This window comes from Bos mutus, chromosome X (genome assembly GCF_027580195.1).
Source record: "Bos mutus isolate GX-2022 chromosome X, NWIPB_WYAK_1.1, whole genome shotgun sequence".
Taxonomy (NCBI): domain Eukaryota; kingdom Metazoa; phylum Chordata; class Mammalia; order Artiodactyla; family Bovidae; genus Bos; species Bos mutus.
This window is the reverse complement of record NC_091646.1, coordinates 41293858-41582215: the sequence shown is the minus strand read 5'-3', so window position 1 is coordinate 41582215 and position 288358 is coordinate 41293858. Positions and strand designations below refer to the sequence as shown.

The 288358-nt window shown below is 37.3% G+C and overlaps 4 protein-coding genes across 6 annotated transcripts in view; 3 read left to right on the top strand and 1 right to left on the bottom strand.

Annotated features, from left to right (window-relative positions):
* Positions 1-35510, top strand: part of IL1RAPL2 (interleukin 1 receptor accessory protein like 2) — a 560200-nt gene extending 524690 nt beyond the window's left edge. The window contains exons 7-10 of the mRNA XM_070366574.1: positions 6525-6670; positions 17579-17722; positions 23894-24064; positions 34854-35510. Coding sequence (XP_070222675.1) covers positions 6525-6670; positions 17579-17722; positions 23894-24064; positions 34854-34975 — 583 coding nt within the window. The 3' untranslated portion in view covers positions 34976-35510. The remainder of the gene's footprint in view (positions 1-6524; positions 6671-17578; positions 17723-23893; positions 24065-34853) is intronic.
* A 1185-nt stretch (positions 35511-36695) lies between these two features.
* LOC138986483 (X-linked interleukin-1 receptor accessory protein-like 2) lies at positions 36696-37433 on the top strand. The gene has a single exon (XM_070366573.1). The coding sequence runs from the start codon at positions 36696-36698 to the stop codon at positions 37269-37271; it is 576 nt and encodes a 191-aa protein (XP_070222674.1). The 3' UTR covers positions 37272-37433.
* A 62248-nt stretch (positions 37434-99681) lies between these two features.
* Positions 99682-227672, top strand: NRK (Nik related kinase). Of its 3 annotated transcripts, XM_070365896.1 has the most exons (29): positions 100448-100806; positions 108083-108148; positions 159252-159308; positions 161061-161132; positions 167003-167128; positions 170223-170333; positions 171944-172034; positions 175026-175156; positions 177000-177054; positions 179560-179638; positions 180703-180878; positions 182483-182546; positions 182962-184129; positions 186134-186241; positions 189465-189532; positions 191675-191769; positions 194271-194368; positions 195779-196140; positions 197672-198008; positions 204952-205138; positions 205579-205734; positions 208335-208478; positions 210377-210535; positions 214141-214244; positions 216011-216151; positions 216440-216589; positions 219550-219685; positions 222619-222758; positions 224412-227672. In XM_070365896.1, exons 1-29 carry the CDS (start codon positions 100750-100752, stop codon positions 224505-224507), a joined length of 4734 nt encoding a protein of 1577 aa, XP_070221997.1. In that variant the 5' UTR covers positions 100448-100749; the 3' UTR covers positions 224508-227672. The 3 variants fall into 3 exon arrangements, with proteins under 3 accessions (XP_070221996.1, XP_070221997.1, XP_070221995.1); XM_070365895.1 differs by lacking the exons at positions 100448-100806; positions 216011-216151 and adding an exon at positions 99682-99944 and having other exon boundaries at positions 214141-214241; XM_070365894.1 differs by lacking the exon at positions 216011-216151 and having other exon boundaries at positions 214141-214241.
* A 57428-nt stretch (positions 227673-285100) lies between these two features.
* Positions 285101-288358, bottom strand: part of SERPINA7 (serpin family A member 7) — a 3506-nt gene continuing 248 nt past the window's right edge. Inside the window, exons 1-4 of the mRNA XM_005899277.3 lie at positions 287991-288358; positions 286679-286952; positions 285829-285976; positions 285101-285298 (exon numbers count right to left, since the gene is read on the bottom strand). The exon at positions 287991-288358 is cut by the window's right edge and continues 248 nt beyond it. Coding sequence (XP_005899339.2) covers positions 285101-285298; positions 285829-285976; positions 286679-286952; positions 287991-288358 — 988 coding nt within the window. The remainder of the gene's footprint in view (positions 285299-285828; positions 285977-286678; positions 286953-287990) is intronic.

The window sequence follows — 288358 nt, the reverse complement described above, 5'->3', positions numbered from 1 at the left end:
TCCTCAAAACTTTGTACAACTGCTTTTATTGCTATTATTATTTTAAACAAGCTGTTACCTGTTAGATTAATTATGAATAGGAAATGTAAGACATTTTACCTTTATTCACTCCTATCTCTTCTTTTCATTATGAATATCCAAATTTGACCTGTTTAATTTTCATTTTCTCTTAAGAATTTCTTTTAACATTTTTTACAGTGTAGGTCTACTTGCAACAAATTCCCTCACTTTTTATTTGTCTGAAAAAGTCTTTATTTCTCCTTCACCTTTGAAGGAAAAATGGATACAATATTCTAGGTTGGTTGTAAATTTCTTTGAACACTTTCAATATTCCACTCCACTCTGTTCTTGCTTATATAGTTTCTAAAGATGTGTTTCTTATTTTTATTCCTGTATAGGTAAGTTTTTTTTTTTCCCCTCTGAATCCTTTCAAGATTTTTCTCTCATTTTTTCCCACTTTTTACAGTTAGAATATGATCCGTCAAGATGTAGCTTTTAAAACAATCCCACTGCTGGGCATACACACTGAGGAAACCAGAAGGGAAAGAGACACGTGTACCCCAATGTTCTTCACAGCACTGTTTATAATAGCCAGGACATGGAAGCAACCTAGATGTCCATCAGCAGATGAATGGATAAGAAAGCTATGGTACATATACACAATGGAGTATTACTCAGCCATTAAAAAGAATTCATTTGAATCAGTTCTAATGAGGTGGATGAAACTGGAGCCTATTATACAGAGTGAAGTAAGCCAGAAGGAAAAACACCAATACAGTATACTAATGCATATATATGGAATTTAGAAAGATGATAACAATAACCCTGTGTACGAGACAGCAAAAGAGACACTGATGTATGGAACAGTCTTATGGACTCTGTGGGAGAGGGAGAGGGTGGGAAGATTTGGGAGAATGGCATTGAAACATGTAAAATATCATGTATGAAACGAGATGCCAGTCCAGGTTCAATGCACGATACTGGATGCTTGGGGCTAGTGCACTGGGACGACCCAGAGGGATGGTATGGGGAGGGAGGAGGGAGGAGGGTTCAGGATGGGGAGCACATGTATACCTGTGATGGATTCATTTTGATATTTGGCAAAACTAATACAATTATGTAAAGTTTAAAAATAAAATAAAATTTAAAAAAAATTTACTCTGCTTGGTATTCTCTGAACTTCCTGCATCTGTGTTCTGGTATCTTTGGAAAATTCTAAGTTACTATTACTTCATATATTTCTATTGTTCCTTTCTCTTTCGTAGTTTGGTGTTTTGTATTTTGGCAACATGGGGGCAGGAGGAGAAGGGACAACAGAGGATGAGATGGCTGGATGGCATCACTGACTCAATGGACCTAAGTTTGGGTAAACTCCAGGAGTTGGTGATGGACAGGGAGGCCTGGTGTGCTGTGATTCATGGGGTCGCAAAGAGTCAGACACAACTGAGCGACTGAACTGAACTGAACATAGATTATATGTATGTTACTCCTTTTGTAGTTATACCTCTGATGTTCAATATTTTGTTCCTTTTTTGCCATGTTCTCTTTGCATTTCAGTTTAGGAGATTGCATTGACTTTCTTCAAGATCACTTATTCTTTCTTTGGCCACATCCAGTCTATTAATGGCCCATGAAAGGCACTGTTTATTCCTATTACAACGTCTTGTTTTCTAGCATTTCCTTTTGATTCCTTCTTAGAATTTCCATTTTTCATGTTATATTACCAATATATTGTTTATATTGTTAACTTTTTCCATTTGAGACTTTAACTTATTAATCATGGTTATTTTATATCCTCATTCTGATCATTCTCTGCCATATCTGAGTATGGTTCTGATGGTTGTGTTGTCTTTTCAAAACTTTTTCTTTTTAATATGTCTTATTTTTTGTTTGAAAACCAGATGTAATTATCAGATAAAAGGGACTGAAGTAGACATGTCTTTAGAGTAAGATTTTATGTTTATGTGGCTAGGAGTTAAGCTGTGTTTACTGTTTTCTATAGTTGTAGGTGTTCAGTTCAGTCACTCAGTCATACCTGACTCTGCAACCCCATGAATCACAGCACGCCAGGCCTCCCTGTCCATCACCAACTCCCGGAGCCTACCCAAACTCATGTCCATTGAGTCAGTGATGCCATCCAGCCATCTCATCCTCTGTCGTCCCCTTCTCCTCCTGCCCCCAATCCCTCCCAGCATCAAGGTCTTTTCCAATAAGTCAACTCTTCGCATGAAGTGGCCAAAGTATTGGAGTTTCAGCTTCAGCATCAGTCCTTCCAATGAACACCCAGGACTCATCTCCTTTAGGATGGACTGGTTGGATTTCCTTGCAGTCCAAGGGACTCTCAAGAGACTTCTCCAACACAACAGTTCAAAAGCATCAATTCTTCAGCGCTCAGCTTTCTTCAAAGTCCAACTCTCACATCCATACATGACCACTGGAAAAAACCATAGCCTTGACTAGATGGACCTTTGTTGGCAAAGTAATGTCTCTGCTTTTCAATATGCTATCTAGGTTGGTCATAACTTTACTTCCAAGGAGTAAACGTCTTTTAATTTCATGGCTGCAGTCACCATCTGCAGTGATTTTGGGGCCCCAAAAGATAAAGTCTGACACTGTTTCCCCTGGTTCCCCATCTATTTCCCATGAAGTGATGGGACTGGATGCCATGATCTTCGTTTTCTGAATGTTGAGCTTTAAGCCAACTTTTTCACTCTCCTCTTTCACTTTCATCAAGAGGCTCTTTAGTTCCTCTTCACTTTCTGCCATAAGGGTGGTGTTACATGCATATCTGAGGTTATTGATATTTCTCTTGGCAGTCTTGATTCCAGCTTGTGCTTCTTCCAGCCCAGCATTTCTCATGATGTACTCTGCATAGAAGTTAAATAAGCAGGGTGACAATATACAGCCTTGACGTACTCCTTTTCCTATTTGGAACCAGTCTGTTGTTCCATGTCCAGTTCTAACTGTTGCAGGTGTAAAAGGCTAAAATTTCCTATAATGTACTTGTTTACATCTCCACTGTTTCTTTCAGTTCTCCTAGAGACTGCTTCTGAAACAGGGTCTGAGCCTGGCCATTCTTTCATCTAAAAGCCCTTGACTGGTATGGTGGTAAATATTCTATAACACTGCGATAAAGTCTTAGTCTTTTCATCAGCTTGTGCCTTCAGGCTCTGACCTTTACAAATGCTTCTCAGCTTTCCTCCTTTTCTTAGATGAAACAGGAAGGCTTGAGGAGGCTGGAGTTAGATATTTCTCTTTCCTCCAGTTTCGGTAAAACTCAAGTAATTTAGGCTCTGCTAAAGAAGTTTCCCTTGAGGGCATGCCTTTGTTAAGAAGAAAGAGTGCTCTAGGCTCCTTTCAAGATTGTTGCCTTTCCCTCCTCCTTTGCCCAAAGCGTAAAGGAACATGTCTCTGATCTTCACCCTGAAACCTGGACAGGATCTTGGAAGCAAAGCTCATGAAAGAATGAGGCACCCCTAAGATTAGATCTCATGGAGTTTTTTTAACTTTCAAGCTAGTCCATACTAGCCCTACAGTGACTCATCAATTAATTGTTTTTAATTCATATTGGTTCCTGTTCCTGGGTTTCTGCTCCCAGTGCACTGTGATTCTCAGTATTTGCCTCACTATCTCAAATTCGCAGAGCAGGAGTTTGCCCTGTGACCTCAATTCTCTGATGAACCTAAGAAGAGTTGTTGGCTTTCATTTTGTTCACTTTTTTCTTGTTGTAAGGGTGAGAGTGAAAACTTCCAAACTTTTTTTAGCATGACTTTTTAAATAATAGGTCTTAACAATAAAACTTTTAAAAGTAGTGATTTCTGTCACCTGAATTTAGTATTTTTTATTTTGTCAGTATTCACTGTTGCCTATAACTTGCCTTCAATATTAATCCTTGGAGTGAGATACTTCTGAAGTTATTTGAAGTATATCCCAAGATCCCCTCATTTGTATCCCCCACCCCAAAACCAGTCCCTTCAGTGTCAAACAGTCTGCAAAAACCTATTTATGTCTTCTCTCCTAGGAAATGCTTCCTTCTTCCTTTTGTTTAGGCAGTCTTCTCAAGCCATCTCCAGCTACTTTAGTAAATAATAGTCTGTTGTTGTTTTTTTGAAATTCCATTGTAAGCATGACTATACCACCCTGTTTTACCTCATTCCTCCTTTAACTTTTTCAGCTATGTAGATTTTCTTCCCTTGTTTAAATGTTAATGCTTACTGGGAGCAGGCACCTGATCTTTTAATGCTTACATTTCTCTAACACCAATATCTGTCTATCCCAGAGCTAGGCACTTAGGGGAATGATAAAGAATCATTGATAGATTGTTATGTATCAATATTTGTTAGGAAATTGTGACTGCTCTGCAGAGTAATTTATAGACGTAAACACCAACTTGCTCTTTAATTCCAAAAAAGCAAGTCCCCTCTATATTTTCAAGAGCTGATAATTAAGACACCTCATATATATTAATAGATGGATGAAGGATCATTTTTCAAATCCTCTCTCCAGATTCTTTCTGCAGCCTGTGAAGAGCTGTTTTTGGAAACTGCATTAGAAATGAAGAGGGAAAGGCTTGGTCTGGCGGGACAGGATCAGCTTTCTGCCTCATGCCTGGCAAAGGCTGTGGCTGCCCTACACGTGAAGCTTTAAATCAAATTTAATTTGTGGTGCTTAAGCAGCTTCTGGCATTAAAGGGGGTTATTCCATAGAGGGTCACACAGAACTAAAAAATTGCATATAGTGCTATTTGCACATAGCAGGGATAAAATGGAGTAAAATTCAACATAAACTGTGAAGACAGTAAATTCCCATTTTTCCTTGTTTAGGTTTATGTTGGGATAGGGGAAAGAGAAGAGAACTGCAAGTTTAGCCAAGAAGAAAAATATTAATAGACTACCAGCAAAATACGATTAAGAAAATTCTTATACTAAGGAGATTTATTCAAGTTATAAATGCCAGTATTATAAACTCTCTGATATGTATATTATTGGAACGTAACAGAAATAGGGTTAATTTTAAAAACGTGTATATAATCTGTGTTTAGGATTTCAGTACGGGGGAGTCTCATATTCCAAGAACTCCCTTCCACCAACCCAACTTTAAGCCTTCCCTTCTCTCAGAGGGGATCCAGAAGAGATTCATCCAAGCCAAATTTAAGTATCAACATGTATAAATACAAATATATTTGGAGGAGCCAAAATGTAAACAGTTTCCCTTTGGATAATGAAATGTTGGTGTTTAATGACATTCATTTGCTCTTGCATCTGCTATTTAATCTTAAAATCACTTTAAACCATTTTACCCCCACAACAAAGTTAAGGAGGGTAGGTATTTTTCCCAACTTAAAGATGAGTTATATTAAGGTGCCATTGAGTTAATTACTTTGTAAGAATCCAGCTTGAGCTTGTAAGTGGGAGGCCCATATTTATAACCCAGTTTTCTCTGAGTACAGTTGTCTTTTCCAACTTTATGGTAAATACCAATACATCAGAATGTTCTTCACTGCCTTCATAACCAAGTGTCCAAAAAGGAGATGAGAATTTCCCTCTTGAAAATTCATATATTTAACAACCTCACCCTAGACCTTAATGGCAGGCTTTCCACTACTTAGACTCACAATTTGCTCCTTCTCTGGTTTAAAGCAGGAGATAGAAACTAAAAGTCAGCAGGGTACCCACTTTCACCTCACCCAGAAGGCAGCTGGCCACTGGCGAGAATATAGCTCTCCAAAGAAATAAGAGATGCACCCCTCAGGAAAGTTTCCTGGCAACTCAGCTCCTCTGTGAAGAACAACTGTTACTGGCCATTCAAGACCTGTAACCTCACTTGAGAAAGCAAAAGGCAGGACTATGAAAAAAAATACACATAAGGCAGTTTCTCTTGTGGGGGTAGGAGGGTGCAGAGGGAAGGAGAAAGACAAATGGTGAGCAATGTTGTGGGGGGGGGCGGGGGGAAGAAGGGCCATAGTAGTACATTGGAGGATTAGGGGTATATGTCTGCACTGGACAAAAGGCAGGAGAAAGTAGAGAACAGGCTTCTTATTGATATTTGGGGATAGAATGCCACTAACCACCCTTAGTTTATTTCTTATAAAGCAATTCTTTTCAAGGCCCCCCTTTTTAACTGTCTTACCCCCTGTTGTCAAAACTCTAACACAAAACCTACATTTCTATAGATTTTTCCCCTTCATGTCATGATGCAAAAATCCAGTTTGTTTTCATAAGCTCAGCTTAGAATATGGAGCCCAGTGTCTCCTGTTTGCTACACAAATCATACTGGCTTCATTTATCAGAGCCTAGTGGCACGTTAATATTTCTTTTTTCTGAGTGAATTCCTCACTTTTTTCCTTTCCCATATGATCTTCACATTAAAAGTCACTTTTTGTGTTTTCTTTTTGAAGTTTCTGCACCTACACCTATCAGCCTACTGGAGACTTTAGTGAGCTACAATAACTGTCTTCAGTCTTTGCATGACTGGGCTTTCCCCAAATCAAACCAATTAGCCAAGAGTACTTTCCTTTATTTCAGGCTCCTCAAAGAGCATCTTGGAGAAAAAGAAGTTGAGTTGGCACTCATCTTTGATTCAGTGGTGGAGGCTGACCTGGCGAATTATACCTGCCATGTGGAAAATCGAAATGGACGAAAACATGCCAGTGTTCTGCTGCGTAAAAAGGGTATTTATTTTTATAACTTACTATAGTTTGTTTAGCTACGTAGTAACTATTGAAGTTAGGTATGTTTCCTGGCCTGATTTTATTATCTAGTATAAATTTCTATTAATCATTTTTTTTATTTTTAAGGAAAAATCTCTCTTTTGCTGTGGATATTACCATAAAATGCCTATGATCTTTCATATCATTAGAAAATGGACAGATGACATGAAATACTGTTAAACTGTGTTAAATCCAGTGAGATTGCTGGGCCATATGGTAGTTTTATTCCTATTTTTTAAAGGAATCTACATACTGTTCTCCATAGTAATTGTATCAGTTTGCATTCCCACCAACATTGTAAGAGGGACTCTGTGACAACCTGGAGGGATGGGGTGGGGAAGGAGGTGGGAGGCGGATTCAGGATGGGGGGAACAAATGTATACCTATGACCGATTCATACTGATGTACGGTAAAAACATCACAATATTGTAAAGTAATTTTCCTCCAATTGAAATAAATAAAAATTTTTAAAAATCAAGTGAGATGAAAAAATACCTTGGTTATAAGTATTACATAAAATTTGATGGGCATTGATATTTAAATTTTTCTCTCTAGTTCACCTTCATCTTATATTGCTTAAATGAAATACTAGAGGTTTTACTATTAGATAAGAAACAGTCGCTTATTAAATTCCCTGACTAGAATATAAATAGAAATAAGGACTAGTATCATATAATATTTTACCATTGTTATAATGAAGATTATGAACAATATTTCATGATATGACCTGGTGTTCAAGGCCTTCAGCAAGTGCATATATTTTTAAGTAGTTTGGCCTTTATGTAGATCACTCTCCAGAGATGACTCCATATGGGGTGGAAATTGCATATAATGGGCAAAGAAAAGAAACTATAAATTTACAAATAAAAGAGAGAAAAGTAGATATAGGAATAACAATTCCAGCAGCTGGAGCAGCTTCCGAGATTGGCTCTTACCCTGCCATGACTCCTGATTACTGCAAAAGACAAAATACTTTCTGTATATGTGCATCTAGCAAAGGTTTTGTAAATGTAACTGAACAAATGTTCTCAGTGTTCTTGTCTAGGCTATAGAGCAATAGAACAGATTCAATCAGCAAGGTCCCTAGTTGTACCTTGTAGCCAAGGTGGAATTTCTATTTTCCCACCAGCTCTAATACTTGACCTTGCCCAGCAGCTCTAGGAGAAGCAGGGAAATGTCATTAGTCTGAGAATAATGCTTTTATCTCTTTAGCACCATTTCTTATGATGCTGGACATGATTTTATTTTAAAATAATGGAGTGTTTAAGTATAGAGGAGTCTAACATGGACAGTGAAATGAAACCCTGCTTCAGGAGATCCCAGTGCAGCCACTGACTTAATTGCCTGCCTTAATAGGACTAACTTGTCTGATTAGACAGGCTAAACCTTAGTTTCCTCATCTATAAAATAGGGGTAATAATACCTATCTTGCAGAGTCACTTTGAGGTTCAAATAATAATGATATGATATGAAGTATATCATGCTCAAAGTGTTATTAAATGGAATTTGTCTGCACTTAGAAACCACTTGTCCACCTACATGAAAGGCAGACATTGATCATGTCCACATAACCATGTTGCAAGGATAGTTTTGTTCCTGTCCATCTCAGTCTCATTTTAGGCTTAGAGATCCTCCAAGCCAGACTCAACTGCACCTAAGTATCCTCAGTAACTTGGGCAGTGTCTCACCACTAATAGGCACTTAGAACCCCTTCTGGTTAATGAAAGAATACTGTTCTCTTTTATTATTGAGGAGCATGTATAGCAAGCATTGTGTTAGGTATTAGGAAATAGACATCCTTAAGTCTGCATGGGGTTTATAGTCTGCAGGGCAGTGAGGGTACAAAGAAAGACAAACCTTACTCATGAAACAAAAAATTGCAAAAAATATATGAAGTGTTATAATTAAAAACTTGCTCAGAGGAAAAATAATGAGGGGGGTCTTATGTAGTCAGTCAGTAGAGGTAGAAATAGCCTTGAGTTTTAAAATAAATCCATTTTCCTTTGATTAAAGTAACCACTAGCTGCCCTTCACTTCCAATAATCTGACACTAGAAACCAAGGTACACTGTAAAACTGCTGCCTCCCATGGCTTCTACAAGGAAATGTGTCTAAACCATGAATAACTGAGATTATTAATTCCCATCTTCCTAAACATTAGAGTTCCCCAGGTTTCAGGTCCCCTCTTCTCAGTCCCTAGATGATTTCATTCCATCTCCACCTCAGTTTTGCTCATGATTTATTTGCTGCCATCTCCCAAATTTGTCTTTAGCTCGGACTTCTTGCCTAAACTCCAGAGTTGTATTCCTAACTGCCTATTCGACAACAATTCAAAAACTCCACTAGTAAACATATCTAGTAGGCATATCAAGCTTCACATGTCCCACACAGGATTCCTGATTTCTCCTCCCTATAAACTTGATCCTCCAGTTGCTTTCTCCATCTCCATCACCATCCTTCCAGTTGCTCAGGCCAAATATCCTTGGAATCATCCTTGACTTTTTCTTTTCTATACTCACACATGCTTTATGTAGTCTAGCAGGAAATTCGATGGCTATGCCTTTATAACACATCTACACTGAGCACTTTCCCTACCTTTATTGTTACTATCTGAGTCTGAGCCACCAGCATCAATTACCTGGCTCACTGCATTTCCCCCCTAACTGGTCTCCCCGCTTGCCCCTTGTTCCCTTACAGTCTAATCTCAACACAGTATCTGGATTTTCCCTTTAAATACTAAGGTCAGATCATATCATTTCTCTAGTCAGAACCGTCCAATTACAGAACCTTCAGTTCCCTGGTAACTCAGTCGGTAAAGAATCTGCCTGCAATGTAGGAGATTCGGGTTTGATCCATGGATCTGGAAGTTCCCCTAGAGAAGGGAGTGGCTAACCACTCCAGTATTCTTGCCTGGGAAATCCCAAGGAAAGAGGAGCCTGGTGGGCCATAGTCCATAGTATTGCAAGAGTCAGACCTGACATAGCAACTAACCATACCACCACCACACTAATGAAACCCCAAATCTTTGCCATGTCCTCCAAGACATTTCTGATCTCATTTTCTACCACAATCTGCCTTAAACTTTGCATACACTCAGTTCAGTTCAGTCGCTCAGTCGTGTCCAACTCTTTGCGATCCCATGAATTGCAGCACACCAGGCCTCCCTGTCCATCACCAACTCCTGGAGTTCACTCAGACTCACATCCATCGAGTCAGTGATGCCATCCAGCCATCTCATCCTCTGTCGTCCCCTTCTCCTCCTGCCTCTAATCCCTCCCAGCATCAGAGTCTTTTCCAATGAGTCAAATCTTCAAATGAGTATGAAGTGGCCAAAGTACTGGAGTTTCAGCTTTAGCATCATTCCTTCCAAAGAAATCCCAGGGCTGATCTCCTTCAGAATGGACTGGTAGGATCTCCTTGCAGTCCAAGGGATTCTCAAGAGTCTTCTCCAACACCACAGTTCAAAAGCATCAATTCTTTGGCGCTCAGTTTTCTTCACAGTCCAACTCTCACATCCATACATGACCACAGGAAAAACCATAGCCTTGACTAGATGGACCTTTGTTGGCCTCCTTTTTATTTCTCATGCTCACCAAGCATGGTCCTGGTTCCTGATCTTTGCACTTGCCACTTCCTCTGCCTGGAACACTCTTTCCCCAGCAGTTCCTATGACTCACTCCCTCTTTTCTTACAGCCTCTGTTTAAATACTACCTTCTCAATAGAGCTTTCCCTGGTCACTCTTTATAAGATAGTACTACCCAATCTCTTTCTTTAAAACATTCTTTTAGCTTTATTGAGTTAAAAAAAAAAGTGAAAGTGATAGTCACTCAGTCATGTCCGACTCTTTGTGACCCCATGTACTGTAGCCCACCAAGCTCCTCTGTCCATGGAATTATCCAGGCAAGAATAGTGGAGTGGGTAGCCATTCCCTTTTCCAGGGGATCTTCCCGACCCTGGGATTGAACCCAGGTCTCTTGCATTGCAGGCAGGTTCTTTACCATCTGAGCCATCATGTAAAACTGACAAACAAAATTGTAAGATATTTTAAGTGTACAACATGATGATTTGTAAGTTGTGAAATGACTCCCCCCATTGAGTTAATTAACAATCACCTCACACATCTACCTTTTATTTCTGTGTGTGTGAGAACATTTCATTTCTACCTTCCTGGCAAATTTCAATGATACAATCCAGTGTTACCCACTATTGTCACCATTTTATACCTTAGCTCCTCCAACCATATTCACCTACCCGAAATCTGTGCCCTTTTACTAATCTCACCCTATTTTCTCCCTGACCCTCCATCCCCTGACAATCACTTTTCTCTTTTCTGTTTCTATGACTTCAACTTAAAAAAAAAAAATTCCACATATAAGTGATATCATACACTATATTTAGCTTTCTCTGTCTGTCTTATTTCACTTACCATAATGCACTCCAGTTTCATCCATGTTGTAGCAAATGACAAGAATCTCTTTCTTTATTAAGGCTGAATAATATTCTGCTGTGTGCTGTCCTTAGTCACTCAGCCATGTCCGACTCTGTGACCCCACGAACTATAGCCTGCCAGGCTCCTCTGTCCATGGGGATTCTCCAGGCAAGAATACTGGAATGGGTTGCCATGCCCTCCTCCAGGGGATCTTCCCAACCCAGAGAGCAAACACAGGTCTCCCACATTGCAGGTGGATTCTTTAGTATCTGAGCCACTTGGGGAAGCCTATTCCGTTGTGTACATATGCCAAATTTTCTAGATCTATTCATGCATTGATGGACTACCCATCACATTCTTTTCCCTCTCACTTGGCTCTATTTCTGTTTACTTTATTTACTACTATCTGATATCATATTCCATATTTGTTTTCTACTTGTCTCCCCCGACACCCGACACACACATTAGAATGTAAACTTCATAAAAACAGGGACTTTTCCCTGCCTTACTTATTGCTGTATCCCAAGCATGTAGAATATAGTAAGTGCTCACAGGCATTTGTTGGGTGAAAATGGTCCTGCTAGATGACTAGAGCAGTTAGGTGGAGGATGGATGATAAGGACTGGTAAAGAGAGGATTTCCGTGAGATCTGGTCTTGACTGGTATCTTTTGGGTTATCTGAATGTATTTCTCTTTTCAAAACATTAAATTTCCAGATTGGGGGATAAAAACACAAAGACCTGAATAGCCAGGTAGATATGGCAATTAAAAGAAAAGGAAGGCTGGATATTAAACACAGGTTACAGAAAACATGCTGTGCTTTAAAGGGCAGTCATTACTCTTTCATAGAAGATTATCGTCGTACTTGCTGAAAAGGGTAACTATGGATATGAGAGCTTCCAAGTTTTCAGTGAAGTTGAAAGACTGAATATATAATATTTTGATTTTTAAGTATTAGTATCAACTTTTGGGGAAACATACAGACCAAAAAACCTTTTTTTTTTTTTCTGGCCCATGGTATACCAGTATGTACTCTCTGTTTTAGGTAGCAGTTGAATTTTTTCACTGTGCTTCACAAAAGGATGCAATTCATCTTCCCTTATTCCATTTTACTTGAGAGCTCTCAATAGTATGGTAGAGGTTCAGAAAAGAACAAGAAGCCCTATGGTCCTGATCCAACATATTAAATTAGACTGAACTCTAGTTCATCTTGCAAAATTTCAGTTATTTCCTTTAAAGTTGAACCTTTCAGGCTTTATCACAACATAGCCTGGCATTAGTAGCCACAGTGTTTCCATCTGGAATATGAGTGTGGCTCCTTTTATGGAAAAATAACTTCCTGATGATATAATCAAATATCTAAAATGCCCTAAGTGATCATTATAGAGAAGAAACATTTCATGAATCCTTTCACAAAGGGAAAAGGCCTTTTGTTAAGTGACAACTCATGTCTAATATGCAGTTAATAGTGTCAGCCTTTCTCAAAGCAAGATGCCCCTTACCTATGTATGCATCTTCTACCTGCATTTACTAACCTAGCACTTCCTCACTCTCTGACAAACTGTTTGCCAGTAAGTACAAGGAACTTTTTAGTAAGAAATTCATTCTAAGTGTTTTGAGTAGCCAAGATTCTTAACTTAGTGCTAGGGAAATTCTGATGATTCTATTTTCTCTGGGTATGCTCCCTTTACCACAGACACATATCAATGAATCTCTCTTTCTCTTCATTCCTAGTGCTACTGCCTTACCCTGAATCCTCAACCTGTATAGGAAACCCTCATGTGGGATCTCCTAACCTGCTTCCCAAATTATGAGCAAGCTCAGAACATTTCCAGCCCCCTGACTTCAACTGCTGTTAGTCCTATCTTATGTTGTCTGATCTTCACATTCAAAGTGAAGAACTGGTTGGGTTCAAACTAAGAAGGTTACAAAGAACTATACTTGTACTTTGGGTGCCTAGAAAAAGTTACAGTCACGTAAATATTTCCTGTTCTGGCTATCTCTATCCTTGTGAAGTGTATACATGACACAGTCCAAATAAAATGACGTTCACCTTCTCAGTCAGGGAAATGTCCCTGGAAGTATAGATCCTGCTGAGATGGAAAGTGGCAATTGAAAACAGAAGACAAAAGAAAAGCCAGGTGTCATCTGGTTGATGGCAATTCTGCCCTCTGATTATAGGATACATGTTTCCTTTTTAATGTGACTGCCTGGGCTGAATCAAAGAATGCTGGCTGAATCTCAGGATCTAGATCCACAGTTTTCAATGTAAACAGCCATCATTAGATAATATCTTTCAAAGATATTTTTATAAAATGGACCCCAAAACCAAAAGGATACTTTTCACAGCATAGCTTTCTTCCATAAGTTTACTGCTAAAAAAGGTGTCTACTACTTGGGAGCACAAATTGTTCCTGCTGCTGAAGTTTTCCATCTACCTAATAGCAACTCTACTCTGTAAATAACACAGAAATTGCTGAAAAAAATCCCATTAAGTGACTTTGAAAACAGTTCAAAGCTGTTCTGACCAGAGAGACACTGAGGGAGAGAGACAGAGTTCATAAAAAATTACAACATTAAATGAACATTTTGCAACAGGAAAAACATGTTGAATCAAGACAATCAATAATCTAAGATCAAAGAGAATTCAGTTTTCAGAGTAAACCAAAGAAAATCATGTTGCCCTTTCAATTTAACACTAGCTATTAAAAATGCATAATTGATGTAACATGCTAAGAAAACAAGTGAAGATTATGATATTGCAGCCCCACAGAGGTCTCATAAGCAAGCTTGCCTTATCACCCACACAGAGGCTGGTAGTGGTTCCTAGGGAGTCACTTTCTATAGGGAAGGCAGGAGGCAGAGCTAATATGACATAGGATTGTTTTTTATCTGAAGTTTTGTGACTTAATTTTCCAAATGACCACCTCTTACAGCAGGCAGGATAGAGATAGATTCCAATTTTCTGTCCCTCCTCATATGAGGCCCTTCATAATTATAGTTATTGTAACATATTTGTCTCTCAAAGCAGCTTCACTGCCTTTTTTTCCCCCATCCTCCCCCTCTTCCTACTCAAAAAGTATAACATCTTATTTCTTATATTTCTTCTGAGTGACTCTCCTGACTGGCTATGCTGTCTCTGGCCACTAAGATCTCCTCCCTTACTCCACCTCCTTTAAAATACCAAATTCTCTATTTCCCCATGAAACCTAAAACCTGTTCTCATATGCTGGACTCCAAGGAGCAATATGTGAACCATGAAATTCCAGATGTTCAAGCTGGATTTAGAAAAGGCAGAGGAGCCAGAGATCAAATTGCCAACATCCATTGGATCATCAAAAAAGCAAGAGAGTTCCAGAAAAACATGTCTTTCTGCTTTATTGACTATGCCAAAGCCTTTGACTCTGTGGATCACAATAAACTGTGGAAAATTCTGAAAGAGATGGGAATACCAGACTTCCTGACCTGCCTCCTGAGAAATCTATATGCAGGTCAGGAAGCAAGAATTAGAACTGGACATGGAACAACAGACTGGTTCTGAATAGGAAAAGGAGTACGTCAAGGCTGTATATTGTCACCCTGCTTATTTAACTTATATGCAGAGTACATCGTGAGAAATGCTGGGCTCGAGGAAACACAAGCTGGAATCAAGATTGCCGAGAGAAATATCAATAACCTCAGATATGCAGATGACACCACCTTTATGGCAGAAAGTGAAGAACTAAAGAGACTCTTGATGAAAGTGAAAGAGGAGTGAAAAAGTTGGCTTAAAGCTCAACATTCAGAAAACTAAGATTATGGCATCCAGTCCCATCACTTCATGGGAAATAGATGGGGAAACAGTGGAAACAGTGTCAAACTTTATTTTGGGGGGCTCCAAAATCACTGCAGATGGTGACTGCAGCCATGAAGTTAAAAGACGCTTACTCCTTGGAAGGAAACTTATGACCAACCTAGACAGCATATTAAAAAGCAGAGACATTACTTTGCCAACAAAGGTCCATCTAGTCAAGGCTATGGTTTTTCCAGTAGTAATGTATGGATGTGAGAGTTGGACTATAAAGAAAGCTGAGCACCAAAGAATTGATGCTTTTGATCTGTGGTGTTGGAGAAGACTCTTGAGAGTCCCTTCAGAGATCCAGCCAGTCCATCCTAAAGATCAGTCCTGAGTGTTCATTGGAAGGACTGATGCTGAAACTGAAACTCCAATGCTTTGGCCACCTGATGTGAAGATCTGACTGATTTGAAAAGACCCTGATACTGGGAAAGATTGAAGGCAGGAGGAGAAGGGGACAACAGAGGATGAGATGGTTGGATGGCATCACCGACTCAATGGAGATGAGTTTGAGTAGACTCCGGGAGTTGGTGATATATAGGGAGGCCTGGCACACTGAGGTCCATGGGATCACAAAGAGTCGGACACGACTGAGCGACTGAACTGAACTGAACTGAAGGAGCTCCTTGTTTCTGGTATAGCTACAGAATTCTTCAGTACCCTTCAATAACCTGCTTGAGATCTGTAAGCCCTAGCATTCTGCCTGGCAATTGTAGTTTAGCTTCTTTCCTCAAAATGTAAAGGACAGAAGGAGCCAAAGTTCACTGCAAATCATATGTTTTGAGAAGTATTGCCAACAGTTCTATGGAAGAACAAAGAAAAGGCTTTTCACTGACAGTTTCCAGGATGGAGCTTACAAAACTGTGGTGTAGTAAAAAGAACCTTAAATTTGAAATTAAAATATCTGTTTTCAGGTCTACTTTTTAACTATAAGACCTTGAGTAAGTGAACAAACTGCTGAGTCAGATTCTTCATTAATGAATTTGGATCAGTAATTCCTGCCCTAACAGATTACTTAGAGAATAGATGGTAGACTAGTAGAAAGTTTTGTCTATAATATACATTACTTGTAATATATATTATATACATTTATCTTTTTTCTTTTTTTTACAATGAACCTAATTTATCTTAAACAATAAGCCTATATAGAGATAAGAGACAATCTCGGGGAAATACGGATGATTGATGATCTTCTTGTCAAGAGACCTTCAATAATGGCAGTCTGTCATGGTCATCAATTTGATTTTGGCCAGAATTGATGCATCCAGGGAGGCTGATTGATGCCCAGGAAACTCATAAACAACTGATGTACAAACCAAAATGCCATTTCCTTTTTCAGTGTAGTTACATGGTAAGCTGAATTAATAATAAAAGACTCACTTGGCAATTATGAGATTAGATTAAAGGGAACTTAGCTCATTATATGGAGAAGGAAATGGCAACCCACTCCAGTGTTCTTACCTGGAGGATCCCAGGGATGGCAGAGCCTGGTGGGCCGCCGTCTATGGGGTCGCAGAGAGTCGGACACGACTGAAGCGACTTAGCAGCAGCAGGAGCAGCAGCTCATTACAAGGTAAGTTTACCTGTGTTCTGTTGAGAACAATGAATTTCCCTGTACCAAAGCGGAAAATGTTTCTGGTCTGGCGTCTTTCAGATTCAGCAGTTCTCCTCTGGACATTGCTGAATTTATATTCTAAATTCTTCTCTGACTTCCCCTTTCTCTGAATCCATGATACTATCTCCTCTTTTGATGATACACCCTAGATTGTGTAATATCACTAATTAAGCTACGGGTAAGTCACTATTCTCTGAGCCTGGGGTATATTAAGTCTCTTTCCATTATGTATTGATTTAAATTTTCCAACTGTCACAGTTCTAGGGGTGCCCCACTGGAACAACCTAAGGCTGCTATCAGGTACCCTTGTGTTGGCTGAATAGGCCAAGTGATTAGCCTGGATTTCTTATGCTCTTTTAGCCCCACTGGGCATATTATATTGCATATAAATTATAGTCATTTATTCAATTAAGTAGGAAAAATGGATAAGCTAATTTCGCCTGCCTACCTTCTATTGGGTTATGTTCTACCAAGGTTAAATGAAATAGTTAAATCCTGCAAGCTCATTAGCTTTTATTTGATTCTGAGAATAATTTTATGATTCTGTTCTCCTGTAGAAGAATAGGGCCTGTGGCCTAAGAAGTATTAGATGGTAATCGTCCTAAGCCAAAAGATAATTTCACAGAAACAACAAAATATTGGACATGAACCCAGTAAAAGGCAACTCTAATAGTTTCCTGAAATACACTTCAAGCAAAAGTATATATGTGAGATATAGATGTGTTCAAAACAAAGTGCCAGAGACTATTTTTTTTTTCAGATAAACTTATCACCTTCAACAGTAAAATTTCTCAAATATTTAGAAGAGAGTTAATTTGATAAAAATTGATTTACACAAATGTATCAAGAACATATCTACTTACTGCACTTATCAAGAATCTTTTGTAAAGAAAAACACAATGGGCTGTACATTTTAGACACTAGAAATATTGGAAGTTCCTCAGTATTGATGATTTAATTACCTTTTCCGGTTTATTTTATTTGTTCCAGATTTAATCTACAAAATTGAGCTTGCAGGAGGCCTGGGAGCAATCTTCCTCCTCCTTGTACTGCTTGTGGTCATCTACAAATGCTACAATATTGAATTAATGCTCTTCTACCGACAGCATTTTGGAGGTGATGAAATTGCAGATGGTAAGCTATATTTTGTTGTTCAAGTTCAATTAAAAAGCATGAATTTGTGATTATGTAAGAGAATATCCCTATTCCTAGGAGATACATGATGAAAAATTTAAAGTTAAGAGGCTATGACTAATGCAATTTACCCTCAAATAATTCAGAAAACAATGCTTTTAATCTATCAAGAAGGAGAGCAAAGGTAATAAAATACTGACAATAGATGAACCTGGGTAAAGGATATATGGGTATTCTTTAAAATCATTTTATTTCTTGAAATTATTTTTAAAAAATAGTTTAAAAAGGAGATATTAGTTGGTCAGGAGATCAACCAATGCTGTCAATGCCCTTTCCCTTACTAAGAAACAACTTAAGAACCAATTTCATTTTTTTCTCTAGAAAATTCAAATTTAGCTACAGATCATATTTAGCTCTTCCTGGCATCAAAGAAAACCCAAATTATTTAAGAAACATATTAATAGCCATAGAGATACTCAATTTAAAGCTAATAGTACATCTGGACCCACATATTTTGTGTGATTTTGTAACACAATTCTCAAAGGTGACTTTAAAGGAAAAAAATTCTGACTGTAGCTTATAATTTTCTTATGTTTTCCATTCATGGCTTGTGGAAATCTTATAAATGAGATATTAGCAAAACGTTGTACTGAGCCTGTTTCTTTGAACATTCAAAAATGAGTTAATTTTTCAAAAGAACAAACTACCATACTTCGCAATCAAACTAATAAGAAATCATGACATATCACTCCTTATGCATAAATCTTCACCAGCAAACTACTATAAGCCTTGGGAAATGTGTGTATGGAATGCCCAAGGTAAGCCAAGATGAAAAAAGAAGTCCAATTGTAAGTCATTACTTTAAAAAGCCAAATTTAAATCTTAGTTTTCATTGTACTAGAATAATGAAAGTTAGAGCTTTTGTTTTGTTTTGAGATCCTCAAAGGAGAAGAGTTTATGATTTTGTTTTATTTTTATAGTGATAGGAGAAGGGCAGAGTGGTGATGGTAACATCAAAATTTTTGAGGAACCTTTGATATTGGTCTTATTGTTACTATTATGTGAACAATGATATGAGTATGTTCTAATTGACTTCTATAATTTTGCAGTAAATTAGAGAAATGCTGTTTGATGAATACATGTGCATGCTTATTATCAAAGTGTTTTCACCTAATGATTGTAGCACCTATTTAAAAGTATCACAGGCCCTTATTCAGATATATCTTTAAAATGAGAAATTAGAGCCTGTTCTGACCATGATTATAAGCTCCAACAATATGTATGAAAATGTAGTCAGTTACCTTCAGTTTCTGTATACAATAATTAATACTGGAAAATCTGACTTTTTAACCTGTACACATAAAATAATGAGATGAAATATGCTATTGGGGAAAATTTCACTGTTTTCCAAGTGCCAACGAATGGCTAAATGGAGATGGCAATTAAGAGTGTTAAAGATGCATTGTCTATATGAAAGTACATGAAAGGGAGTCTGCTGTGATTCATTTGCTTTAGGTCATGATTACAAGCAATTTGTTAAAACTTTCTGTAAGTGAGGTGATATAATTTATTAAGTTTATCTGAAATAATTACTTTCATAATCCATATTCAATAATCCAAACTAACTGATCAGTTGTAGTATGTATTTGTAAGATTAAATTCATACTAATATCATAGGTTGCATCCATATCTTCAGTATTGCCCAAGTGACCAAAGATGACAAGTAATCTAGAGCATTTTGGTCAGAGAATTGAGTGTATTGATTCCAAACCAATTATTTTAGGGAAAAAATGCAATGGTGGGGGACTTCAAGGGTTTTCAGCTGGAAGGAAAATTAAAATAGTTTACATGGAACTTGGACAGTAAACACACAATCTCTGTACTAGTTGAATGGAATACTAAAAAGTCAGCAGGTATACAGTGAGGATGAATAAATGAATATTAAAGGCCTTTTAGATATATCCAGTTTCATGATGCCAAATGTCAGCTAGACCGCCTATTGAATTTTTCATTTCTTTATTTAAATATTTTGACATCTCAAAGACACATCATAGTTTTACCCATGTTCATGCTTTCTGTTTGATTCATATCCATAGTAGCATTTCCTGAAAGTCGTTATAAAATGCCATATTTTTAATAAAATAAAATCTACTTTGACTTCTTAAACATCTTTGATATAATTAATTTCATTTCAATTCATCAATGCTTGCTTAATTTATTTGACCTTTGAATTATGCAGTCATTAAATACTTCAGTTCAGTTCAGTTCAGTCGCTCAGTTGTGTCAGACTCTTCGCAACCCCATGAATCACATCACACCAGGCCTCCCTGTCCATCACCAACTCCCGGAGTTCACCCAGACTCAGGTCCATCGAGTCAGTGATGCCATCCAGCCATCTCATCCTCTGTTGTCCCCTTCTCCTCCTGCCCCCAATCCCTCCCAGCATCAGAGTCTTTTCCAATGAGTCAACTCTTCGCATGAGGTGGCCAAAGTACTGGAGTTTCAGCTTCAGCATCATTCCCTCCAAAGAAATCCCAGGGCTGATCTCCTTCAGAATGGATTGGTTGGATCTCCTTGCAGTCCAAGGGACTCTCAAGTGTCTTCTCCAACACCACAGTTCAAAGGCATCAATTCTTAGGCGCTCAGCTTTCTCCACAGTCCAACTCTCACATCCATACATGACCACAGGAAAAACCATAGCCTTGACTAGACAGACCTTTGTTGGCAAAGTAATGTCTCTGCTTTTCAATATGCTATCTAGTGTCTACTATGTACCAAGCACCATGAATGATGTATTTACTTACATATTAAATATATTCTTCATCTGGATTAATCCTATACATACACACACTGGTAGTATAGTAACCATTGGGGACATAGTAATCCACAAAGTTACACAGTCTTTGCACTTTAGAAGCTAAAGGATTTAGTACTATTTTTAGCAGAGGCCCAGAAGAACTGCACTGTAAACAGGAACCACTTGCTGATGGTGAACAGGATTAAAATGAAATTTTAAAATGGGAGGGACAGTGTGACAACAGAAAAATTCTTCCACAGACAATTTGGTTCCCTTCATCATAACTTCTCTCTTCATTGGGAATAACCGGCTCTCTCCTTTATAATGCGTTGTGGTTTTTTCTGGCTTCTCAGATGAGCATAGTCAGCATGATTTAATAAAGAGGAAGGCTCATTAGCCTCACATAACAAAGTGGTGTTGCTGAATGGCCATTCAGTTTTAAAACAGTTTTTAGGATTTGCTGTTAACCTTTATTTGCATCGTGTCATATCATTGATATTGCTTTATCTGTCTTGCTCCTGTTTGTGAGCAACAGCTGTGGCTATTCATGAGGTTTTCTTGGCTGTCTACATAGAGCTGAAGTGCATTTTTTAAACTGTGGCATCTGTGTCACTGCTTGCTCACTAGCTGGCATTCTAGGCCTTCTGGGACATCTGACACAGTGGCTTTGAGAGCTCTCTTCCTGCTCTTGCCATTTACCATAAGCTCTTCACCTTTAGTTCATCTTAAAGGGACATAACTGAAACCAGGAGCAACCATTTTCCAAAGAATGATGTATTTCTAGAATGGTATGTACAATTTGTTATCCAGACATGTTGAGGGTTAACACAAAGACATCCATGTTCTTTGTCATGACTTGAGATATAGCAATATTTTTCTGAAAAAAAAGTCTTGATCCCTGGGAGAAGGAAATAGCAATCCACTCCAGTATTCTTGCCTGGGAAACCTCATGGACAGAGGAGCCTGGTGGGCTACAGTCCATAGCGTCTCAAAGAATTGGACATGGCTTGGTAACTAAACAACAACAAAAACACCACCTATATTAGTGTATAGGTGAAGCAAGTAAGGATAGGACCAGGAATACGGAGATTAGGCATAGTTGGAGGGCAAATCATCATAGTCTGGACAAGCAATGGGGTAAGAGTCTAGAAGTTCTGGCCAGATGGGCAAAGAGTCAGGTAGTCATAGTGGATGGCTAGCTCATAGTAGATGCCCAACAAAAAACATTGCTGAATGAATTAATAAGTAGTTGAATTTCAAGAGGTTTGTGAGTTAGAGTTATCAAAGTCAGAGGAAACTAGGGTCTAGTCTGACATTATGGAGTTTGAGGCAGCAACACCATCTATCAAGAAAGATGAAATACATTCTGCTCATAGAAATGGATCTGTTTGTCCTTTGGCCTATTTTATTCTTACAGCTGTGTATCATCAGCAACTCTCAGTCCCAGGTGAGTAATTATAGCTGGAGAAAGTCAAGGGCCTGCAGGTGCATCCTGAGCCTGATTGGAACAGGGGCAGAGGTGCTAGGATTACCAGGAGGTTCTTATATTAGCATTGCTTGTGAACATTCTCACTTCCAAGTGGTGTTTTATGCATAACAGTGGAATGTGCCTCATTTGTAAGCCAAATGATCTCAACTACTGGGGCAGTCCTCCATGTGCATGTGTTCCTAAGCAATCAAGTAACCCAACCAAGGCTCACACAAGTCTTTTCTAGCTAGAGGACAGGCTAAAGGGAAGCCTCCTGGCTTCAAGCACCATCTTAATATAAATAACTAGAGTTCCTTTCATGTGGGGGTAGTGAAGCCTGGAACCTTACTAGAATTAGAACAATATAATCCTGACTCAGTTATCACTAAAATAGTCAAAGGGGTCCTGTGTGCTTCTTACCATAGGGTATTTGCTGTTATTGTTTGGTTTCTAAATCATGTCCAACACTTTTGCAACCCCATGGACCATAGCCCGCAAGGCTCCTCTGTCCATAGGATTCTCCAGGCAAGAATACTGGAGTGGGTTGCCATTTCCCTCTCCAAGAATACTGGAGTGTGTTGACACACCCTCCTCCAGGGGATCTTCCCAACCCAGGGATTGAACCCAAGTCTCCTACACTGCCAGGCAAATTCTTTACCACTGAGCCACCTTGGAACCCATAGGATATTTATATCTCCTTATGTGCCTATCATGTAGACCTCTTCCAGCAGTTAGAACCAAATTATTAATGGTATAAGGAAAATGAGTGGCTGCTTCATTCTGTAAAGTATATTTTGGTCAGGTTTTAACTATAATCTAATCAGGTTTGTTTTAATGGAAAATATTTCTGTGCTTTAGAAACAAAATCTGAAATGTTTTCTGGTCTTTTAAAATTATTTGCAAGTAACTAGGTTTAATAGTTTCTAAATACTAATAGTTCCATATGAGTCTAGACTCACCACATTAAAATTTTTTCTATAAATAAGGGAATTTTAAAAACCACTATAACTTTTCTAGTGTGTCCCTTCTAAAACCAGTGGGGACTTTGAGTGGCTGTATTCATTAATAAAATCAGGGAAAAACTCTGTGTGTATATACACATACATACACACACATTTTCTCTTTGGGGAGACTGGCTCTGAGCCAATACAGCAAAGGAGGAAAAAATACATTCTTAAAGCACAGTTAACTCTGACTAAATGGGTGAAAGGAAAACCTAATTTGGCAATATTGGAAGGATGTATATTTTTAAACAAAGGCTTCTTTTGGAAGTTTGTATCAAATTAGTTGGCCATGGATTGAACAAGAATAACAGGCAATGCACTTGTATAAAACCCAGCTGCTGTCTCTAATATTTGGTAATGAACTGCATTTTGTATATGACGATGACGACAGTAACCAACTGGAAGTATGGCATGTGTTGCAAGTAGAGTCTCCAGGAGTGAGGCTAGATTATTTCGATCTTCCACACTCCAGGGCCCAGCCTCTTTTGGATCTCTTACACATATTTGTGCAAACAAGGTATAGTCTGTGACCAAGTAACAGAGCCAAGCCAACTGGCACAGAAAGAGTTAAGATTCATGACTTTGGTTTATGTAGTCCTTCATTCAAACACACTGAGCTAATCATTCACAACAAAAGTTACAAATAAATCTCTTTTATTCTGTCAAAACTCTATGTTGCCCATTGCATAGCAATTTCAGTTCATATCCCGTGACTATAACTGGATTGTGTTGAAATATACTAGGTTTCTTACGGCATGACACGTGACTTATTTTTTCTAATTGTTAGTGATGGTTATTAATTATACTGCTTATTCTAGCCTGTTAATTATTACAGATATTTAGTACTGAAAGAGAACCTACTAATCCTACATACAACCCTTTTGTTTTTCTTTGTATCTAAGACAACAAAGAATATGATGCCTATCTCTCTTACACAAAAGTGGACCAAGATACTTTAGACTGTGACAACCCTGAAGAAGAGCAATTTGCTCTTGAAATACTGCCAGATGTGCTGGAAAAACACTATGGATATAAACTATTCATCCCAGAAAGGGACCTAATTCCAAGTGGAAGTAAGTACTTTTGAGTTTTGTATTTTAAAAGTTTGGTTTCACTTAAGAAGTTATATGGAGACTTCAAATGTCAGAGCCAAGAATTTAGATTTTTCTTACAGGAGATTTTATTAAATTCAAAATTTTCCCCAATGACTGTGTTATGACTTTCTAGCATCCAAAAATTTTTAAAGGCACTCTCACCTATATTTTAGGTATGCTTTAAAAATTGTGATTTAATTGTACATTTTATTATATTGCCTTAGTGCTCTTAGAAAAGTGAAGATCCTTTAAAATTGTATAAGTCAGATCTTTTTTTTTGCATTTCAGATTTTCAATGCATTTCAGTTCCAAAACTGATCTTCTGTCATTGTTTCTACTTATACCTACAATCATTGTCACTAGTAACTCTGAATTTAAGACTTGATACTCATTTCCAGATTTACAGAAAAATCCACTTTTAAAAAAACATAACTGAAAGACACACGTACCCAAATGTTCACTGCAGCACTATTTACAATAGCTAGCACATGGAAGCAACCTAGATGTCCATCAACAGATGAATGGAAAAAGCAGCTGTGGTACATAGACACAATGGCATATTATTTAGCCATTAAAAGGAATGCATTTGACTCGGTTCTAATATGGTAGATATTATACAGAGTGAAGTAAGTCAGAAAGAGAAAAACAAATATCATATATTAACTCATATACATGGAATCTAGAAAGACGGTACTGATGAACCTCTCTGCTTGGCAGCAGTGGAGACACAAACATAGAGGACAGACTTGTGGACACAGAGGGGGAAGGAGAAAGTGGGACAAATTTAGAGAGTACCATTGAAACATATATGTTACCACATGTAAATCAGATAGCCAGTGGAAATTTGCTGTATGATGCAGGGACACAACCAAGATGGGTGGGAGAGGGTGGGAGGTGGGAGGGAGGTCGAGGGGGAGAGGGCATACAGATACCTATGGCTGATTCATGTTGACGTATGAAAGAAACCAACACAATATTGTAAAGCAATTATCCTCCAATTAAAAAATAAATAAATAAAATTTTAAAATGTATATGAGGCCATGGGATATGGCACCTCACTGTGTATTTAAATTCTTTTTAAGAAGTTCTAGACTATGGGGAGGGCTTGAGTGCCACTTTTCAATTATGCTACATATTGAAAGTTATATTTGAGTTTTGAGAATAAATTCAGGTTCAAGTAAAAAATATACTTTTTTCCTTTTACTGTTCAGAGTATATAGTACATGGTAGTATAAGATAAATACAGAAAAAGATATGGCCCCTACACTCAAAGAGCTTAAAATGTCACTGCAGGAAACTAAAAGTGCTAGAATTAGTTTGCATGTATATATGAACATCCCTGGGAAGAGGAAATTAAACTGTAACCACAAATCAGAATATGGTAATTTATACACAAGGGATAACAAAATTAAAAAGCTTATATTTTCAGTACTTGACTGTATATAGAATATTTTCAGATACATTGTTTCATTCCATTGTTAAGAGCAGGCACTATTATCTTCATCTTACAGATGAGGAAATAAGACCTGAAAGAAATCCAGTATCAGTCAGCTGGCAAATGGTAGAGATGGAATTAGAACCTAGATCTATTTGGTTGTCACTCCTCTAGATCATTATTTATTCCTCAATAATGTTAATTCAAGCGATCAGAAGTCCACCATGGTCACTAGCTGGCAAGAAACAAATTGAAACAACTAAGGTTTGGTTGTTCATCACTTTTTCTCAGTGTGCATATGTATATGTTTGGGTTTGCACGTTGAGTATGCACACTTACACATTCATAGAAAGAAACCAGACAATATTTACTGGTACACTACTTTCAACAAATGTAAGACTTCCTCAGATTTCTTGCCTTAGTCCTCACCTCTTTTCTTTTCTGTAATTTCCTTCATTTTCATGACTTGATTCTTTGGTGTCTCTCTCCCAAATCCAGTGTCCATTTGTATCTTTTCCATGATGACTTCCACCATTCTAGTATAGGCCCTAATCAACTCATTCCTCAATGCCTATTACTGTTTGCCTTCCCTATTTTTCCTCTCATCCATCTAGTCCCACTAATATGTATACCTCCTTCATCATGTCTCTCCCCTATTCAACAATCATAGGCTTCACCATTTCTTACAGGATTAAATCTACTAACCCTTAGCTAAACACGTCTACAGTCTAGTGCCAGCCAAGATTTATCTCCTAAATTTTTCTCCTACCATTTCCCTTACCCATTCCCATACTCTAGCCAAACTATGCCTTTCATGTACATTGTATGTCCTTGCAATGCTTTTGTTCATGTTAGTCTTCTATACCTTTGCAAATCCTATTTATCCTCTCCATATCACTGCCTCTGTGAAAACTCCATAATGATTTCTCTAACTCTAGAGTACATGGGGTATAATCACTTGCTTGACTCTAAATTTTGTATTTCTGTGATATTTTGTATTATTTTTGTATGTAGCTTTCTACCTGTGTATGTCTTATCTTCTCAGTGAGATCATAAGCTCCATGAGGGCAGGGACTGTCTCTCATTCATCTATATACTCCTGTTATAATCTAACAGAATACCTGAGCTCAGTAGATGCTAAATAGATGCTTGCTGATTTTGTTTTAATAGTGTTGGTTTAAGACAAGAGGAAATGAAATAAATAAAAGTTTTAATATTTTCATGACAGTATCTTGAAAGGCCTTTTAAACAAGTGAATAAGAAAGCTAAAAAGGAGCTTTCTGCTGAAAGAAAATGTAATTCACAGGAATAGTCTCAGTTCTAATGTGTATTTTTTCCGATATTATAAAGAATATCTACAAGAGATTGAGGTTTATCTTAGTGAAATATCAAAAATATCCCCTTAGTATTTTTTGTTTAATTCATTAGATTACTACGTATTTTTTGCATTTTTTGCCAAGAGCATCTTGTTAACTATCAAAATTCTGCAACATCAATTTTTAGATAGTGTCTTAAATTATATTCAGATAATAGCATTACCAAAGTGGAATTTATATTCTATGTCGAGTCACCTTCAGTAGGATTCAGTGTGGATTCAATTTCTGCCTTATTGCATTACAAATTTGTTGGCGCCACAATAGTAGTCTTTATCAACCCCACTAAGTGACTTAAAAATGTCACCCTTCATGTCTGAACATGTCAACTTTGATTATCTTTCTTCTGACCCAGAAAGCAATACTTCAACATTGTGCACATCAAGAAAAGAAATAGGGACAACTTGGAACACAGGTGAACCACTTTACCTGAGACTCAATAGAGGACTCTTGCTTATTATATAAAGAGGCACCTAGTGTGCATGGGTCAGACTGAGACCCATGAGACCCAGACTGAGATCATGAGAGTAAGAGAGATGCATCCGCAAATTCTATTTTATTCATTCTCTCAGTTTATTTTGATAACTTGACAGGCCAATTGAATCAACATGCTGTGTTAATTTAGCCAAACAGGTGGTAGAATATTTTATACCTCAATGAGTCAGCTAGTTGATTGGCGAAATTGATTAGTTGTTTTGGTGTATCATACACAGGCCTGAATGTCCTCCTTGACCATGGGATATGAGGCTTATACAAGTCATATTTCCTAGCACGAAAATACAAGATTTTAATTGAGGACTGTAATACACAACATAAGGGATAATAGGAGGTTGTTGCCTTATTTATTCTGGCATGTAAAGAACTTAATATAAAAATACCCAAGATGATGTTATTAGGATGAAGAGAGATTTTATAGTCCATAGAAGATCATTTTAATTTTTTGAGATGATACAACAATTAAACTAAGCAAGGAGTTGGGTCCTGGGTACTCAGTGGTACATAGGAAGGCTGCTTTTACAAGTAAGGGACAACTATGCAGTTTTCAGATGCAACCACTGGAGGGTGTTTGATTTTAATCCTTCCTTCCTGAATGAGAAAATTCATGTTCTCTGAATTCCGATTTGCGAGTGTAACCTGCAGAAGTTCTTAAAAAGGCCCTTTGACAATTTTTCCTTTCCATCAACATTTCAGAGCTGGCTGAGCAGTCACCATGTCACGATTAACGAGTTTTTCCTTGGCATTTTTAGCACGCATTCAGGAAGTCAATGAAGTATATGAATAATATACTTGATTTACACATGAATGACAGAGTAGAACATTTTGGACTTAGTGTATATGTGTTATTAAAGAAGCTTCTATGGTCTGTAGTCACAGCCATTGGTACAGATTTAACAGGTTATGCTATATAAATATAGACACATTCCTGTGGGGGGGCACTAGTTACAATATTATAAGCTGTGTTTGTCCCTCACATCTCATTTAAAACATGTTGACCCAAGACTGCTCCGACCTCTAAAAACTAGCAGTGAGGCCTTTGAGGATTGTAAAAGCAGACTTCATAATATCATTCTTGACCTACAACAATAATTTTCTATGAATCAAACTAATGAAATTTTTTACATAAACCCATTCATGTTTAATACCTTCATTTTTGATGTATCTTCAGTTTCTTTTTCACCACTCTCATGGTATTTCAACTCAACCTCATCAACACACAAATCTCTCCAATGCATATGGTTTCAAAAGTACATGAATGTGTCTCCCTTACCTTATCTCCCCCTCCTCCTCCCTCTCTCCTCCCCACCACCCACACACGTGACCATGAGTTCTCAGAAAGCTTGAATGTAAAGATGTCACTTTGCAAGGTGAAGTGTATGTAATTGTACCCTCCTTGCATGCCCTACTAGGGAAGTGTCCTTTGGCCATCATGAACCATCACAGATGGGAAGATCTGACACAAATATTTTTCCTAAATGCTAAAACTAGAAGTCTTTAAATCTGGACATTATTTTCCTGGCAGTGACCTACCTTTCCATTCTTGAGCCTGTGGCCAGAATCTTCCTTATGTTTTCTCAGGTTTGGTGCCTGAATGTGGCAAGAATTCCTACTTTCCAGTAAAAGTTTGGTCTGTCTCTTCCCAGGCTAGAAACATCTGTAGTAGAATAGCAAAAGCAATTTTGTTGCCAACAGGCATCTGAATGTCAGAAGTGACAGGCAACCAAAAGCAAGCCAGATAGAAAACACCCTACTCAAACTGCCTAGAGACACAAACTTGAGAAGTAGAGATTTTCTCACCCGTGCAGCTGCTGGGTTTTGTGGTGTAAAGTACTATACACAGAGCACATTGTGTTCATGGGGCCTAGTGGATCCTTTAGGAATGAACAGATGTGCTCTGAAGCTGACATGTGACCAACAGAACCCAGCTGTGCAGTTGAGATTCTGAGATTGGGGACATTTTTGGATGAGTACCATTTAGGCTTTTGAGTCCATCTTATCTCTGTTTCTGCAGAAATTAGAAAACATAAAAATATAAAAGTTTTTCAACTGATCAAATGGAGAAAATAGCATTCTAAGACTAAAAGTAGAAGCAACCAAATCCTGTAGCTTTTATTTGCCTTTTAAGAGAAAGTGAGCAGGATCCTGAAGAGTACATGTGAAATACTTAAAAACAATTATAAACTGAGCTAATTCTGGCTGAAGCTTTAGAAAAATCTATAGATGATTAAGTGGACATGAAAGAGAAAAAAGCCTTTCAAAAGCTTTTAGCTCAGTTTCCTCTTCTACCCATAGGAAGACTATGGGGATCTCTATGTGAGTTATTCCTGCATTATTTCACCAGAGAAAGACATTAGTGAATTAAAAATATTATCATACATATGGTTGATCAGCCATGTCTGTTGAAATTATATTTATGAATTTGGCTTCAAATATCAAATTGTCTTTCCATTTTTTTTCATGCTCAATTTTCTGTTTCTCTCACTCAAGAATCCTAGGACTCCTTCAGTAATTTAAGGTAAAAATGATTATGTCTGATTACATTCTTGCATTTGCTAGACCTTCCTCACTATTCTAACCTTCAGTTCTTTAATGGCCATGTGATTGTGCTGACATTGAAATGACAAATGACTGGAGAATACATCTGGTGTCAGATGATCCCTAGTCGCTTCTGAAGTGAGGCATGCAAAAAAATTTTTGTACATGGATCTGTAACTACTCATTGCCAATAGTTTCTCTAATAGCTGGACATACTGGACATCATTCAAGTAAATTGTCCTTGGGGAGTAATAAAATCCTTTTCCAGGCAATCTGACGTCTGTGACCTAAAAAGTGTGAGGCAGGGGTGAAATGCACAATCATGGAAATTTAACACATTGTATACAATTTACTCACATGGAATAAAATTATATATGCCCACCAACCCCTTCATGTTAGAGTCTAGAGAGAGAGAACTGTAAACTGTATCCAATATGACCAGCAAAGTACTGTGGTCAATGGACTGAGGTTTTTCATTCAAAGTTTGAGGTAAAGGAAGCCTCTGTTGTGTAGAATTTCAAACAGAGCATCTACTTTTGGGGAAGCACAGAAAACAGACACCTTAAAAAAAGAGTTGAAGGCCAAGATAAAATTGTCTTAAGTACCAAAGGAACCATAGAAAATACTATATAAGCAGCAAGTTGTCTTTTTCCATATTTATCAAGACTGCACTGATTAGAATGACAAATCTACAGATTTTAGGGCATGAGGTTAAAAGAGAAAAGGAGGGGAAGGACATTTTGCGGACTCTCTGTTTGCTACTTTCCACATTTTCTTTATTTCAGTATCCTCTGAATGTGTTCCATTACCTACCTCTATTCTCAGTGAAGAGGTAAAGAGAAAAGCAAAAGAATTCAGAAATATGGACAACATTCCAGAGTAGATTCTGCCCAGCATCATGCCTTCCTCTCCATCCATTTATGAAACACAAAAGCAAAGGATTCATTACCAAAAATGCAGCTTCCAAAGTCAAAACTAAATACATCATGGTTTCCTGCACTCACAAAGACTCAACAAATCCATGTTAACTGTTGATCAGCTTACTAATCAGAATCAATTAGAACGCTTACAATAGTCAATAGAAAACAAAAATCCTGCCAAAAATAATTTTATCCCTATGAACTATGAGCTATCAAGTCAAGGACTTGGAGGAGGGGGCAGGGAAGGTTTTTGTAGGGCAAGTAATATTACACACTGTTTAGAAAGCCCCCTGCTCCCCTCACACACACCTGGCTAAATACAAAAATTTGTAGCCTCAATCTCTGTGGCAGACAACACAGACAGATTCTTACATCTGCCAGAGGCAGAAGCAAGACCCGAAAATTTTCACATCAGCCAAGATAAAGAGTGAGGTTGTCAACCTGTGTAACTCTTTCAATAAGTTAGTATTAAGCATCATTATTTTAAGTGTAGGTAGTATTTTCAGTGAGACTACATTATAAAGTACCTCACTGTATGCCTCTGTTTATACCAGAGGTCTAATAACTTTTTCCAAATATATAGTGCTGAATAATACATTTTTTTTCCTTTGATACATGTGAAACCTATATTATTTTTGCTGGTTTCTCCCCACCAGTTATAGGAGTGGATCCATCTCAGTCACAGTCAGAAACCGTCTTGTTTTTAAGTTTTGATATATGAATCTATAGGTTTAATAAATATCATTGCTGATAGCTATTTGTTATGTAATATTCACTAAAATTAGTAGAATGTTATCAATTTTGACACATCCTATCTCACCCTAATGATTTGTCTGTTTAACTGATTTTGGATATACATAGCTGTGAGTATAAGCCTACCAAGATTCTATTGTTTGAACCTGATTAAGTAATAAATTATGCTTTTACCTACAGACTAAGTACTTGTCTTTTAATTTTTAATATGCCTACTACCCCTGATAATGATTCTGACATAAGCAGCAGTGTCAACACAAAAATAATTAATAAAAAAATATATATATTAAAAAAATAAATTAAAACATAATTTATAATTAATTAGTTTGATAAATCAAATGGTTAGTAGGTAGTAGCAAGACCACATAGAAATTTATGCATAAGAGTGTTTTCTCCTTGTGCTTCTGCCTATATCCAGAGTAGATTTAAAGCCTGGCATTTAGGAGTACTGAGTTCTTTGGAAAAAGTATACACACCCCATTAGAAGAAACTTCTTGGGGCTGCCATTATATTCTTCCTGATTCTACTTTGTACTTTTATTTCTTCTTTCAGTTTACTTTTTTGCTTTGATTATAAGTGTCCTGTTTTCAACTTTTGTAGATTGAATCCTACTTTTCTAAATATACTGGAATTTTGGTTTATACAACTGCCCATTTTTTTCTTTACAAAATTGTGAAGAGCACAAATAGGTTAAGTGTAATAGCTTTGTTTCATATCTACTGTGGTTTCATAGCCTTGTTTAGAGAAGCAGAAGTCTCTCAGATACAGCCACCCATAGTTTATTCTGTCATTGTTAAGTTACTTCAAAATTTGCAAAGAAATAACTTAATGTCCTTTCATTTAAGGGATGTTTTATATTTTTATGTGGAAAAAATAGTCTTTTAAGGGATTCCTGCTACTTGGTTGCTAAATTTGCCTGAACAAGTCAGGGCAAGATTTACCAAGTATTCATGTGTGCTGTGAATTTAGGAATTAAAAAAAAAAAAAAAACACATTTCTTTATTATCTCTTCATGGTAAGAAACTTTTTAAAATGGCTCCTGAAGGATTCTAACATGTCTCACACAAAACCACAGCCCTACCATGGCAAACACCACTGCCTGTCAGGGACTACACTAGCTGTGGACCAGCAATGCCTTAATTTGATACCTGATTTCTGCTTAGTTTATTTGGAACTTTTCCAAACCTAAACATCCTGATTGGTCTCTAATTTAGGGGTGGCAACCTTTCTCTGTAAAGGTTCAGAGAATAAATATTTTAGGCTTTGTGGGTCATATATGGTCTCTGTTGCATCATATTCTTATTTTTTTTAACCCTGTAAAATGTTTTAAAAAGTCATTCTTAGCTCACAGGCCATACAAAAACAGGGTATGGTCCTAATGGATCAGGCTCCAATTCACAGTCATTGTATGCAGATATGCAGCTCCAGGGGTTGGGGAAAATTCTTTGGTACACTTGCTGCATAGGAACCAGCAACAACTCCCTGGATAAAGATTAGCAAGTAAAAAATATTGTTAACTCTACCTGTTGGGTCCCTTGCTAATTAAGTATTCTTTTCATGATGCCTAGTTCCTTGTTTTTCCCAAAGATACAGAAAGCAAAGATTTAGGAAGGAAGGGAGAAACAGGGCAAAGAGAGGTAAGCAAAAGAGGAAGGGAGAGTAAGAAGGGGAATTGAGAAAAAAAAGCAAAGAAGGAGGTAAAAGGACAGGAGAGACAGGACAGGAAAAGGAAAAAAAAAATGAAAGGGTGAAAGAAAGAGGAGCAAATGGGTAAGAAAAAGAAAAAACATAGAGAGAAAAACAGAGAGAGCAAGCCAGAATATGGAAGTGAGGGCCCAGTTTCTCCTTCTTTTCCTTAGAGCCAGACAGCTCTTAGAGGCACCTCCCCAAACTGCTTTCAAATATTGAGATTGCTGCCCAGCCACTGATCAGCATCCCAAGAAGTGAAATGTGGGCTTCACATCTGAAAACTTCCACTTGGTTTTTCACCAAGTGAAATGGAACACGAAATTCAGGGCCCAAGAAAGTGGCTTGTGTTTTCTTTGGGACACTTGGGCTGTGTCTACCCAGGGAAAATTTAGATGTACTGACTGACTGACTCCAGTGCATATGATTAATGTATATATAGGGCAAACCAGGATAATTCAGACCTTTTTTTCTTCCAGAGCAGGTTTTCAGCTGGAATTATCTGGATGGTTGCCTCAACTCTCCACTAAGCTTTGCCAGGATAAGCAGAGCCAGTGTAGTATGCTGGAGAAAGGGACCACTCCCTCTCTCCAAGGTTCTCTTCAACACTCACACCCCATGCAGCTGAGTGTAGTGGGATTCCTCTTGACAGGCGTTCCTTCTGGGGGCAAATGCAAATTCTGCCTAATTAATCTCACAGAAGCCCCTCAAACCCTAAATGTTGCATTCTGCTTAACTGTCAAATGACAAAGTATAATAGACAAGTGAAGGGGGAGAACCATATTAATGGGGCAAAAATTGTATCCTGTTCCCTCCCCCAACAGAGAAAAAGGATAGTAAAGCCAAAGCCTGTGCATGTGCGAGTGTGCTCAGTCATTTCTGGGGACTCTTTGCGACCCCATAGACTGTAGCCCCTGAGGCTCCTCTGTCCATGGGATTTTCCAGGCAAGAATACTAGAGTAGGTTGCCATTTCCTTCTCTAGGGGATCTTCCCAACCCAGGGATTGAATCCCCATCTCTTGCGTCTCCTGCATTGGCAGGCAGGTCCTTTACCACTGAGCCACTTGGGAAGCCCACAGTCAAAGCCTATGACATCCTAATCAAATTTATTTGTGTGTGTATTGTTTCTCTTATGACTGTGAATGGTTGAGCTGTCATTTTCTTTAAGTAGATAGAAATCTGTATAGCTGTTCCTTTTGTTTTTTAAAATATAGTTAAAAAGTAAATTAAGCTACATCCCAACACATAGAAATAGTGTTGTTCATATAGGTATCATTTCTGTGACAAATGTGCTCATGACAAAGTTGTACAGATAAATTTTTAAGAATTAAATGTAAAGCTACAATTAATGAGGGAGGAATACTACTTGGGATAACCCCTCAGTAAATCATTTTGTAAAGAATTCTGTAAAAATAACAATTAACTCATACATAATCTGATAAAATTGTGTTTTCATGGACTCCTGCACTTATACCATGATTCTGGCTTGGGTTTTTGTTTTGTTTGGAGGAAAGGTGAAAAGAATAATGGGAAAGATGCATGATAGTTTATTTTACTGTATCTTACAGATTCAACCTCTAATGATGAAGCTTCCCACATAACTTCTTTCTTTTTGGGAGCAGAAAGAAAGGAAGAAAATGAAGAGTCAGAGCTGTTGATACATTGGGATAATATTTTTCCACTCTATTGAAACTTTCTACCTTTCCTTCCATTGTTTCACCAGTTCTATAAATGACAGAGTGATAAATTCCCCATCGCTACTTATGTGGTGTTTTTGTTTTGTTTTCATTTTTACTTTTTGCAGATTTCAATGCTGTTTTTTAAAACATAATCTCTAAAATAAAATTCTGGAGGGGTTAATTTTAATAAAATTCTTAAGGGGTTCCCTCCCCACTTAGAAGTTGCCTTATCACCTCAGATACAGTCTCTGTAACTAGTGCATGAGAAAGTCCTGAAATGTATTAAGTAAAAAGCAAAACAGCAGTTAACAACAATTTGTTAAATGGGCAATTCTCTGTGTACCTCTCAAAAAGTTGTTTATCTGTAGGGTGTAGAGAGAGTTTGCTCTTTTTCACTTGTGAAAGTGTTCTTGCTGCCAAACGGTAGAAATAAAACCCTGGGAAAGAGAAATCATCTGTAAAAATATGCATCTGTACAATAAGTTTCTCTTTTCAAATGACTTGCACTGAGCTGCTTGGTGGCCCCACACTATGTACTGGACGTGACACCCTGAAAACAGTCTGTAACCTTGGGCAGATTTGTAGTGACAAATGTTGCTATGCTTCTGTAAGCACTGCTTCTGCTAGAGGGCACTGTACATTAGACAAGGCCTCGTGCTCTGCTTAGTAAAGACAGCTCGCTGTTACAGCACCTGTGTCCAAGTCTCCATTTGTTAACACATGTGTGTGTTTCCCTTTTTGGCGGATAAGGCTTTGGGAAGCCTGGTTGCAAAAGGATTATTCCATGGGATAAACAAACCTAGAGTTAGTTGAGTGCTTTTCTACTAGGAAAAGACCATAACTTATTCACCTTACTTTCAGAATTTTCCCACAAAGTAGAGCAAAGACTTCTCAGTTGATAGACTCCTCCTCCTATACTGACCATTCCACACCATCCCCCATGCTCCAACTCCACCCCTCACTCCTCCTCTGAACAAAGAGCAGCTGGTTCAAATTAAACTCATGGGCACACACACACCACTTCCCTATCTCCATGTTTGAAGAACAAAATGGAGAAACTAAGGTTGCAAATAACAGAAGATATTCTGAGAAACAAGCTATGATTTTAGAAGAGATTTTCCACCATCTCTTTCATAATTATCTTTGAAGTATAATGTAATATATATAAATTATGTACATAGACCTCTCTACTTGTTTAGTAGTTGGAAACTGAAGGAAAAGCAAACCAAACCCATAAATACAGTGACCTTCATTAAAAGGCTCCATTTCTCTCTTCATCAACCCACTGATTGTTCACTTAGAATATTAGCCTGAAGGCTTATCTTGAATTAAATGATTCAGTAAATAAAAATAACTGAAATACACCTAAGCTCTGAAGAAGTCAGTTTATATTAGCTAAAACACTGTAAGTAATGGTGAGGGGAAAGAAAAGTATTAGAATTTTTTTTTTTTTTTAGGCAATAAGCTTTCTGAGTGTGCAATACAAGAAAAGAAAAAGCGATGTACCTTAGTGAAAGACTGCATCTTTGCTATACTAGAATGCAAACCTACTGCTTTAAAGACTGGGAATGTCTTTGTTTTACTCTTTCTCTCTTTCTGTGATTTGTAGCCTACGTTGAAGATCTCACAAGATGTGTTGAGCAAAGCAGAAGACTTATTATCGTGCTAACTCCAGACTATATTCTCAGACGAGGATGGAGTATTTTCGAATTGGAAAGCAGACTCCATAATATGCTAGTCAGTGGAGAAATCAAAGTGATTTTGATTGAATGTACAGAATTAAAAGGAAAGGTGAATTGCCAGGAGGTGGAATCACTAAAACGCAGCATCAAAGTTCTGTCCCTGATCAAGTGGAAGGGACCCAAGAGCAGCAAATTAAATTCTAAGTTTTGGAAGCACTTAGTATATGAAATGCCCACCAAGAAAAAAGAAATGCTTTCTCGGTGCCATGTTCTGGACTCTGCAGAACAAGGACTTTTTGGAGAGCTCCAGCCTATACCCTCTATTGCCATGACCAATACCTCGGCCTCTCTGGTGTCATCTCAAGCTGATCTCCCGGATTTCCACCATTCAGATTCGATGCAAATGAGGCATTGTTGCAGAGGTTATAAACAGGAGATGCCAACCACCACCTTGCCAGTACCTTCCTTAGGCAACCACCACACTTATTGTAACCTGCCTCTGACACTACTCAATGGACAGCTACCCCTTAACAATGCCCTGAAAGATAACCAGGAATTTCATAGGAACAGTTCCCTGCTACCTTTATCATCCAAAGAGTATAGCTTCACCAGTGATATTTGGTAGTCGAAAATCTGAAGTCCTCTGAACAGCTATGTGTGCATACAAAATTTCTCCTATACCAAGCAAAAAGTACACCTAATAACATTGAGGTGCTGAAAAAGTGTTCAAAGAATACCGCACAGAAATCACTTTTGTATCTAATTTTTGTTTACATTTCCAGAATAGTGGGGGGATAGAAGGACCTGCTTTTGTAGTATAGTACCTTGTTCCAATGTACAGTTTTGATTTCTTCCTTAAAAGAAAACAATTTTAAATTCTATTGTTTTAGAGTAGATTTTATGATACTACTTAGACAGCAACTTTGGTAGGTAAGCTATGTTCCCCATATTTATGAATATTTCAGTATTCACATAGTATTTGAAAGAAGAAAAACTTAAAGACTTTAATTGAATTTGAAAATTCTGAACTAAGTTTAAGAGGAAACGAGAACTTTTATAGAGTAACTGAAAATCAGGAATTATCAAGAAAGAAGTGTTGAGACATCCCAATTGGAAGATTGTATGTAGAGGAAGATCAGTTAAGAAAAAAATGTGGTTGATACGTTTAGAACTTCTTCAACATAATGGACAACTTCTGTATACTAAATCAACAGTGCATGATGACAGCTTTTAGTTTTATTAGGCAAGCACATTTTCTGTAGGCAAACTGGTAGGTAGGTAAACAACGTGCATTTCTTAAGCAAATGAATAGATAGGCTGTTAGCTCTTTTAGAATGATGTTTAACAAACCTTATGGTTTTTTCCCTATTAACAAAGTTTTACAAATTTGAAAACACATTTTAAGTTAGGCATTTTATTGTTTGCTAACAAATTGAGATTTGGATTTTTTCCACATGATCTCTTGAGTTGCTATGCTATAAGTTTTACATGAAGATGCTCACATCTTCCTTTTTTGCAATACCGTTGGAGTCTGAATTTAAATAAATATTGACTGCAAGAGTCAGCAGTAGAAAAGAAGTTACACAACAATATTCACAGATGAAGTGCTAAACGATTTAAGTTTACTAGTGGTAGAGAAGAAATTGCAGTGATTCTCATCTGAAATGTAGTTGTGAAACAGACTGTTCTGAATATACACAATATCTGCTTGGCCATGTGTGCAAGGCTCCTTCAGAAGTATCTCTGTTCTTGGTGCTTCAAAGAGTATATTTTATAGACTAAACTTCTTCACCCTCACAAAGTGACTGTGATTGTACCATATCAGAAAATCCCTGTGAATATTCTAAAATCTTATGGATTTGCTGTAAGGAATGTGCCCCTATTCTAGTACTTATTGTGAATTACTTCTTTGTGTTATTTCCAGTGAACTTTGGTGTGCTGTCCACAAAGATTACTGTGGGGGTCAATTAATTAAGGTTCATTCTGGCATTTTGCGTATGGATCTTAAATCATGTTTGGGGGCGAATATAAACAAGGACAAGTGTACACAGTGTGTAAAAATGAAGAATTTTCCCAGTCCTGGTAACTGTGAAACACAAATGTTTAAGAGAACATTAGGTAATATGTTTTTATTATTTATTTCAACCTCTCTACATGATTGATTCCCTATAATCCATGGGTTTTGTTCAAAGTACTTGTTTTTCTGTTGCTTTTCTATATCCAGATGCTCGGAAAATGCATTATGCACAAACAGTATGTTAAACCTTAGGAGTGATATACGTTCATTTCACACTGGGACAATTAGTTGCTCCTTTAAAAAGTAATGTTCAGCACATAGGTGTTTTATAGATACATTTTTTTCCACTGAGAAAGGTGATTTTGCTTCTGTAGAAACTATAGGTATTTCAAAATGGAAATTTATCAATTCTGAACTGTTTGCCAAGTGTTACAAAGTTGTATTTACTCTCATTGTTCTTTAATAATATGTGTAGTTACTAAGTTAATAACCTGCATGAAATAGTATATGTTTAAGTGACCAATTGTACTTTTTATTATTTTGTTTTTCACAGAAGTCTAGATTAATTCAAATAGAATGTTCAGTGGTATTTTTAAACTAATAGTTCTGTATTGAGCATGCCAGTTCTGAAAATATAACATGGGTCTCTCTGCTTCCTTTATTTACAATGATTAAACGTGGGTAGCAATTTGAGTTGGCTGGCCACAATGTGTCCTTTCACTACAAGTAGGTACTCAAAAACAGAGCATTCACACTTGTGTTAGGGAACTCGACAAGAAACCTTTTCTACCATTTTCAGGAACCAATGTGTACACTATCTATAAAAATTTATTTCTAGATGGCAATTCAAAATTCAATTTTCATCTGAGAATTTTTAAAAGATATAACCTGTATGGGCATAATAAGTATTTCGTCTAGAACATGATGCATTCTTCCAATTGCTTTCACAGAGGGAAACTTTTTCTTTTCAGTTTCTCACTGAAATGGATTTTGGAAATGTAGAAAAATACTGCTGCAACTAGTTTCTATACATTCACAACAAATTTATAAAGCTCATCCTTCAACAGTATACATAATTTTTAAAACTGAGGCTATTTTAAGGTGAAAATTCTGAAAATGTCACAAACTATGAGACAAATGAGAAATGCATGAAAACAATAGATACATAGGGAAACTGCATTAATAATAAGCAATGCCCAGGGGATGGACAACAGGTACATCGTTACAATTTAACAAAGGATGACATTTGACAGGTTTGGCAATCTACGTTCTCCAATACGACTATGGAGACTCTGAAAGAAATTTATAGAGGATTTTCAAGAGGACATGGAAATGAGTCATATCCTATAACTCTGTACAATATAGAAAATGGCTCGTGAGAAGGAAAGAAATTATGGCAAGAAAAAGGAGGACATTCCCTGACACTCTTGGTGGTTTGAAGGGCTTAGGTGAAAGCCAACTAATTTATTTAAAAATAAAATGCCAAAGGGCAGTTAATGCTTGAAAGCAGAGTTTTTATTTTTATTTTTTTAACATTAAATTGTATTTTTTATTTTCTATTTTTTTAATTTTATTTTTAAACTTCACATAATTGTATTAGTTTTGCCAACTATCAAACTGAATCCGCTACAGGTATACATGTGTTCCCCATCCTGAACCCTCCTCCCTCCTCCCTCCCCGTACCATCCCTCTGGGTCGTCCCAGTGCACTAGCCCCAAGCATCCAGTATTGTGCATCGAACCTGGACTGGCAACTCATTTCTTACATGATATTTTACATGTTTCAATGGAGAATGGCATTGAAATGAATTTTTATTTTTAAATAAATTAGTTGGCTTTCACCAAGCATTTTCTAGAGAATTAAATAATGACTGGGGGAAATATCCTGAAAATTGCAATATAAATCTTTACACTCCTTGTATTCACTTCCCAAGGTGAGGTAGTGATCTGATAAAATCAGAGAGTGAAGTTAAGACAGAAAACAGTTTCATAGTGTCCAGTTAAGTTTGAACACTTGAAATTGTTGCTTTTTTCTGGGAGAGAATTTAATGTTGAAAACTATTTGACTCAAATTGCTCTATTACTCATGCAATTTTGTTCTAAGAGGTTTGATAGGAGGTCAGAGTGTTGAACATTAAGGCACTCTGATGAATGTATGGGGATGTTTGATAAGCAATAATTCACTTCAAACTCTTTCATATCAAATTTGTCTTTTTTAGAACTAAAATTAACCATAGGCAATTTAAGAAGGTTATTCAGCACTCTATTTAATTATTGTGAGATCAGAACTTGCAAAATCACCTGCAACCATCAAAATTTATCTTTCCAAATGCTCACTGCTAGTTAATCAAGCACATTTCTCCAGATATTAGTAAAGTCAATTGTGCCCACCATGTACTGTCCACTACAAAAAGTAAAACAGAAATGTTTTTTAAAACACTGAAGTCCCTGTTCTCAATGAGTTTACACATCAAATGCAGGAAGAAAAGGGTATTTGCAAAATACAGTCCAAGTAGAAAAATTAATAATATACATGTAGTGCTGATAAGTGAGGTGGGGTGATTCAGTCTTGAACTGTGCAAGAGGTAAGTTTGGAATAGAGGGAACAAGAGGTGAAAGAAGGCAATTTCCCAAATATGCAGGATAGCACATATAAAGACTGAGGGGAAAATAAGTCAGTCTTATTTAGCTGATGAGCAAATTTGGCCAGCAAGAACAGAAGTCTGTGTGAGTGCATAATAAAAAAATAAGGCTGGGAGAATCTCTGGAACATGTATCTGGTAAGAAGAACTAGATGGAGGGGAAAAGTGTCAGGAAGACCAGTTGAGGGGCTGTTGTCGTAGTCCGTGTATGAGGTGATGAGATGGAGGGTGGTGTTCTGGATACTCCCAAAAAAAGCAAATCTGAGGATAAAGAGGAATAGGCAGGATGTGGTGATGTGAAAAAGTGAAGAAAAAAACACAGTCAATAAAGACTCCAAGGATCAAGAAATTTAGTTGTATCAAAGGAATTATTTTAGAGTATTTAACTTACCTTCTTAACTGAGCACCCTATAAGGACAAGAATAGAGACCACACAACAATAGGTATATTTGCTACTGGAATAAACTTCGTGTTTGTAGGAGAATATTTGTTAGGAAAGGCAAAGTACATCAGCAAATCTTATTTAGAAGAACAAATAATTGCATTCACTCCACTGAGCATAATCATGAAATCTTGAAGAAGAAATTGATGGAATTTGATCATTTATATCTCATCTTCTGATTCTATTTAAATTATTCACCTCATCTTGGAGTAAAAATATATATATATGATCTTAAAGATATTGAGGTTATTCAATCAGAAGAAACTAGGAGGCAGAGATTGGGGTTGTTTGCCATGAGTTTTAAAACAGAAAAAAACCATTATCTTTGATGAATATGGAAGTAAAAATCTTTAAAAATATATTAGCAAATCAAATCAAACAACACATAAAAATCATCACACACCACGATCAAACTGGATTCATTCCAGGGTCACAAGAATGGTTCACCATATGCAAATCAACAAAAAGAAAAAACCACATAGATGCAGAAAAAGCATTTGATAAAATTCAATAACAGTTCACGATTAAAACTCTTGCTGTAGTGGGTGTAGTGGGGACATAAAATCCATTTATGACAAACCACATTCTGGAATAAGACAAGGATGGGCACTCTCACCAGTTCTATTCAACATTGTATTGGAAGTCCTAACTAAGGCAAATTAGACAAAAAAAAAAAAAAAAAGAAATAAAAGGTATCCAAATAGTAATGGAAGAGGTAAAATTGTCATTATATGTTGGTAACATGATACTCTGTATAGAAAACCCTAGATACTCCATTAAAAAGTGGAGACATTACTTTGCCAACAAATGTCTGTCTAGTCAAAGCTATGGTTTTTACAGTAGTCATGTATGGATCTGAGAGTTGGACTATAAAGAAGCTGAGTGCAGAAGAATTGATGCTTTTGAACTGTGGTGTTGGAGAAGATGCTTAAGAGTCCCTTGGACTGCAAGGAGGTGCAACCAGTCCATCCTAAAGGAGATCAGTCCTGGGTGTTCATTGGAAGGACTGATGTTGAAGCTGAAACTCCAATACTTTGGCCACCTGATGTGAAGAGCTGACTCATTTGAAAAGACCCTGATGCTGGGAAAGATTGAAGGCAGGAGGAGAAGGGATTGACAGAGGATGAGATGGTTGGATGGCATCACTGACTCAATGGACATGAGTTTGAGTAAGTTCAGGGAGTTAGTGATGGACAGGGAAGCCTGGTATGCTGCAGTCCATGGGGTTGCAAAGAGTTGGACAAGACTGAGTGACTGAACTGACTGAAAGACTCCATATAAAATCTATTAGAACTGATAAAAGGATTCAGCAGGTAGCAGAATATAAGATTAATATAGAGAAATATATTGTACTTCTTTACACTAACAATAAAATATTAGGAGAAAGTAAAACAAAAATTGCATTTAAAATCACAAGACAAAAAATTAAATACCTAGGAATAAACCTAACCAAGGAGATGAAAGACATAAGCTGAGAACTATGAAATACTGATAAAAGAAACAGAATATGATTCAAGAAAATGAAAAGATATCCCATGCTCTTGGATTGGAAAAATATAGTTAAAATGGACATACTACCCAAAGAAAACTACAGATTTATTGCAATCCTTATCAAATTACACATTACAATTTGGTACATATCTAGAATAATCCTAAAAGGTATATGGCACCACAGAAGACTCAGAATTGCCAAAGCAATCCTGAGGAAAAAGAAAAAAGCTGGAAGCATAACCCCTCCAGAGCTCAGACAATACTACAAAGCTACAGTTATCAAAACAGAGTGATATAGGCACAAAACCCAAAAACAGACATAGAGATCAGTAGAACAGAATAGAGAGCCCAGAAATAAACTCAGAGTGGCTTTAAGACTTAAATATAGGCATAATAACATAAAACTCCTATACAAGACCATAGATAAAACATTCTTTCACATAAATCATAGCAATGTTTTCCTACATCAGTCTCCCTGCTGCTGCTGCTGTTGCTAAGTTGCTTCAGTCGTGTCTGACTCTGTGCGACTCCATAGACGGCAGCCCACCAGGCTCCCCCGTCCCTGGGATTCTCCAGGCAAGAACACTGGGGTGGGTTGCCATTTTCTTCTCCAATGTGTGAAAGTGAAAAGTAAAAGTGAAGCCTCTCAGTCGTGTCTGACTCCTAGCAACCCCATGGACTGCAGCCTACCAGGCTCCTCCGTCCATGGGATTTTCCAGGCAAGAATACTGGAGTGGGGTGCCATTGACATCAGTCTCCCAAGATAATATAAATAAAAGCAAAATAAACAAATGGAACCTAATCAAACTTAAAAGCTTTTGCACAAAAAAGGAAACCATAAACAAAAAGACAACATACAGACTAGGAGAAAATATTTGCAAGCATTGCAACTGACCAGGGCTCAATTTCCAAAATATACAAACAGCTCATACAACTTAACAACAACAACAACAACACCATCAAAAAATGGGCAGACCTAAATAGACATATCTCCAAAGAATACATACAAATGAACAACAGGCATATATAAAGATGCTCATCATTGCTATTTATTAGATAAATCCAAATCAAAACTACAGTGAGTTATCACCTCACACCAGTCAAATGGCCATCACCAAAAAAATCTACAAACAATAAAAGTTGGAGAGGATGTGAAGAAAAGGGAACCCTCCTACACAGTTAGTGGGAATGTAAATTGGTGCAGCCACTATGGAAAACCATACAGATGTTCCTTAAAAATCTAAAAACAGAATTACCACCTGATTCAGTAATTCCACTCCTGGGCATATATCCAGAAAACTCAAAACCTATAAAAGATATTAGAAAAGATATATGCACCCCAATGTTCATAGTGGCACTATTTACAATAGTCAAGACATGGAAACATGGAAGCAATCTAAATGCACATCAACAGATGAATGGATAAAGAAGCTGTAGGGTGTGTGTGTGTGTGTGTATAATGGAATATATATATATACATACATATATATATATAATGGAATATTTCTCAGCCATAAAAAAATGAAATAATGCCATTTACAGCAACATGGATGGATCTACAGATTATCATACTAAACGAAGTCAGTCAGACAAATACAAATATTACATGTTATCACTTATATGTGGAATCTGAAAATAATGCCAATGAACTTATTTATAAAACAAATCCACAGAAATACAAAACCAACTTACAGTCGCCAAAGGGAAAAGTGGGGAAAGAAAGAAATTAGGAATATGGGATTAACAGATACATGTACCATATATAAAACAGATAAACAAGAAAGATCTACTGTATAGCACAGGAACTATAGTCAATTTCTTGTAATAAACCATAATGGAAAAGAATATATACATATACACACATAGATCTATACAGACATATATACATACACATATATATGTATATATGAATTGCTATGCTGTATACCTGAAACTAATACAATATTGTAAATCATCTATACTTCAATTTAAAGAGATAATAAATGAAAGAAAAAACAGAGAAAGTGGACAATGTTCACAAGAGCAAAATGGGACATGTTGAAGTCTGTTGAAATGGTGGGACGGGGTGCAAATGGTAGATCTGTAACAAACAATAGAGAATTGATAACCATGTAAGTACTGAACACAAGGAACCAAATTTTCATCAAAATTGAAGGCAGAGTCATTTCCATCTTTTAAATTATGAAGAAATTTTATAAGGGACATTGTACTAGTAATAATAGATAACTGTTGTTAAGGATAACAACCCAAATCCTGCATATAATGTTTCCTCAAATCAGTTCAATAAGTATTGGATGGACTTATGAACAGAGGCTCTGCTCAACAGTCAAGATAGGGTTTTTCCATTTTGTTTCTCTGATCTCCTCTAGCTCCAAGGAATTCTATTAATATTAAGCTAGTAGATTGGTAAAGAAAGAGGGCACGGAAGTTGGTACCAAATGGCCCATAAAAACTACTCACATATCATGAGGAGGGAGAGGGGGAGAGAATTTAAGGGGTAGGAAATTTAGTCTAGCAATTTGCCCAGAAGGAAAAGGAAATGTAGTTTAATGAACACAGTCTCCATTAGCAGGATGTTGAGCAATTCTTTTCCATAATGCTAGAAAATGAAACAAAAATAGGCAGGAAAGTTATAGGAAGGAGAGCTTTCACTTACTAAAGCAGAAAACACCAGACTAGATGAAGAGTTTGTGAAGATCAATGGTCATGTCTCATTCCTTGTTATAATCCAAGCATATGTAAAAGTACTGGTCACAAGAGTAGGTGCTCACATCATATTTCTTGATAAGTGGACAAATAAATTTGAGAGCATCTGTGAACTTTCAATTCCTGGAGTCCTTGAAAATATAAGAGGAATTTTTTTCATTTGCTTCTTCCAAGAAGTAATTTATTGTTTCCAATTTTTTAAAAAGAAAAGAAAAATAGATGATCTCTTTACACCCTGTCCAGGTCTAAATTTTAGGATTGTAAGTCAATTTGTGGTTGGAGATCAAAGTTTCCTAAGCATTTTTCCAGTCAAACAAATCATTCTTCCTCAGAGCATTTAGACAATTTAGTTCTATGTGGCCACCCAATGTAGTTCATTGCTTCTAACCACCACATAGTCCTGTTTCCTAAATATATACTTTATATACTGACTTATTGCCAACAAAAACATTGCCTTTCTTTTTTGCAAAGGGTACTTTTATGCCTATAAATATATTGGGTAAAAGAATAGGAATTAGATTAGCCTCCTTTACTGGGCAAAAGCATGCCACAGTAACAGGTCCACCAAAGAATTCACCATGCAAGAATAGCCAAGTTTCTCTCCTTATTTGATACATTTTCTAAACAGTCAATAATACATTGTGAGTACTTTCTGATCTTCTTGACAGAGGGAATGTGGTCAAATGAACAGAAAACTATGAATGCCATCCATTTTCGTCTTGGGCAAATTATTTAACCTTTTGTACACCTATTTCCTCACCTATAAAATGAGAATAATAATAATGACACAGTTGTGAACAACACTGTGAGTTAATGCATGTAAAGTACTAAGAACAGTGTTTGACAAAAAACAGGCACTACATAAGTTAATATAATAATCAAAATTATATTTATACAAAAATGACACCACTGACCCACCATCCATGAAAATGCATTTTCATTTTACTTTCCAATTAGTAGAGACTGGCTATTCAGTTTCATGCATGACTGTCTGTAGGACCAAGGACACTTTTTTTCCAGACAGCTGGCTGAGGCTTGAGGTGCACTCTGTGGTCATGGAACAAATCAGAGCTAACTGGTCCATACAAGGAACAAACCTACAGTAACTTTGACCTCATTAGTACTGTGTTCTGAGCTAGACGAAAAACAGGACTCTCAGAACATGGATTATTCGGATTTGCTGTCCATGTTAATCAAAGTCCCCAGATGATTGCTTGATATTCTCCTTCACTTTAGCTAGGTTTACATAAGACCAAAACATCTGGATGAGAAGTGAAAAAATGCAGATGTTTAAGCCACATGATGAGAAACATCCAGATGTCTCAAATTGTGGATTTGCCATTTTGTTATTTGTTTTAAAAGAAAGAAAAGCCAAAAGAAAAAAATCCACCAAGATTTGTCTATTTCCTTAACCTGAGTTAAATCAAACTAATTTCTAGTCATAGAAGTTTAAAATGCCCCAAAGCTTATTATGAATCTAGTGATAATATCACTAAAGAAGATAGTTTTGAAGAGCAGTTTTTTTTTTTTTTTTAACTGAAAGAAGATACTTGATCCATGAGTAGCATTTGTGAAAAGTGGTTGCTTTTTAGAGTGAGACAATATTTTAGAACAGTTGATCATAATGAACTATCTGGCGAAGTGTAGCTGGGATGATACCAACAGTAAAGGATACTTTGCTAAAGAAACTCCTCAGAAATATTGTTTATTTCCCTAAGGGGATCTGGACTCAACTAAGTAAGGAGTTAAGTCCAAAAGAATATATATAAATCTTTTCTTCTGCTTATGAAATGACTGGATATTTGCTGCCTGAAATCCAACAAAAAAAGTTGACTCTTAACATAAACAAAATAGGTGACCATTTATGGAATGTAATTTTAAGGAGATCAAAAGCCATGAGGAAGTCCCTGAAACGCCTAGCATTAGTATTCTAAAACAAATTTAACTAAGTTAAATCATAATATTCCCAGGAAGTTACCACAATCTGGCCTTTATGATTTCACCAAACTCCTTTACTCAGGAAGTAAAGCACATTTACCAGGTACCACATTAACATAGATATTGACTTAAGAAATTTTAGATCTTAATGGGGGCCTTCGAGGTCATCAAAATTCAACCCCTTTATTTTACTTATGGGAAAACTAAGGCTCAGAAACAAAGTGACTTGCTCAAGGGACATGGAATACAAAAGTCTATACGAAAGCCTATGAGGCAATTGATGGATACATTTTCATAACGGTGGAAGGAGACAAAAAATAGAAAGGAGTCTGGAATTCATGAGCACACTGGGTACCCAGGAAATGCTGGGATTATGTTGAAGATAGGAGTAAGTCTTAGATGGACACCAAGCAGAGGATCCAACAAGAGTATGCTCCACCTATGAACAATTTTCTCAATATAAACAGCACTACTTAACACAAATAGTAGCCTTTCCTCCTCCTTCCACAGTGGTTAAAAACTATTGAGTATAATGTTGTCTGGGGCTTAAATCAGTTCATCTGATAGATGAAGATCTAAAGGTTTAAGCTTTCTCCTGAAGATTCAAACAAGCCTCTAAGGACAAAGGCTCAAATTTGGGGAGTTCATTTTGATTATCAGGTAGTGCTCAATTGCATAAACTCATGGCAACAAAACAAACAAACAAAAAGCACCTTGCTTCAAATCAAAATGTGTCTTTCCAAGGTCTCCAGCACTGTCTGGCAATATGTGTGGAGAAAATGCAAATCAGCTGTTCTCAAGCACTTTGAAAGTCACAGATTAAAAAAAAATTCAAAAATATTCTACACACCTGTGTTTCCCCAAGTAGAAAAAAAACAAAAAGGAAATTTCTCCTTGGAGTTCTCTGGTCTTCTCAAAAGTTCTCTCATATACTGAAAAATAAAAAAAGCCTAAATTGGGACATAACCTTAAGTATTAGGACCAAAATATATAAAATTGTCCACTGATTATAATTATTACATGATGGCCATTTTATGTAACACAGTTGAAACCTACCTGGGAATTAAAATGTGTTCATTAAAGAGAAATATAAAATATCAGTATAGAATTCAGAGTTCAACCATTGCACCAAACCTGACCATTTATCATTTCAGTTTAAAAACAGTAATGCTGCCAGTGGAAACAGAAAACAAGTTGTCAGCATTTTTCCTTGAGCATGATGGAACCACAAAGCCATAGACTAGGCAGTGAAATTTGTTTAAGAAGCTCAGTGTTTTAAGAAAAGCCAGATTATTATGGGAGGTATACTGTAAACTACTCATCTAATTTGTTTTGCACTGATGCCAATTCACATGAAATTAGCTTTATTAGGTTGAAATATCTGCTTTTTTTCCTTTCTTTCCCTTCCCTTCACTTTAATGTGAGCAAACCCAGTTCTGAGCCACATTGTGGAAGATGAGGGTCATTGATCTTTGTTTTTCAATTCCAGTTACAACCCAGAATGATTAAAAATGGTGAGGCAAAGCCTAGGTTTTATTTATTTATTCATTTATTTATTTATTCATGGCAATTATTTAAACTTTTCCTACTTCTCTACCATTCAGTTCAGTTCAGTCGCTCAGTCGTGTCTGACTCTTTGAGACCCCGTGAATCACAGCATGCCAGGCCTCCCTGTCCATCACTAACTCCCGGAGTTCACCCAAACCCAGGTCCATTGAGTCGGTGATGCCATCCAGCCATCTCATCCTCTGTCGTCCCCTTATCCTCCTGCCCCCAATCCCTCCCAGCATCAGGGTCTTTTCCAATGAGTCAGTTCTTTGCATGAGGTGGCCAAAGTATTGGCGTTTCAGCCTCAGCATCAGTCCTTCCAGTGAACACCCAGGACTGGTCTCCTTTAGGATGGACTGGTTGGATCTCCTTGCAGTCTAAGGGACTCTCAAGAGTCTTCTCCAACACCACAGTTCAAAAGCATCAATTCTTCTCTACCATTGGTTTCCTTTAATCTTCTAAAACATGGAATGTTAGGATTGGAAGAGTCCTGAGAGATCATCTAATCCTCTTATTTGAAAGATGTGGGGAAACTGAGACTCAGAAAAGTTAAGTGACTTACTCAAAGGCAGAGAACTAAATAGTGAGAGAGCCAAAAGTAGAATCCAATTCTTCTGTTTGAACTCTCTATCCACTATTCTAATCATGCTGTCAGCAATTCATAAAATGGATCCTTAAGATACTTATCCATCCATCTATCTTTTCAGGTGGAGGGCAGTCAGTATCTTGCCAATTCATATAATCTTTTCAAACATCTTTATGTCACATGGATTTATCTGTTAAAATTTAAAACATTTAATCAAATATACTACATACACAAAGAGACAGGAATCAACTGTGAAACTCCCTCTTCCACAACCACCACCACCACTTGCAGGAGAGAAGATAACACTAGTCTGGAATATAGAAACCTAAGATACTTAAATTTGGCCTCTCTATGTCCAAGCAAGTTACGGATATTTTCCAGATACTGTAAGGCAGTGGCAACCCACTCCAGTACTCTTGCCTGGAAAATCCCACAGGCAGAGGAGCCTGGTGGGCTGCAGTCCATGGGGTCTCGAAGAGTCGGACACAACTGAGCAACTTCACTTTCACTTTTCACTTTTATGCATTGGAGGAGGAAACAGCAACCCACTCCAGTGTTCTTGCCTAGAGAATCCCAGGGACGGGGGAGCCTGGTGGGCTGCCATCTATGGGATTGCACAGAGTCGGACACGACTGAAGCGACTTAGCAGCAGCAGCAGCATTCTGACTGAGGGGCTTCCCAGGTGGTGTAGTGGTAAAGAACTTGTTTGCCAATGCAGGAGACGCAAGAGACATGGGTTCGATCCCTGGGTCAGGAAGATCCCCTGGATGAGGGCATGGCAACCCACTCCAGTATGCTTGCCTGGTAAATCCCATGGGCAGAGGAGCCTGGCAGGCTATAGTCCATGGGGTCACAAAGAGTCAGACACAACTGAAGCAATTTAACATGCACGCACACTTTCTGAATGAGAAGAGTGACTGTGTATGAGAAATACTATGAACACCAACTCTGGAGCAAGACTGTCTGGATGCAATTTCATATTTGAAATTACTGGCTTTGCAGAAGTTAAGTTCTCAGTACCTCAGTTTCCTCAGCTGTAAAATAGCAAAGGAGATTATAACAATAGTACTCACTTTATGGAATCCTTAAGAAGTTTAAATGAACATGTAAAGTGCTTAGAAGAGAGCCTCACATATAGTTGTTGCTAGAAAAGTGTTGGCTATTACTTGTATTTTCTTCTCTGCTGTATAGGGGAAAATGTTGGCTCATCAAATTAATATCCAACACTGAGCCTTACAGGGACTATTTTAAAGAATTTAACCATGAAATGTGTGTAAGGTAGGATACTGTTAATTACTAGTCATGTCTGTTATTCAAAGATGGCTAACACATCCTTTCTTTGAAAATATCAAAGCCGTTGTTCCAATTACTATTTTTTATTTCAAATATCATTTATTTTCACGTTAGAAAATGATGCAGAATTTTCACTGATTCAACAGTAGATAGATCTTCCAATTAGTCTTGAATTACTGTGTTGTAACTATACCTTGTCCCTTCTCTCCCTGCCAAATAGCAACAATCTTAGACATTTTTAAGAAAGAAGTAGTTTTTCAACCTGCTTAGTCCCTTGGATTTTTCTACTCACAAGATATCAACAGGTTTGAAAGGCCAAAACAGTAAAGAGGAAGTTCACCAGGTCAAGTCATTACATAGTTGTGGCTTTTAGGCAATCAGAAGTTGAAATGAGTCAATACTGTGATGTAGCTTCTTAGAAAGCAAACTCTGTGTTAGAACAGAGCAATACAAATAGAATGCCCAGTTCAAGGGAGGAACTCGGCACTAGTCTGACCACATCTGGTAGACTGTGTTCATTTCTGGGCACCCACATTCTAATAGGAACTTTATCAGTCTGAAGAGATTTCAGAATAAGATAGTCCAGATGGTGAAGTTTATAAAGTCATGCCAGGGAGGGATGATTGAAGAAATTGGAAACATTTTTTTTTTCTCTTCTCTTTTTCCTAAAAAAGGGAAAATTGAGCCAGAATATGACGTAGAAACAAAATTAGACATATTCAGTGTAATCCCAAGGGGAGAACCAAGACAATGAGTAGACGTCATGAGGAGGCAAATTTAGGCTTAGGGTAAGAAAGCTCTAAGGATACAAAATACCCATAAACGGAATGAGCTGCCTTGCAGAACAGTAAACTCTGTCATTACAAACTGTCAGGCTGGGAGAACGCAGAAAGGATTTCTACTTTATATGTGAGGTTAAATAACTTGATATCTAAGAATATTTTCTACTGGGATCTAAGACTGTAGATCTTATGACTCTTATGTTCAGATAGAAATATCCATCTAGCTGATCCATCTTCTAATCCATGCTGAACACTATTATTACTACACTATTGTCAAGCTAACCCTTCAACACAATTTTTATTTACTACTTCCCACTACCCTCTCCTCTCTTCTCTCTCACACACATTCACATAATTGTTTAGACATGGATGTAGTTCACTGTGTGCCAGGCACTGCTCTGAGCGCTATATGTACACACACACAAATGTACTTTATATATGACTGAATTTTACCTCTTGCATTGAGTTCAAGTCTCTTTTCTGACACTTTGCACCTCCTACTACCTGAACTGCTCCTTCTTGGCAACCTTATTCCTCTCTCTTCTTCAAAATACTTTCTCATCTATTGAAGACTTCCTAGCTAAGTCAAACTCATTTTATCCCATGCCTTTGCATGTACTGTGTTTCTTCCTGAAATTCTTTTAATTTTTCCCTTCATAAAATTAAATGATATTCATATTTCAGAGCCAAGTTCTAGCTCATCTTTTACCTGACACTTTCTCTGGCTATTACAGTCCCCTGAGTCTCTTGTTTCTCTGAATTTGTAAATATAGCATTGTCTTATTTTCAATATCTAATTTTATGTAATCCACAATTTTCCAAATGAGGAAATGATATTGCCCCCAAACAAAGTGACTTGTCCAAGCTAATCCAGCATGTTAGTAGCAGAGCCATAAAAAGAACTCAAACATTTGTTTTTGGTCTGGGTGCGTTAGTGTGTCATTGGTTTTAGGTCTGTTTATTTAATCTTCTCACGTGGACTCTATACTTATGGAGGATAAGGAGTGCTTCATATTTAAATTTCTCTTTATACTTCATATTTAAATTTCAGAGGAATTACCACTTTATTAGGCATATAATTGATGCTCATTAAGCTCTTGTTGACTGACTCTACCAGGAAAGTCTTATTGAGTACTCTCTCTGACAGGCACTGTTCTAGTCTCCAGGTTACTAAAGTAAACAAAACAATACAAGTGCCCGCCCCCGTAGCACATACATTTTAAGTGGTTAGCCAATAAACTCCAGTAAAGGAGGATTTGTTGAAACAATCTGACTTGCCCTTTTATAAAACCTTGCATGCATACTCAGTCATGTCTGACTCTTTACGACCCCGTGTCATATAGCCTGCCAGACTCCTCTGTCTATGGGATTCTCCAGGCAAGAATACTGGAGTAGGTTGCCACACCTTTCTTCAGGGGATCTTCCAAATCGAGGGATTGAACTCTGATCTCCTGCATTTCCTGCACCACAAGTGGATTCTTTACCACTGAGCTGCTGGGGAAGCCCAATAAAGCTTTACACACTGCCAGATGTTGACTTGAACGAAATAACACAGATCTTACCATTTGGAACAATTTTGAAAACTGAATTCTTCTCCCTGTATTTTAATGCACCTATTAGAAGGGCCATCTGTCATGCTTGTGTGAATGAAAGTAAGTCCTAGAAGCTTCCAGTTTTGTCCTGTATAGCCAATGTAACTGGATCCAAACTACATTGACCACCCCTAAGAAAAGAATGCTTGAATTTGGCTGTCCAAAGTCACATTTGTCCAGTGATTTCTGTTTTTTGGTTTTATACCTTTATTTTTTTTTAATTTTATTTTTAAACTTTACAATATTGTATTAGTTTTGCCAAATATAGGAGTCAGAGATATCATTTTACATAACTAAAGTTCAGAAATTACTAGTCAACATGAAAATTGAAGTCAATCAGTAGATATTGAGTATTATATGCTGAACATTGTGCACATAAAGTTTAAATCATGGTCCTTGCTTTTCTCACGCTAGACAAGAAATAAAATGTACCAAGTACGAAATATAAGCACTTCACGTGTAACCCTGGCCCAACTCACCAAGGCAAACATATGCATAATGTATAGTATTGGGGAAGGGGATAATTTAAGGGCAGAAATTAAAGATCCAAGGTGACAAAATCTGAAAATGCACTATTTCTGATATTGTGCATCAATGGGTGAAACTATTTTTGAGAGAGTAGCCTAATAAATTGAAGAAACTCTTTTTCTCCCCACTTTTTACTTCCCCCACAGACCAATGCAGACTATGGAATGCAAGTCCACAAACCGCCACATCTCCACTCTTTACCTTGTGAGGAGGCCAAAAATGTTTAGCTATGTCAGTGGGTCCAATAGCCAAACCTCATATTTTTATGCATAAATAATTGGGAGTATGTGTAACACTCTGTCCTCAGGGTTTTCAGGGACTGGGAGGGTGTAAATCATCTCAGAGTGCTGAATAAATGCAGATTGATAAAGAAATGTACACAGGTTTACACATATAAGTTCACAGATATTAATATGCTGGAACATTTTCCTCAGCAACCTACAAATAACAGCTGGACCTCAAATATTTGAAAAAGATTTATAAGTCCAGCAACAGTTCCTTTGCTGTTTCTCCTTTCGGAGCTACAACTGGTGATTTTTATGTGACTTCTAACAGGTCAGCTAGTAGTCTGTAAGTTCCAGCAGCTTGAACAAGGAGACTCAATCTCTAGGTGCAGAATCCCAAAAATGGTCGTTTTACAATCCAGAAAGTTCTAGTCTCGTCTCATGACAACTCCTCAAAGAAAGAGAAAGCTCCTTTTGAGAAGAAACTCCTTTTCAGGCCAGAGACACTTATTTTATTCTCTGAAGAAGTCTCTCAGGCAGATTCGTCTAGGTTTGTATGCATTGATAGTTTTGAACATATTTTTGACTCATAGACCATGTTGAGAATCTGGTGAAATTTATGGATCCTATTCCTCAAACAAATGCACGCATATACAAATATACATAATTTTGCTCCACTCACAAATCTGAGAGGATTGGCATGTTTCCAGAAGCCCATCTATGTGTCCATTCAGGGCCAGTGGTCCCCAAATAAGACTGTCTTCCTCCAGAAGTTGAAAATTAAACATGGGAAGGCTGAGATGCATAATAAGAAAAAAGGGAGGGTGTATAGCATAACACTTTCAAATAAAGCAAAAATGCAAAGAATATAAGCAGTCTAGAGTTAGAGCTATGATAGTCCCATCCCAGGAAGAAAACAAAAAAGAATGCAAGTTGTTGTCACAAAAATTGAACTTTTTTCCTTTACGAAAATAAAAGGAGAATAAGCTTAAAGATATTCTTGCAGAATGTAGAAACCGTGACCCTTGGCTGCTATCATTTTTTTCTATTTTTCTTGCCAAATAACTGTTATGAAAGAATATCTCCAGGCATTTGCTCTACCCTGAGGGTTAAAAGCATGTACAGGATGGAAACTGGCAGAGTGCTGAGGTTGGCAGACTCATCTGCCTCGCTAAAGCTTCTAGAGACCTTCAAGGGCTCTAGGGATGAGGGAGTTGTCATTTTTTAGAGAAAATCAGGTCACAAAAGAAGTTTCCAAGTCTTCAGAACAATTGAGCCATGGCAGCAGATACAAGTAGAAAAAAAATTCTTCAGTGTAGATCCCATGATCTCAGAATGCTGTATTTTACATTAACAGCATCTACAGGAAATACTCTTGCCAGTACAAATAATCAGGAACCTTTCTGAACTGGAGAAGCTGGGAAGAAAACAGCAGAGACATTATATCTTGGGAGAAGATAGATGATTGAGGCTTTGAGACAGGATTTCTTGAAGCTAAAATTCTCAAAAAGAATTCTATAGCAGCTGAGATCACTCTCAGATATTACTAGATTTCCAAGGATCTTTTCATTTTTTTCTTGCCTCCAAGGAAAGCAATATCATACTGTCTTTTGCATAATTAAATGACTTTTAACATATGTTTATGAATTCCTCTTACAGGCCTTGCAATTTACCAGGCAGAAAGAACATAGCATACCGGATAAGGCTCCTGTCCTTAAGGAGCTCAGTCTAGTGGGGAAAGTTAGAAACTCAAGCACCTAATTATAATGACCTGTCCTAAGTAGACTAGTAGAAGTATGTACAACATACTAGTTTTCCCTTCTGCTATTCCACTATGTCTTCTTGAGGAGGTGATACTTTAACTTAGGTTTTAAAAGAAGAGTAAAATTTTGCTAGGTAAGCAAGGAGAAGAAGAGCATTCCAAAGAAAATGTACAGAAAATACAAAGAGAAAAACAAATGAAATAACATTCATATTTGGAGAAGTACAAACAGGAATTGTTACTGGAGCATAATATGCAACAAGTTAATTGATTTCCAATGGCCATGATCTATGACACCCAAAAGATATATAATCAGGAATTAGGTTGACCCAGATGAGTTTAAGAGCCAGTTAACTGGACATTGGGACTCAACTGGCTAATGTTGTTTTTTAAAAAAAACATTTATCCTTACTTTAAAGACATCTTTTTCTGAATCTTCTGCCCTCTAAAACCCAATTCACTTCAGAGTAGAAAATGTGAACCTCAATGCTGTAACACACATTTCCAAGAAAGCAACATGAATGTGATAGCTTACTGTCTTCTAAAGAAGCCAGCAAAGTTCCTTCATTAACCCAATAAGATAAAACTTTTTAAAAACATTTTTGTGGTGATATTCATGCAACATAAAACTAACCGTTTAAAATGTACAGTTAAGTGGCATTTAGTACATTTACAGCATTATATGTGTGACCAATACCTCTATTTAGCTCCAAAACATTTTCGTCACGCCAAAAGAAAACTCAATACCCATTAAAGTGAAAGTGAAGTTGCTCAGTCGTGTCCGACTCTTTGCAACCCCATGGACACCAGGCTCCTCCGTCCATGGGATTTTCTGAGCAAGAGTACTGGAGTGGGTTGCCTTTTCCTCCTCCAGGGAACTTCCCAACCCAGGGATTGAACCCAGGTCTCCTGCATTGTAGACAGACACTTTACCATCTGAGCCACCAGGGAAGTCTCCAGTACCCATTAAGCAATCACTATTTCTTCCCTCCTCCCCTCTGCCCTTGACAACTACCAATCTACTTCCTGACTCTGTATTTTCCTATTCTGGATATTTAATATAAATGGAATCATTCAATATGTTGAGTTTTTTGTGTCTGGCGTAATTTACTTTGCATCACATATTTGAGGTTCATTGATATTGTACCACATACCAGTACTTCAGTTCATTTTACAGTTGAATAATATTCCATTATATAAAATATACTGATATATATTTTGTTTATCTCCTCATAAGCTGATGGACATTTGCTTTGGGTGGTTTCCACATGTTGGTTATTGTGAATAAATAGTACGGCTATGTACATTCAAGTAGTCTTTTATTTTCTTTAACATGGATTTTCAATTCTTTTGGGTATATACCTAGGAATGGAATTGCTGGGATATATTTTCTTTCTAAGATTAACTTTTTGAAGAACTGCTAAACTGTTTTCCTGAAGCTGCATCACTTTATATTCCTATCAGCAATGTGTAAAGGTTCCATTTTCACAATATCCTCACCAACATTTATTATTTTCAGTTTTTTTTAAGTTGTGGCCATCCAAGCGGGTGTGAATAAGGTAGATTTGCCACAATAAAAACAGGGAGAAAGAAATTGACTTTAAATACACTTAGGCAGGCTATCACATCAACTAGTGGAAAATTAATTAGTCTTTGGACTAGAGCATTAAAATATGTGGACAGTTAGCATCATTGGTTAAAATCCATGATCATCAATAAGTCACATGTATTATGTTATTTAAAAAAATCTCTGTTACTTCATTCTGGAGATAAAGAGTTATGCCAAGAGAACACACTGGTCACAGCAACCACCCTCTTCCAACAACACAAGAGAACACTCTACACATGGACATCACCCAATGGTCAATACCAATATCAGATTAATTATATTCTTTCCAGTTAAAGATGGAGAAGCTCTGTACAGTCACCAAAAACAAAACAAGGAGCTGACTGTGGCTCAGATCATGAACTCTTTATTACCAAATTCAGACTTAAATTGAAGAAAGTAAGGAAAACCACTAGACCATTTAGGTATGACCTAAACCAAATCCCTTATGACTATACAGTGGAACTGAGAAATAGATTTAAGGGACTAGATCTGATAGATAGAGTGCCTGATGAACTATGAACGGAGGTTTGAGACACTGTACAGGAGACAGGGATCAACACCATCCCCAAGAAAAAGAAATGCAAAAAAGTAAAACAGCTGTCTGAGGAGGCCTTACAAATAGCTGTGAAAAGAAGAGAAGTGAAAAACAAAGGAGAAAAGGAAAGATATACCCACTTGAATGCAGAGTTCCAAAGAATAGCAAGGAGAGATAAGAAAGCCTTCCTCCGTGCTCAGTGCAAAGAAATAGAGGAAAGCAAAAAATGGGAAAGACTAGAGATCTCTTCAAGAAAATTAGAAATACCAAGGGAACATTTCATGCAAAGAAGGGCTCAATAAATGACATAAATTGTATGGACCCAACAGAAGCAGAAGATATTAAGAAGAGGTGGCAAGAATACACAGAAGAACTGTACAAAAAAGATCTTCATGACCCAGATAATCACGATGGTGTGGTCACTCACCTAGAGCCAGACATCCTGGAATGTGAAGTCAAGTGGGCCTTAGAAAGCATCACTATGAACAAAGCTAGTGGAGGTGATGGAATTTCAGTTGAGCTATTTCAAATCCTGAAAGATGATGCTGTGAAAGTGCTACACTCAGTATGCCAGCAAATTTGGAATACTCAGCAGTGGCCACAGGACTGGAAAAGGTCAGTTTTCATTACAATCCCTAAGAAAGGCAAGCCAAAGAATGCTCAAACTACCGCACAATTGCACTCATGTCACATGCTAGTAAGGTAATGCTCAAAATTCTCCAAGCCAGGCTTCAGCAATACATGAACCATGAACTTCCAGTTGTTCAAGCTGGTTTTAGAAAAGGCAGAGGAACCAGAAATCAAATTGCCAACATCCGCTGGATCATGGAAAAAGCAAGAGAGTTCCAGAAAAGCATCTATTTCTGCTTTATTGACTATGCCAAAGCCTTTGACTGTGTGGATCACAACAAACTGCGGAAAATTCTGAAAGAGATGGGAATACCAGACCACCTGACCTGCCTCTTGAGAAATCTGCATGCAGGTCAGGAAGCAACAGTTAGAACTGGACATGGAACAACAGACTGGTTCCAAATAGGAAAAGGAGTTCGTCAAGGCTGTACCGGAGAAGGCAATGGCAACCCACTCCAGTACTCTTGCCTGGAAAATCCCATGGACAGAGGGGCCTGGTAGGCTGCAGTCCACAGGGTCGCTAGGAGTTGGACACGACTGAGCAATTTCACTTTCACTTTTCACTTTCATGCATTGGAGAAGGAAATGGCAACCCACTCCAGTGTTCTTGCCTGGAGAATCCCAGGGACAGGGATCCTGGTGGGCTGCCATCTATGGGGTCGCACAGAGTTAGATATGACTGAAGCGACTTAGCAGCAGCAGCAGCAGCAGCAGCAAGGCTGTATATTGTCACCCTGCTTATTTAACTTCTATGCAGAGTACATCCTGAGAAACACTGGGCTGGAAGAATCACAAGCTGAAATCAAGATTGCCGGGAGAAATATCAATAACCTCAGATATGCAAATGACACCACCCTTATGGCAGAAAATGAAGAAGAACTAAAGAGCCTCTTGATGAAAGTGAAAGAGGAGAGTGAAAAATTTGGCTTAAAGCTGAACATTCAGAAAACTAAGATCATGGCATCTGGTGCCATCACTTCATGGGAAATAGATGGGGAAACAATGGAAACAGTGGCAGACTTTATTTATTGGGCTCCAAAATCACTGCAAATGGTGACTGCAGCCATGAAATGAAAAGACACTTGGTCCTTGGAAGAAAAGTTATGACTTTCCTAGACAGCATATTTAAAAGCAGAGACATTACTTTGCCGACAAAGGTCCGTCTAGTCAAGGCTATGGTTTTTCCAGTAGTCATGTATAGATGTGAGAGTTGTACTATAAAGAAAGCTGAGCACCGAAGAATTGATGCTTTTGAACTGTGGTGTTGGAGAAGACTCTTGAGAGTCCCTTGGACTGCAAGGAGATTCAACTATTCCATCCTAAAGGAAATAAGTCCTGAATTTTCATTGGAAGGAGTGATGTTGAAGCTGAAACTCCAATAATTTTTGACCACCTGATGCGAAGAGCTGACTGATTTGAAAAGACCCTGATGCTGGGAAAGATTGAAGGCGAGAGGAGAAGGGGACAACAGAGGATGAGATGGTTGGATGGCATCACTGACTTGATGGACATGATTTTGAGTAAACTCCAGGAGTTGGTGATGGACAGGGAGGCCTGGCGTGCTGCAGTCAATGGGGTTGCAAAGAGTCGGACATGACTGAGCGACTAAACTGAACTGGAGATAAAGAGATACATATATTACATATGTATATAGGTATATACAGTCATTCTTATCCCAAATACTCAAAAAGAGAATAGATAAATTATATAAACATATCTAGATACAACTAGAAAAAGAAAATTAAACACAAAAATCTCATGATGACAAGTTAGAACATCTTTATCCTCTATAAAGAATATACTTCTTCATTAGCTTTAAAGCCTATAGATGCTATTTGCTCTATCAAAATCTCATTTTCATAAACTATCTGAGCCTGTTAAACTCTGGGGCCAACTCAGGATTTCTTTATCATCAATTGGAGCTACAATAATTTTCCAGTGATTTCAGTTCTGAGCACACTCCTAAGGGAACTAAGCTGCTTGGGTGGGGTGGAGAGCAAAGAGCTTTGTATAAAAATTTCAGTATTGAGGAGTCTCTGGCAAGCCAAACAGCTGGATGAGAAGCATAGAGAAATTCACAGGGACCTGGGACCAGATTATATGAATATCTCTTACTTCCAGAAAACCAGGCCAGCAAGTATTTGCCAAAATTAATTATCCCACAGATAAACCCCACAGTCAAAAGTACATAAAATCCAGAGAGACCAGCAATTGAGCATCATTTTTTTTCTTAAACATTGTACAAGTTGTAAGTAATACCAAAGGTCAGCTACTGAATAAAATTCTAAGTATTTAGGTCTTTGCATAAGTCCAGGTATACAAACCCATCTTATTAGTCTGCCTTAGTACCTGAGTATTTCAACATCTGACTCATTCTTTCAGGTTAAGGCACTGTCTCCAGAGGACCCTAGAGCCAATATATTAATTTAAAAAGGCCATGGTCAACTTGAAAATTTTGTCCTAGAGAAATGTATTTATAATAACATTTTAAGCAACATATTTGAATTTATATAGTATTTACTTGTGTGGAACACTATGCTAAATATTTTAGGTGTGTTTTCTCATTTAATTTATACTATGAGGAGGGTAATATAATTATTTCTCTCCCCAATGGGGAGACTTAGCCTCCAAGATTGTAAGGCACTTGGGTAAGTTAATACATTTTGCCAGTGATAAAATCAAAACTCATTATATACATAAAGATTCTTATTTAAGTAAGAAGAAACATATAGAAATCTCCATTTTTAAAACCAATGGATAGAATTAGGGGTGAATATTGCTATGACAAAATTGATTTTTCCCATTACAAAAAAGATTCAATATTCTGTAGAGAACCCAGTATATTTAAATGTTAAGAGGAAGAGTGCTGGGAATAGAGTTTAGTTGAGAAAAAATTTAGCTAAACCAAAAATATTTAGCTAAACCATTAAAATCTTTTTGAAATTAGACTGTATATTCCTAAAGAACTTCATCACAAGGTATATCATATTCATTCTTGACACTTGGAGTAGAAAGAAAACTAGAATTTCTTTTCCTAAATTATTGAGGTATAATTGGCATGTAACATTTTATTAGTTTCAGGTGTCCATGATTTGATATTTATATATGTTGTGAAATGATCACCAGAAGTCTAATAAACATCTGTCATTATACGTAGTTTCATTATTTTTATTGTGATGATAACTTTGAGAACCTATTCTCTTAGAAACTTTAAAATATGCAATACCATATTTTTAATCATAGTCACCCTGTTGTTGTTTAGTCGCTAAGTCATATCCAGCTCTTTTGTGACCCCATGGACTGTAGCCTGCCTGGATTTTCTGTCCATAGGATTTCCCAGGCAAGAATACCAGTGTGGGTTGCCATCTCCTCTACGGGGGTCTTCATGACCCAGGGATCAAGCCTGCATCCCCTGCTTGGCAGGCGGATTATTTATCACTGTGCCACCAGGTGTACATTAAATCCACAAGACTTGGTCATTTTTAACTGGAAATTTGTACCTTTTTGACCCTCTTTATCCATTTAACACATGCCAGGCCTCTGGCAACCACCAATCTGTTCTCTGTATCTTTTTTTTTTTTTTTAAGATTCCACATATAAGTGAGATTATATAGTATTTATCTTCTTCCATCTGACTTATTTTGCTTAGCATAATGACCTTAAGGTCCATCCATGTTGATACCAATGGCAAGATTTCATTCTTTTATGGTTTAATATTTTTGTGTGTATGTGTGTAAGATTTTCTTTATCCATTCTTCTATCCACGGACATTTAAGCTGTTTCTGTATCTTTACCATTGTAAGGTAAATGAGGATGAAAATATCTTTGAGTTAATGTTTTCATTTTCTTCGAATAATTACCCAGATGTGCAATTTCTGGATCATATGTTAGACTACCATATGATACTTTCTGGAATTCACATATTCCACTCACAATTTATCCCTGTCTCAATTGCCTATTGCTACATTATAAACACACCAACATCTAGCAACTTAAAATGACTCAATTCTGTGGATCAAGAATCTGGTCATGGCTTAGTTGCAACTTGTGTCATGCATTCTCTCACAAGGATGCAAATAAGGTGTTGGCTGAGGCTGTGTTTCATGTGAAGTCTTGACTGGGGACAAATCTGATTCCAAGCTTACTCAAAGTTGACAGGATTCAATTCTTTGCTGGCAGTTGGCTGGAGGTTGCTCCCTGTTCCTTGCCAGTTCCTTCTTCTCCAACCTGACCCCTTTGGTGAGAACTTAGTCACATGACCACACCCAGATTCAAAAGAGATTGGAAATGAAGTCTTTATTTGAGGTGGGCATGCGGCAAAATAAAATTACGCATTCTGCTATTAAGAAAAAAAGGATAATACAGAATTTAGGGAAACAATCCATGGTTTCTACCACAGATACTTTATGTATTTTACCTCATTGATTCTCATAATTACCCTGTAAGTTAAACAATATCACCCCCCCCATACAGCTGAGGACTTTAAGGCTCAGTCTCTGTTAAGTGACTTTTGTAGAGTTACAAAACCACTTAGGTTGGGTGGAAAAAAGAAAAAAATGATGGAAAAATCCTGCTCAAAGAGTGTCAATCACCCTAAACTTTTGATCTGTAATGAGGGCCAGTACCTCCTATTTTCTATATATTTCACAATCTCTTAATAAGAATCACGCTTCCATGTGGATGAGTGTCAAATCCTGCTCAAATGTCAGCCATTTTTAAGTATTGTGATCTTGGCATATTATTATGGCTTAACCTAGCCAATAAGAATTGAAGTATCAAGGGGATTCCACAAGCTGCTAAACTACTTGGAGAAAGCCAGCTGGATTGTAAACTTCTTGAGGATAACATACATTACTCTTTTTTTTTATTTCCAAAAGTACAGCATTGGTAACAACCCCAATTTTTGTTGGGTGCAATGGGGCTTATCCTCCTTAAGCTGATAAAGATGTAATTGACACGTTGATAATTTGCATAGATAAGTATAATACAAAAGGAAATAAAAGTTTAACAGTGAAACCTCTGACCTTGATTATGCAAATGAAGTTTCAATAAACTCAGCTGAGTGGATACCAGAAATGAGAAAAGAAAATTATTTTAATGGGTGAGTCCAGTCCTATATAAAGTTGGAGTCAATTTTAGAACCAAAACACAAAAGACTTAAATTTTTTTTTCACAAAGAAAATAGAATCTAGTTCTCGTATGAGCTCAGATTCCTAGAACCTTCCCTAAGCTAACCAACCCTTTGCCAACCAGACTCTTAAGACCACTCTAGTCTCTTGGAGTTTCTGGTTCCAACTTTCATTTCCTTTGCTGCCCAAATCACAGTGCAACAGCCTGCTTAGTTTTATCTTGACATTTTCTCCATTTTTGCCTCTTGATTTCACACACGTTTCCATTACTTTATCTCTCTCTCACTTTTTCCCTCTGTGTGACCCTCCTATGAGACTGGGGAACAAACATATCTGTGTGATATAAGGAAAGGAAAATGGACAAAACCTACTCATTCCTTTTACCCTCATATCAATTCCAGTCTCAACCTGGAACATGTCCATTGTTGTACCTACTGAGCTGGGGGCCCAAATAATTCTTTGGGTTTGGTTAAACTTGACAGGATCCTTTTTAGGGATTAAGAGTTTCTGAATTCCTTGGGATATTTAAGGGGAAATATTCAAAAGACCTCATAATCAATCTTTCTGTATACTTCTGCATGTTAAGTTTACTGCCTCCATTTAGTTGCTTTCCAGAAGCCCTTGGATCTATGTTTAAAAGGTGGGTATACGCGTAAGTCACTAATGTTTATAGGCATCACAGAAAAATGTTTACAACTGGAGCTGCAATGTAGGAAAGCTCAGCTTTGGCTATAACATCTATGATATGTTCTTTACCCTTTGCCCTACATCAGTAATTAAACCATGCTTGTAATAAAACTTTGACAGTCTCTTAATTCTGCCAGAGCTTCCACGAGTGTCTCAAAAGACAAAAGAAATCTACAGCATATGGAATACTGGAATATAATGCCTAGTTTGAAAATGAAGAATATCATTGAGAAATGAAAGCATCATTTTTCAATTACAATGACAGATGAGGTTGATATCAGTAAATTTATATGCCTGTCAAGCATTCTAAAAGCACACTTTGGAAGATAATTAATATATTAAGGTTCACATATGGAAACCACCAGGCTCTGTTATAGCTAAGTCCTACTTTGCCAGGAAATGGCCTATTAATTTTGCCTAAACATATTAAAATATTAAGGACTATTCAAAGGTAACAGAAATGTCAACACAGAGAGAAAAGGTTATCAGAAGTGCCAATGCATTTATTTGGAGCTTTTTCCCAGGAGTGCACAACTATTCCTGTAACTGTAACCAAAGAACATACTCCTCTCTGTTAAGGTTAGCTTCTTCCAACGAGTGTGGGTCTCTCATGGAACTCCACAAAGAGGACTGAGCAAAGCTGTAGACCGATTATTCCATATTTCACTGTAAACCTGCCTTGGTAATCATCATCTTATGATTCTTAACAAAACCACGAATACAAAAGAAGATATTTAGGGGTTCTTGCCATTTTGAAAATGTAGGATTTAACAAGTAATAGAGGTTCTACTATGGCACCCTATACTCCAGTACTCTTGCCTGGAAACGCCCATGGACAGAGGAGCCTGGTAGGCTGCAGTCCATGGGGTCGCGAAGAGTCGGACACGACTGAGCGACTTCACTTTCACTTTTCACTTTCATGCATCGGAGAAGGAAATGGCGACCCACTCCAGTGTTCTTGCCTGGAGAATCCCAGGGACGGGGGAGCCTGGTGGGCTGCCATCTATGGGGTCACACAGAGTCGGACATGAGTGAAGTGACTTAGCTTAGAGGTTCTACTTTGACAAAATTTTCTTCATGATTATAATGGCTACCTACAATGGTACCAGTGGGAAGGGACCTACAATGTATTAAGTACTTACTGTGTTCTAAGCACTGTGCATGTACTTTTCATAGCATATTTAATACTCTCAATACTTATATTAAGTAGATATTATCTTTGTTTTATAAAAGAAATCACGACCCATAGAAGTTAAGTGACTGGTACAATGAAAACATAGCTAAAAAGTGACAGAAAATAGAACCAAGATAGCCTGATTCTAGGACTAATGCTCATTCAGAGATCCTCAGTCAAAGGAAAGAGAACCATAAAGGATTTTTCTGGCTTCTTTTGAGGTGGGTTTGTGAGGGTGAGGGAGACTGGAAGATTTTACTGTTGGAATTGTGATTATCTAATAACACAAATCTGTGATTACAAAATGCTTTCAATATGTATCTTCTTTAATTTCCACAATAACCCCACAAGGCAGGTGTTAGTATTCCCAATAATAAACATCCAGTCTAAATGTAAAATCCTTTAGAAGGTATTTCTGAAATATCCATATCTTTGTCTCTTTCTGTTATACTATCTTCTATTCCTTGTGAAAAGTACCCATCCCAATTAACACTCCATGCTTCAACTTGCTTCTCCTTTTTCCTTTCTCTTTTGAGCACTTATTTTCACTCCTTAACTATCATTAAAAGTGCCACCCTAAAAGCTTTGGTGGCTGAAAGGTGAAAAATTGGAAAATACAATGTAAGCCTGCATTGTAAATCCTATTGATTGGAGAAAGAAGAGCAAAAGGAGTGGGCAGCTATTATTAGTGGGCAGCTTCCAGGTCAAAGACCAGACCTAATGTCACCAAATACAGGAATAATGTTCTTCCTGCTCTACTCTTGTCAACCTATACTCACTACAAACCCTTGAAAGTACTGATCACTGAAAATATAGCATGAGTTTCTTTTTTTAAAATACAAAAAAGTAAACATGGTGTTTCTTCATAATAGGGCAAGATATTGAATTAAGGATGAATCAATCAGGGAGCATTGAGAATTAAGGCAACTCTTTTGCCCAAGAGGAGCAGGGTGTTAAACAGAATGTAGCAAACACACAATAACCATTTACATAAAGCTATCACCTTTAAGTGGGTATTCCCAGTGACATCAGTTACAGAGTTAAACCTCTCATTTCACCTTCTAAGGCCATCCAGCTAAGGACGTGCAGGTACCCAGATGCTGGAGTCAGCAGGACCCTTCCTTTCCTCATAAAAATGCAGTCATCACTGCTAACAGACAAATAACCCAATAGGTCATGTAGAAATTGACACTGGCAGCAAAAAAGTCAAATAAAATGAAGACATTAAAAGTCTCTCAATTTAAGTTGACAATAAAAGCAAAATAGAACGACATTTTTTTCCCATCAGAATTTCCTTAAACAGACACCAGGTTGATGTATTCCAAAAATATGTTTAGAGAAAAACAAAGACATAATTAGGAAGCATGTTGCTTTCACTGCAACCTCATTTATCCCAATCCTATAATACATACATCCTATGATAATACAAACAATTCTATATCAGAGTGAAACTGCATTAAAACCTGAAAGTACGTTTCTGTCCTTTGGAAATCAATATAGTATCTGTATTGATGAGCTTGAGGATTTCTTCTTAACAAAGTAGCTTGTTTTAAAGATAGCTTAAAAAATAAGTAATATTACTTAAACTTTTAATCTGTAAATTTAAAATATTTAATATCTGAAGAATATTCATCCCCAAAACAAAAAAGCTTTCATTAACTGGGCTCCTCATTTACATAGATGAAATTACATTCCAAGCCAAGGGCATAGACCCAAGGAAGCCAAATCCTAGCCCAGTAAGCAAAAAAATAAATAAATAAATGGAATTTTGTAGCCAGACAGGCCTGTGCAAATACTATTGAAAATTTCCCCAACGGAAAATTCACTGTGTCAGTGTGTTGGTAAAAGTAAACAGAAAGCTTCTAAAAACCTGTTACTTGAGAAATAATGTCATTATATTATAAGACAGATTTGAGCATAGAAGCCAATATAGTGAAGAAAAAAATAAAATGAAGGTGTGTATATGTGTGTTCTCAGTCATGTGTGACTCTTTTGTGACCCCATGGACTGTAGCCCACCAGGCTCCTCTGGTCCGTGGAATTTTCCAGGCAAGAATATTGGGGTGGTTTGCCATTTCCTCCTCCAGGGATTCTTCCTAAGCCAAGTACTAAACTCATGTCTCTTGCATCTTCTGAATTTGCAGACGTATTCTTTACCACTGAACCACTTGGGAAGCCATATATAAAGTATATAATAACATACAATATATAACCATCCTGAGCACCAAAAATTGATGCTTTCAAACTGTGGTGCTGGAGAAGACCCTTGAGAGTCCCTTGGACAGTAAAGAGATCAAACCAGTCAATCCTAAAGGAAATCAACCCTGACTATTCACTGGAAGGACTACTGCTGATGCTCCAACATTTTGTCCACCTGATGTGAAGAACTGACTCATTGAGGGCAGGAGGAGAAGGGGGTAAAAGGATGAGATGGTTGGGTGGCATCATTGACTCAATGGACATGAGTTTGAGCCAACTTGGGGAGATAATGAAGGACAGGGAAGCCTGGCATGCTGTGGTTCATGGGATCACAAAGAGTCGGGCAAAACTTAGCAACTGAAAAAATACATATATATCCATCCTGAGAAACCAGAAACATTACTGAAAATGCTACTTTGCACAAATTTAATGAGTGGTATTTTTTTAAAATAAAGACCAAGGAGTAGCTTCAAGTGACTAAAGGATGGTAGGAGTGAGACTTGGGGCTCAAGTCTGGCTAAGGAGATTAAGGATACAACATGATTAACATACTGAGGCCCTCCTCCAACTTGCCTCCTTCAATAGGAAATACTTGGGGGAGGGAGAAACAGAACTTTTGAAACTGGGGGAGGATAGGGAATCCATTGAAATAAACTCAGAAGTTTGAGAGAAGTAAATGTTGTTTAAAATTACCATACACTAAAGTAAGGATATTAAATGGCATGAATATTAGCAACATTTTTCTGTTAGTAGATCCATAAAGATTAAAAACAATTGTCTTTTTACCTTACTAATAATGCAAGACCAATATAATTTAAGATCCCCAAATTAATGACTGTACTACCCACTCAGAAATCAATATATTCTTCTGGGAATTGAGACTATTTGACTCACCAGTAAACAGATCATGGCACAATGGTCAAACTTGGTAGAACCCACAAGTCAAGAAGAGTAAACTTTAGTACACTTTCAGATTCTGTCATACCAAATGTGCATTGTTTGTTCATTTCAAGGGGTGCTAACAAATCAAAGGTTACTATCAAGTAGTATACAGATTTAAATCCCTTGGGACATATGCTAAGCATTCTCCAGAGAAAAATTTATTTTTTCCAAAAGGGTTTGAGTTAGTATTAGAACCAACGTGCATTGTTCATCCATAGGATCAAAAAATAACATTTTCACCCATTCAGTAATGATATAGATAGACAGAGAGACACTAGGCTTAGAAGAGCTGTTCTTCATCATTATGAGTAATGAATAGAATAGGTAGCCTAATTCACGGCATGATTATAAGGGTATCATGAAGACACCATCTGTCTCCTTCCCTTTTCCTCATTACCCTACAAATACCTCCCTTATGTATTTTGCTGATGCCTAACTTTCACTTATTGCTTTATCTTTTTGACTTAAGGCAATGTTCAGTTCAGTCCAGTCGCTCAGTCATGTCTGACTCTTTGCGACCCCATGAATCGCAGCACGCCAGGCCTCCCTGTCCATCACCAACTCCCGGAGTTTACTCAAACTCACGTCCATCGAGTGGGTGATGCTATCCAGCCATCTCATCCTCTGTCGTCCCCTTCTCCTTCTGCCCCCAATATTTCCCAGCATCAGAGTCTTTTACAGTGAGTCAACTCTTCGCATGAGGTGGCCAAAGTATTGGAGTTTCAGCTTTAGCATCAGTACTTCCAAAGAACACCCAGGACTGATCTCCTTTAGAATGGACTGGTTGGATTTCCTTGCAGTCCAAGGGACTCTCAAGAGTCTTCTCCAACACCACAGTTCAAAAGCATCAATTCTTCGGCGCTCAGCTTTCTTCACAGTCCAACTTTCACATCCATACATGACCACTGGAAAAACCATAGCCTTGACTAGATGGACCTTTGTTGGCAAAGTAATGTCTCTGCTTTTGAATATGCTATCTAGGTTGGTCATAACTTTCCTTCCAAGGAGTAAGCGTCTTTTAATTTCATGGCTGCAATCACCATCTGCAGTGATTTTGAAGCCCAAGAAAATAAAGTGTGACAATGTTTCCACTGTTTCCCCATCTATTTCCCATGAAGTGATGGGATCAGATGCCATGATCTTAGTTTTCTGAATGTTCAGCTTTAAGCCAACTTTTCCACTCTCCTCTTTCACTCTCATCAAGAGGCTTTTCAATTCCTCTTTACTTTCTGCCATAAGGGTGGTGTCATCTGCATATCTGAGGTTATTGGTATTTTTCCCAGCAATCTTGCTTCCAGCTTGTGCTTCTTCCAGCCCAGTGTTTCTCATGATGTACTCTGCATATAAGGCACTGTAGACATGGTTAAAAACACAGACTTAAGATTCAATCAGATTTCTATTCCAAGCATATCTGTACTATTTATTAGCTGAGTGGCCTTGGGAAAATTATTCAATCTGAGCCCATTTTAGCAAATTTATAAAAAGAGGGTGGTGCTAATAACAACAATACCTACCTTATTGGATTATCATAGATTAAACTTAATTACATTTATTCAATTTAATATTTAGCACAGTGTCAGGAATACAGTAAGTTTGTAATACATGTTAAATTATTAAAATTCAACCACTCTCCTTAGAAAGAGAAAATGTTTAGCTTTATCAATGACTTACTGATTACTGTATCAGCTCCTTTGCTCAGAGAGGAGGTAAAACTGCTGAGAGGATACCAGGTTACAGAGGAAGCTATATATGATGGGGATGGCATCTTCACTCTAGGTGAGGGAAGGAGATGCATGAAAAGCAAAGCAGAACCTGAGATATACTCTCAGATTCACAAGTTGGGTCCACCCCCTCTCCCTCCTCTTCAGGTATTTTCCAGTAGCTTAGCCAAATCAGTTTGTGAGCATTTTTTTTTTTTTCTTTTTTTTTTTTTTTTTTAGTAGAACAAAATGTCTGTTCTCATAATGAAAATGTTCAAACATGTAAATTAGTAGTAATGTACTGAAAACTATATTTAAAGGAAAAGATGTTCACAGGTAAGGATTTCACTTCTGGCAGTAGGCTGAATTCATTCTCTTGCTGAACCTTCCTTGTGACTTCTGGCTTTTATAGATTTACTAATGGAAACGGCATTGTCTTTGGCAAAGGAAAATACCAACAGTATCCTGTTTTATTCCACTGACTTGGCATTTGAAGAATGATCTTGTTTTATACCTCACTTTGGTCCCAGGGAATCTGGACCTGGGCTGAAGAAATGTGAGGACCCAGCTGAATGATTAGCATTACCTTCAAACCAACTTTAAGACAAAGCCCCTCTGGGAACATCAAACCCAGTCCAGTCATATGTCTAAAGATTGACAAGCAGAGCAACTCCTGAAAAATTATGTGGTGATTATAGGTATCTGTAGTTGACTGGCTATGTGACTTGAGCAAATTGCTTAAGCCTCCTATGCCTTGCTTGATTTCTTCATATACAGTACATTAGTAGTTCCTGCAGGAGCTAATTGGAAATGAAACAATGTCCCTAAAGCTGTTAATGCAGTGTGTACATGCTTAAGTCCCTTCAGTCATGTCCGACTCTTTGCAAACTTATGGACTGTAGCCCACCAGGCTCCTCTGTCCATGGGATTCTCCAAGAAAGGATACTGGAGTGGGTTATCATGCCCTCCTTAAGGGGATCTTCTTGACCCAGGGATCGAACTCACACCTCTCCTCTCCTGCTTTGGTAGGTGGGTTCTTTAATGTTACCGCCATCTGGGAAGTCCCCTTCTCCCAGTTGGTAGCAATTAGTATTATTGGTGAATTAACTCACACTACTGGGTAGCATGATAGTATAATGACAAGGAACATGGATTTCAGAGGCAAAGAAATCTTAATTTTGAATCTCAGACTCCCATGTTACTTTGGGCAAGTTATTTTAGCTGGAGTCTCAGTCTGTTCATCTACAAAATGGAAAAATGCAGACTGCATGGATCTCTTTTAGGAAAGAAATACAATGAAATAATATATGTGAGGAGTCTGGTTCAGGGCAAATGCTCAAAAAATGTGTCATTTCCCTTCCTTTCTACACAGAATCTAAAAAGTTGCTCTCTAATGTCTACAGATTATTTTAGTGGAAAAGTTCTCAAGCCGTTCCCTGGCAGTCCAGTGGTTAGAACTCCACTCTTTTTACTACCAAGGGCACAGGTTTGATCCCTGGTCAGGGAACAAAGATCACACCAGCTGCATGGCACAGCAAAAAAAAGAAAATATTCTCCCCAACCCAACAAAACAGTTGGACTTAGGGGAAAATGAGGCATGAAACATACCTATCAGGTAGCATTCTCAGCTAACTGTCATTTCTTCATTGAGGCTTTAATTTTACTGCCTTAGATAAGGACATTCTCCTTATTATTCTTTATATCCTTTGTATCATTTTTCTAGCAATTGTTAAAAGACACATATTTGTCTATTTGACACAAAGCACCCCCAAATATTCCTCAAATAAATGAATCCCACTTCTTTCCAATAAAGTCTAGTCAGTGCCTGGAGATATGACAGATAGTTTTTCTCTGTTTTTGCACACTAAAATGGTAATCTTCCATCACTCCCCACTTACTTTTATTTCCTTTTGGAAATCTTTTCCAGGGTTACAGACACTTCTGATCCACCACCACTAGTAAGTCATAAGCTATGAACTCATTTCAAGGTAGTGGAAGGACGTTTTGTATTGAGCTATTCACATACAAACTGTGCCCATCTCATGATGAAAGCCAGAAGTTATAGCACAGAATTGACAATGGTTAGTGTTGGGGTCTGCAGTTCTGGAACATAGCAAAAACTAAAAGGCCCATGTGAAAACTACACCCACAATTTTGGTTTTATTAACCACTTTTTCCTCACATTAATTCAGATTAACAGAGAATACAAACCATAAAGCCAAGACTACAGGCACCAAGAATTAACTTCACATTTTCCCTTATGTGTATTAGTCACTCAGTTGTGTTCAACTCTTGCGATCCCATGGACTGTAGCCTGCCAGGCTCCTCCATCCATGGAATTCTCCAGGAAAGAATACTGGAGTGGGTAACCATTCCCTTTTCCAAGGATCAAATTTGGGTCTTCTGCATTGCAGGTGGACTCTTTACCATCTGAGCCAAGGAAGTCCTCACAATTCCCCTTGCCAGACAGTAATTCTGCCCTAAATGAAGTTCTTTAAGGTATAGAATTGGGAGGTCCCTGGATGTTAGGACTCAGTGCTTTCACTGCTGTGGCCCCAGTTTCAATCCTTGGTCAGGAAAACTAAGATCCCACAAGCTGTGTGGTGCAGCTAAAGGGGAAAAAAAAAAGATATAGAATAACTTGGGGGATTCCCCATCCCAATCACCATTCTATTTAGTTTTCTGGCCTACCAAGGAATCCTCTGACCAAAAAAAAAAAAAAAGCCTCAAAAACATCTTCCATCTGCCAGTATTTGGGGGACCAATAAATCCATTTGAAGAGACCCAACTACCTTATGCTGTGTCACATCAAAATCATCAATGTGCATGATCTGATTGGTGTGGGAATTTTTCAGCTAACCTGGGATGCTTATTCATTCAGTCATTTAACAAATGAGCATCTACTATGTGACAGGCCCTGTGCTAGGCCCTGGTAAGCAAGCCATTTGCATTAATTATCTCTCAGTATTGAGGGATAAGTGCAAGACAGTGATGTTTAAAGGAATCAGGAAATAAAAATAGGCATTTCTTGGAATGTACTGCAATGTCTAAGCACTTTTTAGTAAGGCTGCCTTTTGTTGAAATCATTTACAATAGTATAATTCTTCAATCACTCTTAATACTTAAAAGTTACATATTTGTTATTTTTATGAGAGTCATTAATTGTTGTGTAGAAGATGCCCTGAGGTGTTGGAGGATGACTATGTTATAGAACAAATGTTGGCACAGTGGGCAAACCTTTGGCATGGTATGCAAAATAAAGAAGAGCCAGTTTGAAAAAAAAAAAAAGAATTCAATAAATACAGGCTTGTTCAGTGAATGCTAAAAGAGTTGAAAAGATCCTTAGAAGAGGATTACTTTGTACCAGATAAAAATCAGTACATATATGGTACTGAATAGACAAACATCTCCAAAAAAGGCTTAGATGTGGGCATGAATGACTGACTCATATTGAGCTATTAAGAGAAAGTTAATGGCTGATGAAGTCTTTCAATTACATGCTCAATAAACTTTGCAACCTTTGAGATGCCATAGATTAGGGATCAGCAAACATGGTTCCACAAGCCAAATCTGGACTGCCACCTGTTTTTAGATGCCCCATGATCTAAGGATGTTTTTTACATTTTAAATGGTTGAAAGAAAAAGGAAAAATGATATTTCATAACACATGAAAATTAGATGACATTCAAACTTCAGTATATGGAAATGATTCAATGGAACACAGCCATGTTTATTTATTTATATATTTATATTTTTCTATTGCTGCTTTCACTCAACAATGGCAGATTGAATTAATTGCAGAGACTATATTGTCTACAAAGCCAGAAATATTTACTATATGACCACTTATAGAAGAAGTTTGCTGACCCTAGCCATAGATGTAGCTTTAAAGTTTCACAAAACTGGGTGTAAGTTCTCACTCTGCCTTGAACAAATAACTTCTATGAGCCTCAGTGGTCTTATGCAAAAGTGGAGATATTAATAGCATGCTTATAGAACTCCTATGAGATGACTAATGTAAAACACTAGCACTGTGCTTTTCATGATTTAAGCATTCATTAAATCAAAGGTGTGACATAATTTTCTCTGAGTATAAGACAAATGCTGGGTTGTATAGACCATAAAAGAGCCCTAGGTGGTGTTTCTGTTTTTACTGAGATATCTGACCAAGAAGCTCTAAGTTGCAATCTGGAAAACCAATATTTGCTATTCTTTTTCTTACCCCAAATTAAGCATCAGAACCTTCTTTTCAGAAAGTTGCTCAGGTTCAGGTCAGTCACTCAGCCGTGTCCAACTCTTTGTGACCCCATGGACTGCAGCATGCCAGGCCTCCCTATCCATCACCAACTCCCAGAACTTGCTCAAACTCATGTCCATTGAGTCGGTGATGCCATCCAACCATCTCATCCTCTGGTCCCCTTCTCCTCCTGCCTTCACTCTTCCCCAGCATGAGGGTCTTTTCCAGTGAGTTGCTTCTTCACATCAGGTGGCCAAAATATTGGAGTTTCAGCTTCAGCATCAGTCCTTCCAATGAATATTCAGGACTGATTTCCCTTAGGATGAACGGGTTGGATCTCCTTGTAGTTCAAGGGACTCTCCAGTCTTCTCTAACACCGCAGTTCAAAAGCATCAATTCTTTGGCACTCAGCTTTCCTTATAGTCCAACGCTCACATCCATACACAACTACTGAAAAAACCATAGCCTTGACTAGACGGACCTTTGTTGGCAAAGTAATGTCTCTGCTTTTGAATATGCTGTCTAGGTTGGTCATAACTTTTCTTCCAAGGAGTAAGCGTCTTTTAATTTCATGGCTGCAGTCACTATCTGCAGTGATTTTGGAGCCCAAGAAAATAAAGTCTCTGTTTCCATTGTTTCCCTATCTATTTGCCATGAAGTGATGGGACCAGAGGTCGTGATCTTAGTTTTCTGAATGTTGAGCTTTAAGCCAACTTTTTCACTCTCTTCTTTCACTTTAATCAAGAGGCTCTTCAGTTCCTCTTCACTTTCTGCCATAAGGGTGGTGTCATCTGCATATCTGAGGTTATTGATATTTCTCCCAGAAATCTTGATTCCAGCTTGTGCTTCATCCAGCCCGGCATTTTGCATGATGTTCTCTGCATATAAGTTAAATAAGCAAGTTTCTTATTGAATTAATTCAATAAGAAAGTTACTAATCTCCTATATAATCTCCATAAAAATGTACTACTACAATGATAATTCCTCAGTGAAATGATGATTTCGAGCATAATGCTCTTCTGGCCAGGAGGCATACAAAAATATTGACTCTAAATGTTAGTTGGCACATTGGCAATGTTAGTTGAAAGTCTCCTCATCAGGCTACCAGGTAGGCTAAGGTCAGATACCAAAGAACAAGCTGAGAGTTCTGCAGAGTTAGATAAAATGAAATAAATGATAGGCCTCAATGTAATAATAATTTTTGCTATATTAAAAAAGTTTTCTCCACCTTTAACACCCACTGCCACAAACTCACATTGGAGAAGGAAATGGCAACCCACTCCAGTGTTCTTGCCTGGAGAATCCCAGGGACGGGGGAGCCTGGTGGGCTGCCATCTATGGGGTCACACAGAGTCGGACATGACTGAAGTGACTTAGTAGCGGCAGCTAAGTCACTTAGCTCATACCCTTGAAAGAGAAAGATCAATAGATTCAAGGCCTTTTTCTATATGTAAGGCACTTGGAAATCACCACTCTAACAAACAAGTAAAAAGTCAAACAGACCTAAAAAAGAAATCAACAACCATAAGAGTGGGGAGGACACAGGTCAAAGCACTGCCCCCAAAATTGGAGAGACAGGGAAATACAGAGATTTTTCAGTTAATAGGAATGGAAACTCATAATCAGAAACTCCTGTGGGAACCAGTGCCTGGATAGAAAAACCTGAACTGTAAATGAGGAATTGCTGGAGGGAGGCTCAGTGTGGACAAGTCTGGGAGTTAAAACTCCAGGGGGACCCAGTCAGAGAGGCCTTCGTGATATTGTGAAACTTATCTCTAGGAGTTGAACAGGTTCTCACAGTAAATACTACAGAAAAATCCCCTTGTGCTTCCAGCAGGGGAAAAGGTAAAGCAACCATTTTGAAATATATCAGAATACTCTGTTCTTAATGCCCACCCTTCTGGGAAAGTTGTTGATCTAATCTTACAGATATAATCAGAACTTAATTGACCTGGGGAAGTGAAATGTCCAATTCCAGCCCACTCAAACCATTTTATCCCAACTAACAGGGGAAGAAAAAAAACAGGCCAAAAATGTTACATGAAAATATTAATAGACACAGAATAAACACTGTAATCTAAAAAGCCCTTCATAATTCTCAAAATCCAACATCTGTTTGTGATAAAACTCAGAAGTAGAAATAAATGGGAACTTTCTCACCTTGATAAAGAATATCTACAACAAACGTACAGCTAACATCACACTTCATAATGGGAAATTAGAAGCTTTCCCACTAAGATCAGGAACAAGGCAAGGGTGCCTCGCTTACCATTATGTTGGGCTGCAAGCCTTGTAGTCGCCCAGCATTAAGACTGAGGAAAGAACCCAGAGACAGAGACATCAATGGCTTACTGGACGTGGCATCTTACACAGTCAAAACAAAAGCCCTGGAGCTACACTCCACCACAGAGGGCAGAAGGCAGCCAGGATGTAACAGCCATCTTTGCTACTCAGGGGAGAAGGAAGCTACCATTTATAGGGGGAATTGATATCAGGTTGGCTTATAAGTTGCCAACGAAACCAGCAGCTGGGGCAAAGGGCAGGTACATGCTGCTGCTGCTAAGTCACTTCAGTCCGACTCTGTGCAACCCCAGAGACGGCACCCCACCAGGCTCCCCCGTCCCTGGGATTCTCCAGGCAAGAACACTGGAGTGGCTTGCCATTTCCTTCTCCAATGCATGAAAGTGAAAAGTGAAAGTGAAGTTGCTCAGGTTGTCTACTTGAAAGTTACACAGTCGTGTCCTACTCCTAGTGACCCCATGGACTGCAGCCTACTAGGCTCCTCCATCCATGGGATTTGCCAGAAAGAGTACTGGAGTTGGGTGCCATTGCCTTCTCCCTCAGTATGCATAGCCAATGCCAAATACTGAAGAGGCAGTGTAACAGACCACAAAGTTAATATAGTGGTGCCTTTCTTCAGTAGAGGGCCAGGATTTATTACCTTAAAGTAGTCTTAGGTGGGGCCGGGTAGAACACAGATGAAATCTGTAAGTCCCTTTTCTAATCCTATTCCCCATGGGATGCAAACCCAAACCATCTGGCCTTACCTACTAGTCCTATGACCATTTGATAATGTGTTCCTCTGGAGGTACATCCTTTTCAGTTCAGTTCAGTTGCTCAGTCGTGTCTGACTCTTCGTGACCCCATAGAATGCAGCATGCCAGGCCTCCCTGTCCATCACCAACTCCCAGAGCTTGCTCAAACTCATATCTATCAAGATGGTGATGCCATCCAACCATCTCTTCCTCTGCCATCCCCTTCTCCTCCTGTAGCATCCTATAGCAAGGGCAAAAGTAAGTTATTGTCCTGCTTAATAGTTAGCAAATGTCCTTTGGTGGTCAACAGTTGAACTTGGATGGTGTTGACTAGTTGCTTCTGGGTTAACATAGCATAAGCACTAGGATGATTACTCCTGGGATGTCCAGTTATAGTCATAGGGCTTGAGTTAGCCTCTAGTCAACATGTTGAGAGCGTTTCCAGTCTCAACTGGTGCTCATCTACCTTTCCAGTTAGTGTGCAGCAGAGGTGTTATAGGGCAGGGGGAAACACCAGTGCTATGTCATTTTTATTGGCCTGGTTCTGAACTTCATGGCTGGTAAAGTGGATTTCTTGGTCACTATCAATGTACATGGAGAGCCTCTATGTCATACACAGCTGTTTTAGATGCCCAATAGTAGTTTTTTGCATTGCTAGATGACTTGCGTAGATCTTTTGTAATGTCTGAACCCCTACAAGAGACTGATCCCGGCCTGCCTTTGAGTGTTTAAGTGTCTCCTGCGGAGGCATGGGTCAGCAGTGGCCTGCCGCAGGGACAGGATCTCTGACTACAGCAGACCTGGAAGATGCAGCATGTGGCATAAGTCCTCTTGGAGGAGGTCACCATTAGCCCCACTATAGAGCTGCCAAGCAGACAACCCACAAATTGGAGAACATTTACACCAAAGAAGTTCTTGCTCTTTTGCAAAAGTTCTGGAACCCACGACAGATTTCCCAACCTGAAGATCCAGCAAAGGGACTGAGAAACCCCAGAGAATTTGACTTTGAAGGCCCGTGGGATTTGATTACAGAACTTCCACATGACTAGGGAAATAGACTCTCGGAGGGAACAAACAAAACCTTGTGTGCACCAGGACCCAGGAGAGAGGAGCAGTGACCCCGCAAGAGACTGAGCCAGACATGCCTGTGAGTGTACAGGAGTCTCTGGTGAAGGCATGGGTCAACAGTCAGGGGGATGGAATACAACAGTCCTGGGAGCCATGGCATGCTGGCATAAATCCTTTTGATGGAGGTAGCCATTACCACAGTCTGACCTCAGGCCAAACTACAGGGAGGGAACACAGCCCCACCCATCAGCAGAAAATTGGATTCCATTTACTGAGCATAGCCCCGCCCACCAGAGCAAGACCCAGTTTACCCCACAGCCAGTCATTCCCAACAGGAAGTTTCCACAAGCCTCTGATTCTCATCTAGACGGAAGAGAGAATGAAAAACACAATCACGGAAAACTAACCAAATTGATCACATGGATCACAGTCTAACTAACTAAATGAAACTATGAGCCATGCCGTGTAGGACCACTCAAGATGGATGGATCATGGTGGAGAGTTCTGACAAAACGTGGTCCACTGGAGAAGGGAATGGCAAAAACATTGATAGCGGGAGGTGAGAGGTATGAAGAGGACGAGATGGTTGGATGGCATCAACAACTGAATGGACAAGAGTTTGAGCAAGCCTTAGGAGTTGGTGAAGGACATGGAAGCCTGGCATGCTGCAGTATAAGGAGTCACAAAGAGTTGAACATGACTGAGCAACTGAACAACAACAACAAAATGTCTTAACCTATTGTGACACATTGTAGACTACATGTAGCTGTTCTATTCACACTACATTGTTGCTCTGTCCCTTTCCATATCTGGGACTAGAAGCTAATGGGTACTGTTTTATTATTTTGCCATTGCCATAGGCCTCAACCAAACCCTTCCAGGTAACTGGCTACATCCAATTCACAAGCCTGCCCCTAAGTTAATATTTCCTAAATCCTGTATTTGTTATGGTTTATGGGTGGTGGGTTCGGGGTACGCTTCAATTTTATAAATAATCCAGATCCTTGTGTTTCTCTGTATTCCCCAGTCGTCCACATGTAGTCAGAGGAACTATAAGCAAAGGGTTGCTACATTTAAACTGGAAAGTGACTCTGAGGCCAACAGGATATCATCAATATAATGGAAGAGAAAGACCTCTCTCATGGTAGTCAGCTGCCACAGCGACCCACATGCTAGTTGACAGATACCTCAGGATTTTCTCCAGAACTTTCTATTCCTTGTCCTTAATTCCTGACATCTCAGCACAAGATTCCTTGGTCTCCTGGCTGCTTTGTCAATTCTTGGGCTACACCTTGTGGACCTGTAAACCTTGTAGTTTGCCAGCCTTGAGACTGAAGAAAGAGCCCGAAGACAGTGACAGAGACATCAAGGATTTATTGGACAAGAGATCTTACCTGTCTGAAACAAACATCCTGGAGCAACACCCCACTGTGAATGGCAGACGGCAAGCAGAACGCAGCAGTCATGTTCACTACTTGGGAAAGAAGGAGGCCACCATTGAAAGGAGGGATTGACATTAGGTCGGCTTGTCAATTACCAGGAAAACCAGCAGCTAAGGCAGGGGGCAAGTTTGTAGGTAGTTACTAATTAAGCCCTATAATTAACAGGATTGGACAATCGTGAGATAAGCAGGTACTGGTTGAGTATGTGGATGCATAGACAGCAAGAGAACAACCATATTGAATGGCCTAACCATCCACACTCCTTTTCAACATCATACTAAAAGTCCTGCTGCTGCTGCTGCTGCGTCACTTCAGTCGTGTCCAACTCTGTGTGACCCCATAGACAGCAGCCCACCAGGCTCCCCTGTCCCTGGGATTCTCAAGGCAAGAACACTGGAGTGGGGTGCCATTGCCTTCTCCAACTAAAAGTCCTAGCCAATGCAATAAGACAAAAAAGGAAATAAAAGGTATACAGATTGAGTAAGAAAAATTAAAACTGTATTTGCTTGCAGAAGATATAATTGCCTAAGCAGAAAATCAAAAAAGATCAATAGAGAAAGTCCTGGAGCTAATAAGCAATTACACCCAGGATGGAGAACACAAAGTTAATAAACACAGTCAATCACTTTCCTATATACCAGCAATGAATGGGTGGAATTTGAAATTTAAAACACAGTATCATTTACATTAGGACTCACCAGAATGAAATTTGTTGTTGTTCAGTCACTCAGTCATGTCTGACTCTTTGAGACCCCCAAAATTAAATACTTAGGTATAAATCTTAAAAAAATATGCATGAAACGAGATGCCAGTCCAGGTTCAATGCACGATACTGGATGCTTGGGGCTGGTGCACTGGGACGACCTGGAGGGATGGTATGGGGAGGGAGGAGGGAGGAGGGTTCAGGAGAGGGAGCACATGTATACCTGTGATGGATTCATTTTGATGTTTGGCAAAACTAATACAATTATGTAAAGTTTAAAAATAAAATAAAATTTAAAAAATAAAAATAAAAAAAAAAAAAAAAGATCTACATGCAAAAAACTTCATGAATCCAATAAATTAAATCAAACAATTAAATAAATGGAGAAAGATAGGAAGACAATATTGTCAAGCTGTCAGTTCTTCCCAAGTTGATCTATAAATTCCATGCAATGCCAATCAAAACCCCAGCAAATTATTATGTGGATATAAATGAAGTTGTTCCAATGTGTGATGTGCTCTGCTTAATTGCTCAGTCGTGTCCAATTCTTTTCGATCCCATGGACTGTAGCCCACCAGGCTCCTCTTTCCATGGGGATTCTCCAGGCAAAAATACTGGAGTAGGTTGCCATGCCCTCCTCCAAGGGATCTTCAAACCCAGGTCTCCCATTTTGCAGGCAGATTCTTTACCATCTAGCCACGAGGGAAATCCAAGAATATTGGAGTGGGTAGCCTATCCTTTCTCCAGGGGATCTTTCCAATTCAGAAATTGAACTGGGACCTCCTGCATTACAGGTGGATTCTCTACTAGCTGAGCCCTCCAAAATTTATATGGAGAGGCAAAAAAAAAAAAAAAAAAAAAAACGGAATAACCAACATGACATTGAAGGAGAAGAACAAATTTGGAAGACTGACACTACCAGACTTCAAGACTTACTATAAAACTACACTAATCAAGCAGTGTGATATTAGTGGGAAAAAATAGACAAATCAAGGGAAAAGAATACAAAACTAAAAAAATAAACCCATATAAATACAGTTAACTGACCTTTGACAGATGAACAAAGGCAATACAATGGAGCAAAAATAGTATTTTCAACAAATGGTGCCAGAATAGCTGGACCTCCATATGTAAAAATACATAAAACCAAAAAGAATCTAGATAGACTTTACACCTGTCACAAAAATTAATCAAAAAACTCAGACCTAATTGTAAAAGACCACAACTACAAAACTCCTAGACGATAACATAGGAAAATGCCTAGAAAGCCTTGTGTATGTTGATGACTTTATAGATACAACACCAAAGGCATACCCCATGAAAGAAATAATTGATAATAGACTTCATTAAATAATAGACTTCATTAAAATTAAGAACTTCTGGTCTATGAAAGGAGAAGGCAATGGCAACCCACTCCAGTACTCTTGCCTGGAAAATCCCATGGACGGAGGAGCCTGGTAGGCTGCAGTCCATGGTGTCACTAAGAGTCGGACATGACTGAACGACTTGACTTTCACTTTTTACTTTCATGCATTGGAAAAGGAAATGGCAACCCACTCCAATATTCTTGCCTAGAGAATCCTGTGGACAGAGGAACCTGGTGAGCTGCTGTCCATAGGGTCACACAGAGTTGGACACGACTGAAGCGACTTAGCATGCATGCATGCGTTGGAGAAGGAAATGGCAACCCACTCCAGTGTTCTTGCCTGGAGAATCCCAGGGATGGGGGAACCTGGTGGGCTGCCGTCTATGGGGTCACACAGAGTCAGACATGACTGAAGTGACTTAGCAGCAGCAGCAGCTCTATGAAAGACAATGTCAAGAGAATAAGACACGTCACAGAATGGAAGAAAATGTTTACAAAAGACACATCTGAGAAAAAAACTCTTTATATAAATATACAAAGAACTCTTAAAACTCAGCAACAAGGAAACAAATCCAATTTTAAAATGGACCAAAAATGTTAATGGACATATCACCAAAGAAGATATTTCTTGTTGTTTAGTCGCCAAGTTGTGTCCAACTCTTTTGTGACCCCATGGACTGCAGCCTGCCAGGCTCTTCTGTCAATGGGGTTTCCCAAGCAAAAATACTGGAGTGGGTTGCCATTTCCTTCTCCAGGGAATCTTCCCTGACCCAGGGATCGAACCCATGTCTCCTGCACCAGGGAAACTCAAAGAAGCTATATTGATGGCAAAGGTCCGTCTAGTCAAGGCTATGGTTTTTCCTGTGGTCATGTATGGATGTGAGAGTTGGAATGTGAAGAAGGCTGAGCACTGAAGAATTGATGCTTTTGAACTGTGGTGTTGGAGAAGACTCTTGAGAGTCCCTTGGACTGCAGTCCATTCTGAAGGAGATCAGCCCTGGGATTTCTTTGGAAGGAATGATGCTAAAGCTGAAACTCCAGTACTTTGGCCACCTCATGCGAAGAGTTGACTCATTGGAAAAGACTCTGATGCTGGGAGGGATTGGGGGCAAGAGGAGAAGGGGACGACAGAGGATGAGATGGCTGGATGGCATCACTGACTCGATGGACGTGAGTCTGAGTGAACTCCGGGAGTTGGTGATGGACAGGGAGGCCTGGCGTGCTGCAATTCATGGGGTCGCAAAGAGTCAGACACGACTGAGCGACTGATCTGATCTGATCTGAAACTTATGAAAAGATGATTATATGTCATCAGGGAAATGCAAATTAAAACAACAATGAGATACTGCTGCTGCTGCTGCTAAGTCGCTTCAGTCATGTCTGACTCTGTGTGACCCCATAGATGGCAGCCTACCAGGCTCCCCCGTCCCCAGGACTCTCCAGGCAAGAACACTAGAGTGGGTTGTCATTTTCTTCTCCAACGCATGAAAGTGAAAAGTGAAAGGGAAGTCGCTCAGTTGTGTCCGACCCTTGGTGACCCCATGGACTGCAGCCTTCCAGGCTCCTCCATCCATGGGATTTTCCAGGCAAGAGTACTGGAGTGGGGTGCCATTGCTTTCTCCAATAAACTCAATATAGGTGCACTGAAATACATAAGGCAAATATATAAAGAGAGAAATAGGTAGTGATACAATCAGACAATTTTAACACCTTACTTTAAAAAAAAATCAAGTCATGTCCAACTCTTTGGAACCCCATGAACTGTATCCCGTCAGGCTCCTGTGTTCATGGGGATTCTCCAGGCAAGAATACTGGAGTGGGTTTCTATACCCATCTCCAGGAGATCTTCCCAAACCAGGGATCGAACCCAAGTCTCCCACATTGCAGGTGGATTCTTTATCATTTGAACCACCAGGGAAGCCCAAGCATACTGGAGTGTGTAGCCTATCTCTTCTCCAGGGGATCTTCTCAACCCAAGCATCAAACAAGTGTCTCCTGCATTGCAGGGGGATTTTTTATCAACTGAGCTACCAGGGAAGCCTATAGATTGTCCAGACCAAAAACATCAACAAGGAAACATTGGCCTTAAATGATACATTAGACTGGATAAACTTAATAGATACATATACAATGTTTCACCCCAAAATGGAAGAGTACACATTTTGTTTCATGTGTACATGGAACATTCTCCAAGATAGATCACATGTGAAGCCACAAAACAAGTCTCAACAAGCTTGATAAGACTGAAAAATCAACCGTTTTTTCTGATCACAACAGTATAAGACTAGAAATCAATTACAGGAAAAAAAAAACACTGCAAAAAAAAACAAAACACTTGGAGTCGAAATAGCATGCTACTAAATGACCAATGCATCATTGAAAAGATCAAAGAGGAAACCAATAAATATCTACAGATAAATGAAAATGGAAATATTCCAAAACCTATGGGACAGAGCAAAAGCAGTTCTAAGAGGGAAGTGTACAGTGATACAGGCCTACCTCAGGAAAAATCTCAAATAAACAATCTAAGTTTACATTTAAAGGGACTAGAAAAAGAAGAACAAACAAAGCCCACAGTTCATAGAAGGAAGAAAATGACAAAGATCACATTGTAAATAAAATAGTGTATAAAAAAAAGCAATAGAAAATTTAGGGCTGCTTCTTCAAAAAGATAAGCAAATTTGATAAAACTTTAGCTGGACTTATTAAGAGAAAAAGAGAAACAGCCCAAGTAAATGAAATAAAAAATGAAAAAGGAGAAGTTACTACATATACCACAGAAAAACCAAGTGTCATGAGATAACTACAATCAAATATGCACCAACAAATTAACAAAGAATAAATGGATAAAGCCCTGTAATCATAAAATCTTCCAAGACTGAATCAGGAAGAAGTAGAACATATGAATAGATGGATTACTCATAATGAAATCGACTCAGTAATCAAAAAACTCATAACAAGCAAAAGTTCAGGGCCAGATGGCATCACAGGTGAATTCTACCAGATATTTAAAGAGTTAATACCTGTCCTCAAATTATTCCAAAAAACTAAACAGAAATAAATGTTTCCAAACATATTCCATGAGGCTAGGATTACCCTGAAATAAAAGCCAGATAAAGACATTACAAAGAAGAAAATTACAGGCCAGTATCCCTGATGAACATAAATGCAAAAGTTCTCAACAAATTATTAGCAAACCAAATTTAACAATACATTAAAAGGATCATATACCAGTGGGATTTATTTTAGGGATACAAGAATGTTTCAACATTCATAAGTCAGTGAACATGATACACTATGTTAACACTGTGTAAAAATCATATGATTTTCTTAATAGATGTAGAAACAGCATTTGACAAAATTCAACATCCAAATAAATTTATGTTAAAAACTTTCAACAAAATGAGTATAGAGGGAACATCCCTCAGCATAATAAAGGCCATATATGGAAAATCCACAGATCACATAATTCTCAACCATGACAAGCTGAAAATTTTTCCTCTAATATCAGCAACAAGTCAAGGATTCACACTTTTGCCACTTTTATTCAATATTGTATAGGATGCCCTAATCACAGTAATCGGACAAGAAAAAGATAGAAAGCCATCCAAATTAGAAATGAAGAAGTAAAACTGTCACTACTTGTACAGACAAATACAATATAAAAAAACTCTAAAGACCCCACCAAAAACTATTAGATCCTATAAATAAATTCAGTAAAGTTGTAGTTTCAGAGTCAATACACAGAAACCTTTTGCATTTCTATACACTAAGAGCAAACTATTAGAAAAAAAAGTAATAAAATAATCCCATTTACAATTGAACCAAAAAGAATTAAATACCTAGGAATAAATTTAGTCTAGGAAGTGAAAGACCTGTACTCAGCAAACTATAAAGTACTGATGAAAGGAATAGAAGATGATACAAATAAATGGAAATATACACCCTGTGTGGGACTCCTTCCCTGGTGGCTCAGACTGTAAAGCATCTCCCTGCAATGCAGGAGACCTGGGTTCGATCCCTGGGTCAGGAACATCCCCTGGAGAAGGAAATAGCAACCCACTCCAGTACTCTTGCCTGGAAAATCCCATGGTCGGAGGATCCTGGTAGGCTACATTCCATGGGGTTGCAAAGAGTCAGACACGACTGAGTGACTTCACTTTCTTTCTTTCTATACCCTGTGCTCATGGATTTTAAGAATTAATAGAATTAATATTGTTTAAAATGTTCATACTATGCAAAGGAATCCACAGATTCAGTGAAATCTCTATCAAAATCCCAGTGACATTTTACACAGAACTAGAAGAGAAAATCTTAAAATTTGTATGGAGCCATGGGGTGGGGGTGGACAAATAGTGCAATCCTAAGAAGAAGAACAAAGGTGGAGGTTTTACATTCCCTTATTTAAAACTTTACTACAAAGGTATAGTTATCAAAACTATATGGTACTGGCACCAAAACAAAATCAAATACACGAATCAATGAAACAGAATAGAGAGCCCAGAAACAAAGCTATGCTTACATGGCCAATTAATTTATTATAAAGTGGCTATGAATATACAGTGGTGAAAAGACAGTCTCTTCAATAAATGATGCTAGGAAAACTGGACAGCTACATGCAGAAGAATGAAAATGGACCACTTTTTCAGGGGTGGGGGGACCACTTTCTTATTCCCTAAACAAACAAGCAAGCCAAGATAAAGCACCGAAAAAATGGATTAAAGATAAATATAAGACCCGAAACTGGACACATGTACACCCATGGCTGACTCATGTCAATATATGGCAAAACCACTACAATATTGTAAAATAATTAGCCTCCAATTAAAATAAATATTTTTTAAACTCCACAAATAAAACATAGGCAATATACTCTGACATCCCTCTTAGCAATAATTTTTTGAATCTGTCTCCTCAGACAAGGGAACAAAAACAAAAATAAAGAAATGGGGCTATATAAAACTAAAAATTGAGCTATATAAAACTACTTCACATGGCAAAGTAAACAATCAACAAAATTTAAAGGCAACCTATGGCATGGGAGAAAATATTTGCAAATCATTTATCTGGTAAGGTGATAATATCCCAAACATACAAATAACTCATACAACTCTATATAAAAAAATCTGATTGAAAATTGGCAGAAGATCTATATTTTTCCAGAGAAGACATACAAATGGCCACCAAGTACATGAAAAGATGCTGAATATCACAAATCACCAGGAAAACGCAAATCAAAACCACCATGAGATATCTATTACCTCACACCTGTCAGAATGGCTATTATCAAAAAGGCTAGAACTAACAACTGTTGTCAGAGAAGGCAATGGCACCCCACTACAGTACTCTTGCCTGGAAAATCCCATGGATGTAGGAGCCTGGCGGGCTACAGTCCATGGGGTCGCTAAGACTCAGACATGACTGAGCGACTTCACTTTCACTTTTCACTTTCATGCATTGGAGAAGGAAATGGCAACCCACTCCAGTGTTCTTGCCTGGAGAATCCCAGGGACGAGGGAGCCTGGTGGGCTGCCGTCTCTGGGGTCGCACAGAAACGGACACGACTGAAGCGACTTAGCAGCAGCAGCAGCAAGTGTTGCTAAGAAAGGGGGAATCCATGTGCACTCTTGGTAAGAATGAAAACTGGTGCAACCGCTATGGAAAAGAGCATGAAGTTTCCTTGTAAAATTAAAAATATAACTACCAGCAATTCCATTTCTGGACAACTATCAGAAGAAAATGAAAACGCTAATTAGAAAAAAATATATGTACACCACATGTTCATTTCAGCATTAATTACAATAGTCAAGATATGGAAGCAACTTAAATGACAATCAACAGATGAAAGGATAAAGAATATCTGATATATACATGTACATATGTATACATATACAATACAGTGAAATATTTTTCAGCCATAAAAAGTATGAAAGTGTGCCATTTGCATACAACATGGATAGAACTAGAGGGTGTTATGCTAAGTTAAATAAGTCAGTAAGAAAAGGAAAATACTATAATGCTTCACTTATATGTGGAATCTAAAAAAACAAATCAAATGAACAAACAAAATAAACCAGAAATAGATCCATAGAATATTGGATCTATTTATATTTATATCTATTTATATTCCAATAGAGGGAAAAAGTGATGGTCCTTGAGGGGTTGGGTGAAATAGAGGAAAAGACTAATAAGTACAAACTCCAGTTATAAAATAAATAAGTCTCTGGGATGTAATGTACAGCATAGGAAATATAGTCAATAATATTGTAATAACTTTGTGTGGTGACAGTTATTAGACATTGTGGTGATCATTTTGTATTGTAAATAAATGTGTAATTTCTATGTTGTACACATGAAACTGAAATAATATTTAAGTCAATTATTTTAAAAGTTAGGAAAAATAATGCAAAAGAATATCCTTTGTTATGGGTTTGCTTAGGTTTGTAAGAGCATGGTGAATTGTGTCGTAAATATAAATACTCTTAACTCATGGAGAATGAGACTGCAAAGGTGAAGATGGAACTACTATGCTTTACTCTTCAGTTCAGTTCAGTCACTCAGTAATGTCCTACTCTTTTTTGTGACCCAATGGAATGCAGCATGCCAGGCTTCCCTGTCTATCACCAACCTCCAGAGCTTGCTCAAACTCATGTCCATCCAGTTGGTGATGCCATCCAACCATCTCATCCTTTGTCATCCCCTTTTCCTCCTGCCTTCAATCTTTCCCAACATCGGGGTCTTTTCCAATGAGTCCGTTCTTCACATCAGGTGGCCAAAGTATTGGAGTTTCAGCTTCAGCATCAGTCCTTCCAGTGAATATTCAGGATTGACTTCCTTTAGGATTGACTGGTTGAATCTCCTTGCAGTACAAGAGACTCTCAAGAGCCTTCTCCAACACCACAGTTCAAAAGCATCAATTCTTCAGCGCTCAGCTTTTTTTATATTCCAACTCTCACATCCGTACATGATTACCAGAAAAACCATAGCTTTGACTAGATGGACCATTGTAGGCAAAGTAATGTCTCTGCTTTTTAATATGCTGTCTAGATTGGTCATAGCTTTTCTTCCAAGGAGCAAGCATATTTTTTAATTTCATGGCTGCAGTGACCATCTGCAGTGATTTTGGAGCCCCCAAAATAAAGTCTCTCACTGTTTCCATTGTTTTCCCATCTATTTGCCGTGAAGCAATGGGACCAGATGCCATGATCTTAGTATTCCCAATGTTGAGTTTAAGCCAACTTTTTCACTCTCCTCTTTCACTTTCATCAAGAGGCTCTTTAGTTCTTCTTCACTTTCTGCCATAAGGGTGGTGTCATCTGCATATCTGAGGCTATTGATATTTCTCCTGGCAACCTTGATTCCAGCTTGTGCTTCATCCAGCCCGGCATTTTGCATGATGTACTCTGCATATAAGTTAAATAAGCTGGGTGACAATATACAGCCTTGATGTACTCCTTTCCCAATGTGGAACCAAACTGTTGTTCTGTGTCATATTCTAACTGTTGCTTCTTGACCTGCATACAGATTTCTCAGGAGGCAGGTCAGGTGGTCTCGTATTCCCATCTCTTTCAGAATTTTTCAGAGTTTGTTGTGATTCACACAGTCAAAGGCTTTGGTGTAGTTAATAAAGTAGAAATAGATGTTTTTCTGGAACTCTTTTGCTTTTTTGATGATACAATGGATGTTGGCAATGCTTTACTCTATATACCACTATTTCATAGTTTCACTGTTACCCTCATTTCACAATAAAGTTTTTTAGTTTCATAATTTTAATGAAATATGTTTTTCCTCTAAATTTACATTTTCCTGACTTCTATGAAGTTGAGCATGTTTTTAAATATTTATTGGTTACTTATATTTCTTCTGTGTATTGCCTATTCCTAACTTTTTCCCATTTTTCCATAAGGGAGATTTTTTTCCTCTATCGATTCTCAGTAGCTTCTTGTCTATTAGTGAAGTTAAGAATTTGTTGGTCATATATATTGCAAACATTTTTCCAGGTCCATTGACTTATTTTAGTTTTTATGTGGTCAAAGCTCTAAGTATTTTCCTGAAGCTCTTGAGATGGTAAGTTAGAACTATTAGCTTTGATGTATATAAAATATTAAGTGAAATAAAGCAAGGTGCTGAGTGATATGTACAGTATAATCTTCCCTTCTCATTTAAAAAATAGAGAAAAATATATTATGTTTGCATATATTTTTATGAGTAAAGATGAAAGCATGGAAATATAAAACCCAGACTGTTAACACTGATTATCTCAGTGGTGTGAGATGGGAGGAGAAGTGATTATTAACTTCTTCTTTACACATCTCTATATTACTTGACTTGTTACAGCGAGTATGTATGGTTATTGAAAAGGAAAAAAATACTAAAGAATACTATTATTGTGCTTTCAGTATCCTCCTTGGATGAGAATGTATATCATGTAGGTCATGTACACTCTCACAGATTCCTCTTGGAAGCTCTACAAGAGGAATAATTGGTTGGATTTGCTCCCTAAATTATGGTTGGGAAAGTAGCATAGTCACAAATTTCCAGAAGTAACACACTACGCCTCCAAGACACACACACATCTTGACCTTAAAGACCCTCCTTAATGTTTGAACACCACAAAGAGAAAAACAGAAGAAATGGAAATAGATATTTGCAGATTGTGATGAAAGTGCACTTGGTGTGGTATCCCCTAGGATCAGAAGGATGCTAAAGGGAGAGGGAAGGAGTGGTGGCAATGTTTGCATTGCTTGGCACTTGTTCCACATATAAAAATAGCTAGTTATGTCTTTGCATTCTAACCAAGTGTAGCATTTGTTCTGTGACTTTATATAAAATGTAGTTTCATGGGTGTGACTTATGGATAGTACATGTCCCTAAGTTGGAAACAGAATAGCAATGTCTTCTGAGTGAATAGCCAGAGACCACAACATATAGAGGAAAAGAACTGTAGTTGCAGTTTCTCCAAATTGAAAAGGATTTAGAGTTGCCTTAGTTCAATCTATCTTCTAATCCATGAGCTCTTTGTACAAATCCAGGGCAGATGATCATGTAGTCTCCACTTAAAACATTTCCAGTTAGAGAGATTACTTTCCTTTATAAAGCAGCTAATTCTTTACAGTGATAACTATTAGAATATTGTTTAAATTGCTATATGTTTTACCTTTTGGAACATATCCATTGATTCTCCTTTATTATGAATTCCCATTAAAAATATGGAAAGATAGCTACTCCATCCCCCTGAGTTTTCTCAAAAGGCTGTACATCACCAGTCCCTCAACCTTTCCAAATGTCATAATTTCTAAATTAGTCACCATTATTCACTTTCCCTAGCTTGGAGACTATTTAATTTGTTTAAATGTAATATTCTGAAATAATCAGCCTCCATCAGGTGTATTTACCTGGGTACAATTAAGAAAATTCTCCTTGATTTGGTTATCTTACTGGTCCTTCTGGTATCACTGCAATACTAGCTTAACATTACCTTTTAAAGTTTAGTTTTTCATTCCTTCTTCTTATGAAATAATTTGCTTTTCAAACCAAGACGTAAAATTTCACAATTAAATCTGTAAAATGTCATCTGGTTGGTTTAGACTAATTCTAGGCTCTTGAACGGAGAAGGCGATGGCACCCCACTCCAGTACTCTTGCCTGGAAAATCCCATGGACAGAGGAGCCTGTAGGCTGCAGTCCATGGGGTCCCGAAGAGTCGGACACGACTGAGTGACCTCACTTTCACTTTTCCCTTTCATGCATTGGAGAAGGAAATAGCAACCCACTCCAGTGTTCTTGCCTGGAGAATCCCAGGGACGGGGGAGCCTGGTTGGGCTGCCGTCTATGGGGTCGCACAGAGTTGGACACGACTGAAGCGACTTCAGTCGCTTCAAGAGCAGCAGCAGGCTCTTGAACAGTCTGATTCTCTTTAGAATTGATATTATGCTCTAGCCCATGCCCAGAGGGAATGCCATAAGGAAAATCAAGAGAAACAAGGCAGCCAAAAGCCTGCAGGAACTGGCCTTCATTTGAGTGTATTCTTCGCTTCACTTCAGTTTACCCCCTGCCTCCCTTTCCTAACCCCCTACCCATTCATCATTCTAGCTTCCTGGCAGCTCCAGTCTCATCTCTAGTTTTATCTTCTCAGCTTTTCTGCTTCATTGCCTCCCAACCTATGACCAATTTATTGCTTGTCTTCTCTACCCTATTCTGACCTTGGAACACTTTCCTTTGAACTAAACCTAAAGACTAAGACTACCTTATGTCTCAGCCCAGTCACTGCCTTTACTCTACTCCCTCCTCACTCGACCTTGGAGTGGCAGGCCTAAGAAAAATGCTATCAACCTATAGATTAATAATTCTTTACAGTTTGGGTTCATCAACCAAAGTTACATGCATGTCTTTCATGTTGTCACCTACAGCATTGATAAATAAGTTGAGCACAAAGACAAGGACAGAAACTCTGTATCACATTCTTTTTAGAGTTTCTGTCCTTAAGATTCTATTTATTTTTCCACTAAATTTTAACAAACCTTATTTCTTAAATCATAGAGGGCTGCACTGTCCAGTATAGTGGCCTTTAGCAACTGTATAATTTTAACTTATTCACTGTGTAAATTATGCACTGTATAAACAAATTTAAAGTTGTCTTAATTAAAACTAAGTAAAATTAAGAATCCCGTTCCCAAGTTGTAACAGCCACATTTCAAGTAATTAGCCACATGTTTCTAGAGGCTATAATACTTAACAGTGCAAATATAGAACATTTTACCACCACAGAAGTTCTATGGGATAGTGCTACTCTGGAATGTATATTTCATTATGCTCAGCATAACCTTATATCAGTATCACAAGGTCTCTTCAGTTTGCTATTGATTCATCAGTCAACTGTTTTGTTCATCTAATCATGCCTTTCTGTGCTTTTTCCAGCCCACATTTGTCTATCTTGTGTAAGATGATATTATAAGATTCTTTGCTGACATAAAGACAGACTGACTATAGGAGTAACCTCATCTACTTGGTGAGCAACTCATTTGATCAGTTATTTACTGCTTTACAACAATTCATCCCCAAGTTTAGTGGTGTAAAAATATAACCTTTTCTTATCTCTCATGTTTTCTATGGGTCATGAATTTAGGAGTGGCTTAGCTCAGGGTCTGTCATGAATTTGCAATCAGATGTTACCCATGAGTGTTATCATCTTAAGGCTTGAATGGGACTACAAAATTCACTTCCAAAGTGACTCATTACACAAGTGACAAGATGGTATTAAATGTTGTCCTTAGTTTTTCTGCATGTAGTCTCACCACAGAGCTGCTTCACTGTCTTCAAACCCTGGAAAATGGCTTCCACCATAGCAAGCAATCTGAGAGACCTAGATAGAAGCTTCAATGTCTTTTATGACCTAGCTTTATAAAGCATATGTTATCACCTCATCCATATTCTATTAGCCACAGAGGCCAGCCCTTATCAATTGTGGGAGGACACCAGATAAAGTCATGTCATGAATAACAAGATGCCTGGTTCACTGAGGGGTACCTAGAAGGTTGATGTCACAAAATAGAATATGTTCAAAATAGAATATGAGCTGGTTTGTCACAGAGGCTTATCAACGTATCCCTGCTCCTGGGGACTACCTCTTGCTGCTGCTGCTGCTAAGTCACTGCAGTCGTGTCTGACTCTGTGCGACCCCACAGACGGCAGCCCAATCAGGCTCCCCCGTCCCTGGGATTCTCCAGGCAAGAACACTGGAGTGGGTTGCCATTTCCTTCTCCAATGCATGAAAGTGAAAAGTGAAAGTGAAGTCGCGCAGTCGTGTCCGACTCTTTGTGACCCCATGGACTGCAGCCCACCAGGCTCCTCCATCCATGGGATTTTCCAGGCAAGAGTACTGGAGTGGGGTGCCATCACCTTCTCTGGGGGACTACCTCTTAGGAGCCATCTATACAATATTCTGTGAGAATTCCCCTAGAACCAACATCAAGTTTTCTTGCCTGGGAAATCCCATGGACAGAGGAGCCTGGTAGGCTACAATCCATAAGGTCACAAACAGATGGACACAACTTAGCAACTAAACAACAACAACAGTAGTCTCTAAAATCTATTTTTTTTGTTCTGTTTTGAAAATTGGAATTTTGCCTGTTTTCAAATTTGCAACACTTCTTTCATAGTCTAAAGATCACCACAAGCATATATGCAGGTTTTTGTTTTTTTTTTTTAGTTTTTCATTTTTCTGAGCCTAGAGCTTTGTCCCTAAGTGCAACAGGTCAGTGCTCTCCATCAATTTTCTCTCTTATCCTACACTATTGTGTAGTGTATCACAATATTTTTTGTTGAAGTAATATTCTCTCAGAACGTTCTTGATTCTGTGTGTATTTGTACATGTATGTGTTGCTCTCTACAAGATAGAACCATGAACAAGAATCCCACTTCTCAAGATATAAATTAAAAAATAAAAGAACAAAAGAATAAGGAGAGAGAACCATGTATACAAGTGTTTTCTTAAAGCTTATCATTATAGAAAATGGTGTACATCAAATTGTTAACAACTAGAGGGAGGGGATTATGGTGGTAGAATGTGATGTGGTAGAGAAGGTAGAGACTGTTATCTTTTTCGGCATTCAACTTTGAGTTGTTTGACATTCCAATGCATTGATATTTTCTAATACAATATTATAAAACATTAACAATATGCTCACTATCATTATTATTTCTTTCCCTAGTGGCAGTGCTGTGATCTAGATTCAGGAAAATAGTGCCCATTTATTTCCAGTCATTAGTTTGTAGCATACTCTCATAATGATACCATCTCCGTTTTCTCTTTCTTTTTAATTTTCAGTCAAAAGGATATCCATTCTACTTAAGTAATGTATTCCTTTTTATGTAGATGTTTAAATTCTTCAACTTCAGTGTTATTTTTCTTTTCTTTCATTTTTCTCTCTTTTCAAAATGCACACTCTACTTGTGGATTGCTAGTTGCAGCTCATTTTGTAAGTCTCAGTAATATTATGGAGATTTTCACACACACACACACACACGAATATACTTCAACTTTACTATGCTCTCCATACATTATGCATTCAGGGCCAAATCCAAGTTCTGTTGGATCTGAAGCTTTTATTATTTGGGGCTCCCACTTCAAAACAGAATATAAAATTGCCAATACAGAATTACTAGTACCACTCCCAGGTCCGTAAAAGTGCAAGTGAGGTGTCTTGAAGCATAAGCCTCATTACCATCACAGTAAATGTATTCCTCTGTGCTTCTGCTGAGTGAGGCAAGCTGGCTAGCCTGAAGCTGCTGGGTTGGGAATTCCAGGACTAGAATGGCATGGCCTTCAAAGAGTGAAAAGAATGGGGGAAAAGGAAGTCCCATGGCTAACTTCAGAAATTCATCTGACTTTTGGTTTTAATTTCCCTGTTTTAGTTCTCTTTATAAAACAATTGTCTTTTTTTTAGAGTAGCATTCCAGTTTTCAATAGCGACAAGACCCATGTTCAGCCAGGATCAGATTTCCAGGGCCCCATTTTAGAAACAAGCATAGCTCAAATCATGCCGAGCTTAAGAGCATTCCACGACAAGTAACAGAAGCTTTGCAAACTATGGTCAGAAGGCACATTTCATGACCTTTAGCCCGAGAAACATCAGGTTTTTTTTTTTTTTTTGCTTTGTCCTCAGAGGAGTGAAACATAGGAAAAATCCAAAGAATCAGTGGCAAGATTGTTGGGGACTATAGCAGAAATCCTACAGTTTCAAAATTGTCTCCAAAGAAAAGAAAACCTTAAGCAGGTTCTTTAGCCCGATGGTTCCCAAAGGAGGTTCCTCCTTCAGAAAGGAATCCCTCAGACTCTTAAAAGGTAGGCTGCCCCAGCCGGCTCACAAGTATACTGGGAAATATTGGACCTTGAGTATTTACAATCACAAATGTACAAAGTATCTTTTCAAGAAGATTGCTATGTAAACCTTATTTGTAGGCAGCAAACTTGTCCTAACAGAAGTTTACAAGATTTACGTTTTCATACCCAAGGTGTCAAAGTAGAAGAAAAACAATAAATGGCAGACTGTTTTGTGTGCTTAAATGCTTAATAAATTTCATTTTTAAAGTGTCTATTAAGATATATATTGCCAATTATAAATGTATAAATCAAAAAAAGAAGGAAAAGGAGCCTAGACTCTTTTGGATCTGTATTTTTCATAATACACACACGCTCGTCAGTGTAATTTCTCCAGCTTATGGTAGTTAGCAATTTACATGAGAAAAATGAATATGCAATTCTTTGTATACAAAGATGAAAGCAATGATATTGGAGTTTCTTTTTTTTTTTTTCTAAAATGGCATCGCTGGATGCCCAGGGGTGAGGTGTTATCAAGGGCCAAAGAGTAGAGAGATGCACACTGGCCCTCTGGAGGATCAAACCCATACCCTTGGCACCATGTCTGCAATACTCATACCAACTGAGCTAACTGGCTGTAACCTTGCCATTTAGCATCTCAGGTCAGCTAAGTACAATTGCTCACAAACACAGCCTCCTACAAGTCTCCACTGAATAAGGTTTGTTCTCGGCCAAAAAATCTCTCTGGAAGGAATAAGAATGGATTTTAATATTTTGCAAGCATTGAAAATTGCTGGATTTTTTTCCTCTGGAAGTTTCTTAAGCTTGAAATCCATGGTTTTTCCCTATGAGGTGATCTACTTGGTAATCTCTGCTCAGGCAGGTCACTTGGGCTATAGCTGGGCTCCATTTCTTTTTATAAAGCCCTTGTTATTTCTGTTAGGAGGGCTTGAAGGCTGAAAAGGGGGAAAGGGGAACTGGATAGCTCAGGGGCCTAACTAATGTCATCTGATCTCACTTACCCTGAAGCTTTTTTGAATTTGGCTCCTCTTCACACAGTCTCAAAATATGCACTGACCCTTCAACAGTCATTGACAAGTGGGTTCTGGAGTCAGACGGCCTGAATTGGAAGCCAGATTCCTCCAATTACTAGCTGTGAGGCTTTAGGAAAGTTACTCCATCTCTCTGTGCCTCAACTTCCCTGCCTATGAGACAGAGATCATTTAAAAGCTGGAAGAATTTTTGACAAAATTAAATAAGATAACATACACAAAACACTTATTCCAGAACATTCCAGAACACTTATTCCAAAACACTTATTCCAGTATATAACATATACTCAATAAATTTTAGCTATTAAAAACAACAACCAAAAGTCACAAAATGCACAGGGCTTTAAGATAACAAAATGTATTGGAGGAGAAAAGGATGGAATATATACAAGAAATTATGTATTGGCAGAGAAATGATTTCTGGGTAGAAGACAATCTGACAAGTTTCTAGACTCTGGATTGACTGGGCTTATTTTTATGCAGTTTGAGGTCAGGAAAGAAAGAGAGAAAAAAACCACTTTGGAAGGGGGAAGGGGAAGTGATGGTTGTTGGGTGAGGGGAAAAGAAACCCTGAAGGTGGAAAACAAGTGCCCTACTTCAGGATTTGTCTCAGCCTCATGCTCAGGGGCCATCTATTTGCCTTCTGGTCAGCTAGCCAGGCTGACCTTACCCAAGCTGGCCACAAAAATCCCCATAATGCCAGCTTACAAGGCAAAGTTTCCAAGGTCTTCCATGACTCCTTTTTCCTTGAAAATAATAATAACTTTAAAAAATGTGTAGATTCTCTGTCAAGTTCTGGTCAAACACCTACCTTCCCCTCCCCCCACCACGGGGGTCCCACCAGGCGATGTGGCTAATCCCTATGGAGTCATGAAGCCGCTAGCCTCCCACGGAGCCCTGCAACTAGAGAGCCCAATGATCTAGCCTGGATTCTTTTGCCTGGTCTGGACTTGTCCCCATAGACAGGCTAAAACAGTCTCTGCCATCGGGGGCTACAGGGCATTTCCCCACACCGTACAGTCAGCAAACCACGTTGTTTAAAAAAAAAAGTCTCAACACTTCTTCCCTTTAGCAAAGATTCTCTTTAGATATCCTTTAAATGTTGTTTTTCTTGACTCCGTGTCTTGATTTCTAAAACCTAGTTATGTATTAAAAAGTGTAACTTTCTATTAACTAGCTCACTTGCCCAGCTCTAGTTATGAAATGTTATTTTCAGATTAATATTCAGAGAGATCTAGAAGAGTTTTACCGATCATACAGGAATTTTTAAACTGTGTTAAAAAGAGCAAGAGTTTGTGCGGTGGAGTTGTCAAGATTTGAATTCTTGGAAAATATAATTTGCTTGGTTTACATCATATTTGAATTAACACGAAAATTCGATCCAGAACAACCGAATCTCTTTTGGGGGGAAGGCAGTAGTTGGTTTTCCCCGCACCCGTTCACAGAGAATTTTCTTTATTTAGCGAGACCGGGTTCCTCAGATAGACTGGCGATTACAGAACTCACTGAGGCTCGGAGGTTAAGGAATGTAAAGGGGTCAAACTCAGAAATTGAAACAGACACGAAATAAACAAAATCCACCAATATATAAAGAAAATAATAACAAAAGTGAAAGGCGTGGGTCAGAAATAGTGAGCTCCAGGTCTATGGGAAAAATTATTCCTTAAATCCTTCTAGAAGAGGTAGAATTTTTTTTCTTTCTTTCTTTCTTTTTTTTTTTTTTTTTTTTGCCTAAAAAAGAAAGAAACCGGAAACAAACCCCCTACATCACGTTCAGAGCGAGGGTGCTTAACGTGGTCGATGAGCTAGGGGAAGTAAGCAGCTTTGGGACGTTTTCTAAAGTGTTCCTCGCAGTGCAAGAGCTTAGAATGCGGTTAGTTTTAGACACCGACTCCCTTTTCCCATAAACTCTTCAAGAGGTGTCTTACTTCTCCAAGTTAAAGCGCTTTTGTCAGATTCTTTAAAACCGTGTATTGGACCTCCTGCGCTTTCTGGGGAAACGGAGGCGAACAGCCTGAGCGCCCGGAAATGTTTTGCAAGGAAGGAGCGAATGAATGAAACCCGGCCAGAGAGCTGAAGACAGGGAAGGACGCAGGAACTTTCTCTGAGCTTTGCGAACGCGGCGAACTGCAAACTTAAGACCCGGGTTAACCAAAGCTTCAGAGACTCAGACTCTTTTAACTCCCAGCACCTGTGAACAGGTGCGGTTCCGACTGAGCAGCCCGGGCCTGGTACCAACTAGCCCAGGACTAGAAGAGATGTAATCCACCTCGAGGGGACTTCGCAGCGGTCCAGTCCACGCTGCGCTGCCTTCGGCTACTGGCCTCGAAGGCCAAGCTGCGGTAGCCCTGCGGCGCACTTGATGTTCTCTACCGGCCCCGCCCGCACCGGGGACTCGCCTGGGTCGGATCCTTAACCCAGTGGTAAGTTATTTCCTTATCTCGCTTGATGGGTCTTTGCAACAAATGGAGCAATAGAATCAGAGCAGAAAGAGAAGGCAGACAACTAGAAAAGTCTCAAGTGTTTCGTGGAGAGTTGAGGGCGCAGGCTGTTTGGACTGTGGTAGGGCTGTGGGGCCCAGACTGGGAGCGGCGCGGAGCGGGACCAGTTTTCCGGGGCTGGCAGCTGCCTCGAAAAAGTTTCCTGTGGAACACCCGCCGGCGGGGGCGGCGGGCGCAGCGGCGGACTTAGGAGGGGGTGGGAGGGGGCTGCAGGGCAGGGGACGGGCGCCGGGGCCGGCTAGCAAACCGTTATAGTCCTTCAGCACCTCCCTCGGTCACTGGCCCCCTCGCCCGCCTCCCCGGCGCTCGGTTGCCCACCTGGCGACGTGACGCTGCACCAATCGCATTCGAGCTGCTCCCCGGCCCCCTCCCCTCGCACCGCCCCCCTCCCCACCCTGAAAGAGGCGCACCCTGCCCCGGGCAGACGCTGCGCTCTCGCCCGCGGAGCACCCTTCTCGCTCCGTGGTCTCCGGGACGGTCGCTCGGACTCTTCTCTCGCCTTAGCCAGACTCGCTTTCCCGCCTCTCAAACTCCAGCTTCTCTCCACTCCTCGCTCTTTTCCCTCCACTTTCCCCTCCTCTTTCTCCCACGCCGCCAACCCTGATTCCCCGTTCCTTTCCCCGGCCCTCTCGCTTCCCCTCTCTTCGTTGAACTTCTGTACGCTTCCACCTCGGACTCCCGCGAGGGTGCCTGACCTAGTCGCCCGCTCTGGTTCCCCTTCGAAGCCATGGCGGGACCTGGCGGTTGGAGGGACAAGGAAGTCACGGATCTAGGCCACTTGCCGGTGAGTAGAGGACGCCCGTCGACCCCCTCACCCCCAAGGGCTGTCTTCTCCGAGTTCTGAGCATCCAGGGAGGGGACCGATGTCCCGGAGCCTGGCTTGGCCAGAACTTCCAGGAGATCGCGAGTGCGGGAGGGAACCCCCAAGAATGGGCTTTGGGGAGGGCGCCCCTCTGGGCACCCGAGTCGCTCCAAACTCACGGAAAGGCGAAGGGCCAGGCTTAGAGGGGGGTGGTGGAGAGAGGTGGCAGTGGAATGGTGCGAGCCACAAACAGCGGGACCTTTTCCCAATGTGGCCTCTGGTCTAGTGGCCCTGGGGTTCTTGTCCTAGCGGGGGCCCAAGGAGAGCGACGACGCGTGGCTTCCTGAGAGCACTCCTATGTCACCTCGCTGCCCCGTCGTTTGCTGCTGCTTTTGCCAGAAGGGATGCCCACTCTCGGCTTGACCTTTCCTTCTAGGTGACAGCGGGCCAGAAAATCAAACCGTTGCCATCTCGCTTTCTAATAGCACTTTGCAAAACCTTATTCTGCCAGGGCACTAATTACGTTTTAGTATTGCGGGAGCTAAAGAACTCGACGGCTTGGGGAAGAAGTGAATTCTTCACACCCCAATTTGTGTTTAAATGGTATTGCGCTCAAGTTGCTAATCACTTGCTAACTTTTTCTCGTGGTTTTCGTTTGTGGATTCCCCTATTCCCAAATTGCCCAGCTTTCCTCCGGAGTTGTGATTGATTGGTGAGCTATTATCACTGTCGTTATTAGTAGACTTAATTTTTTTTTAGCAGCGCCGTTTATTTCATTGGCATCTGGTTTCTGGCAGATGTTGGATCCCACCCAAATCCGTTTTTCAAGTTCCTTTTTAGACTGGCATTTCACTCGCACCCTCTTGAATGTAAAGGGTCCCTGGACTCTCTGAAAGGGAATAAGCACGCACCCATGTTGGAAAGATGGCCAAGCAACTGTATAGTTCAGGGCAGTGGCCTGCTTGCTTTGGTAAAAGCTAAATATTAACCTCGAGGTTATAGAACTATTCAAAGTATCAGTGCCTTAATTGTATACATATTTACATTTAAATATTGTCTTATTGATGATGGCAGACTCCCCTTCCCCTCAAACACTGGGCATTCTCCAAGCCTCACCTATACAATTTGACACTAAAACAATGTGGAGGAGGAGATAATGCACATGGGTAACATTTTAGCAAATTGTTCTCAGCCTGTTTTAAAGAAAGCCTCAATATAACCATGTGGAATTACAGATAATCAACATTGTGGTTATTGATGCAGCTTCATAAAATAAACTCACAGAATTTTAAAAAGTATTCTCCCACTTGGTGTATACATGAGATTTCTGGAATATGGAGGCCTCAATTGGTGGTTTCCTTTCTGAACAGCACTTTCATATTCTGACTAGATTTGCTCCCAAGTGTAAAACCAACGAATAAAATGTTAGTTACCCTCCTCCAACATCATCTGTGTATTGTGGGGGAAAGCGGGGGGAAAAAAAAAAAAAAGCAAACTAGGGGAAATAAGGAAACCACACATAGATAGGCAAGCTGAAATAAACTCTTTTGAAAACTGACTAAAGGCAAGAATGGGAAAGACTTCCTGGAAATGACAGAGCAAGGAATCCCAAAAGCAAGGAGGAAAAGGAGAAGGGGTTTGATTGCCACAAAAAAATGGGGGAAAATGGCTCAGACTAACTGACCCAGTCATGGCCTGGGAAATAAGAACTTGGTGAGAGCCAAGATAATAAAGGGAAAGGCTGCAGTTTAGTGAAATATTAGTTTTCTGGGTGTTGGTGGAGGGGAGAAAGATGAGGGTAGTTTTTAATGCAGGCGCAGGAAGAAGATACAAAACCTCAGGGCGCTGATGTTTGGCTCATTTTACAGACTTTACGAAAATCTTATTAAGTCCTCAGCTTCTAACAGTTTCTAAATTTCTATTATATAGGAGCCATTTTATATCATGGAGATCTTCACCATATGAGCAAATTATGCCTAAGTCTCCCTTTGAATATCCATCTAGGTCTAAACCCTAAGAAATCAAGTGGAAGAAGAGCACCCCTTTTAGAATTTCTTTTTTTTTTTTAACATAAAATTTTTAGAGATGTGAAAAGTTCACTGTTGCTTTGGTCACTGAGGTATAGATTAGTGATTTCTTTGCATTTGGTGAAGAAATAAGAGTAAATAAAGAGGTCAAGAGATATCTAAGTTACCTGTTTGGAAATTTGCATTTTGGTGCAAAATAGACATGATAAAGCAAGCAAAGAAACCTGCGTATACTGAGATCCCTTGTGATAATTATCCTCAATAGGATGTATATGAGATAAAAAAAAGTTGGCATTTGTCAACACTAAATATACCAACATGGCAAAAGCCAGATAATGAGAGGGGATTCAGACGTTAGAGTTTCATACTGAGCAAAAAAGAATAATGCAGAGTATAGAATATTTAAATACAGGTGTAGTTTAAAATTGATATTTTATGTCCGTTTCAGGGTTGGCCAGCTAAATGACCACAAGACAAGGACCTTTGAGAGAAGTCAGGCTGGCTGTGAAAATTGTGATTTAAAGAAAGTGGTAGAAAGTTATTTGACACTTTTGCTATTAGATATTTTTTAAAACCTAAAATAGTAAGCAACAATGAAAGCTGTGTAAACAGGGAGAGAGGAGGGGAACTGTACATTTTTTGCATAATTCCCTAAAGTTAAAGACATAAAATGAGAGAGTGAACATAATAATCAGAGAACGAGAGGTGGGTAAACTACATTGTCTTTGTTAATTAATAGGTTTCTATCATTTTTCCATTTTCACTAACTATTGAATAAATATTCCCTACAGGTGAAAAACAGAGAAGAAAATACAGAGATTTGTGGTTTGTGCTTCCTTTTTTTTGAAAAAGAATTGCAAAAGCCTTATGTTTTTATATATATAAAACATTATATGTAGGTGTGTGTTTGTGTGTGTGTATGTGTATATATATATATATATATATATTTGTAATCTGTGTGTGTTTCACATTGCCTGCCAACAGCAATACCTGGGATATATATATATATATATATGTATATGTATATGTATATGTATACATATATATAAAGTTTTTTCCTTAGTGTACATATGTCACTCCATCCTTGGAACTGAAACTATTTCTTCATCTCCAAATCTGGCATGTCTTTTACTATGATAGTCCCTTTGCCTTCTGTGCCCAATATGGTAATGACATTCCTCACAACTGTGGCCTTGGTATTTGACACTGCCATGTGTAGTCCTAATCTATATTGGGGTCAGGATTAGACAGGCCTGGAGGACAGTAGTGGCAGAGGTGATCTGAAATAGTACATGATCCAAAAAACCATATTTGAATTACATTAGGTTTATATTTAAATATAAACTGCCAGCTCTCCCAGTCTTCCACCACCCTGGGTGGAAGACCAAGACTACCTTCCACACTCAGTCATGAGAACCTTTCACTCTCTCAAATCCCTTAGCCTCCTATTTGGAATCAGTTTTACCTTCTAGTCCACAAGGATTGAAATATTCAGCACATCCTCCATTAGGTATTCTAGAGCATCGCCTCAACACAGCGTTGTACTTTAGCCAGTTTTCTCAGTCCCCTGCCCCAGTATCTAGAGCAGTAGGTTTTATGTTAGTGCACCAGAACAGTTCTCAAGAATGAGAAATGCTGTTTTCATATTTCCATGGTTGGGAATCTGTATTTTAAACAAGAATCCCCAGATGAGTCTCATGTTGGGAGAGTCTGTGCCGTCCACAGTTTGAGACACACTGGTCTAGAGGAAGAGATTGTCCTTTTTAAATTTCCACGTGAATTGTGAAGCCCACTCGTCCAAATATCTCTGAAACTTACTGACACTTATTTTGTTATATCTGCCATCTTCAGTTTCTCTATCCATAAACTATTTTCTTAAAGTCACTATTTCTAATATTTGAAACAAAAGAACAATAGCCTATGCTATTCCTTCTAGGTACTTGCAATCTCTTTTCTTTCTTTAGCTAACTACTAGAATATGTTCTGTGTTTTTCTTTTACTGCCCTAAATCTGAAATGCATTGCTGCCTATGTTGACCATTTATCATCTCCCCTTTGTTCTTAATTTCTGCTGTATTTGGCTCTGTAGATCTGGCTCTGTGTCTCTCCCATGACCAGCAAACACTGCCTCCTAGTGGTTCTTTTTCTTCCTGTTACCCTTAACCCCAGCCCTTAATACAAGTACCCATCAATGTGATCATTTTCTTACCTCTTCTTGAATTCAGAAGACAGAAATATCTCCCTAAAATTCTAGATTTCAGGGGGCAAACAGACTAGGACTTTTAAATTGCAGGAGTTTTTAAGACACGTAGAAAAATATAACAAAGTATAGAATATTTGCCCAACATTTTACGATTCAAAATGTTTTAAAAATTAGACTTTCAGTACTATCTTTTGAGGAAAACTTTCACAAATTAAGGCTTCTTGTTAACTATTATTTTAGCCAAATGGAACACCAAAGTATGTACTGAACCACCAAATATTCTCTAAATTAATGTAACAGTCATAAATATAAAGGTCTTTCCTCTTCTGGTTTTCTTATCTGTAAATAGCAGGGCAGAGGAGAGGACCAAGTAATCATAAAGACCCTGCTAGTGAGAATCCTTCAATTTCACAGTCACCAAAAAAAAAAAAAAAGTTGACTTCTCAGTACTTCCTCCCTTGGGAGCCTAGAATAAACTTTCTCTGACTATAATTCAGTGGAAAATTTGATATAAGAAATTGTGTAATGTTATCCTAGTCATTAGCATAGACCCCTCCTCTTTTTGCTCAGTTTGACATTTAGTTTTGAAAGATTAATGTGGAGACAGAAACAAAAAATCTTGTATAAAACTAATGAAAAAATACTCTTAGAGTGAATGAATACTAGATTTAGCTTCCATTAAGAACAGAAGAAAAAGTTTTTAAAACCTTCTTTAAGTATAAGCATGAGGAGAATGAATTTAAGATGTTTCAGTCATTTGTGATCAGGAAGAAATTTCTAAACAATATGAATATAGATAAAATAAGGCCGCCAAGAATTGCACAGGCATTTTATTCTCCCGTTTGTTTCCTTAGTGTCTTTTTTGAGTAAATAGATACTTGAGTTCAAGTATGAGTATAGTACTTACATTATTGAGGGCTAGAAAAGGAATTAAAGAAATTAAAGACTGTGTTCAAAGATTTGGAAATAAACATGTTCAGATAATGCAGTGATTCTCTGATATATGGTATCTTTTCTTTTTTTTTTTAAGCTAAAATGCAGCCTCAGCTATACAAAGAATGGTTTACCAATAAGAACCAGCTAATATAGTTGATTCTTTTGACCAATGACTAGAGACTATTTCTCCAGAATTAATAATGTCTCATATAAATTCCACAAAGATCTCCTTTAAACGAATATGTTAAATTGATAAGCTCTTCAAGCTGAACCTTAGGAAATTCTTTGTTGGCTTTTTCCCATAATTTTTTCAATGAATTATAACAATAATGATATGGTTATTATCAAAACCCACTATACTTCTGTTTTTACTTTTATTATATTCTCAAAATTATAGTTTAAAAAACTTTTCATTTTCATTGGGAGTGTTTCTTAGAACTGTTTTCCTACAATGATATTGTGCATATTGTGGCACTGATTTTAATGAGAATTTTAAGAAAGTAGCCTACTAGCAATTGTCATATCAGTGCATTGGAAGCATCTGGATTTTCAAATGTCAGAATCTGATTTTTTTTCCAAAGAATTTTAGAGCTAGGAAGTCACCTAACACAGCACCTTTATTTTATATATGTTAAAACTGAGTCCCAGAGAAAGTAACTTACACAAAATCATATAGTTAATTAAAGGCAGAACTGGGGCTAAACTTTCAGTCTCCTGACTCTGTCCAGGTGAATAGTTGTTGATTAAAGTAATCCCAGAGCTGTGTCATTTTCCTATGACAGTTTTGCTAGATTACACAAATATCACACCAGTTTAAAGGCGTCTATAATTTCAGTCATATACATTGCATTTGCTCAATAGTTTTTCTGTTTAGCTCATATTTGTCACAATGATAAAAACATTTTCAAACAAGGTTACATGAAGTTTGTGTATATAAAATGTGCTTTCTATAAGGCATGTGAATTTCCAAGAATTTGCCAATGCTCCAGTTACTTTGTGTGTAAACTGGTATCTACTCATGTCTCATAATGTTTTGCCAAAATAGCATAATAAGCTGCTAGGATAAAAGTTTAAGTAGTGATAAAGTTCAAGAAACCATGTTTTGTGGTGAACAGGAAATTAATATCAATATTTTAAGATAAGAAAATAATGTTTAAGGATGAATGTGGAAACCTCAGAAAACTGTTGATAAACATGTTGTATTTTGTCTTCTATGATGTCACATTTAAGGTTAAGACACAGACTGTATCAACAGTGAATTTGTGCCATGAAAACATATTCAGCTGATGTAAAGATTAACTTAAAAACAAACAAAAGCAACTCTGTCTTTTTTTTAAATGATACTCTTTTATTGCCATGATCTTGCTTTGTTATTCATATTTAGAAGCAATGTTCTTCTTAAGAAGTGTGTGTTTGTGTGTTTGTGTCTGTGTGTTAGTTGCCCAGTCATGTCCGTCTCTTTGCAACCCCATGGATTATAGCCTGATAGGCTCCTATGTCCACAGGCAAAAATACTGGAGTGGGTTGCCATTTCCTTCTCCAAGGGATCTTCCCAACCCAGGGGTCCAACCCAGGTCTCCTGCATTGCAGATAGATTCTTTACTGACTGAGTCACCTGGGAAATTCCTATTATATAAATAATTTAGACTTTATAGCCAATATCTACTTATCGTTATATATCTACTCAATATTACCATTACTGTACGGTACACTTTCTGCCTTTCTGGTTAGCACTCAAAAGATGGATATGAAAAGAGTTTGTCATTGCAAGTAAATAAATTTCTTTCTACTTCTAATAGTATTTCTAATTAAATTATGAATATGCCTCACCTAGACATGATTGTACCAATTTCACAGTTTTATGATAATCAATTGTACAACTATTTAATGTTCACACAATTGCTTTTTTTAAAAAAAATAGTACACTCAGTCCAGGGAGATTGTGATATCTTTATTCTTTTGGTAAATAAAACTTAGGTTCTTCCCATGGAAATTCTAAGGGAACAAGGCAGACTGAAAATAGCATTCTATACAGTTTAATGCTCAGCTGTTTTTCCAAGAAAATTCAGAAGTTTTATTGAACATTTTTGCAGGATCCAACTGGAATATTCTCACTGGATAAAACCATTGGCCTTGGTACTTATGGCAGAATCTATTTGGTAAGTGGAGTTACATTATGTTTTCATTCTGCATTTTCTAATGACAACAATGATTGCAAGTCAAAACCCTACACTGCAAATCAAATAATGCCAAAGCATATTTCACTTTGAGAGAACAATCAAATTAAGATAGCTCAGTGACAACTGTGAGAATTATTATGAAAGAAATGGATTAGAAAGCTATATTGAACCAACCAACAAAACCTAAGATCTAAATATTATTAGCAGAAAGTTAATAAAATTGCCAAAGGAAAAGGCAACTAATTCAAATAATATGTACTCAAATAAAAATATCACTTATTTTATATTGTATATCCATACCATTCTGGTTACTTGCATTCAACTTTTAAGCTGAATGTTGCAAAAGTTTCCATAGCATTCTATATCATCCTGTGTACATGAATATGCATATGTATGTGATAGTTTACCAAATAATCTAACAAGAAAATCTATGCATTTGTTTAATGATTTTTATATACCACAAAGTATATGACAGACACTGTGATAGACTTTGGAGATAAACTGGTGAACAAAGCAGATAGTTCCTGCTCTTCTAGAGTTTATGGACTAGAAACGTATAAGTGATTAAATGTGTGTATGTGTGTGTCTGGGAGGGTTGGAGGAGGCAAATATATAAAAGTAAACACATAAATAATTATATAATTGCAATTGTAATATATCTCTGTAAGAAAATTCCTAGTGATATAAAAGTAAAGAAGAAGGGGGCTTATTTTAGACTGAAGGGTCAGCCTCCCTGGGGAATCACTGGTAAACTGACAGCAGGAGAACAAATATGAGATAAGCAAGCAAAGGTATGATTGTAGAGGATGATGCTGATTCATTTGAGGTAGAGCAGGAGCAGTGTAAAGGGTTCTGTTGGAGATAACGGTGCTTTAGTGGCCCTATCATTTATCAGGTGCCCTTCCCCGACTCTCTAATATGGTGAATAGACATTTTCTCAATCCTGTATAATGATACGTACAAATGGAGGATTCATCTTCCCTAGGCATATCCCTCAAATACCAAATCACTATCCCTGGACTGATCCTTACTATCAGCTGACCACAGGTCCTCTCCCTATGGGTTGTGTAGAAGTATCTTGAAATGGGTCCAGTGGAAGGGGCTTCCTTCTAATTCAGACAAAGGTGCCCTCTGCTTGCCAAGCATTGTACCCTTAGGGCTGCATCTACCCAGGAGTTTCTTTTTAAAATTCATCTACCCAGGTAGGGTGGGGAGATCTTTAAAATTTGTACAAAGGTACCTATAGCAGAGACACTGAGTAGTAGAAATAGAATTGTGGAAGAGTCCTAAAAGTAGAAAGAAACTTGGTAAGTATAAGGAACAGAGAATGTCAGTATTCATGGTAAAAGTTTTCTTAAGTCATTTTGACCTAACCTATTAACAGAAACAATAAGCTTTAGACAGTGATGTGATACAGATGCAAATGTATTGTTTATGTTACCCCGGTTGCATCCAGACTGAATAATTAGTTAACAATTGTGTGATCTAAGCAAATTTTGCCACCTTGTGCATAGATTCCTAAACCTTATGCATACAAGTTTCTCTTCTTTATGGCACATTTGTCATATCCATGGCTCTACACATGTTTTAATTCCTCAGGGGTGTGTATTTAAGTGTGTGTGTATTTGGGTACTTTCTTTCATTTGAAGGTATATAGCTCTCTTCACCATCAGATATTAGGAATAAAACCCTGTTTTATAAGGCAAAAAGCAAAGGTAAGGCTACAGAAAGATGGTTTTTCATCAGCAGTCATCAGAATTGTGATGCCATAAGAAGAAGAAAAGTCAAGAGGGTAAAAGGTGAGTTGTGCATAATAATTCTTTCTGTTAAACTAGCTTATTGAGGTATGGTTTACACTTGGAAAAATTCATCCTTGTAAGTGTACAATTTCATGAGTTTGGACAAATATGTCAAATCATGTAACTACTACCATAATCAAGATTTTTCAGTATCCATCTTAAATTACACAGTATACCTTCAAGTAATATTCTACCACTTCACTGTGTGGTATCCCAGCTTGTATACTATGCTCATGGTTGTTAAACATTTTGTTCTTATATATGATATAAACCCATAGTACTACTACTCTGTTCCCTCTACTCAATACTACTACTTTTTATTTAGTCAGTTGTCTTTTAGAGTAATTTAAAAGGAAGAAAAATTATATTTATACTCATTTGAGCTATTTCTGGTATCATCATTTATTTGGTTAAATCCAAGTTTCTGTGTATGATATCCTTAAGCCTGAAGAACTTCCTCTAACATTTCTTATAGTGCAGGGCTTCTGGTAATTAAGTCTCTGCCTTTGTGTGAAAAGTCTCTCCGTTTTCAAAAGATATTTACATTGGATATAGAATTTGGGGTTGACAGTTACTGTTTTTCCTTTCAGCACTTTAATAATAATACTCTATTGTCTTCTGGTTTGCATGGTTTCTGAAGTCTGCTGTCATTCTTATCTTTGTTCCTTTGTGTTTTTCTTCTGGCTGCCTTTAAAATTTTTCTTCTTTGTTTTTCAGCGGTTTAAATTTGAAACGTATAGGGGGTTTGTTTTATTTTTGTTTTGTGTGCACATGCATATGCTGCTCTGTGTGTGTATTTTGTGGGGGTATTTGCCACCTCAGGGGACTCTGAGTTTCTGGGATATGAGCTTTAGTTTTTCCTTGTGCTCTGTGCTTCAAAGATACTCACTCAGTGCTCTCGTGCCTCCCCCAGAGGTATGTATATTGCTCATCCCTTCTTACTAGGGTCAGGAATATCCCCTGGAGAAGGGAATGGCAACCCACTCCAATATTCATGCCTGGAAAATCCCATGGATTTGCAAGCTACTGTCCATGGGGTCACAAAATATCAGACATGACTGAACAACTAAGCACCTAGTAGGGCAGGGAAGAGTTCTCTGTTTTCCTGATTCAACTCCTGTCTTAGGCAGATCCTGTGCCTCTAGGTCATGAGAGTGGGACCTTCTTACTTAACCTGCCCTTCTATTACTAGTAAGACACCTCTAAATGGCTTGGATCCAGGAATGATTCCTGTGCTTCCCCCAGAAGTAGAGGACTGAATATGTTTTTACATTTCCCCCAGCTATATCAGGTCTTCATCTGTACCCTGGAAGGAACAGCATTTGGTGCCCTTCCCCTAAAGCTTAGGGCTTTTACTGAATGGGCGAGGGGGAGAGAAATTGGATATGGTTTCACATCTTTCCTACTGCAAGGGCTTCTCTCTACCAGGTCAGGACCATAAATATGTGGAGAAAAGCTTTTGACTGTTTTAAGAGTACTGCACTCTAATGCTAGCCCATACTTGGCATTTAGCAGTTCATTAAAAATCTTTTTAAAAATTTTTTATTTTGTATTGGAGCACAGTTGATCAACACTGTTGTGTTTCAGTGTCTCCATTCTTTTTCAAATTCTTTCCCATTTTGATTGTTACATAATACTGAGCATAGTTCCCTGTGCTATACAGTAGGTCCTTGTTGTTTATCCATTTTAAATATAGCAGTGTGTACATGTCAATCTCAAATTCCCAATCTATCTCCCCCACCCTTTGTTGACCATTTATCATTTCCCCTTTGTAAATTATCTTAACTTAGTTAATATCTCATTGCTCTGAAAAGCAATGTTTATGAAGCTATCTAGCAGCACAGAACTATGTTTATGGTGTTACATATTGCATATTATTTTTATATTCTGATTACAGTTATGTTAAAAATTTACACATTAAAAATAGTGAATTAAATGTTACTAATAGAGTAGTGAGATAGTGGATGTACTTTTATATATTTTAAATTGTATATTTCTAATGATTGTAATGTTATTTGTTCTTTACCTAAATAATATATATGTGCATATGTATATATATGTGAATATATATGTGTATATAAAATGATGTATAAATACCTTGTACAACAAAATGGAAGCATGATAACATTCAAAATTAATGTCAGAGTGACTCATAGAGTCCTTTGCTTTTTCAGCTCTGCCAACCACATCCCCTGCTGGTGTTTGTTTTGGTTAAAGTCTCTCCAATGTCTTCCAGCTTGTTTCCAAGGCCTTGTTCTCTGGCAGGTTTCCAGCTGTCTGCTGAGGTCTGTGCATGTTGAAATGAAGGCTGAGTTGCACACTCCACATTGTAACCCTTTTCCTTTCCTTCTTTTTCTTCTAATTAAATACCTGTCTTTCTACCCTCTCCTGCTGCCTGCCAGTATAAACCTCACTTAAAATCGTGGGTTTTACTTTTCTCTCTTTTTAGGAGAAAGTGCAGTTCTTTTTTTACTCCACTAGAGTCATAAAATGCAGTTTCCTTTTCACCTTTAGATTCTGGTCTCATAGCTGAAGAATTGTCATTCAAATTGGAAGAATACTTAGAATTTGCCCATGTGAGACCATATAAACAAAAAGAAATTATTTTGAAACATTTTTTAATGGTACTGTTAAAAACTAAACAGTTTCCCAAAGATCAATATACCCAGAGAGACTGTAGTTATTCTATGGAATATGGAATATTAAGAGAGAGACCAAGACCTTTTAGGATAGCTCAGTGGGTGGCAACCTGACCCTCCCGTTAACTGACACAATACTTGTAGATTGACTTTTCTGGGCCTATTTCCTCAAGTATAAAATAAATCTATTTGACTAGATAATCTCCAGCGGTTTTTTTTTTTTTTTTTTTTGGCTCTTCGACAATACACCTAGCACAGTGCCTGGAACTCAATAAAATGGAAACTTATTCTTAGAGTTATGAGCATAGTAAAAACTGTCCTATAGTTCTTTCACCACCTTGCAAAATAGAAGCTGATTATTGGCTATTAGGTGGAGAAGTTACTCATTGCACCAAATAAAATGTATTTCTATTCTTTCCTCCACTTACTACCTGATAGCAAGACCTAATATTTAGCTCAGTAACTACTATGATATCCAATGCAAAGGTAAAATTGTGTTTAGTCAGTTCAGTCGCTCAGTCATGTCTGACTCTTTGCGACCCCATGGACTGCAGCACGCCAGGCCTCCCTGTCCATCACCAACTCCCAGAGCTTACTCAAACTCATATCCATCGAGTTGGTCATGCCATCCAACCATCTCATCCTCTGTCATCCCTTTCTCCTCCCATCTTCAACTTTCCCAGCATCAGGGTCTTTTCCAATGAGTCAGTTATTCGCATCAGGTGGCCAAAGAATTGGAGTTTCAGCTTCAGCATCAGTCCTTCCAATGAATATTCAGGACCGATTTCCTTTAGGATTGACTGGTTGGATCTCTGCAGTCCAAGGGACTCTCAAGAGTCTTCTCCAACACCACAGTTCAAAAGCATCAATTCTTCAGTGCTCAGCTTTCGTTATAGTCCAACTCTCACATCCATACATGACTACTGGAAAAACCATAGCTTTGACTAGACGGACCTTTGTTGGCAAAGTAATGTCTCTGCTTTTTAATATGCTGTCTAGGTTGGTCATAACTTTTCTTCCAAGGAGCAAGCATCTTTTAATTTCATGGCTGCCGTCACCATCTGCAATGATTTTGAAGCACCCCCAAAATAAAGTCTGTCACTGTTTCCATTGTTTCCCCATCTATTTGCTATGAAGTGATGGGACCAGATGCTGTGTTCTTAGTTCTTGAATGTTGAGTTGTAAGCCAGCTTTTTCACTCTCTTCTTTCACTTTCATCAAGAGGCTCTTTAGTTCTGTGTTACTGTTACCTAACAGCATTTTGTTACACAGAATACTATTGGGGTAAGACAATGAACTGAATCACCAGAGTGAACCAGTTTACCTTGATCTTCATGAAGTCTTGACTATACTTCTAACCTTAATCATCCATTCCCACGTTGCCATTTGCAGGTGATAAGGGCAGGAAAAGGAGTGGGAAAAGATTCAAGGTACTTATTTCAGGCAAAGGAATAATTCACCTGAGATAGGGTGAAACTTTACAATTGGTTCTAGAGCTTAATTTTCACTTGTGCCTGATGCCTAGTTGGAACACAGTTACTGTTGGTGGAAGGAATAGACTGTGTCAAATATCTTGTTGTTCTAAAACTTAAAAACATAATGGGCATAAGTAAGCATCCATCCTTGAGAGATCTTACAGCAGTCACCTGTCCCTTGGTACTCAGTGGAGTAAGTCAGATATGAAAGGTGTGGGAGGAATTACAATGATGAGCAAATTCCCAAATCGCTTGCAATCTGGAAGTGCACTGTTGAATATGGCAATTTCTTTTTAAAACACTGTCCAAGGCATCCCTGTTAAATTAGATTTTTAAAAATCACTACTTGACACAATGCTTTTACTCGGAAATCTCACCAGACAGGTAATATTTAGGTTTACTAGTTACATTCTCTGGATTTGAAGTTGGGACAGGGAGTGGGAACAGAAAGGCAGGAAAGAAATGTCCTCAAAGTGGATGACATACAATTTATCATATTTTAAATTAAGTTTCAGAAACATGGTGCTGACATTTGGGTTGCCTAGCCACTAGACCTATTGGATAGGGGTTTGAGTATTTTTCCTTTTAGGCTGAAATTATACTGTTTATTTGCCTACCAAATGTCTAGCACTGTGAATGCTTTCTTTTTAGGTAGGAAAGTTTTCTCACATCCTTGCCATTTTGCAAATATAGCTCAATTAAGTCAGCCAACAAATATTGCTTGAGCAGCCGTAAAGTGCATAACACTGTGCATTTCATTATACATTGCAAGGCTCACAAGCAGAAACAGAAGCTGCAGCTGAGTTGAGGCCACAGGCTTACTAGACTGTTGTGCCTTCCTGGTGCAGTATCTTAAGTCCAGAGCCTTCTCTTTGTTCCTCCTCCTTCCTATGACATCGCCCCCTGGTGATTATATGCCTCAAAAGTAGGGATTGGTCTTTAAGTAACCCTCAGGCTTCTCTGGCATAGGAAACATAAATTTATCCATTAAATAAATACATTGTTTTGAATGTTTAATTTTCCATAATACAATTAAAAATATTTATCGAATGTTCACTGTGTCCCAAGCACTGTGTTAGGTACTAGGTGCTGGTTAGAATTATCAGAAGACATTTGGTGGGGAGGGATGGTCATTTTTATTGATTTAGTTTTAGTGGACCTAAAGAAGGAGGTTATTTTCCCTATGATTGTAGCTCTATATTAAGGAGGGAGTCATGAAATAAAGTAAGGAAAGGGAGTGCAAGGGTGAAAGTGGGCAAAAGGAGAAAGAAAATAGGGATCTCCTTTTTTTTTTTTTCCTGGATGTGGAAAGTCTAATGAGCCATCTAACTCAGACTCCAGGACTAAGTTTTTCCTCTATAAGAGAACTGAGGTTGAATATTTGCAATGAGGGTGAATGAACCAGCATACACTAAATAAATTGAGACTCAGGGGACCAAATTAGTGGAAAGTGCTGAGGCCTAAAGGCCTTGGAGAACATGGAGTATTTCTGTGTTGGCCATGACATCTCTCCAACTGTGGAATATAACTCAGTCTCTGAGTTTTAGGCTTGTCTTTTTTCCTTTTGTGTTATACCTAAGTTTACTCCTGCCTCCTGATAAAATTTGAGGGAGGAAAAAGCAATAGCATGAAAGGTGATAATAAAAGTCATATGTAGAGCCCTAAAGAGACCACAATTAAAAATTTTCACAACTACTCTTATCTATTTAATGAGTTCATAGATATGTATGGAGGGAAAATGAAATTCTATGTTTGGTATGTTGGAGTAATGCCAAAAAGTATCGTCTCATGTCTTCATGTACTTAATTCAGTTGATTTTCGAAATGAGTTCTATAAGCAGAGAAGACGAATTTAAATGAATGGAGACAAATATATATTTTTAAACAAAAGCTGAGGCTAATAAACTATAGCATAGTGATTTTGTTCAATCAGATAAAAACATCCCAATTATAAAATGTAAATAAAATATAAATCTCTGTGTGCCGGGGGAAAATAATACAGTTTTAGAAACTGATGTACAAAATTTCATGACTGGTGGGACTACTGCTAAAAACATTTATGTACTCTTTGTCGAATATATTGAAAATCAAGTTTATTTTCCATATGTATGCATATATATTTATATATACTATAAATATACATATATTTATAGGACTATACAATTAAACATATACATTTGTATAACATACATATATAAAATGCATATATATGAATATACATAGCATATGTTTATATATAATTATACTATATAGGACTTCCCTCATGGCTCAACTGGTAGAGAATCTGCCTGCAATGTGGGAAACCTTGGTTCAGTCCCTGGGTTGGGAAGATCCCTTGAGAAGGGAAAGGCTACCCAGTCCAGTATTCTGGCCTAGAGAATTCCATTAACTGTATAGTCCATGGGATTGCAAAGAGTTGGACACGACTGAGTGACTTTCACACACACACATACTATATAGAATATTTTTATATATATATATATATGACACAGTGGTCAGATTCTCAGTAAATTCAGTGAAGGTGATTGAAGTATCAACAGTTCTTTCTTTTGTCATTGATCCTCTAACAGTTGGCCACTAGAAACTAGTTAACCAGGTCATCACCACACTTCATGAAACAGATAACTTCGGAAGATAGCATTTAGGCAGTTCTAACTCTTGAAAATAACAATGAATCGTAACTTGGTTTTAGGGCTTTTCCACATTAATGCCATATTTGTGTATCTTTAGTTAAGGTAGTTTTGTGGGTGATGCAAAAGTAGCATTTAGAAATTAATGTGCCACTGTAGCTCTCTGGAGGTGACAAAGCAAAAGTTATTTAGTGACTCAGTTGTGTCCAACTCTTTAGTGACCCTATGGGTTCTACAGTCTATGGACTTTAGTCCGCCAGGGTCCTCTGTGCATGGGATTTCCCAGGCAAAAATACTGGAATGAGTTGCTATTTCCTTCTCCAGGTGATCTTCCTGACACAGGGACTGAACCCACATTGCTTGCATTGTAAAAGGATGTTGAGCCACCAGCAAAGCCCTCAAACTCAAAGTGGAAGTTCTTAAACTTTTACATTCCTGGGGCTACATTAAAGGCAGTCTCTTATAAAGAGGCCTGTGAGTAAAATAATACTAAACTATCAAAGAATATCAGAATATTAAGTAGTTATTTAACCTGTACTCTTATTTTCTCTGCTCAGCTACACTCAGGAATTTGTATTCCTCCTCTACCACAGCATGGAGAAAGAGAGGAACAATGAGGCATAAACTGTGTCTTTTCAGTTGGAGAAATAATAACATGGAGGTGGTTTATGTGTAATTCATGCTGAAAAAATAATAAAGCTCCTTTTAGGTATGTCATTTGTAGACAGAGTTGCATTATCACTAGGAAAAGGAGTTTGGATTATTCAGGTTCCCCTAAGGGAAAAGAAGATTGATTATATTCTAAGCACTGCCACTAACGTTTTATATAAATCATTAACTCTGAAGAGAAACAAAACAAAACACCACCTCAGTCAAAAAGGACACATCTGAGAGTCCTCTTAGAAGGACAGCTTTTCCTAACCCTGAAAAAAAATAAAATTAAAAAATTTTTTTGGTACAAAAATTGAGTGAGTAAAAAGATGGAAAATAAATATTAGTCAATTTAGAGATAGTGAGCTTGGTGTCCTAAAAATTGGTACCATTAAAAAAAAAAAGGTTACATTCACTGTGTTACACTGTGCCTAGTGCTTAATTTACAGTGTATTATTTATGTCTCATGGAGAAGGCAATGGTACCCCACTCCAGTACTCTTGCCTGGAAAATCCCATGGATGGAGGAGCCTAGTGGGCTGCAGTCCATGGGGTCGCTAAGAGTCGGACACGACTGAGCATACTTCACTTTCACTTTTCACATTCATGCATTGGAGAAGGAAATGGCAACCCACTCCAGTGTTCTTGCCTGGAGAATCCCAGGGACGGAGGAGCCTGGTGGGCTGCCATCTACGGGGTTGCACAGAGTTGGACACGACTGAAGCGACTTAGCAGTAGCATTTATATCTCATAAAAGTGTTTTGAAGTAGGTACAATTGTTATCTTTAACCTCCCCCATCTCATAAAGAAGAAATTAAGGATTCAAAATTTGAGTTACTGAACAAAGCTAGTAATTTGCAAAGCCAGGAGTCAACCCAAAATTTGCCTGGCCACTAAGTCTGTGTTCTTTACTATATTCCGTTCACCTCAACAGGTACAAGCCAGAGTAAAAAGCAGTAAAATAGATCGGCCGATTGAAAAAAATATCTGCCCAAATATAAAAGTTTCTTTCCAATACAGGAAATTGGTGAGCTGAGGTCAGTAATGAAGATTATTTATGATATGTCCCTCCAGCATAGCTGTTTGCATCATAATGGGCACTAAGGCATACTCTAGTCTAAGTGACTTAGTAGAATTCCAGAAGTAGACTGGGACAAGCAGATGGGCTTTATAGGACACTTGAAGCTCATGACTAAATCCCTACTCAAACCCTTAGAAGCCCTAGGAAGGCAAATAAGTTCTTGCTAATGCTTTACTCTAGTCCAGTGAGCAAGGCCAGAGGTATTTTGCTTCAGTTACTGCTCCTACTGGGAGCCCCAGGGAAGAGGGAGGCAGCAAATGATCATTTAAAATTAGTGTCTCCCAAAGATGAAACAGAACCTCAGGATCTCCTCTGTGGATGATTGGTTTCTGATTGGTGGGATTTTTAAAATAAAATAAATAGATAAATAAAAATTTATGTATTTTCTAATAGATTAATTTCTAGGAGTATTGATGAAATTTATATATATGTGTGTGTGTGTGTGTGTCTATTTATCTATCTATCTATCTATCTATCTATATATGCTTCCTGGTGGCTTAGTGATAAAGAATCCATCTGCCTGCAACGCAGGAGCTACAGGAAATAGGAGGGCATGGCAACCCACTCCAGTATTCTTGCCTGGAGAAACCCATGGACAGAGGTGCTTGGCAGGCTATAGTCCATAGGGTTGCAAAAAGTCAGACACAACTGAAGCGACTTAACATATATATATATATATATATATATATATAAAATTTGTTTCCTGCTCAAGAACACAAGTTCTCCCCATCTGGCCTGGAATAAATTTCATGTAGTGGCTAAGTGGCTACAGCTTGGAAGGTTAGAGGCTGGCAGAGGAAGACAGTTGAACAGGTAGATGGAGTCAGATTTGGCATTGAGATGAGGTAAATACCAAGTGTACTGCTTAAGTAAAATTCTTATAATATCCCTTCAGATGGAGATGAGGGTTTTAATAGAACTTAAAACTTGAGGCTTTCCTGGTGGTTAATTTCTACAAGAATTGTGTAGGCAGCGAATTCCTCCTTGTTCCTCACAAAATAATGTGTTGCAATGACAGTGGAAAACCAGCTACGAAAGCTTGGAGTGTGTGCCTAGGAATTCATTAGTCTTTGAAACTAGTTCACAGATTTCTTCAGGGGCAGAGACCAGGACATTTTCATTTTGGCTATACTTCCAGAGCACCTCGTAAAGTGCCTTGCAGATATTAGGCACAAAGAGCATCAGGGATATATGCCAAGCAAAAAATTCAATGTAAATGTCTTAGTATGCTTTCTATTGCCTACATTCATTTTCTCCTTTTATTAGCACTGTTGTCATTCTACAAGTAGGTCTAGGAGACAATTAGGTGTGTCCAGAAAATCTTTTTGAATCACCTTTATAATCTCTTTGAGACTAGCAGAATACCTTCTATGTATGGGTACTTGCCACGATTTTTTGTGGGACTAAAAAGATGTGTACAAAAGTGACCCATTCCCAAATAACACGTTTTATTGGGGGCTCTCTGCAGATGTGCCTTGATGGAAAGGATTGTCTAATGATGCCCTGTTAAGCCAGTGCTGGAGACAGGTTGGCCTTTAAAAATTATGCCACCTAAGTAACTTTCTACTCTGACTATATAAAAAAAGGTGACACTGTGTAGAGATAAATATTTCCAAAGGATGGAAATATTAACCTTACTTATTTTTTATTACTCTAGGCTGAATGAGTCATTTAGGAAGCCTGAAAGAGTATTTTTTTCTTGGGGTACTGTAGTTTGCTGTAGTGTTTTTGGCACAGCCAAGTGTAAGGATGGTTTCAAGAGAGCCTCATACCTTCAGGAAGATGTCTAGAACATGTGCAAATATTTCCTGACTTGGAAGACTGGCAGCCATTAGAAAGAAAAACACATAAATAAGAGCTTACAAATGTCTTTGCTTCTCTCAGCCTTCTACCCATGCTTGCCAGTTGCTGTAATGGGGTTTTAAACTACCTTAAATTTTAGTGGGTTTCAAAAAATTAAATGCCCCCAAAATATTAAACTCTAAAAATTTTAGTAATGTGGATTTTGCAGGCCCTACACTGATATATGGGCTTTCCTGGTGCCTCAGTGGTAAAGAATCTGCCTTCCAATGCAGGAGATGCTAGTTCAATCCCTGGATGGGGAAGATCTCCTGGAGTAGGAAATACAACCCACTCCAGTATTCATGCCTGGGAAATCCCATGAACAGAGAAGCTTGGTGCGCTACAGTCCATAGGCTCACAGAGTTGGATACGACTGAGTGAGCACGCACATGCACACTGATATATGTGTATATACATATATACACACACATACCTTTGTTGTTGAGTTATATTTCTAGTCCCTAGTCCCGTGCCTTGGGAAACTCCCGTAAGTCAGAGACGCCATACATATATGCTGGCTTTATTCCTTTTTAACTTGAGCAACATATGGTACTGAATAATAGGTAGTTGTATCCTCCCCTCAGTTGTACTCAGGGAAGAACTAACAAATGGGGATAGAAAGGTGCAAAGTAGTTTCAAAGAAGTGAAAAACAGAGTGGTGATATTTTTAGGGAGCAAAGTCTATGTTTACCCCAGCCAGCACAATGTGAAAATCGGTTTGACTGATTTCTTCACCACCACCACCATTCCCCTCCAAAAACACACTGACAGAATTAGTTGACTGATTATTTAACAGAAATTACCAAAATGTTGTTCGCATCTAGTATGCATAACCTTACTAAAATTGAAAATAGACATTTTCCATTGTGTCCAAGATGGTTTTTAGAAGGGACTTCTCAGACAGATCTTGATGCTTGGACATCAAGGGACGTAGATTGGAGAAGCATAACTTACTATCAACATACCTCCCTGAGGTCCTTCAGATAAGATGTTCCCATATGAGACCAGAACTTTCCAAATTAACCTCTCCCCGTTTCCTTTACCTTCTTGACTCTGGCAGTTGCATGAAAGGTGAGTTGGGTTGGTAAAGGGTTTACATAAATAAATTAGAATATGACCAATTAATTTATAAAGGATAATTCGTTTAAAGAAATAAATATCAAAGTAACCATTTACATGATTCCATTGAAACTGAATTGTAAAGCCTTCCTCACTCTCTACAAATCAAGAGAGTTTGTATTTTTTTTAAAAGGCAAATGATCCACCTTTCAACAATATTGGTAAATATAGTAATGTGCTCTCAACTCCTTTATACTTATTTCTTCTATATTTTCTGGTTTTCTTTATTCAAATGTTATATTCCAGTGCCCTGATGATCAGATAGGGGACTGGGAGAAATGGAGAGTAAAAATTAACATATACACACTACTATGTATAAAATATATAATCAACAGGGACCTGCTGTATAGCACAGGGAACTCTACTCAATACTCTGTAATAACCTACATGGGAAAATAATCTGAAAAAGAATAGAAATATATAGATGCATGACTAAATACTTTGTTGTATGTCTGAAATAACATAGTAAATCAACTATATTCCAATATAAAAATTTTAAAAGTTATTAAAAATAGAAGTGTAAGACAGAACTTAGAATAAGGGCTGCCAGATTTTATGAATAAAAATATAGGATGCCCAGTTAAATTTGAATTTTGATAAAGAACAATTTTCTTTTTTTAGTGTCAATGTATCCCAAAAGTATGTACTTATGCTAAAAATATTTGTTTATTTGAAGGTCAAGTTTTACTGGGCCTAAGCTATAGTTTATCTGCTAACCCTATCTAGAACAGCTTTTCCCTGGGTCACAGATTTACCACCCACCAACCCTGTGTAAAGAAATAAGAGAGAGATTGTCTTGCCCACCTGCTGTAGTATGGCAGAGAATGCCAGTTCAGCCTACCTAAGAAGCTGCCAAAGGGTGGATAGGAGTGGTCTTCTGGTCCCAAAACAGCTGCTACTCCTCCCTGCTGCTTCTAGCAAATGTTGTTTGGTGCTCCCTTCAAGCACCATAGCAAAGCTGCTTTGCTGGTTGCTGTAGGGGCCACAGAGTGCAAGTGTGTAATTTTCTCTTTACTGAGGGTCTGAGTAGAGGAAAGAAGAGATTTCTCTTTGACGTGCCAAGGAGAACATTTTGCTTGCTCAGTCCCCTGAGCTGGAAAAGAGAATCAATATAACTTTTTTTTCCCCTTACTCTAAAGGTGGAAGGGCACCAGGCTGGTAACTTGATCAGTGACTCTCGAGTTTTATTGTGCCTAATATGGACCCAAGCACCTAGTGTTATTGCAGCCAGTATCAGTCAATGTTTGTTTGTTTTGTTTTTAGGTGAACAATCTTATGTTATTCTGTTTCACAGGCCAGGGTATCACTGGCTCCAGTTCGGAGTTGTTTCTTCATAGAAGGACCATTTGTGTTGTTTAGAGCCGCGTTGCATGTGGTCCATTTCTTTTTAGAGTTGTGAGTTAAACCATTTTGCCTGTGATAGTGAGAGGCTGACCTGAAAGAAGGATACATACGGCATGACTGATTTACAGTGCAAAATAGAGACAGATTGCTAGCAGAACTGTTTAAATCCAACCATCGTATCTTGCTGTCCCTAATTCCCTCAGGATGGCCCAGAGAATGTTCTCAAGGACAACTGATACTTGCAAAGGAAGAATCTTTCTGTAGATTTTTTAAGATTCCAAAAGGGGCAGTGATATACGGGAAGTCTGTAGTTCATGTGGCATTGTTAATGATGCCCTTTCTGGATTGGCTAAGAGTTCACAGTAGACAGAGAAATAGAGCCTGAAGCAATGTCATCGTCTCCCAGCTCTCTCAGTGACTTCATTTGTTGGAATTTCTGCCATCATCAACTTTTTCTAGTGCTTCAGGAAGATATAGTTCCTAAATAGTAAGTGGGGAATGCCATGCAGTATAATGCATAGACGTAAAGTAAAATCTGTCTTGAACCCTAGCCCCAAACAGTACAAGTTACCATTAAGCATTAACTGATTTGAGCCTTAGAGAAATCACATGAGGTAGATTTTATGAAATCACATGAAGTAGATTTTATGAATCTTATTTTGTATGTGAAACTGAGGCATGCTGCTGCTGCTGCTGCTAGGTCGCTTCAGTCGTGTCCAGCTCTGTGCAACTGAGGCATAGAGAAGTTAAATAACCTATCTAAAGTCATACAGTAAGTAGACAAGCCAGGTTTGAAACCAGATCACTCTGGCCGGAAAAGCCCTCACTTTTAACTATGCTGTTGAAAACTACAAGAGAAGTGCTAAGTACAAAAGTAACACCTTTCTACATGATATAGTTGGATCAATGAGAACTTGGAAGGTGGTTCCACCAAGCCCTGAAGGAGTGTATAAGATGAGGTTCCAGTGACTCTAGTGTATACTGTTCTCCATTTCAAGCATTATTGTTTTCCTCCATTCAATCTCAGAGAGACTTTCTAATGAAGACAGAGTTAATTAGAGAATTATCTTTTCAGTCAATTGACAAAGCCAAATTGCATGGTATATTTTATGGGGAACATCAGAAGCTACATGAGAAATTAATTAACCATTCATGAAGTGTCTGTTCTGAATAGTAAATATTTAAGAAGGATTCAATTAAATTTAATCACTGAGAACTGGCTTTTATTTTTAAGAATAAATTTTATGTAAAATCTTTCAATAGCAAAGTGCCTGGTGCACAATATAGGTTTTGGAATCAACCAGAACAGAGACATGCTATCAATATTGTGCTATACCATTTCAAGAGGAAAAGCTCTTCTCTCAAAAAAAAAAAAAAATCTAGACAGTAGACACATACTCCTTAAAAGACTAATCCCTTTGATGAGAGTCCTGGTCAGGAAGGTTTCAGTATAGGTTCATAGAATAGATTCTAAATAGTCAGCTAAAAATTCATGTAGGGGCTTATTTTGACACAAGCTTGAAGTATGCAGCTTCCATCCTTGGATAATCAAGTCTGTCTACTCCCCTGCCATGCCACAGTGGGAGCATGTGTTTTCATGTTACACGGATCTGAATTTAACTCCATGAGCTGAGTGACCAGGAGGTGGGTCACTTATCATCTCTAAGTTGCAGTTTCACAAAAATAACGGGGATAATAAACCCATTATGCAGTGCATCTGCATACCTACCCTAGGAAAGAGTAGGCAAAAAGCCTTTCATCGAGACTGAAAGCATTATAAAAATGGTATCACCACTGAGAATGCAGGAGTTGATGGAGGAATGCCTTTCTCATATAAAAGTTATTTTAATATTCTCTGGTTAGAAAGCAGAGGCAAGTGGGAAGAATCAAACTTAACTGCAGGGACAGAGCTGGAAGGACTCCCTAGAGATCAGATTATTTACAGATGACAAAACTCAAGCCCTGAGAGGAGATGTGACTTGCTTAAGGTCAAATATCTAAAGGTGTAAAGCCTTGCTTTGTTTTAGAAATACCATGTTCTATCCCTTGCTAACTTGTACTCAGTTGTTCAAGGCTTCTCAAATATTAGCTAATGATCTAAGTTTCAGATAGTCATCCCCTGAGTATGCTACTTCTTCATAGGGAGCTGAGATGAAATGCCTCATTTTCTCTCATAGCAAATTATGACTAACACTATGATAATTCCACATTTTTAGTTATAACTCTCGTGCTATTATACCAGTGAAACTACAGTTTTTGAAATCAGAATGATGATTCAAATGTTCAAATGTATTCCTTCAGCCTCTTCTGAGTGACAGCTAGGAGTAAAGGATATTATTCAATTTACCTTAAGGAGGCCCTTCGGTATTTATCAAAATGCAAGGATAAAAAAATATTTTATAAATCAGACTTTAGTTACTCCAGCCTCTGAAAATGAATCCTCTACATTCAGCTCACATTAGCCCCACATTACATTTCTTTGTCTTGACACGTTCTTTTATTTTTTTTTTAATATCCCCTCTTATTTTTTCTTTAATTACTGACAAATCAAAGTGTGGTAAATGACCTTGACTGCTATAAGTCTCTTTAATTTTTATGGACAGAATCTGGAGGAATGTAAAAGTAACTTATTAGTTGACTTTCCAGAGTCACTTTGCACCATGTTTATCTCCATATGGTTTGTATTATTATGTAAAATTTTGAGTAGTTTGTCCCAGATACATTTGATGGCAATGAACACTTGAAAACAGTGAATTCAAGTGAAGTCCTGGCCTGCCTCATCTTTAAAATGTCTCTGTGTTATTCCTTATGGCCCTCTAGCCAGTCGAATAACCACTGATAATAGATAATAAATAATAGGGGTGAGAGGCAATGAGGGAAAGAGAATGAATGATTTCATGGATTTGTGTTGCATTATTTCAAGAGCAATCCATAATTTGACATGAATTGAGAAATTCTGTTTCAGCAGCATTGTGAGCAAAGACAATATCAGGCCTGGGTTTGATGCCTTCTAATGGAGCAGAATGCCCTGACTTCTGTATTTCCATGGTTCTTAAGCAGTAGTGCATATTAAAATCCTTGGGAGGAATCACTTAAAAATGTTAATGTTCAAGACCCACTCTAAGAGATTCTGATTGGGAACCACTGCCTAGAGGAACTTGAGATTCTATGTGTAAACTAGAAAATCTCAAGAGAGGGTTTATTATTTTTTTCGTATGTGGAAAAAATTAAGCATATATGCTAGAAGGGCAAAGATTGAACTCAGTATGGTATGAGTTTCAGGAAAGCTATCTCAAACCAAATATATATCCCAAAAACAAACCTACCACATTCCTTGAAACCCCCATTATTAAAAAGTCATTTCTTTGGACATCTTACCAGAAATGACCTGTGTACACACATACTCTAAATTAAGTAATGCATTAAACTATTAATTAACACTTTAGCGCAGATGAGATTAGCTCTCACCCTAATCCCAAGGGAAATGAGGCACAAGGCAGGTAAATTATTTCTGATGTCTGTGAGAGAGGGGAGAGGGAAAGTTTTGTAACATGGGGATTTGATCCCAAGGAAAGCAAAGCCAGATGTAGCACCTGTATAAGAGAAAGCCTTAGGGTGACATGGGAGGAGTCAGTGAGTGGGGGAACTGGGGATGTTGGCAGAATACACTTTGCCAGAGGTTATCCATTTGCCCTTAATGGAGGGAGCCTGTTTCTCTCATTCTCACAAGCTCAAGTCTTCTTTGCTTAGAATGACCCTCCACTGACCCTTATTTAATGCAAAGCATTCATTTAAATGCAAAGCAAGGAAAGGAGAAAGACTGGAGGGACTTAACCCTACCATTTAGGTTACATAGTATTTAACAGCTGGCTGATTTGGCCTGTTCAGTGAAGAGAAACACACACACACAGTCATGCATGCACACAGGCACATGCAAATGCATATTCAGAGCAACTTTTAAGTTTGTCAGTTAAACTATATTAAATCAATGGAAAAACAACTTTCTCAATCATTTTGAAATGCCATTTTCTTCTTGCTCATATGAACCTCAGTCAGAGTTTTGGGTCCTACTACTTCCTCTGGCATAGAGGAGAACTGACTTGGGTGAAAGAAACCTTGCAGAAGATGTGTCAGAACCTTTCAGTATGCTGAAAATGCAAGCATAGGGATCCTGGCTGAAGGCTAGATAGAAGGGATGGGGGAAATGGTCATGCAGATTTGACTGTTTTAAGTCAAATGAAAAATAGTGAATTGGTGAAAGTTCTGGCTTGGTTAAAAAGCAATTCAGGGACACTGGTAATCATGAATTCTACTATGATTTTATCTTTCTTTCCAGATACCAGTAAAGCCCATTTGTCCAGATGTCTTGAGCAGCATATAGTTAAAAGACTATGTTCCCTTAAAAATGTGGTTTTGATTCATCTGCTCTTGGATCATCCTGTTGCTCTTTGGTCAGATGACTTGAGACTTGGACTTTTTATTATTTTTTTTTCTTTTTAATATTTGGCCATGTAAAAGAGGGATTAAAGCACATATCAAATCTAAGCAGCAGGATTTAAACCAAGCCAAACACATGAACTCTCTTTTTTACTTCCCCTGCTCCCAAGTTAGCATCTATTCCCTAAAGCAGCACCAATGTTTTTAATTAAGGAAGCCAGCTGAAGTGGCATGATTGGGGACCACTTTCTAAAGAGGAGCCCAGAATCTGGTTCTAAAGTCTTGGCAGATCATATAGTGGAATTAAAATCTAGTCAATATGGATTTACTGGAAATATGCTCAGCTGCTCCAAACCCTCAAGACCTTAACAGTCTTAGTAGCAAAGGAAGGTGGTATATAGTGATTAAAATAATTTTTTGAATACCCTGTTACACCCTGATGAACTTCACATCTATCAATTGAGTAATGAAATTAGTTTTTTTTTTTTCCTCCTCTGGTTTACCAATTTCTTCCTGTAAGGTTCAGTGCAGTGTCTCAGTGGTCCTTGGAATGACTCTTTAGTTTTTTTTGTTGTTGTTGTTAATGACTTTTTAGAGCAATTGATGCACCAATTCTACTTTCACATGTTAATACCCTTATACAGTGGTTCCTAAAGTTTGGCATCTGGACTGAAAGCATTAGTATCACTCAGGAACTTGTTAGAGGTACAAATTCTTGGTTGCCACAGTCTATGAAGGTGCTGTTTTGTCCCTCTATGGCACATGCTATTATATATATCCCCATGTCAGGCACATGCATTTATATAGGTTATCCTTCAGATTAGGTTTTCAGAGGATATAGGCTTGAGAAAGGTAATTAAGACTCTCTTCCACAGTAAAAATAAACTATGAAAGCATGTCCTTGGGCATTGATAAAAGGAAATCTCCCGACTCCTCTACTCCCACACCACAAATCCCTAAAAGTTTAGAAATACATGTAGCCCTGGTTTTGATTATAGAATTAGTTACTTTTTCTTGCTTTGCATATGTATCCTGTTAGTGAATTGGAAACTTAAGCAATTTGTTCCTTACATCTTAATACACAGTCGAGTAGCATTTGGGGGCTGTCTTCGCAAAGTTCTTTCTTGGCAAGTCAGGGGTGGCAGCTTAGTGCCATGGTTTGGAGTACTATAACAGCATACTGCAGTAAATTTTCCTGTGATGATGGGCTAGAATTCACTAAATGTTTCTGCAGAACTTTCAGATCTGGAAACCTGGGCAAGATTCCTCAGAAAGGGCAGAAGTATGGTAATGGAGAGAGCTGTATGATCCCCTCTCCTGGTAAGATTTACAGAATGAGCTACTTTGAAGGTGATTTTAGGACTTTTTTGTTTTGCCACCGAACAGATTGTTCTATCCCAGCCTACTTAGTCAATCAATTTAATAATAAAAAAGAAACATTGTCAAGCCAGTTGTTTGACTAAATTAATTCCTGATTAACTGTATGGCTGGCTATTTCATTCAAGACACAATAACCTCAAGACACAGCCTAAGTTTGGTACATTCCCAGAAAGAAACTGAGGAAACACTAACATCTGCAAGCTACATGAATATAATTTTATATTTCATTAATGGGCTTTACATGAAACTTAATCATTTGAGTCACAGGAAGCACCAAACCTTTTATGGTCAAGTACACTTCACCTGTGTTTCTTTTAAACTGCACCCAAGTTTACTAAACCCATGTTCGGTTCACTATGGTCTTGTACATAACATCCTAAGTGCACATGTCAGATGATAAATGTTCTTCTGCTCTGTCTGAGGTTGAGTTTCAGTATGCACAAGGGAATTCTTAGTTGTATCAGCTGTCTTTAGTCTTATTTTAAATAAATAAAACCTGGATTGCCTTTGGGAGCTGCTTATGGTATTGCAGAAAGCATGAACTTTGAAGTCACTCGGACCTGGGTGTTAACCATAACTCTGCCACTTTCTGTGTGATCTTAGGAAAATTCCTTAACCTATCTGAGCCTCCTCATCTGTAAAATTAAGGATTATAATACTTCACAGGATACAGTACCTGATACTTAAAAAGTACTCAGTAAAGGTTAGTTACCACCATTCAGGACAGACGAGTCTACACTTAAGAAACTAATCTTAATTAAGAGATATAAACACTGAGATGTCCTAGTGACCTGAAGGGAATATACTATTTGTCTTCCTGACAGAATCAGTCATGAACTGTGCACATTTTGATATATAAGCTATTGCACAGAGGGGAAAAGAAGAAGAAAGGGATTGAGGTTGGCACCTCTGTGCTTTGATTCAATAACAAGGGTAAAAAATGAGTTTTGATTCAGTGGAATAAGCAATATCAAATGGTAAAATTTGGAAGCATGGAATTGTCTGGAAAGAAGCAAAACCTAGAATTAGGGGGAAGGGGAGAAAGTAATATCTTCATAATTGAATTAGGAGAAAATTCAGAAATAATTATAATACAGTGCTTATTGTAGTAAGTCCTATAAAGAGAGCTATGAATGAGTGAGGGGTTGTGGGAGAGAAGGAAAAGACACTGAAAGTATTCTCGTTGAGATGATTGAAAGTGGGTCGAGTTTCTGGAAGCTTTCTCCTGAAGCCCTCTCACCTCCTCTAACTGAAAGGCAAGTCTGCATTTGCAGCATACATAATTGTCTCCTCAGGTGACTGTCTCCTAAATTATGATCTTTATCTTATAAAACAAAAGAATGAAAGGAAAATTATTGGCAGTAGAGACCTTTAGATATTCATGCCTCACTTTTTATTGAGACAGTAATATTTTTTAATTGTGTTCTGATTCTGACAGAAAGAAGATAATATGAAATCCTGCTAAACCACATTTTTTTTTTGGTGCAAAAGATAAAATATGTAATTAAGATATTAACTCAGGTCTCACAACTTTCTTCATGCCTCACTTTTTAATACCTTTGTAATGTACCTAACACTAAGGGAACAACAAATTTAATAAATAAACTAAATTGTATTAGTATGAATAGTCATTCTATAACTATTAGTTAATCAGCAGTCATTATAGCTTTCCTCTGAGCCATTTGATTCATGAAAATAATTACTATTTTTTTTTTTTACCATTTTTCTTCAAGTTTCATGTTTATCAACCACACTCAAAAGGATAATTTCGGATAGTAACTTTTTTGTTGCTTCTATTGATCTATTTCCTATAATCATTCCGCCTTTAAAAAGGACTCTTTGGGGATAGTTTCTCAAAGCCTTGAATTTATACCTTAGGAAATATAGCTAGTTATTTTATGTTGATACATTAATAGTTGCTTACAAAAATATTGAAAATCAAGAAATTTATGAGGAAACTTTGCTGAGAAGATAACCTAGGTATCTAACAACTATCCTAGAATTCTAGTTCTTAAAGGAATTCCAAATTCTGTGACTGTGTTTATTTTCCATTTTTGCCATTTGATCTTCAATGGTATGTAAACAATCTGTAATAAAGTAACACTAATGCTCCTGGAATGCCATGAGGAATCCCATTGTGGTCCACTATGTTACAGGGTTAGTGCTCATGTACATAAGATGCTAAACATCTGGATGTTTGATTTCAGATTCACATCAATATTGCCTATGTGCGTGCTCCTTATTTAAGACTCTTCATGGATGCAACAGCAGTAGAAGACATCAGTGCTTATTATGCTTGTAGGCAATTGCAAGTAGATAAAAATGATATACCAAACTAAGGATACCACCACCACAGGGTCACTGATTATTTAGGGACAGAAATAGGTACTTCAGGATAAAAGGGCATGGTTTTCTTAGCTACATGTGTGCATGCTAAGTCGCTTCAGTTGTGTTCAACTCTTTGCAACTCTATGGACTGTAGCCTGCCAGGGTCCTCTGTCCATGGGGATTCTCCAGGCAAGAATACTAGAGAGAGTTGCCGTGCCCCCCTCCAGGGGATCTTCCAGACCCAGGATTGAACCCAGGTCTCATGTCTCCTGCATTTGTGGGTGGTTTCTTTACCACTAGCCCTACCTGGGAAGCCCTTCTTAGCTACAGCAGTATCTAAACTATCCCTGCATGTGAAGCTGTTTCAAATAGATGCTGAATCAAGTAAGTTTGATCAGTAAGTGGGTTGTTGGGTTCAGTTAAGAAAATTATATGACTTAACAAATAGTGAAAGGCAGTAGTGTACAATCGTTCAAAACATAGGATCTGGATTTTTGAATTTGTATCTTGGCTCTGCCACTCAAGTACCTATGTGATTTTGGGCATGTGACCTCTTAATTTTCTCATCTGCACAGTGGGTATAATACTACTACTTATCCCATAAAGTAGTAGTAAATTAACTGAGTTTATATATGTAACAATTGTTAGAACAGAACCTGGTGCATAGAAAGCCATCTAAAATTTTAATTTTTATCATTGTCATTAGTTATTTGAGTCTAATGGTTCTTTGTCCTGCAGTAGTAGTGAAACAGTAACCATCATACTGAAGGAATTGAGATTGATTTCTTTTAAAAGCAATCCTTATTTTTTATTGCTTTAATTTACTATTAAGACAATAGTACTGCTTTGTAATCTTTGATTAGAATCACACTCCTCATAAAATATGGGCTATCGGTTAAGAAGCAAAAGGTTGGTACTGTTTCATGTTCCTCATTACTCTTTTTAGCCAGTTACCAAGCAACCAGATGTAAATAATTTATAAATTAAACCTTGACTTTTTCAGATAATTTGAGGTAATTTATAATGTTAATATGCATTTGTTAAGATCAAGGTGAGAGATCAGAAACCAATTTGGAAAAGAATAAAGATAATTATCCTGGTAATCTAACATAAGATAATGTGTTCAGATGAATAATAAAGATCTAAATTTCTGGGCATATGAGGCAAAAAGCGGGGGGAGTCCTTATGGCATTTATATCAATTTGTTGGAAAACTATATTTTTTAAAAGAAATAAAACTAATTTTTCTTAAAGTCCTATGTTGATTGGTTAAGCCCAACCTAAGGGAGCATTAATTTATTGGGGTTTTGTTACATAAATAACTTGTAGGACAAGGAGGAAAATAACAAAGCAAGCATAAAAAGCTATTCCCACGCATTTGCTGGCAAGCGAGCACAAATTCCCCAGAGTTTTACAAATCTTCTGTCCATATCAACCTTCAAGACTGACTGTCTGCAAAATATATTAAGCAAAATTTCCTTTGCCATCTCACCTTCCTCTTTTGTTGTTCCTTCCTTCCCTCTTCCCTTCCTCCCTCCCTCCCTCCCATTTGGTAGAATTCCTCCCAGGCTTGTCACCCGAGGAACCCTACTTGATCCAGTAAACTGGTCTATATCTCCTGCCTTTCTCTTTTTACTTAATAAGGCAGCAAATTGACACTGGCATTTTAGAAAGCTTTTCAGCAAAAGTGGAACCAAACATGTTTTTGATTACCTCACGGTTAAGCTAAACATTAAGTCAAACAGAACTTTCCAGTAACTGCTAAGTTCATTACCAGCACTGTAAGAATAAAGTGCTCCCCACAAGGGAATTTTCCAGGATAATGAGACTATTCTATATCTTTATAGTGATGGTAGTTACATGACTGTGTTTGTCAGAACACATAGAAATATACTCTAAAACAGGTAAAGTTTGCTAATGTAAATTATACCTTGATAAACCCGACCTCCCAAAATGTGCTCCATCTCCAATTTTGTTTTGCTTCTTGAAATTTGAAAGGGAAGGATTTAAAAGATATGTGTCTGGATGAATGGATAGATTTCCAAAATGCTATAGAGATAAAATTATGTAGCCATAGAAGAGCATTGAGACTGAAACCCCAGAAGCATAATCTCAGGCTCAGCCACACCACTGGCTATACCCCTCCTCCAAGTGACACCACTGTTTACTTACACTTTCTGAAGGTTGTTTCTGCCTCTTATAAGCTTGAGAGGTTGGACTAGAACCTCATTAAGGTCAGGCAGTTCTCTGTTGAGGTGACCTGATGGGGGAGGGGGGAGGAGCATTTAGGGAGATTTGTTTAAGTGTCAGAAAGTAAATCATCTGTCACAGAAACAGGTGGAATGGATAATGTCACGTGAAATTTGAGAAACATCTGTTAGCCTATAGCAGTGTCTGGGTCAAGATGGAGCCACCTGGGTCGAAGTGATGTATTAATATCAGGTTGCTGAAATCAGAATCTGGCTGACTCAAGACATTTTGGTCAGTGTGAAAAAAAAAGACTATTATCAGTTTTATAGTTTTTAGGATTGTTTTCACTTTCATTGGGAATTTTTTTTTTTTTGAGCTAGTGGCAGAAGAGGGGAAAGCGAATTAATGAATAGTTATTTTCAGTGTAAGAGAATTATACTCATCTTAGAAGAGTAAAGATTGCCTCTAAGAGGAGTGGGTATTATTTTAAGAATGTTTTATTGTCTTGCTTTCCTGTAATTGCTCACTCAAAAAGATCTCTTTCAGTTAGAGAAATGAGAAAAACCTGTATCATTGATTGTATCAGTACTGAGAAGTATTGATATATGCTTTTAATATAACCTGATTATGTTTAGGAGACATGATTTCTATTTCCAGGCACAAATAAATTGGTTAAAATAATAAACTTGATAAGATGATGATTTTGAAAAAGGCCAGGGCAAACTATGTTCTCTGGTTGAACTTGGTTATCTTCAACCTATAAAGAGCATCTGTAAATGAAACCTGCTGGATAAGATTCTCTAGTGATAAATTAGAGTATTTTTATGTCAGTGACTTGTCAAACAATTATATATAGCCAGCATCAGCATGATTTTAGCTACTCATAACCCAGCAAGGGTGTGGTTAAGATAAAATGTGGCTTGAATCTAGAGAACAACAGCAACTGAGAAGTCTTTATATATCTCAGAAACACACTGGAATGTGTTCCTCAACAGAGTGCTTGGAAATCAGGCTTCAATTAATTATAAAATACTTAAAAATATATAATATAGATATCCCCAGTGAGAAGTAACTGCTTTATAGTGTTCACTTAATAACAACATGCACAAGAAGAATTCTTCACACTAGCTTACTTGATGTTTCCATAATCATATGTGTAATAGTGCGAGGGTGGGAGGGTACAGAAATCTTCTGAGGGGATAAATGGGTAGCTGAGTCGCCCTTGCTACACGGAAAGCTTGGAAAGAATAACAAATCTGGTTTATGGTCATTTTTAATAGCCTAGTTGACCCTGAACTTCTTGAAGGTAAAGTCCTTGACTTAATTTGTTTTTAAAGCTCAAGCCCAGCACCTTGCATTGAGTGAATTAGTTCTCTTTGGTTTCTTTCTTTTCTTTTTTTTTTTTTTTTTGTACTTACTTTGTGTCAGGAACTGTGCTACTTCTTCCATGTATGTTATTTCTTTTGATCTCCAAAACTTTCTTGTGAGAAAGATATCATCATTCCAGCTTTATAGATGAGGAAACTGAGATTCAGAGAAGTCAAGTAACTTGCCTAATAATTGGTCACATAATTATGTTATGGTAAACATCTGAGATTCAAAGACCAACATACTCTATCATACCAGAGCTTGCTTCACTGTCCAATGAGATTAAACATATATGTGTGTGTACTCTAATACATTCAGTTCAGTTCAGTTCAGTTCAGTCGCTCAGTCATGTCTGACTCTTTGCAACCCCATGAATGGCAGCATGCCAGGCCTCCCTGTCCATCACCAACTCCTGGAGTTCACTCAGACTCAACATCCATTGAGTCAGTGATGCCATCCAGCCATCTCATCCTCTGTCATCCCCTTTTCCTCCTACCCCAATCCCTCCCAGCATCAGAGTCTTTTCCAATGAGTCAACTCTTCGCATGAGGTGGCCAAAGTACTGGAGTTTCAGCTTTAGCATCATTCCTTCCAAAGAAATCCCAGGGTTGATCTCCTTCAGAATGGACTGGTTGGATCTCCTTGCAGTCCAAGGGACTCCTCAAGAGTCTTCTCCAACACCACAGTTAAAAGCGTCAATTCTTTGGCACTCAACTTTCTTCACAGTCCAACTCTCACATCCATACATGACCACTGGAAAAACCATAGCCTTGACTAGACGGATTGTTGGCAAAGTAATGTCTCTGCTTTTGAATATGCTATCTAGGTTGCTCATAATATATTAGCAATTATTAAGCTGTTTATTTTGACAAATTATTCTGTTAAGACTAGAGGAGATTCAGGGGACTTCCCTGGTGGTTCAGTGGCTAAGACTCCACGCTCCCAATGCAGAAGGCCTGGGTTCAATCCCTTGTCAGGAAACTAGATCCCACATGCTAAAACTAGGAGTTCACATGCCACAATTAAAAGATCACACCTGCTGCAACTAAGACCTAGCACAGCCAAATAAATAAAGAGTAGAGGAGATTCATGCTTAATGTTCCCACTGTCATTATTTAACTTTCACTTTTAAATAACAACTTTATTGAGGTAAAGTTAACATAATTTTCACCTCTTAAAAGTATGTAATTCAGTGTTTTTTTAGTATATTCACCAATGGGTACAACCATGACTTTTATCTGATTTCAAAATCTTTTCATCACCCACAAAAGAAACCCTGTACCCATTAGGCAATCATTCCTCATTCCCTGTTTTCTCAGCCACTGGCAGTCACTAATATACTGTCTCAAAATATTTGTATATTCTAGAAATTTTACATAAATAGAATCCTACAGTATGTGACCCTTTGAGACCAGATAACTTTCACTTAGCATACTCTTTTCAGGGTTCATTATGTTATAGTGTGAATTAGTGCATCATTCTTTTTAAATAGCTGAATAATATTTTATTGTATGAATATAGCACACTTTATCCATTCTTCAGTTTTTATGGAGACTTGTGATGTTTCAACGTTTTTGACTATTATGATAATGTTTCTATGATTCATGTACAAGTTTTTGCATGGTTGTATGCCTTCTATCCTATTGGGTATACACCTTGGGATGGAATTGCTGAATCACATGATAAGAATGTAACTTTCTGAGGAACCATAAGAGTTTTCCACAAGGCCTGGACCGTTTTACATTCTCACTGAAAGTATATGAAATTTCTGATTTTTCCATCCTCACCAACACTCTTTTTCATTAAAAAAATTATAATCATCCTTCTGGCTATAATATGGAGTGGTATCTCATTGTGGCTTTGATTTGCATTGCCATAATAATTATTGGTGTTGAGTATATTTTAATGTACTTATTGACCGCTTGTGCTTCTTCCTTGGGTAAGTGTCTACTCAAATCTTTTGCTAATGTAAGTCCCTAATCAGGTATATGATTTGCAAATATTTTCTCCCATTCTGTGGGTTTTCTTTTCATTCAATTTTCATGAAATCTAATTTATTTGTATTTTCTTTAGTTATTCTATGAAACCATTACCAGATTCATTGTCCCCAAGATTTACTCCCATGTTTTCTTCTAAGGGTTTTTTTAGTTTTGACTCTTATATGTAGGTAACTGATCCATTTCAAGTTAATTTTTGTGTATGGTATGAGGGAGGGGCACAACTTTATTTTTTTGCAGGTTATCCAAATACCATTTGTTGAAGAAAACTTATTCTCCACAAATGTCTTAACACTCTTGTCAACATCCATTTGATCATAAATATAGATATGAGTTTATTTAATTTGTTTTAATATTAATATATTATCAATTTTTATGATGTCTGATATGAATTTAATTTAGATATTTGAGCTTCACAGAAAAGAGAGTCATAAGATACAAAGTTACTTGCTTTAAAATAGTTATTAAAAGAATTTTGTCATCAAGGAAGAAAAAGTGAATGATTTCTAATTTTGAAAATAATTATATTTGGGTCTTTGTTATAGTAAATTATTCTCTACTGTAGTTTCACCTTAACTGTGAAATGGATTAACCAAGAGCTGGTTTTGAATACAGTAATATATAAATGTCATTATTGACTGCCTTCTATTAAATACAAGGAGAACATTTACTGGTTAACCACTAAAATTACAAAGGTGATAAGAAAAAAAACCTGCCAGATAATTATCCTATACAAATGAAATAGAATCACAAGACACTAAATATGTTAGAATAAAAAGAAACTTGTTACACATCTCCAAAATGAAGAAATATATTTTATAGTTTCCGAATTGCTTTCCTTAGAACTTTCTTTGGCTGAGATTATGCATAGATTTATTTCAGAGAATAACAATGGATGACAGAATATTTTGGTATTATGATATGGATCATTTGTTGTACAAGCAAACTATACAGAGAAAAAGTTAGTTTTTTTTTTTAAGTCAGTGTGTTTCTGGCTATCACTTTCCTAAGTCAGCATATATGATGGATACAGTTAGTGGCAGATGCTAAAACCAGGGTGGAGGAGCTTGTGCTTTTTGTGATCTTAATGTATTGCAGCAAATTGATTAAATTTGTTTCTAGTGGCAATACATTTGTGTGAGAAAGGCCCTACATGGTACCAAACAAATTCATACTTTAACTGCCCTTAAACCTTCTAAATGGTGAGTGACTTGATTTGAGAATTGGGAATTTTAACCACTAAAAAATTAGAACGTAGCAGGAGAGTTTATATTCCATGTATCCGACACGATAGACCTGGAAAAAACAAAAGCAATAATGTATAAATGGAAGACAAAGAATAATAGTTAAGCTATGGTATGGTATGATACATGATTTTTATGAAACCTTAGTCCACTCTTGTGTGCTACATTGATGATGTTTCCTGAAAGGCAAGAAGGAAGGTCACTATGAAAACACTAGGAATGATTCAAAGGATCCTGAAGTCGCAAAAGGTAAGAAAGCAGTGTATTATTGAATACTATTAATATCAGGGAATAGTAAGTTTTGTTCCAACACTAACACTCTCCGTTTAGACTGGCCATACTTCAAACTTCAAGTTAGTTACACACACACACACAGTTTTTAAAAGGCTCTGTGAGAAACAAGTAACCCATTCCCATTTGTTATTCTTGTAATTGTCAAAGAATTCTTGCTGCTGTTTAGTCAAAATCTTTCCTGCTTTAATTAAAGCCTATTTCCTTTTTATCACTTTTCTGTAGTCACAGGATGTGTGAGTGTGTGTGTGTGTATGTGTATTTGAAGACAGTCTTCCAGCTTACCATTGAACCTTTTCTGTCAGCTTTACAACCTTAATACCTCTAAACTTTCCTGGAAAGATTCATTTACCTTCACATCGGTGATTTCTGTTATTCTTTCTAAAAGAGTATCCTCCTTAAAAAAATGATAATGCTTAAATTGTCTTAAGTAGAGTTTCTTTGTGGAAGTGGAGGGGGGGTCAATACTTTTTATTCCTATTCAAATGAAAAAGGGAGCCTAATAATCTTAGAATTCTATTTAGAAGAGTTTCATTTCTTATCTTGACATTTCTCAAACTGTTATTTCTCACCAAAACATCTCTCAAAAGCTTCTGCTGCCATTGGAGTCGATTTGGTCATTAATGCAGGAGAACAATGTGTTTAAACCAAATTGAGTCATTTTTTTGCAAAAGGATGATCTTCTAAGCTTTCCTTTATCTATGGTCATTCAGTGCCATGCATAGCAATATAAAGTGGTAATTTGAATGGAAAGTTTTTAAAAGGGGTTTTGAAAGTTTTTCTCTGTTATTATAACTATATTTAGAATGTATACTGCAAGGACATGCTGAGTTTATATATCTGAAGGTGCAGTGCATAGAGTTATAAATCCTTATAGGAAGGATCCCATAGTTCTCAGCTCTGCTTAATTTCAAAAATCAAATTGGGACATAGACAAAAGACAGATATTTAGTCTGTAATGTTATATAGTACATCTCATTACCTTGTAAGTATAGGGGAGATCCTAAAATATCTATGGGCCACTGCCCAGTTATATCTGGCCAATGTTGCAAATTTATTCACCCTATTTATTAGAAAAATCTCTCCATATTGTTTGAGCTGAAAGTTTTTAAAACCTTTAAAGTTAAAAGGAATGAAATAAGTATTAGTTGAAAAACTCTGAAACCATCAAATGTCCCAGATAGAGGAATCTATCTGATCTTTATAGAAAATTATCATTAATTTTAGCTGGTGGCAAATGTACCAAACCATCCAAATTTTAATGAATATATATCTATTAAGTGAAACACATATGCACATGCACCCATATATATGTGTTCTCAATACCTGAATAATCTTATTGATATAATTTGGTAGTTAAACTTATCAAGGTAGGAAAACTAGTTTCCATTTGACTTTCTATAAGGCAAGACTTGGTTGAAACTGAAAGTCTGAAAGTCGCTCAGTCGTGTCTGACTCTTTGTGACCCCATGGACTATATACTCCATGGAATTCTCTAGGCCAAAATAGTAGGGTGGGTAGCCTTTCCCTTCTCCAGGGGATTTTCCCAACCCAGGGATCAAACCCAGGTCTCCTGCATTGCAGGCAGATTCTTTACCAGCTGAGCCACAAGGGAAGCCAAAGAACACTGGAGTGGATAGCCTATCCCTTCTCCAGGGAATCTTCCCAACCCAGGAAACAAGCTGGGGTCTCCTGCATTGCAGGTGGATTCTTTATCAACTGAGCTATCAGGGAAGACTTGGTTAGGGCAGAGTTAATTTGGGAGAATAAACCTAGCTCATTTAGAGTGTCTGAATTTTGTTGTGAGACTAGTAAACTTTACAGACACTAAGCAGAAAGGACTAGTAAAATGAATTTCTTTGGGTGTACAATTTGCCCACTCTCATAGAGTCAGTCTTTCTCATCTTCTTCCCTCTTTTCCTTACCCTACCCTCCTCTTCCTCCTGCTTCACCTCCTCTTTCTCCTCCTGCACCTCTTTCTCTTCCATCTTTCATCTTCTTCCTCCCCCTTTCCTCCTCCCAGCCTTCTTCCCCTTTTCCTCCTCCTGCTGCTGCTTCTCTCTCTCCCCTTCTTTCCCCTCCTCCCCTTCCTTGCTTCCCCCAGTCTCCAACTTCACCCAATCAAAGTAGATTGGTCTACTCCATTCTACTACAGAGCTCTTCTTGAGGGTCATTTTCAGGAATGTTTTTCCCCTTCATGATTGCCTCTGATGTTTGCTTTAATTTGTGAATGTCCCCTGAACTTCAGTGTTGTTGCACTCCTTAACAGCTGCTGAAGCATATTACAAGGATTCCATTTCAGCCAGATAATTATAAAACAAACTCACTATTTTTCTAAGCTTATGCCTAGACTGATAGGTTGGGGAGGATAGGAGGAGAGGTAGTGGAGGATAGCAATTTATTCCTTGGAGGGAACTTTCAGTTTTCACAAGTACAGTATCCTCCCTGAGGGGGCCCCTGAGTTCACATTCTTTCAGGTACTGCCCCACAAGAATAAGGAATTTTCTGACTTCTCATAGTTCACAGTTGAATAAAGGTGTAGTATAGGATAAATAAGAACAATAACTTATGTATTACCTCCTGACAGTGACTCATGACCATACCACTATCAAAGACCCTTGAAACCAGAATACTTTGGTTTTGTGAAATCCTAGTTGTGGACTTAGAGAGATAGTGGAATCTTTTGTTGAATAATTGTCTTGTGGAAACCCTGCAATATGTTTCATCCTCTGTTATGAGGTACAGCAAACATTTAAACCCACACAAGTGGTGAAGGCTATCGAGCTATTAGTTATGTAAATACTGTAATTTGGACCTGAAAGGAATTGGATTTGTGTATTCATAAAATTGGAATAAAGAAAAAAAATCTGCCTTTGCTCCCTTTCTTTGCACGTATCTAATTCTTTTTCTGTACCTGTTAAACACTTGTTTAAGAAAAAGATATTTATTCATCTTACAGCTTTTTAGGCATTACTATGGCAAGATGATCTTTTCTTCTTTTAGATTCTGTCAACAGAGCCATTTGTATGTCAGTTCAGGGGAAAACCAGCCAGTCAGTTATTTTGCTTTCAGTTTGGCCCAAGGAACACTGCTTAACCTGGGGAATACTCTAGGTGGCATAGCTCTCAAAAAATGTAAGTCAAGTGCTTAAAACAAAGGAAAACAAAAAGTAATAAAAAGAAGTTCTAATTTCTAGGTTTTAATATGTGTTATGAACTCTAATAAATTTTTTCCTGGCTTACGTGTATTTTTATTAAAATAAGTTTATTGTATAATTATGAAATTTAAAATATATTGGTAAAATATTAAAGTATCAGAAGTGAAGAAAAACTGATAGAATGACAAGGATATATTGGTCTGTTCCCAATTACAATGGAACACTTTGACACCTCTCTCAGAATTTTAAAGACCAAGTTGACAAAAATAAAATTAATGAAACTATAATTAGCAAGCTTGGTTTCTTAGAAATGAGTAGAATTCTGCAACCAAGTATTAGGAACAAACATTGTTTCCCAGCACATATGCGACATTTTGAAAAATTGATTATATGTTTGGCTATGAAGAAAATCTTAAAATATATCTTACAGAACATAGTCTCTGACCAAAATTCAGTACAATTTAGAAAGCAACAACAAAAGGGTAACAAAACTTCATGTATTTAAAAATAAAAAAAACTTACATATATAAATAATTCATAGAGAAATTCGTATTTTAATATACATTCAAAAATATTTATGCACTCACATATTTATCCAATCTAGCAATAATTTTGATTAAATAGGAAAGGGCTATTTTGAACTTCCCATGCATATCTAATAATAGTGGTAAACACATAACATAATAATTCTTTATCCTTGGTTGATTGGGGAAGAATGTTAAGCAAATTATAGATACTTACAAGATTATTTAATCTGTTTAGAATACAAATTTTTCAAATCCTTTGATAGCACTAGATTTTCATATACTTCCTAGAAAAATGCTTTGGAAACAGGCAGTCTGTTCATTTTTGTTGGATTGTATGCAGTAAAAAATAGTGAAAAACTATCCTTGGTATAGTCTTTATGAGCTAATTGAAAATCATTCTTACCCAGTCATTAAAGTAGATTCACTAAGGTTGTCTATTTGTCAACCTGGATCGATATAATGAAGTTAGATTTTAGAGTAATTCAGATGGGCTTTTCTGAAAATTCTTCTAAATTAATGAATCAAAATATACATATTTAATCTCTTGAAAAGGCAAAATGACAACCAAAGCTACATCATACAGATGCTCTTTTACCCAAAACAGGTATGAGTCAAGTGTCTTCTCTGGAATCCATACTCTGATCATAAGCCAGGTGTGATATATATTTTTTAAAGATCTGATAATTAGCCAAACTGAGCTTGCTACGGTTATAGATAGACCAGCTAAACATAGTGGCCTAATTCCAGAATTAGGCTACAGTCCCTGACTTACACAAGCCCACCCTGAAAATAAATTTCACCAAATGTATTTCTATTACTTAGTAAGTCTCAGCATTGTCAGAGAAACACTTGGTTGGTTAAAATAATATTTAAACAGCACATTTGTGCCTGCATTTGAATTCACAGAGCTGTTTACGTATGAAACCCTATCTTCCATTATAAATAAAAATGGAAACATTAAAAGTCAAATAGTCTGTGATATTGGCTGTTTTCCTTATATGCTTTAAATATTAGCAGTTTACCTCATTGGATTTTATAATGAATCCATCCTGAAACTTATAACAAAAATATGCGGCATTGCCATCAATATGAGACCATATAGAATCTATGGCCTAAGAAAATGTAACTGTTATGTAGGATTTCAGTTATATTCTAGGAATTTGAAAGAAGTCAGACATATAAGATCTAACAGATTTAGAGGAATGCTGGTCTGAATTTGTGAAATATTTTCAATAGGAAAATCTTAAGTATAATTCTGGTAGTATCAAGGACTCATTTGCACCCTTATAATAGTTGCCACTTTGTCTCCTGCATTTTGGTAGTTTATGTACCTTTATTACTATTTATAAAATTCCTTAAAAAAATAAAAAAAATAAAATTCCTTAAAAGTAGAAACTGTAAGTAATTTTTATGTCTTGCCTGGTGTCCAGGATATAGGTAAGATTTAATAAATATTTCTTAAATATGGAGGTTGTGTGAAGGAGTGGAAGAAACACTAGATTGGGAAGGGAATTTCGAGCTTAATTGTGGCTCTGCTGCTAATGCTAGTGGTGGAGAAAATAGCAGGGAAAAATGGCAAGAGTATTTGAAGGAGAAAAGAAAAAAGTTGAAATTGTGAAGAAGGCAAGGTTGATTTCCACATGCCCCCGTGGTCCTTTGGATTTCTCTTGTTTTTTCCTCCAAATCTGGAAACTGTCATTGATGCACACACACACACACACACACACACACACACCATTCCCCACTAATGCTCCTCCCTCATATGTATGTGTATGAACACATACAGAGGTTTTATTGAAATAGCAAGGTATTTGATATAAATCTATATTTTTAGCCTTATTATTGCCTTAGTCTCCCATTGCTTCCTTGCTAGATTTGACTTGCCTCAGTGATTTCCCTCTTTTAATTAGCTGTAATAAGATCTTCCTGTACTTTTATTTCCCTGTGTACTAGCATCATTCTCCTTTTATCATGTTACAATTTTCAACTCAGCAGTTTTGGGAGGCTATATCCCACTATCATTTCTTCCCACCCACCTCTGTCTGCTATGCAACTGTGAGGGATACACTGAGGGGTTTAACTTTGAGCCTTTTAGTTAATTTCACACTCTTCAGATTTCATTTCTGCAGACTTGATGTAAACAGCATGTTATTGGCAAATCCAGCACTATAGTTGCCAAGATGTGCTGAAATTCCCTTTGCCTAGATAATTCCTTAGAGTTAAAAAAAAAAAAAAAGCCCTCCAATAAGCGGATGGCTCTAGTTAAAATGCACGTGTAGTTCCTTGATGAGAAGGAAGTTCACTAGACAAGACCTTCCCAATACATCTGTAAGAGAAGATTAGCTATTGCTTTGTCTTTGAAAAGGCCAGAGCAGGATCATGAAGGAATGCGGTAGCAGAGTGGAGTGTTAAGGGAGTAAACATTTAGGGCATGGAGCATTGCCCACAAAGGTCAATTCAAGGCCAGTTGAAGGGTTTAAGTCATCTTAGTCATTCTTAAGAATGAAGACTCCCCAAATTTTAAGATTGGCAGAGACTGGGAGTTAGTGGTAAATTACCAAATTAATATTGGTGGAAAATGTCCTTTAATTTCTTCACACTTTATGCTTTGGAGCATTGATTAAACCCTGAAGGCTATTGGTGTTTCTTGGCCTCTCTTCTGTAGAAGCCAGTTTTTTTCTCTCTTCATCTCCTTCCTCAATCTTTCCTATGCCCTGCCTGTCCTCTCACTTCCCCCGCTACTCCTTCTTTTTCCATTTTCCCTTCTCCTTGGCATTTCCCTAAGTATTAGTGTCCATCCTGGTCAAATAGAGATGCCTCAAAGGTGCCTTTGAGAACTGCTAATCACTGCTGTAGATCATGGAGACAATTTAGTTTTTAAGGATTTTTCTCTTTAAGGCATCAACATCCTCTCCACCTTAGCTTCATACTGAAGGTGTTGTGTTTGTACCTCTGTCAACAGACCTGGGAAAGTTGAGGATTCTGTTTTGATTGGGTAGATTTTGAGCCAAAGCTGCTGCTTTTGGTTGAGTCTCTTTCCTTACCCATCTGTCTTTTTCTTTCAACTAGTTGTGCTATTTGATAGAATTGAAAACACTGCAGCTTACATCTGTCTGGGCAGATGGAATGCATTTTGCATGAGTGTTAACTGATTCATGCGTTGCATAAGAAAGCAGTCTGTGTGTATGCTGAAGACCATTGGCTTATAGAGGGTTTGATTCTTTGCCTTTGCCCATGCCCTCACCAACTACCCCATGGTCAAGCCCAGACAAACCTTAAAGAAAAATTTAAAAAAAGGGATACTATCAATGACAGTGGAAGAAAGTGGGAACTTAAAGGGAAAAAAGTCTGAACACAGAAGTGTCTTCTGGTAGCTGAGTTTCTTTTGTATTTTTCTACTGTATGGACCTTCAGAGGGGGAAAACTCATTGTGGGGAAGCTTCACACATGAAGTAATTCATCATCTCTCACTTGATCATTATTTCACCATATATTATAGACAAAGCTGTTTGGAAATGTTTTCAGAGCATTTGGCATAGTGTGGTCCCTAGTCCCACAGAGTTCCTACACAGTTTCCTCAGCATGAACATAGTTACAGACTGTGACTTTAAACCTGAGTTTGTGATCAACATCAAAGTTTTTATGATGCCACCCATTTGTAGCACAAATAATGGCTTTGTACTTTTGTCCCCTGTGGATGCTGATGTGCTTGTCACATTGCAGTGTGATGAAATCTCCCCTTGGTTGACTACTAGTAGCTATCCATGTATTTCCAGCAAATGCTGTGTGTATCCTGAAGCCAAGAACTTTGAACTTTATTGTCCATTTTGTGCAATTTGCTCTTTGAATGCTATAGCGCGATAGAGAGCAGCTTCATTTGCAAATGATGTTACTACATATTTTGACCTAATTTTCCCTGCAGGAGTAATAACAAGGGTAATAAAACTCAGTTGAAGCTGCTGTATAAGCACACATAACTGCCTCAAATTACAGGGGAGTTTCTAAGCTACATAGCCACTGAAACCACGAAGGCCCTCTTCCGACTCTTTTCACAGTTCTAATAAGCATGACCATGACTGTCCCAAATTTCTGGATGAGGAAAAACATTATTCTGTTGAATTATGCTGGTGGTTAGAAGGTTTTTAGCTACAAAATTTGTGTTTCAGTATATATTCTTTGGCTTCATCTAGCCAGGGTTTGGGTAATTTGGGGGTTTGCTAGGGAAAAAAAAAGAGGTGAGGAACTTGGAGTGCTCACCATCTCATGTACTTGTAGTAGATATAACCACAAGAAGTGTAAACAGCAGATCTTTAATGAAGAAACTTTGGAAGTAGTAGCCATGGGTTAAGGAAAGCAAGGCTAAGAATTAGGCCAATCAAATGTACCAACTGGGCAAGAGCCTTGGCACTTCCATTACTTATGCAGGGTCATGCCCTCTGAGTAGCACATATCATCTCCTGGATGGTCTCTGACTGAATGAATTTTGAGGAACTTTGAGTAGCTTCAGAATGGAACCCAAAGATGATTATAGAGTAAAAAATGAAATTCACTATGGACAAATAATGATCTTTGAGTTCCTGGAGTACCCTGGTGCAGTGCAGCATTTCAGTCTTTGTCAGAAAGCCCCAGTATATCATAGGCACATTGGGCACTGAACTCCCTCCAAATCTTCTCACACATAACTTGGCATAAAAATTATCTTTGTACACCACCCTTCCACCATTACATACACACCTTTGCCCATGCATGTCCTCCCTTATTTAGAGCTCCATATGGAGATTGACTTGGTTTAGTTTAATGCTTACTTGCAGAATGATGGTGACATGCCAGGCTTTGTGCTAGACTATAAAGATATACCAGAGATGGCAATGGCAACCCACTCCAGTACTCTTGCCTGGCAACAGAGAGGAAATCTTCCCTTAAAGAACTGCCAGTCTAATAGCAGAGATGGACAAGTAAATAGACTAATTAAATAAAAGGAATTTATGAAGCCTCAGGAATATAAAGTACCAACTTAAAATATATTTCATTTATGTTGCTGAAATAACATGAATGCCAATTAAATCTCCTAATATATTTATAAAGATAAAAAATATAAAGTCAAGCAACAATCTCTTTGTTACTCTTCTTGAAGGAAGTGTAGCTCCTGTTTCTGCCCAATTGCAATTTCTGAAATTTGTATCAACTTGATTATAGAAGCCTGCCATCCTAAGGCATCAAGGTTAAAATAGTATTTATTCAGCTCCAAGCTCCATCTTCTCAAAGCCAGAAATATCTGCTCCTGCTTATTCTGAATTCACTCCAAAAGGAGAAAGTCACACCCAAAAAGAATTTTTCAACTTTGGTACATTTGGTTGTATCAAGACCTTTGTGGTGACGGGATGCTCATGTAAATATCAAATTAGAGACTCTCTTTAGTGCCTCTTGTCAATTATTCCCCTCAATAAATTTAATGAACACAATTTTTGTGGCCCTGTACTGTGCATACTAGATTTTAAGGGAATTATAAAAATTGTGTCTTAATAATCTTAATTATCAAATAGCACTTATCAAATATGTACACATCTGTGAGTTCCTTACAGCATTTAAAAGCAAATCTAAAGTCTATGGAATTCCTTTAAGGAGCTCCCCAAACAGGCTGCATCTCTTCCTTTGACAATTTTTAGAGTAAATAAATCTTCCTGATGGATATCTGGTGGGGTGTAGAGTGATTGACACGTTTCCTTATATGTTCCCCACCTCTACCCATTCATCATCTGTGCTAGATCCTCTCCAGTATTGGCCACACCTCTAAACTCTGACAGCTCCAAATTCATCTGTCCCTTTGGGGTTCTTGAGCTTGTTGGTAGTGATGAAGACTAAATGGGGAAGCAAAGGAAAAGACTTTCAAATAACCAAACTACCATTACTTCCCATCTCAAACACTGGTTAAGGAAAGTCCCTGCTTGGAGGCAGGATTATGGGCATGCTAACCTTTAAAAGTTCTCTTGAACCCCGTGTCCTTCTTTTTCTGCATAGACACAATGATGATGAAAATTATCCTGTTAGCCACGTTATCCACAGCACAGCATGAAGTACGTGGTCGATGCCATTTAGGGCTGTACTCTTGGTGGCCTTGAAGCATCACTTGGTTTGTTTGCTAGGAAAAAACTGGAATACAAACAAATGACTAGAAGGACAAAACTGTGTGAATGAAAAGCAAGGTTACCAAATAGGTATGAGTGCAGTGAGTACCTTGTGGCCTTCTGCCACCACAAAACCAAATGAAAAGAAAGAAAGAATGCCCTGGGGATTATGTGGTTTAGATTTGCCAACAGAAGGCAAAGCAAATAACTAGAAGGACTATGTAGGAGTTGCTGAATAGTTGGCAGTCTTTCCACAGCAGTTTCCTTTAACTGCATTATTAAAAATAAAGTTTTTAGCCTAATCAAAATTACAAGGCCATCAAGGACTGTCTTGTGTTCTTTCTGGGGAAAAAAACATGGTAATTAACTGCTGCAGGATGATGGATTTTTCCAACACAGCTGTCACAACTGCTATTTTAAATCATTTGTTATGGTTTAAAATGTGTAATCCCCAAGAAATTGATCATTACTGCGATTCAATGCTGGTGTTTCAGTGCCTTAACCAACCTGAGCTTTACATGAGACCATTAACTAACAAAAGCCAGTCATGAAGTGCTAACTACTGATTTCTCAATAATCACTTCTGTCTTCTTTTAAACAAGATTTTATTTTTTAAAAAATTTTAGACTGAAATTTCTGGCAAGACAAAAACAGGTGCACTCTCATATTCTTTTTTCTTTCTTCTCTGTATGGCCACTGCCACTTTTTTCTTTTCTTCTTCGCTGGCTGTGCCTTCCTAATCAGCATTACTTCATAGCCTTTGTTCATGGTGTGTCACTCACTGGGTCCACCCTGCCCTTCAGAATCTGTTCAAATGCTGTGACATCTTCATGGTGCAATTGATATTGTACCTCTTCCAGGAAGCCTTCCCAGTTACTGTATTCATCATTCCCTTAATTAGTATTCATTAAAAGGGTACCAGCCATTCTGCTAGGCACTAGAGATACCAAAATGAAAGACATATATTCCCAAATTTCAAGAACTTTTTATTTTTTCATCCAAGTTTATTGTTGGAGTGACTGAATCCTTGATATGATTATATGCGTGAGACCTAGACTTTATTGACTTTATTTTTCCATTGTAATTGTCTGCATGTAAATTAATTTACCCATATATCTTGCTTATCATCATCAAGACTCTTTGCGACACCATGGACGGTAGCCCACCAGGCTCCTCTGTCCATGGAATTTTCCAGGTAAGAATACTGGAGTGGGTTGCCATTCCCTTCTCCATGGGATCTTCCCAACCCAGGGATTGAATCCGGGTTTCCTGCATTGCAGGCAGATTCTTTACTGTCTCTGCTACCAGGGAAGCCCCAGTGTGCTTCTATATACTTATAAAGAATTTGAGAATATTGGGCCCTGCCTGGGGATATCACCTGTTCCCTGTTCTACTACTATCCTTCTCCCTACCCTTCCTTCCACTTTTATATTAATATACTAGATTTCCTAACAGAAATCACAATGAGTAACTGGAATAGCTATTTATCTCCATTTGAATAGGTCCAAAGGCAGAGGACAGTCTATCAAACAAAAATGGAAATCTTGAGATACTGTGACCAAGAGGAAATATGATGGACTGGCTGAAAATAAAAGCCTAATGGACTGGCTAGTCCACTAGAAATAAGTAAGGCTAAGTTTCAAGTGACCAGGATACTGACAATTTGTAATTTGTTGTTGTTTAGTGGCTTAGTCATGTCCAACTCTTTGCAACCCCATGGACTGTAGCCCACCAGACTCCTCTGTCCATGGGATTTCCCAGGCAAGAATACTGGAGTGGGTTGCCATTCCCTTCTCCAGGGATCTTCCTGACCCAGGGTTCAAACTCAGGTCTCTTGCATTGCAGATGGATTCTTAACCATCTGCGCCACAAGTGAAGCCACCAATTTTCTTCTGTAATCATTGGCTAAGCTATAGTTTGATTCTGGATTACCAATCTGCAAGTTGACCTTGCTTTATTACTTCTGATATATTTCCTCAAATTGGAAGTAATCTGAAATGTGGTAATTCCACTTTCAGAAAATATATTTGAAGAGTTTGATGTTTAATGAAAGCTAGTGTAAGTCCATTTGTAAACCAGACTTCTTTTATGGTCATCCCTTCATTTATTTTGTTATGTATGTAAAGATTGTCCTGAAATTTTTTTTTTTGTTTGAAGCAGACACATATACCTTTTAACAATGGTTTATATGTGACTAGTGTCCTAAATTCAGAGACATATCACATTTTCTGTTCAAAGGACAGATTCACAATGTTTAAATTGAGCTTGGAGCCATTGACAAGCAATAGCACAGTAGTAAATTTTGTTTTTCCTATGAAGAAGACTAACACTGCTTATTTGATTATCTACATTAATTAATAAGACATGAATCATTGCCAAATTGAAATCAATACATTGAGGAATTTATGTTCTTTCCTGGATAATTTCAAATGGTCCTGGAAAAAGAATGCATTTGTCCTAATTACTATATTTTAGGGTATAAACCTAGAAAATAGTTGTGAGATCATAAATTAGAAAAATTTCTTAGGACTTTAAGACCTTCATGTGGTATCATATGTTTATTCTCTCAAACCCTTTAAACTGTATTTAGACTGTATTTGGGACCCAAGAATTCATGTTATTAAGTAGTCTTTGTATTTGGTTTCATTCTGTAATTGTTTCAGATATATACATCTTCAGTTCAGTTCAGTTCAGTTCAGTCGCTCAGTCGTGTCCGACTCTTTGCGACCCCATGAACTGCAGCATGCCAGGCCTCCCTGTCCATCACCAACTCCTAGAGTTCACTCAGACTCACATCCATCGAGTCAGTGATGCCATCCAGCCATCTCGTCCTTTGTCGTCCCCTTCTCCTCCTGCCCCCAATCCCTCCCAGCATCAGGGTCTTTTCCAGTGAGTCAACTCTTCGCATGAGGTGGCCACAGTACCGGAGTTTCAGCTTCAGCATCATTCCCTCCATAGAAATCCCAGGCTGATCTCCTTCAGAATGGACTGGTTGGATCTCCTTGCAGTCCAAGGGACTCTCAAGAGTCTTCTCCAACACCACAGTTCAAAAGCATCAATTCTTCGGCGATCAGCTTTCTTCACAGTCCAACTCTCACATCCATACATGACCACTGGAAAAACCACAGCCTTTACTAAATGGACCTTTGTTGGCAAAGTAATGTCTCTGCTTTTGAATATGCTATCTAGGTTGGTCATAACTTTTCTTCCAAGGAGTAAGCGTCTTTTAATTTCATGGCTGCAGTCACCATCTGCAGATATTTTGGAGCCAAAAAAAATAAAGTCTGACACTGTTTCCACTGTTTCCCCATCTATTTCCCATGAAGTGATGGGACCAGATGCCATGATCTTCGTTTTCTGAGTGTTGAGCTCTAAGCCAACTTTTTCACTCTCCACTTTCACCTTCATCAAGAGGCTTTTTAGTTCCTCTTCACTTTCTGCCATAAGGGTGGTGTCATCTGCATATCTGAGGTTATTGATATTTCTCCCGGCAATCTTGATTTCAGCTTGTGCTTCTTCCAGCCCAGCATTTCTCATGATGTACTCTGCATATAAGTTAAATAAGCAGGGTGATAATATACAGCCTTGACGTACTCCTTTTCCTATTTGGAACCAGTCTGTTGTTCTATGTCCATTTCTAATTCTTGCTTCCTGACCTGCATATAGGTTTCTCAAGAGGCCAGTCAGGTGCTCTGGTATTCCCATCTCTTTCAGAATTTTCCACAGTTTATTGTGATCCACATAGTCAAAGGCTTTGGCATAGTCAATAAAGCAGAAAGAGATGTTTTTCTGGAACTCTCTTGCTTTTTCCATGATCCAGCAGATGTTGGCAATTTTATCTCTGGTTCCTCTACCTTTTCAAAAACCAGCTTGAACATCTGGAAGTTTGGAGAATTTTGAGCATTACTTTACTAGCATGTGCAGTTGTGCGGCAGTTTGAGCATTCTTTGGCATTGCCTTTCTTTGGGATTGGGATGAAAACTGACCTTTTGCAGTCCTATGGCCACTGCTGAGTTTTCCAAATTTGCTGGCATATTGAGTGCAGCACTTTCACAGCATCATCTTTCAGGATTTGAAATAGCTCAACTGGAATTCCATCACCTCCACTAGCTTTGTTCATAGTGATGCTTTCTAAGGCCAACTTGACTTCACATTCCAGGATGTCTGGCTCTAGGTTAGTGATCACATCATCATGATTATCTTGGTCGTGAAGATATTTTTTGTACAGTTCTTCTGTGTATTCTTGCCATCTCTTCTTAATATCTTCTGCTTCTGTTAGGTCCATACCATTTCTGTCCTTTATTGAGCCCATCTTTGTGTGAAATGTTCTCTTGGTATCTCTAATTTTCTTGAAGACATCTCTATTCTTTCCCATTCTGTTGTTGTCCTCTATTTCTTTGCATTGATCGCTGAGGAAGGCTTTCTTATCTCTTCTTGCTATTCTTTGGAACTCTGCAATCAGATGCTATATCTTTCCTTTTCTCCTTTGCTTTTCACTTCTCTTCTTTTCACAGCTATTTGTAAGGCCTCCCCAGACAGCCATTTTGCTTTTTTGCATTTCTTTTCCATGGGGATGGTCTTGTCCCTGTCTCTTGTACAATGTCACGAACCTCTGTCCATAGTTCATCAGGCACTCTTATCTATCAGATCTAATCCCTTAAATCTATTTCTCACTTCCACTGTATAATCATAAGGGATTTGATTTAGGTCATACCTGAATGATCTAGTGGTTTTCCCTACTTTCTTCAATTTCAGTCTGAATTTGGCAATAAGGAGTTCATGATCTGAGCCACAGTCAGCTTCTGGTCTTGTTTTTGTTGAGTGTATAGAGCTTCTCCATCTTTGGCTGCAAAGAATATAATCAGTCTGATTTCGGTGTTGAGCATCTGGTGATGTCCACGTGTAGAGTCTTCTCTTGTGTTGTTGGAAGAGGGTGTTTGCTATGACCAGTGCATTTTCTTGGCAAAACTCTATTAGGCTTTGCCCTGCTTCATTCTGTACTCCAAGGCCAAATTTGCCTGTTACTCCAGGTGTTTCTTGACTTCCTTCTTTTGCATTCCAGTCCCCTATAATGAAAAGGACATCTTTTTTTGGGTGTTAGTTCTAAAAGATCTTGTAGGTCTTCATAGAACCATTCAACTTCAGCTTCTTCAGCATTACTGGTTGGGGCATAGACTTGAATTACTGTGATATTGAATGGTTTGCCTTGGAAACAAACAGAGATCATCCTGTCATTTTTGAGATTGCATCCAAGTACTGCATTTCAGACTGTTTTGTTGACCATGATGGCTACTCCATTTCTTCTAAGGGATTCCTGCCCTCAGTAGTAGATATAATGGTCATCTGAGTTAAACTCACCCATTCCTGTCCATTTTAGTTCACTGATTCCTAGAATGTCGATGTTCACTCTTGCCATCTCCTGTTTGACCACTTCCAATTTGCCTTGATTTATGGACCTGACATTCCAGGTTCCTATGCAGTATTGCTCTTTACAGCATCAGACCTTGCGTCTATCACCAGTCACATCCACAGCATGGTATTGTTTTTGCTTTGACTCCATCCCTTCATTCTGTCTGGAGTTATATCTCCACTGATCTCCAGTAGCATATTGGGCACCTACTGACCTGGGGAGTTCCTCTTTCAGTATCCTATCATTTTGCCTTTTCATACTGTTCATGGGGTTCTCCAGGCAAGAATACTGAAATGGTTTGCCATTCCCTTCTCCAGAGGACCATATTGTGTCAGATCTCTCCACCATGACCCGCCCGTCTTGGGTTGCCCCACAGGCATGGCTTAGTTTCATTGAGTTAGACAAGGCTGTGGTCCTAGTGTGATTAGATTGACTAGTTTTCTGTGATTATGGTTTCAGTGTGTCTACCCTCTGATGCCCTCTTGCAGCACCTCCATCTTACTTGGGTTTCTCTTACCCTGGACGTGGGGTATCTCTTCACAGCTGCTCCAGCAAAGCGCAGCTGCTGCTCCTTACCTTGGACGAGGGGTATCTCCTCACCGCCGCCTCTCCCGACCTTGAATGTGGAATAGCTCCTCTAGGCCCTCCTAGAAGTTTAATATACATCTTAAACACTGTAAATTCCTCCAGTAAAATTGTGACTTGGCATATTTTGTCTCTTTACCTCTCCTCTCCACCCCCTCTTTTTTTTTTCTCCCTCCACACTTTTAGAGTCTCTTCTCAGACACCTTTACCTTGCTCCCCATTCTAGACACTTGCTGCCTTCATTATGGTTGAGGAGCAATCTCTCCTGGAACTCCTCAGACTCTAGCACTTTCCTTCCTCCATCAACACTTAACTGTTTATTACCATTCCTGCAGTTATCTAATCTGATCCTCTAACTCATGCTGAAGTGTTAATGACAAATGAAGAATGATAAATCAGTTTTTTCAGCTAACATTTGAATAATAAGAGAGTTTCATTTCTTTAATAAAATTGAGGCCATAATACTGATTTTTATACTTTGAAGTGAATTGTAAGGTGGAGTAGAAGGGGGATTTTTTGAGTAGTTGACCTTCTTTTGCCCCTAAAATTCGTATCATATGAGCTGTGTCTATAAATAATGAAATGTAAGTTAAATGAGCTTGGTGACAAGACAGACAGTTGCCTAAGGTGAAAATATAGGTGATTTGACTCCAGATGTTAATAGGCTTGAGCTTAGAGTCGGGAAATTGCTACAAAACATTGTTACTACATATCTTCTATTACTCAAATATGAGAGGGCCTGTGAACATATTCAAAAGATTTAAGCAGAAATTTCTTTTCTTATGGTAGGAACAAAAGCTAGGGGAATTTTCTTCTTCTTGCACTGTGATGCTTGAGAATTAAAAATTCTTAGTTTGCAAACCCTATTTAAGGGAGCATTGTACTATAATGCAGTTGTAGCTCCTATATGATAGTACTGAAATTACTGATGGCAGGAAACTCAGACCAAAAAACCCCACATTTATAATTTAAGGTTTTCTTTGTGATTTTCCTTTATAATATTCACTAAGACCAGTGAGAAATGTGAGATTATTTAACGTTCAATCTAGGATTAAAAACCAAACTCCTTTCTTAGCATTCTCTATGTGTGTTTTCAACAAATGGTGTTTTAAATTAATTTTTCACAAAGCATATATTGTAACTGAAAAAAGGCACATCCTAGAAATAGAATTTGCTGGTCCTGGTTCAACATCTTAATTGATAGGCAATCTGCTTATGACAACATGACCTTCAGCTAAAATCAAGATCTTATAACAACTTCTATGTAGTCAATGAACCACAAGATGGCACCACTAAACAAATAGTTTATCTCAAGATGATGTCTAGGTTCTCTACATAAATGCTCAAGAATAGTGTTATTCCTCTTTAAAACCAACATCAATCACTTCTGATTGATAGAATGAATAGAATATGAGAGGGGGAAATAGGGAAAAAAGAAACCTAGCAGACATCACTTAAACCAAGTGATCTAGGTTAATATCACCAATGATCAGTTGTGGTCATACCATGTACTTGTGACATGATGTGATGAGAAGGGCACTTCACTCCCATGGTGTTCTTTCCTCAAACCCGTGACCTCAGTCTAGTCATGAGAAAACATCAGACAAACCTAAAGTTAGGGACGTTCTATAGAATACTTGACTGTACTTCTGAAAAGTGTCAAGCTCATGAAAAACAGAAAAGACTGAGGACTATCACAGATTACAAGAGCCTAAGGAGACATTAACAACTAAATAGAAGGCAGGATCCCAATTTGGGTCTGACAAAAAGGACATTAGTGGGGAGACTGAGGAAATCCTAATAAAGATTATAATGTCGTTAATAGTATTAGACCAATATTAATTTCTTAGTTTTGACAGTTGTGCCATGGTCATTAAGATGTTAACATTTAAAAGAAACAGTGTAAAGGATATAGAGAAACACTGTACTATCTTTAAAACTTTTCTCTAAGTCTGAAATTACTATTTAAAATAAAAAATATTTTAAAAGTCAAGATACAGAAAGTAGTCTCTGATATACTAAGTTAACAGGCAGCAAATTTCCATTTGTTGCCTGGATATTCTAGACATCTACGAAAACTTGCATAATGGTTAGGCATATTAACCCTGTGCTTGGTTCCACAATCTGGGGTTTAATTCCTCTATAGACATAGTGAGCATGTTTTTTTTAAGACTTCACATTAGAATACCTTGTCTCACCAGAAAAAAAAATTGTAGTTTTCAGTTGAGAGAATAAAACCCAGATAATAAAGATGGAGCCAAGTTGATTTCTCTGTTCTATGGCAATTGGTGGCACCTTTTAAAGACGGTATATCACTAATATATGTCATGAATGTGATGGCTGTGTATTCTATATGTTTAAAAATTTTGTGGTTTACTCACTGTAGATCTTGCCACATGCCAGGATTCCCTGTCCTTCACTTTGCTAACATGCCAACTATTTGTGTTGCACAGGATAGTAGTTTGGCTCACAAGACCTCTTAGAATCAAGGGGTAAACATTTCAATTCCTCTAAAGGCTGTGTGAGAACCAGTTTCCAGCATGTTATATTTGTGCATACAGATGTGAGTAAACTTTGACTAGAAAGTGTTTATGTGAATAATTAGAAAAACAGTACTTTCTGTGTCCTGATAAGGGCTACATAGATAAAAGTTTTAATATATACTTTCTCCCAAATCTATAAATTAATGTGGGAGTTTCCAACATATTTAAATTTCCACATGCAAGAGATTAAAATTGGACCTTATCTTACCCTACTTCGAAAGTTAATGCAAAATGCGTTAAAGACTTAACCTGAAGTTGTAAAGCTCCTGAGAAGGGAACATAGTGGGAAAAACTTCTTGACATTGGTCTTCAAAAGGATTTTTTGGATATGACAGCAAAAGCACAAGCAACAAAAGCAAAAATAATTAAGTGGGACTACATCAAGCAAAAAACTTTCTTCATAGCAGAAGAAACCATCAGCACGATGAAAAGGCAACCTACGGAATGGGAGAAAATATTTGCAAATCATCTATCTGATAAGGCATTAATATCTAAAATATTAATTACTTTTCTCTGATCAATCAATAACCTACAATATTTTTGTTTCCTTTAAAAATTCTAGTCTTTGGTAGCTGTCATGCTCCACCCTAAACTGCTCACCTGATTTTAGATATTTCCTTATACTTTGATCATTAATTTCTGAACACTATCCCAAGTCCAGCCCCATTCCCTTGCTTAGTTTCCATCAGGCTAGCCTTGTGTACTAGTTTTCGAGGTCTGCTATAACAAATTAACCACAAACTTGATGGCATAAAAGAAAGGGAATTTATTCCCTTGAAATTCTAGAGGCTAGAATTCCAAAATCAAAGTGTCTATAGGGCTATTCTCCCTCTGGAGGGACTAGGAAGGAAGATTCCTTGCCTCATCTAGCTTTGGGTGATTGACAACAATCCTTGTAGACACACCAGTCAAATCTCTGCCTCTGTCATCATACGGCATTCTCCCTGGAGATCTGTGTCCAAAATTTCCCCTTGTTACTAGTTACTGGTTATAGGGCCATCCCTAATTCAGTATGATGTTATCTTAAGTTGCTTATATCTGCAAAGGCCCTGTTTCAAAAAAAAAAAAAAAAAAAAAAAGGTCACATTCAGAGATACCAATAGTTAGAACTTAAGCTTTTTTTTTTTTTTTTTGAGAACACAGTTGAACAAAAACCACCTTGACCCAACTCACAGGCCTGACTCCACAAACTGAAACCAACAATCCATGCCACTTCTCATCAGTGCTTCAACCATTTAACCAGTATAGCTTCTTAATGCCTAGTTCAGTTCAAAATGCTAGTGTTTCTAGAGTTACTTTATTTCTTTGAAAGCCTACTGATCTATTTGTGACACATGGCTTCATTTACAAACTTTCATTTACAAACAGTGGCTTGTTCAGTAGGACTGAAGTAACCTTGAACGTACAGGATTTAATCCCATCGATCATATCATGGAAAAAACAGTTTTGACACTCATGTAACATTGATGGTAATGGTAGAGTGGGCTTCTTTTCTTTCAAGCTTCTTTGATCAGTTGGCTTTATTTTGATGAGAAAACTTGTAGGAGTCATCTAAAGTATATGAAAACTTCTACTTTGTTTTCATATACTTCCAAGCACATATTTTTATGAGAGGTGTGACAACAGACAAGCAATATGTTTAAGGATCACTGTCCTGAATTCAAGGAATCTTGATCTCTTGCATAGCTACTCACTTGGCACGTTACCCAAGATATTAAAAATACTGTCCAGAAACACCACCACCCCCTCATCTGATCATTTTGTACGTTTAAAAATGTGACTGTGTTTCACCTGAGATCTGTGACTACTGACAGTTATTTGTTTTGCCCCCATATTATTTTACTACATTTGCAGTAACAAATCCACAAATTAGGTGGCTTTAAACATCAGAAATTTATTCTCTCATAGTTCTCAAGGCTGTAAGTCTACAGAGCCATTCTCCCTCTAAAGGCTCTAGGGAAAAATACTTCCTTCCCTCTTCCTAGCTTCTAGTGGTTGCCAGCAATCCTTGGCATCCTTTGGCTTCTAGCTGCATCACTCCACTTTCTTCCTGTCTTCATATGGCCATCTTCTGTTTCTGTGTGTGTCCAAATATCCCTCACCTTTCTCTGATAAACATACCAGTCATTGACCATGGTAATCTAATACAACCTCATTTAACTTGATTACATCTGCAAAGACTCTGTTTTTGAGAAAAGTCACAATCTGAAGTTATGGGTGAACCTCAGTTCTGGGGAAATATTGTCTAACCCAGTCCAGCCAAAGAATGCAGTCTCCTAGGGAAAAAAAATCTGTTTCAAGTTCAAGCCTTACTCATATCAATATCAGACTGATTTTTCTCTATGACTTCAGCTTGAAATACTTTAAAAGGCATTAGTTACAAAATAAGAAGTCTTATTCCCAACCTCTGTGCTCATTTTTGAAAATTATAAATCTGTAACTTGTACTTGCATTTTGTATAAATACAAGTTCGTAGAACTCAGAGGGTTTTCAATAAGAAAGAATCTTTCAGAACTTCTGTTCATAAATATCTATGGTTCATATGATTGAGACACACTAAATGGTTTACAGGCCATTGAATTAATTATGTGTCACTCTTATCTGTGATAATTATGGAAAAAACATTTTTTAGTATATGAAGAGGAGTTCGATAGAAATATCTGTCTGCATAGTAACACATAATCAGTTGGAAAATGTTCAATAAAACATTTCCTTTTTCCCTATCTCCAGTCTGAAATTTTTACTTTTCATTGGGATGCTTTGGTTTATATAATACATTATAGTTCATCTCTCTATAATACTTTATATCTTATAATAGACTACAGTGTTTAACCTTATTTAATTTGAATATTTTTTTACTTTGCTTCTTGATTGCTGGATTATATAGCCAGCATTCAATGTTTATTATTATCTTATGTTTCAGGGACTCCATGAAAAGACTGGTGCATTTACAGCTGTGAAAGTGATGAATGCTCGTAAGGTAATATTACATCCTGTCTGTATTCTGTTGCTTAGTGGATTGTGGTCTCGGGATAAACAGCTCAGAAAATATTGTATTTGTTTTTTGCATCATTGTTATATATAATTATCTTAATTTGCATTTATTATATTTATAATTTAATATTATTTCTATCACTAGTACATTATTTTTATTATTGATTTATTACATTTACATAAAAATTGTAATCACAGCAAAAAGTCCTATATATTCTTATATTTTATAAAAATGAAAAAATCCATATTCTGGTCTATTTCTAGTTGATTATCTATTTCCAGGCATAGTAAATAGTAAATTTCCTCTAATATTGTGTTACTCCTCTGTGTTTTATTGTATTTATTTCCCTCCCCAACAATTCCTTTTGAAAACTCAGGCCATTAGGTTTTCAGTGACAGGTAGAAGGAAAAGAAGTTGTCTGAGATGCACTTTTTTTTCATGTATTTTTTAACAAATGCACAAGAGAGAGTCTAATTGGCAGTGTTCTGACCAACATTCATAAAGCTGTGTCATGGGTCATAATATATTGTCATAGATTATGCTAAGCCCTGATTTCTGTCCTCTTTCTTTAGCATGAGTACCTCACTTTCTCAGGATAATATTAGCAGGAGCATAACAAAGGTCAAGATATTTTCACTTCACTATAACCTAAAAGAAAATTCTAAAATATCATATTTGAAAAAGTGTATATAGTCACTGAATTGTTATCAATGCCATAAACTGTTCTTTTCCAATTTGTGCAGGAAATTATTTAAACTATTTAAATTATGAACTATTTAAACTATATTAAACTATATAAACTATTATGAAACTATTTAAAGAGCTGCATGTTTTTTGTTTCATCCGTAAATGTCAAATGAAATTTGAGGTGTTGTGGATTTATTTTACCCTGTAAACCATGACTTCCAAATAATCAGCTTGGTACTCTTTGAGTGAGACTCTCTAAAATACGTATTCCCTTTTTTTCAACTTAATAGACTTTGACCCACATTTTTTCTTTTTTTTTTATTTTTAAATTTTATTTTTAAACTTTACATCATTGTATTCGTTTTGCCAAATATCAAAATGAATCCACCACAGGTATACATGTGTTCCCCATCCTGAACCCTCCTCCCTCCTCCCTCCCCATACCATCCCTCTGGGTCGTCCCAGTGCACTAGCCCAAGCATCCAGTATCGTGCATTGAACCTGGACTGGCATCTCATTTCATACATGATATTTTACATGTTTCAATGCCATTCTCCCAAATCTTCCCACCCTCTCCCTCTCCCACAGAGTCCATAAGACTGTTCTATACATCAGTGTCTCTTGCTGTCTCGTACACAGGGTTATTGTTACCCTCTTTCTAAATTCCATATATATGCGTTAGTATACTGTATTGGTGTTTTTCCTTCTGGCTTACTTCACTCTACGTTTTAGATGCTCTGACTTGAAACAGTTAAAAATTATGTTCAGCCCATAGATAGTGTCAATTACCTTGTTTGTTAGAGGAAATAGCACTTTACAATCATCAAATTGTAATATTCCATAAATGGCAGTTAAATCTGTTACTATGAATTTTTTGCCAAGTTTCTGTGTATATAAGAATCTGATTTTTTTTTATTAAAACTATTAGTGAAAATTGAGAGAGGAATTATGTTACTCTTTCATTTAGTACTTAAGCACAAAGTACTCAAGAATAAATCATTTTCAGAGTGTACCAATGCGTTTAATAAAGTTTTGTTCTTGGCTTTGCAGACCCCTTTACCTGAAATAGGAAGGCGAGTGAGAGTGAATAAATATCAAAAGTCTGTCGGCTGGAGATACAGTGTGAGTACTGAAAGTCTTCATTAGCGTCCAAGCCATCTTTCCTTTAATTTTCAACTTTAAACTAATCCCTTTGTATTGTATCGTTATCTGTAGAAGGCCACCACTAAACTCTTCTTGCCTAAAAGTGATATTTATGTTTTTAATGTACTGACATAGATTCATTCATCATATTTGAACACTAGCAACTTTCGGAAAGTAGGGCCTGGAAGAAATGGTACCCTGAACAGGTAAGTGTTGACTGTAGATGAAGGACTAAGTAAATTCACAGCAGATATAGCCCACTAGCTGAATAATAACAAACGAGATGATGGGAACAAGAGTGAATTTTGTCTAAAATTGGCCTTATATGCTTAGTCACTCATTGTGTCTGACTCTTTGCAACCCCATGGACTGTAGCCTGCCAGGTTCCTTTGTCCATGAGATTCTCCAGACGAGAATACTGGAGTGGGTTGCCATGCCATTCTCCAGGGGTTCTTCCTGACCGGGGGATCAAACCCAGGTCTCCCACATTACAGGCAGATTCCTTACCAACTGAGCCACCAGGGAAGTCTAAAATTGGCCTTGGCAAGGTTCTTTTCATACCTTTTACATGATATTCTGGACTGACTAGCTTTTCCCCCATCAAGATTTTTAGAGACATTGCCATCATGTATGAGCCCAATGAAGACTACTCTTTTCGTGTGTGAGAGAACAGTCATAGACAGAAAAGCAACAGGCTGCCCAGCCTGAGTGTTCAGACATCTGGCCCAGTACTTGAATGCATGAAGGTGATTTCTACCTGAAACTTTTTAACTGCCTTACAAAGCAGTTTCTATTACTCTGATAATTTGCTGGCTCTAGAATAAGCTCTGGCAAAGGAAATTCTTCTTCAGTAGATCTTGATAATCTAGATGTTAGTGATCTATCAAAGTATTCTGGGGGCCTAAATAGAGAATTTTGCTCTAACAATATAACCGATATTTTTTTCTTGATTTTTCTCCCCTGCAGTTATCTATCTAGTATTCAAATATTTTCAGCCTTTTGTATCTTAATAATAAATATGCTTCCAGACTCATTTAAGAATAAGCTTTTCCATTAATAATCACACCCAGAAGAACTTTCTAGTTATATTAAGAAGATATCGGTAAACAGTTTCATGATTAGTTTAAAAGTACTGGGCTCCTATTTTGTTTACAGTGTTTCTTGGGAGACAAGGCATATCTAAAGGTAAGAGGTAATGCTTATGTTAATCAAGAAGCTGTGAAAGGTAAGGTTTGAAAATTAAAATTGTTTCACTAATTTTGGTTTTATCAAATATTTGTGGTAATTCATTTGAAGATCATCTCCAAACTCTCTCTAAAGTCTTTCTATAGGGAAAAACACTTAGATTTTAGAATTGGGTGAAATTGCAATGCAAGTTTTGGCATCCTGAGCTGCCTCTTCTTGACAAAAAGCAGGATATTCAGGCCACTCTCGGATCAACTGGCCTTGAGCCAGGAAATGCTATAGCATCATATTACTGGGATATGTGTGAGAGTTTTAAATTACCCACTTGGCCTGATGGATATAATGTACTTATGTGTTTCTCACAAGCTCAACTTCCTGTTAATTGAGAATGGCAAACATACTAATGCTTTCCAAACATATCTGATCTTGGTTTATTGGTTTTGGGGGAGTTTACATTTATGTGGGAGACCCACTCTTAGAAGTTTTTTCTAGGTGGGAGCTTTGAGTTCTCTGATTATATATTTTAGTAAGAAAAATAATTGATTGGCCAGTTAGCATCTCTAAATCATCCTGAATCCTTTGGGGTAAGAAGTTTGTGACTTGCACACACATCTCATTAATCAGGGGTTTACGAAAATAGCAGTAGTGTGGAAGTCAAGAAACATGAGTTCCAATGCCAAGTCTACTGCTAAATAGCTAAGAAGTACTTGGAAAAATGGTCTTACCTCTCTAGTCGTCAGGTTTCTCATAGGCAAAATGGCACCAGAATATTTAGCCTACCTATGAGAAGAATAAACGTATAGTTAAATACAACTACATGGTTGCCAGGAGCCCAGCTATTCTCTTCCTGCTTGAGGACATGAGGTTTCTAACTCAGAAAGAAAAGGAAGTTCTTTGATACCAAACTACCAAACAAGTTGAAGGACTCAATCTGGCCTGCTCTTCTCTTTAACCTATTCTATGTGTTCTTATCCTCACATTACCATCTCATTCTTATTTATTGAGTCTTTATGAGTTCATATTTCTCTCAGCAGAACCTTGGTGCCTTGCTAGAAACTGAGATTACCCCTCTACATTTAGAATTACTAGTTTCTAAGGTTTATTTCTATATGATGGCAGATATTGTTATCATTTCAAAGAATAACAACATCACAAGGGAAGCAGAAAGTTTAAGGGTCCTATATGGCAAGAATGAAAGCCACGAGGATCAGCCTTTATCCTACAGGTTAAGGGAATGTGAAGGCAACTTATCAACCAAGCTTCCTTGGGAGGCTAGGGTGAAACAGGAACCTGAACTTCTATATAATTCTCATGCTACAGGTGATTGTTTTAATTGTTCATGCTTTTATTACACAATAAATGCAAATCCTGTTGTTGGGGTTTCCAACTGGAGAAATAAGGCTCCATCCCGTCCCCCAAAGACATTCAGGTGTCTAGATTTGTTTTAGAGTTGTTGAATGGTTATGAATAAATCCACTGGAAAATCCTAGGGAAATGCTAAAAAATGTTCTACAGATGTATTTTCTACTACCTCAAGGTTGTCAAGTCAAGTTAATTGAGGGAAATGCTGGGGATAACTAAAGATAGTTAGAGGTTCACCCATTAATTACTTTTAATGCCAGTAGGCCCTGTTCTAATTCATTGCCCAGAATAAGTCAAAGGTATCCTTTTTCACTGGATTTTAGAATAGGAGTATAACTTTATCTTTAAAAGTCTTCTTTTCTTCACATACTGCAGATATATCTCACTCTGTACAGTGAGAGTATTCCTGAAAAGGTTATATAAATTGAACTTTTATAGATGCTGTAGGAGAGCTTTTTTTATTTACAATGAAATGAAATTTATAGCTACTAAGAATTCAGACCACTGGATTGATAGCTAGCTTTATAACATATTTACCACTGTAGTGATTAGGAAAATAATGAATTTAAGCGTATCTTTTAAAATTGTAGGACAAATCAAACTAGAAAATTTAAAATTCAGTTAATCAAGGCAACGTGGTACAAGCATAAGGATAGACATATAGATCAGTTCAGTTCAGTTCAGTCGCTCAGTTGTGTCCAACTCTTTGTGACCCCATGAACTGCTGCACACCAGGCCTCCCTGTCCATCACCAACTCCCGGCGTCCACCCAAACTCATGTCCATTGAGTCAGTGATGCCATCCAACCATCTCATCCTCTGTTGTCACCTTCACCTCCTGCTCTCAATCCCAGAATCAGGAACTTTTCAAATGAGTCAGTTCTTTGCATCAGGTGGCCAAAGTATTGGAGGTTCAGCTTCAACATCAGTCCTTCCAATGAACACTCAGGACTGATCTCCTTTAGGATGGACTGGTTGGATCTCCTTGCAGTCCAAGGGACTCTCAAGAGTCTTCTCTAACACCACAGTCCAAAATCATCAATTCTTCAGCACTCAGCTTTCTTTATAGTCCAATTCTCACATCCATACGTGACTACTTTGGAAAAGCCATAGCCTTGACTAGACGGACCTTTGTTGCTTTTTAATATGCTGTCTAGGTTGGTCATAACTTTCCTTCCAAGGAGTAAGCATCTTTTAATTTCATGGCTGCAATCACCATCTGCAATGATTCTGGAGCCCCCCAAAAATAAAGTCAGCCACTGTTTCCCCATCTATTTGCCATCAAGTGATGGGACCAGATGCCATGATCTTAGTTTTCTGAATGTTGAGCTTTAAGCCAACTTTTTCACTCTCCTCTTTCACTTTCATCAAGAGGCTCTTTAATTCTTCTTCACTTTCTGCCATAAGGGTGGTGTCATCTGCATATCTGAGGTTATTGATATTTCTCCTGGTAGTCTTGATTCCAGCTTGTGCTTCTTCCAGTCCAGTGTTTCTCATGATGTACTCTGCATATAAGTTAAATAAGCAGGGTGATAATATACAGCCTTAATGTACTCCTTCCTATTTAGAACCAGTCTGTTGTTCCATGTTCAGTTCTAACTGTTGCTTCCTGACCTGCATATAGATTTCTCAAGAGGCAGGTCAGGTGGTCTGGTATTCCCATCTCTTTCAGAATTTTCCACAGTTTATTGTGATCCACACAGTCAAAGGCTTTGGCATAGTCAGTAAAGCAAAAATAGATGTTTTTCTGGAACTCTCTTGCTTTTTCGACATAGATCAGTGAAATATAATTATTTCCATATATCTGTGATCAACTAATTTTCAACATGAATGAAAACATGATTTATAGGGAAAGACTTGACTTTTCAACAAATAATGCTGAGGTAACTAGATATCCACAGGTAAAAGAATGAAATTGGTCCCCTGCTTTCTATGAAAATTAATTCAAAATGGATAAAAAACCTAAATGTAAGAGCTAAAACTATAAAATGTTTGGAAGAAAAGATTGGAGTTGATTTGGTGACTTTGGATTTGACAAGAAAGCCTTAGATGTGACACCAAAAGTACAAACAACAAAACAAGGAATCGATAAGTTGGACTTCATCAAAATTTAATTTTTTTAAATTTTTTAACTTTACAATAAAATTTTGTGCCTCAAAAGACACTATCATGAAAGTAAAATGACTGCCCACAGAATGGGAGAAAATAATTGCAAATCATATATCTTATAAAGTACTTATATATAGAATATATAAATAAATCTTACAATTCAATACTAAAAAGACAAGTGATCCAACTTAAAAATAGGGCAAAGATATTTTATTAGATACGCCTCTGATGATCATAAAATGGCTAGTAAGCCAATGAAAAGATCCTTAACTCCATCAGTCTTCAGGGAATTGCAAATCAAAACTACAATGAGATAATCACTTTACACCCACTATGATGTTATAATAATTAAACAGAAAATAATGAGCGTGAGGTGAGGGTATAGAGAAATGAGAACCATCATTCATTTGGGAATGTAAAATGGTGTAGCCACTATGGAAAACAGTTTGACATTTCATCAAAATGTTAAATACAGCATTACCATTGGACCCAACCATTTTACTCCTAGGTATATACCAAAGGGAAATGAAAATATATATCTACACTAAAACTGAAATGAATGTTCATAGCAGCATTATTCATACTAGACAAAACGTAGAAATAACTCATTCAGTTGATGAATGGTAAATAAAAAAGAATGAAATACTGATATGTATTACAACATGGATGAACCCTGGGGGGAAAACAAACTAGTCATAAATTATTTTCGTTTATATACAATGTTAAGGATAGATAAATCTATAGAGATATAAAAAATGTTTGTGGTTGCTTGAAGCTGGGATGTGGTGGCAGAATTTGGGGGTGATAGCTAAAGAGTATGGGATTTCCTTTTGGGTTGACAAAAATGTTCTTATGGTTGAATAATTTTATTAATATACTAAAACCATTGAATTTTTCAGTTTAATTGGGTGATTCCATTTAGTGCAAACTTCATACGGTGGTCACTGCTGGTCCAGGGATCATACTTTAAGAACCATTGAATTAAAAGATACTCAACTGACCTTTATCTTCTCCCAAATTCCCAGTTAACCCCACATCTCCATTCTGAGAATTCTAGTTGGGATTTTATTATAATACATTGCTGTGGGGTATAAAGGGTTGCCATAAGATTCTCCTTCTTTGATCTACTATAGCTTAGGATACCATAGTCATTGAGTGGCATAGCTTAGGAATTTTACTATCCTTATTCTATAGGATGAAGAAGAGGATCTCAGGACTGAACTCAACCTTTTGAAGAAGTACTCTTTCCACAAGAACATTGTGTCCTTCTACGGTGCATTTTTCAAGCTGAGTCCCCCTGGCCAGAGGCATCAACTTTGGGTGTGTATTTAGTTACCTTGATCTTATTGCATAAGACTAAGTCTCACTTCAGAACATATACTTTCATAAATTGAGATGTCATTTTTGTGCACCTACAGAAGAACTTAAGCATGCAACTGCTCAAAGTAGTATGAAAAAAAAATGTGCTCTAATTCCTGGAAATGGGAGTGATAAAATATGGAAAAATAAATTAAGTGATTGGCAAGGGGTTCAGGGATAAGATGTGAGAAGACTCAAATGAATACTGGAAATATCTAATATATTTCTTTTCAAATAGAGATTTGCTGCTTTTAACTTTATGTAGCTAATACATTTGCTTATAAATTAGAGGTATAGCTAAGGAGATTACCTGATGGATTTGGGCCCAATGACTGAATAATAAATATCTATTCCAAGTCACACTTGGAATGAGTATATGAGTGCAATTTAAGTGTTTGCTAAGTGCAATTATCTTTAAACATAATTCCTATAAACTGTTTTTCTAAGTGGTTAGTTGACTTATCCTTTTCTGAGGCTTCATGCCTATAGTATCATGAATTACAAATCAATGAGCTATAAATTTTAAAGGCTAACTGAAACCCATGCTACAGTTACCAGAGTTGTTGCTGCCCTCTGCCATAGGAGACATAATCAAACCACAAGAAAATGAGCTTCAATCAAGTATATCTTTATTTAAAAAGGAATATTTAGAACATCACCTGGGGTCAGTGTACATTCTTTTGCATTTCTAGGCCAAGTTAAGAGTGGTATTTTTAAAATAATACCTGAGACTTTTCAGAATTTTCGAGTCAAAGAAAGATTCTGTTACATTTTATATGTGAACTTTAGGAAGCAGGATAGTGGGCAATATAGGAAGGTTTCAACAAGGGATTGAATTGAAGCTATGGTTCTCAAACTTTAGCCTGCAACAGAATTTCATGGAGATCCTAATAAAAACAGGTTGCTGGGCCCCACCCACAGAGTTATTAATTCAGTTAGTCTGGGGTAGGGAGTCCACAAATTTGCACTTTTTAAAAAGTTTACAAGTGATGTTGATGATACTCGTCTAGGTACCACATTTTGAGAACCCTCAAATTTAGAGATCTTCAGTTTAAACCTATTTTCTCCCAAATGTCCAGTTAACTGAATCCTCTATTCTCTGACAATGCCAGTTCAAATTTTGTTAAATATCACTGTGCATTTTTCATGGCTGCTGTTTTTTTTTTTTTCCTTTTGTGGGGGCATACAGCATTTGTCTTTAAATATATTTTTATAAGTTTTTTTCTCTTGACAGTATGGCAGTCTACTTATTAGATATGTTTCTCAGTGCTCAATTAATTCAGTCATATAACATCTATTCATTCAAAGCTATCTGTTTCCAGGCTTTCTCCTAGATGCTGAGGATACAGTCATAAGCTGAATTTACATGGCTCTGGCCCACTGGAGCTTACAGTCTATTTGTGAAGACAAATATCAATCAAATAATCACACAAATAAATGTATAATTGGTCAGAAGGGAAGTAACATGCTTTTGAATGGGCAAATAACAAAGGAATCTAAGTTAGGGAAAGGAAAACTCTTCCTTGAAAAACTTTTTCTTACACTAATATCTGAAGGATAAATAAGCACTGCATGCAAAAGGTATTTGTTGAGGTAACAGTTTTCCTGGGACCATTCACACTTTCTTTCCTATGTAAATCTGAACACATAGGAAGCAAATAACAAAATAATTACCGTTTATAAAGTATAGCCAGGCACTGTGCATACAAATTCGGGAAAATGAGAATGTCTTGCATTCTTTTCATAGTAGAACTCTTCTGACTCAGGTAATACTGGCAAGATTTTCCAGTGTTCACCTTAGTGAATGACTTTAATTCATGTTTGTCATGGTTCAAAATGAGCCCCTTTTCTTCCATTACCACAGTGTATATGTTGTAACCATTCGATATAGTAGACATGAAAATTAACCTTTTTGTGCTTTATCTGTACTATCTGGTTTGTTAGGCTGCTTTTCGTATTTTCGTTTATTGGAATAGTGTACTCAGGTAAAAGACTCTGTGTTATATCAGTTGTGAACAAATAGAAAATAAGGAAGTAATTTTCTGAAAGGAAAATCTTAGCATTCCAAAAGGAAATAAGGTATACCTTTTAAATATTCATGATTTGGGGCCTATCCTTTTACTTCCTTTCATCTATGGCAATAATTATCTTACCTATAGTTTTTTTAAAAAAGCATGTCTTGTTCTACTGACAAAGTAGTATTACCATTTGACATTGGCACTAGAGCATAAACCTGCACTTAAGAAAAGTTTGTGAAATTGATTATAATAGGCAGATTCTCCTTCACATTGGTCAGTCCTCTAGTTAGCTAATATATGAAAGCAAATTTACTAGTTGAGCAACTGATGCATTAGTGGCAAAAACAAATTTCCTGAAAAATTGCATTTGTTAATAAAGTAAAATCTGAATGAGACACTGTCAGAATATTAGACTTAAAATAGACTTTCCTTAGCAGTTTGTTTGGAAAAAAATTGCCCTACAGTAATGGGACTGACAGTTTCCCCCTTCAGGTTGTATTTTGTCAGTATCTTGGGGAAAATATTCTAAAACTTGAAAATAAAACAACAGTAAAAACAAATCTAGTCAATGCTTAAGTGTAAATTGTTTTGAGATACCCTCCATATCCTGTTTTTCTACCCGCAAACTATTCCCTCAACTGTCTTTTTTATTCTACTCCAGTCATCACTCAGGCTTAGCTCTGTGCAAGCTTCTTTGTAAAGGCATGTGCTCATTCTGTTTTCAATAAGCTGAACATTCTTCTTTCTCAGCATACCCAAACACAACCTATCCTTCAAGGCTTAGCTCAAATCCCACCTCCTGGTTTAAAAATCCCTGGTGTGGTACCTCCTTTCTCTCCCTCCAGAGATCTTTGTATTTTTTTTTTCAGTTCTTTCTAATTCTACTAGCTTCCTACCAGACAATTGAGCCAGTCTTTGCAGTATCTTAATGTCTAAACATAACATATACATGTAAGCCATATGAACTAAAACTCTCCAGATATTTTCAGAGAACTACTTTCTAAGTCTTGATACTTTCTTTGCTGGCTTCCCTGCAGATGGTGATGGAGTTATGTGCAGCCGGCTCAGTCACTGATGTAGTGAGAATGACCAGAAATCAGAGTTTGAAGGAAGATTGGATTGCTTATATCTGCCGAGAAATCCTCCAGGTGAGCATTCATATAGTCATTTGCCCCTGACCTTGAAGAAACCTGGGGGTAATATATACAGTGTGTCTTATACTTGCTCATATAGGATGGTTTAAAAATTCTAAACTTCTGGATCAGGATACTGAAAAAAACCAAAAGGCTTTAGAGAAAGCAGCTTTGACCTAATGTCATTCCAAATCATGGCTTTTAATGGCTCTTTCAGAGTCAGACTACAGTGTTTGGTGGATCATGGGTGTTACTTAAAGTACGTGTTAAGTTGTTGTGATTTTAGAGTTCTTTTTTTTTTTAAAAGCATAGCACTATCATTGGAGATTAAGATAGGTTGAGAAATCTGTGTTTTACTCAATGGCTCCAAATCATCTACAACTCTTTTGCAGATAGATATCCTCTCTGAATAATGTCTTAATGTTTAAAACATTGCTTATTTTGAACACCAAATTGGATGAAAATGACAGTCTTCTTGATCTACCAAACTCAGATTTTTCTTTGTGTCTTAAGTGCTTAGAGTCACCCAAGAAGGATGTTAACAGAACTGAACAGCATCACTGATAAAATATTAGAATGCTGTCTTAACTGGATTCACTCATGGTAATAGTGTACATACTTAAGAGTGCGAACTCTGGACTGAGTTTAAATTCTGGTTCATCATGTATTAGCTGTGTGTCCCTGAGTCAGTTACTTAATTTCTCCAAATCTCATTTTCCTCACCTGTAATTTGGGGTGGAATTAGCACCTTCCTTAAAAGGTTGCTGTAAGGATTTAAGAGTTGACTCCATGTAAAGTGCTTAGCACAGTGCTTGGCAAAGAATAAGGACTCAATTGATATTAGCTGTTTTTACTGTTATTTCTATTATTAATCTCCTGTTAGTATGTAGAGCAATCTCACTGAAGCCAGGGCATGGGTTAGTTTTAGTGGTGAATGCTCTGGAGACAGCATGGTAAACCAATACAAATGGCAAGTACTTTAAAGTGAATTTCCACAGGCATACGCGTGTTTCCCATCCTGAACCCTCCTCCCTCCTCCCTCCCCATACCATCCCTCTGGGTCATCACACGTGTATGCCTGTGGCGGATTCATTTCGATATATGGCAGAACCAATCAATATTGTAAAGTTTAAAAATAAAATAAAATTTAAAAAAAAGAAGAAAAAAAAATAAAGTGAATTTCCATATTCCTCCAAATTCTCAGCCTACAAGGTTGACTTGAAAATATTTTGGACTAAACGAATGGTTGGATAAGTAGAGTAAAACAATGGCTGAGCTAAGATAGTTCAGATATCCAGGTCTTTAGTCATGTGGTTAGTTGGAAAAAATGGAGACTAGAAACGAAGGTAAATGGCCCAATATATACAAGCATTAATTTTTGGTGTTCCTTCTCTTTCATGGATGTCCTGATTTATTTTCCTTTCCTTATAGCCGAAAGTACTATTTCTGGGAACTGGTTGTAGTATTTCCAGCCTAAAGAAGAATTTTGTCTGAAAAATGCAAATCTGGGCCATTTTTCTTACCAAAAGTCTTTCCAAAAATGCTAAAAACAGTACCAGAAAAAGAGAAAAACTGTATATTGATCTTGCTTTTTTATATAAATGTATATATGTATGTATATGCAGGGCTTAGCTCATCTTCATGCACACCGTGTAATTCACCGGGACATCAAAGGTCAAAATGTGCTACTGACTCATAATGCTGAAGTAAAACTAGGTAAGTTTATTCTTGTAATACTTTAAATGAACCCCAAAATATCTTAACAGAGAAAAATCCTTTAAGATTACTGTTTTCTCTCATGTCACTAATATCCCCCTCTACTTATTTACACTATGTTGTCCCTACTTGCAAAATAAATCAAAATTTGAAAATTTGTTTTGGAAGGGATGTGGGACAAGAGAAAGATGCACCTAACTGTTTCTCAGAAATCATTTTGAGACAATTTTGAAATGGGAGTTTTACATTTTGGTCATTGCTTTACCTTCTATTGGGCTTACCAGGCAGCTCAGTGGTAAAGATTCCGCCTGCCAATGCAGGAGATACAGGTGATGCGAGTTTGATCCCTGGGGTTAGGAAAATCCCCTGGAGGAGGGCATAGTAACCCACTGCAGTACTCTTGGTGGGATCTGCTATTATATTTATTTCAACAATTTAATTGAGTGTTTACCATGTGCAAGTTTGTGTGTCATGAACAAAGATTAAACAAAAAGACAATTCTTCCACATCACAGAGCCATATTTTCCAAAGAATATCTAAGAACTTTTAAATTTACTTAAGCACAAATCGCTTCATTGGAATTTTCCCTCAAATATTTAAAGAACTGATATAAGTTAGAAATGATGCTCCAGTAATGTCCAAATCAAATTTGGAATTAGAAATCTGAAATCCAGAGTTTCTAGCTTTCAGTTCCAGGGTTCAGAATGGTATAGTTTATTGAAAATAATTATTATATTGTCTCACAGGCACACAGGGAACAATATGTTGTGCTCTTTAATGTTTAAAATAAATATTGTTGTGGATTTATAAATAATATCATATAAATAATGTCAGTACTATTTAATGGCAGATGACCTCATTGATACAGAACATAAAATCACTGGCATCAAATCCTGTATTTAATCATATCAATTCTTTCCTACCATATCTGTGTGTGTGTGTGTGTGTGTGTGTGTGTGTGTTTAATAGTCACTCAGCTGTGTCCAGCTCTTCGCAACCCCATGGGGTGTAGCCCACCAGGCTCCTCTGTCCTTGGGATTCTCTAGGCAAGAATACTGAAACAGGTTGCGATTTCCTTCTCCAGGGGATATGCCTGACCCAAGGATCAAACCTGGGTCTTCTGCATTGCAGGCAGACTCTTTACCATCTGAGCCACCAGGGGCTTCCCCTACCATATCTCTAGCATGATCTTCAGATCATTCCCATTTTTCCTGCCAAATAAATATAACCAGAATAGAGTTTTTGTTCATTCACTAAGAATGCTTTTCACTGAATATTTGTGGAAGAAGCATGTGGTAATAATTGTTCCTGCAGTAAGTTAAAAGTAATTTCAAGTAAATGTATTGTTCTTTTGTGTCTAAAAGCTACAAAGCTAGAAACGGAATTTTAAGACACTGTGTTAAAATACACAAGGGTCATTTGGATCTCACAGTGAAATGTGTAGCATGGATATAGTATGTCACACAGCTACATTCTGTGTTCACATATATGGTAGTGTTCCCATATATTTGGGTCAAGTTGCTAGCCAACCCTATCATCTGCATCACAGAACAGAAATTGTAAGTGAAAAGCCTCTGAAAAATCTGTCACAAAGTCCCTGCACTAAAGATCATGTACTTGACTCTGTAGGAGAGACCTTTTAGCACTGGATTAAAATTTTTCAGGCTTCTCATCTATATATAATCCTTATACATTGGTTTTTAGATTTCTTAGATCCCACAATATTTTTAAATGACAAGTTATAAGGAGAAGGTTGAAGAAGCAAAACCCAAAGGGAGTAACAGAAAGGAGAGAGACTGGACAATGACTGTATTGCAGTCTCAACTGATCAATAATCCTCATATTCTGGTCCCTAAGTCAGTAAGGAAAAGATGAATGATGCCACTGTTGGGATCTCATCCCTACTTTTAATTTCAGGTTTTCTTTTTTTCCTTTTTCTTCCATTTATCACTCTTCTTCCAGTCTTTGCTCATTTCCTTTTCTTCTTTGAATGTCATACATAAGCTTATGGCCTTCATAGATATTTCTTGGCCCTTAAAGTTGGCCCTCAGGGATAGTGAGAATGCTGAACTCTGATGTAACCTATTCTCAAAAAAAAAAGTATCTAGATAATGAGATTGTGCAACACCCAATGATTTTCATGTATTATGGACATTGTGTTGATATTGTTCTTATTAGTCCTTCCTTTAACACTGCCTTAAACTCTTAACTTCTTAATTTCTCTTTTCTTTTCCTAAGTTCTTTAAACTACTTTTCAGTCAGGGTTGTTAGCCATCCTCTAGATTCCTGGAAACCATTCTAAATTAGAAAATCTACTTCATTTTTCATCCATGTCTTATTTTTTCTGGACTAAATAACCCCAGTCTACTTTAGCCTTTTTTTCTGTCTGTTTCTGAGGATACCATACTAAATATTTTCATATAATATATCCCACAGATGAATAGAAGACTGAACTTTAATAGTCTAAGCTGAGATATGGATACCACACTAAATATTTGCATCTGATTCAGAAGATCTGTAGAAGAACTTAAACTAAATTTTAGCATAAATTTATTTTTCTTTATTAGTGTAGTAGAACTTTCTAACATCATCAGTGAGACTTCCTAATGAAGTACTAATAAGTTTTTGATTTCTTAGATATTGCTTATAGTGCTGGTCTTCTTCCAGCTTGGTGGCAGGTCCAAACACTACATATGTTATCACTTCAGAGGTTTAGGGTATACTGATGGAACTTTATTTTTAATATTCATGGTAAACATTCAGCCAAACCTACTGTAGATTTATAATAGCACTGCTGAATCTCTTTCCAACATAAATACCAGCAAAAGCCTGTTTCCCAGTGTTACTGGAGTAGACTTCATGGTAAAGTTTGCTGGGCTGGAATGAAAATCTGTTATCCATTGTGGCTTTTGTATTGGCTTTCCAAGTTAAAGCAATAACTTATTGAGCTTTTTGTTACTCATTAATTATTTTGACAAATGAATTTTGCAGTGGATTTTGGAGTGAGTGCCCAGGTGAGCAGAATTAATGGGAGGAGAAATAGCTTCATTGGAACCCCATACTGGATGGCACCTGAAGTGATTGACTGTGATGAGGACCCCAGGCGCTCCTATGATTACAGAGTAAGTGTAAGGATTCAGATAGTAGGAAACAAAATTTGTAAAGGATTTTTGACTTTTTATTTTAAATTATGAAATAAAAGAATAAAAACCACTACCCCTATATGTGGTTTGATGATGTGTGTAAGAATAATATTTTCTAAGAATGTAGGCAAAGTAGACCATTGGGAGTTATCCATATTTGAGGAAGAATGTCTAGTTCATCTTGTTTACAACTTCTTGGTAAAGAATATTATATTATGTGGCTTTATATGGAAATTTAACTTCCAGGGACAGAGTGCTTTATACACTTAAAACTGAATAAATGTAAAGCCAATTATTAATCCCCACAGTAACTTAGCTCCAAAGAGAAAAAAAAATAATAATTTGATTACTCAGGGTAATGGAGAAAGTCCTTGGCATGGTTCAGCTCCAAACCACAGAAAATCAGTGGAATAGACAAATTAAGTAACAATTTATGCTATTTATTAAAATTTCCACTGAAGCTGCAATTTGGACAATATACATCTATGTACACATTTTAAAAAGTTGATATGGAAAGAAAACACTCCATTTGCTACAGACTGGAAAAACCACACTCACTCTCCACATCATAGCTCATCCAAACAATTCATTGTGGTTTCATTGTGTGGAACCTAGGACTCAATACTCAAAGTTGATTAATTCAAATTTCATCTCTTTTCCTTTTCCCTTAAATGCCCTCTGCTTGATTTGCAAGCAGATCTGTTGAGAGCCAATACTATTAGGAGCTATGGAGACAATGGAAACATAATGTTCTTTAAGTGACTTGCTGTAACAATAATGCTTTAGAGCGGTACAGTTTTTGGCAGTCTTCCAAGGACTTTCACCTCTATTAATTATACACTTTTAATTTTAAGTCCCACATAACTTAAAACTTAGACTTATATCATCACAACAACTCTTTGAAGCTAAGACATCTATAAACAGGTATTTTAAGAATTCAGTTAACTTGTTTAGGAGTCATTAAGCCAAACAGTGCACTTCTAGCCCTGTGCCCTTTCTACATTCTAAAAAACAAAGTACAGTTAACAGTAGTGAAGGTCATTCCCTGGAGCCTCCTAAAATGTATATTTTCCTAGAATTATAATAATTCTGTCCTCAGTTTCCTGTATTCAAGGAACTCCTGAAAGTGCTTATGTATATAGTATTTCATTTAATATTTATGCTAGTTCTATAACATGGATCCTATTATTATAATCTCTATTTTGAAAGTGAAAAAAAGAAAGTGTTAGTCACTCATTCATGTCTGACTCTTTGCGACCCCATGGACTGTAGCCCGCCAGGCTCCTCTGTCCATGGAATTCTCCAGGCAACAATACTTGAGTAAGTAGCCATTCCCTTCTCCAGGGGATCTTCCTGACCCAGGGATCAAACCCATGTCACCTGTGTTTCCTGTATTGCAGGCAGGTTCTTTACCATCTGAGCCACCAGGGAAGCCCTAATAGGGTAAAATTGAGGTGCAAAGTGTTAAATCATTTACCTACGATCTGACTTCTTTAGAGCTAGTAGTATGTGATTGGATTTCTTTACAACAAATTCCTTTTGGTATTTCAGTTAAGGTAACAGTAGCAATACATCCAAGATGAATTTTCCTTTCACTGAATCCCCACCCATATCAACTTGTTGTGTAGTGCAGTACTGGCTGGTCATAGGGTCAGATAACATCTTCCTATAACATCAGTCTATAATGAAGAAAACCCATAAAATGGCTGTGGCATTGGTACCTCCCCTCAGCCAAAGATTGTTTAGAGATTCTAAATACTATCTGTTTCCCACTTTTAAGTGACTTTTTTTTTTTTTTTTTTGGTCATCTTTTCCTTTGCAGAGTGATGTGTGGTCCGTGGGAATCACTGCTATTGAAATGGCTGAAGGGGCTCCTCGTGAGTAATAATATTTGATGTTGGTTAAAAGTTATGAAACATGCTGTACAAATCTGCCACTTGTACCAGTCAGCTTGTACTGATCACACAGGTGCCACACCACGTGCCAAACTATAAATGATGGTCTTTCCCAAATTACGAAATGCCATAGTCAGAATGGCCAGATACGTCTTTAAGAAGAGTTTGTATTTTTCTCTGTTAAGATGTCTTATTTTAGGCTGATTGAGTATTGACTCAATTTAGCCTCAATAACATTTGGTCACGATAGTAATAACCAAACAGAATCTAAAGGCGTTCCAGTACATATTCACTGATGAAATATTTAGGTTCCTGAACAGTTACACTTATATACTTCAGACTGTGCCAGTTAAGAAAATCCTCCAGTAGTTCCTTTTAATTGAGCCAATCCTCAACAATATTGAGAAGGAAGCTTTTTTCCCCACTTTGGAGTCAGTCCAGCTATCACTGGTGCCTTCCATGCTCCTATCAGCCACTCCATTGCCCTCATTGTTCCGTAGGCTCCATTTTCTCTTGTTTCCCCCTCCTTCTCTTCATTGAAGTAACCTGTCAGTAGTCTGTTCTTCAGGTTACTGCTTTCTGATAGGAAAGTAAAAGTGTAATGTGAACTTGAGTATAAATGATTAATAACCAGCAAATGTATAATCCCATAAACAGGGCATATTTGCTGTTCTCAATACCTAAATCCAAGAATATAAGTAATAAACACATTCATAGTATTGATGAGAAGTGAGAGAAATGCCTGAAGTGTGTATGTCAGGGGGCAGGGCTTGCAACTGCTTTGCTTTTCCCTCTCCAAGCAGATCCTGTAGGTTCCCATGTTCCTATGTGCTTCATCTGTACAATATCTACTGTTTTAACACTGTGTTTCATTGTTAATGGGAGTAATTTCAAGGAGTAGAAATAATGGTAACATAAAACTATTAAGAATCTCTGGTGTCCCTTGGAATATCAAGAATTTCTGGTGTTCCTTGGAATATCACATATCACAGAATGGGCATGGATTAAAGCTGGGTCAGGTATGGAGATCAGGCCACTGCACCTCCTATTAATTTATATAAACCTTGACCTTTGAACGATTGCCTTTATATTATTCTAATGAAATTACCCTGGGGACTTTATTTATACTACTATGAGAGGCCAATTTGGCACTGGAGATTTTTTTTTTTTTGAGATGTATTTTGGGAGAGGAAGGATTCCTCTAAAGAGTTATTAATATCAAATTGTCCTCACATGAATGACACACTTTTAGTATTAGGTGAAATTTACACTATGGCTCTCCTTTGGGGAATTATTGCACTGCCAGTTTTCTTTAATCAAAATACAAGAGGAAATAAGTAAAGTGAGACACATATTTAAATACTTATTGAAAAGCCCAGAATTCCCAAGCCAATGAGGTAATGAATTTATATACCACATATTGGAATAGGCTTTTCTTTGTATGGTTGTGTTTCTGAAAAAGAGAATGAAAGTCTAGTAATTTTGCACAGAATTGAGGTGCCAGATAGCTAAAATCTTTCTTATAATATCAATAGCTAATATTTATTAAGTGCTTACTCTGTGCCAGACACTTTTATAGGTACGTTGCCATTTAATCCTCATAACAACTCTTTGAAGGAATTCTTGATGTATTTTCTGTTTTTAAGATGAATTAACCAAAGCACAGAGAGGTAAGTAATTTGCCCAAGGTCACAAAGGTAGAATTAGGATTTGAACAAGATGATCTAATCTAGAGGGTGTGTTCTTAATAGTTGTACGTGCGTGCTAAGTCGCTTCAGTCGTGTCTGACTCTTTGTAACACTATGGACTGTAGCCCAACAGGGTCCTCTGTCCATGAGAATTCTCCAGCAAGAATACTTGAGTGGGTTTCCATGCCCTCATCTAGGAGATGTTCCAGACCCAGGGATCCAACCCATGTCTCTTATGTCTCCTGCATTGGCAGGCGGGTTCTTTACCACTAGTGCCACCTAGGAAGCCCCTTCTTAATAGTTACATTGTATCTACTTCTTTTCCTAGGACTGTTAGCTTCCAAACCAGATCATTCTCATCTTTTTAGACTACTAAATCATTGTTTGCACATTATTGTGCATAGTTACTAGTATGATAGACTTTTCAGCCTATAATTACATATTCCAGTTTTACAACTGTGGAGGATACCGGCAGTACACAAGCACAGAAGAGTACTTGACTCCACCTGTGTTTTTGACTTCTCTAGATAGAAATCATCAATCACACATTTCAAAAATTTAACCTCGTGTAATTTATTATTATTTGTCACACTTGGAAATAGTGAAGGTTTAGTATCTTATATAATGGACAGCTTGTATTAAAGTCAACTTTTCTTCTAACTACCTTCTTTCATATCTATTCTTCAGTGTCTATTCAACATGATATGTGAAAGAACACTGAGAATTCCCTCTGGAATTAGGAGTTTGTTCTGTAGTTACCTTTCTTACTCATTCTAAACTTATCTATTTTCCTTTGCAGCCCTGTGTAATCTTCAACCTTTGGAAGCCTTATTTGTTATTTTGCGAGAATCTGCTCCCAAAGTCAAATCCAGTGGATGGTAAAGATGAATGACTTAATCTCTTAAACACATTAACTTGATATTTTTATATAGCAAAGAAGTTTTAATTCATTTGATCAGTCCTGTTTCAATATCCTTGTTGGACAATATTTCCTAAAAATGAATACCTTAAGGAGTCTAAATGAGTACTGTTCATTAAGAGCTAGCTAGCCAAATAGAAATAATACTCTCCATGGTATATTATGATGACAGTACTGTCCTGGCATTAGTGACATATTTAGTTTTGTCTCCTGTAATGGGCTGGACCAATGGAAGCCATTTGTGAAGTTTTTCACTGAGCTTACATAGGCAGTCAATGATTGTGATGTATAGCCCAGTCGTTTGACCCATAAAACTAAACATTCACAGAACCTAAAGAGGATTGTTCTCTCAGAGTGCTACAGCCCAACTAAACTTGGGAATCTTTCTTCCTGAAGTTTTTGGAACTAGTACATGAAGTTCTTGCTTATTCTCAGTATATATTACTTGCCCTGGTAAAAGTGGTTACTATGATTCAGTTGCTGACATTCTTCCTTGTGATTAAATTTAACCCTTCCCACAGATTTGGCTTTCTGGTCACATCTATTTGCATGGGCCGTTTTATAAAATTAATCAGTCCTGGTGCTATTAACACCCTTTTCTGGATCATTACATGGACAGCTTTAGAGCTCAAAGTGCACATAGTCAAGAAAAACACTCAGGCTTTAAAAATATGACTACTATGGGATGACCAGTCTGGTCTCCTGGTCTGCATAAATCACATCAACCACTTAATTGCCATCCCACCACTCGTCTTTTTTACCACATACATTCTTTTGAACTCACCGAAGTTTCTACTATTATTTGGGTAGAAAATATCATTGACTCCAGCCTCTTCTGAGGCTTGAATGGCATTGCTGTGTAATGTACATTGTCAAGCTATAGGATATCTGGTTACTGAAAAGACTATTACAGCTAAGACAACTCTCTCCAAAAATATGACCTTCAGAGTGGCATGTGGGTGGAGGTGGGAGGTGTGGAATACCTGAGAATGTTCTTTTACCTCTTTGATTCATTTCTTTTAGGTCCCGCAAGTTCCATGATTTCATGGAAAAGTGCATGATAAAAAATTTCCTATTTCGTCCTACTTCTGCAAACATGCTTCATCACCCATTTGTTCAGAATATAAAAAATGAAGGACATGTTGTTGAGTCATTAAAGAAGCATCTTACTGGAATCATTAAAAAGAGACAGAAAAAAGGTAGGATATGTAAATCTTCATTTTACTGGAATAAATATTCAAATGAGAGAAAATTTTATTATTTTTTTAGGAAAAATAATATTTAAGAATTAAGTTGAAATTAAAGTCTGAGACCTTTTGACATTTAGCTTTTCCACAAATATACCATGTGCTTTTAATTCATTATCTCTTACCTCACCATATATATATATATATATATACACACACACACACACACACACACACTTAAGATTATAAATTTTTGCCAGTTCATCTAGCATGTGTTCATATTTAGAAAGGCCTTTGAAAGCCTCAAGAAGAATTTTATGATGTGCTAATTTTATTTTAAGAAAACTAACTGGAGAAATAAACACAAGATAAAATCTATATCTTATTGTTCTTTCTCATCTAATATGTTAACTCCAATTAGATAAATGGATTTATGATTAATCACTTATTGACTGCTACTTTTGATGTAGTATCAGTGAACTGCACATAGTTGATTTTATGTATTAATCTCCAACTTTAAGATGTAGTTAACAAAGCACAATTTATGCAAATAAAATTAAGCTTCTAGATATTAATGCCAAAAATGACAGGATGGTTATTCATCAAATCCAGAGGAAACTACTTAGAAAGTTCCAACTTTATAGGTTATATGCCATATTTTGCATTTAATTTAGGGCACCATATGCAGAGTTGAGTGATAGTGGAATGGAAAGTGGGGAGCCTGAAAAAGATAGTAAGCCTTCTCAGATGCACTATAGGATTGATTGCAGCCAATCTTCTTCTATCTGCATAACTATACATATCTTATTTTGGAGTGAGAAGCAGAAGGAATTAGTGTATTTAACCATGGTAGAGAATTTATTGGACCAGCATCATCATAAAAGTCGACCAATCTCAAATGGGTGCAGAAAGATACCACATCTAGTTGAGAATTCACTAATTTCCAGAGTTGCAAAATTTCCAAAATGTAATCTGCAGAAAAAGTCACATTTATAGAGAAATTGATGGACGATGTCAATATAGTTGGCCTAAACTTTGTAATATAGGAAATTTAAAATAAAACTCTTTTGTCTGTAAGTGTCTGTATTTCAGTACAGCACAGGTGACAGGAAAGATGCCAAACATTTTCAGTGTGTTAGTTGTAAAAACCAGAATTTAGATTTTTGCCTTCTCACTGAAAGGACCAAAGATCCTGATCCTCATTTTCAAGATCCTCATTGAAAGGACCAAAGATAGGTGTGGGCCCAAACCATAAAGTCCTTCCATCCATAGTACACACCTGTAAGCCATGCTCACCAACCATCTAGAGTTTCTCTTTGTCCCTTTGTCCCTTTACCTTTTTCAATTGTTTCTCTTTAGAATTGCAGCAATCAGATTGCTATTTTGTTTTCCTATACAGAGAGAAATTAGTCTCTGTGGAGTAACTGTGCTACAAAAGGAGGCCTAGGAAGGAGGATATTGTCTACACCACCAGTAGATGTGATGTGAAGGGTTACGGCCCTTTTGTCCTTGTAAATTCACTCAGCATCCTGAGCAGTAAAGGGTGCAAATTGACTAAGGTGGATTTATTAATTTCTGTTGATTATTATGCATTATTTTTTTCTATTTCATAAAAGGAATACCTCTGATCTTTGAAAGAGAAGAAGCTATTAAGGAGCAGTATACCATGAGAAGATTCAGGTGCGTTAGATAACTTACATATATAATTTGATGTTAGCAATTCATGTAAGACAGTTGATTCCCTATTGTTGTATTTAACTCAAATAAACTTAATCCTTTTTGATCAAATAAAACAGATCTCTATTTTCAAGAGATATTTGAATGGAAATGTTGAGGAAAAAATTTTATTACTACTCAAAGAGTCCTTAATTTCTGACAATATAATGATCAACTAGATTATCAGACCATTAATATTGAATATATTGCTAATGTAAAGACTTTCAAACATTACAGGAATGATTCAATAAAGATGTAGTGGAAGTATCTTTATTGCAGAAAAATGTTAATCTTTTAAAAATAAAAGGAACTCCCCTGAATGACATCACTCTACTGACAACACTAACTGTATGGCAACCATTTGTACATTTATTTCTAGGGGACCTTCTTGTACTCAAGAGCTTCTGAGACTGCCTACCAGCAGTAGATGCAGACCACTTAGAGTCCTGCATGGAGAACCCTCTCAACCAAGGTGGTTACCTGACCGAGAAGAGCCACGGGTTCAGGCCCTTCAGCATCTCCAGGGAGCTGCCAGGGTGTTCATGCCACTACAGGCTCAGAACGGTACACCTAGGCCTCTACAGGGGCAAGCCCAGGCACCTCAGCGACTACAAGGGGCTGCACAGATGTTCATGCCACTACAGGCTCAGGTGAAGGCTAAGACATCTGTGCCCCTTCAGATGCAGATGAAGGCACCTCCACGACCACAGAGGACAACCTGGATGTTTATGCCACTACAGGCTCAGGTGAAGGCCCCTAGGCCTCAACAGGTACAGACCCAGGTATCCAAAAAGCAGCAGGCTCAGGGCCAACCCCAGGCATCCGGAGAGCCCCAGGATCTGGATCAGGTACCAGAGGAATTTCAGAGGCAAGATCAGGTGCCTGAACAACAGCAAAGACGTGGCCGGGTCCCTGAACAACAGCAGAGGCAGAACCACATACCTGAACAGCCGCTGCAGCAGAATGGGGCACCCGAACAGCCAGAGGTACAGGAACAGGCTGCAGAGCCTACACAGGCAGAGATGGAGGCAGAAGAACCTGAGTCATTACGAGTCCATGCCCAAGTGTTCCTGCCCCTACTGTCACAGAACCACCACGTGCTGTTGCCACTCCATTTGGATACTCAGGTGCTCGTTCCAGTAGAGGGGCAAACCCAAGGGTCACCTCAAGCACAAGCCTGGGCACTAGACCCCACACAGGCAGTTGGCTCGGTTCAAGCACTCATAGAGGGACTATCAAGAGATTTACTTCGAGCACCAAACGCACATAACTCAAAGCCGCTTGGTCCACTGCAAATCCTGATGGAAAACCTGGCATCAGACGTGTTTTACTCTCAACCAGAACAAGCACGGAAGAAAAAATCAAAAGTTTCTAGTCTAAGGCAGGCACTGGCAAAAAGACTATCACCAAAGAGGTTTCGGGCAAAGTTGTCACGGAGACCTGAAGCGTTTGAGCTCTCAGATTTAGAAGCCCATAGGCAAAGGCGCCAATGCAGATGGGAGGATATCTTTAATCAGCATGAGGAAGAACTGAGACAAGTTGCAAATGTAAGGGTTTCTGATATTTTTCCTAAGTCACATATGCAGAAAAAATATGCTAGTTCATACTCAGGTGATCCCTCTGTAAAAGCAAATGAAATAAATGTTCATTGTGTCTCAGAGAAGATTAAATAATTTGGGTTTCAAGTAAATTATCCTGAAATTTCCAAATAATTGTGACTAAATTTGAGAAAGAAAGATTTGTTTGAATGATCCAGTTATTTGCTTAATATCTCTTTAGTGATATAGCTTTCATTATTAGTTAATTTTCTACCTATTATTTCCTTAACCAACATCATATGCACACTTAAAGGTACTATTTTGGATATTTAAAAATTACTTTCATAGGTCAAAATTAAAAATATAACTCATTAAAATAAACACAAAAATTCAGTTTTGTTCTTCTAATCTCTAAGTAAGTTTATTTTGCGCTTTCCTCCCATAGAATGCTGAACATACTATTTAAGAGAATTGCACTCATTTTTGTACTTTAGGATGTTAAAGGTTAAACATTTTGTACATGCTTACCATAAATATGACTTGTCTCACTTATTTTCCACCCATTTTACATCAATGAAGTACCTGCATAGAACATGGCACAAGTTACAAATTCAAGTTAATAAAACTTCATTCTTCAAAATTCCCTAATATAAATAGATATATAGATAATTTGGCTGGAGTTGGTGGATTCAATCTGGCAAATCTAATCTGATACTGAAGGGTTTATGGGCTTCATAAGCAAATTAAAGAGGTCAAAAATACCAGGAGAGCAGTCGTTTTCTAATACTTCACAGTATCTGTTTATATAAAAGGAATCATTGTGAAGATCCTAAATTAAACCCTGCTATCAACATCCATTTATCAAATAATAATTCATGTAGTTATTACAAATCAACCTTGTCTGAATGTCTCAATAAGGGAGTGTTTGGTTTGTGGCCATTGTGTTAATTGAGCAAATGCTGTTTCCCAGACATGTTTAACAAGAGAAAAAGTAAAAGCAACAAGAGAAGCAAGACCCAAAAGGGGAAATGATTGTCTGGTCCCCCAAATCTGACAGTTACGAAGCACAAGAAACCAAATAGAGAAGGGGTTGCAAGAGTGCAAGTGCTAATATTTGCCAGACATTAAGCAATCTAAAATGCTAATGACTGTTCCCAATGAGCTCTAGGAACAATTGGATCTAATGGCTTTTGCATTTTTTAAAAAGACTTTTATGCATTCCTGCAAGACTCATGGTATTAGTAGCATAACACATTACTTATTGCCTTTCAGTGTTTTAAATATTTATGTAAGAAGCCATTCTAAAATGGAAGAAAAAGTCACTAAATAATAGCTACTAATCCCATGAACCTAGGATCTTGTATAGGCATTCCTGCCTTTATGTGTAACTATCAAGGGAAATACAAAGAAAAAGAAAATTCTTGTTGTTGTAATCAAGTCATAGGTCTTTCAAAATACTTGAAAGTTTATTAGAATTTAAAGATGTATGTGTGTATTTCAACTCACTAGAAAGAAAGACAACACATTTCCATTATTCCCTTTGTATTGAAGAAATGCTGATTGGCTTAAATGGGAAAACAGAAACTTACCTAAACTCCTAGGACTCAAAGAGAAATATTTGCGGTGCTGTATTGCAGATTGTCCATTGCTCAGGAGGACCAAACTTTGTAATTATAACCACTCATTAAATGTTAGAGTTTTGGGTTCATGAGTTAAGCTTTAGACCAGAGATTTTTAACCTGGGTCTAATAAGTGAACTGCACATGGTCAATGACCCCCTAAAATATATGAAGAGACATGTGTCTTTCTATATGCATTTTTCTACAGAGAATCTGTAGCATTACTCAGATGCTGAAAGGGATGCAGAACCAAAAACTACTAGAAACTACACTTAAATCAGTTTGAATATTGAAAAATTGTTTTTTTTTAATTGAACAGTAAGATGATGATAATTGCTGCTATAATTTACAGTTTAACAGCAAGTAAGATATTTATTTTCCTTTTTGTTTCAAGGACAAAGAAGATGAATCATCAGACAATGATGAAGCATTTCATTCGATTCAGGCTGAAGTCCAAATAGAACCATTGCAGCCATACATTCCAGAACCTAAAGAAAATGAAGTAAGTCTCTCAATATGAGTTACTGTGACACTAATAAGTGCTTGGAACAATGGTTCTTAACTTTTTTGTCTCAAAATCTCTTTATACTCTTAAAACACTGAAGACCCAAAAAAAGCTTTTGTTTACTCAGATCATGTCATTGAATATATAATGTATTATAAATTAAAACCAAAAATTTTAAATGTCTATTACTTTGTTTAAAAAGTAATAAAACTATTAGATGTTAATATAAGAATCAAATTTTAGTGAAATAACAATTCTCCATCTTGCTTAATAGAAAACAGCTGTATTCTCATATCTGCTTCTGCATTCAATCTGTTACCATATGTTGTTTGAAAAGAAAATGTGAAAGTGTTAGTCACTCAGTTATGTCTGACTGTTTGCAGCTCCATGGACTGTAGCCTGCCAGGCTACTCTGTCCATGGGATTCTTCAGGCAAGAATGCTGGAATGGGTAGCCATTCCCTTCTCCAGGGGATCTTCCCAAACCAGGGATCAAACCCAGGTCTCCCACACTGCAGGCAGATTTTTTACACTCTGGGCCACCAGGGAAGCCCAAAAGATAGACTGATACCTGAATGGGGACATGAACCCTGGACCATCAGATTAAATGTCTAATGCTCTACTGACTTAGCCATCCAGGCCAACTGTTGAAGTATATGAGTAAACGCTAGCTTCTTACATATTTGTGGTTGAACAGGGAGAATTTCCAGATTTTTCAGATAATTGTGCATATTATTTGATAATACACCACAACTAGAGAAGTGGAGTCTAAAACCATATCAGTGAGATTTTGGATATTCAATAATATTAAAATCCATCTAATCAGCTATGAATAGATGTTTTGCTAATACACAATTTTATATCTTCATGCATTGATCAGTTGGAAAATATTGGTTCACTGTGTATGTGGTTCTTTCCAAATATACATTTTATTTCACACCACCAAAAATGGCATTAATTAATATCATCAACTTCATCATAAAATTGAGTATTGATAAGCTGTCAAGTGCACAGTGATATATGAGTCTAAAATTTTAATTTGTTATTGAAAGCTCAGTTTTATCATTGTTAACAAATAACATCAATTGTTTTTTCCTTGATTTGACAGGCTTACTTCATTGATTTTAAATAAACTGCCTGCCAGATACCCAAGTTGAATAATCAGTTTGTCTCATCAGTCATTCTTTTAAGTAAAAATTTTGCCCATGAAAAATTCAGTAGTTCAGCTTATATCTCTTTCTGAGATGTAGATTATGACAGGGTCTGGCTCATTTTAACCTATCGTTTATTTTCTTAGATTTATGGGAATAATCATGTCAGTCCTGGTGTCCAGGTTGACTTTTGTTTTCACAAGTTTTTTAATAACTATTTAGTACATGGTATTGGAGAGGAGTGTGGACAAGGTCCTGTCATTATAGACAGCATTCCTTACAGATATTAGTAGCTATCTAAAACTTTTTTGGTCACTAAGTGCAGATAGGTGGATTGGTGAAGAACTCAGACATTCTTGTTTTATTAATAGTGAATCATTGCTACTCTTAATCAGGACAAGCACCCAAGATCACTATCTATTTCTTTCAAGATACTTCACCGTAGTCTATTATGATGTATGCTATGGACAGTTATCCTTTTTAAATAAGTTATTTCTGATAATAACAGTCTCTTGAAATGAATAACAGAGCACTGCTTTATCAATAATAGTTAGTGGCAGAAAGAACATATGCTGGATTGTATTATTTAATTACAAGAGGCAATATGTCCCCCTCTCTGCCTTATTAAATGATGACTTTACTCTTACCCCAGATGATAATTATTACATAAGCATGATACATTAAACCCAAAATATAATGAGCTGTATCTGATTGGTTTGGAATACATCATTTGCCTTAATATATGCTATTCTTACTAATCATTTTCTTCTCCCCAATTTTCAGAAAAAATACATTCTATTCATATTAGTCATTAGCCTTTCTTATTATTGACCTTTATCTCTAATTTTGGCCTCTGGTTAACTAGTTTCAATAAACTTTCAAAGATTAGCTTCATGAACCAAGAGGCCTGGACTGAGTCAGTATGATGCCAGTTATCTGAATCAAAAGTGGAAACAGTCAGTCAGATGCTTATCCTGCATACTGCCAAACATCTGGTTGTATTGGAAAACATTCATTAGTAAAACACGTGAACGATTGACAACATTTTTCATTTCTAATCTATCTGTTGGAGTATTAAGAAAACCTCGATAGGTCGCTACATAAGAGGAAAAAAATAGCATAGTAAGGTTAATATGGTTTCTAGAAACTATAGAATGATTTCATCAGCATGAAAATACTAAATTTATTTTTCATTGTAACATTGAATTTTCCTTTCTAAAGAATCTAGTGTGACTGCCTTGTTGAATGTCAGAATGACCTATTTGAGGGGGGTAGTTAAAAACTATTTTGAGTAGAAACCTAGAGATATAAAATTAAATGAGGCAAGGCAACACTTCATGGCCCTATATACTAATGTTGGCAGAAAGTGAATCTGTACCACAGATGGAAGTGGGCTCCTTATATGTGCTCTTAAGTCTTTTGCTATATTAGATGATGAATAATTGATAAAATAAAATTAATTTATTTAGAATTGAAAAGTGTTTCAAACACTGATTATGATATGATAAAAGGACATGCTTCCTTAAAGATTTAACACTTTAAACTCTTGAGACATTTGAATAATGTATGCGTATATGTTACAACTTTTGAAAATTTAGTATTAGCTTAGAAGGGTTAGTGGGTGAAAAATTTGAATTTCAATTCTGGGCAAGAAGTTTGAACTTGATATAAAAAGTAATATGATAACATAAAAGGAACAGTAAATTATCAGGTGGGAGGCCTACAGTCTGATTAAAGATATTCTTTGACTTGATGTAAATACTTAGAAAAGTCATCTTCCATCTCCAGGATATAGATTCCTCAATAATAAAATAAGGGTGTTTGATTATATGATCTCCAGAATCTGTTGTTATACTAAAATTCAAGGCTATATTCAAAGATTTTGGTTAAGCATTTCTAATGTCATACTATAAGTAATTAGGAAAATGTGAGTTATTTATGAAAATCAGATTTTATAAGTTGGGTTTTTAAGAAAATATCTCTATGTGAAGAATGACATTTTCACATAAATTAATAACTCAAAAAATTTATGATTGAGAATTCTACTGAAGTTTTGCATTTTATCTCAAGGTTCAAGAGAGATCTGCTTCTATGCCTCACAACAAGGATCGTGTACATCGTGTCAAGTTCTCTTCAAGGTATGTATCTCTGATTTCTATATTCAGATTACTCTGATTTACTATCATATGGAATATTAATGCTTATTTATTTGACACTAGGTTCTATGTAAATTCAAAATTAAAATATTAGTGACAACATAGTCATCAATGATATCACTGGCCCATGTTTAAAACCACAAAACTGCAACAATCCATTAACTAGATCTTTCATATTTGGACATACTGCAATTTCAGTGTTATTTAGTTTGATGATTAGCTGGTAAGATTCACAATTTAATAGAAGGAACAACAGTGAATTCTTGAAAAGCTTTCAGTTAGTAATTTACAATAAAAAGATGTGATATTTTAGTGTATCAGGTATACTTCAATTACATATTTTATCATATACAACATGTACTACATGATAAAACACACATACAATTGATAACCTCAGCAATTGATAACTTCAATTACATATTTTATCATGTAGTACAGCTAATGCCACAGAATGGGCAAACCTGAAATGACTTCTGCTGCTGCTGCTAAGTAGCTTCAGTCGTGTCCAACTCTTAGCAACCCCATAGACTGTGCGACCCCAGAGATGGCAGCCCACTGGGCTTCCCCGTCCCTGGGATTCTCAAGGCAAGAACACTGGAGTGGGTTGCCATTTCCTTTTCCAATGCATGAAAGTAAAAAGTGAAAGTGAAGTCCCTCAGTCGTGTCCGACTCTTAGCGACCCCGTGGACTACAGCCTACCAGGCTCCTCCATCCATGGATTTTCCAGGCAAGAGTACTGGAGTGGGGTGCCATTGCCTTCTCTGAAATGACCTATAAGGAAAATCAAATCTAAAACTCAATATTATATCATTATTTTATACCAATCACTGTAATTTTTAACTCTATACTATTGATAATAATCACTAATTTTCAAAGATCATGTTTCATATTTTAGATGTTGTATGCCATGTGTTATGTTTGACTGCTAAATTTTAATATAGATGTTCCTTGAAAATCATACCCCCTCCAACTCCCAACTCATACTAGAGAGAACTTAGCCTATATTCATTCACTTAGTCATTCAGTGAATACTTACTGTATTCAAGATTCTGCACAGTATGGTCAGATGGCATAGAGCTGATAGTATTTAGTATGTATATTCCTGTCTTATTATTTTTTAAAACACCCATGAATTTATGTCATTTAGATTTAACTGGTAGACAGAAATCTTGAAAAAATTTAAAGCAAAATTGGGAACTTTCCCTTACTATGCATTCAGTGAATGAGTTGTCATGATCCTTCTGACAAAAAAAAGAAGGAGAAATCAGTTTAGTTTTTGTGTATCTGTTTCGGCATCATGGGTATAATATAAAATCAGTATGACTATTAAATTGTTAAACATGGGTATATAAAAATTCAATATTGCTTTTAAACTGGTTTTGGTTGTTTTTTAATCACTAAAAGGTTTTTGAATTTATGTATAACATATATATTTACTTTAGATATGGTTACATTTATGAAACAAATTTAACTGAACCTTGAGTCTTTTCTGAAATTCAGGGTCATAGAAAAGACTCTTGTCTGTTCCAGGCCTAAATCAGTAATCAAAGTACTTCCTATATAGAAATTTCAAAGCAACTGTAAAATTTAGTAGTGCTTGTCCAAAGAAACTTTCTAAATATTCCCTGAATTTGAATCCTGAAAACCAAAGTGTCCTATCTATCTATTTATTCATGTATCTAATGCAGGATGACATTAAAAGTAATAAATTCCAAGCATTTGAAATAAGGATGGTAATAGAATATTTAAAATAACAATAACTTAGCTTTTTATCATGTTAAAATCCTCACATACACTATAAATTTATGATTATTGCTGGTTTACCTAGGTAATGATAATGTCTGAATATTAGTTTAAAGAAACTTTATAGAAATTTTTGGAAATAAACATGATATGTGAAGGAAACATACTTGTATGGAGACAGTTTTTTTATATTTTAGAAATTGTTTCTCTTTTCTAGATAAAATAATAGATTTGCAGAAATTGGAAAATATTACTTAAGCTCTACTTCTTTCAGTTTGATATATACCCATATACTTAAAAGTTTGTTGGTCTTGATGTTGAGTTATACATTCCCTTTTTGAATGTTAGGACATGGCACATGCTTTTCTGTCTTTTCATTAGTGTTCCTCAGCGGTCTGTTTTGGAACAAGCTCAGAAGCCCATTGACATCAGACAAAGGAGTTCGCAAAATCCTCAAAATTGCCCAGCAGCATCAGGTGATTCAAAGCACAAAGTTTAAACAGTCAAAACGGAGTTAATGTTTAACAGTTTATTTTGCAAAAGTCAAGAAAGAATTTCAAGAAGGAATGAATCAATAGTGTCAGGGAGGCCAAGTAGGATGAAGACCAAGTCATTGGATTTGGCAGTCCTTTGAGAAATGGAGAGTAATTTTGATGACCTTTGAGAAATGGAGAGTAATTTTTCTGAAGGTTCTTTTTCCAGTTGGGTAGTAGTTAAGAATGTGTCTAGGGAGGTGGAGGGTTGGAGTTCAGCTTTAGTTTCTATACCATGTGTGAAAAATATGGGAAAGGAACTTGAGAGAGGACTCTCCAACAGGCTAAAATTTATAGACAATCTTTAGAATATTGAGATATTAGATGGACTAGTTGTGGGCATGTGTTTTATTTATCAGTTTGTTATTTTACCTCCTCAAAGTAAAACATATACAGTATCTCATAAATGTTAAAAATTAATATAGTTACTTAAAATTAATAAAATCATAGCAAATAGCTTCACAAACTGTGATATGAATTTCAAATAAGTATTTTATGATGTACTTTTGAGAGAGTTTAAATGAATTATAGATTTATGAAATATCAGTATAGACAAAGTCAAAATTATGCCTTGGAACATAAAATCTAGCACTATCTACTTTTAAGCAATTCAAGTAAGTTAAGCATGGGGAAAATGACTGACTGAGTCCCCAGGTCACCTGTAAAAATATAGCATATAGATTTTATTAAAACGTTAATACTTAAATGAATATATAGGTATACTGTATGAAAATCAGATACTCAAAGACCTGAATTTTTAGAGGTCATTCTTCTTCTTAGGAAACTCAGATAGTGATGTACTTTCTTTAAATAAGAGTGTCCCCTTGTGCAGAAATATTATCTTGTGAGAAATAAGACAAGCCTATGTGAAGAGAAACTTTAGCAATTTTTTCCCTCAGAATCTTTCTGGTTTGACCAGGGTTAATTTGCTAATACTAAAGAAGCAACTAAAAATTGAAGATTTATTCATATTGTATATTTTGAAATAAGGAAATTCTGGACTAGGCCCCAAGCAGTTATGAACAGTGGTGGGAGAGAGAAAGGGAGAGTATCTATGTAGATAATAGCTAAGGTTCTTTTCAGCTCTAAAATTCTTTTATTGTGTGTGCTACATAGATGATTTGAAGTTCCTATAATATTACATACCTCATAATACAGGAAATCAGAAAACCTTACTACAAATTTGCCTCAAAATCTCATACATTCACTCAAACTTCTTACCTAGCCTAATGACACACCAAAACACTTGCAAGAAAATAGTTTTCTGCAGAAAGGTAATAAACTGCAAAGGTACAACAATGTCAGAAGGCATGAACACAAATTGTAAGATGTGTTCAGTATAATATCCTCAAAAGATAGTAATATTTTCAAATACATGCTTTTTGGAGTTTTAGTGTCAGTATTTTGGCTATATAAATATCAAAGCTGCAAATAAAAGAGAGAGAATACTATTTATCTTCAAAATCCAAGCACCCAAAAACAATACATAGGGACTTGAAGGTCCCCTTAGTGAAGCTTTTTCCAAGTAAACTCACCCAGATCTACTGATCTTTGAACCTAAATATTCTCACCCTGTTTTAACCACGGATGTTATTTACTATACCACAAACCTTAATATAAAAAATCCAGACTTCTGGGCAGAATTGCATTTTAAATGGAAAAATTTACACTATAAAATTGAACTGTGTGTTATGATACAGCTAGCGAAATGTGGCTATTAAAATTAAAACTAAAATGAAAATGAAGTTAAATTTAAAATTCAACCCCCCAGATACACTGGCCATATTTCAAATGCTCAAAAGCTATCCGTGGATAGTGGCTAATGTATTGGACAGTGCAGATACTGAACATTTCTGTTACTGCAGAAAGTTGTATTGCATAGTGCCTCTATAGAAAGGCTCACAGTTTTATAAAAAGGGCTAAGATTTGTCACTTTTCAGTTGTTCATGTCGCAACTGTATTGCAGTTGAGGATATATCATTGAGTGGAAATTGGGGGATTAAGACTGAAGAGTCAACTCTCCTCTTGAAATTTTTGTTTAAACTATCATCTTCTATACACTGTTGGGCTCTTTTTCTACTGGTTATTAGGGGAGGCCAGAAATACCACCCAGCCCTTACTGCTCTTGATGCATTCCCTTTTTCTCATGGGACTATCTGCATACCAGTCTTACTATGTACCTTTTTACACAAAAATATTCAGCAAGTATATATTTAATATTAAAAGCAAAAAAGCCATGTAGTCTAACAGAACAAACTTTGAGTCTCTCTCTACCTGTGAAAACAGAACATAGGATCTTGGCCCCATAAGAATTTATCAAGTGATCTCTCCTGAACGGAAAGAGGCTACAAGAAAAATACCAAGAGACTGAAGTGGTTCACTATAAAAATGAAGATAATGGCTGTGATTACCACTGTTACTAATGTCTTTTTGGCACTCTACAGAATCTTCTTCTGAGGAAGCAAGTCCTGTGATCAGGAGGAGGTCCCAGTCATCACCACCTTATTCTACCATTGATCAGAGTTTGCTGGTTGATATTCATGTAGGTTTCCATCTTAACTCTTAACATATTTATATTTGTTCTCTTTAATCTTCAATTTCTTTTGACTTACATATTTTCATCTTCATTTGAGGGAAAGGTTAAAGTGTTGAGTTTTTAAATTAATCTTTCAAATATAGATTTCTATTGTTATGTCAGCATGCAGAATATGAAATCTAGAAATGACATTTGATATGTAAAAATATTTAATTGATCATAAAATATTTTATTTTCACATTCCAGTATCAGAATATATTTGACAGAGGAGAGATAAAAATCTGCTTGTAGAAGTGTTAGCTCAAATTAAGAAGTACAGTTTAAATGTTCATTTTTTGTCTAATATCATTTCTTAGAAGATGAGGCAATGCATAAAGATTAAAAAAATAGTGAAAAATGAAATGCCTTCTAATTTCATAAATAAAAAGACCTTCTAGTTATTTTATACTTTAATGCTTTCAGATCATTCTGTTTTACTTTTGCAATTACCTCTACCCTACTATACATACACCCCTTTCAGATTGCTCAGAGATTGCTTATAGGACATTATGTGTGTATGTGTGTATGTGTGTGTGTGTGTGTGTGTTAGTCACTCAGCTGTGTCCAACTCTTTGTGGCCACGTGGACTGAGGTCCATGGGATTTTACAGGCAAGAATATTGGAGTGGGTTGCCATTTTCTTCTCCAGGAGATCTTCCCAACCCAGGGATTGAACCTGGGTCTTCTTCATTGCAGGTAGATTTTTTTTAAGGTGGATTTATGTTGGTTTGCTTCTTAGAAGTGTTTGCAGCTGGGAGGGATTGGGGGCAAGAGGAGAAGGGGACGACAGAGGATGAGATGGCTGGATGGCATCACTGACTCGATGGACGTGAGTCTCAGTGAACTCCGGGAGTTGGTGATGGACAGGGAGGCCTGGCGTGCTGTGATTCATGGGGTCGCAAAGAGTCAGACACGACTGAGCGACTGATCTGATCTGATGTTGTATAAAACTAGAGAGGGGAAATTAACACATTAATTTTAAGAGCTATGTGTTAATCCCAATATCAATGGATAAAACAAATGGAAAATAGTGACACTCTTCTGTAGAGTGTCAAATCATCTGTCTTCTTCTCCAACACCAAAACACTCTTCTCCAAAACAAAACTAGAATGTCTAGTTCTCAGCAGGTAAGTAGAGCTAATTAAAAACAAAGTGAGTAAATTTTGTCCTGTGTGATCTAGAAAGGCCATTAAGGATCACAGCCTGAGGTTTGGGTTTTGGCAGCTCATCCTTACAAAAATGTTGGCTCTACCTAATGAGTGAACATCTTCATTTCAGTTGAAAATATATTTTAAAATATTGTCAGCTTGGAAGCTTTCCAATGTAGAAGAAAATGAAAAGCTACTAGAGACTACATTAATCTTTCTTGTGCACACAGGTTCCAGATGGATTTAAAGTAGGAAAAATATCACCCCCCGTTTACTTGACAAATGAATGGGTAGGCTATAATGCACTATCTGAAATCTTCCGGAATGACTGGTTGACTCCTGCACCTGTTGTTCAGCCACCTGAAGAGGATGGTGATTATGTTGAACTTTATGATGCTGGTGCTGATACTGATGGTGATGATGATTCTAATGATGCTTATGAAGATAGTTATGACCATGACAATGGCAGTGATGAGTTGAATGACCAGCTTGATCAGGCTAATGATGTTGGTGAAGACCATTATGATGATGACAATGATGAGGTTATTGATGACAAAGGCAATAATCCTGATGATGCTTCTAGCTGGCCAAGGTTGGTTTTCTTGGATTACTTGCATTGTCCATGTTTCATAATTTCAGAACAATTTGTATCTTTGGTTTACCTTTAAAATTTATCACCAGGAGGGTGAATGAATTGCATTTGCATATTAGTAAATGGTCGATTTTCAATAATAGGTTTTAAATTATTTTATTAAAAATTATTTTAATACAAAACACTTAATTTTGCATTTCTTTTAATATTATACTTTATTAGCATTCAACTCTTTATTAGGTTCTTTATAACTGGGATTATCTGGGTGTTTCTCTTAAAATTAATGCTACTGAATCATTCTGCCCTGTAAAATACAATGAGTGTGATAAATGGGGTGACAAATTAAGTAGTGTGCTTCTTAATAATTGTAAGTTGAAGCCCGGATGTTTAGGGCTTTAGAGAACAAAATCTCTAAATTTGCTGAGCATATTTGATACCCACTTGATAGTTTTAAGCTCCAACTTACTAACATCCTTGAGACTCTGAAAACTGAAGAACTAAATTCAATGCTCATTCAGTTTTATCTTCTTATAGAGTAGCTACTCAAAGTGATAATATTTAGTCAAGTATTGTTTTTGGCATACCACCAGTTCTCTGCTATATATATAGTTACTTGGTCCTGCTTTATAAACAGCCAATGTGTTCTTATTTTACATTTGCTTATGGTTTGTATTTAAACTGCTCTTAAAGATGATTCATTAACATAGTATATTTTTGTATTTTTAGAAAAATAACAGTGGGAAAATTGTTTGCTTTATAATATTGAAATTCATATTTTGTTTTGTTAATTTTCAACTGTTACCAAGGCTTTATATGACAGAACAGACTACAGATTATTCAACATTTTTTCTTTTTTTTTTTTTACCAAGAAAACTACCAGGAATTCTGATCTCAAATTCATTTGCTTTTAGAATTATCATAGTTACTTATTTATGTTGTCTCTTATGCAAAAGATTATTGAGACATTTTGCTAAGCTTGGTGGTCCTAGCAAGTAATTAAGTGACTATATTAACTAAATGAGATCTATATTACTAAACTTCCTGGTGATAGTAGTAGAAAAATCAATGAAAATCTGTTGCAGAATGGATGATACACATGTTAGAAGATCAAGGCATGTGTTTAAATTAACATAAATTAAATATAAGAAATATTCAAATATGTTATGGTTGAGCCAAAAATATGGGCTTGATCATTCATGTGGCTGTGAAGTTGCTAATGTATGAAATAATCTATGATTTAAGAAAAAAACATATTATTACTGCTAACCTAATACATGTTCCTAATACATCCTTTTCCATCTGTCATGCAAATGTAGCCAGGGAGTTGATGGTGACTATGATGTTAATTCAATATTAAGATTGACAGGACATAGGGACATTTTTCATATCTATATCATACCAGTAGTGTTCACATAGAGCAAAAACATGCCTGGAGATGATACATATGTGTTAGTCAACCTAATTTTGTTTCATTTGTTGACATTTATTTTCGTTGGGTGACTTTCTATCATTAACTGAATCTTGTTATCAGGCCAAGCTGTGGCAGAGGCAGAAGCTACAAGCAAGATGGTAAAGATGGAAGTGATAGAGGAGAAGGATCTTTCAGCAGCTATGGAAGTCAGAGAGTTAATAGAAGCCATGGAGGAAGTGCAGCCAGTGGGGACAGTGCAGCCATTGGAGACCATGAAGAACACACAGCGAATGTAGGCAGTGGAAGAAGAGGCAAGGAGAGTAATGGAAATGAGGGAGTCAGTGGAACCAATGAAGAAAGTGAAGCCCAAGAACTGAATGGAGGAGAAAATTGCTCAGAGACAGATGATCCAATATTGGAGAGACCAGTATTCCAGGAATTTGAACATCAACTAGAGGTAATACACCATTTGAAAAGGAGAATGAATTCATCTCTTTGTAAATGCATTTATTCATGTGATATGTCATATTTCCAGCCATTACAAATATATTTTAAACTTCTATTCCAAAGTCTTAACATTTTAAATTATATCTGTAGATACATCTTTATTTCTTCTAATTTGGATGCTTCCTATTTTCTTCCAAGAACAAAAATATCTTATTTGTCCACCTTTATTACTCAGATCATATGCTTGGGATCAGTTCAGTTCAGTCACTCGGTCATGTCCAACTCTTTGTGACCTCATGGACTGCAGCACACCAGGCTTCCCTGTCCATTACCAACTCTCAGAGCTTACTCAAACTCATATCCATCAAGTCGGTGATGCCATGCAACCTTCTCATCCTCTTTTGTCCCCTCCTCCTCTTGCCTTCAATATTTCCCAGCATCAGGGTCTTTTCAAATGAGTCAGTTCTTCACATCAGGTGGCCACAGTATTGGAGTTTCAGCTTCAGCATCAGTGCTTCCAATCAATATTCAGGACTGATTCCTTTAGGATTGACTGGTTTGATCTCCTTGCAGTCCAAGGGACTCTCAAGAGTCTTCTCCACCACCACAGTTCAAAAGCATCAATTCTTCTGCACTCAGCTTTCTTCACAGTCCAACTTTCACATCCATACATAACCACTGGAAAAACCATACCTTTGACTAGATGGACTTTTGTCGGCAAAGTAATGTCTCTGCTTTTCAATATGCTGTCAAGATTGGTCATAGTTTTTCTTCCATGGAGCAAGCATCTTTTAATTTCATTGCTGCAGTCACCACTAAAGTGATTTTTGAGCCCAAGAAAATGGTCTGTCACTGTTTCCATTATTTCCCCATCTATTTGCCATGAAGTGATGGGACCAGATGCCATGATCTTAGTTTTTTGAATGTTGAGTTTTAAGCCAGAATTTTCACTCCCCTCCTTCACTTTCATCAAGAGGAAATGGCAAATGGAGAAGGGAATGAAGAAGGAAATGGAGAAGGAAAAATGGAGAACTCCATGAACAATATGCTTGGGATAGTGTCTCTTAATACATACATTTTTTCTGGGAGATTTTTATTGTGATAGAATACACTAACAGAAAGTTTCACATTTTAACTATTTTTAAGTGTACAGTTCAATGGAGTTAAGTACATTCACAGTGTTGTACAACCATTAATACTAGTAATTTCTGGAGATTTTTTATCACCTCAAACAATAAACTCCCCATTATCCTCCAAAGTTCCCAATAACCTCCATTCTACTTTTGTATAGGTACCTTATATGAGCAGAATCACACAATATTTGTCTTTTTCTGTCTGTCTCAGCATAATATTTTCAAGGTTCATCCATTTAGCATCATATATCAGAATTTCCTTCCTTTTTAAGGCTTAATAAATAGTATGAATACATCACATTTTTTTTATCCATTCATCTTTTGATAGACACTTGAGTCATTTTCATCTTTGGCTGCTGTGAACATTGCTGTACAAGTATCTGTTGTTGGATCTGCAGTTTTTAGTTCTTTGATCTGTATACCTAGGAATGGAATTATTAGCTTGTATTTTAACTTTTTGAGGAACTGTTAACACAGACAATTTAAACAGAAGTAATGTACTGTGTTTAGACAATGATTTTGACATTCAAAAAACATTTACTGACTTTATAGGTAAGTTTTAAAATACTCAAATAGCTTCACAGATGGTAGATAAATAGGAATTATCACAGAGAAGATTTCTTGAAACATGTGCTATTTGAAATAGTTCTTGACAAATGTGGAGTATTGGATATCTGAAAACAGAGCTGAGATTCCAGACAGAAGAATTATCATGCCAATTTATTTCCCCAGCCCATTGTCCTATCATACAAACTAACTTAGAAGATGCCTTGCTCTTTCATGAATTAATGACCCTATGCCAGAAATTTTCTCTGTCTATATGGCTTCCCCTTACCTCTTCTCTGCTTTTGAACTAGTCATCCTTCATGACCCAACTCATACTATGTTTAATCCATCCTTGACAACTGTTCTTCACCTACTCATCCAGTCCCAGGGTCCAACCTCAGGCTTGGGTTATGGTAGGTATACAATAATTATGGTAAGAAATCAAGGAAGAATCAACAAAATTAGAAATGAAAATGGAGAAATCACAACAGACAACACAGAAATACAAAGGATAATAAGAGACTACTATCAGCAACTATATAACAATAAATGGACAACTTGGAAGAAATGGACGAATTCCTAGAAAAGTATAACCTTCCAAAACTGAACCAGGAAAAATAGAAAATCTTAACAGACTCATCACAAGCACGGAAATCGAAACTATAATCAAAAGTCTTCCAACAAACAAAAGCCCAGGACCAGATGGCTTCACAGCTGAATTCTACCAAAACTTTAGAGAAGAGCTAACACCTATCACTACAGATGGTGACTGGAGCCATGAAATTAAAAGATGCTTACTCCTTGGAAGGAAAGTTATGACCAACCTAGATAGCATATTCAAAAGCAGAGACATTACTTTGCCAACAAAGGTCCGTCTGTTCAGGGCTATGGTTTTTCCTGTGGTCATGTATGGATGTGAGAGTTGGACTGTGAAGAAGGCTGAGCGCCGAAGAATTGATGCTTTTGAACTGTGGTGTTGGAGAAGACTCTTGAGAGTCCCTTGGACTGCCAGGAGATCCAACCAGTCCATTCTGAAGGAGATCAGCCCTGGGATTTCTTTGGAAGGAATGATGCTAAAGCTGAAACTCCAGTACTTTGGCCACCTCATGCAAAGAGTTGACTCATTGGAAAAGACTCTGATGCTGGGAGGGATTGGGAGCAGGAGGAAAAGGGGACGACAGAGGATGAGATGGCTGGATGGCGTCACTGACTCGATGGACATGAGTCTCAGTGAGCTCTGGGAGTTGGTGATGGACAGGGAGGCCTGGCGTGCTGCGATTCATGGGGTCGCAAAGAGTCGGACACGACTGAGCGACTGATCTGATCTGATCTGATCTGAACATCTATCCTACTCAAACTCTTCTAGAATTGCAGAGGAAGGTAAACTACCAAACTCATTCTATGAGGCCACGATCACCCTAATACCAAAACCAGACAAAGATGCCAAAACAAGAAAACTACAGGCCAATATCACTGAAGAACAGAGATGCAAAAATCCTCAACAAAATTCTAGCAGACAGAATCCAACAACATATTAAAAAAATCATGCATCATGACCAAGTGGGCTTTTATCCCAGGGATGCAAAGATTCTTCAGTATTTGCAAATCAATCAATGTGATACACCACATTAACAAACTGAAAGAAAAAAACACATGATGATCTCAATAGATGCAGAGAAAGCCTTTGACAAAATTCAACATCCATTTATGATTAAAAAAAAAAAAACACCCTTCAGAAAGCAGGCACAGAAGGAACATACCTCAACATAATAAAAGCCATATATGATAAACCCACAGCAAACATTGTCCTCAGCAGTGAAAAATTCAAAGCATTTCCCCTAAAGTCAGGAACAAAACAAGGGTGCCCACTCTTACCACTACTATTGAACATAGTTTTGGAAGTTTTAGCCACAGCAATCAGAGAAGAAAAAGAAATAAAAGGAATCCAGATTAGAAAAGAAGAAGTAAAACTCTCACTGTTTGCAGATGACATGATTCTCTGCATAGAAAACCCTAAAGACACCACCAGAAAATTACTAGAGCTAATCAATGAATAGAGTAATGTTGTAGGATATAAAATTACCACACAGAAATCCCTTGCATTCCTATACACTAACAATGAGAAAACAGAAAGAGAAATTAAGGAATCAATTCCATTCACCATCACAATGAAAAGAATAAAATACTTAGGAATAAATCTACCTAAAGACACAAAAGACCTATATATACAAAACTATAAAACACTGATGAAAGAAATCAAAGAGGACACAAATAGATGGAGAAATATACCATGTTCACGGATTGGAAGAATTAATATAGTGAAAATGAGTATACTACCTAAAGCAATCTATAGATTCAATGCAATCCCTATCAAGCTACCAATGGTGTTTTTCAGAGAACTAGAAGAAATGATTTCACAATTTGTATGCAAATGCAAAAAGCCTCAAATAGCCAAAGTGATCTTGAGAAAGAAGAATGGAACTGGAGGACTCAACCTGCCTGACTTCAGACTATGCTACAAAGCTACAGTCATCAAGACAGTATGGTACTGACACAAAGACAGAAACATAGATCAATGGAACAAAATAGAAAGCCCAGAGATAAATCCATGCACCTATGGGCACCTTATCTTTGACAAAGGAGGCAAGAATATACAATGGAGAAAGACAATCTCTTTAACAAGTGATGCTGGGAAAACTGGTCAACCACCTGTAAAGAAAAAAACTAGAACACTTTCTAACACCATATACAAAAATAAACTCAAAATGGATTAACGATCTAAATGTAAGACCAGAAACTATAAAACTCTAGAGGAAAACATAGGCAAAAACCTTTCTGACATAAATCACGGCAGGATCCTCTATGACCCACTTCCCAGAGTAATGGAAATAAAAGCAAAAATAAACAAATGGGACATAATTAAACTTAAAAGCTTTTGCACAACGAAGGAAACTACAAGCAAGATGAAAAGACAGCCTTCATATTGGGAGAAAATAATAGCAAATGAAGCAACTGACAAAAGAATTAATCTCCAAAATATACAAACAGCTCATGTAGCTCAATAGCAGAAAAACAAATAATCCAATGCAAAAGTGGGCCAAAGAAGTAAACAGACATTTCTCCAAAGAAGACATACAGATGGCTAACAAACGCATAAAAAGATGCTCAGCATCACTCATTATCAAAGAAATGCAAATCAAACTACAATGAGGTACCTTCTCACACCCGTCAGAATGACTGCTATCCAAAAGTCTACAAACAATAAATGCCAAAGGGAACTCTCTTACACTGTTGGTGGGAATGCAAACTAGTACAGTCACTATGGAGAACAGTGTGGAGATTCCTTAAAAAACTGGAAATAGAACTGCCATATGACTCAGCAATCCCACTGCTGGGCATATGCACCAAGGAAACCAGAATTGAAAGTGACGTGTACCCCAATGTTCATCACAACACTGTTTACAATAGCCAGGACATGGAAGCAACCTAGATGTCCATCAGCAGACGAATGGATAAGAAAGCTGTGGTATATATACACAATGGAACTTTACTCAGTTATTTAAAAAAATGCATTTGAATCAGTTCTAATGAGGTGAATAAAACCAGAGCCTATTATACAGAATGAAGTAGGTGAGAAAGAAAAACACCAATACAGTATACTAATGCACATATATGGAATTTAGAAAAATGGTAATGATGAGCATATATGTGAGACAGCAAAAGAGACACAGATATGAAGAACAGACTTTTGGACTCTGTGGGAGAAGGCAAGGGTGGGATGATTTGAGAGACTAGCATTGAAACATGTATATTACCATATGTAATAGATCACCAGTCCAAGTTTGATGCATGAAACAGGGCACTCAAAGCCAGTGCACTGAGACAACTCTGAAGGATGGGATGGGGAGGGAGATGGGAGGGGTTCAGCATGGGGGACACATGTACACCCATGGCTGATTCATGTCAATGTATGGCAAAAACCACTGCAATATTGTAAAGTAATTAGCCTCCAATTAAAATAAATTAATTAATTAAAAAAAGAAATCAAGGAAGGAAAGAAACAAAACAAACAAACAAAAAAACTCCCTAGGAAGTTTTTCTTTCCAAGGTAGGAAGAAATTCCCTAGATGATTTCCAATGGGAAAGCAATATCAGTAAAAAGGAATCTATGTCTGCCTGACTGTCTGTCAGTCTATCTGCTTGTCTTTCTATCTACCCATCTGCTCATCCATCCTAGTAGGTAGCTCTTACCTACCTACCTACTTATCTTAATTAAAGACATTAAAACAAGATGTCCCAGCATGGTTTTCATAGCACCCCTGGGTATCTCCAGTTATCTTAAGAAATGTTTTAAACATTTGCGGAGAGAATAGATCTTCCTTTCATTTTCATTTTAAAAGGACATGTTGGCATATAATACTTTTATGGTAGGAAAGGTCATAAAAACAAATTTTTGGTAGGACAGGATAACTGTATCAATGCCAAGAATCACTGTTTATACATAAAAGAAATGCTTATTTGCAAACAGGCTTACCAAAAAGAATTGGTATGTTTTGCCATCGGATATGGCATCCCACATAAATTCTGTCACATTTTGTGACTTTATCCTTGAATTTCTTATCTGTAAGTCAATAGAATCTAGCTAGACCTTCACTGAAGCATTTTTGCAGTCTTGAAATTGTGTTGGTTGATTTTCTATCATTAGCTTTGCCCTTTGACAAAATGAAATTGAATCCAGCACAATAGTACTTTTTTATTTTTGCATGCAGCTATTTGAAATAATGTAACTGAAAGCATAAGGTTTGGAATCAGACAGACTTTGGCTTCAAACTTTAATCCCCCTAATTATTTATATTACCTTGAATAGATTGTTTAACTTCAATAAGCTTTAGTTTCCTTATAAGTAAAAGGGAGATAATCAAACTTACTTTTGGTGTTGTTGCAAGGATTCACAACAATCTGTAAATAAGATGCCTAATAGGATATCTGATGCATAGTAAAATTTCCACAAATTTTAAGTCCCCAAATTATATAGCTGAGGATTTCATGCTCCATTAATTTCTGTTCGGACATCAGTTGTCTCACTATAAGTTAGTTTTTTCTTTTCTGCTAACATTATTGAGTTCTACTGGTAAATGTGGGTTTTATAAGGATCAAGAATTACAGATGTTACAAAATTTGCATTCCCTCTTTCAAGTAACCCCTAGGCATCTTACATTTCTCTCCCTGTTAATTTCTTAATAAAGTCAATATCAATTTTTGATCATCTTTTAGGAGTCAGGCGGTAGAAGTGAGGCCTCAAATGCCGTTGCCCCAGGTGCTGCACCCGCAGTACCTGATGCTGAGAATGACACTGTGGACATATCAGAAGTATCAACAGAATCAGGTTTCTCTGCCAACCACTCATCTCCCTCCAATGATTCTGAAAGGACTGCAAATGCTGACTTTGCCAGTGCCATCTGTAAGTGTATTTAATATAATCTTCAAATGCTGCAGTCTGTTCCATATTAAATACAGTTTGTCAAAAACCACTGGTTCATTATCAGAAAAGAAGTCATTCTGATACTCAGTGACATAAATTCAGATGGATTTTTAAAAAATCTACTCTTCACTAAATCTTTATAGCACCTAAATTCGAACTATAATTGAGAAATTGGCTCCCTCATCTGGATTTCATTTGATATCTAATCACAGTAACTTGAAATGCATTCATATACAGAAATATATTCTGTCTTGATTTGTGTCATCTGATGATTTATGAATTATAGAAATGATAGCTCCATAAAAAATAAAATACAATAAAGGAAAAGGAATTTTTCTAAGCTGTGTCTCATTTGTAAAAACACTCAAGTGCGTATGGTGTACACACTAGTAAGTTCTCTCAATATCTTCTCTTCACAGTATATGCTGGATTAGTGGAAGTACCTGAGAAATCATCTAAGCGACCCTCTGACGTTAATGTTAACCCATTATATGTCTCTTATGAATGTAAAAAACCACTAATCCATATGTATGAAAAGGAATTCACTTCTGAGATCTGCTGTGGTTCTTTGTGGGGTAAGTTTGATTTCTTAAAACTGAGTTGTGTTTTAAAGAGTACATTTTTATCTATATAAAAACTAGTGTAAAAGCACAGATATAAAATATGTATTTGCTATTGACAAACTGTTTTCAGGGCTTCCCTGGTGACTCAGATGGTAAAGAATCTGCCTGCCATGCGGGAGACCTGGGTTTGATCCCTGGGTTAGAAAGATCCCCTGGAGAAGGGAATGCCAACCTGCTACAGTATTCTTGCCTGGATAATCGCCATGGACAGAGGAGCCTAGTGGGCTACAGTTCATGGGGTTGCAAAGAGTCGGACATGACTGAGCGACTAAGCACAACTGTTTTCAATTATGCATACATGCTAAGTCACTTCAATCCTATCTGACTCTGCGACCCTGTGGACCATAACCCACCAGGCTTCTCTGTCCAAGTGATTATCCTGGCAAGAATACTAGAGTGGGTTGCCATGTCCTCCTCATTTCCATGTATGTGTGTGTGTGTGTGTGTGTGTTTGTATGTGTTATTAAACATGCATATACACATGTATGTACACACAGAGAGAGCAGTTAACTTGCTTATTTATTTTCACTCAGTGCAGTTTGGTGTTTGAATTACTCCCTCTCCTGTTCATTCTGTTTTTCTTTATAACCTGAATTAACTTTGCTAAAATATAAAATTGGACTAGGTTATAATTATTTGAAAATTCAAGCTTAGTATTTTTAATTTGTGATAGAATGCAATGTATAATACCTAATGAGATTATTGCAAGAAGTTTCTTTAAAAGTTCTTGTTTTTAAAATATCTTGAGGATTTGTAGACAAAATTCCTTGTATAATATCTTAACTTTAATAGACTAATTCAATCCTTTATTCCAGGAGAATTTTAACCACTTGGTAATTCTGAGACAGTTTTTTACCTCAAGCCAGTCTGAATCATAAATGAAATAGAATAAATTAATGCAAGGAAGTGAAAAATCCAAAATAAATGCCAACCTCCAACCTGCAGTTTCATAGATTTTGCTTAATGTATGATTGAACAGGGGACAGAATTTTAAATTAAAAATAGAGCAGTGTAGCAAATATTACAGATTTGCAGAAAAAAAAAGCCATCCTCAAAGTTCTACTAATGTAATGTGTCAGATAACAAGAAAGCAAAGTTTACTTCATTATCATTTCAGTCAGGCAACTACCCAGAGATGAGCTTCATGTCTAGTAACCCATTTTTATAACTTGTGATTTTATATTTTAAAATATAAAAGATTTTAGTATGTGTCATCATGGTAGAACAAGATGCCCCAAATGGCCGCTGCCAGTGTCTCAGTCCCCAGGGGTGTCCCAACTGCTTCTGTCTCTCCAAGGGGATTCTCCAAGATCAACAAGTGGGTCTGACCCAGGCACCTTTCAAACCACCGTGTCTGCCTTGAAACTTGAAGCATATGAGATTTTGTGTATGCCCTGTAAAAATGGAATTTCTTTTACTTATGGCCCTTCAGCTCTCCTGAAAATAAGCCCCACTTGATTTTCAAAACCAATTGTTCTAGGAGCTCATCTTCCCAGTGCCAGACCCCCGGGCTGGGGAACCCAATGTGCATCTTGGATGCCAAACTCCTTGGCCAGAACCTCTTGTTTATGAGTCATCAGCTCTTGAATATGAGTCTTTACTAAACTGCATCTCTGTCATTCCTTCCCATCTTGTTGTGGCTCCTTCTTTATGTCTTTAGTTGCAGAAAATCTTCCTGCTAGGCTTTAGGTCATTCTCATAGACAGTTGCTCTGTAAATAGTTGTAATTTTTGTGTGCCCATGGAAAGAGGTGTGTTCAGAGTCTTTCTACTCCACTGTCTTGATCCTAACCCCCATATGAAGTGCATTCTAAATTTAGTTGAATCTTCTATTTTAGTCTTCTCATTCAGTCTTTAAACAGTGCTTATATTTTAATGAATAGAGCCAGCACACAAATAACAGAGTATAGGAATGTAAATACATGAAATAGGAACGAATTTTATAGACATTCAGCAATATAAGTTTTTTAATATATGCATGAACACAGAATCACCCAATTTTAAAATAATTTGCATATAATTATTTAAAAGTATTAAATCGCTGTTATAGTTAGGAATGAGAAACCAACAAGAGGGAAGGGATATACGTGTACCTATGGCTGATTCATGTTGAGGTTTGACAGAAAACAACAAAATTCTGTAAAGCAATTATCCTTCAATTAAAAATAATTAAAATTAAAAAAAGACTATATATACTAGGCCTCATGAGTATTTAATAGTAACTTTCAAAAGAGTTGACTGATTTTTGTAAAGTATGGGACATTACTAAAAGGTACTAACATATACACAAAGTTCTATCTGTGTGATGGCATACCAGACACCAGCCAGTGGAATATTACCAGAAGGTGTTATTTTCTATATTTTAATGAAAATAAATTTGTTCTGTTAGTAGAGAGTTCCCTGTTACACAGAATGAAGTCAACAGTAGCTTAAAATGACAAACATCACCTTTACATAGATCAGCTCACTGGAGAAGCAAGAATACTAATATAAATGTAATTATAAAAATGTAATCTGAGCTAATATAGCACTTTTCTTTTTGTATACGAACAGGAGTGAATTTACTGTTGGGAACTCGATCGAATCTGTATCTGATGGACAGAAGTGGAAAGGCAGACATTACTAAACTTATAAAGAGAAGACCATTCCGTCAGATTCAAGTTGTAGAGCCACTCAATTTGCTGATTACCATCTCAGGTTTGTTTAAGAACTAAAATTAGCTGAGTTATTATGCAGATTAATTAGGTTGTAAACTGGGCTAAAGACTTTCTCAAGTGAAAGTGTTCTGAGGAAAGCACTGTAAATATAATTTTTAATTGGGACACCAGGCTTTCCTACTTGCATTTTCTTAACTATTTACAATTTAAACTTCTGACTCTCCTTTGATGTCTGGATATTTGATTGCAATGTACCTCTACTAGGTCAGGGAAAGGAAAAACCATGCCATTTGCATCCTATCAGGTCTTCTGTCAATAACCATGCACAACTTTGGAAGTCACAGCTTCAGCCACCCATGCACTCACCACCACAGTAACCTCCAGTATGTACCTTTCCTGTGATGTGTTAGAAGCAACAAGGAACAAAGAGGCCAATAACTGGATAAAAATGAGAGTCTGTTGTACCTACCACAGCCGTATAATAAGGGTCTACAGATAGGGCTAGTAACAAGAATGGATCCTCTATTCTTCCCACATAGTAGTAGAACTTTTTAGTTTGAGTCAGTCAGAGCCTGAACCTTGGAATATGAGAGATCAAGTATATGGATGTTAATAATTATTGTGATTACTAAACAGTACTTGGTATCAGAAAAGCACTAACATTAATGCTGACTTTAGGCAAAAAATTACTCTTGAAAGATTGGAAAAAAATGTTAAATGTTTTAACTATAGAATAAAATGATGCTAATCACAGTAATTTTTATGTGCTTATATACTTCCTGTCTATACCTAATAATGATATTTCACATTAACTAATGATTATGTATAGTCCTAAATATGATTAATGTTGCTTTAAGTTTTGGTTAGAGAAAATCCCCTAGAAATATATACCGAAGTATCATGATTTTTTAAATCATTTTTCATGGCCATTCATTTATAATTGTTTGAGGCACATGGAAGCAACATTTAGTTTTTGAATACATCTGGATGGCTTGCATGCTGCACATCTGGATAACAGATTTCTTTTTATCCAGCTTTCTCTAACCCAAATATTCTCTTTTTATTGCTGAAGTTTCTCTTAAATGTGGATTATTTTTGCATAAGATAGTACAGAGAATGTTAGTATAGAAAGATACCTGATAGTTTGGAGCTCAACTTTGTTATTTGAGAACAGAATGACAATAGATATAGATACTTGAATTCTAACACTGCTGAAAAATGATTAAAAATATGTTTAAGATTACATGAATAAGAATCTTAATGTTGGGCCTAGAAATCTTATAGTCTTTAAATGACTATAAAGTACTATATATGAAAATAAATGTGTGATTTTAATGGCTTGTTTTTCTGAAAGAACTGTAAGAATTTGATGGGATTTACAATTAGAAAAATAACATTAAAGATAGATTGGGCTGAGAAAAAATAATAAACCGTTGGATTTCTTTGTAAGTTTACTGGAATGAAAGAGTACAGAGAGAGACACCCATCTCACTGGCTGAGGATGCCTAACAATCAGTACACCAGACATATCTTCTCATATATGCACACTACCAGAGAGAGCTTCTAGGTCTCTGAGTCCCAAAAAACTCATGGCTTAAATTAAAAGCTAAGGAACAAATGAATGGATGGTAATTCTGTTGCCCACATAGTAGTAGTCTTAACCTGTTCCAAAGAAGTATTGTACATTCACTTCTACATTGATAGCTGGTAGACACTTCAGCTATTTTTTGGAAGTGAGAGACTAAAAGAAACTTTGCTATCATATTTCCAAACTCTAAAGGGGAAACTCAATGCAGTATAGTTTTTTAAAACTGCTTTTTACTTTAATTAAAAGATTTGATTAAAAAGACAAAATACCTTTACCTTTTTTTGTTCTTCTAATATGTAAAAAAAAAGAAAAAAGACTGAATTAAAACAGTGTCTTTTCTTATCTATCAGGCCGTAAGAACAGACTTCGAGTGTATCATTTGACGTGGCTGAGAAATAAGATTTTGAATGATGATCCAGAAAGTAAAAGAAGACAAGAGGAAATGCTCAAAACAGAAGAAGCCTGCAAATCAATTGATAAGTTGACAGGCTGTGAACACTTCAGTGTCCGTAAGTCTCATTTCACATTTGTTTTTGTTGTTATTGTTTAGTCATTGCCATGTCCAACTCTTTTGTGACGTCTTGGACTGTAGCCTGCCAGGCTCCCTAGTCCTTTGAATTTCCCAGGCAAGAATACTGGAATATGTTGCCATTTACCTCAGCTATATAAATTTTGCCTCCTTTCATTTGGTGAAGTACATTCTTGTGAAAGGTAAAGTAGAGAAAGGAAAACATTTGCAACTTCAAATACAAAAATGAGTAAATTTCTCTGAGACATCTTTCAAGTCTTTTATGTCACAATAATGGCTGTTATTGAAAAAATATTGATTGAAATAGCTATTGAAGTTAAATTTGGTTTACTTTTCCTCCTTTCTTCCCTTCCCACTCACTCTAATTAGTTCACATTAACTGATGTTTCTTCCTGCTTCTATTTAACTTCAATTGTATAAATGTTAATGTGTCTTCAGTAACCTGCAAGATTTATATGACATTGTCTTTCCTTGGAGCAGCAATAAAATAGAATCCCATAATGATTCCTTTTTTAAAAATTGGAAAATCCCTCTTAATACTGACCAAGAAACTTTACCATGAGTCAAAAAGAAAATTTATCAATTATCTGCTGGCTCTCATTCCCACTTATGATATTCATGAGTATAATTGCAAAATATTTCCTGTCTGATTAGTGTGTTTTCATATCCCCTGTGTCTTCACAACCATCCACTGTGGAATGGAGTAACAAATCCAGGGTCTCAGAGTCCTGCTGTCATCTCTCAACAACTTGGAAGTAATGTTTTCCCATTCTTTCTATTTCTGAAGCAAATCCCCTCTACTCTTAGCCTTTTTTTTCTTCTTTCCTCTTTACTAATTGTCTATCAGTCAGAACTAGTGGCATAGGTAAGAGATAGTTGGAATCATATGAGTTCAGAGAAGGCAATGGCACCCCACTCCAGTACTTTTGCCTAGAAAATCCCATGGACAGAGGAGCCTGGTAGGCTGCAGTCCATGGGGTCGCTAGAGTCGGACACGACTGAGCGACTTCACTTTCACTTTTCACTTTCATGCTTTGGAGAAGGAAATGGCAACCCACTTCAGTGTTCTTGCCTGGTGAATCCCAGGGACGGGGGAGCCTGGTGGGCTGCCATCTATGGGGTCACACAGAGTCGAACACGACTGAAGCGACTTAGCAATATGAGTTGTGGCAGGATATTTTTATCCTGACTGACCATTTCTATTCTGCATACTAAGAGGCTTTCCCAGGATAGGTTTCATGTATGTATACATATGTGATGCCATGTACTATAGCCTACCAGGCTCTTCCATCCATGGAATTCTCCAGGCAAGAGTACTGGAGTGGGTTGCCATTTTCTTCTCCAGGGGATCTTCCCAACCCAGGGATCGAACCCAAGTCTCCCACATTGCAGGCAGATGTTTTACCATCTGAGCCACCAGGGAAGCCCATATACATACATACATACACACAAATAAAGGTAGAAATGAGTGCCCAGACAACTTAAGTATTAAATAAATATACTATTTTCTTCTAGTTTTGTGTATCATTACTTTAATATTCCCAGATGTCAACCCAGAAGTTGATATAGCAGAAGTACCTCTTAATAACTTATCAAGTTTTTAGTTCTATAAGAGAGAGTTTACAAAGATAGTCAACCTTGCAAAGATAGTTCTGTGCATTTGTGAAATGAATGGACTAGTTTAGTCTACTTTTCCTGGCTGATTGCATTCCAATCCATCCCAGCTCTCTAATAACACTTGTCCTACTGACGAGTGGAACAGTAGCTCCTTCCCAAAGGAGAATAACAACATAACCATACTTGCATGGTATTTTCATAGCCTTCCAAGGTCCACAAAATAGTGGACTGATACCAATTACTGCCATATATTGAAATTATCAGCATTATTTGCTTAAAAGAGAATTTGTTTGCTTGTTGGGGGATTTATTAATCATAATTCTTTGACCTACTTCTGAACAGTTAAAAAAAAAATAAAGAAAGAAAGTGAAGCTAGACTCAGAGAGGCAGAGACACAGAGTGAGAGAGAATGAGAGAGGGAGAGGAAAGGAGAGAGAGAATTCTTATATATTAGTCTTAGATGAAGTCTGGCTAGAGAAGACAGCAGCAGTATCTCTGCCAAAGAAGAGGGATTTAGCATAAACATAAATCTAGAAGTAGGACAACATATTTCATAAGAGCCAGAAGGTCTGGCCAAGGGCAAACATATACTTTTTATAAACTTTCTCTTTCTTTAATAAAAAAGCTCTATTGAAATATACCCAATTAAAGCGTACAATTGAGTTGCAGTATGTTTATAGAGTTGTGTAACCATCACCATGATCTGATTTTCATCATTCTAACAAGAAACATCATAGCCATTAGCAATCACTGCAAATTTAATTCCTCTTACCTTATTCCCTTCATAATCTGAATAAGCTACTGATCTACTTTCTCTGCTATAGATTTGTCTTTTCTCCATGATGTACTTAAATGGAATTATACATTATATAATCTTTTGTGACAAGCTTCTGTCACATACCATGTTTTCAAGGTTCATCCATGCTATAACCAGTACAACATGTATCAGTATTCCTTTTTATTGCTGAATAGTATTGCATTGTATAAATACTTCATCTTTTATTTATCTATTATAAATTCATTGTTTAAAATGTCTTTCTTCTGGTTCCAACCATCCAAGTAGGTATAAAGTGGCATCACATTATAGTTTTGATTTGCATTTCCCTCATGAATAATGTTGTTGAGCATTCAAGTGTTTATTGGCCATTTGTGTATCTCCCTTGGGCTATTTATCCTTTTGTTATTGAGTTGTGTTTTTTGTATATTCTGGATACTAAACCCTTACAGATATATGATTTGGAAATATTTATTCCTGTTCCATACTTTGTCTTTTCACTCTGTTGATAGTGTCCTTTGATACATAGAAGAGTGAATTTTAATGAAACCCAATTTAGCTGTTTATTTCTTTTGTTGTTTATGCTTTTGGTGTCAAATATGAGAATCTATTACCATGAGGGTTTATTTACTTTTAATAGCTTCATAGTTTTAGCTCTTACATTTAGGTCTTTGATCCATTTCAAGTTAATTATTGTATATATGGATTAAGGTAAGACATCCAGTTCATTTTTTTATATGTAGATATTCAGTTGTCTCAGTACCATTTGATGAAGAAATTGTTGTTTCTCTATTGAATATTCTTGGCACCATGACCATAAATGTACTTTATTTATAGACATTCAGTTCTACTCCATTGATCTATATGCCTATCCTTATGTCAGTACTACACTGCTTTGATTACTATAGCTTATAATAAGTTTAGAAACTGGGTACTGTGAGTCCTCCAACGTTGTTTTTTATTTTTAAGAGCATTTTGGCCTCTTCTAATTCCATGTGAATTTTAATCAGCATTTCTGTTTGTACATAGGGGGCCATTGGGATTTTAGAGATTGCATTGAATCCATAAATCATTCTGGATGCTATTGCCTTCTTAATTGTCATTGTTACGACATTTTTAACAACAAATACAAATACTTGAGTGTTCTTGTTAACCCTGTGGCATTGTTACTTCTTTGTATTTTATCATTGTAGTCCAACATGAAGAAACAACATATATTGCAATTGCTTTGAAATCATCGATTCACCTGTATGCATGGGCACCAAAGTCCTTTGATGAAAACACTGCCATTAAAGTGAGTGGTCTCCATTTTCATTGGGCTTTCTTTTGAGAAATTGTAAACAGAACAGTATTTGGAATATAGTAGGAGAAATATAGATGCTATTCTTCTACAGTTAATGTAATTTGAATATACCATGTCAATAATTATCATTTAACCCTTTTCTAGACAATTTGCAGGTACCAAACCAAGGGAGAATGTGAGGGAAATCCCTGACCCCTCCCCTTACAGGAACTCCCTACCAGCTCCTCACTCCCAATTCCTGTAGTTAACATGAAGAACTCCTCTTCTAAAGCCACAAACACAAGCTTTGGGTGCTACCCCAATGACTTGAAGCTGAGAAAGTCCCTTTTCTCTCTTAGTGAGGGGTGGAGAGCAGAGGGAAGGTAAGGAAAGATGTGACAGTGGTAGAGTGGGGAACCCCCTGGTAGACGAATAAAGGAAAAGAAAGCCTTTGCTCTCATGACCAGGACTATAATAGGTGGGAGTGGGGAGGAAAGGGTGGCTCTATATTCCTTCCAAGCTGGATCTCTAAACACATTTCTCTCTAGAACTATTACAAGAAATGCTGGTTAGGCTTATTTGGATTGCAAGTACTGTTTCCGCCCTTATTTTGGTTTAACTGAACTTCTATGGATCAGCCTCATAAGGTAACCATTTAGTGTCCCAAACAATTAAGTCGCTGATGATTTTTAATCACATTTCATAAACTGGAGACTATTTTTATCTTTATTATCTTTTTACAGTGCTTCAGAACTCAACATAAATAAAATTATTCTGTGTTTATTCTGTATTAATAAAGACTGATTAATGAACCAGTGGTACTACATAGAATCCGGTAGCTTCTTAGAATCATCTGAAGCATTTGTTAAAAGTTTAGACCTCAGGCGAACTCCAGGCCAAATTAGGTTTGGAATGGGGCCTGGGGAATCTGTATTTTTAGCAAACATCCTAGGAGATTTTGAACTGGTTGGTCCATGGAGTTTTTCAAAGCACTGATAGGGACACATCATGATAGACCCCAGTAAGGTATTCATGAAATACAATCATATCTTAGGTTAGGATCTGTTTACATATTATATTTTATAGACTAAAACATCACATGTGTACAATATAGATGGGGCAATGTTTATGGCTGCTCCTCAAATGTCTGAAAGTGAAAGTCGCTCAGTTGTGTCCGACTCTTTGTGACCCCATGGACTATACAGTCCATGGGTTCTCCAGGCCAGACGACTGGAGTGGGTAGCCTTTCCCTTCTCCAGGGGATCTTCCCAACCCAGGGATCGAACCCAGGTCTCCCAAATTGTGGGCGGATTTCTTTACCGGCTGAGCCATTTGTACAATAAATATGTTCTTTTATAAATAGCACAGACTACTATATAGATAGTCTGGGCCTGTCCTGACACAAATCACATCCCTGATCTGATCTCCCTAAATTGGACATTGGGTCAGTTGTCAGTATTTGGATATGGGTTTGTTCCTGGGTGTCTGCTGATTGGTCAGAGCTGCCTGGTATGGAGCTGGGAAGCAAAGAAGGTAAGTACCAACAGTCTGTCTGGCCTGATATACAGTTCCTTGTCTAAATCCTCACTCCAGTTCTTGAATCCCACCACATGAGTTCAGTATGGTGAAACCTGTGATGCCCAGTCCTCTACTGTGACCTGAACTTGGCAATGTATCCTGTTTGGCTTTTTGTTTCCTTGGACTAGGAACCATAATAGCCTAGAGTACACCCAGTCTATGGTAGGTTAACATGTCTGGCCTTTCTCATTCCCTACCAAGTGTGCATTGATCAATCAGCAGACTCCGAAGGAGACTACATGTCCTATGAAGCCTATATACGAATATTGGCAAAAATACAGGCAGCTGATCCAGCAAACCGGTTTAAGAGACCAGATGAGCTCCTTCATTTGCTGAAGCTCAAGGCAAGGAATTTAAATACAGCACATAGGATACAAGGCCATATAAAACTCTTATGATTTTTGAAGATTTGGCCTTTGAAGGAAAACTCAATATTTAGAACCTGAATATAATTGTTCTTGTTGAGTTAACAGATATGACAAGTTGTAATACATAGGTCTCTAAATGTATTATGTAATTTTAAAAATCATTCTGGGTTCTATACACCTGTTAAGCAAACGGGCGGGAGAATTTTCACCTTAGACAGAATGTCATTTTTGGCCTTTTGGCCGTATTTGGTTTTATACCTACAGGTGTTTCCAACACTTGGTCATAAGCCAGTGACAGTTGACCTGGCTATTGGTTCTGAAAAAAGACTAAAGATTTTCTTCAGCTCAGCAGATGGATATCACATCATTGATGCAGAATCTGAGGTTATGTCTGATGTGACCCTGCCAAATAACGTAAGATCCCTGGAAATTATTGTGTAACATAATTTGAGTATTTCCAACTGTGAAACTCTTAAAAGGTTTAAAAATACGAGTAACAATATCTATATTAGAACTGAGACCTAAAAGGTAAGTATTGAGTGCCAGAAGGTAGTAATGGATAAACAAAAGTCACTGATGGTTTCTTAGTCCAGAGTGCTAAGTCCGTTCTGCAGATAGACTTTGTCTGGCACAGTGATGTTTTGTATTTGTTTTTAAATGAACCACCTCATGCGAAGAGTTGACTCATTGGAAAAGACTCTGATGCTGGGAGGGATTGGGGTAGGAGGAAAAGGGGATGACAGAGGATGAGATGGCTGGATGGCATCACTGACTCGATGGACATGAGTTTGGGTGAACTCCGGGAGTTGGTGATGGACAGGGAGGCCTGGCGTGCTGCGATTCGTGGGGTAGCAAAGAGTCGGACACGACTGAGCGACTGAACTGAACTGAATCCCTAGTTTACACTTAAAATCTGGATTTCTATTGAAAAACCAATGATCCAACATTACTATCTGGCCATAATCAACTGGAACCAATTGGTGCCTGCCCACTTTTGGATGGAACATATGCTATGCATTCTCTATCCATCCATGTTTATGTATTTATAATAACTGGCCCTCTTAGGCATATGAGTTTATAACCCTTGCTTTTAGTTCTCTGCATCTCATTATGCATTCTTATGTATATGCCCTTTCTTTATCCAGATTTTAGTAAACTATGATATATAGCAAGTTATCATAAAGTATTCTCTTATAGTATACTTTATACTTAGAATTTCTGATCAAGGATTCAACACTTTAAAAGCTAATGCATATCAACTCTCAACTCTTAAATAATTATAAACATGAAAATATGGCACAGCATCTAAAATATGAATAGTTGTAAAAATACTATACACATCATTTATATAAAGAGCTCAAACATAACATAATACCTCACACACTCACACACAATATACATATAATGGTAGAAATGACATTTTTTTCCTATTGAAAATTATATTAAAAAGGAAGAGATGAATCAACAAATCTTTTTAAATTCCCCATTTTGTCAAACACTAAAGTTTTAGCAGTTTAGTGTTATACAAAAGTCCAGGAGAAAACTTTTTTGTACTTCTGAATCACTTTTGCACAGTTTTTGCAATCACACATTGCACAGTTTTCAGAGTTATCTCGTATATCTCTGACAGATTACACAGAACAGTTGTCAGATCATTAATGGAGGCTGTTTTTTCAAGTTTTGGTCAGATTTAACAATCCAATTAGATGATCATTCTGTTGTCACCTATGATTATATAAAAATCACAATTTATAATGTCAAAAACACTGAACCGAGCCCCAGACAAAGCCACTTAAATATGAGTTCAGGTAAGTTTTAGTATAAATATTATAGTATTCTTCACTTGGAAGGTCTTCCATCACTTCCTGCATCTTATTTTTTTTACATCACATCTTGCGTTATTGAAAACCTCAGTATTGATCCAAGTTAATACTTATTTGAAAAGTCATTCAGGAAGATTGAATTCTGTGTTCAACTTGACTACTAAGCAAGAAGAATTACTTTCTTTTCGAGCAATCTGTTAATTATTATGGAAACAATGAGAGAAGAGGATTTTTTTTTCATCATTTTCTGGCCTAATTAGGATACCTTAAGTGAATTCAAAAATAGAATTTTTAGCTAAATGCCCTAGTGTCTTGACCCATTAAAAGAGAAAGGACTCTAATATAAGGGAGGAGAGAGTGTCTTCTGAAACAGGATGTACTAAAAATAATTTTTCCAACAGTGCTAGATACAAAAGCTATAAAGCTACAAGGGAGCTATGTGTGCTAAAAGAATATCTGATTACTTCAGGAGTCATCTGAGAAGCAAGAGAGTTACCTCTGATGCTTTCTGATTTACAGCAGCTCAGCTCTGTTCTAAACAAATTTTTTGAGACAATCTTTTTTCTTGCAATTTCTTTTTCGCTCTTCCTTCATCTCTTTTCTGATTCAGTTGCTCATGCGAGTGCCCAGGGAACGCATTAAAATTGCTTTTGGCCTCTGGATCCCCATTTTAGTTTTAAGAATTGTTGTTGCTGAGACTGAGGCATGGCCACAAGCACTTGGCCTGAGTGCGCTGGGTTTGGCAAGTATAGTTTCTGACATTTTTTCCCTTAAATTGCTAAATTGGAGACATGATAAGAGGAATTGATTGTTCATTTTTAAGGGAAATATGATTAACGTGACAATATCTATAGTTTGGGCGTTTTGTCACATTGTTTTGTGCATCATGAAATTTAGAAATTCTTAGATATTTCTTAATATTTCATCACCTAGTACCTCTCTGAATTGAAGATATTTTAAGATTATGTAAATTGGATAATAAATTCTATAATTTTTTTGAAGGGAGGATGACTGTTACATTTCAAGCAGTGAAAAATATTATAAGGCTGTTCCTTGTAAATATTTAAGCTCAAGCTATTTTAGAGTTAATTTTCTATTTCTGATTTGAGTGAATTGGATGATAACCAGTGATTTTGTATTTGTTAATTGGTTCATTCCTTACTAAATTTAGTATTCATTAATGTGCTAAAATGAATCTGAAATCAAACAAGTGATGTTTCTTCTATCATTATACATCATACTTAGTGAAATTTCAACAAATTTCTCTGTTAGAAATATATTCTGCTTTTTACATATATAATTTTTCTCCTAAAAATATAGGAGAATATTAAACAATAACAACCTTATGACATAGGGAAGGCTCTTCTCAAGTGTTGGATAGCATGCTATTTAGTGCTAAAACAGAAATTTCTCTCCTCTCTGTACTTTGAACCCCTCTTTGGTCTTTATTGTTCATCCAAGCTGCTTCTATTAAAGTAGTAGTGATAAAATGTTGGACATATAAATCCTTATGGAACATAATTCTAGCCCCTGGAAATCATTATACCACAGAATATCATCATTTTACCTGATTCCTTGGGAATTGGCGTGATGCTCACCTTCAATGCTGAATCCCTTTCCGTGGAAGCAAATGAACAACTCTTCAAGAATATCCTTGATGTGTGGAAAGACATACCATCCTCCATAGGTATGTGGAAAATTTTTCTCCTTTCATATGATCCCAGAAAAGCTTCTATTTCCTAAAGTGTCACTTTTTCTCAAGGCATCTAGGGTTAATTTGGGGTACTGCATATTTACTCCCTTGTAAGATAATGTATATGTTTTTCTTATGCTTAATGATTTCACAAGGCTACCACAAAGAGACTGATTTTGGCTGTCTTAGTAGTTCATTTTCAATAAGCATGCAATTAAAATAAGAAAGTGATTATTTTCTATAATAATCTATCATTTTATTTTAACTCCTTTTGCTTGCAGATTTTACACAGATGTTGAAAATGCTTCATTCCATAACATTGATTTGGGGTTTTTACCTTTATCTTAGGAGAGTGCCAACTAATATAAGAGATGAGCCAAATATTTCCATTTTGTACAGTCAATAGTGTTCTGTTTAGCCAGTAATATTCCTGTGAAGAATCAAATACAAACTGCTTTTGTGACTCATTGGTTGTCACTAAGATTTCATCATCCTTCATTTACAAAACAGATAAATATGACTGACTGAAATGCTCTTAGATACTACCCAGATGGCAACACAAAGAAAACTGCCTTTTCATCTTCATTAGACCAGGGAAAATTTTTTTTTTCTTCCTGACCAGCACAGGACTACCAATCTGGGAAATCTGAATAACTTGAATCTCTCGTACATGTCTCTGAGGCTTGATGACTACAGAGGTAATTCTAAATAGGAAACAGAATAATGCCTATAAACAGCAAAAATACTAGAGTAGAATGATTTTGTTGAAATGTTCCTGGAAGGAGGATAAGTTTAATGAAGCAAATAAAGGAAAAGGGAGAAGGAGAGGGGGAGAGAGATAGACGGAAGAAGGAAGGAAGGAAGGAAAGAAAAGAAGAAGACAGAAAGATAAGAGAGAGAGAGAAAAGTAGTTTATCAATAAAAAGTTAGAAGCTTCTGAAATCTCTATAAAATGGCTAAATGTGGTCCACATGTGACTTTAAGGACTAGTTTGAGAGAGCGTTTTTAATGGACATTTTTTCACTATGGATGATGGCACATTGCATTGCATCTGCAGAGTCCTTTCTTTTTGCATACATAGTGTTAAGGAATGTCCTGAAAACATCCAATTCCTTCAAAAGGTAAGAACTCACAGAGGGTTTAAAACCATTTTGTGAAAAGAAGTAAATGCTTACAATATAATTGACAGATCTGGGGCAAAATAAACTGAAAATAATGCCTTGTTCTAACTTTTACAGTGGTTGTGATCAATTTATTAATCAGAAATTAGAATAAGGAAATTTAGCTCAAATGCGAAATGTAACCCCTATATTTATGTCAGTAAACAATGATAGGAATCAAAAAGATCTTAAAAAGTCATCTGCTACAGTTCTTATCCTTAGGCAAGACAACTTCCAACCTAAAACAGAGCTATTTTAAGTAACTAAAATTGAAAAGTACCTCTCTATATGTAAAATAAATTAGAGCACTATGAGAAGATATTTTGGTCTGTGTATTAAGGGTAATTTGAGAGCATGTAAAGATTGCTTTATAACTCTAATATTAAGGAAATCAATTGCTCTCTTTTTTTGTCTAAACATAACTTCTTTTTTAATTTAAAACTGACCCAGATCCAGATTTCCCCAATCTAAATTTTACATTTTCCTTTAGATATAATGAATGTTCTCACTAATAAGATCATTGCTTTGGATTTTTAAACAAATATATAGAGATGCAGCAATCATAGGAAGCATCATTAAGCATTCCCAACTAAATCACTGGATTCTATCTCATATACAAACTAGCTCAGTAGCTAGGTTAAGTGGCAAATTAATGTGCTTTAGAATCAAGGTAGAAATTATTTAATGCCATATGAACTGGGTACTTGGACTCAGCAAGTAGACTGTGCATGAAGTTTATAAATTTTGCTGTATGCAGTTGTTGAAAAAAATACTGCTCACCATGTCAGAAAATACCTTACAGTGTTAGCTGATTATATGGCTATTTACATAACTAGGTTTTCTGTTTTAAAGCAGTTGTCATAATCTTAATTGTCACTGAATAATATAAAGCAGGACCCAAAAGTTTTAATCTTAATAAAAATTTCCTAAGCAAGAGAAAGGCTTAACAGTGTCAAATTAGCTTTAGTTCTGTTTATAACATGGTACTTAATTGAATTACATTAGAGTTGCTAACGGAGAAGGCAATGGCACCCCACTCCAGCGCTCTTGCCTGGAAAATCCCGTGGACGGAGGAGCCCAGTAGGCTGCAGTCCATGGGGTCGCTCAGAGTCGGACAGGACTGAGCTACTTCACTTTCACTTTTCACCTTCATGCACTGGAGAAGGAAATGGCAACCCACTCCAGTATTCTTGCCTGGAGAATTCCAGGGATGGCAGAGCCTGGTGGGCTGCCGTCTATGGGGTCACACAGAGTCGGACATGACTGAAGTGACTTAGCAGTAGTAGCAGCAGCAGCAGAGTTGCTAAAGTCATTCTTTTAGCAAGTCATTTTTTAACAGTTTTAATTTTGAAGAGTTAGGTTTCCATGTATGTCACTTAAGCACAAGTACAAACCCATACAGGATATTGTACCCCAACTAGATTATAAAATAATGACTGTGAGTAGATTTGATTTTCTACAAAGGGGTTAACATTAACCTTCAGCTTTTTCTGTAGTGTTGGAGAATGTAAATACAAAAATTAACTTAGATCTAGTTATTCACTATGGTGAATAGTTGATCACAATGATGAGAGTACATAGCTAGCTTGAACATTCTGTTGAGCAGCATAATGGCCAAACTACTGACTTAGACGGAGGAAAATAAGAATGTATTCATCCAAACTGTAGTAATGTCCCTCTTAATAATCAAACATTAGCTGTAGTTATAATTTTCCATCACTGGCAGAAATATTTTGTGTTTTTCTGATTTTTAAATTTTTATTGTAGCTTTTGAGTGTTCACAGAGAACCACAGGGTGGGGCCAAAAGGCCATGGAAGTCCGCTCTTCGCAGTCAAGGGTTCTGGAAAGTGAACTGAAGCGCAGATCAATTAAGAAGCTGAGATTTCTGTGTACCCGAGGTGACAAGGTATAGTTTACATACCCCAGTTAGAGCAAAAGTAAAGCAAGCAATGCAAATTAACTGAGGAAATTTATATTGTTTTCTTTCTGGCTATAAGTATATTTATGTTAATTTCCCAAATTGACATATTAATAATATAATAAAAATAAATTTGCAATTTGCATTAGAAACATTGATTTGGTAAATGATGAAATTTGGTTTCAAGAGAAATCAGTTTCAAAAATGTAAAAATTCTAATGGTGTTCAAAGCAAAACTAGCCTCTATTTGTTACAAATTCCATTATTGTCTGTGATGCGTAGTTCTTTTCACATTCATATTAATATGACATTTTGAAAGATAATGCTTGAGTAGATCTGCCTTTTATAGTTTTCAACATAATCCAATAACAGAAGAAGGAAAAAGTTAATTATGTTTGTTGAACACCTAATCATATAGTAGAGTTTGTGCTAAATACTTAAGAGGCTATCACACTTAATCTTTGTAAGTGGACATTATCATGTCCACTTTACAGAAAAGAAAAAGGAAATCAATATTTGGCAATTATTTGTGTAATGTGATCAATTTTAACCAATTCAGATAGTTTATATGGAAAAAATGAATTGTATGATATCAGAACAGTCCCTCCATGTTGTGACAAATAATAGCATGAAAAAATAATTCTACTAAGACTAGGAAGCATTCACATTTGTAAGAAATTTCAGAGGATTTGAATTATCAGAACCCACAGGGTAAAGCACTGGGCATCAATAAAAGGTACTGGTTTACAGTATAAAGAGAGAGAATGGCAAGAACCAATGATTGAGATCAGGTACATCTAGGATGCAGTCCCAGATCTAACTACATGTGAGAACCTGGAAGTTTGACTTGTTTTTCTGAACCTTAGTTTTTTTCATCTCAAAAATGGGAATATTAATAACTTGGAACAATTCTGTAAATTATCAATAATGTATATATAATAAGCATCTCGCAGGTCGACAGCCTGGCACATAAAAGGTTTTAAGTCAAGGGTAGCTAGTGTTGTTTTCATCATTACGTCACACACCTTCCTAAGTATATCCATCGTGGAGGTTGAAAACCTTGGTCCTAACAAGAATACTTCTGTTTGCTATTTATATTCTTGTACTGTCCTAATTTTCTTTATGGCACAGACCATATTTGCACAACATGTTCCTCTCTAAGTCAATTGGTTTAGCTGATAATATCAATCTATTCATGTCAGTCTATTACACTGAAATAGAAAATTGTACCCAGTAGAAAATTTCAGTGGCCACTTAAGCACCAGCGACAGTGTGAACTGCATCTAAATAATATGATATTTTCCATATATTAAAAGTAAAAGGAAAGCTAACTTAAGTAAAAGTAGATTTTTTTAAATTGTTAATGAAACCAATCAAGAAATTTAGCAGATAAATGTCACCTACAAAAACTTAATTTTATTTAAACTATATGAAGTACAGTCATATAGAATATGGTAAAAAGTACTTTTTAAATTATAATTTTGGCTCCATACTCATTTGAATTTGTATATTTTAATCTAAGGAAATCTCTTTTTGAAATTGATTGATAACAGATAAATTGAAATGATAGTTGTACCTATCAAATATCAATTTGCAGTTATTAAATATTTACTGATATTGTCTCTTTCTCTCTTTTTAAAGCTATTCTTTACCTCTATCCTGCGCAATCATCACAGCCGGGTTTACTTCATGACCCTTGGAAAACTTGAAGAGCTCCAAAGCAATTATGGTGTTTAAAAGTTTCCAATGATTTATTATACTGATTATAAGCATCATAAATATACAATTTGCATTTTTAAATTTTCTGAGATTAAATGAGCATTCACTTTTACTTGTAGGGAAAAATTAAATCAGATACTTTACTTTTAATGTAGCACAGAATAGTTTTAATGATAAATGCAGCTTTATATATAAAATTAACTATAGCAAGCTCTATGTACTCCAATGGTGTACAATATCTTTTGCACAAACTTTGTAACTTTTGTTACTGTGAATTCAAACATTACTCTTTGGACAGTTTGGACAGTATCTATATTCGGAATTTTACAACATGGAGTTAAGAAACCTGTAATGCGTTAGATTCCAAACAGCTTTCAAAAGAGTTGCCCCTGAATGAGGGTTTTTTTTTCCCCCCCAGAAAAATATCAAAATAGCAACAAACCATATACAGATTTGCTAAGTCCTAGAAAGAACCGAATGTTAGATTATGAAATGAAAATAATAAGGACTAGGTATAAACCAGACCTAAGGCTGAACAACCTGCATGCCTGGAGAAAATACAGTGATAAAGGGGGAAAGGCCCCCCTTTTCCCTCATTGCTCCATGACAGTTAAGCCCACGGTTAGAGACCAGTTATGTTCTTTTCATCCCATGTTAAGCTGGTTTTCTCTTGATAAGGAGAAAGGAAGAAAGCCTAAAATGGTTGATTTTCCTCAGAAACCCCAAAGATGTGCAATAACTATAAGAACCACCAAATAATACACTTGCAAGCCTGATTACAGGACTGAACTCCTATACATATGTACTGTAGAATAAGTTGTATTTTTTAATACTTTAAAGTAGGCGTCAAGTTCTGTCCCAAAGACAGATTGGTTGATTTATCAAAATTCTTATATGGCCAACAATGTGACTATCAGACAGCTTTGAGTATTTTCCTGATCCCAGATTAAACTGTAGGAAAACTTCCCTCCAGTTATTAAGCAAAAATAAGAAAATAAAACAACAAAAAGTTTTGACCGCTAATACTTGTGTTTTTCATGGTTCTATTTCTGTAAAATCAGAAATTAATCTAAAAGTGATAAGTTCATATGTAGGGACTTAATGTAATAGGTTAAAAGGAAAGATTTGGAAAAAAATACAACTTTATCAAATACCTAGGTCGCAAATTTATAGCAGTGAAAAAAATCATGCTAGTCCATCACCCCTATATATTATAGACGCCATAGATAGGTGGCATTTGGTCGCCTATGGTAATTGCTACCTGGTGAAAAGTATCATTTCTCCATATCCATCCTCAATACCATGGTTAGTTCTGGGGCAATAAAGAAGCAACAGAACTACCACAAAGTATACCTCACTATAATTCCTCTAGTTCTACTTCTAAAATCTGAAGACAGTGCTAGTGGGATAATAATTTTCAAACTACCTGGTTAACCAAAATACAAAAGCAGCTAACTATATGTGATTTCATAATAGCACACTATTTCTTGGTACCTAGGTGCCAGGAATGATGATTTGGATTTTCCTAATAACTTTTATCAAGAATGTAGTAGCTCAATAATGAGAATTTAGGAGAACCTGAATCCATGAATTAAAGATAAATGTGATTCGCATTTGTTACTGTGACACAATAATGTGATCTTAAAACTGGCTTATCCTTGAGTGTTTACAACTCAAATAACTTTTTAAATGCAGTAGTTTAAAGAGAAAACAAACTTTTATGTCAAATTATTTCCTTAGAATTAGTCTTCCTTTTTAATTTGTACACCAAAAAGGCCATGGGGAACTTTGTGCAAGTACCTCATCGCTGAGCAGATGGAGCTTGCTATGTTTGAATTTCAGAAAATTCTCTCATTTAAGTAGTGTGTAGAATCAAGTCTTTTAAAAATTCATTTTTTTCTTCATAATATTTACTCAGTTAAGGTTCAAAAATAAGTTTTATCTTAAATCATATTTTTAACACAGTAAGACAGTAAACTATTTTAGGAAGTCAACTCCCATTGTGCTCTGTGGCTGTCATTCTAGCAAATATACACAGTAGTGAACTGCATCTACAGAGGTGTCCCAAAGTAAATAAGCAAGAGAGATTGCAAATGTGTAATTGAGCGTTAAATGATAAGGTGCTAAGAGGAAAGGAAGCTAGGCACATACTAAGGGAGATTAGATGTTGGATAGCGAGCTTAGGAAGGACTGAAAATATTTAGTCATTTGTTGGTAATGAATATTTCCAATTTAGATGTTTAATCCATCTGGAATTTTTACATCCTTTGCCAGCTGAAACAAGAAAATGAAGGAGCAATTACATTTCATAGTCAGTGCACAGTAAAGAAAAAATTGTAACTACACCTCACCTTGTAGCAGCAGCACCTGGAAGCCCTGGCTCATCACAGAAGCATTGACAGGGATTCCTGGAAAGCCAAATTCCCAAGTCCTGTGAGTTGAAGCATGAAAGTTCTGGCAGCTTGTGAGTAGCATTGGGACAGAGTACAGTTTATTTTAGTGTACTTTAGTTTTTACTCCAAAGCCCTTGTCCAAAATAGAAGAAATCATTGTAAACTAGAAATGTGATATATGCAAAGAGCTGACAAGAAAAGTTCAGTATGATTAGGTCTTTTGAAGTAAGGTTAAGCGCCTCAGGAAACAGAAAGGATAATCGTTAAGATAGTAGATTAGGCAAAGCACAAATCATACATGCATACACACAAGCACACACACAAACCATTTGAATGCATAAATTTTAATATTTTAGTGCTACCAGTTTCTAGATAATTAATCAGTAAGTGTTTTCTGCCAGGACTTACTTAACTGAGGCACTATCAATTAAACTAGGAATCATGCCACATGAAATCAATGGGATCTTTTAAGTACTCTTCAGTTCTTTTCAAAACTGTACCTATTTAAATCGATTTGTATTCAATATGTGCTCTAATTTTAAATTTTATAGAAATAATCTTTGAGACTGCTAATTGTTTCATCAGAAAACCTGCAATGAATCATTGTTCAATCTCTAAAAAATTTTAAACGTATTGATTGATGTCATTGGATCTTTTAAGTACTCTTAAGTTCTTTTCAAAACTGTGCATATTTAAAATCAATTTGTATGCAATCTGTGCTCTAATTTTAAAATTTATTGAAATAATCTTTGAGACTGCTAATTGTTTATTCAGAAAAATTGCAATGAATCATTGTTCAATCTCTAAAAATAAAAAATTTTAAATGTATTGATTGATGTCATTATTTGAACTATACTCATCTAATACTTCAGAATTAAGACTCATTGAAGGATTATTCATTTCCTTAAAGTATGTAATAATGCACTGATTAGAAGGTGTTAGGGGTTCTACCTATTGTTCCATTAGGAATTCTAGTGAAGGAGGGGTATATTAATTGGACCAAAATCTTTATGGGTTGTGCGGTAGTGGAATTAAAAACTAATAACATGGAAGCAACCTAGATGTCCATCAGCAGATGAATGGATAAGAAAGCTGTGGTACATATACACAATGGAGTATTACTCAGCCATTAAAAAGAAGACATTTGAATCAGTTCTAATGAGGTGGATGAAACTGGAGCCTATTATACAGAGTGAAGTAAGCCAGAAAGAAAAACACCAATACCGTATACTAATGCATATACATGGAATTTAGAAAGATGGTAACGACAACCCTGTACGTGAGACAGCAAAAGAGACACAGATGTATAGAACAGTCTTTTGGACTCTGTGGGAGAGGGAGGGGGAGGATGATTTGGGAGAATGGCATTAAAACATGTACAATATCATATAAGAAACGAATCGCCAGTCCAGGTTCGATGCAGGATACAGGAAGCTTGGGGCTGGTGCACTAGGATGACCCAGAGGGATGGGATGGGGAGGAGGTGGGAGGGGGGTTCAGGATGGGGAACACGTGTACACCCGTGGCGGATGCATGTTGATGTATGGCAAAACCAATACAATATTGTAAAGTAATAAATAATAATAATAATAAAATTAAAAAAAAACTAATAACACATTTCCTCTAAATGTGTAGAATTTTACACAGACTCATGGGGTATGAGCAAGGGTAAAACCTGAGCAAGTTTTAATGCTGACTTCCTTCCCATCCCAAAGAGTAAAAACTGTATCCAAAGAGAGTAGTAAATATTTATAGATCAGGGCTTCCCTGGTGGTTCAGTGGTTAAGAATCTGCCTTGCCACAGAGCAACTGAGCCCATGGGCCACAACTACTGAGCCAGCGCTATAGAGCCTGAGAGCCGCGTCTACTGAGCCATGTACCTAGAGCTAGAGCCCATGCTCTGTAACAAGAGAAGCCACCACAGTGAGAAGCCCAAGCACCACAACTACATAAAGCCTGTGCACAGTAACAAAGATCCACCACAGTCAAAAAATAAATATTTTTAAAAATATTTATAGTTTATTGATATCCAAGAAAAGGTTTAGTGTGGAGTGGTGGTAGAAAATGGAAGATAGAGCAAACATGAAAGATTTGAGTCCTTCAGCTGGGATCAGAAGAGGAACAGCACTTCTCTCAACAGATCACAAAAGCATTAGAGGAATGGTTCCATGAAGATGCTATTGTCTCAGAACATTTTGGAGAGATTCATCAGACTTAACTGTGAGTGCCAGTTGGTATGGTTCTAATTTGTCAAGTATGGCCAGACATTCTGGAGTTGTGTTACCTGTACACGGCATACTTGCACAGGCTTTTATAGGCTAAATTTAAAGTACTTCATTATAATCAAATTGACTCATTCAGCTTGATACATAGGTCCCACAGACTTCTACTACTTTAAAAGACACTGTTATGAGCCAAGGAGTAATAATATCAACACAGATTGGAATTAGAACGGTCAGGGTAACACCCCAAGACTGAAAAATGGCATTATCCTGGGAACTCTTTACCAAAGGAGAGGATATGGTAGGTCATGAATAGAAATCGTGGTTAGTAACTTTATCATTCTCAAAGGGAGCAGTGGGTTTACAGACTCCAACACTGCAAATCTATTAATCTTTTTCCAATATAATAACACTTTTTTCCTTATAGGTCCTATAACCTTCACCTAAGGATATTCAGGTTGGCTACTTTTTAATAAACAGCTAATATAATAAAGGCCAAACATGTTTCAAAAAATATTGTAAATATCACATTTTATGTTATTAATAACCATGTCAACTGATATAAAAAGAATAGTTCCTAAGGGAATAAAATGGATTATATATGGATTTATCTTTTCAGAAGCTAGTACACAGCCTACTTTGTAGATAAATGTAAAATCAGGTTCAAGATTAACTTTTTCTTATGTTGCCATCCCATATGTCCAAGTGGCTCATTTGGTACTTATACTCAATAAAAATAATAGTTGAAAAATGAGTTTTTTTTTTTTTTGCTTTGTATTTAGTACTATTAAATTTACAACAGCCTAAAATTAAGACTGACAAATTCAATTCTTTCATCAAAGTACCATCCGGGTTCTGGGGACCAAAGGGTAATGACCTTTGGGGTAACTTCACATGGCTTTACCCTATAAACCTGAAGTGAAACAAAGGATAGATCAAAATAAAATTAAAATAGTGTCTTTTAAAGTTTTGTTTACCTTTAAAAGCAACACATAATGGACCACTATGCCCCATTAGTAATTACCCAAGGATCATGAGAAATGACAAAGGTCATTTAGTAAAACAGCACAAAAAAACAAGTCATCTAACTGTTTTGTACAAACACTTGGTTTGAATGTGATTCTTTTTTCACAAGAACAACTCAATGTTGCAAGCGTCCTGAGACATATTTAAGGATCACCAAAGTATGTCAATATACTTTTGATCCCAAAATTTTAAATTATGTTCCCATAAACCAATATACCAAATTCTAGGCAATCCCCAAAGGTACTTTTTTAGATGATGAAAGAATGTGTCTGATTTGCTCAGTTCAGTTCAGTTCAGTCTCTCAGTCATGTCTGACTCTTTGCGACCTCATGAACTGCAGCACACCAGGCTTCCCTGTCCATCACCAACTCCCAGAGTTCACCCAAACCCATGTCCATTGAGTCGGTGATGCCATCTGACCATCTCGTCCTCTGTCGTCCCCTTCTCCTTCTGCCCTCAATCTTTCCCAGCATCAGGGTCTTTTCCTATGAGTCAACTCTTGGCATGAGGTGGCCAAAGTACTGGAGTTTCAGCTAAACATCAGTCCTTCCAATGAACACCCAGAACTGATCTCCTATAGGATGGACTGGTTGGATCTCCTTGCAGTCCCAAGGGACTCTCAAGAGTCTTCTCCAACACCATGGTTCAAAAGGATCAATTCTTCTGCACTCAGCTTTGTTCACAGTCCAACACTCACATCCATACATGACCACTGGAAAAACCATAGCCTTGACTAGACGGACCTTTGTTAACAAAGTAATGTCTCTGCTTTTTAATATGCTATCTAGGTTGGTCATAACTTTCCTTCCAATGAGTAAGCGTCTTTTAATTTCATGGTTGCAGTCACCATCTGCAGTGCCAAATGGAACACTATTTCCAAAATTCTAAACGCAAACTTCCAATACCATGGAGTCTCACAAATCCACAGTGAGAAAGGAATACAATGAAGTTCAAAGAAAATTAGACCACACAAAAATGAAAATCTTCTCCCTAAAAGTAAAATTAACATTATATGACAAACTGGGGAAATAGACATTTCATTCGACAAGTAGAAAGTACCTATGAATTTTACTCCACAAACCTGTATGTGCAAAAACTAATTCAAAACAAGCAAAAATGGTTATTTGAACTCCAATTCCTATTCTACCAGTCTGAGAGGAAATTTAAACTTATTTGGACTATTGTTATTTATCCATTAGGGTTCCATGAAAGTCTGAGGGATCAGAAAAAATGGGGTATCCCATTGGTCCCTAGTCTACGTAAGTCAACACTGATACGCTTTGCACTGCTCACTCCTTGAAACAATTTCCTCTCTCAGCCACTGGGATATCACTCTCTCTTGATTTGTCTCCTACATCACTAATGTAGTTGACTATGGCTCTACAATCAGGTATAGGTAAAATTTTGTTTCTTTCTGACTCCTTTCAAGATTTTTCCTTTGCCTTTTGTTTTTAGAGGATTTATTATTCTGGGCCTTGGAGTGGATATTTTTGGATTAATTTTTTTGTATACCAACAAGGTCACTGGTAGGGCTTCCCTGGTAGCTCAGCTGGTAAAAATCCACCTGCAATGCAGGAGACCCTGGTTCAATTCCTGGGTCGGGAAGATCCGCTGGAGAAGGGATAAACTACCCACTCCAGTATTCTTGAGCTTCCCTGGTGGCTCAGCTGATAAAGAATCTGCCTGCAATGTGGGAAACCTGGGTTTGATCCCCAGGTTGGGAAGATTCCCTGGAGAAGGGAATGGCTACCCACTCCAGTATTCTGGCCTAGGGAATTCCATGGACTCCATGGGGTCACAAAAAGTTGGACATGACTGATCCACTTTCAATTTCACTTTCAGCAAGGTCCCAGACACAGAGAAGAGAAAAAGAGGGTAGTGCAGAAAATAATATAAAGAAATAGTGACAGAAAGCATCCCCAATACAGTTAAAGACAAGATTAACAATTCAATAATTTGATTAAACTCTTGGAACTATTTTTACAGGATCTCATGTTTCAGTATGTTGTTTTTACATTTTCATATTTTAATATATTTTTGATTTCCCTTTTGATTTCTTATTTGACGCATTGGTTGTTCAGGACTGTGTTGTTTAATTTCTATGTATTTGTAAATTTTCCAGTTTCTTGGTTTTGACTTCAAGTTGCTTACCACTGTGGTTGGAAGTGACATTTGGTATGATTTCAGTCTTCTTAAATTTGCTAAGACTCGTTTTGTGGCCTACTATATTATGTATCCTGGAGAATATTCAATGCATCCTTGATAATAATGTATAGTCTGCTGCTGTTGGCAGAAGGTCCTATATGTATCTTTTAGGTCTATCTGTTCTACAGTATGGTTCAAGTCCAATAATTTCTTATTTATATTTTGTCTGGATGATCTATCCATTGCTGGAAGTGGGATATTAGAGTTTCATACTATTACTGTATGTTGTCTATTTCTCCCTTCAGATCTGTTAGTATTTGTTTAATACATTTATGTGCTCTGATGTTGAGTGTGTATATATTTCCAATTGTTATGTCCTCTTGTTTAGTTGACCTCTATATCAATATTATGACTTTGTCTCTTGTTACTGTTTTTGGCTTAAAGTCTATTTTACCTGATATAAGTATCACTACCCCTTTCCTCTTTTTGGTTTCCACTTGCATGGAATATCTTTTACCATTCCTTCACTTTGAGCCTAACTGTGTCCTTAAAGCTGAAGCAATTCTCTTGTAATCAGCATGTATTTGGGTCCTTTTTTTAAAAATCCATCCAGTCATTCTGTACCTTTTTGGAGAATTCAATGCATTTATATTTAGAATAATTACTGATATGTAAGGACTAATTCCCATGGAGAATGGCAACCCACTCCAGTATTCTTACCTAGAGAATCCGATGGACAGAGGAACCTAGCAGGATACAGTCCATGGGGTGGCAAAGAGTCAGACACAACTGAGCAACTAACACTAGACTAGAAGGACTAATTAATATTACAAATTGATTTCTGGTTGTTTTGTAGTTCCCTTGTTTCTTGCTATCTCTCTTATTGCCTTCCTTTTTAAATTGGTGATTTTCCATTATGGTATGCTCTGATAGCCTTATCTTTATTTTTTATTTTTGTGAGTCTATTATAGAATTTTGCTCGTAGATACTATGAGACTTACATAAAATACCTTATAATAGTTTATGTTATGCTGCAAACAACTTAACTTCAATCACATAAAAAATCTGTACCATTTTACTCCCCACTTTATGTTTTCAATGTCACAATTTACCACTTTTTATATTATGTATTCATTAATAAATTATACTGGCTATAGTTATTTTTGATACTCTTGTCCTGTAACCTTTATATATAGTTAACATACCATCATATTAAAGGATTAGAGTCTTATTCTAATTGTGTATTTACCTTTACCACTGAATTTTATATCTCCACATGTTTTTTTCTACTGAATAGTGGCCTTTCATTTCCTTTTAAAGAACTCCTTGCAACAATTCTTGTTAGGCATGTCGTGTGTGCGTGCATGCATGCCAAGTCGCTTCAGTCATATCCAACTCTTTGCAACCCCAAGGACTGTAGCCCACCAGGCTCCTCTGTCCTTGGGATTCTCCAGACAAGAACACTGGAGTGGATTACCATGCCCTCTTCCAAGGGGTCTTCCTGATCCAGGGATTGAAACTGCATATCTTATGTCTTTTGCATTGGAAGGCAAGTTCTTTACCACCTGGGAAACCCTAAGGCATGTCTAGAGGGGATAAATTCCCTGAGTTTTTGTTTGTCTGGGAAAGTCTTTATTCTCTTTCATTGTTGAAGAATAACTTTGCCAGATAGAGCATTCTTGGTTAGCATTTTTTTTTCCCTTTCAGAACTTTGAATTTATCATCCTACTCTCTCTTGGCCTGTAAGGGTTCTGCCAAGAAAGTATAATGAGAGTTCTTTTGTAGATTACAATCTTCTTTTCACTTGTTGCCTTTAACATTCTTTGTCTTTCATTTTGGCAGTTCTATCATAATGTGTCTTGGAAAAAAAATGTTTTGGCTTGAAATAATGGGATGAACTATTTCATTAATTTGGGGGTCTAAACTCTCCCCAGTTGTGGAAAGTTCTCAGCCACTATTCATTAAATAAGCTTTCTGACTCCTCTCTCACTTTGCCTTCTGGAATTTCAATGATTTGTGTGTGTGTGTGTTTTCATGGTCTCCCATAGATCACATAAGGCTTTATTTCACTCTTTTTGTTGTTGTTGTTCTCTGACTGGGTTATTTCACAGTCTCTATCCTCTATCTCACTGACTCCACTGATATTTTTTCTTCTATTTGATCTATTCTGCTGTTTATGATCTTTATTGCATTTTTTTTTCATTTTCATGAATTCTTCAGCTCTGTGTTTGGTTCATTTTTATGATTTCTATGTCTTTGTTAAATTTTTCATTTTGATTATGTATTGTTTTCTTGATTTCACTGAATTGTCTGTAAGTTTTTTTGTAGCTGAGTTTCCTTAAAACCGCTATTTTGAATTCTTTATTGTATAAAACATAGAGCTCCATATCTTTGTGTTTGGTTATAGAAGGTTATTGTAATCTTTTAGTGCCATCGTATTTCTTTAATTCTTCACATTCCTTAGAGTTTTGTGTTTCTGTCTTCACAGTTGAAATAACAATTACTACTTCCAACCATTACTAACTGCATTCAGGTTAGAAATATCTTTAATTAGTCCTGCTGTTAATCCTGAGACTCTCTAAGACATTGTATGGATACAACTGCTCCATGCTTCTTGTTCTTTCTTGTGGCGGAATTCTTAAGCTTATACGGCTTCTCATTATCCTACAGTGCATCAGGCCAGTTGTTGGTTGCCGTTCTTTTGTTTTCTTGAAGGAAATACTACAGCTAAACTTTATGCTTTCTCCCTTGCCCACAGACCCTGACCTGCTTTCTGTGAACGTTCCCTAGTCTTCTTCCAAATCGCACTGTCATGGTCACCACAGAGAGCCAGCTGCAGAGTTGGGGGAGGTATGAATTTGGTATTATATACTGTGGGTGTCTGTGAACCAGTCCGGGGGATTTGCAGTTGAGATTTTCCTTGAAGCTTCTGGGTAGTTTTCCTAATGGACTCCAGAATGCCATCATTAGAAATCATATCCCTTTAATACCCTCTAGGAATCTTTTATGCTACTCCCCTGATCTTTCTTACCCCGAGTCATGCAACTCAGAAGTTAATACTCTGGATGCTATGAGAGAGAAATTTCTCTTTGGCAATGTCCCATACACCTGGGAAAGGCAGGTGTTTACTCACCCAGTCTCCCATTCTCCCCTGGGAGAAATCACACATTTATTTCTTTGGCCCTAAGCTTTGTTGCCCTGGGGGAAGGGTGATGCTAGCAAAGTGAAGTTTTTTTTTTTTTCTTTTACCCATTCCAATGTGTACAAATTTGTAAATATTTTACTCCAAGGAAGTGCTGAAATTTTTCTTCTGGAAATCTGAGCTTATAAAAAGACTCACATCCATAGCTATCTGCCCAAGTCAGTGTTCTCCAGTTACTCTCAGACAATAGCCAAGAGGGACTAGAACTGGTTCACATTCTCCTGCAGATTTCAAAACCAGTACCAAGATCTGTCTACTATTCAATGCACAGGTGGGTGAGACTCCCCCAGGTCCTTTGGCACATGGTGCTGGATCTCACAACTCCCACAGAGGCAATTTTGTTCATGGATTGTTAATTTTTGCTCTTGAAATTGGAGGACAAATACAAGGGGTGACTTATGGTCCACGATAATTGATGCCTAAATGACTCCAACATTTGATTCATCTTGATGTTTGGCATCTGTTAATTAACTTTTCTTTTTCAAGTTAAGATTTCTCTGATTCTTGATATGATTATTTCCTATACATTTTATTTATTATATTAGGAGATTCACATTTAAATCTTTTATCTAAGTAGGAAGCCACCATGCCTAGAGATAACACCAAAGTCCTGGTGTACTTTTGTAGTCTGTGGTTATAATGATAGTTTATTTTTAGAGGTTTTGCAGTATTACTTTGTTCTGTTTGGTTTATCTAATGCAGGAGACCCAGGTTCAATCCTTGGGTTGGGAAGATCCCCTGGAGAAAGAAATGGCAACCCACTCCAGTATTCTTCCCAGGAGAATTCCATGGACAGAAGAGCCTGGTGGGCTACATACAGTCCATTGGGTCACAAAGAGTCAGACATGACTGAGTGCTGTAGCTCCCACTGGTAACTGCTGCTGGGGTGGAAGATGTTTCCCTTGTCCTGGGTACCTGGTGTCTTTGGGTAGGGTAGAGGAGTCTCAGGCCATGGGCAAGAGTTTTTCCTGGCAATAATGTTGTTATGGCATGGCTTCTTCTGTCTGTGGATGATGGAGTGTACTTCTCTAGCTGGTCAGTTGTTGTAGGGTCTCATCTACTGGTGAACTAATGTCTCTGGGTGGGGAAGGGGAGTCTTATGCTAGTGGAGACAAACAAGCTTTACAGACTGGGGTGACTTTTGTGGTGGAACCCCACTTGCTGTTGTTACCAGGCTACCCACAATATTTTCCAGTGTGTAATTGGAGTCTCCTGCCCAACTGGGTAAAAGACTGCATCCCTTGACCACTTAATCTTCATGAGGTTCCTGATAAATCTCCTTTTCTAGTAGTGTTGGGCTTTCTTGATGTTGTCAGAGGAACTGTCATTAAACCTGGGGGAGAAATGATTCTATGTGGGGGATTGTGAATACTTATGACAACTTGCCATTCTGTTGTTTCTCCAGTCTTGGGAGTCTCAAGCCATCATACCTTCCTATTACCACCCTTCAGAATTTTCTCCTTTGGTTGCCAAATGCACTGTAAATTCAAAGTTTATAGTTGTATCTAGTGAGAAGGGACAGGAAGAAATGAGTCTCTTCCATCTTGTCCCTAAAACTTGCAGTGATCTAAATAATGCATCCATGCACCGTTTTATTCTCTTTCCTTCCTCTTTTTATTACTCTACCAAATCTTCAACTCCTTCTTTCTGAGATCATCTCTCAAATAAACTAAATCCTTATATGAAGTTCTCCTTTCAGTGGAAGCCAAACCCAGTAGATTGAAATAGGCTAAAGACATGAACAAGGAGAGAACAAGATGGCAGAGGAGTAGGTGGATGTGGAGTACATCTCTCTCCACAGATACATTAGGAATACACCTTCAGACACAGAAGTGCATGCAGAACACCAACTGAGAGCAGACAGGAGTACTTGATCAGCGGAAAAGAATATATTAAACCATGCAAAACTTGGTCAAAGGAACTAGGGGGAAAAACAGCCCCCTGTTTTTCCAGTGTTTTAGTATCATTGGACCTGCCTTTGGCAAGTGGGGGAACTGAAGCAGGGGTCTGATCCCCACATCAGGGCAATTATCTGAGTCAGAGGAAAAACATTTAAGGCTGAGGGTGAAACAGCTGATCTGTGCAGCCTAAATGGAATGAGAATCAGACAGTCCCTACTGCAAACATGAATACTTTGGACAGGGATGCAGGTCACCTGGAAGGTGCAGCAGCTGGGAACTGGAATTTAGGGATTGTGGAGCAATCCCTGGGTGAGGGCTGCTGTTGACTGCAGAGAAACGGATCGAGGGGGATGTGAGGGAGGAGACTGTGGTGGGAAATGCCTGTGGAGGAAAGCCAGGTAGCCATGGAAGCAAGGCGACATTGTTGAGTCATGCCAAGGGAGTGGAGCCATGACCGTAGCCTCTCTCTTCCCACACACCAGCATCTGCAGTTGAACAATAGAGAGACTGGCCCATCAAATGCCTGACACACTGAACTACAGAGTAGGATCCCACCCAGGGTGCCCCTTTAAGTGCTTGGCACGCCAATCTACAGAGTAGGAACCCATCCAGGGGGGCCCCCCTCTATGTGCCTGACACACCAAACAACAGAGAAGGCTCCCAGGCAAGGGAGCCCCTTAAGTGCCTGAATGGGCAGAGCCATGGAAAAAGACTGGCCAAAGAGGCCTTCTGATTGCCAGCCACAAGAGGCTCAAAAAAAGACCCTGATCAGGCCATAACTCCTGTGGCAGAGGCAATCCATGTGCTTGCACACTTGGCACCACCAAGGTCCCCTCAACCCAAGCAGCTGTGCCACCTTCACGCTCAAGCCTCACAGGGGAAGAGCTGCCACAGGCAAAAAAGAAGTCTTTCATCTATGCACACAGGGTTGCTTCAGTCGTGTCCAACTCTTTGCGATCCTGTGAACTGTGGCCTACAGGCTTCTCTGTCAGGAGGGTTCTCCAGGCAAGAGTACTGGAGTATATTGGCCAAGACTGGTTGTCATACCCATCTAGAGCACTATATTTCCTGCTGCCCTAGCCACCAACTCCCCTGAGTACCTGGTGCTGCCAGAAACCCTGAAAACCAAGCAGCTGCACCACCTCCACACCTTGCTCTCACTGGGGCAGACCCAAGTCTTCCAGGGCAGCCTCAGGAGCAAACCCCAGTGGACAACCCACATGCAGAGGTGGAAACAAAACCACAATAGAAACCCAGGGGCAGTGTGGCTAAGGAAGAAGACCCAAAACCTTCCCACCAGCTGTACAAGCTGCAGATTAAATCCACACAATCAACTAGGCAGACTCTGTGTCTATGGACTATATAAAAGGATATTGAAAGCTCCCACAAGAGAAAACTCACTAGTTCTGATAGCTGTGGACCTTGGAGGCAAGAACACACAGGAGTAGGACCAGATTAGAATCTGAGCTGCCCCCACAGCAGATCCAGAGACCAGCACAGTGTTGGAGGGCATCCTAGGGTGGTGAGGTGGACTGTGACTCCCAGAAAGGGAAAGGACTCTGATAGCAGTGACTCAAGTAAAACAATTATAATTCTTATGTTTTGACTTGTTCTATAGATTCTTTTGAATTTTTTTCTTTGTTTTTTCCTTTTCTCCACCCCCACCCCCCATTGTAGTTGTTGATTTTATTGGCACAATGATATCTAATTAAGATTTTGAGTTTTTTTTTTCAGTCACACTTTGTATTGTTATAAACCTCTGCCTCTATGTTGGGCTTTTGCAGTTCTGTGGAGTTTTCTTTTTTTTCTTTCTTCTTCTTTTTTTTTTTTCTCTTTTTTTTTAATTTTAATTTTTTAAAACATATTATTTTTTCTACATTTGTTCCTTTGTTTGCTTTTCTTACTGTTCTTTTCCCCTTGCAGTAAATCTTTAATGTATATAAATCTTCTTTATCTACCTCTATTTACCTTTGCGTATATATTCTTCCTTTCATTTCCTCTAAACATATTTGTTAGTTTTGTTTTCATTTCTTTATTCCCCACTTGGCACCTTGCTTTAATTATGTTTTATAGTTTGTGCTTTAGTTAGTTTTGTTCTTAGCTGGTGGATATAATTTTTGGTTTCCTTTGTTCACCAGGTCAATATATTGTACTTTATTTTTGTTGGACTGCTTTGATTTTGCTTATGGGTGTATATGTATATGTGTATATTCCACTATTTTAATTATTATCTTCATGATTTTGTAACTGCCATTTGTCTGGGGTTCATCTTTGGTTTCTCGTTTCTGGGCATTTGTTTTAATCTCACTTAATGCCATAACAAGCCACTTGTGGAATCTTCGCTCCTGACCAGAGATCAAACCCTGACCTTTTCAGTGGGAGCACTGATTCCAAGACCCTAGACTACCAGAGAATTAACCCTAGGGAGTGTCAAATATTGAGAACTCCCCCAAAGGAAACCACTTGAATACAAGGCCCAGCATCACCCAACCACCAGTAGCACCTTGTGCAAGACACTGCATCTAAATGACAAACAAAACAAAACTACAAACCCAATCATCAGCAGATAGGATTCCCACTTCACTCAGCCTTGCCTGTAAAAGGAAAAAAAATTCAGCACAAATCTCCCCCCATACAAAGCTTACAGAAACCACTGAAACAACCTTAGGAGGGCAGAAACCAAGAGAAAGAAAGAATTCAACATTGAAGGCTGGAAAAAGGAAACCTTAAACACAATAAGTTAAAAAATAATGAAAAGGCATAATAAAATACTACACAAGTGAAGGCACTAACTAGAAACACAGAAGTCTGAACAAATGAAGAGGAAATAGGCAAACTACCTGAAAAAGAACTCAGAATAATGATAGTAAAGATGATCAGAAACCTTGAAAGCAAAATGGATAAAATGCAAGAATCAATTAACAAAGACCTAGAAGAATTAAAGAATAAACATACAGAGACAAACAACACAATTACTGAAATTAAAAATACTCAATAAGGAATCAATAGCAGAATATCTGAAGCAGAAGAACAAATCAGTGTGCTGGAAGATAAAATGGTGGAAATAACTTCTGAAGAGCAGATAAAGTAAAAATAATGAAAAGAACAGGATAATCTCAGAGACCTCTGGGAAAATATCAAATGCACCATCATTCGAATTATAGGAGTCCCAGAAAAGAAGAGAAAGAAAAAAGGGTATGAGAAAAATTGGAAATTTCCCCAACATGGAAATGGAAATAGTCAATCAAGTCCAAGAGGCACAGAGTCCCATGTAGGATAAACCCAAGGAGAAACACGCCAAGACACATACTAATCAAACTAACAAAGACTAACACAATGAAAGAATATTAAAAGCAGCAAGGGAAAAGCAACAAGTAACATACAAGGGGAACCCCATTTGTTTAACAGCTGATCTTTCAGCAGAAACTTTGCAGGCCAGAAGGGAATTGCAGGATATATTTAAAGTGCTGAATGGGAAAACTCTACAGCCAAGATTACTGTACCCAGTAAGGATCTCATTCAAAATTGATGGAGAAATCAAAAGCTTTTCAGACAAGCAGAAGTTAAGAGAATTCAATACCACCAAACCAGCTTTATAATGAATGTGAAAGGGGCTTATATAGTCAAGGAATACAAGAGAAGAAACAGATCTACAAATCAACCCCACACAATTAAGAAAATGGCATTAGGAACATATATATAAATAAATACTTTAAATGTAAATGGATTAAATGCTCCAAACAAAAGACACAGACTGGCTGAATGGATAAAAAAACAAGACCCATATATATGCTGTCTACAAGAAACCCACCTCAGAACTAAAGACACATATAGACTGAAAGTAAGAGGATGGAAAAATATATCCCATGCAAATGGGAAGCAAAAGAAAGCTGGAGTAGCAATCCTCATATCAGACAAAATAGACCTTAAAATAAAGGAGATTTCAAGAGATAAGGTAGGACACTACATAATGATCAAGGGATCAATCCAAGAGGAAGACATAACAATTGTAAATATCTATGCACCCAACATACTGCTGCTGCTGCTGCTAAGTCGCTTCAGTCATGTCCGACTCTGTGCGATCCCATAGATGGCAGCCCACCAGGCTTCCCTGTCCCTGGGATTCTCCAGGCAAGAACACTGGAGTGGGTTGCCATTTCCTTCTCCAGTGCATGAAAGTGAAAAGTGAAAGTGAAGTTGCTCAGTAGTGTCCGACTCTAGCGACCCCATGGACTACAGCCTATCAGGCTCCTCCATTCATGGGATTTTCCAGGCAAAAGTACTGGAGTGGGGTGCTATTGCCTTCTTCGGCACCCAACATAGGAGCACTTCAAAACATAAGACAAACAATAACAGATATAAAAGGAGAAATTGACAGTAGCACAATAATAGTAGGAGAGTTTAATACCCCACTCACACCAATGCACAGATCATCAAAACAGAAAATTAATAAGGAAACACAAGTCTTATCGATACATTAGATGAGATGGATCTCATTGATATTTTCAGGACATTCTATCCAAATGCAAAAGAATAAACATTCTTCTCAAGTGCACATGGGACATTCTCCAGGATAGAGCACATCTTGTGTCACAAATCAAACCTCAGTAAATTTAAGAAAATTGAAATCATATCAAGCATCATTTCCGACCACAATGCTATGAGAATGAATATCAATTACAAGAAAAAAAAAACTGTAAAAAACACAAACACATGGAGATTAAACAATGCGTTTCTAAATTACCAACAGGTTACTGAAGAAATCAAAAGGGAAATCAAAAAATTTCTAGAAACATGACAATGAAAATATGACAACTCAAAACATGGAATGAAGCAAAAGCAGTTCTAAGAGAGAAGTTTATAGCAATACAATCCTACCTCAAGAAACAAGAAAAGCATTGACTAGATAACCTAACTTTAAACCTAAAACAACTGGAAAAAGAAGAAGAAGAAGAAGAAGAAAAACAACAACAACAACAAAAAACAAAATGAGCAGAAGGAAAGAAATCATAAAGATCCAAGCAAAAAGAAATGAAAAAGAAAGAAACAATAGTAATGACTGGTTCTTTGAGAAGATAAACAAAACCGAGAAACCTTTAGCCAGACTTATCAACAAAAAAGAGAGAAGAATCAAATCAACAAAATTGGAAATGAAAAAGGAGAGATTACAACAGACAATGCAGAAATACAAAGATTATGAACAACTGTATGGCAATAAAATGGATACCCTGGAAGAAATGGACAGATTCTTAGAAAAGTTCAATATTATAAGACTGAACCTGGAAGAAATAGAAATTAGGAACAATGCAATTATAAGCACTGAAATTGAAGCTGTGACAAAAAATCTCCCCCAAAACAAAAGCCCAGGACCAGATGGCTTCACAGAATTCTATCAAACACATAGAGAAGAATTAATGCCTATCCTTCTAAATCTGTTCCAAAATATTGCATAGGAAGGAATACTTCCAAACTCATTCTACAAGGCCACCATCACCCTGAACCAAAGCCAGACAAAGACAACACAAAAAAAGAAAACTACAGGCCAATATCACTGATGAACATAGATGCAAAAATCCTCAACAAAATTTTAGCAAACAGAATTCAGCCACATATCAAAAGGCTCATACACCATGATTAAGTTGGTTTTATTTCAGGGATGCAAGGATTCTTCAATAGATGCAAATCATTCAAGGTGATTCACCATATTAACAAATTGAAAGATAAAAACCATATTATAATCTCAATAGATGCAGAAAAAGCCTTTGACAAAATTCAGAACGCATTTATGATTAAAGCTTCAAAAAACGGGCATAGAAGGAACCTACTTCAACATCAGTTCAGTTCAGTCACTCAGTCAAGTCCAATTCTTTGCAACCCCATGAATCACAGCACGCCAGGCCTCCCTGTCCATCACCAACTCCTGAAGTTCACCCAAACTCATGCCCCTCAAGTCGATGATGCTATCCAGCCATCTCATCCTCTGTCATCCCCTTCTCCTCCTGCCCCCAATCCCTCCCAGCATGAGTCTTTTCCAATGAGACAACTCTTCACATGAGGTGCCTCTTGAGAAACCTATATGCAGATCAGGAAGCAACAGTTAGAACTGGACATGGAACAACAGACTGGTTCCAAATAGGAAAAGGAGTACGTCAAGGCTGTATATTGTCACCCTGCTTATTTAACTTATATGCAGAGAACATCATGAGAAACGCTGGGCTGGAAGAAGCACAAGCTGAAATCAAGATTGCTGGGAGAAATATCAATAACCTCAGATATGCAGATGACACCACCCTTATGGCAGAAAGTGAAGAGGAACTAAAAAGCCTCTTGATGAAAGTGAAAGAGGACAGTGAAAAAGTTGTCTTAAAGCTCAGCATTCAGAAAACGAAGATCATGGCATCTGGTCCCATCACTTCATGGGAAATAGATGGGGAAACAGTGGAAACAGTGTCAGACTTTATTTTTCTGGGCTCCAAAATCACTGCAGATGGTGCCTGCAGCCATGAAATTAAAAGACGCTTACTCCTTGGAAGGAAAGTTATGACCAACCTAGATAGCATATTCAAAAGCAGAGACATTACTTTGCCAACAAAGGTTCATCTAGTCAAGGCTACGGTTTTTCCAGTGGTCATGTATGAATGTGAAAGTAGGACTATGAAGAATGCTGAATGCTGAAGAATTGATGCTTTTGAACTGTGGTGTTGGAGAAGACTTTAGAGAATCACTTGGACTGCAAGGAGATCCAACCAGTCCATTCTAAAGGAGATCAGTCCTGGGTGTTCTTTGGAAGGACTGATGCTAAAGCTGAAAATCAAATACTTTGGCCACCTCATGTGAAGAGTTGACTACCTCAACATAGTAAAGGCCATATATGATAAGCCTACAGCAAATATTATTCTCAATGGTGAAAAACTCAAAGCATTCCCCCTGAGATCAGGAACAAGACAAGGGTGTCCACTTTCACCACTATTATTCAACATAGTTTTGGAAGTCCTAGCTATAGCAATCAGAGAAGAAAAATAAATAAAAGGAATCCAGATCAGAAAAGAATAAGTAAAGCTCTCACTGTTTGCAGATGACATGATACTGTACATAAAAAACCCTAAAGATAATATCAGAAAATTACTAGAGCTAATCGGTGAATTTAGCAAAGTTTCAGGATACAAAAGCAATACACAGAAATCACTTGCATTTCTATATACTAACACTGAAAAATCAGAAACAGAATTTAAGGAATCAATCCCATTCACCACTGCAACAAAAATAATAAAATATCTAGGAATAAATTTACCTAAGGAGACAAAAGAACTGTACACAGAAAATTATAAGACATTAATGAAGAAATCAAAGATGACATAAACAGATAGAATGGGTAGGAAGAATCAATATTGTGAAAATGAATATACTACCAAACACAATCTACAAATTCAATGCAATCCCTATCAAACTATCAATGGCATTTTTCACAGAACTAGAATAAAAAATTTCACAACTCATATAGAAACACTAAAGACCCTGAATAGCCAAAGCAATCTTGAGAAAGAAGAATGGAGCTGCAGGAATCAACCTGCCTGACTTCAGACTATACTACAAAGCTACAGTCATCAAGACAGTATGGTACTGGCACACAAAAAAACAGAAACATAGACCAGTGAACCAAGATAGAAAGCCCAGAAATAAACCCATGCCCCTATGGGTACCTTATTTTTGACAAATGAGGCAAGAATATGCAGTGGAGCAAAGACAGCCTCGTCAATACATGGTGCTTGGAAAATTGGACAGCTACATGCAAAAGAATGAAATTAGAACACTTCATAACACCAAACACAAAGACCAACTAAAAAACTCAAAATGGATTAAAGACCTAAATATAAGACCAGAAACTATAAAACTCTTAGAGGAAAACATAGGCAGAACAGTCAATGACATAAATCAAAGCAAGATCCTCTATTACCCACCTCCTAGAGTAATGGAAATAAAAACAAAAGTAAACAAATGGGGCCTGATTAGACTTAAAAGCTTTTGCACAATAAAGCAAACTATAAGCAAGGTGAAAAGATAACCTTCAGAATGGGTGAAAATAATAGCAATTGAAACAACTGACAAAAGATTAACTTCCAAAATATAAAAGCAGCTGATACAACTCAATACCAGAAAAACCAACAACCCAATAAAAAAGTGGGGAAAAGATATAAACAGACATTTCTCCAAAGAAGACATACAGATGGCTAACAAGCACATGAAAAAATGCTCAGCATCGCTCATAATTAGAGAAATGCAAATATAAACTACAATGAAATATCACCTCACACCGGTCAGAATGCCATCATCAAAGAGTCTACAAACAATAAATGCTGGAGATGGTTTGGAGAAGAGGGAAGGGTCTTGCACTGTTGGTGGGAACATAAATTGATACAGACACTATGGAAGACGGTATGGAGATTCCTTAAAAAACTAGGAATAAAACCACTATATGAGCACTGAAGAATTAATGTTTTCAATCTGTGGTGGTGGAAGAGACTCTTGAGAGTCCCTTTGACTGCAAGGAGATCCAACCAGTCCATCCTAAAGGAAATCAGTCCTGAATATTCATTGGAAGGACTAATGTTGAAGCTGAAACTCCAATACTTTGGCCACCTGATGTGAAGAGCTGACTCATGTGAAAAGACCCTGATGCTGAGAAAGATTGAAGGCAGAAGGAGAAAGGGTCAACAGAGGAGGAGATGATTGGATGGCATCACCAACTCGATTGACATGAGTTTGAGGAAGCTCTGGGAGTTGGTGATGGACAGGGAGGCCTGGTGTGCTGCAGTCTATGGGGTTGCAAAGAGTCAGACACGACTGAGCAACTGAACTGACTGAATTGAATGGATGACCCAGCAATCCCATTCTTAGGCATACACACTGAGTAAAGCAAAATTGAAAAAGACACATGTAGCCCATTGCTCACTGAAGCACTATTTACAATAGCTAGCAATGGCACCCCACTGCAGTACTCTTGCCTGGAAAATCCCATGGACGAAGGAGCCTAGTATGCTGCAGTCCATGGGGTCGCTAAGAGTCGGACATGACTGAGCGACTTAACTTTGACTTTTCACTTTCCACTTTCCTGCACTGGAGAAGGAAATGGCAACCCACTCCAGTGTTCTTGCCTGGAGAATCCCAGGGATGGGGGAGCCTGGTAGGCTGCCGTCTATGGGGTCTCACAGAGTCGGACACGACTGAAGCGACTTAGCAGCAGCAGCAGCAGAACATAGAAGCAACCTAGATATCCATCAACAGATGAATGGATAAAGAAGTTATATGGATAAAGAAGTTGTGGTATATATACAAAAGGAATATTACTCAGTCGTAAAAAGGAACACATTTGAGTCAGTTCTAATGAGGTGAATCAACCTAGAGCCTATTTTACAGAGTGAAGTAAGTCAGAAAGAAAAAGATAAATATTGTATTCTAACACATATATATGGAATCTAGAAAAATGATACTGAAGTATTTATTTACAGGGCAGCAATGGAGAAACATACATAGAGAATAAACTTATGGACATAGGGAGAGGGGAGGAGAGGGTGAGATGTATGGAGAGAGTAACATGGAAACTTACCATATGTAAAATAGATAGCCAATGGGAATTTACTGTATGTCTCAGGAAACTCACACAGTGGTTCTGTATCAACCTAGAGCGGGTGGGATGGGGAGGGAGATAGGAAGGAGGTTCAAAAGGGAGGGGATATATATATACCTATGGCTGATTCTTGTTGAGGTTTGACAGAGAAAAACAAAATTATGTAAAGCAATTATCCTTCAATTAAAAAATAAATTAAAAAAGGACATGAACAATGAGGTCATCAAAAGAAATATGAAGTACTTATAAACTTATTTAAATATTTGGCTCACACATAATGAAAAAAAAAAAGGAATAAGAACAAAGATAACCATTTTTTATTTGTCAGATTGGCAAAGGTTAAAGACTTTTGTATTATTCCACTTGTATGTTCTATTGTTACAGTCTCTTTGCAAGGGAATTTGACAACAGCATTCAGCACGCACATTCTCTTTGAACCAACAATTTTAGTTCTAGAAATATATACTACAGATATACTCAGACATGTACACAGTTATATGCAAAAGAATGTTTGTTGCCTGATTGGTTGTAATAAAGTACTGGACTAGGAGGAAAAAAACTGAATTCCCATCAGTAGGTGACTGGTTTAAAAAATATGCTAAACCTATACAGCAGAAAATATGCCATTAACAAAAACGGAACATATCTAGATAGGCCAATATGGTAGATCTCTCAGATTCATTAAAGGGGTTATACAAGGCACAAAAAATACATAGCATAATTAAGAATTGTATTATTTATATTATCTACTGTATTACATAATAACTTTAAACATCAATATACAATGTCTCTGAGAAAGGAAAAAAATTCTGATTGGGTAAGACATCTATTTTTCTATCCTTTCATACTTGTAGAACTTTTAGTAATGTCTGAATATTACTTTTACAGTTATAAAAAATTCACCAAATAATGGATGTTGTGTTCCTCAATTGTAATTGAAATTTATCTTAAGTTTATTTGTATCTATTGGTTTAAGAGAGAAAAACAGTTTTTTCTATAAAGCTTGTACATAGAACACACACACATACACATGCACACACACGTACCAAACATTTTAAAGTAATTATCTACATAGAGTTAAGACTTTATATTATCTTATGTATTCTTCATAATTTTTTGAATTGTTTTTATTACTTTCATAATAAAATAACAACAGCCTCTCTCCTGAAAAAAATACTTTCATAAACTCTGCATGGCATATCTGGACCATCACCCTCCTCACTGGAAAACTCCTTTATCCTATTATCAGCTATTCATTTCCCCTTGATTCCTCTGCTGCTGCTGCTGCTAAGTTGCTTCAGTCATGTCCGACTCTGTGCGACCCCGTAGACGGCAGCCCACCAGGCTCCCCCGTCCCTGAGATTCTCCAGGCAAGAACACTGGAGTGGGTTGCCATTTCCTTCTCCAGTGCTCTACCTTGCTCTAATTGCTGTTTTTAAAGAAAAAGCAACCAGTACAAGAGAAAAGGGGTTCCTTCACCTGGACTTGAGCTTAGGCCTCTAATACAACATCTAACAAAGGGGAATATAAATTTTACCAGAAATTAGATGAAACTGCAACTTTTTGACATTTGTTATTATAGTTCTGCTGCACTTGATTATTTTAAACAAGCATAACAAAATTAGAAGATAAGAATGACATCTATTTTCCTATTAGGAAAGCTAAGTCTAATAGGAAAATATTAGAAAATATTTTAAATGCTACTTTTAAGCTTGCTTTTCCTATTAGCTGTACTAGCCACTAAGTGGTGCTACAGGCTCATGTATGAGAAATGAGGGACATTAGAAATTATTTTATGAAATAGATACGGCTATCTTTTTGGACTCCTCCGAGAAAAAAAAGGCAAAATTTCAGGCCAGTTTTCCTCCGCAAATTTTACTGTTTTTTCCAAAATGAGTATTTAGAAGCTGAGATGTTGAAGGACTGGATGAGTTCACTAGAAAGCCTAGGAGTGGGGTATATAGGTGACAGTTATTTCATTATTCTACTTCATGCCAGATTATTTAAAACAATTGCAGTGTTATAGAATGTACAACAATTTTATATCATATAATTTTGTATTTTTCATTTAAAAATCCAACTTCCTGCATGCAATTCTATGATGCACCGGTGATTACTGAAAGACTTATAAAAGATTTATATAACTACACACTAGGAGACCACAAAAGAAAAATGCTTTAAGTTCATGTCATATTTAATACAATTTTTATTAAATGGTTAATAGGTAGCTCAGTTGGTTAAGAATCCACCAGCAATGCAGGAGACCCCGGTTGGATTCCTGGGTCTGGAAGATTCCCTGCAGAAGGGATAGGCTACCCATTCCAGCATTCTTGGGCCTCTCTGGTGGCTCAGATGGTAAAAAATCTGCAATGCATGAGACCTGAGTTCGATCCCTAAGTTGGGAAGATCCTTGGAGGAGGGCACGGCAACCCACCCCAGTATTCTTGCCTGGATAATCCCCATGGACAGAGGAGCCTGGTGGGCTCTAGTCCATAGGGTGGCAAAGAGTCGGGCATGACTGAGCAACAAAGCAAACACACATTCTAAACTGGTAACACTTAGCATTTACTGTTTCAATAACTTATTGTCTAGAATAGTGGCTCTGAACTAGGTGCAATTTTTCCCCGAGAGGTCATTTGGCAATGTCTGGAGACAATTTTCATTGTCACAAAAGAGTGAGGTGGGTGTTACTAGCATGTAGTGTGTAGAGACCAAGGATGCCAAGGAAGATGTACTTGATACTTTCCCTAAGGCATTGGAAGAAGCACGAGCTGGAATCAAGATTGCCGAGAGAAATATCAATAACCTCAGATATGCAGATGACACCACCCTTATGGCAGAAAGTGAAGAGGAACTAAATGGCCTCTTGATGAAAGTGAAAGTGGAGAGTGAAAAAAGTTGGCTTAAAGCTCAACATTCAGAAAACAAAGATCATGGCATCTGGTCCCATCACTTCATGGGAAATAGATGGGGAAACAGTGGAAACAGTGTCAGACTTTATTTTTGGGGGCTCCAAAATCACTGCAGATGGTGACTGCAGCCATGAAATTAAAAGATGCTTGCTCCTTATGATCAACCTAGGTAGCATATTGAAAAGCAGAGACATTACTTTGCCAACAAAGGTCCGTCTAGTCAAGGCTTGGTTTTTCCAGTAGTCATGTATGGATGCGAGAGTTGGACTGTGAAGAAAGATGAGCGCCGAAGAATTGATGCTTTTGAACTGTGGTGTTGGAGAAGACTGGACTGCAAGAAGATCCAGCGAGTCCATTCTATAAAGGATATCAGTCCTGGGTGTTCTTTGGAAGGAATGATGCTAAAGCTGAAACTCCAGTACTTTGGCCACCTCATGCCTAGAGTTGACTCATTGGAAAAGACTCTGATGCTAGGAGGGATTGGGGGCAGGGGGAGAAGAGGACGACAGAGGATGAGATGGCTGGATGGCATCACTGACTCGATGGACATGAGTCTGAGTGAACTCCGGGAGTTGGTGATGGACAGGAAGGCCTGGCATGCTGCGATTCATGGGGTTGAAAAGAGTCGGACATGACTGAGCGACTGAACTGAACTGAACTGAAGGCATTTCTATTACCCTTTCTCATCCTTGATGATCCTTGATGCTATTAATATAATACAAAGAAGAGAAAAAGAAACAAAGTGAAAGAGAGACAGGAAAAGAAAGAAGGAAGGAAATTTAAAATAAAAAATAGTAAATGAATTGCCCAAGGCCATTTGAGTTAAAACTCAGCTCTTTTGACTTTAGGGCCAATATCTCTTTGAAAATTGACATGCAATGAATGCTGCAGTTTTTAAATTACTGTTTGAATGGCTTCCATATAGATATACAGGTAAAATTTTATGTAAATAGTCATATCAGTTCAGTTCAGTCACTCTGTTGTGTCCAACTCTTTGCGACCCCATGAATCGCAGCACGCCAGGCCTCCCTGTCCATCACCAACTCCCGGAGTTCACTCAGACTCATGTCCATCGAGTCAGTGATGCCATCCAGCCATCTCATCCTCTGTCACCCTCTTCTCCTCCTGCCCCCAATCCCTCCCAGCATCAGAGTCTTTTCCAATGAGTCAACTCTTCGCATGAGGTGGCCAAAGTACTGGAGTTTCAGCTTTAGCATCATTCCTTCCAAAGAAATCCCAGGGCTGATCTCCTTCAGAATGGACTGGTTGGATCTCCTTGCAGTCCAAGGGACTCTCAAGAGTCTTCTCCAACACCACAGTTCAAAAGCATCAATTCTTCGGTGCTCAGCTTTCTTCACAGTCCAACTCTCACATCCATACATGACCACTGGAAAAACCATAGCCTTGACTAGACGGACCTTTGTTGGCAAAGTAATGTCTCTGCTTTTCAATATGCTATCTAGGTCAGTCATAACTTTTCTTCCAAGGAGCAAGTGTCTTTTAATTTCATGGCTGCAGTCACCATCTGCAGTGATTTTGGAGCCCAGAAAAATGAAGTCTGCCACTGTTTCCACTGTTTCCCCATCTATTTCCCATGAAGTGATGGGACCAGATGCCATGATCTTCGTTTTCTGAATGTTGAGTATGAGCTATTTATTGAACTTACTACGTGTAAAATGCTGTTCTTAAGCACTTTATATACATTATTCATATTAAAGTTGCAACAATTCCAGAATTGGTGTTTTGTCTGCTTCACGTGGCAAATTGAGGTTCACGGAGGTGAAATAACTTGTCAAAGTTCATAGGACTTGTAAATAGAAGAACTGGGGTTTAAATCTAAGGTCTGCTGTCTCAAGATCATGTTTGTTGTTCAGTCTCTAAGTTGTGTCTGACTCTTTGCAATCCCATGAACTCTTTGCAATATGCCAGGCTTCCCTGTCCATCACCAACTCCCAGAGCTTGCTCTGACTCATGTCCATCAAGTCAGTGATGCCATCCAACCATTTCATCCTGTTGCTCCCTTCTCCTCCTGCCTTCAATCTTTCCCAACAGCAGTGTCTTTTTCAGTGAGCTGGCTGTTTGGATCAGATGGCCAAAGCACTGGAGCATCAGCTTCAGCATCAGTCCTTCCAATGAATATTCAGGGTTGACATACTTTGGGATTTTCTTTTAAATTTTGATACATTTTTAGAGCAGTTTTAAGTTTACAGCCAAACTGAGTGATATCAAGTCCACATTTATAACCACTGTCTCATCTCATACCACCTCTTCCATAAAGACTATTCCCACTGCACACATGAGCACCTGCATACACATACATATACCTATTGATGCTAACTTCACTATATATATATGTAATTGAGAAGGGTGGTGGCAGAGACTGCCTCTAATATCCATTTTTCTCAAACCTGCTACAGGACCTTAAATTCAATGAGCTGAATAATAGTAATTTAGTTGGAAATGTAGCTCCCTAGATAAATAATACATTTCTAAGTCTCCCTACATGTGACATGTGATAAGTTCTGCTCAATGAGCTGAACGTAGAAGTGTTGTATGAAATCTTCCAACAATCTTCCTTATAAAAGTACTAAAAGTTGCATGTTGCACCTTTTTCTTCATCTTTTCCTCTGTCCTGCTACTTGTAACGTGAGTGATGCTTCAGACCTAAGAATAAGGGCCCCACTTAGCAAAGGTGAAGTCCTCTAAGATATCAATAGTTAGAGATATCATGTCACCCCTGTTACATACAACTTCAGATTTCCATGACAGAAGTACATTTCTAAAATATTTAAGCAATGGCAATTTTGAATCTTTCAGTAACTGGCCATAGATCTTAATCCTAACCATCATACTCATAAACTGTTTTTCAAAAGGAGAGCTAAAGGCCAGGAATGCCATAAGTCCTTAGGCCCTATTGATTATATCACAGCAATGCTTTCCCAGTCAGGACCACCTTGTCTTCAAATCTATAGTGTCTTTTTCCCAATAATATTGCCCCAGATACAGCTGAAAAACTACACAATCTTTCTGAGACAAAAATATCTTGACTCCAAGAATCTAAATCTGATTTCATTTTATCATATAAACACCCTTCTAAACACATCTGAGGAGCTTTCCAGGTGGCTCAGTGATAAAGAATCCTCCTGCCAATGCAGGAGACATAGGTTCAATCCATGGGTCAGAAAGGTCCCCTGGAGAAGGAAATGGCAAACCACTCCAGTATTCTTGCATGGAAAATCCCATGGACAGAGAAATCTGGCAGGCTACAGTCCATAGGGTCAAAGAAGAGTTGGACACGACTGAACAACTAAAGAACAAGAACAAACACATCTGACTGATGTGCGGAGGAGGTTATGTCTATGGTCACCAGACCGTGGAAGTGCCATCTTTGATGAAGGCCCTTATTAGATGCAGTTAACCTCCTAGGAAAGAACTTGACTTTGTACACTGAAGTACATGTTTATATGCTCCACATAGAAACACATCTGACAAACTATATTTGGAGGGTATGATAGAGGAAAGTACAGAGCCCTGCAAGTGAGCCCAGTCTAGCAACCATGTAACAGGGACAGAAGTTAGAGAACAGTAAGTACTGGAACGTATATGGCCTTCTGACAACATTAAGGCATACTCAGTCCAAGATAATTGAACCCACCTTGACCCCACTCTCAAGAAGCACCTTTGTGTCTTAGAAGAAATAGCTGTGAGCATAAAACTAAATGTGTTATAGCATAAGAGTTATTGCAAATGTACTGTCAGACCTTTCTAAACTAGCACAAAGATGTGATAAAAAGGCTTTTCCTTATAGTTCTGAGAAATTTAAGTCTAGGATATTATTATAGCAAATGATTATATAAAAAACACATTGTAATGGTGAAGATAATGACTCAGATACACTCTTAAGTTGTGGTCTGGAGTATTGAAGTTACATAAATGACCGGTGGCATTTGAACAGACAGGAGATCCATGAAGCTGGGCATTGGTCAAGTTTGCCCCAAATGGCGGCAGCAGTAACTAGCACTTATACATGTAGAGGGGGCTTCCCAGGTGGTGCTAGTTATAAAGAACCTGCCTGCCAGTGCAGGAGACATAAGAGACACAGTTTTGATCCCTGGATCAGGAAGATGTCCTAGAGGAGGGCATGCCAATCCATTCCAGTATACTTGCTTGAGAAATCTCATAGACAGAGGAGCCTGGAGGGCTTCAGCCCATAGGGTCGTAAATAGTTGGACATAACTGAAGCAGCTTAGCACACAGCACACATAGGTGTAGAGGGTCGATCAGTAATAGCAATCACCTGCATCTGTGCAGTTGGCAGCAAAATAACAATGGTGATTATAGATGAATTCAGGGTGTAACATATGTCTAAGAATAGCCTTAAAAGCAGTCCAGGTAGAATTTGATTCAAAATTCACCAACCTTTCTTGAGTATCTAGTATTTTTGAGTCTCTCTTATAGATGCTGGTGATATAACAGTAAACAAGAGACAAAACCCTTCGTCTTCATGGAACATATTTTCTAGAAGAGTGAGACACTAAATATGCAAAATAAGTATAGAGAATAATGGAAGGTGCAATATTATGGAAAAACAAAGCATGTTTAAGGGGAGGAGTGCTAGAGTAGTAGACTGCAGTTTGAAAGAGGGTGGTCAGTGTAAGTCTCACTGAATTCGTACGTGAACAAAGATTTGAAAATGGTGAGGGAGCAAGTCATGTGTCTATTTCAACAAAGAGCCTTATAGGAAGAGAAAATAGCAAGTACAAAGACTCTGAGATGGAAACATGCCAAGTAGGTTTAAGGAGCAAGAATGTTAGAGTTGCTGTAGTCAATGGAGATGATGAATAGAAGTGGAATTCATAAAGTAAATGTCTAGACCATTTAAAGGACTTTGGGTTTTATTCTGAGAGAATGTCTTCAGATGATTTTATGCATAAGAAACATATGAGCTGACTTAGGTATCAGAAGGATTACTCTGACTTTGTGAAACTATACTGTAGGAGGGCAAGAGCTAAAACAGGTAAAAAACAATTAAACAAATTGGGAGATGCTGATGACTTTGACCAGGGTGACAGCATTGGAGGGAATGAGAATTAGTTGGTTGACAATATTGTATGTTGCTAAGGCCAACAGAATTCCTAGATCAATTTTTTAAGGAGTACAAGAAAGAGAAGTCAACGATGATTCCAAGGTTTTTATTCCAAAAAAGAAGAAGGAACAGAAATGAACTGAGAAAAAGAAAAATAAAAAATAAAAGTGTAGTAGAGTTTTTGATTGTCTGTTATGTTCTGTATCCCTTTTCTTTTTTTTGGAAAATAGGAATAGAAAACAAGATCTGGGTATTAGGCATGCTCATTGCTACTGATCCTGTGTGAGCATTTCTAGTTTGTGTTTTTCAAGGAGTTGGTATATTTCATGTGTTATCAAGTTTGTGGGCACAGAATTGTTCCTAGTATTCTTTTATTATATTTAAATGTTCACAGGATCAGTAGTAATAATCCCTTCAGTTTCCAACATTGGCTATTTGTGTATTTTCTTTTTTTAAGGTTAGTCTAGCTAAATAATTATTCATTTTTTCCCCCTTTTCTAGGAGCCAGTTTTTTTGTTTCATTGATATCTCTATTGTTTTTTTTTGTTTTCCCGTTTTTTTCATTTCTGTTCAAATATTTATAATTTATTTTCTTTTGATTGCTTTAGGCTTAAGTTACCCTTCTTTTTCAGGTTTCTAAGGATCAGAAGATCCTAGGTTTGACTCCTGGCTGCATTGAAACTCTTTAGACTTCCCTGGTGGCTCAGACGGTAAAGAATCTGCCTGCAATGCAGGAGACCCAGGTTTAATCCTTGGGTTGGGAAGATCCCCTGGAGAAGGAATGGCTATCCACTATAGTATTCTTGCCTGGAGAATTCCATAGACAGAGGAGCCTGATGGGATCCCAAAGAGACGGACACAACTGAGTGACTAATACTTTCACTTTCACTTTCACAAGGTAAATGCTTAGGATATTGATATTAGATCTTTCTTCTTTTATAATATATACATTTAATGCTATAAGTTCTCCATTAGCACTGCTTCTGCAAAATTCCAGAACTTTGATAACTTTTATTTTCATTAAATTTAGTTCAAAATATTTTAAAATTTGTCTTGAGACATCTTTGACCCGTGTTATACATAGAAATGTGTTGTTTAATTCCCAAATATTTGAGGATGTCATAGTTTCTTTCTGATGTTGATTACTAATTCAATTCCATTATATTCTGAAAACACACTTTGTATGATTCCTATTATTTTGAATTTATGAAAGTGTGTTTTAGAAAGTGTTCCATGTGAGGCTGAGAAGATGTGTATTCTACAGTTGTTTGAACTTCTCCACTAATGTCAATTCAGTCAAGTTGACTATGCTGTTCTTGCCTACTATATTCTTACTGATTTTCTGCATGCTTGATTTATAAATGATTGACAGCTTTTTCAATTCTTTAAGCATAAGAGTGGATATATCTGTTTTTCTTTTAGTTCTATCAGCTTTTTTTTTTTTTTTTATCTTTCTGGTCCATAAAATATGGATTGCTGTTTTCAAAGTACATCAACAGTGGTAATAGCTATTCCCATTAGTCAGTCCTATAATCTTTTTTAAAATTTAATTTAATTTTTATTTATTTATTAATTTTTACTTTACAATATTGTATTGCATTTGCCATACATCAACATGTATGCACCACGGGTGTACACGTATTCCCCATCCTGAACCCGCCTCCCACCTCCCTCCCCATACCATCCCTCTGGGTCATCCCAGGGCACCAGCCCCAAGCTTCCTGTATCCTGCATTGAACCTGGACTGGCGATTCGTTTCTTACATGATATTATACATGTTTTAATGCCATTCTCCCAAATCATCCCCCTCTCCCTCTCCCACAGAGTCCAAAAGACTGTTCTATACATCTGTGTCTCTTTTGCTGTCTCGCATACAGGGTTGTCGTTACCATCTTTCTAATTCCATATATATGCGTTAGTATACTGTATTGGTGTTTTTCTTTCTGGCTTACTTCACTCTGTATAATAGGCTCCAGTTTCATCCACCTCATTAGAACTGATTCAAATGTATTCTTTTTAATGGCTGAGTAATACTCCATTGTGTATCTGTACCACAGCTTTCTTATCCATTCATCTGTTGATGGACATCTAGGTTGCTTCCATGTCCTGGCTATTATAAATAGTGTTGCGATGAACATTGGGGTACACGTGTCTCTTTCAATTCTGGTTTCCTCAGTGTGTATGCCCAGCAGTGGGATTGCTGGGTCGTATGGCAGTTCTATTTCCAGTTTTTTAAGGTATCTCCACGCTGTTCTCCATAGTGGCTGTACTAGTTTACATTCCCACCAACAGTGTAAGAGGGTTCTCTTTTCTCCACACCCTCTCCAGCATTTATTGCTTGTAGACTTTTGGATCGCAGCCATTCTGACTGGCATGAAATGGTACCTCATAGTGGTTTTGATTTGCATTTCTCTGATAATGAGTGATGTTGAACATCTTTTCATGTGTTTGTTAGCCATCTGTATGTCTTCTTTGGAGAAATGTCTATTTAGTTCTTTGGCCCATTTTTTGATTGGGTCATTTATTTTTCTGGAATTGAGCTGTAGGAGTTGCTTATATATTTTTGAGATTAGTTGTTTGTCAGTTGCTTCATTTGCTATTATTTTCTCCCATTCTGAAGGCTGCCTTTTCACCTTGCTAATAGTTTGCACCACATATCTTTGATGCTTTGTTATTAAATGCATGCATACTAGGGACTGCTATGATTTCTTGGGCAACTGGCCGTCTTATCCTATGTACTCAAACTTTTTTTTTTTATCATTAACCATCTCCCTTATTCTGAAGTCTGCTAGCTCAACTTTCTTTTATTATATAGTGTTCTCTGTCACTTAACATTTAATCTATCTGAGTCTTTAAAGAGGGTTTCTGATAGACAATATTTGGCAATATTAGGTCAGGTCATTTTTTTAACCTATAACTATTTGTGTATTTTAACAGGCATATTTGGATTCTTACATTCATAGTGATTATTAGTTTAGATTTCTACCAAGCCTGGTGGGCTAAGGTCCACAGGGTCACAAAGAGTCAGATACAACTGAAGTGACTGAGCACACACCCACAGTCTCCTCTGTCCATGGGATTTCTCAGGCAAGAACACTGGAGTGGGTTGCCATTTCCTTCTGCGAGAGATCTTTCCAATCCAGTGATCAAACCTGAATCTCCTGCATTGATTGGCAAGTGGATTCTTTACCACTGAGACACAAGTGTTAGTAAAAGTGTTAGTTGCTCAGTCGTGTCCAACTCTATGTGACTCCATGGACTGTAGCCCTCCAGGTTCCTCTGTCCATGGAATTCTTGAGGCAAGAATACTGGAGTGGGTAGCCATTCCCTTCTCTAGGGGATCTTCCTGATCCAGGGATCAAACCTGGATCTCCTGCATTGCAGATGGACTCTTACTACCTGAGCCACCAGGGAAATCAGTAAAGAGCCACCAGGGAAGCCCCTATTTTTTTGGATATTAAATCCTTATCAGACATACCATTTACAAATATCTTCTCTCATTCAGATATTGTCTTTTTGTTTTGTTGATGGTTTCCTTAGCTACACAAAAACTTTTAAATTTAATTAGATCTCACTGGTTTACTTTTGCTCTTGTTTCCCTTGGTAGGGGAGATAGGTCCAGATAATATTGTGAAGATTTTATGTCAAAGAGTGTACTTTATGTTTTATTTCAACGGTTATATAATTTCTACTCTTACATTTAGGTTTTAAATCTATTTTGAGTTTATTTTTGCATGTGGTGTGAAAAATTTTCTAATTTCATTCTTTTACATGTAGCTGTACAATTTTCTGAGCACTAATTATTGAACAGACTGTCTTTTCTCCATTGTATGCTTTTGCCCCATTTGTCATAGATTAACTTACCATATTGTGTTGGTTTATTTCTGGGTTTTCTATTCTGTTCCATTGATCTATGTATCTGTTTTTGCACCACTACTGTACTGTTTTGATTACAATAGTTTTGTAGCATAGTCTTAAGTTGAGGTACCTGATACTTCCATCTTCATTACTATTTCTCAAGATTGCTTTGCCTATTTGGGGTACTTTTGGTTCCATAAAATTTTTAGGATTATGTTTTCTAGTTCTGTGAAAATTTTCATAGTGTTTTATAGGCATTGTTTTGAATCTTTAGATTGCTTTAGATAGTATGGACATTGTAACTATATTAATCCTTGCAGTTTATGAATACAGGATCTATTTCTATTTATCTTATCATCTTCAATTTCTTTCATCAATACCTTACAGTTTTCAGAGTCTTTTACCTCCTTGATTAAATTTATTACTAGGTATTTTATTCTATTTGATGTTTTTTCTTTTTTTTATTTGTTTTTATTTATTTTTTATATTTTATTTTATTTTTTAACTTTACGATATTTTATTCTACTTGATGTTATTGTAAATGTCATTGTTTTCTTGCTTTCGCTTTTGATAGTTCATTTTTAGTGTATAGATGTTCAACAAATTTCTATATATTAATCTTGTATTTTGCAATTTCACTGAAATAATTTGTTAGTGCTAATAGATTTTTGGTGAAGATTTATGATTTTCTATCTATAGACAGTTTTACCTCTTTCCTTCCAATTCGGATACTTTCTTTTTCTTGTCTAATCTCTGTGACTAGAACTTCCAATATTATGTTAAATAGATATGATGAAAGTGGGCATCCTTGTCTTGTTCTTCATCTTAGAGGAAAAGCTTTCAGCTTTTTATTATTGAGTATGATATTAACTGTCTGTCACTTATGGCTTTTTTTATGTGGAGGTACATTTCCTCTATACCCACTTTGTTGAGAGTTTCTACCATAAATTGGTATTGGATTTTGTGAATGCTTTTCCTCATCTATTGAGATGATCATGTGATTTTTACCCTTCGTTTTGTTATTGAGATGTGTCACATTGATTGATTTGCAAATATTGATCATGTTTTCCTGTGTCCCTAGAATAAGTCTCACTTGATCACAGTGTATGATCCTTTCTACATATTGTTGAATTTAGTTTGTTTATATTTTGTAAAGTATTTGCAAATATATTCATCAGGTATATTGGCCTGCAATTTTTTTTTTTTTTTTTTTGTGCATGTGGTGTCTTTGTCTGGTTTTCATTTCAGGGTAATGGTACCCTTATACAATGAATTTGAGTGTTCCCTCATGTTAGTTTTATTTTTTTAATAGTTTGAGAAGAATAGGTATTAGCTCTTATTTCTATGTTTGGTAGAATCCCGCTGTGAAGCTATGTCATCCGGTACTTTTGTTTGTTGGAAATTTTTTTGATTACTGATTCAATTTCAATATTATTCATCAACCTGTTCAGATTATCTATGTTAACTGATTAATTTTTGGAAAATTGTATGTTTCTATGAATTTATCTATTTCTTCTAGATTGTCCAGTTTTTCATTTATAACTATTCATAGTATTACTTTATGATTATTTGTATTTCTGTGATATCAATAGTAACTTTATTTAGATCTCCTCTTTTTTTCTAGTGAGCCTGACTAAAGGTAAGCCTTTAGTCAAACTGTCTTTGTCTTTAAAAAAGGTAGTCAAACTGTCTTTGTCTTTAAAAAAACAGCTCTTTGTTTCAATAATCTTTCAAATCGGGCAGAGGTCTCTACCTTATTTATCTCTTCTCTGATCTTTATTCTTTCCTTCCTTCTGATGACTTTGAGTTTTGTTTGTTCTTTTTCTAATTTCTTTAGATGGTAGGTTAGGTTGTTATTTGAGATTTTTTGTTTTTTTCTTTTTTGGTTCCTTGAGGTATGCTTTTATGAACATAAACATCCCTCTTAGAACCATTTTGTTGAATCAAATAAAATTTGGAAAGTTGTGTTTTTATTTTTTGTCTCAAAGTATTTTCTGATTTCCTTTGATTTCTTCATTGATCTATTGGTTGTTTAGTAACATATTGTTTAGTATCTACTTTTCTGTGTTTTTCCATTTTTTTCTTTTAATTATCTTCTAGTTTCATATCCATGTGGTTGGAAAAGATACTTGGTATACTTTCTGTCTTATATTTGTTGAGACTTGTTTTTTGGCCTAGTGTGTTATCTGTCCTGGAGGGCATTCCATGTGCACGTGAAAAGAATGTGTATTCTGCTGTTTTAGAATGGACTGTCCTGTAGATATCTATTAAGTGCAACTAGTCTAATATGTCATTTAAGGCCACTCTTCCCCTATTGATTTTCTGTCTGAATGAGTTATTCATTAATGTAAATGGGTGTTAAAGTCCCCTACTATTATTTTATTATTGTCAATTTCTCTTTTTATGTCTATTAATGTTTGCTTTATGTAGGTCAGTTCTATACTAGGTGCAGAGAAGGCGATGGCACCCCACTCCAGTACTCTTGCCTGGAAAATCCCATGGACGGAGGAGCCTGGTAGGCTGCAGTCCATGGGGTTGCTAAGAGTCGGACACGACTGAACGACTTCACTTTCACTTTTCACTTTCATGCATTGGAGAAGGAAATGGCAACCCACTCCAGTGTTCTTGCCTGGAGAATCCCAGGGACGGGGGAGCCTGGTGGGCTGCTGTCTATGGGGTCTCACAGAGTCGGACACGACTGAAGTGACTTAGCATAGCATAGCATACTAGGTGCATATATGTTTATTAAAGTTATATCCTCTTGTGCTGATTCTTTTATTATTGTATCATGCCCTTCTTTGTGTTTTCTTATAGACTTTGTTTTAAATTCTACTTTGTCTTATACAAGTATTGCTACCCCAGATTTCTTTCCAGTTACATTTGCATGGAATATCTGTTTCCATCCGTTAACTTTCAGTCTGTATTTTTTTTTAATCCGTTCAGCCACCTATGTCTTTTCATGGGAGCATTTAGTCCATTGACATTTAAAGTGATTATTGACAAGTAAGTACTTATTGTCATTTTAAAATTTGTTTTCTGGTTGTTTTTTGTAGTTCTTTTCTGTTCTTTTCTTCTTTTAGTCTCTTCCCTTTGATGATTTTCTTTAGTATTATGTTTTTGTTTATTTCTCTCTAGTTTGTTTATCTGTTGTTGGGTTTTGATATGTGATTACCATGGAGTTCATACGTGTTGACCTATATCTACTTGTTTTCAACTATAGTCATTTAAGTTCAAACATATTCTAAAAGCTCTACATTTCTTACTGCCTGATCATGTTTTCTGTTTTTATGTCATATTTTACATCTTCATGTTTATCTTTTAACTATTTATTGTAGCTATATTTAGTTTTACATTTTGTCTTTTAATCTTTGTACTAGCTTATTTGAGTAGTTGATCTGCACAGCCTTTACTATATATTTGCGTTTATCAGTAGATTTTTTCCCTTTCTATAATGTGTTTTTTGTTGTTGTAGCCTTATCTTTTTCACTTAAATAAAACCTTGTAACACTTCCCGTAAGTTTAGTATCGATGAACTCTTTTAGTTTTTTGCTTTTCTGAGAACCTCCTTGCATTGTCTTCAATTGTGAATGATAACCTTGCTAGGTAGAGTATCCAAGGTTATAGACTTTTCCCTTTCAGCACTTCAAATATATTATGCTCCTCCCCTCCAGCCTGCAAAGTTTCTGCTGAAAACTCAGCTGATAGATTTATGGAGGTTCCTTTATATGTTGTTTATCTCTTGCTGTCTTCAGAAGTATCTTTTTATCTTAAAATTTTACCATTTTAATTATGATATGATTGTTGTGGGTTTCTTTGTCTTAATCTTATTTGAAACTCTCTGTATTACCTATACCCGGATATAGTTTCCTTCTTCAGGTTTGAAAATTTTCAGCCATAATTCCATCAAATAAATTTTCTACTCCTTTCTTTCTTCTCTCTCTTGCATTCCTATAATGTGAATGTTTATGCTTGATATTGTTCCAGTGGTCTCTTAAACTAGCATCATTTTTTAAATTTGCTTTATTTTTTACTGTTCTAATTGGGTGATTTCCATTATTCTATCTTCCAGATCACCTATGCACGCTTCTGTATCACCTAATATACTGTACCCTCTAGAGTATCTTTCAATTATTGAATTCTTGGGCTCTGATTTGTCCTTTTTTATGTATTCTAGTTTTTTGTTAAAATTCTCATTATGTTCATCTATTCTTTTCTTCACTTTAGTTAGGATTCTTACTACTATTGTTTTGAACTCTTTATCAGGTAAATTATCTGTTTTATTAGGGGTTTTTTTCAGCATTTTTCTTCCTCTGTTCTTTAATTTGAAGTATATCTGTCTGTCTTTTTATTTTGTTTAACTTCCTCTGTCTCTTTGGAATTTTTTTTTATATTTTTTTTTATTTTTAAATTTACATAATTGTATTAGTTTTGCCAAATATCAAAATGAATCCGCCACAGGTATACATGTGTTCCCCATCCCGAACCCTCCTCCCTCCTCCCTCCCCATACCATCCCTCTGGGTGGAATTTGCTGAAACATTTACCTATTCCAGTCTTGAAGGTGTGTCCTTGTGTGGGAGTGTCTCTATGCAGTCTGCTTGTGCCCAGTAACTTTGTTGACGGAGCTGGACCTGAAGTGAGCACAGGCTGCATCTTTTCCTGGGGTGTGCTGGCCGTCACCACCTTGGTGGGAGGTAGGGCTGGAGTCAGAGGGTTTAGAACCAAAGCCAGGTGCAAGTCAGGACTTCTCTTGTGCTCAATGGCTATCACTGCTTTATCACGGATGGAGCTGGGGGCTAAGGGCTGGTCCAGGAGACCTGGGGCAACTGGGCTTCTCTTCCATATCCCAGACCAAGGCAATTTCCATATTGGTCTGGTATATGGCTGGGGCTTGAGGGCTTGGGGTTGCAACTCTTAGCTGGTTTCACTTTTCCCCTTGCATACATGCCTTGGTTAGAGGCTGGGTCCTGGTCAAATGGGTTGTGTACTACATCACTGAGCTGCTCCTCCCCTCTGCCAAATGTGTACAAGGCTGTATGTTTTTGTAGTGGCTGTCTCTGCCCTGGAGTTAGTTTCACATTCTCTGGAGCGTGTACAGGAACATGCAAACATCTGTTGGATCATCAAAAAAGCAAGATAATACCAGAAAAACATCTACTTCTGCTTTATTGATTACACAAAAGCTTTTGACTCTAGATCACAACAAATTGTGGAAAATTTTTCAAGAAATGGGAATACCAGACCACCAGATCTGCCTCTTGAGAAATCTGTATGGAGGTCAAGAAGCAACAGTTAGAACTGAACATGGAACAACAGACTGGTTCCACACTGGGAAAGGAGTATGTCAGGGCAGTATGTTGTCACCCTGTTTATTTAACTTCTATGCAGAACACATCATGAGAAACGCTGGGCTGGAAGAAGCACAAGTTGGAGTCAGGATTGCCAGGAGAAATATCAATAACCTCAGATATGCAGATGACACTACCCTTTGGCAGAAAGCAGAGAAGAACTAAAGAGCCTCTTGATGAAAGTGAAAGAGGAGAGTGAAAAAACTGGCTTAAAACTCAACATTCATAAAACTAAGATCATGACATCTGGTCCCATCACTTCATGGCAAATAGATGGTAAAACAATGGAAAAAGTGTCAGACTTTATTTTTTGGGGCTCCAAAGTCACTGCAGATGGTGACTGCAGCCATGAAATGACAAGACGCTTGCTCCTTGGAAGAAAAGTTATGACCAACCTAGACAGCGTATTAAAAATCAGAGACATTACTTTGCTGAGAAAGGTCCATCTAGTCAAAGTTATGGTTTTTCCAGTAGTCATGTATGGATGTGAGAGTTGGACTATAAAGAAAGCTGAGTGCTGAAGAAACGATGCTTTTGAACTGTGGTGTTGAAGAAAACTCTTGACATTCCCTTGGACTGGAAGGAGATCCAACCAGTCAATCCTAAAGGAAATCAATCCTGAATATTCATTGGAAGGACTGATGCTGAAGCTGAAATTCCAATTCTTTGGCAACCTGATGCAAAGAACTGACTCATTGGAAAAGACCCTGATGCTGGGAAAGATTAAAGACAGGAGGAGAAGGGGACAAAAGAGAATGAAGTGGTTGGATGGCATCACCGACTCAATGGACATGAGTTTGAGCAAGCTCCTGGAGTTGGTGATGGATAGGGAAGCCTGGCATGCTGCAGTTCATGGGGTCACAAAGAGTTGGACATGACTGAGCAACTTAACTGACTGACATTTATTTGACTTCACCAAATATTCATTGCAGCTCATGGGATCTTTATGTGTGGCATGTGAACTCTTAGTTGCTGCATATGGAATCTAGTTCCCCGACCAGGGGATGGAACCTAGGACCCCTGCATTGGGAATTCAGAGTCTTAGCCACTGAGACCACCAGGGCAGTCTCTACATCTTCTCTTTAATATTTTTCTTTGATCTCCAAAATGGCATTCTCATGTTTTTTCTTCAGCTTCATTGACAGCTTCTTCTCACTGCCCTTTCTATTTTCCACTATGGTAGGTAACCTCTTAACATTGGCACGCTCCAGAGTTCAGTCCTAATTTCTCTTGTCTGTCTATACTTATTCCCTTGCTTATATTAGTCTTGTGGCCTGGTGGTACAAAGTAAACAAGATATTTATACCCATAGTAGAAATGTATATTTAGTAGGCAGAAAGACATCTACCCAAATCCCAGATTGTTACTATAAAATTATATAAATATTGTAGTGAAATATATTTTTTAAAAAGGAATGTAAAAAGAGTACCTTTGAATAAATATGTAGTTTGAATAGTTTCACAGGATACCATGGAAGTAAAACCCCTCAGGTTCAGGATCAGATTGGATGTACCTCAGTCCAGTTCAGTTCAGTCGCTCAGTCATGTCTGACTCTTTGCAACCCCATGAATCACAGCACGCCAGGCCTCCCTGTCCGTCACCAACTCCCAGAGTTCACTCAGACTCATGTCCATTGAGTCGGTGATGCCATCCAGCCATCTCATCCTCTGTCATCCCCTTTTCCTCCTGCCCCCAATCCCTCCCAGAATCAGAGTCTTTTCCAATGAGTCAACTCTTCGCATGAGGTGGACAAAGTTCTGGAGTTTCAGCTTTAGCATCATTCCTTCCAAAGAACACCCAGGGCTGATCTCCTTTAGAATGGACTAGTTGGATCTCCTTGCAGTCCAAGGGACTCTCAAGAGTCTTCTCCAACACCACAGTTCAAAAGCATCAGTGCTCAGCTTTCTTTATGGTCCAACTCTCACATCCATACATGACCACTGGAAAAACCATAGCCTTGACTAGACAGACCTTTGTTGGCAAAGGAATGTCTCCTTTTCAATATGCTATCTAGGTTGGTCATAACTTTTCTTCCAAGGAGTAAGTGTCTTTTAATTTCATGGCTGCAATCACCATCTGCAGTGATTTTGGAGCCCCAAAAAATAAAGTCTGCCACTGTTTCCCCATCTATTTTTTCATGAAGTTATGGGACCAGATGCCATGATCTTAGTTTTCTGAATGTTGATCTTAAGCCAACTTTTTCACTCTCCACTTTCACTTTCATCAAGAGGCTTTTTAGTTCCTCTTCGCTTTCTGCCATAAGGGTGGTGTCATCTGCATATCTGAGGTTATTGATATTTCTCTCGGCAATCTTGATTCCAGCTTGTGCTTCTTCCAGCCCAGTGTTTCTCATGATGTACTCTGCATAGAAGTTAGTTAGGCAGGGTGACAATATACAGCCTTGAGGAACTAACTCCTTTTCCTATTTGGAACCAGTCTGTTGTTCCATGTCCAGTTCTAACTGCTGCTTCCTGACCTGCATATAGGTTTCTCAAGAGGCAGGTCAGGTGGTCTGGTATTCCCATCTCTTTCAGAATTTTCCTCAGTTTATTGTGATCCACACAGTCAAAGGCTTTGCCATAGTCAATAAAGCAGAAGTAGATGTTTTTCTGGAACTCTCTTGCTTTTTCCATGATCCAGCAGATGTTGTCAATTTGATCTGTGGTTCCTCTGCCTTTTCTAAAACCAGCTTGAACATCTGGAATTTCACAGTTCACGTATTGCTGAAGCCTGGTTTGGAGAATTTTAAGCATTACTTTACTAGCGTGTGAGCTAGACCCACTGATAAAGAGAACAGGTAGGTGGGAAGATTTTGTGGCTGGATGTGGAGCATGCATGGTAAGAGAAGGAGAACTCACAGCTAATCATTTGGGGTTGTGTGAGTCTCACATATATTAAGGCAGCACATGAAACTTCAGACTTTTCAAAACAGAGCTAAAGAAGCTAGACATAAAAGCCTCTGTCTATGGACTATTAAGAACATTTACATTTAAGAACAGATTAAACTAGCCTATAGTTATAGAAATGGAAACAATAAATGTTTGACATGGATACTGATTGCAAAGGGACATGAAGAAATTTTATGCAAATATTTTATATCTCAATTTGAGGATGAATTTTGAGGGTATATACATTTGTGGAAATGCATTGAATAATACAATTTAAATATAATTGTTTCACTACATGTGAACTATATTAAAGATGAATGTACATGCACATGTGTGAAAAGAGGGGGCAGAGAGAGAATAGAGAATGGGATGAGAGATATTGTATATATCAAATATTAATAAAAATTTTTATTATACTCTGCAAGAGATTAAAAGAATTTGTTGCCAGATAACAGTGAAGTGATATCAGGGAACATTTCTTTTATGATGGAAGAAATGATTAAAACAATGTTATGTTTATTGGAATGATCCACTAGAGAGCAAAAAATATAGATGCTTTTACAGGAGAGCGAAGAAAGAATTGCTGGGGCTTAAGCAAATGTGGTTAAAAGAATATGCAATTTAGTGCCAAAAAGATTGGTTTTAGAGAAAAGGAAGGAAAAGATCATCTTTGTACAAGCAATAAGTTAGAGTATATAGATATAGATGCTGCTAAGCAAAGAAATCTGCTGAATGAGAGGATGGAGGGGATGGTATTAGAGATTTGAAGATAGAGAAGAAGCTGGGAACTAGTCACCTTTGTAGATAGGACATTTAATGTACTTAAAACAAATAATATATCTGGAAGGGTTAAAAATATACTTTAGGTATGTGGTCATTAATTTACTGTTATGCACTTTTTTCTCCAGTCATGATCAGGTTTTTGGGTGCAGGCATAAAATAAAGTTGGATTTAATTAAGGTTCCAGTTTTCCAAGTAAGTGTGCCAGAATGAAACAAGAGCAAGAGAGTCAAAGACATATATGAGAAAATGATTATCATGATTGAGCACAAATTTGAGCTGGATAAAATACCTAGATACAGAGATTATTATTATAGATTTCCTAAGAAAATTATTTTATAAGGAAGGATTGATAGTTTAGAAAAATGTATAATTATAAAAGCATCACATGCTCCTTGTTTTTTAAAAAGTAAAATATATAAAATAAAAAAATTAATTCCCAACATCCACACCTCCAACCCTCACCAGAGGTCCAACGTCTATTAAATGCTTTGTATGTATGCCTGAAAATTAAAAGTCTGGTTGATTTTCAAATCTTCTCCCTACAAATTCAGCGTTTTTGAGGAGTAAAAGGGCTGCAGTCCCAGAAAGAGGAAGATTCATGAATGAATGAACAAATAAATGAATCCAAGCTCCCCCATAATTAGCAAATCTTGGGAACATAATTTAGGATGAACAATAGGAAAAGATAGTTCCTCTAATAGTTAAAGTCACTTTTATTAAAAGCAGAAATTTTTCTCAAGTGGTTCTGTTCTTGCAACAGGGAAAGAGACATTTGAACCCTGTCTTTAGCAAAACGTGTTGCTGCCAGACAGGAAAGGTAAAGTACTTAATGGGAAGAGTTTAAAGGTCCTCAGTGTTTTCAAAGTAAATACTAGTTAAATAATATTGACAAAGTGCTTAAGAACTCTGAGGCCGGCCATTATGAATATCATGAACCATAGGGACTATTCAGGTCAAAAATTTCACTATATGCATGTTGGTAATGAAGACTTAATTACAGAAAACAATAGGAAAATCAGCACAGATAGAAGTATCTATTGACATTGCCTATTAAAAAAATTATGTGGCAGAATGGGCAAGATAGAATGCGTCAGATGAAACTCTTGGGAACATAACAAGGGAAGGACTCAGTATTCCATAACCTCACACACACACCTAATTTATTTTCATTAATCCAAAGTAAAACTTATTGTCTTTGATCAATTACATCACAATGTTATATTCCAAAGACTCCAGTTCAATAACCAAAAATCACTGAAAATCAATTTGAAATAGTCACCTCTTCCTAAGAATTTCTTCTGACCCTTTCCAAGGTAAATTGAGCTAATCTTTTTAGGGCCCTTCAGTGCTGCAGCTCTATTCATTATTCCAATCAGCACAATAAAAGATCATGTCAGAGAGCTGCCCATGCAACAGGGGATTCCTCCTTATAATATGGTAATGAAGGACAAAAGAGTAGCAGTACTTAATGTAAGAAAATTTAGTCAGCTATATGATAATAATGGAGAAGGAAATGGCAACCCACTCCACTCTTCTTGCCTGGAGAATCCTGTGGACAGGGGAGCCTGGTGGGCTGCTGTCCATGGGGTCACACAGAGTTGGACACGACTGAAGTGACATAGCATGCATATGATAATAAAAGCTAACATTTATTGGACACTTATCACAAAATAACTCTATGATGTAGGTGCCATACAAATAATAAAACTGAGGCCTAGAAAGTTTCAGTAATTTGTGGGACCAGAATTTAAACCCATGTTCTGATGCTAGTACCCGTGTACATCATTAGATTAGAGAGCTGAAATTCTTTGAGATTTTTAAAGTTAGAAAAGTGAATTTGCTATAATGATATTAAAAGCTCAGAGAATGAACAGGAAACTGGATGGTTGTGCTAGGAATAACCAAAAGTGATGGCATAGCATGATTGGTCTGATAAGGATACTAGCACCTGGTTTTCTTAGACCTCAGACATTTTCAGTCTTGTTCCCCAATGATTATGATACAAAATATAACCACAGAGCATTAGATTATTTTAACTTAGCTCAAGATATGCCTGCCTCTTCGTTAGAGGAGAAATCCCATGATTTAAGTAGATTTCATATAAAGGGCAATAATACTTCTTTAAAAAGAAACTGGACCTTTCTCCAAAGAAGACATACAGATGGCTAACAAACACATGAAAAGATACTCAACATCACTCATTATCAGAGAAATGCAAATCAAAACCACAATGAGGTACCATCTCACGCCAGTCAGAATGGCTGCTATCAAAAAGTCTACAAACAATAAATGCTGGAGAGGGTACAGAGAAAAGGGATCTCTCTTACACTGTTGGTGGGAATGCAAACTAGTACAGCCACTATGGAGAACAGTGTGGAGATTCCTTAAAAAACTGTAAATAGAACTGTCATACGACCCAGCAATCCCACTGCTGGGCATACACACTGAAGAAACCAGAATTGAAAGAGACACATGTACCCCAATGTTCATCACAGCACTGTTTACAATAGCTAGGACACAGAAGCAACCTAGATGTCCATTGGCAGATGAATGGATAAGAAAGCTGTGGTACATATACACAATGGAATATTACTCAGCCATTAAAAAGAACACATTTGAATCAGTTCTAATGAGGTGGATGAAACTGGAGCCTATTATACAGAGTGAAGTAAGTCAGACAGAAAAACACCAATACAGTATACTAATGCATATATATGGAATTTAGAAAGATGGTATAACAATGACCCTATATGTGAGACAGCAAAAGAGACACAGATATAAAGAACAGACTTTTAGACTCTGTGGGAGAAGGCGAGAGTGGGATGATTTGAGAGAATAGCATTGAAACATATATATTACCATAGGTTAAATAGATCACCAGTCCAAGGTCAATGCATGAAAAAGGGTGCTCAGGGCTGGTGCACTGAGACAACTCTGAGGGACGGGATGGGGAGGGAGGTGGGAAGGGAGTTCAGAATAGGGGACACATGTACACCCATGGCTGATTCATGTCAATATATGGCAAAAACCACCACAATATTGTAAAGTAATTAGGCTCCAATTAAAATAAATTAATTTTTTTTTAAAAAAGAAAATAAGCTATAACCAAATCTTTCAGTGGGTTCAAGAGAGAAGCTGCACTTACATATTCTTCCTGCCATGGTTCAGGAGTAGAACTCAGAGGCCTCCTTGCCTGAAACAGTTCTCATGGTGACCTTTAAGCAAAGTTGTCCAGTCTGTGCTCAAAACAAACTCTGCAGAGACCTTGCATCCTAGCCTGAGTATTCAAATATAATTTAATTTGGAAACCACAACTGATTAAACCTGAGTAGCATTATCTTGACTGACTAGCAGATATTTGGTGATGAGATACGCCTCTATTTCTGGAAATTAAAATCCTCTCAGAAATAAAAAAAAAATAATAAATTGGAGCACAATAAGGACTGGAAAAGTTAATGCTGGGTTGTCCAGAAGCAATATATGTCTATTAGAAGCCATGCTTAGAGCTGCCCAACATCTACATACCCTTCTTCCAATATACTTTCTTCCAAAATTGTTCTTACCTAAAAAGATAGCATTATCTTATGAAATGGGGCTTCCCAGATGGCACTAGTGGTAATGAGTCCACCAGCAGTGCAGGAGACCCAGGTTCAATCCCTGGGTCAGGAAGATCTGTTGGAGACAGAAATGGCAACCTATTCCAGTATTCTTGCCTGGAGAATCCCATGGACAGAGGAGCCTAGTGGGCTACATTCCACAGGATAGCAAAATGTCAGACACAATTGAAGCAACTTAGCACACACACAGCACATATCTTATGTAATATAATCCAAAATAAATTCTGTCACTTTCCAGTGTTTCTTCAGTCACTTCACTGAGCTTCAATTCCAGGATCATGGGTAATGCTCATACTTTCTCTAGATCTATTATGACTATGTTTTAACATCCCTCAACCTGTGGACTAAATTTAGCCATTTTAAACACCACTTACTTATAGTTTTGGAAGAAATGGATTATATTAATTAAAATATATAGATATAAATCCATGACCAAGAAGAAAGAACCTATTTGTAAAGACCAAAGCCCTCAGTTCTGTAGCTGGCATTGAGGTCATATTTAGCATTTATGACTTCCTTCCTCCACTCTCCATTTAATATATCCTTTTCTTTTACCAGCACCTTAATAGTTGGGCTTCATTGTTCAGTGGTATATGCAAACTTTAATTCTTGGCTGATGTGGGATACACTGCCAGAGAAGAGATGCATTGATTTACATTCTGGTTCTAACTTTTCAATATAGACAACAGGTTTACATTGTTTTTTCTAGCATATATCCATATCATGCTATTCAGGCAGCAAGTGATTGCAAAAGTCCCCTACCCAGTAAGTGATTGAACCAGGGTTTAATTTCAGGTTCCTCTGATTCCAAAATTGACACCTATAGTTCTAGTCTGGCTCCTTGAGTGAATAAGAGACTGAAATAAGAAGTAGGAAATAAGAGGAACAACATCAGCAGTCATAGGCCCATAATCAGCAAAGAACAGAGGTTTGGATGGGCAGTAGAGAGATGGAAAATAGATAAGACAGCTGCCATAACAAGATAGGGGAAGGGAGGTGCAGGCTGAGACAACCCCTTGCAAAATCGTACCTTGCAAAGTTAATAATTTGCAAGGAAACAAAACAAATAGGTGATAGCAAGAGCAAAAATCGACTTAGACTTTGTGAGGGTGTTTCATCTCAAGTTCTGGGAAGTGTGGTGTATTAAACAGAAAGAGTAACCCTTGTTTCTCCAAACTGCAGAAAGGCACCATTATATCCAAATTGCTTTACTTTCCTTCTTCCTTGCATTATTGTTCTCCATAATACTCATAGCCAAGTAAGACCTAGTATATTTTACTTTTTATCAATAGTTTACTGTCTTTCCACACTTGGAATGTAATCTTCACGAATATTTTATTTTTTTGTTAAGACAGATCCTGGCACAAGATAGGCCCTCTACTTATGTCTGTTGATTGAATGAATGAATGTATCATCAAAAAGGTTTGTGCCCCCTGCCACCTACTTTCGAGGCTCTCAAAATTTGGAATACCAAATTCCAACATTCCAACTGACTTCTTGCAAATGCATGGCTCCTTCTCAAAAACTGATGAAGCTTTCTGACTGCTTTTGTTTATTGCTTTCTATTTCCTGCTGCAGCAGGAAGTGACTTTGGACAAATACCAGTACTGTTGGCATTGCCCCTATTTCTACTATTTCCCTGTAGATAGGTAATGTCCTAGCCAAGAGCAGAGGCTCCACAGTGAGATGGCAGTGAGAATCCTTGTCTCAACAAAAAAGCCATTTGATTTGGGGAACATTCCTTAAGCCCCTGAGCCTTTATTTCCTCATTTGCTGCAGAGGCTCCCCAACCGTTTTTGCACCATGAAAGACAATTTTTCCACGGATCCGAGGGAGTGGATTTTGGGATGATTCAAGTGCATTACATTTATTGTGCACTTTATTTCTATTGTTATTGCATCATCTCCACCTCAGATTATCAGGTATTAGATCCCAGAGGTTGGGGACTACTGATCTACAGTGTTTCCTTTATTTTATATATATATATATATATATACACACACACACACACACACACACACACACCTTCCTTCTCACATCTAGAATATATGGACTCCCTCTCCAAAGAAGATAAGCCAGTGTTCTGACATTCAGCTCAAAATCCAGGATCTCTGGGTGGTGAGCAGTTCTATCAGGTCCACATGTAGATCCTTTTGAATTAAAAGTTATATCATCAATCTCTCCCACATCCCCAATAGACAATGGTGGCATAGGGACAGAATAAGCTGAATAAAAACTCCCATTATAAAAATGGAAGAATGAAAGATATACTGTGATCACTTATTCATTGCAATGATGGAGTCTGATCACTACTCTGAAGATATTCTGCACTTTTAATGAAGGAAGTTCTCTGTTTAGATAGTAAATCTTCTCTATGTTAGAAACTCCCTTGTCCATTGCTAACCATAGACACATCTCAAATGGGTTTAGGGGATATTTCCTTCCTTGGTGGATACACAATTATCCACACTCCTCTCTCAGAAGGTGCAAGTCTGGGGACAATGCCATACAGTCATAAACTCTTTTAAGACCAAGTTTGTGGTTTCTTTGTCAATGTAATTGCCTCAAAACTCAATAAGCTTTCAGTTTATTTGCAACCAACACTGCTACTGCTGCTGCTAAGTCGCTTCAGTCGTATCCGACTCTGTGCGACCCCATAGACGGCAGCCCATCAGGCTCCCCCGTCCCTGGGTTTCTCCGGGCAAGAACACTGGAGTGGGTTGCCATTTCCTTCTCCAATGCATGAAAGTGAAAGTGAAGTCGCTCAGTCGTGTCCGACTCTTAGCAACCCCATGGACTGCAGCCCACCAGGCTCCTCTGTCCATGGGATTTTTCAGGCAAGAGTACTGGAGTGGGGTGCCATTGCCTTCTCCGCAACCAACACTATATAACAGCAAACTTATCCAAATCTTTTTTCTAGACATAATTAAGTCTCCCTTATTTCTTTCCTTCCTCACCCCCTGCCAACCTCTTTCCTTAATTGAGGCCATCTAAATCTGTTTGATTGGGTGAGAAGGAAACAACCTTAATCTGATCTTGCTGAGGACATTTGTTTAAGTTCAGTTCAGTTCAGTCAATCATGTCCAACTTTTTGCGACCCCATGGACTGGAGCACACCAGGCTTCCCTGTCCATCACCAACTCCCAGAGCTTGCTAAGGCTCATGTCTATCAAGTCTGTGATACCATCCAACCATCTCATCCTCTGTTGTTCCCTTCTCCTCCTGCCTTCAATGTTTCTCAGCATCAGGGTCTTTTCCAAGGAGTCAGTTCTTCACATCACGTGGCCAAAGTATTGGGGTTTCAGCCTCAGCATCAGTCCCTCCAATGAATAGTCAGGACTTATTTCCTTTAGGATTGACTGGTTGGATCTTTTTGTAGTCCAAGAGACTCTCAAGAGTCTTCTCCAACAACACAGTTCAAAAGCATCGTTTCTTTGGCACTCAGCTTTCTTTATAGTCCAACTCTCACATCCATACATGACTACTGGAAAAACCATAGCTTTGACTAGATGGACTTTGTCAGCAAAGTAATGTCTCTGCTTTTTAATATGCTGTGTAGTTTGGTCATAGTTTTTCTTCCAAAGAGCAAATGTCTTTTAATTTCAAGGCTGCAGTCACCACATGCAGTGATTTTGGAGCCCCCAAAAATAAAGTCTCTCACTGTTTCCATTGTTTCCCAATCTATTTGCCATGAAGTGATGGGACCGGGTGCCATGCTCTTAGTTTTGTGAATGTTGAGTTTTTAGCCAACTTTTTCACTCTCCTCTTTCACTTTCATCAAGAGGCTCTTTAGTTCTTCTTTGCTTTCTGCCATATGGGTTGTGCCATCTGCATATCTGAGGTTATTGATATTTCTCCTGGAAATCTTGAGTCCAGCTTGTGCTGCATCCAGCTCAGCATTTCACATGATGTACTCTGCATAGAAGTTAAACAAGCGGGGTGATAATATACAGCTTTGATGTACTCTTATTCTAATTTGGAACCAGTCTGTTGTTCCATGTCCAGTTCTAACCATAGCTTCTTGACCTTCATACAGATTTGTCAGGGCGCAGGTCTGGTGATCTGGTATTCTTGAAGAATTTCGATCTCTTGAAGAATTTCCCACAGTTTTTTGTGACCCACACAGTCAAAGTCTTTGGCATAGTCAATAAAGCAGAAGTAGATGTTTTTTAGGAACTCTCTTGCTTTTTTGATGATCCAACAGATGTTGGCAATTTGATCTCTGGTTCCTCTGCCTTTTCTAAATCCAATTTGAACATCTGGAAGTTTACCGTTGTTGTACTGTTGAAGCCTGGATTGGAGAGTTTTGAGCATTACTTTGCTAGTGTGTCAGATGAGTGCAAGTTTGTGGTAGTTTGAGCATTCTTTGGCATTGCCTTTCTTTGGGACTGGAATGAAAACTGACTTTTTCCAATCCTGTGGTCACTACTGAGTTTTCCCAATTTGCTCACATATTGAGTGTATCACTTTCACAGCATCACCTTTTAGGATTTGAAATAGCTCAACTGGAATTCCATCAGCCCCACTAGCTTTGCTGCCAGTGATGCTTCATAAGGCCCACTTGGCTTCCCATTCCAGGATGTGTGGCTTTAGGTGAGTGATCACACCATCGTGGTTATCTGGGTCACAGAGATCTTTTTTGTATAGTTCTGTGTATCCTTGCCACCTCTTCTTAAGATCTTCTGCTGCTGTTAGGTCCCTACCATTTCTGTCCTTTATTGTGCCCATCTTTGCATGAAATGTTCCCTTGGTATCTCTAATTTTCTTGAAGATATCTCTGGTGTGAAAAGATATCTGTTTAAGTGAAGCCTTAATAAGCCATTTTTCTTCAAAGACATTTTTCTTTTTGAGTTAATTAAAACTTCATCTATTTGGAGTTAATTTTTGTATATAGTGTGAGGTAAGGGTCCAACTTCTTTCTTTTGCATCCAAATATCCAGTTGTCACAACATCATGTGTCAAATAGACTATAATTTCTCATTGAATGAACTTGGGACTCTTGCCAAAATCAAGTCACCGTAGATGTATGGGTTCATTTCTAGACTCAAATTCTATTCCACTGATCCACATGTCTATCAACACCAGTATCACACTACTTTGATTACTGTAGCTTGGCATAGGTTTATGTGTAATTTCTAAATCTCTGTTCTTTTTCAAGATGTTTTGGGTACTCAGGATCCCTTGTACTTCCTTATGAATTTTAGGATCAGTTTTTCCATTTCTACAACAAAAGGAGGTTGAAATTTTGATTAGAATTGCATTTAATCTGTGGATCCATAATGGGTGAGTAATGCCAACTTAATAGTAAGTCTTCTAAACCATGAACCCAGGGTGACTTTCTATTAATTTATGTATTCTTTACTTTCTTTCAACAACATTGTATAGTTTCAATGTACAAGTCTTGCATTTTCTTAGCTAAGTTTATGCTTACATATTTTAATCTTTATGATGCTATTGTAAATGTTATTGTTTTCTTAATTTTCTTTCAGATTGTTTATTGCTAGTATATAGTGTAGATATACACCTGATTTTTGTATGTTGCTTTATATCCTACTATATAGCTGACCTCTTTTATTAGTTCCAGTGGTATCCTGTGGATTCTTTAGGGTTTCATCTGCAAATAGAGATAGTTTATTTCTTCCTTTGAAATTTATTTATTTATTTCCTTTTCTCACCTAATCCCTTTGGATGTAAATACCAGTAAAATATTGAATATAAGTGGTGAGATTAGGCATCCTTGTCTTTCTCCTGATTGGGGAGAGATGCTGCCAGTTTCTTGCTATTGACTATGGCATTAGCTCTGGGTTCTTAATAAATGTCCTTTGTTATGTTGAGGAAGTTTCCTTTTATTCCTAACTGGTTGATTGCTTATATCATGAAAATGTGTTTAATTTTTCCAACACTTTCTATTATTGAGATGATTTTGTGTTTTTATTCATTCTATTAATATACAGTATTATATTGATTGAATTTTATATATTGAACCACCTTTGCTTTTCTGGGTTAAATCTCCTTCGGTATGGTGTATAATACATTTTATATTTTCTGCATTCAGCTTACTAGAGTTTTGTTGAGAATATCTGCATCTATATAAATGATATTGGTATTTATTTTCTTTTTTTGTGATGTCTTTGTCTGGCCTTGGTATCGAGGCAATATTGGCCTAATAGGATAACTTAGGAAGTGTTCTTTCTTCTATATTATTCCAAGAGTTCAAAAAAAATTGATCTTAATTATTTTGTAGAAATTGGTAAAATTTGACAGTGAAGTCATCTGGGCCTGCACATTTTGGAATTTCTGTATGTAGCTATTATGACCATCTGCTCTAGTGTTTCATTTAAGGTTAAAGTTTTTATGTTGAATTTCTGTCTGGATGATCTATCCATTGATGTTAGTGAGGTGTAAAAGTCTGCTACTATTATTGTGTTACTGTCAATATCTCCTGTCAGTTCTACTAATAATTGTCTTATATATTTGATGCTCCAATGCTAGGTGCATATATATTAATAACTTTCCAGAGTTTGGTAAAATTGATTTTGACAGAATTTACCAGTTTATTAGTTGTTTTTATGGAAGAATGGGCTTTTAAGACTCTATTCTACCATTTTCTATCTAAGGAGACTAAATGAGCCTTTTAAAAAATTTGTATTGGAGTATAGCTGATTCAAAATGTTATGTTAGCTTCTGCTGTATAGCGAAGTGAATCAGTTACACATATACATATATCCACTCTTTTTTAGATCATTTTCCCATATAGGTCATTACAGAGTATTCAGACAAGTTCCCTGTGCTATACAGTAGGTCCTTATGAGTTATCTCGTCTATATATAATAGTATATATATATATATATCACACTCTCCCAATTTATCCTCCCCTTCCCCACTTCCCCCTAGTAACCCTAGATAAATTTGTTTTCTACATCTTTGACTCTATTGCTGTTTTTAAAATAAGTTCATTGATACCATTAGATAACACGTATAAGTGATGTATGGTATTTGTCTTTCTGACTTACTTTGCTTAGTATGAAAATCTCTAGATCCATCTATGTTGTTGCAAATAGCATTATTTCATTCTTTATTATGGATGAGTAATATTTCCTTTTGTTTGTGTGTATGCACACACACACACACACACACACACATAAACTTCCATGTTCTGGCTATTGTAGATAGTAATGAGCTTTTTTTCTTAAAGACTTTTTCATCCTGAAGTCTTCTTATTTAGAATCCAGAAGTAATTAACATTTTAAATGCCACAAGATCACTGCTATAAACTGAATGTATCATACCCTCCAAACTTTATATGCTGAAACCTTAATCCACCATGTGACTATATATGGAGATAGAGCTTTTAGATTGTAATTGAGCAAAAAATTAACTATAAGGTTGAGGTCCTAATTATGCAGGATTTGAGGCTTTACAAGAAGAAGGAGATATCTCTCTCTCTCTTTCTACACACACACACACACACATGCAGAGGCTGTGTCAGGACAGAGTGAGAAGGTGGCTATCTATAAGCCAGGGGGCTAATATTTACTACTATTCATTCCTACTGATTTTGATCTGGGACTTCTGGCCTCTAAAATTATGACAAAATTAATTTCTGTTGTGTAAGACACCCAATTGATGACATTTAGCAGACTAAGACATGTTTTGTTAGTGAGAAATGGGGCTATAACAAATACCTTAAAATGTGGAAGTGGCTTTGAAACTGGGTAATGGGTAGAGGCTGGAAGAGTTGTATGATGAAATCTAGAAAGATGGAACATTAAGCTGATTCTAGTGAGGCCTCAGCAGGAAATGAGCAACATATATAATGTATATGAGATTCATTGATTGATTTTATGGAACTGGATCACATGATTGTGGAAGCTGGCAAGTCCAAAACTGGGGGACATGGTAGCAGAGTGGAGATTCAGGGAAGAGTTGATGTTGTAGTCTGTGCCAAAGGCAGTCCAGAGACAGAAAATTTTCTTCCTGTTCCTACAACTCTGGGCTCACTAGGGTTGCAGAGCATGATCTCCAAACAAAAAGTACTTCTCCCATGAAAACCAACAAGAATCCCATTGCCTGGACACTTCAGGATTCTTTTTTCAGTGTATAACAAGCAAGAAGAGGAATCACTATCTGTTGTGGTCATCCTGCAGACACAGAATGGACCCCTGCTCAAAATTTGTTTCAGATGTCAAGATTGGCAAACACACAAATTGTGAAAGTCTTGTTGCTTACATGGTAAGGATTTTTCAAGAGTCAGATTCTTTTGCTCACCCAAAATCACTTCAGAGATCAGAGAAATAAAACTGGCTTGAGATTTTTATGGTAAGTAGGGTATGGAGATTCTTTTGTGCATGCAGGGACCTATGAAATTTAAACCTCCCATCAGCACCAAAGGAAGGAACACCTAGGTTTCTTGTAAGCTTGCCCAGATGTGGTACACAAGAGGAATAGGGAGAGGTGAGGCTTAAAAGATGCTAGCAGTCAAACATTAAAAAATGGATTCAGGGGATTTCCCTGGTGGTCCAGTGGTTAAGGCTCTGCCTTCCAATGCAGGGGTCACAGGTTTGATCTCTGGTCAGGGAATTAAGATCCCACATGCATTACAGGTGGCCAAAAAACAGGTTCAGACTATCACACCATCTAGACAAGGGAAGTTGACCCTCTATCAGGAGGAGGAAGAAATGTTACACAGTGGAAGCAAGCTAAATATGCTTGGCCACAAAGAAACAATCCACATGGTGCCTTTTGATATTCCTTTGACCAATTTTGATGGGGAATGGACATATGCAGTAACCTTGGCCAAAGAAGTGCTCTTGTCAGGGATGAGGGTCTCAGTCATGTTACCAAGTGAGGTACAGAAACCAGCTGAAGAGAGGAGAAATGTAGAATGGATAGTAGAGGACTCTGGAGGATCTCCTTCTTGGACTTAATATGAAAAAGTAGATTTTGGTAGCATTAGAAGTAGATTGTGTTGGACTTGGAAGTGTCCCATACATATTCCTCTTCAAGAAAGGACTTATTTTTTCAGATTCTAGTTGTCCAGTTAGTAGAAAGCCCTCAGTTTTCAGACCTTTCTAAGATAGTCTTAGTTGTAGAGAGATGTCTGGCCCGTATCCAATTACTGATTGAGATGGTTGTGTGAAGGCCCATCCATTTCATTGCATCAGTTGCAAAGGCACTCCCTAATAAACATTGTGTATGTTGAAACTCAACATTCATAAAAAAACTAAGATCATGGCATCTGGTCCCATCACTTCATGGCAAATAGATGGGGAAAAAATGGAAACAGTGACAGATTTTATTTTCTTGGGCTCCAAAAATCACTGCAGACAGTGATTGCAGCCATGAAATTAAAAGAAGCTTGCTCCTTGGAAGGAAAGCTATGACAAACCTAAACAGTGTATTACAAAGCAGAGACATCACTTTGCCGACAGATGTCCATATAGTCAAAGCTATGGTTTGTCCAGTAGTCATGTACAGAACTGAGAATTTGACCATAAAGAAGGCTGAGCACTGAAGAACTGATGCTTTTGAATTGGGTGCTGGAGAAGAGTCTTGAGAGTCCCTTGGACTGCAAGGGGGTCAAACCTGCCAATTCTAAAGGAAATAAACCTGGAATATTCATTGGAAGGACTATTGCTGAAGCTGAAGGTCCAATACTTTGGCCACCTGATGCAAAAAGCTGACTCATTGGAAAAGACCCTGATGCTGGGAAAGACTGAAGGCAAAAAGAGAAGGGGCTGGCAGAGGATGAGCTGGTTAGATGGCATCACCTACTCAACGGACATGAATCTGAGCAAACTGAGAGATAGTGAAGGACAGGAAAACCTGGTGTGCTCCAGTCCATGGGATCTCAAAGATTCAGACACAACTTAGTGACTGAACAACAACAATGATGAACTCTGTCTTCTTCCTGGAGAATATAACCTGCAGCATCCCAACTAGTGCTACCAATTTCTGTATGACTTGGAATAAGGCTAGTGTTATGGACGGGATATATGTGTTCCTCCCATTCATATGTTGAAGGCCTGTCTCGGCAGTGTGACTATATATGGACTAAGGAAGTAATTAAGGCTAAATGAGGTGGCCAGAGTGGGCACCTTTTCTGATAAGACTAGTGTTCTTATAAGAAGAGATACCTAAAAGCTCAGTGGCTCTTCCCACACACAAGTATGCATGAGAGAAAAAGGCATGAGAGCACATGGCACAAAGGCTTCAACTAGGAAGAAAGATTTCAACAGAAATGTGATTTGCCAGCACCTTGATCACAGATCTCTAGCCTTCACAACTGAGAGAAAAAAAAGTTTCTCTTATTTAAGCCAGTTTGTGGTGTTATTATGGCAGTCTGATCAGACTAATACAGCCAGGCTGCTTAGTAAATATTCTCACAATAAATCTAATTCTTAAAGAAGACAGAAATTTATTTCTAGTCACTTAATCATCAGCAATAAGAATTTTAGGTCAGTGGCCACCTCTCTTCCATGTAGGTATTTAGATATCAAGGTCTTTTCCATTTTGTTTTACTGCAAAGGCAGAATTTTTAACCTGGAGTCCAGAAAAACTTCAAGGATGTTTAAGGATAAAGTCTTGAGAACCTATACATTTGTTTATGAAAAATCTCATCTATAATTTTACCAACCTCCAACCAAAATTTAGCATTTTGTTCATTTATAAATGTGGGCCACAAACCACAGTAGTGGCCACTGTACCTGTGATTTTTGTCACAAAGTTCACATAATTTCAAAGCACATTATTATTGTTGGAGATATCTTGAAATATCACATACTTCCTATTACTTTGGAAAGAATGTTTTCATTATACCACTTATAAGATCTAATTAATACATTGTAGTTGAAGCACACATATCACATTAGTAATTTCAATTGCATTATTTTTATAATTATATTTCAATATTACTGATGGCCTTTGTAATGCTAAATTTTTTGACATTTAAAATACTACTCTGAAAAGAGGCCCATATATTGCACCATGCTAAAGAGCTCTTCATCTTCCTGGTCATCAAACTATTAATAGATCATGAGTAAGTCCACAATCCAGTTCAAATGAGATGGAAAAAGAATGAAAGAGGTACCCGACTTATTGTAATGCCCTGACCAGTAAACATCACACCACACTTATACTCATATTCCATTGATGAGAACTTAGTCTCATGGGCACCCTTAATTGTAAGAAAGGCTAAGAAATGTAATATATTAGGGAAGACTTGTGTCTATGATTCTATTACAATGGAGAAAGGAAAACAGAGTTAATTAACTTCATACAATCTATGCCACTACTCTTTTGTACCTTGTCCCCCTGCAAGTTTTCTCCCTTTTGTTCTAAGAGTTTAATCATAGATTTTTATTGGGTTTTTCTGTGTGGAGAGATTTGTTTTCTCCTTTCTGCTCCATTTTTAATAATGTGTATTTCTTTTTCTTATCTTGCTGTATTCACTGGGATCTCCAGGGTAATGTTTAATAGGAACAATAATAAAGTATTTGCCTTTTTTCCCGATTTAGTAAAAATTCTGCTGTGAACTTTTACTGCTAAATGATATATTGGTATAGGTATTTTATGATTAACCCTTATGAAATTAAGGAATTTATATTTTAGTCTTGGTTTGCTAGAATAAACTGAGATTTATAAGGTAAATAGTGACCATCCTTCATGATCCAGTTGAGACTTATTCTCTAATAAGATACATGAACTGCTAGAAAGATAGTGTCTTCATAATTCCCAACTTACAACTGGAGAAACTGATATTTCTCTCAAAACAATTTCTGATTGAACTAATTTGGGGAGGTTTAGAGAGGGAAATGTATGGCATTTACTCAGGTCTCTGGAGGTAGGGCCTGAGCTAGAAAAGCATATCTGCAAATCAGGAGACCCACACTAGTTACTGGCTAATGTTGACCAACAAGAATAACAATTAATATTTATAAGGCTTTTTATCAATCATCTGGGCTTCCCAGTTGGTGCTAGTGGTAAAGAACCCACCTGCCAATGCAGAAGATGTAAGAGACTCAGGTTCAATTCCTGGGTCAGGAAGATCCCCTGGAGGAGGGCATGGCAACCCACTCCAGTATTCTTGCCTGGAGAATTCCATGGACAGTCCATGGAGTCACAAACAGTCAGACACGACTGAGCAGCCAACATTTTCCTTATCAGATGTCTGGCTCTGTGATGAGAACATTACATGCATTATAGCAGGAATGTTCACAAAATCCTGATGACATGGATATCATTAGTGCTCCCATTTTAAAGATGAGGAAAACAAAGTGAAGGGTTTAAGTACCTTGTTCAAGATCACAAAACAATATAAACAGCAAATCCAGAATTGTAATTAACCTCAGTGAAACCAAACTGCATGTTAGCAATGATTTTTCTGACCTATAAATCACCTTTCCTGTCTGGACTTCCAACTTATTATCCATAAAACCAAAATGTAAGCTATACCAGGAGTAAGCAAACCTCCATCCAAATTGTCTAGTAAAACACTAGAATGCTTATGGGCTATATACTTTTCTAAACATATATATTTATTTCAACCTGAAAGTGCAATATTTGCAAAAGCACTTATGCACTTGTCATTATTTCCCTGTCACTGAAGAACTGCACCTTAGAGCTAGAATTTCACATAGTACATCACTGACAGTCACTGTACTATTTGTGTGTACTGAATTCTAATCCTGGGGCTTTGAATGCATATTGTCTGAGATGAAGTCTAGTTTAGTAGATGGGGGTAGAAGAACATGAACAGACAAGGGGAAGTTGCTGAAGCATCTGAGAACAGGGAGGTATCAAACTTCAGTAAAACTAACCAGGAGATTTATACTTAAGCAAGTGGGACAGGGGTACAACTTTTAGAAAGGGGTCTGATTAGAATACAGAAAAGGAAGGGCTATGAGTTATAATATAAATGAATCACTTTCCTTCTCCCCTCCCAGCTTATAAATTAGCAATAAGAAAACATTTTTTAGGGGCAAGGTGGGCTTGTACAGTGAAGTTCATCTTTGTCTCTCTTGCTTTTTTGTACCATGCTTGTTAGGTTACAAAAGCTACATCCCTACCAGTAGCTCTCAGTCGGTGACTCAGCCCTGTAGTGAAAACATCTTTTTACAAGCCACCAGTGGCAGTCTGGCAAGAACGCAGAGAACAGTTTTGATTAGGTGGGAAGAAGGAGGTTGAAAAGTTCATATATAATCCACTGCGTTTATGCTGCTTAATATTCGTTGTACTTTTTATTGGAATCATGGGGTATGAGGACTTGACCTTCATTTCAACTATTTGCCAAGAGGGCAGAAGACAGGGCATTTGTCAGCCCAGTAAAATTCCTTGGAGCTGACTAATTGGGATGGGAGTGGATGTTCTGACAAAGAGGAACACATTGACATGGGGCCTTCCTGTGCTTTGGATACTGAGCCACTCATTGACTATCTGAACACACGAGTGGCCTCTTTCACACCCGGTGTAGTTCAGCTAGGGTCCAACCTCCACCCCTGCACAAAGGAAAGCATGTCCAAGCCCATATCGGTCGCATCAGGCTATACTATTTATTCATTTCTCATTGCAATAAGCACATGAAATTAGCCAATAGCCTCTTTCCCAACTACACTTCCGTTGGGTCCACAACTTTCCCTAGAAAGAGAATACTCCTAGTGTTTTTTTCCAATATCAACAACAGGAAAGATCTATCAAATTGGATGATAGGATGAAGAAGAGTTGTCTCAGGCTGATTCAGGAATCTGACTTCAGGAACGGCTTCAGTTCCCTTTTCACCAATGTAAAACATAGCCTTGTGGGCAACCTGTTGGGGGAGAACAAACACTGCTGATCCCCTGAAGAAACAGGAAATGACTTTGAAAAGTTTAGAAGTAGGGAAGTAGAAGAAAGGATGGGACTACCCCTTCACTATACTGTGTTGATGGTGCTTGAATATGAAAGACACTAGTCTAAGTGTAGTTAATGAATCTCTGCTGACTTTAGAACTTGCTGTCAAGGGACAACCTTTTATTCATGGCTTTCTGACTAGAAGTCATTTATTAAGCTTTCTCCTGCCCCTGCCACCTCCTCAAGAACTGTATTCCATCAGAGTCAATTCTAATGATTAAGTTCTTCCATCAGAATCATTTTAGAACATGAAAGTCGAGGATGGAAGTAAATGTTACAATGACTTGTTTTGGGGGTAATGAGAATGACCCTGGAGTAAATCTGGCCTAGGAAGAGTTATTCTGCCTCTATAGGCTTCAGAATCATCACCAATAAAATAAGAGATCTGAATTAACTGCTTGTCAATGGCCCTTACATCTCATATATTAAAGGACTCTATCAACTTACATTGGAAACTTTAAGACCATTGTCCTTTGTGAGTCCAGAAAAATCAGCATTGTCAGCAAAAGCATCCTGGATGCCCATCTTCAGAAGGATGTCTCCAAGGTCATATGTGGCAGAAATGGAAAACTTTGGAACAAATAAGTCAACCCACCTGTGGGGAAAGGAAGAGGGAACATATGGCTATTAAAACACCAAGCTCATGATTCCCTCCCTTTTTGTCTCCTTGGTATGGTCTTGGATTCTGCTCCTTCCCTAGGTATTGATAACCACTACTATGCAGGTAACACGTGATACCAAAACCTTAGAAGTTATCCTAGAAGGAATGCTCTCTGGTTCAGCCCATTTGGGACTGCGGCAATGGAAGTTGGAAGATGTGACCCACTTATAATAAAAAACAAACATCTCTAGGGATATTCACAGAAGTTAGGATGTCAAAGGCATGAATGTCAATTCGTAGTACCAGGGGAATTTCATGGATTTCCATCTAACACTTCTAGTGCAGTATGGAACAACTATCAATATCTTACCCATCCCCCAAGCTCCAGCTGGACTCTGGGAAAGCATTTTACTAGCTGGCTGACTTTGTATAGTTCATTTCATTTTTCTAGTCCCAACTTCTTCATTTGAAAAATTCTTATAATATTATCTCCTTTGCAGGTTTATTGATGAGTTTAGATGAAATAATGTATGTAAAGTACCCAGCAAAGGGATTGGCAAAGAGGATCTCCTCACTATACTTTAGTGGTCATCACACAGCTCTTAAGTGATTCAGAGTGTTTCTCCTGCCTCTGGGTTTCTTCTGAACTTAGCCTTATGCCCACCCTCCACTTTTCACATCATCTAAGATGTTTACCCCTTCCACAGTAAGCGGTTCCACTTCTTCAGTGTTTTAGATGACATGGCCCCTTCCACCCACTCCATCTGACCCTCCTTGGGAAGGACAAAGAGTGCCAGAGCATTCTTGCTGTAGTCCATTTGCAGCACTGTGCAGTTCAGCTCTGTATCCACCAGGTGATAGTATTGTTCCATCTGGTGCATCATGGGCACTTGCACTGTTGTGGTCTTGTCCACTAAGAAGCTGGAACCCTCTTCTGTCTTGGATGGATCAAAAGGATTTGCCCACTGGGCTTAAAATACAAAGAGGAGAGAGTTTGTTTTAAACTTGTATTAGCGCCAATGTGAAGCTCTCCATCAGTCATCTAATCTAGTAATGAATACCACCACAGAGGTAGGTAACTTCTGTCAACCAGTTTTAAAAATGAGTAACTGAGAATCAGGGAGAGATAGTGGTCTCCCAGGTAGCTGGTGGCAGAGCCAGGAGTCACACCCAGGGCTGTTGTACTCCATGTTCAACAGATGTTCCGTCTGTGTTCAAAATCACTATACTTACACTAAACCCATCAGAGCCACAGTTTCCTCTTCCGTAAAAAGGTATAAGCACATCCAACACACAGGATGAAATGAGACAACAGATCTGTTCTGCCGTTTTATCCGTCTACAAGTGTGTGATTTGTGGCCAAGAATCGTTCTCTCTTCCACCAAACATGGCTGACATGTGCTGTAGAACCAGGAGAAATCATTTGGGCACAGCACCTTCAGAAAAGAGTCACATGATTCTTGTTGTTACAAGAACCAGCTTTAGAATCAGACAAACCTGGGTGGGAATACCAGCTCTGAAATTTATTAACTGTGAAGATCAGATGAGACAATGTGTGTCAACCACACATGTAGCATGGAGCTTGGTATATAGTGGGTACATAGTACGTGATAGAAGTCTTCAAGTAACATGCCCAAGAATGAACAGCAAGTGAGGGTCACAATAAGGTTTAAACCTAATTCTGTTTACCTGCCAAGTGCAAGCTTGTCTCACCTCACCAAATCTTCTGGAAATCATCCTTTAGCTAAATGTGAGCTGGGTGTTCAAACCATTGTAACTCCTCATCTCTCTGAATGTTGCCTCTCCCTAGAGATTTCCTTGTTTCATCCACAGAGCTATGTGTCCCTCCGGGAATATCCAAAATTACACACATCTGTATCCAATGGAACAGGTCTCTGTGGTATGAGAGACACCCGCTAATGCCAGTGAGAAGATACCATGAGCTCCCTCCAGTGCCCCATCAAATTACTGGAACATTGAACTAGAAATTGACATCTTAGAACCTTACCTTTAAAGCAAAGATAGTTCACCAGGACCGTGATGGTGTTCGGTTTGAGGTCTTGGATTAGGCCCACAATTTTCCCTTTGGTTTGCTTCTCCACATGACTATTGATCTCCTGCTGGGCTGCAGAAACATTGGAGAAGTCGGTAGAAAAGACTTCAGTCTCATAGAGGTTCTTGACATCATCCAAGAACTTTTCCAGCGGTTTCAGCTGCTTCCCAATGAAAAGGGCATTTCCCATCTGTAATTCCAGCTCCTTCTTTGGAAAATTCAGTGAACAGATCAGGTGCTGGAAGCCCTGCTGGATCTCTGCCACTGGGGTGTCTGTAAGGTTGAACCCCAAGCCTTCCAGGATTTGAGTTTGGGTGCTGGAG

Excerpts from the sequence above, each read along its gene's own strand:
- LOC138986483 (XM_070366573.1), top strand. The coding sequence starts at position 36,696 with ATGCTAGTCAGTGGAGAAATCAAAGTGATTTTGATTGAATGTACAGAA.
- NRK (XM_070365896.1), top strand. The coding sequence starts at position 100,750 with ATGGCGGGACCTGGCGGTTGGAGGGACAAGGAAGTCACGGATCTAGGC. Across the intron at positions 100,807-108,082 it reads CGGATCTAGGCCACTTGCCG|GATCCAACTGGAATATTCTC; the intron begins GTGAGTAGAGGA and ends ACATTTTTGCAG. Across the intron at positions 180,879-182,482 it reads TAAAAAGAGACAGAAAAAAG|GAATACCTCTGATCTTTGAA; the intron begins GTAGGATATGTA and ends ATTTCATAAAAG.